The following is a 272269-nucleotide window of genomic DNA, read 5'->3' on the forward strand; positions in this document are numbered from 1 at the left end:
CTAGTGACAATCTTATGCACATACATATAGATATTTTATCAATTACACATAAACATTTAACACGTTACATTCAACACGTTTAAGGGCACCTTAAATGGAACAGATGTACACATCTGCAAAATCTCCAGAGTCCCAGTATGAAAACATTCCCACTCTATAAGGCCCTGTTTGTCAGAGTGGAGGCTTTTTTGCAAGGTACAACATTACTTAGCTTATTGAAAAAGTTTCCAGTAGACTTCCATAACACTAGAGTGAAGGAATCAGGGTAAAAGGCAGACAGGCCAGCATAGTCATGTTCAAAACATCCCAATACTTTTTAAATATATATATAAAGGTATATAGGATTCTGGTCAGATATTTAACAATCTTCTTTGACCCTTTTACTTTTTAAATATTTGATACGATTATACATAGAGAATGAGTCAAGAATCAAGAAACTGGAACAAAACATGCACATACATAGAGACTCATATAGCACAGACACTTGTAATTGCCAAACATAAGGCCTCTAACACTAAGGGAGCAGCATAATTTTTAACAGGCGAAATATATCAGCTTAGAAAGAATCATAAAACCACTTATATATGTATATTTCTGCATTTGAGAATTCAGCATTAAGTGTAAATGTCCTGAAAATATTGTAAAACATAGATGAGGCCATTTACCACCTCTGCTTTCTTGAAGTTTTAGATTTGAAATTTTTAGTTTTGTACTTTAACTCACAGATATCTTTCATTCTATTAGTGAATGAGACCAAAACCCCAAATTATATTTGAAAGTATATATCACATTAAAAACAATGCCTGTTTAATAAGCAATTCTAAGAGAAAAATAAGTTTCCTTTGTGATTTGGGTGGGTTTAGTAGGTCTCCTTTATATATACATATACCATATTATAGCCAATGTAGTCAAAGTTTAAGTGTACAGAATGGGCTCCAAATTCATTGCAATGTAATCACAGTCTAAACTTTAGCTTGAGGACTAGAAAACACACACGCACCCTCACCACCATACCAATTTACATATATATATATATATATATATATATATATATGAGTTTTTATACACTTAGAAGTTATGTAACAGTTTTGTAATGTAAACTGTTAAAGTTTTGAAATTTAATCTTGAACTACATGATGCCAAGCCCTGCTATAGGATCAATAACACACTAGATATAGCCTCACAAGCCAAGTTTTATACTTTTCTTCAAGTAACTGAACTTCAAGTTAAAGTAAAATATACAAGCTCTGTCTACAGAGAACCATAAACTTAATATCTAAAGGATATGAATATTGTTAACATTGAGAGTTATTTCATTGAACCAATTCTAACAACACTAACCTTAATATAATATCTGAAAATATGCCATCAAGGGCAGGCACAGGACACTGTAAGGGAAAGTAATCACATTTCCCAATATCTCCCAATCTTGGCATTGATGTAGTCAGGACTAGAAGTAGGAATACCATCTCTTTCTAGCTATTACATTTACATTTAATTTTTATTATAGTATAGGCTATTTAGGTTCTTCTTAGTTCAGAATTATGTCTGATAATCTCTAGAATATTCTCTAATGTGTTATGAAATGGAATGATCTTATGGCATTAGCATTTTGATTTACAATATGCAATGAAAATGACAGTTAAAAAATAAATATTGAAAAATCCACAGCTCTAAAAATAGTATTTTTTCTTCTTCTAAATGGCTGTATTGTTGATCAAAAAAAAAAAAAAAATGGCTGCAGGCTTATTTGCTATCAAGTTTCCCCAAACTAATATTTTCCTTATTGATTACTTTTATATAAATTGCTACTTGTACAGCCACCTGATTTAATGATTTTGAAATTAGAAAAATAAACATTTGCATGAGATGTATAATGTAACCTCAAAAAATTGCTTTCTCTTTTTAGACCACATTATTTGTTAATATTCCTAGGTAAGCAGCTCTGTAACAGTATACATTTTCAACTGCTCAAGGCTTCTTGAATCATAAACAATGTGCAGTTAAATGGCTCTTTCCCTTTATTCCTCCCTAGATTTTATGGTCTTCACACAACCAAACCATCTTAGCCATTGACTTTTAAAAGATGTTTATGAAACAATATGCACATCGACAGCAAAATCCACTGGGATTTGTGCTACCCATTGAGTGTAAAGTGCTATGTTTTCATCTTTTCCAAGCAAGTTTTCAACTTTTAGCAAAGTGATCCCTTCCACATCTTGTCTACACCTACAACTCTTAAAAGGTACAGAATTAAACATGAGACTCATCTAGGTCTACCTCAGTCTCCCCTAGCTCAGTGGGAGTAAAAGGGAACTGACTGGACAGGAGGGGGTTCTCCATGCCATTTTCCTCACTGATGTGAAGTACAGTGTCTCCATGCTGTAGGAGGATGGATGTCTCAAGGCCTGTGAAGTCATCAGGGTCTGAGAGTTGAGTAGAGAGGAGGCTATGTGCTGTAGCACCTTGTATTTCTGTGTCCTCCTCCTTTTCTCCTTCTTCAGCTGGGAGGCTTTCACCCTGTGACCAAAAGGATCATAACATCATGGAAAGGTAGGATGTGTACTAGGGAAAAGGATCAAAGAATGTTTGTTGTACAGCTGTAACTGGACAAGGAATCCCAAGGGTGGACCCAGTTTTAGCCTTTGGTATATGTGAGACCTCAGATAGGCCCTTCCAAGTTTCTAAGCCTCAGTTTTCTAACCTGTTGCATGAGCATAATATTTTGCCCCACTTATCCTGTAGACTGTGAGGATAAAAATGAGACAGTGGTATTACGATGCTTTTTTTTTTTTTTACATCTTTATTGGAGTATAATTGGTTTACAGTGGTGTGTTAGTTTCTGCTTTTTAACCATTAAAGACTTTACAAACGTATATAGTATATTGCCCCTTAGCTTTCTTTAAACACCACATGAGAAGAACGTGGGACCTATGGGAATTTAATGATAAAAATCAAAAGCAGGGAAAAAGGGACTTCTCTGGTGGCGCAGTGGTTAAGAATCCGCCTGCCAATGCAGGGAACATGGGTTCGAGCCCTGGTCCAGAAAGATCCCACATGCCGCGGAGCAACTAAACCCGTGTGCCACAACTACTGAGCCTGCTCTCTAGAGCCTATGAGCCACAACTACTGAGCCTGTGTGCCACAACTACTGAAGCCTATGCACGCCTAGAGCCCATGCTCCACAACAAGAGAAGCCACCGCAATGAGAAACCCGCACACCGCAATGAAGAGTAGCCCCTGCTCACCGCAACTAGAGAAAGCCCACACAGCAACAAAAGACCCAACACAACCAAAAATAAATAAGATAAATAAATTTTTTTTAAAAAAGCAGGGAAAAAAATCAAAACAACAAGAAAATATCAAACAACGACGAAAAGATCAAAAGTTCCTCTCACAGGATTCAGAAGGTTCTATATTTAAAGGTTTCATCTAAATTGGTAACTTTATTTATATATATATTTTGAATTGAACTGTCAATCATGTATTATATACTGGTTTTCAATGGTTATTTTAACTATGAAATATTTCTTCTTAGGGTTTTCATAACAAAGAGTATGAAGATTTCTCTTATGCCTTCTTAAGTAGATGTATTCTTGGCCATATACTTTACAGTTTTTTTTTTTCATGATGACAGGACCAGTGTCTGTCTAACAAAACATTACAGACCCAGACTTAAGTTATATGGATTACATCTGCATATCCCAATGGTTCCCAGACAGAAGTATGCAAGGAGCAAGACTTGCCTGTTTCTCCAGTGCCCTCACCTGCTTGGGAGACAGGCTGTGAAGGTCAGCAACAACAATGGCGGGGGAAGACGTGAGCACTGGTTTGTCCATTCCGTCTGGTTTCCTGGATGGGGCTGGGCCGCAGCCCTGTGGCTGGCCTGTGGCAGGAAGCATGTCTGTTGGGGCACCGCCTGGCTCTGCCTGAGCCTCAATGAAGGTCACAGATCGTTTCTGATCCGCTGTAGGTCAGAAGTAGAGCAGTAAATAGAATAGGAGGAAAGTAGGTTGGCAGTGCTTAATAATTAGTTTTAACAAGTGTCTCCTGACTTGACTTTTCTTGGTAAAGACATTGCTGGTTTATCAGTAAATGAGAGCAGATTAGACTATTATGTATATGTATTGATTTCACCTTCTTACAAAGACTAGGACTTGGGTATAAAAATCATTATTGCATAAAATAGCCTTTTCAGGGACTTCCCTGGTGGCGCAGCGGTCAAGAATCCGCCTGCCAACGTAGGGGACATGGGTTCGAGCCCTGGTCCGGGAAGATCCCACATGCCGTGGAGCAACTAAGCCCATGCGCCACAACTACTGAGCCCGCGTGCCACAACTACTGAAGCCCACACGCCTAGGGCCCGTGCTCCGCAACAAGAGAAGCCACTGCAATGCGAAGCCCGCGCACCGCAAGGAAGAGTAGCCCCTGCTCGCCGCAACTAGAGAAAGCCTGTGTGCAGCAACGAAGACCCAATACAGCCAAAAATAAATAGTATAAATAAAAAAATTAATTTATTAAAAAAAGTTTGTAATAGCCTTTTCACATAAATAGTTTTTACATAAAAACAAAATTGGCATAGATCATTAAGTGAACTTGGTCATTGCTCATAACAACTGCCAACAAGATTTAAAAGTCCCTATTATTCATCATTCCTTTGTCTTCAGTAAGACATATAACAAACCCAGTTCCTGGCTTGGGTAAATGAAACACAACCTTCTATCAACAAATTTCATAGCATTTGTGGTTTACCTTGGACTGTTCCATTTCCTAGGTGCATGAGGGGAGGGATGGAATTGGGAAAGGTGAGCGAAAAAAGGCACTCAAGTTTCCTGGGAAATTTCGTCCCTTTTCCTAGTGGCTCCCCAAAGGTGTGCTTATCTGCATGAGCTCAGTCTCTGCAGGCCTTCCTGGCTGTGTGGCAGGGCAATGTGTCAATGTGTAGCCAGAAGGGACACAGGAGGCCTCACCGGATGGCTTCGTTTTAGGTTGAATGCTCCTGCGGGTGGTTGACAGCCGAGCCCCATGGCGGTTTCTGGGTTCAGTCTGAGTCTTCTGACGTGATAGTAGAGGACGTCTTAGCTAAAGAGAACAGGCAGAAGAAAACTAGCAAGAAGGGTCTAACTGCCTGGGAGGAAAGACTGAGCTCAGAGGATTCTGACTATGGTTTGCTCCCTTCTTGGTGGGTCTCTGTGGAGTCTTATGGTTGTTCCTTAACATTCATAGCCAATAAAATAAACTTCTTTCTGCATATTTAAATACAAGTACGTATTTGATTCTGGCATCCCCTTAGCCACTTCTATCTTACAATTATTACTCCTTTATACATCCTAAGAACATTAACATAATTTGAAATAGTCACAGTGAGAATATCAGTGAATTTAAGGATACAAAACTAACAATGATTGCTTACCAATCAGCCTTTGCTCATCTAAAAGCTGTAGCTGAGCATATGCTAACTCTCAAGGGGAGGCTGATGAAAAACACCTCAGGTACTGGGAAAATGTCTGGTCTCCAAATCAGTGCTGGGATGCTCCCATCAAAGAAACAGCACAAAGCCTCATTTAGATTTTTATTTAGACAGTAACGTAAAGGAGCCCCACCTAGGGAAATTTATAAAGATGATCTTTACTTCGATTTCAGTTTTAAATTGAATTATTAATCTTGAAACGAGGAAGAAAGGATGGCTGTCTCTGCCTCTCTACAGAAACAGGCCTTAAATCAACCTTCTAACGAATCTTCCATTGTCAGTAGTTTGGCTGGCAAAGGTTTCTGGATAGGGAGCAAATAAAAATATAGGCCCACTTATTTTACCAAGTGATCAGCTTTGCTAATAAGAAGATTCAGAGCTAAAAATAGAAGAAGCCCCAAACTCTCCGCTTGCCCAAGCACTTACCATGTTTTAAAGTTGTTCTGTACTGCTTATTTCAGGCGGGGAGAAGGTAAAATATAATCTTAATATACATGGGCATTAAAAACTGAGTAGACCTTGCATTTCGCAGGATGACTCTCCTGCCCTTCCAGGGTCTGCTTACCTGCCTCAGGCCCCTCTTCCTCCCCAGCGGCTGCTGAGTGTGGAGGTTCTGCTGGCCAGGTTCACTCTGCACACTTGCCACCCTGTTGAGAGCATCAGCCATGTTAGTGTGCCCTGGAGCAAGCACACACCACCATCGTCTGGTGGGTGTTAGTCAAAATCACTTACAGGAAACAGTCACTTCAAAGATACCATTATCTTTGAAGGAAGGTTGGGAAAGAATCCCAGGGATGGGAGTTTTCAAAGGTTTAGGAGGGAAGATGAGGCCTTGTAGCCCCAAGCTGCCAAAATTGAGATTCTGTTTTCAATCACTGATGCCGGATCTATCATTCAGCAAAACATCACACCCCTGGTTTGGAAGCCACCAAAAGGCTGAAGATGTTATATGCTAATCTCAATTTTTTTTTCAAGGGTAAGGAGAGAGGTGGTGACGAACAAACATGTACAACTCTATCACATGGATGGGAACACCTTTTAAAATTTTTCAATTTAAATGAAAATAAGATGAACGAATATCAAACACATCAGACACAGAGTCCATTTGGGTGAAGGGTCACATTCAACACATGTTTGCAGCCTGAAGTCTCTCTGACTGAGTAAACGAGCAGTCGCATAGATAGACAATTAAATGTCTTGTAAAAATGATTTTAGATTTAAAAGGCTGGCAAAGTAATTAAGCTGTCATTACAACTTAGAAGTTTAATATCGAACAGCTGCACCCAAACATAATACACAATTTACAAAAGCGACAACCTGCTCCCCCCAAATTCACTGTGTATGTGTCTTTTATATATGCAAAAATGACTGCTGGCAGCGGTTCCTATTTTAGTGTTGGGTGAAGCTGAAAACACTGTCATGGACGCATGATCATTTTTCATTCTGCATGCATGTATAATAGGAATGTATAATGGGAGTGGAGGTGAAAAAAAGAAATGTATTGTGCCCCAGAGAACACTGTAATCCTGTGGATGATGCCAATGTGATTATTTGGTTAATGGGTAATTAATTTCTGCTTTGCCTTTGCAAAAGGAGAGTCATCTGCAAATAGTTTTGACAGTAAAATATTCCACAGAGGAATGCAGCGTCAGCAACTGTCCATGAGAACTGTATGCATTCATTGCTATTTTAAAAAAATGAGCTACCTAAATACAGTCTCCGTGCAGGTAGCAGGATGGACAATCAGACGTTTCCCCTGTTTTATTAACAACTAGTTAATCATCACATGGCTGACACAGTCACGTGTCATTTTTTTAAAAGGCTTACTCGTATTTCCACTAGAGGAGAATCAATGATTCCCAAATGGAGTTTATCATAGTTCTTCTGAAATAAGCATGTAATTATATTGTAATTAGACCATTTGGGATACACAATACAAAATTCCATGAAGAGTTTTAAAAACAGACGTTTTTTAAACTTTCTTGTTCTATCAAGTTCAAAAGATCAATGTACATTATTTTTATACATATATGGCCTTGTACCATAGATGATCGTTCTATGAAGATGGAAAACTGCCCCAAAGGAACAGTGCAATAAATTCTGATGAGCAATCCAGACTAAGTTGCTGGCATGTTTGAAATGACATCTCCTTATTAATTATACATTTTAACGTGTCTTAAATGGGAAAGAGTATTCAATTACCATATGCACAAAAGTAGAAACAAGTTTCTCCCAAATACCAAGCAAAGCTTTCACGGGAATGGATTCTTCATTGACATCTAAATGTTACCTCAGTTCCCTTGGCCGTAAAGGGAGGTTAATACTTACCACCTACCTCCCATTAAGGTAGAGAAAAGAAGTTAGTTGATGTAAAATGATTTGAATATGAAAAGTGATGTAACATAGTATGCTTCCTTGTTTTACACTTGTAATGAATTTATTGCTTCTAGACCACTAGAAGGAAGTAGGTAATAAAATGTCTTAAAAATATTTGGGCAGAGAAAATGAAATAGAGGCAGTCCGCTTGTCTCATTTTATTCAGTAATCTGAGATTGTGAGGAAAAAAATGGTGCAAGAAAAGAAATACACGTTGCTCAGGGAGTGTTAAATGTCAAAACAATGGTAATTTCATCATGATTATTCCAAGGGAGGATCAAAAGCATCAAAATTTTCTCTATGGATAGAGAGGCTTATATCTAAGAAATGGATCAAGTTTATAGCTTTAGTAATTAGCTGTTCTATGTAAATGATATAGTATTTCATCAATGGAATGCACATATAAATGATTAAATTATAGGATGTGTCCTTGGAAATACAGCTCAGTTAATATATACATATATATATTCTCCCTGAGAATGTGATGCTAACATGTTTATATTTGGAACATCAAAGTCTGGCTTAACTGCATGAAGAGGATATGTTAATAATAAACAGAGAAATTAATAACTGAAGTTACCTATGCAGAAGAAGTAAGTTCGGGTCTATATCAAATTAGAGTTGCATATAAAAAGTGGTCTCAATTTACTTTCTCCCCATGTCATGTAGTATTTCCGTCACGTGTAGGATTTGTGATGTGTGGACCATCAGGTGTGCAATGTTAACACCAACCAGAAGACCATGGTGTTTGCCTGAAGCATCTCTCTGGGGAAAACTGATTGCCTAAAAATTTTAATCTTGGGAATTTGAGAATGGCTGATTTCCACTGTTTTGCCAAATAAAAAGGCAAGACCATAAGTATAAAAGCAAATAAAACTTTCTAAATGGAAGTTAAAATCATCCTTTGTATTTTTGAGTCACTAAACAACATTACTATGGCAAACGATCTGGATTTTAGAGAAGTAAATATACTTGGGTCTTGGCAGAACTGATGTGACTCAACCTTCTGCAAAAACCAAAAACACCTTACTCAAAATGCAAGGAAGTAATTTACAAGCTAGGGAAATTTAGACAATGTTAGAAGACAATTCTGGCACAAATGACCTCTTTTCTTTCAGCATGAAGACTTGGATTGGAGTGTATAAACACGTATGTATCTCCTAATGGAATATATAACTAATGGTATTTCTTAAAGGACAGGGGAACAAAGGGCCATTCAGTAATACAACAAAAATTTATATCACTCATCTCAAAGTACAAAAAAAGTGTATTTCAATCTAGAAATAGATTTCATAAATAAAAATTTTAAGTAGAAGTACTGGGTGAGACTAGTATAGAGAAAATGAATTTGTATTTTCATTGCTTTTATCTGTACTTTTAGTTTCAATTTTAATATGGTTAGAGAAATCTGTAGGGGGAGTACAAAGCACACAGCGTAGTCATTTTCCCTGAGTGCTTGCCTTGTGATGGGAATGCATAAAGCCAGCACTGAAGGAGCCATAAAGCATTTATAGAGGACAGAGACATAAACAGTGGACAAAATCCTACTCTTCCCTTTCCCAGTAAAAGATTATTGTTTAAAATTTACGTAGCCTCCACAACATCCAAGAAAATATACATATATTATTTTTAATTTTTTTTTGCGGTACGTGGGCCTCTCACTGTTGTGGCCTCTCCCGTTGCGGAGCACAGGCTCCGGACGCGCAGGCTCAGTGGCCATGGCTCACGGGCCCAGCCACTCCGCGGCATGTGGGATCTTCCCGGACCGGGGCACGAAACCGTGTCCCCTGCATCGGCAGGCGGACTCTCAACCACTGCGCCACCAGGGAAGCCCTAGGAAGATATATTTTAAATGCCACAGAATTTAGAGATTAGAGACTGGAATCAGATAAAAAGGGGAAATAATCTGGATCTCAGTTATCCTATAAGAACTGATTTAGCATTGGCAAAGTACACTTCTCTGGGTATCACAACACACATTTTCTTAGCTATTAATTCTCAGCTACATAAAAAGTTTGTTTTAATCTTTTCTTTGTAATTTGGGAGTACTTGCCAAGTTTGCATACTTTGAAAATGTGGATGATCATGAGATGGGTAGGTTATTTTTATTTTGTTTCACCCAGACTGTATATCTTGTTCAAACTTGAGTCACATTCTTATTTTCCACTGCAATTAAAATTACCCTTACAGAATCAAATAGCGTTGTAATCTTTTTTTTTTAAGCTATATTTGGTTGTCAGTTCCTGCCTTTCAAAATGCTCTAACGTGTCCAAACCAAATTTAACTCTCAAGTATAAACTTCTAGGCTTAAGTGCTTGAATAACTTTTTGTATGTCTATATTCTTCTGGAGAGAAAATATGGTCCATGGTGTGTGTACTTGTGGGTGGGTACAGGGAGGGAAGAACTACAATGAAGTTTCTGTACTTCTAAGAGCAACACTCTTAAAGAAGAGAATTCTTCCATGAAATATTATTGCAGTTTATTAATTTCCAAAAGATAAAATTTTTTCTCAGCATAGTGATTCTAATAGGCTTATACTTCTTGCCGTGAATCTTTATAAGAAACCAGTTAGCACAGGTTAAAGAAAAATCCTAGAAGAAATTTTCTAAAGGTCTGCAAAATTTTTATTGGTTTCCACCTATTCATCAGGTTATACTATTATCCTGGTCTCTTCCTCATTTAGCCCTCAGACCAACTTGCCCATTTTGCCTAAAACAAGTGCTCTTTCAAAAGCCAATCCCCAGAAAGTTTATCAAAATGTGGGGTTGGGAGGAGGAACAGGGTTTATTACTTTCCGTTAGGCATGCTTGCTTACTGATATTCTTTAAGCTTTGGAGTCAGGTTTTCCTTAGGATTACTCTGGGTGTCTTTTAGGTCCTGAGCGCTCAGGTATGTGCTAAATGTAACTTACATTGTTAATGTCTTACTGCTTCTTTAGGATTTTAAGAGTCTGCAGCACAAAGAAGTTTCATGCCAAAAATAAGAAAGCCTGGAAGCCAAATATAAGAAATCTATATCCTTTATAAACCCACCTCTTAGTAAATGCCCAAAGTTCCTCTCCTCCAAAGAGAACTTGGTGACATGATGGAATTCAAGAGATATGATTTGCAGTGTATGGCAAAGGTGGACGTGCTACGGCTGTTGGAACGCCTCTGCATTTACAGAATTATTTAGAATCCAAAGTGAGTGCCTCATTTTCTGGTTTCTTAATGACCACAAATGAATCCAGGTGACTGACGCCCAGAACTAAAACACACCAGTTACAGGAGTAACAGATCAACAACAGATGATCTAAAACAGTCATCAGTGTTCTCCCACGAGCGACTAATTCAACTGTAGATAAAACCTATAGTTTTGGCTCTGAACCACCCTCAGATAGCAAGAACTTTGGGTTTATTCCTATCAACACTGGACCCAGAGCAGATTGGATTGGTTTAGACAACTCCAGATCAGTCATTTGAACCCTTAAGCCTGCCAGAGAGGGCCAAGTCCTTGGGAGAATTTATAAAAATCAACTCAAACTCCTGCCTTCTCTCACCAACCCCAGACTAGCATTTTACTCAGCAAGAATAGAATTTGGCCTAATTAGAAAAGGCCCGGGACAAAGTCAGCCCAATGGAAGTCTGATTTAATACTTTCTACTCTCAACAGGACATTGAAATCGTCTTCCTAACTAGGTTCTCCTGTCTTGTATGTAATATTCAGCATTAAACAAATGAATGCTTTGAAACCAGTGGTCACAGTGCTAGGCTTGGTTCAGAGCTCTTCCAACACTGTGAACAATGAAGGGAAACCTCCCTAAGGACTGCTGCGTTCTTCCTCATCCCCAAAGCTCTCGGTAATGGAATTAAGCCTGCACTCTGCAGCACTTCCACATTTACCACCAATAAGAGACTGACCTGTCCAGGCAGGGGCTCGCAAACACAAATGAATGTCATGAATTACGGGGCCAGTTAAAAAAAAGATACACCAGATGATGGAATAAATTTCCCATTTTCAACTGTGGAAGAAAATGTGAAATCTGAACAAGATGCAAAGAAAACAAAGGACAACCTTTCACAGGAACGGCCTCTCAACATTTCCTCGTCTTTGTGATAAAGCAATAAACACGGGTGCAACTCACTCTATAATGCAAACCTGAAAGGGAATATTTTATCTTGAGATGGAACAAAGGCACTCTTAGCAAGAACAAGAAGCATTACCCCTAATGAGGATTAGTTGAGAGGTGTGAATCAACAGCACAAAATTAGGAATGTTTGCCGTGGTTTAACTGAGTGTTAAAGGTGCAGTCCCCCTTTCTGAAGCTTTAAACCAATAGCTAAGCCATTACATTGTTTGCATCGTAAGACTTCTCTCACCAAGAAATGTTTGTGTCTGATATTTCATGGCAAATTTGGTGGTCATCTTCGTGGTGGGATAGACATTCTTTATGTAAGTGTTGTTTGAACAAGCTACTATAATAGCCTGTCATGCTGCATGCACCAAAGAGAGGGAATTATATAAATCGTACTGACATTGGTATTCTTATTATAGCATCACTGTTTTCTTATCATCCACGGTATTAGCTGAAAGACCTGTCTGGACTGAGGCTTCCTAATGATGGGGAGTTGTATGAAAAGGCTTCTGAAAAAAATGTTTCTTAAGGAGTATCAGCAGGGGAGAAAATGACTAGGTGGGATAAATTTAACATTTTGCATATCAAACTCCTGAGACAGTCCATGGGATAAGCCCCTAGGAGAACTCCAGGAAGTTTTTTGTTTTTGTTTTTTTTTAAGTTAACTTTTTAGGCCATCTCTGATTGAGCTCTGAAGCTGAAAATAAAGGAGGCTACACCTTTGACTTCCAGGCTCGTGTGTTTATGAGCAACAAAGGGCAAGGAATGGAAATCGATGCCAAGACGGGCAGAGAGGAGACAGAGAGACAGAGGAGACAGGGAACAGCTCGTTTCCCAGCACAGACACCAATACACAGGTAGCGTTGACACTGTACCTAGAGAGGCTGCCCTCGGCGGCCAGGCCCTGGGAGTCATCGAGGACATTAGGTTCACTGCAGGAGGGGTAGGGAGATGAAGCATTTAGGGAAAGAAAATGCAAACAAATAAAAGAAAAAGAAAAAAAGCATGCACTTTTCTGCTTCCAAGGACCAAAGATAAATAAATAAATTTAACAGAACAAGGAAGGAAAAGGAGACAGTCAACCATTTCACCTTGTGCTGGGTTTGTCAAGACCTAGGACTCAAGGCAACGGGGAGGAGGGGCTTTGGGTGGATACGACTCTCAGAGGAGTGAGTGATCTATTTATTGGTCAAGAGTTGGGACTTAAAACGAGCTCCGAATGGACACGGGAGCTCTGGAACGCACTGCAGAATGAATATGTAGAAGACAAAACTATCATTCCTTTGGTAACCATCTGGCTGGGTGGTTATGATTTTTCACCTGTCATATGTACAGATGTTTCATTGATTAGGATCCTGCTTCTTTCTTGTGTCTTATGACATGATCACACAGAAACCACTTACCATGAACTGCCACAACCCAACTCTTGGAACTGATGCCATTAAGAAAAGCAAAGAAAGAACCCGACTTCGCCTGCTAATTTTGCAGTGAAAATGCAAGTAAACAAATGGAAGGAAGATAACCCTGGAAAATTCACATGGAACTCGCATTTACGTCCTCACTCCATCCTCTAGTGACTGAATTGTAAATGTCAAAAGAAGAAACCTGTCAGGTTGGTGAAAGAATAATTAGTTTATCGATTTATTTGGATCACACTGATTTGGGAATTTGTGAACAGAAACTGTTATACTTTCTCTCCCTTTCCTTCAGTGCCTAGCACTGAGCTAAGTACTCACGAGGCACTCAATAAATAGTTGTTAAAATGGATGGAATTAAACAATTTAGAAAATTGGAGTGCCCGCCTCTAGAGAATTGTTGTTCACCTAATTGTATACTGTAAAAATAGCAACCATCCCCAGAAAGAGGCTTTCCCTAACACACAGAGACATAATTACCTTCCCTAGCCCAGAGGGTTTAACTATATTATTTTTCTGGATTTCTAGTATATCCATAATAGAACAAATTTTCTCCCCAGAAATGAGATAACTCCTTAATGGATATGTACAAAGGGAATTGATGGCCTAGTTATTTTAGGTAAATAACCAAAAAACTCTTTACTTAAAATTCCCTAATTTAAACTTTTAGACAGACTGCTAGATAGTTTTCGTTTATTCTTGATAGAAGTTTGCACATTTCTAGCAATTAAACATAAATCACCACTTACCAGTATTAACTGCTTGTATGGCTTTACATCTTTTTTTTGGATATTTTATAGTTTGGCTCTGATTTTGTTCATATATTTTATTTATAAGACTTCCTTTTCAAAGAGAAATTACCAAATGGTAGGTAAAGCAATCTCTTACAATCATAGTAATCCTTATATACTAGCAATTTTTGTAATAACTCAATAGTACATAAATAATGCTTTCTTTTTAAGTATGCAATTTACTTATTAATCTTTTATCATTTCCCCCTATTTTTTCAATATTCTCCAAAGTTTGGCTTTATTTCGCAAATTTTATTTCATCTGTACAGTTCAGGAATGATTTGCTAAAGGGTATAGATCTAGGGTAATTATTTCTGCATGTAAACTAATTTTATCTGATCATTAGCATGTGCCCTGATTGTTCTTATTCTCCGTGTATAAGTTATACCACAATGACTCTATAGGTAATAAGAATAAACAACAAACTAGATAAAAAACACATAAGACTGATTCTTTTAAAGAATTCAGTTTCTGAAGTAAAAATACTGCCTCTGAAATAGATAATGTTTTATTTCTTATGTCAGATCATTTCCTATATAACCATATATATGGTAAACTATATATATAAAGTTTTAAATCTATATTCTTAGAGGGCAGAGAACACCAAAGAAAATGTTTTAAAGAGTTTAGCTATGGAAACATAAAACTCTCTAGGTAGAGAAGTTACCTTAAAGACCAACTTTAGCTAACCTCTCATTTCACAGAGGAGAAAACAGTGGGCTCCTGTTAAATGACCTGCCCAACGTCACACATAGTGGCATCGGTCTTCTTCTGCTTGGTTAAGCATCACTACCTCCAACTAAATACTGACGATACACCAGAAGTCTAAACTACCACATATATCAAGCTAGTCCTATACACTTGCCAGGTACTCGTTATTAGCTTAGCTGATGTTATAGCTGAAACACAAGAATGTCATCTGAAAGAAGACCATGAAAGAAGACCATATATCTGTTTATAGAAAAATTTTAAGGAGAAACAATGTTTGGATCAGAAATTGAGATCCCTTCTACTGGCCTGGCTTAGAAAACTCTCCGCAAGTTGTTGCCTGTGCAACCCTCGTTGAAAAGTTGTTTGAATGGTCTACTTAACAACATTGATTGTTTGCTTCTCTTTAGTCCTTTTTTAGAATAACAGGAGTGAGTTTTCAGAATTTCTACCTTTGCCCCCAAAGGCAGAGCATAACATATTCGTAGCTCTTTACCTTTGGCTGGGTAACATGCCCACCTCAGCCTGAGGTGCAGACATGCTGGAGACATGGCTGGAGAACCGCCTCCTTCCAATGGCACTCAGGAGGTAAGCTTCTTGTTCACTTACCACACTGGGCATGCTGACAGAGTCATCTGAAAGGGCCAGAGAAGGGAGTGTTAGGAAACTGTGATGTGGACCAGAAAACCCAGACCAGCTTTGTACTTGGGTTCCATCCTTGGCTTGTATGCAAACTTAGGGCAGTATCTAAAGCTAAATTATCATTCATCCCTTTGTACAGATTCAAAACTAAGACCTTTGGGGCCTTAAGAAACATCTTCACTATTTTTATAAAACCAGAGACTTTAACAGCTGAGCCTCTAGGGTTACTGAACAGTGTCATTTTGAGAATACGAACAGAACTTTGAGTTAAAGTGACTGGTTACTTCATTTGGGTGAGGGAAACAGCTTCAGTAAAACTTCATGAATGTATCTCCATCTTGAAAAAAAAAATAAAAGACCTTTGGGGGCTTGGTTTTTAATCTGCACAAAGGGATGAAGGATAATTCTTCCCATCTACAAATCTCCCACCCTCAAACAGCCTTCATGAAATATATGTAAACTTCTTGTCCATTTCTACAAGTAGGTTATTTGTAAAAATCAAGGGGCATCTGCAAATTAAAGATTTCGGAAAAGCTGGACTATAAGTTTTAAACATTCCAGAAATAGTTCAGTAAGGGACTTTGTTATTGAACAAATCAAGCATTTTTGAAATTCAAACACTACATTCAGTACATTTCATGATTTTTAGACTGCTGAGGGAAAGACTATTTCAGGTATTTTTTGGAAAAATATTTAAAAACCTATAAAGTTCAGAAACAAGTGCTTATTTTAACCTAAATTTAAAGTTTGAAGCAGTCTTGCTTTCTCCATAGAAGCTGAAATTAATGTATTCAAATCCATATGAAAATTAACTTTAGCACAATAATTTGTGACAAGGAGACCTCATTCTCAGTGAGCAAATATTGTTTGTAACTGAACAGAAAACACATCTTGACTGACATAGAATCTTGGTGAACTTATGCTACCATGTAAGGTTGTCTGACATCATTTATTTAAAATATCCCAAGTGGTCATATTGCTAGTGAAATTTATTTCAAACCAAAGAGGCGAATACGAAAAGTGCTAAAAATTTTAATTTGCTATATAACTGACTTGAAGTTGATTCTTGTTATAGAATGGTATTTCCTTTTTAGATGTGTTCATAGAGAAGAGAATAATCAAATATGTCCTAAAAACATGAAAAAAAATGTGGTAGGGTAGATTGAGCTATTTCTACTAAGACCTTTCTGAAATTCCATTGACTTTTTTCTCTCTTATCCAAACTCATATATCACTTAACACTTACTCCTTCAATATTTGTTTGGTGATTAATCATGTGCTGTGTCATTCACTCTTTTTTTTTTTTAAAGACTTTTTTGATGTGGATCATTTTTAAAGTCTTTACTGAATTTGTTACAATATTGCTTCTGTTTTATGTTTTGGTTTTTTTGGCCGTGAGGCATGTGGGATCTTATCTCCCCGACCAGGGATTGAACCCACATCCCCTGCATTGGAAGGCGAAGTCTTAACCACTGGACCACCAGGGAAGTCCCTCATTTACACTTTTGTTAAGTGTTCTTTATCAAAAATGTCTGTCATCTCCTCTACAAGACTGTATCTAAGATTTTAGAGAGCAGAGAATATATCTTTCTCATACTTTCTTATTCCTCATCTTGTTCCTGCTAGGTCCTAATACAGGTTTGATGATTGAACGGAAAAAATGTTTAATTCAAAGGTGTCAACCCTCTAGCTTTCATACCCCACCTTATAAATTAATACACACCCACATCACAATCACACCACATTGTGTGTTAGCAACCCTGTTGTCATTGGATGGTTGTGATGTTTGAGAGCAGAGATATTAGCAAAAACTTGCATACTTGTAAGTGTATGAGTGTTGGCCTTTGGTCATTGCTCTCTCTGTTTATGTCTTCTCTACTTTTCTTCTCTACTTCCTTCCTACTGGCTTGGTCATCCTCTAATTCATAAGGTTACTTGCAAAATATATTTAGCTTTATTAAAGAGAGGTTGTTATCGTTTGCCATATTTAAAAATTTTCTTGGAGAGACTACTTCAACCATTAAAGAAAAATAGATATTACTTTAAGTTCTGGACTATTACTAGGACTTATATTGAATATTCGAACTGCTGATCCTTATCTCTCTCATTTTTTTTTTTGTCAAGGTCTTTCATGATTTCCCTAATCTTAGGGTTATTTCCATGAGCAATGATTTCAAAACAAATAGTCTGTAGGTCTGGTGCAGAACAGTATGACTATCACTTTGTTATTTACTTAACCCTGAAACTAAATCTGGAAATATTACTGATGTGCGCTTTTTAAAAAAAATTTTTTTAAATTAATTAAATTTTAATTTTGGCTGCCCTGGTCTTTGTTGCTGCGCACCGGCTTTTCTCTAGTTGCGGCGAGCGGGGGTTACTCTTTGTTGTGATTCGCAGGCTTCTCATCGGGTGGCTTCTCTTGTTGCAGAGCACAGGCTCTAGGCGTGTGGGCTTTAGTAGTTGTGGCACTCGGGCTCAGTAGTTGTGGCTCGCGGGCTCTAGAGTGCAGGCTCAGTAGTTGTGGCACACGGGCTTAGTTGCTAGGCGGCATGTGGGATCTTCCAGGACCAGGGCTCGAACCCGTGTCCCCTGCACTGGCAGGCAGATTCTTAACCACTGCACCACCAGGGAAGTCCACTGATGCATGCTTTGACAGAGCAGTTATTTCTTTCCTTCTCCTACACATCCAACTGTAGTAGGGTATTAAAATACTTTCATTCATCTTAATTAAAATTCTAACCTCAACTCTATTTAATTTAGTTCAGAGTGCAGCTTTTTTAAAAAAATTATTTATTTTTGGCTGCATTGGGTCTTCATTGCTGCACACGGGTTTTTCCTGGTTGCGGTGAGCAGGGGCTACTTTTGTTGCAGTGTGCGGGCTTCTCCTTGCAGTGGCTTCTCTTGTTGCGGAGCACAGGCTCTAGGCACACGGGGTTCGGTAGTTGCAGCACGTAGGCTCGGTAGTTGTGGCTCGCGGGCTCTAGAGCACAGGCTCAGTTGTTGTGGCACACGGGCTTAGTTGCTCCACGGCATGTGGGATTTTCCCCGACCTGGGCTCGAACCTGTGTCCCCTGCATTGGCAGGCGGATTCTTAACCACTGCACCACCAGGGAAGTCCCAGAGTGCGGCTTTTTGTTGTTGTTTGGTACAGAGGGGCTCTGAGTGAAGATCTAGATTTTGTTTTCATAAGGCATTGACAGTACACTTTGCTCTAAATGTTGTATCAGAGTGTCTTTGAAACACAACTGGAAAATAATCGATACAGTGAGAAAAACATTAAATGACAGGGGTATTTATGAAACCTTTCACCTTTTACTTTTTAAAACTATTATGCATATATATGGAAGCGTGTTCTTAACTGGATTTTCCCTCATTTCACCAAATCTTTAGAAGCTCCTGGCTGCCTCAGTTACTGGGGACACTCTTAACTCAAATTGGGTTGTACGCCCTCGAGACAGTCTGCTGCTTTACACTCTAGATAATATAGCTGGCTGGTCTTTTCTGAGTCATAAGCATATGCAGTGCTCACTTTTCCTTGCCCAATCGGGTCATGTAAGTACTGACTGACCTTCTAAGCAAGATGGCCAGGAGAAAGGGGAATAAACGCTCCCCTTCATTACTTAACCACAATTTAAATGAGTTAGTGAAAAGGTTGAATACATAAGCTCAAAGAAAACTTAGGGGTCACTAAAGATTTACTTTTTGTAAGACAGGAATAAAGACACAGACCTACTAGAGAATGGACTTGAGGATATGGGGAGGGGGAAGTGTAAGCTGTGACAAAGCGAGAGAGAGGCACGGACATATATACACTATCAAACGTAAGGTAGATAGCTAGTGGGAAGCAGCCGCATAGCACAGGGAGATCAGCTCGGTGCTTTGTGAACGCCTGGAGGGGTGGGAGGGAGGGAGACGCAAGAGGGAATAGATATGGGGACATATGTATATGTATAACTGATTCACTTTGTTATAAAGCAGAAACTAACACACCATTGTAAAGCAATTATACTCCAATAAAGATGTAAAAAAAAAAAAAAAAGATTTACTTTTTGCCTGAACTCCTACCAAATGACCAAGGATATCAAGGAATTTATAGAAAAGCAGGCATTAGAAGTCATGGGATCAGTCACAATTCCATTTTAAATCCTTTTTGTAAAAACGACCAGAGGATCAGAACTGAGAAAGGCCAGGAAGGTAGAAATCCTTCCCAAGCCCTCATGCACATGGCCAAGCTGGGTCACACATGACCTCCCACCTCCCACCACCCCAGGTTCTGCAGGGTGACCTACTTTCCTCATCTTCCTCATCAGTTCGACTCAGGGTGTCCTGTGAAGCCTGCTGGGACGGCTCACTGTCCTGCTCCCAGACTGTGCCGGTGCCTGTGTTGGAGCGTGACATGGTGGCCAGGCTCAGGCGGTAAGCAGAGGTGGAGGTACCCACGGTGCTGATGGATGTCTTCCCTTGGTAGGCTAGCGGGGTTGAGAGACCAAAGAAAATCCATGGTGAGGATCTTGAAAGAAAACAAATGCTAGCTTCAAGCTCCTCCCAGACAACTTATATTTTTTTAAGGAAAGGTCATTCAAATAGTATGTCCCAGATAGATGATCTTTAGGACAAAGTAGCAAATGGAACTGAAAATGGTGGGAAGAAAAAAAAAAAAGAGAGAATTGGCCACTGATGTACTTATAATTGAATAATTTTCTTGGGGGAGCAGAATATCTCTAACAATATAAAATGTTTTGATGTTGCTCCCTCTGTCATTGTTTTTCAGTTTTGTTTTCCAAGGCTGGCAGAACGCAAATTCATTTTTTCACTGAGAAATGTACATTACCTGACCCAAGCATACAGAAGTAATAAATACATTGTCTGAAAGGAACCTTACAATCAAAATGAGAATACATAATTAAAACTGTGTTCTTAGTCCCCTTTTCTGGAGATTACAATTTATAAAACACCCCCTTGGTTCTATGTTATATTATTTTATTATAAAGCAGAACATTTGAATGGCCCTGAGTAGATTTCACCAAGATTGTATTTGTCAGTTTTTTGGTCTTTAATACATTGAGAACAACACTAAAAGTTTTAGAAAGGAAAAAGAAGCCACATGGATGATAGTCTTCTACTTATGGGTAATGACTGCCCTCTAATGGCAGGTAATGATTTATTTTCCTTCCTTGGTGACCTGCAATTAATATAATTATAAAAGTAAATAATGCATTCCCAAAGAAAATCTTTTGAATAATGTAAACTAGCCTGCCGGTTTTTATTCAACCCTCTCTCCCTCCAATTTGTGAATTTTATCATCAATCACACAGACCCAGTTTTAAGTCCCCTCACTGGTGTCACTGTCTTTGTGTGTAAGTTATTTAACCTCTATTGAGTCTCAGTTTCTTCATTCTATAAGCAGACTTTCAGTTATGCATCTTGCAGGTATTTGTGTGGATTAAATAACAGCTATGACATAATCTATCACATAACAGACGCTCAATGAATGTGAGTTCCCTCCTCCTTTTCAAAACGGAAATGAAGGTAAGAATTTAAATAGGTTCCCCCCCCCAGCTAAATATTCAAGAAAAAGCCGAACTACTGAAATAAAGATTGAAAATAAAATATTCAAAAAAGGAATACAATTAAACTCTTATGATATCCCCCTTGATTTGTTTTGTTGTTGACAAGGATCACAGGGTCAAATCTACCAGTTGTACTGAAATGGCTAATGCATACTTGGCTCCAAAAAGAGCAGTGACCTGGAAAAAGAGGCATTCTTTGTAGGTTGTAAGTTCCATGAGTAAAACAAATTGAAAATACCCCTTGCATACTTACCTGATCCACTGTGAACTGCCTCTTTTAGAATTTTTAGTTCACTATTGAACTCAGCAATGAGGGAGCTCTTACACAGAGGGCGTGGAATGAAACGCCGTTCCAGCTGGTCAGCGATATGTTGTCGGGCAGAAAGCTCTTCGTGGTTCTCTGCTGGTTGGGCCAGAAGCTGAAAGGAAGGCATAGATTCTCAGGTCCTCAATTTTCTCATCTGTAAAATGAGCTAATTATTGTATCTATTTCATAGCTGGTGGTGAAGCTTAAATAAGGTAACGCATACAAAGTTCTTAGAACAGTGCTTAGGAAGTGCTTAATCAATATGTTGCTTTGAATCACAGTGCCCGTAAATCGAGGCATGAAAAGAATAAAAGAGTAGATGAATACTGAGGGTCTCAGAGGAAAAACATGCTTTAACTATCTCATTTTTCCCATGTTTATTTAAAATCAGGTCTCAGTCATGTCCCTGAAGACAAGAGACCATTCTTCAGATCTTTTTATCCGGTCAACCTTTGTTTCTTGAGGGGTTGGTAAATGGGGAGAGGGCAAAGTTTCACTGACGTTAATTAAGCTCTTACTGTGAAGGTACTTCTAACATGAAATTTTATCCTCTGGGATACCTGTTTGGGCTGATTTCTCGTCAAGCATGGTATTAACACGTCCTCCTGACTAGCTATATAGCACATGCCCCGAGACTGCTGCTGTCATCCTGCCCTGCTCTGGAAAGCAGCACATTCACGGGGCTTGTCACTTCCTGGAGGAGAAGCACACCTTGCACTGGATGAAAGGGCGCAAGAGCACGAAGATGGGGATGCGGGTCCGCACGATGAAGTCGAGGAAGTCCCACAGGGCCAGGCCGCCGACCTTCCTCAGGGCCATCTCCTTCACCTGGAGGCTCAGCCAGTACCACTGGCTGCCGAGCTGCCTCTCAAAGCAGACGAGAATCACCTTCAGCGCTTCACACCAGGAAAAGACACAAGTGAGCCTGCAGACTTGTGCTTCGGAGGAACCCTGCCCACATCCAGCTGCCCACATCCACAGCCTTTTTACGTATCTAATTTCTAAATGTCTAAACTCTCTCTCTGTTTCCAAAGACTTGAGCGTACTCCTGAGTGACAGTGTTCTGACATCAAGACAAATTTCTACGGTAAACATGCTTTGATTCTGATTAAAAGAACACATATATCTTTCTTAAGTGCATTTAACTACTATTTTGGAAAATACAAACCAAAGCTCTTCACAGAATTGAAAGGGAAATGTGGTATAAACATGATGTGTGGCTAATACTTCTAAGAGTTTTGTCATAGTGGCTTCATGGTAATACCAGCGTATTACTCACATCTGAAACTAAAACATGGGTGTTTTAAACTATTTTTCTTTTAAGCTCAGAGATAATATATTCTTGCTAATAAAAGCAAAATCAAGACCGTGCAGAAATGCATAAAGTTTAAAAAAGTAGTCCTTCCCCTTCCTACTCCCTTCCTGATTCCATCCTAAACTCTTCCCCAGAGTAACCAGTAAATCCTTCCAGAAAAGAAAACACTATCTTCCCTCCTCCACCTTTCACGATGTCTCTTGCTAAACCGTGTTGGATTTCTTTAACAATATCTCTTTTCTTCCAGATTCTGGCAGCCTTGTCACAATCTACATTTTAAAATTTATTTTCAGGAAGCAGATTTCCCAAACAGTGTGTCAGGACAAACCAGAATATTGTAAAAACGTCAGAGATTATGGTGAGGGCTTCCTCTACCACCCGGCTCTCCCCACAGGGTCTCCCATGGGGCAGTCAAGGAAACCTGGGCCTTCTTCATCACGTCTTAAGGCCCATCTCAGCATCTAGAAGACACATAGAAATCCAATTCCCTAAAGCCCTCAGGAGTCACCTACACCTTTACCATCTATTTAGGGCACTTCCAAGGGAAAACCAGGTCATATAACACAGAGAGAGTTGTAAGATTCTTCCTTCCACATCTACTCACCTCTATTCCTCTCCCTCATCATAACAAACACACGAACAAAAAGCAACACTCCTCTAACCCTACTCTGATCCTGGTGACATTTCTACCTGTTATGTGCCTGTTGGCCTTCTTTGGGCTTCTGCCTTTCTGCTTTCCACCTTCACCAGCAACAGCCCAACACACAAACAGGATAGCAAAGGGCTCAGGGATTCTGGTGCTGGATGGATTCGATCTGAAATTTGGCTCTGCTACTTATTGACAGTGTGACTTTAGGTAAGTTATTCAACCTTTCTGGGGCTTAGCCTCTTCCCTCCTAAAGTGAGGATATGTACTTCTTGGAGTTGTTGTGAGGATTCAAAGTGATGATAATGTAAAGTATAGAAAACGCTCGTTAGTGCACACTAAATGCTCAGAATAAAGGTAAAAATAAATTTAAAATAGAGGTCCAGTAGCCTGGCCAAGTAACCAAAGGATTCACCTTCATTAAAAAAGCAGAAAATAGAAAAAAAAAAAAAACACCCCATCAAAAAATGGGCAGAAGATCTAAATAGACATTTCTCCAAAGAAGACATACAGATGACCAAAAGGTACATGAAAAGATGCTCAACATCGCTAATTAGCGAAATGCAAATCAAAACTACGAGGTGTCACCCCACACCAGTTGGAATGGCTATCATCAAAAAGTCTACAAATAAATGCTGGAGAGGGTGTGGAAAAAAGGAACCCTCCTACATTGTTGGTGGGAATGTTAGCTGGTACAGCCACTATGGAGAACAGTACAGAGCTTCCTTAAAAAACTAAAAATAGAGCTACCATATGATCCTGCAATCCCACTACTGGACATACATCTGCAGAAAACCATAATTCGAAAAGATACATGCACCCCAATGTTCATAGCAACACTATTTACAATAGCCAAGACACAGAAGCAGCCTAAATGTCCATCGACAGATGAATGGGTAAAGATGAGATATATTTATACAATGGAATATTACTCAGCCATAAAGAGAATGAAATAATGCCATTTGCTGCAGCATGGATGGACCTAGAGATTGTCATACTAAGTGAAGTAAGTCAGAGAAAGACAAGTATCCTATGATATCACTCATATGTGTGGAACCTAAAAAAATGATACAAATAAACTTATATACAAAACAGATAGACCCAAAGACATAGAAAACAAACTTATGGTTACCAGAGGGGAAGGGGGGAGGGATGAATTAGGAGTTTGGGATTAACCTATACAAATTACTATACATAAAATAGATAACAGGGAAGGACCTACTGTATAGCACAAAGAACTATACTCAATATTTCGTAATAACCTATAAGGGAAAAGAATCTGAAAAAAAAAGTTATGTATGTATGTATGATTGAATAACTTTGCTACACACTTGAAACTAACACAACACTGTAAATCAACTATACTTCAATTTTTAAGAAAAGGCAGAAAGTGGAGAGAACGGAAGATAGTTACCCGTTAAGTGTTTTCTCCTATCCCTGTCTTACATGCTAAGGCCTCTTTTCCCACCATCCTCTGTACAGTCCTAAACCTCATGCAGGGCTCTGTGCCAGAGTCTAGATTTTATCTGAACCCTACAACCTCACGTCTCTGGCAACCATGCCCCACACGGGCAAGTCCTATGCACATGCAGCCTTGTTTCTTTTTTTCCTTTTTCATTCTCATTGTCAATCACATCATTTTCAAATACATTCCTCAGTAATGCAGTCCAAACATCCCCCCGCCACACACACACACACACACACACACACACACTCCAAAGTCCAAGGACCTGAAGAACCTGTTTTTACCATTGTGTCTGCTTTCATCTTATACTCCCCACCAAGGTCTGCTTTGGTGAATTGAAAAATGTCAGGCAAGATTTTTTCAGCTTCCTCCTTTTGAGATTTTCTGTTGCCAGTACTCCTTAGTCTCAGTGCTGTGGCAACAGTGGTCATTTCTCCCCAGCTTAGTTCATTCTAGTCAAGGAGTAGCTGTTAGTATTCCATGGGTCACATGGAATGGTCGAATACTTATTAGTACTCCACCCAGTCACAGCAGGGATAGGGTAACGGGAAAGTAGAAGTCAAGGGTGATGCTTTGTACGTGCTGAAGTGGCTTCTCTAAATACTTTCTGGATTGAGGTCTTTTAAAATACTTTTTGTAGAGCATGGACTTGAGGACATGGGGAGGGGGAAGGGTAAGCTGTGACAAAGCGAGAGAGTGGCATGGACATATACACACTACCAAACGTAAAACAGATAGCTAGTGGGAAGCAGCCGCATAGCACAGGGACATCAGCTCGGTGCTTCGTGACCACCTACAGGGGTGGGACAGGGAGGGTGGGAGGGAGGGAGACGGAAGAGGGAGGAGATATGGGGACATATGTATATGTATGGCTGATTCACTTTGTTATAAAGCAGAAACTAACACACCACTGTAAAGCAACTATACTCCAATAAAGATGTAAAAAAAAATAAAATACTTTTTGAGTCAAGGTGGAACATAACTAAATAAGTACATATGTACATACATATATACATGTATACATATACATATGTGTGTATATATCTATATCTTTCTATTTCTCTATCTACCTGCCTACCTACCTACCTACCTATCTAGAGAGAAGTACCCACCCAAGTATGCTGCTTGGCTGGTGGGCTCTGCCAGCCCTTCCCTGCGCAGGTCTTTGCCTGCATCCCCGGGGGTGGAGCAGTGAGCGGGGGAGCTCTCCAACATGAAGCTCTTGCTTCTGGACGTGCTGATGATCCGTGGAGGCAGGAGCACATTAATGACTGTCTGCAGTAGCAGCTGCACCTCAGGCTGCTCCAGCCATGGGCTATCTGCCGGGCAGAGTTTGTAAGGAGGAAGTGGAAAGAAAAGCAAGTCACAAGGTAGGCTTTCCACGTTAGACACAGAAAAATTCAGCTCTTTCTCCAATTCCAAACTAGAACACCCTAGAAATTCGAGTGCCTTCCCCACCAAGTACAGCTTCTCCTATGGACAGAGGCAACGCTCCTGGTACTGGGTGTCTCCTCCGTAGTCAGCACCCAAGGGTCCCTGCTCCTAGCCAAATCTCCCGCTTACCATTTCAATCTGCTTTCTGTTTTGTTTTTTTTTTCTGCTCAAATACTCATAATGCACTGTCTTTATGTTTGAGATAAACTTTTCCTAAAAGAAAAAATCCCCCAAGAAGTAAGAGTAATGAAAACATATTGGAATTTAGTGACAGTGGCAGGATTTACACTAAACCTAGTGGCAGTAGGTTATCCAGTCCATTCTCTGTCAATTCACATCATCCTGTACTTCAGTTAATACCATTTTCTTAATTGAAACAATGCTCTCCTGATTTTTGCTGTACTGAAATGCTTTTAAATAGGATGTATCTTCTAAGTAGAGCAGAGACAGTCTTGACCAAGGGCAGCTAAACTGAAAAGAAAGAAAAACTCTTATTTCCTAAGATACCCTTGTTTAAATCATTCAGATCAACTTCAATGACGGCCTTCATGGGAAAAGGAAGAAATAACAGCCTGACACTTAAGAAAACACAACAACAATGATAAATTTTCCTTTAGTTAAATTAATCAGACCTTTGCTTCCAGATCCTACTGTGAGCACAAATGGGATGAGCAGATTTAAAAGCATCCCCTCCCTTCGCTCTTGATTGGTGAATGGGGAGATCACATGGCTTAAAGGAAAATCTTCTTTTAAAGCCTGTGCAGCAATAATAGAAAAAAAGATTAATTGACCCCCTCACCCATTCAGTCTGTTTGTTTTTACACAGCATGGAGGAGACGGGGACTCCCTGATGGCTGCACCTGCAAACTAGGAGTTCAACTGTCATCTGTGCAGCATACAAGATTCACCCCAAACCGATACTTTACCATTTGTTTGACATAATTGAGAGCTATATACCTAAAAAACAGCAACATCTTGAATATCAAATGAAAAATCATGACACTTATAGTCTGGTACAAAAACAACTGCACTTCCCCATTCATTTTATCCATGTGTCCACCAATAAATACTTTAGCGACCAAAGAAAAGGAGAACTTGCCACCTGCTCCACTGGGGAGTTATTTAAAAATCCTCTCCCCTGTATAAGACCTTCTCCAAGCCAGAAAGCAACAGACAATATAAAAAGAAATAAATGATCTCTGTATATGTGTTGTCAAAATGTGTCACTTTAGGGATGTCTTTATTTCCCTTCTGCCTGGTAGCCACAGCGCTTGCTTAATCTCTTTTCCATCATCTAACCATTCTCTGGATGATGGACCATCAAGCTTGGTTGTCAGATAATGGATGGGTCGGTTATCCGTTTACAGCCATTCTATACTTCCCATTGGTCAGAAAGCTTTCTGGTGATTTATCACTCTTTAAAGTTAGGTGACACACAGAAATAGGCAGGGAAACTGGCATTCTATACTTTTTTGCTTTGGGAATGATTATTTTAATTTTAGGAAATAAAAGAAGTGGGAGAAAAATGATTAAAAAAAGCACCCGCAATATTCAGCCCACAATCGTCAAAGAAAATTAAGATATTCAAAGTCTAGTAATAATATTTGAACTTTTTTTACTGCAATTCTTTCTGCAAATAATTTAAAACCAGACTTTGAACATTACTGCCTCTTTTAATTAACAATTGTGAGCTGGTTATCTGTGAACCATTATTTTCCTAAGGTACTGACACACGTTTTAAACGACGGAAGCGGCTCCTGAGGTTGTGGCAGGACTAAATGACTCTGCTATTTTTGAGATCTCAAGAAGAATTACAGAAGCACAACTTTAGGACCAAGCTCAGGGCTGAAGCTCCAAAACTGTAAAAGTCTGGAGATGTTTACACTTCTGTTTCACAGATTTTGCCCAGCCTTTGCAGAAAAATAAAAGAGAACACCATGATCAGGTGCCTCAACCAGCAACGTAATGAGCGTGACAAACAGGTAAGGCAGTCACACCTGTATCTGCAATGCTACAAGCCGGACAACAGCTGTGCTGAAGGGCAGAGGTGGTGAGAGATAAGGGCTGAGATGAAGAAGGGGTAATCCATCAGCAACACTGGAGGGTCCTACCACTCCCATCACCTGAAATACAAACAGAGCACATGACCAGCCTTGACTATTGCAATTTCATGCAACTGTAGTAAGGGAGTCTCAGTCAATAATAATAAAAATAATGATAATGATAATAAAAAATTTGAAGGTTGGGCATGTTACTTTCAATCTGTTCGTATTGCCTTCTTTTGAAGGCATGTAATGTCTGGAGTCAGATCAAACGATTACACTGGATTCAGCCAAGGTTTTGTAGAATGTTGCTTATAACTAACTATGTAAATAATGAGAGATGAACCCAAAATTGTTCTAAGCAGGAGACTGGACATACTTACTTGTGGACTCAAAGGAACGCAATCAACATTCTTTGATGGAGCAAATGCTGACAACGATGATGATGGCAAGAGCTCTACTTGCACTAGGCATTCCAGCTACAGATTTATTGCTCAACTAGCTAACCAGCAGATTCTATTCAATGAAATGCTCTACCATGGTTTCCACATTGTACAAAACCTTGTCAGGACCAGACTCTAGATATTACATAACTGATAAAAAATTTTTTGTTTTCATGTAAATCCTAGACTGGCCAACCCATAATGTGATTTTTCACTAAGAAAGAAAAAAAAAAATCCTCTTTGCATTTTAATCTCCCCCACCCCAGACTACTTCAACTTCTAGCCAATTGTGCAGTCTCCCGCCACCCCACTCTCCAACTGGCAGCCCTCAACTCTCAGCGCAACTTGAAGAGGTCAATTGTCAAAGTAGTGCGTGGGAAGCAGCACACCAAAATCCCATCTGTAGAGGGACGGGCCCCTTGATCTCCCCACACGCTACCTTGAAATGTACCTCACTATTTTCAGTGTCACCTGAGCCGTCTGTTTTCATGGGTAGGTGTGTAGGTAGATAGGTTGACCTGTAAATCTTCCATTCAGAGAAATCAATAGCAGAGTTAAATTTTGTAAAGTTTCATAAGATTGCCACTTGGCTACTCACCAGATTGACACAGACATTGATCAGTGACCTAAGGTGAGGCAGGAAGGATATGATTGGCTGCCTCTGAAGTGTCAAACAAACCCCTTCAATCAAATTGCTGGCAGGCTCCCACTCAACCTGTCGCCTGGAATACAATATAGGAGCCATTAGCAGCGTGGCTCCCTTCTGGAGACTGTCTGAAACGAGTGAATGAGACAGTGATTCTGACGCCATCTAAGACAGGATGGGTGTCTGAGACAACAAAATGCTTCAGAGGGGAGGAAGTTTACCCACGTTGTTCCAAAAGTACAGAGCACATTAGGAAGGGAAGAGGATACTGAAAACGTAGCAGAGGCACTCCTGCCCCACTCGACTAATGAGACAAAATCTATTGAAGAAAAAACAGAGATGATGAATGGGTGGCATTTCAAGTTTCCTAGTTTTAACTATGAGAGAGGGTATGAGACTACTATTTTAGGAAACCCATCATAGGAGTCATTACTCGCAGTAGAACTAATTTGACTATAGGTTGTGTTTCTGAAATGTTTTTTTATCAGACTACAGTTGATCTCATCAGTTTTTATACCAGACTGCAACTAATTAGATTTATATGGCTTAACTCTTGCCAAAAAGATGGCATTGGAGGAAAACAGTCTATTTAAAAAGTGTTCTTTCTTTGCCTCCTAAAAAATGATATTTTGGGGCTACATTCTATGGTAGTATAAATGGTGGTATACATAACCCAATTAGATGAATATGAGATTTTCTGTAATAGAAAACAATCTGGTCTGTAATTGTCTCAGTACTGAAGAGTCGTTTCTGTGGCCCCCTAAATAAACAAGTTGGGCTTTACTGAGATCAATGTTATTTCCTGGAAATAATTTCTAAGCTTATATTGCCTACCAAATTGAAATCTCTACAATGACAAAATGGAAACGTTCATACATGAGGATATGTTGACATTCCTGATGCTCAAGTAACCTACAGGTTAGGTTCAGTCAACATTTCTCTTGTTGAACTGAGATCACCTGAAGAAATTAAATCCAAGGCAACCCCAGATTCACAGTATGCACACCAAGAAAATTGCCTACAATTAATCAAGTCTATAAATTTATCCAGACGTCTACTTTTAGGAAACTGCTGTTCTTTATAATGGGTTTAGTTATATGATAAATGAGTTAGCCTATGGAGATGTTAACATCTTCAGAAGAAACGTTATTTTAACACACCCTTGTGAGATTTATAAGACTGGCCATTTGCCAACAGGCACAGATGTTCCACTGGGACCACTAAAGAAAATAGGAGTGCTTTAAGGATACTCATTTCTATGCTACTAAAATAAATAACCTTGAAATAACATATAGGCATCCATCATCACGGTAGAAAAGAATATAGGATCAAACTGTCCATTATTAGAATAAAATCTTTCAATTTCTTTTTAATAAATTCAACAGCTTCTGATGGCTGCATAAATGAAAAGAGCACAGGATAAAACCTGGAAAAGTTCTGACAAATTGAACAGTAAATGCTACAGATTCTTGGGCAAGAGTTGCATTGATTTGGGGTTTAGTTTAACAGGACAGAAAATGGTCTCACTAACCCAAAGTGGAAATTTCCAAACTAGTGGGTTTATTAGCATTTATCAATTGATGTATCTTCTCACTGTGGCTATAGGTTTCCAAACTGGGCTCAGAACTCCAGGTAGCCTGGTTCGGAGGCATCTGCTCACAGAAAGGCTACCAACTGATATTTCAGGCCACTGAGTGGAGGGCAAGTGGCAATAACATTGATTTAGTACCACCTGAATTAGGTGAAAAGGTGAAAATTAGGTATTTGTTATCAACCCTGAGAGCTCTTTAGCTGCTGCTTCGCTGATTATTGTAAAGCTTGGCATTTCTATAAACTGGTACCTAAAATACTATGTTAAGTACACATTTTTGAACATCAAGCTAATTTTTCTTCTCTCCTTAGTTGTTTAATTCATAAGGCATAGCTTGCCTTACTTTGAAAGGAATTGAAGGATACACATTGAATTTCTTATGTGTGTCAGATAAGGAACGTGATAGCTAAGAAATAGATTTTTCAAGATAAATACAGTTTTTGGAAGAATATGTTATTTCCACAAAATATAGACCCTGCTACTTATGCTTTCGTATACCTGATTAGCTCTGCACATATAACCGACCGAACACTTCTGAGCTATTCATTCAACTGCGGATTGATCCACCACCTTCAAAAATGACAAACTTGCAGCTTGAAGCTTGTAATACCAAAAGCTGACTAGGAGGCCTCCTCACCTCAAAGTAGGCATCTTATGAATTTTGTTGAACATCCTATCCAATCTCTTTAAAATGAGAATAAGGGCCGGCCTCACTGCCTCGGCTGTCCAGTCGGTGATAGGGAGCATCTCCATGATGTAGCGTCGAAGCCCACGGCTCTCCATTGTCTGGGTGTCGTATGGTGCCAACTTCAGAAGGGAGTGTGCAATTTCTGCCAACCTAAAATGTTTTGTTTTGTTTTTAAAGAATAAGCTTAGAAAGCCACCATGAGAATTTTCCCACACAGCATCATGCTAATCACCCTCCTTCCAGCACACTGACTCCCTAAACTGTGAACATTCTGGCACATTATCTCATAACTTGTAAATAAACGTTTTAAAAACCAAATCTGGACAAAATAAGGCCCATACATTTCAGTTGGTTGATATATCTCTTAAGTCTTTTCAGTTTGTAGGTTCCCCCTCTTCTGCTCTTGTTTTGACATCTAGTAATTCATTTGTTGGAGAAATTAGCTGTTGGTCCTGTAGCATTTCCTGCACTCTGGATTTTGCTGATTGAATCTCCATGGTGTCATTTAATTTATCTTATTTCTCCTGTATGTAATTCAATTGGTAGTTAGATCCAGGGGCTAGATCAGATTAGGTTTTGATTTTCTGGTATGTGTCCTTCATAGGCGATGTGTACTTTCCTCAGGACGTATGTGATTCCCAGCTGTCACTCTTCATGATGTCAGTGGCTACTAGTGATCACTGCACAGATTCCTCAACTCATTAGAAGTAGTACAATGGTAATATTGTATCGTTTTTTTCCATGTATTAACTATAGCATTTTAATAAGAAGTCCTTTTGATTACTCCAAGAGAGACAGGACAAATGCTTAAAAAGAACTACAGTTTAAGAGCACCCCAGGTGATTCTGACAGGCACTCTGGTATAGGAATCAGAGCTAGGCCCTTGCCCCTCTACCACATGGATTGCTCTACAATTGCTCTGTGTGACTAGTGCCATGGATGGAGGATTCACCACTGCATGAGGCAGCTCATTCCATCTTTGGACATCCACACTGTGAAAAGCTCTCCTCATATTAGGTCCCCAAATTCCCTCAATTTTTTCCTATGAGGCTTCATCTGGAAGCATGAATTCAATCCATCTTCTCCATGGCAACCCTTCACTATCAACAGTCACTGTCTCTTCATCCCCACTCATACTCTCTCCAGACTGAACATACACATTGTCCTTCTAGAAATTGTGTGTGAGTGTGTGTGTTTTAAAGAAATCGTTTTAAACAGTCTTCACACTCTTTTGTTTATCTCTTTCTCACAAATGTGCCATGCAGAAAATAATGCTTTACTTTTCAGGTCGTTTGATTGACAGATAAAAGTATATCTATATACACATATTTCTTTTTTAAATGGGTTTTTTCTTTTTCTCCCAGTTTTATTGAGATATAATTGACATACAGCACTGTATAAGTCCAAGGTGTACAGCGCAATGATTTGACTCATGTACATCATGAAGTGACCACCAAAACAAATCTAGTATATACACATATTTCTTTTCCCTTGTTATCTTGTAGGTAACCTTAAGAAATGCTAGAGAAATAACTGATCTATTTCAAGCTTGAAAACAATACTTAGAGTTGGATTTGTGTCATTTGATGGATTATTAACTGAATTTCTCTCATCTCTGGTCATGTTACAAAATGAATATGCTTCCAGCATAAAACAAAAATTTCCTTTAATACAGTCTTTGCTGTACTATCACATGAATAATCTTGAGAACACAAGGGAGAGACAGAGGGGGAGAAAGGAAAGAGGGAGAGTTGGAGAGAGGTGGGCGAGGGGGGAGAGAGAGAAAAATTCGTTTGCAGAGCTTACTGTCCTGCTATTCTGCTGCTGTGGCAGCTTTGGTCTGGGAAAATGAGGTAATAAATTCCTTTAGGGTAGAAACTCTATCTAATCAAGAATGTTTTACTTGAGAGCCAATCATAACTTCTGCAAATGCAGGGGTACAGATTGCCTCAACACTCCTTCTTGGCTCCTTGATTCAAATCGAGTACTTCTTGCAATTATCTCCTCTTTTATATCGTCCTATTTCTTTAAAAAAAAAAATCATGGATACTATCCTTGATGGATACTATCTATTCTTAGGACTTTAAATACTACCTATAGGTCCCCAATTCTAAAATGTATATATTTAGCTCTGACTTTGACATACAGCCAAATGTGTACTTAATTTACAAAAGAAAACCTTAACTATACCCTGTGCTTTGGTGTAGGGTCAAAACATGTGGAACTCAGCAAACTCTGTTTGGTCAGAGAACGTGACGGGTCCATTTTTATTGAGAGCTGGTGTGAAATAGCATGAACAGAGGGGAAGTCGTCTAAATAGTCCCTGGCATTAAAAAATTCTGCCTACCTTCCCATTGATCCAGGCCATGAAATAACTGTGCTCATACAGGTTACTCTTGCTGAATTGCATCGTGACGTTCTGCAGCTTTTGGTACCTCCAGGCATCCAGTCCCGTGAGACTGGCCCTTTACCTGTGATGGGATGTTGGTGAGGCTGCTGCCCATCACTCTGCTCTTTCCTTTCAACATGCCTCAACCAGGAGATACTTCTTGTTCTTCATATTTTAAAAAGGGGATTTTGCTTTACCAAAAAAAACTAGTTGTGTGTTTTATCTTATTGACACTATGATTTTATGATCAGCCATTTCTCCCTGTTGTTTTGATAACTCAGAAGCCCAAAGTCAAATTTACAGTTCATCAATTGTATCTAATGTGATAAAATCACGTAGATTTCCCATGCTAATCTTATCATAAACTATTTCCCTGCTAATTTTTCACATTGTTTCGACCCTCTAATTTGTAAATTGTATCCCTTTGCATCATATAATTTTCTGAGTTGCCTCAAGTACTTGGTAAAATAATAAACACATAAATACATGTGATATATAGTGCTTGCAACACCGCATTCTGTATTCTTACGTGTGCCTCACGTATTGAACTGTGATCATGTTGAGGACTAGGGCTTTATTTTACATCCCCAGTGTCTAGGACAGCATGTGGATCTTTCTCATTAGCGTCAGCATCTATTGAGCCCTAGATCTGTGCCAGGCACAGAGCTAATCATTTGAACTCCTAGAGCTCATTTAACCTTTAATAGGGTTTGACCTCTAGAGGGAGCTCCAGGCCTCTCTAACTCATGCTCTCCCCTCTCTCCAAATGCCTTGAGTGTAGCTACAGATATACATAAGACAGTTACTAACCCATTATCATGATTGCTCCCCTCCCCTCCCCCCCCTTTCACTCGCTCTCCTATCTTTCAGGAGTCTTTTCCCCTTTCTCCCACAAAATGTCTGTCGATAGTAGTGATTCTCTGACTCTGGGAATGTGATGTACAATTACTCAGGTCAGCTGGCCATTATCAGTAGGAAAGGAGGGGAGATGGCCTGAATGGAGCACGGAGTTACTATGGCAACAGAAGCCTAACACTTCAAACTTTCCTCGCCTTTCCCAGTGCAGGAGCTGAAATTCTTAGTGCAAAATAAGTTCTTCCCCATCACAGCACAGCAGGGAGTGTAAACACACGTGACGCTCTAGACTTCTGGGTGTGTGCCAGCAACTCAGAGAATGTGAAATCAGTCTGGAGGATAAAGAGCCTGTGTTCTCCAGACACTTCTGGCTTCTCATTTTCCCTCACTTAGTACTTTCTAAATTTTTCAAGGAATCATTTTAAGAAAAAAAAGAGACGATAATCAGGAAATTGGTGTGTTTTGCCAAATTGCAATGTTATTTCTGAAAGGCTAGAACTTAAGCCTACCTTTAGTTTTACAGATATACTAAACTTTCCAAGTGAATATTTTGTTACCAATGGAATTTTCCTTTCAAGGAATTTTTATGATGCTTTAAAAACTGTTACAAATCTAAATAGAAGATCATCTGTAACCATGTTCCTTTTAAGAATCTGAAAATACAGACACAGCCTTTATAGTTTGAAGCAACAAGTGAAATGACATCTCCTTAGGAAGAAGGAAACATGAATGCACAGAGATATAATTCTGGGGGCTCTCCCTGACATGCCAGGAGTACAAATTTTTAAAGAATGACTGGCCTCATCTAGTGCAGAATTTTTACCAGGACACTTTTTCGAAACATTGGAAGGCTATCATGCACAATATGTGTAAAAGGGATCTCAGACTCAACCCAAGTGTGGCTCCGAGTTAAAACTGCTCCTTCCCTGCAGGCCCCTCACTGAGTCCTCAGATAGTGTAGCGGCAGAGCAAGTCCTCAAGCAGAAAGTAACTGTGCATTTTTTTGTGTAAAATAAGAGAGAGGGGACATTGGATTCTTGAGAAAAATTAGAATTGGGGCAGTAAAGAGCATGTGGAAGAAAGCCTCTGAATTCAGGTGATGCAATCTCCCTTTCATGCTCTTTTATTAAGGAGCAAATATATCAACTGGGCTTTTCTGTCTTTAAGAACATTTCCCCCTGTCCACGCTAAGATCCTTTTCCACGGACTTAACATCTATTTTCCCAGAGGGCCCTGTTTGATGTGCATCCAAGCTACAGGAGACCAATCAATTTCAGCCAGTTGCAAGTTTTTATCCTGCCCCACATTTATCCCCCCGCATACACCCACCCCCTAACCCCCTCCAGACATCCGGCCCAAGCCGTGTGCACACTCAGGGGCAGAGAAAATGAGGACAGTACCTCATGTGGGACTTCACGTCCAACAACTCCAGGGCAGTGACCCGCGGTTCCCCGGCCAGGTTTTGCAAGATCTTCAGCCTGGGCCCGCAGTGCTTGTAGAACTCGGTGCAGATGTTCAGCAGTGACTCCCGGGGTCTTCTGAACTCCTCCCGAGCAAGCCGTTCATCTAGTTCCTCTCTGGGAAGGCCCTGCCCTTCCTCCAGTAAGTGCAGGTTTTCTCTGGGGAATTATAAAAGTTTAACTGGGGGTCTGGGAAGGTGTATGGGGGGCAAATATGAGAGGAAGGTATCACACTGAAGAAAATTATGATGCCTTATATTACATGCAAGTTAATGAAGCAGCAGGGCGGGGCCTAGGAGAACCTTATCGGAAAGATCAAGAAAGTTCATCATCCTGCAAGAGACTGTCATCCCAAACTGTAGTGGCTTTCCATTAGCCACTTCCTGAGGATTTATGCAGAAGTAGGATGCCATGCCTGAATGAAAAGAAAGCTGACGGAACCATAACCCAGCTCACAAGGCAAATTATCACAAGATGACAGAATTAGTACAAAATTAGGTTGTCTTTCTGTACCTGATAAAGTGCAGTTTGGCGCCTTGTTCCTGGTACCTGGGAGTCAGAAAAACAGTCTGCGTAACTATCAGAGTAAGAGCAGGGGCCCTGTGGTGGGGCCTCTTAACGACTTTTTCTTATGAGAAGCCTTTGAAGTTACACATTTTGGTAAGCTCCCTAATACACACATACTAATCCTAAAATATAAAATCTTGATCTTTCATTTGCCGACCACATATGCTGCAACTATAGCTGCCATGAAAGCTGTTCCATTGCCAGATAATTTGTAGAAAGACAGATACTCTAAAAACACACACAAACTCATGGAATGTGGTCAAATGAAGGAAATTTTGGAAAACTTTCAAGGTGAGGTGAATCTAAGTTGCAGTTTTAACATCATGTGCTATATTTCAGGAAGAAATATGGCTGACTTCCTTTCAGTTCTAGAGACTTCTTGCTTTATGAGTGATGGGTAAAAGGACTTTAGAAACCCTCTTTCTCTGGGCACCTTTCATCTAGTGTTGAACATAGCTCAGTAAGCTTAGAGAAACCCCTAAATATCCCTTAAACTCATTACTCAAAACCCATATAATCATTTTCCCCTAATGTGAGAAATTGAGGTAACACTATCACATCAGATAATTTATATCTGATGTGATAGTTTGGAACTTATTTCATTTTTAACATAAATATATGATAAGCAGGGAATTTACATAAATAATGATATACACTTAAAAATGTGCTTCAGAGAAAATAGAAAATTATTCAGTTTTTCCTTATAATCTCTGCTAATTACTCCATACTGGGAAAAGAGAACTTTCTCCCTAGCTGATTTTGGGTTTGCTGTGTCTTAAAATCTTCCTTGGAGGAGGAAGCTAATTAAACTTTTATTTTTGTCTCAGAGTACTTAGAGGTTAACCCAGGGAGAATGAAGTAAAGTATTAACTAGTGCAGCCAGTGTCTGAGTCGCACCAAAAGAGGGAAGGTGATTAAGTCAACAACCGTGAAAGCATCAGTTAAGGGGCTAAATCAAAGCTTGGATGAAATGTCTGTAGAAAATCTGTCCAGATGAAAGAAAGGTGACTCTGCACAACTGCCCTGGAATGAGAAGCCACCTCCTGATTATTATTGTTTCCTTTGCCTTTTTCTTGGAGGCAAGTGAAACAACACTGGAATAGTTCAAAGACCACCCAGGAGGCAGAGAACATCTTGCATGCTCACACAAACAAATGGACGTAAGTGCCACTTTCTGAAGGTGGCTTACTTCTCTTCATTTACAAAGGTGACAACTGCAAAAAAAGCCTAGGTGTTTTCGTGTAACTCTCAACTCTCACCTTCTTCTCTTTTCCTTGGAGATTTTCACGCTCAATATCGACTATTTTCAGGATTCCTTTCACTCGCAACAGCTGAGATTTAGGTTGTACGACACTGAGAGACCACAGAATAAAGCCAGTGAATTACCTGGTAGTCATCCCAGACGACATGGTGTGGTTGGCTGTGGTTGCCCCTTTATGACCCTGGTCACACCTGCTCATCTGGGGGGCCGTCATGGGCCTGCAACAACAGTAACAAAACCACAGAAGTGGAGACACTTATGAAACCCTCAAGTTACTGCAGCTCACACAAGCTTGAAGCTAGAAGCTCATAAAGACTTCGGCCTTTTCTGTCACACACCTCTGCTGAGTCTGTCCTGGAAGGCACTTTAAAGGGAACACTGATTCCCAAGGGTCTATAAGCTCACCACGATTTAAGGTCTTTCGTTTCTTGGCCCTGAGTAATAAACAAATACTCTTCAAGCCAGACATTCATGAAATCAGACTTCTAAGTCTGTGCTGATTAAGTGAGAGTTAAGAATTCATTTTTTCAATTCCACAGGTACCAGGAAGTTAGCCATTCTAGACAGTAAAAAAAAGATAAGGGTGTACATATCATTTAGGCCACCTGCTCCATAATCAACCACTCTGTTTTTCTGAGAAACTATCAAACAAGGAAAGAATCTTTCTAGTCAAAGTTAGATCTAAGTCTGTGTCTTTATTCCTGTCGTAGAGAATGGAGTTGAGGACACGGGGACGGGGGAGGGTAAGTTGGGACGAAGTTAAAGAGTGGCATGGACTTATTATATACTAACAAATGTAAAATAGATAGCTAGTGGGAAGCAGCCGCATAGCACAGGGAGATCAGCTAGGTGCTTTGTGACCACCTAGAGGGGTGGGACAGGGAGGGTGGGAGGGAGGGAGACGCAAGAGGGAGGAGATATGGGGATATATGTATATGTACAGCTGATTCACTTTGTTATACAGCAGAAACTAACACACCATTGTAAAGCAATTTTACTCCAATAAAGATGTTAAAAAAAAATTATACCTAAGACTACCCAGGGAAGTGAGTAAATTAGTATCTATTGTTAAGTCAGTAATTTATTATGGATGCTAAGAAACAGGTTCAAATGAGCTCATATATAGGTAAACTGCGTCTGTGTCATCTGTGACGTGGAAAGGAAGATAAGCCCTTTCAAAGCTATTGCTTACACGAACTCTTTAAAGCTTGCTTTTGTCATGCTCATTTTCTGTATGCTGGTTGTGGCTGGAGAGTAACCCTTTAAAAATCGCCCCAGACCGTCTCTTCGGTGCCTTTGCTGTAGGGGGCAGCATTTAAAGCTAGCCCCAAGACCTTCCCCCCACTGCCCCACTGGTGTTACTCCCATTATCACGCTACATCATATGGCAAAAGGGAAATGATCTGGGTAGGCCTATTCTCATCACCGGCCCTTAAAAAGCAGAAAGTTTCTCTTGGGAGGGGCAGACAAATTTGAAGTCTGAGAAGGACTCAAGGCATCCCTGCTGGCTGGACGACTGCGGGGCCGTGTAAGAGGGAATACAGATGTCTTCCAACAGCAGAGAGTGGCCCCTGGCTGACGGTCAGGAAGGAAAGGGGACCTCAGACCTAAAGCGGCCTGGTGCTGGATTCTGCCAAAACCCTGAATGAGCTGAGAAGTGGATTTTTCCCCAGATCGTTCCAGTAAGAGCTCAGACCAACTGACATCTTGATTTTGGCCTTGCAAGACCCTGAGCCGACAGATCAGCTGAGCCTGCCCAGATTTCCAGCCTACAGAACCATGCGATGATAATAAATGCATTCAGTTTTAAGCCTCTCAGTTTGTGGTAATGTGTTATGCAACAATGGAAAACTAATACTGATACACTTGTAATATACTTGTTTCTGTGTTACTACCTATAGAACGGTTAATTTATTTTCATGAGCAACTACATTAGGACTGTGGAAGTGAAGTGGTATTCTTCTCGTTTTCTTTTCGTAAAAACAATGGAGCCAATTTTGTTGTGAATAATTACAGCCAGCCAATGAGGCTAGTCTTCCACTCCATCTTTTGAATATTAAATACACTGGAATATTTAAGGCCACAGAATTTCAAATGTCAGAGCTCCATCCATAACTCTTTGTGGAATTTTTGGTAAGTCAGTTTTGGAGAAGTTAATTGACTTATCCTTATAAAAGGGAATGGAAAGCATCAACATTGTGTACTGTAAAGAGAGAGAATCAAGTGGCCCTTGAAGGAAATTGACCGCTCTTCTCTCCTCTAGTCACAGGAAGGCACTAGTGACATAACCAGGTGGGTGCAGAAGGGAGGGTGTAAGTCACGTATTTCTCCTTGTAATGTTCTTCCCCCTCAGACTTTCAGGAAACCATCATCAAAGCACTGGGGGCTGTTTCTCACCAGCAGTTTGTCACTGCTCCCTATTCCACTGCTTCCCATCCCTTCAGATTAGATGCACGTGGGCACTTCAGCAGAGAGTCTACCCAAGGCTTTGGGCTATGTTCTGCTTGCCTCGGTTGGCAATGTAGTGCAAGATTAGGAACTAAACATAGGTTGAACTTAATGAATAACAATCTCACTCCCCCTCTCACTTGCTGGTGCACGCTGGAAAAGTCCTCCATGGACTGAGGGGTTGCAGCGAGTCCCCTCACCAACTGAGCAAGATGGGGCTGGAGAAGTTGGTGCCTGTGATGGGAGTAAACCATAGAATTTTAGGCTAACAATATGGCCAAATGGGATGGAGAAGCAAAGACACTGATGTAGAAAGAAGGCTTCCCCACCTCCACCCATGGGGAGGAACGTCTCCTTCCAGCTGATTTTAGATGACGATGGAAAAGGAAAGCATATCACTATATAGTGTCCTGCATCTACCACCCCCACTCGCTCTATCCTTGGTACACAGACATCCCCCCGGCCCCGCTAATGCCCCCACCCGCCAACGCCTGCCCAGGCCTCATCTATCCAGTCCTTCCCTGACACAGGGCAGCTCAATTCCTCTGCTTCTGTACCCAAGAATCTGGTGACAGGGCTAACTTCTTGGAACTTTGTTTAGGGCTGAACCCTGGTGTCAACTGACCTTTCCATTCCTAAATCCTTCAGTCCCCTCTCTTAGCACTCTTGAGTCCTGTCCGACAGAGAATCTATCAATTCTAGCATTAGAATAAAATTTTGTAGTTTATGTTTGTTATGTAGCTTCTGAAATTAAAGTAAAAATAAACCCAGCTCTTTACAAACAGGAAAATAATAAAAGAATGCTTAGTTGAAATTGCAGACATTTCATGTCTCATAAAAAAGAGCTAATAAAAACGTGGATCACATTTTCATATTCACTAAATTAGTCCTTTTACAAAAGATTTGTTTACTGCTGGGTTAAAACTGCCACAGAAGCTCGGCAAGCTACATGTAAATGTGTGTTTAGCAATCATGGTAGAATAATACTACTAACAATTATTATTATTATTGTCATCATCATCATTATTATTTAGAGTACTGAGCACTATTTATCTAAACAACTTAGGGAATGCTTGCAGTTTCAGCTGAGTTTGGGTAAGTTATCTGTAAATAAAAACTGGGTTTGAGATTTTCATCTTTTTGGTGGATACATATAGCTTATGGCTGTGGCTATTTCTGCTGATGGGATTACCTGGTGAGGACCTCTACGCTGTATAAAAGGGCCTGCAGGGATGTCGCAAGAGCAGCCATGGAGGCGATCTCCTCTCGGGCAGCGGGTCCTGTCTCCACTTGTGACGTTTGCCTCTTTAGCTTTTGTAGGTAACATGGCACCAAAGCTTCCAAGACCATCAGCATCTGAAGACTTTAATCAACAGATAGAAAACCAAATCACGTTTTTACCTCCTACTTGATATTTTGGAGCATGGAGAAATGAAAAGCCTCTAGAGAGTTGGAAAATTCTGAATCCCCTTCCCACACCACCCAAGTCAAGAGTAATTAAAGCTGCTGGAAATATCTACCAACACTAATTAATTAGTTAATTAAGCACCGGATAAAAGGTGATAAAATTCTGCATTTAGGAAGAATATTACCTACTTTGGAGAGTTAGCATATATACAATTGGTTGAAAGAACAATAGAATGGTAACAGGTAGAGCTATTCAGTCAATCAGAGAAACAAGCTTCACAAAAATCAACAAAGCTTCCATTCAGTAATTTGCAACAAATCTGAGACAAAATAAAACCCTTCTTTAGGAGGCTGGCTTCTTAAAGCTTAAGCAATTTTACAGCAAGAGTCTGGTCTGGAAACAGTCACTGTGATACAGGTATGAAAATGGTTGCTTACTAGTGTAAATAATTTAAAAATTCAGCTATATTTTGCTATCAAGAGACATTAAATATAAGTATATAGAAATATTGAAGGTGAAAGTAAGAGCAAACACCAAAAGAATGCTGATGTAACTATTATGTCAGACAAAACAGACTTCAAGGTAAGTTAAAGACGGAAATTTCATAATTGTAAAAAGACATATTACCAGACATCAGACTTTTTATAAAACTATCATAATTAAGACAGTATAATATTGGTGCAAGGATAGACCAATAGATATGTGAAACAGAATAAGGAGTCCGAAACAAATCCGCAGATACTTGATTTATAACAAAGATGACACTGCAATGCAATGGGGAAAGGCTAGTCTTTTCTATAAATGGTGCTTGGGTCTATTGCCTATTAGATATCTCTAGGGGAAAAATAAACTTTGACCCTTACTTTACACCATACCAAAATTAATTCCAGATGGCTTGTTAATCTAAATGTTAAGATAAAAACAAAAAAGCACCTAGCATATAAGGGGATATATTCATAACCTTGGGTTAGCCAAGATTTCATAAGAGGACACAGAAAGCACTAAAAAATAGGAAAAAGGTGATACATTGGACTGTATTAAAATGAAGAGCTCTGTTCATCAAAAGACAACATTAGGGGAGTAAAATTATAAGCCACAGAGTAGGAGATGTTATTTGAAATACAAGTAGCCAGTGGTGTGCTGGAATGGCTAAATAACCAGTCAAGAAGGTCTACTGGACAACCCTCAGGATGGGAGAAAATATTTGCAACTGAAGCAACTGACAAAGGATTAATCTCCAAAATATACAAACAGCTCATGCAGCTCAAGATCAAAAAAACAAAAAACCCAATCAAAAAATGGGTGGAAGACCTAAACAGACATTTCTCCAAAGAAGACATACAGATGGCCAACAAACACATGAAAAGATGCTCAACATCACTAATTATTAGAGAAATGCAAATCAAAACTACAATGCAGTATCACCTCACGCCTGTCAGAATGACCATCATCAAAATATACACAAACAACAAATGCTGGAGAGGGTGTGGAGAAAAGGGAGCCCTCTTGCACTGCTGGTGGGAATGTAAACTGATGCAGCCACTATGGAGAACAGTATGGAGGTTCCTTAAAAAACTAAAAATAAAACTACCATATGACCCAGCAATCCCACTACTGGGCATATACCCAGAGAAAACCATAATTCAAAAAGATACATGCACCCCAAGGTTCACTGAAGAACTATTTACAATAGTCAGGACATGGAAGCAACCTAATTGTCCATCAACAGAGGAATGGATAAAGATGATGTGGTACATATATAAATTGGAATATTATTCAGCCATAAAAAGGAATGAAACTGGATCATTTGCACAGATGTGGACGGACTTAGAGACTGTAAGACTTCACTTCATACAGAGTAAAGTAAGAGAGATAGAGAAAAACAAATGTTGTATATTAACACATATGTGGAATCTAGAAAAATGGTATAGATGTTCTTATTTGCAAAGCAGAAATAGAGACACAGACATAGAGAACAAACGAATGGATACCAAGGGGGAAGGGGGGGATGGGATGAACTTGGAGATTGGGATGGGATTAACATATATACACTACTGATATTATGTGTAAAATAGATAACTAATGAGGACCAACTATAGCACAGGGAACTCTACTCAATGCTCTGTGGTAACCTAAATGGGAAGGCAATCCAAAAAAGAGGAGGTATATGTGTAGCTGATTCACTTTGCTTTACAGCAGAAACTAACACAACATCGTAAAGCAACTATACTCCATTAAAAATTAAATTTAAAGAAAAAGGCCTACCGTAAGCATCTCTTTCCAACACCACATTCAATGTCATTCTGGTATTTTGTATTCAGCAATTGCTACATATTAGCAAATTGGCAATGCTACACATTAGAAACTCTTTCTCCCAGAGAGTTGGTTGTTAAATGTTTACCAGCAACACCACTCTATATAAGTTAAAATGTATTTATATCAGACTCTTTAAAAAAAATTCCATATATCAAATAAAAATTACTGATAATCTCATTTAAAAATGGGTAGAATACTTCAATAGGCCCCTTGCAAAAGTAGATATCCAAATTCCAGTAAACAATCTGAAAGGCTTCCAAACCTTTTAATTTGCTGGAGGGAAATGGAAATCAAAACCACAATGAGATATCACTATAAGCCAACAAAAACAGTTAAAATAAAAAAGACTGACGATACAAAGTGTTGATGAAGCTGTAGAGTACTGGAACACCTATACACTGCTGGTGGGAGTGAAAAGTGATACAAGCCCTCTGGAAAACTTTTTGGTAGTATCTACTAAAGCGAAGCATATACATACTCCATGATCTAGCAGAGCATTTTTACCCACAGAGACGCATATATATGTGCACACAAAGACATATATAAAAATGTTCACTGCAGCATTACTGGTAATAGCTTCAAACTGGACACAACACTAATGTCTGTCAACAAAAGAAGAAATACACAAATTGCAGCATAGCCGTACAATAGAATATTATAGACAAATGAAGAACTACTGTTATACACGACTGCATGGATGAATCTCATGAAATAATACTGAAGAACAGAAGTCAGACATTAAAAAATACCTACCATATTATTTCATTGTAGTTGAGTTCAGAAACAGACAAAGCTGATTTGTGATGCTGGAAATCAGGATAGTGGTTCTTTTATCTGATTTTTCAATTTGAGTGGTAGTTACACTGATGTGTTAACTTTGTATACATTCATTAAACTATAAAATTACAATTTGTAAAAACTTTCTTGGATGAATATTTAAATAAAATACATTATTTAAAAAAAATTTAAGCACAACAGGGACTTGGTGTTACAAATGTTGAAGTCTTTTAAGAATTGAATTTATTCCCATGAAACATATCCTAGGGAACAACTACTTAAGAGATCCTGGCTCCACCCAGGAATTAAGAACAGTTCTGGCTTAAACAGAGCAGAATAAGGTATTAGGGAGGTTTTTTAAAAAAATTTTAATTTAGCTTAACAGTATTGGACTCTGGCTTTTAACTCACAATGACAAGAGAATTTGATTGTGAACTCTAATTCCTTTTGATTTCAATGTGTTTGGATTTTAACTTGAAAGTGTCTTTTATATCTCATTGGGAATTTGATAATGTGAGGATTTTTTAGTCAAATTTAGGGCTTCTCTATGCTGTTAGCATTTTAATATTAGAGAATCTTTATACATTTTGTCATTGCAGTGTCTTCATGTTATCACTTAATCGCACTGCAGAATCTCTGATACACCCTAATAACATGGTACTGGATATGCTTGGAGTGGAAAATAGAAGAGGGGGTATTTTGACACTTAGGAATCGAGTGGACTTGGAGTTAATGCAAGGTTTTGATCCATGTTTGAACCTTTTATGGAGCTGTGATATTGTAGGAGGAGCCTAAGGAAAGCAGGAGGAGGACCGTCCTGATAGAGGGTAGATTTGCCCTCCTGAGGCAGGGTTGACCAGGGGCATAGAGTTTAATCCCCATTGCTTAAGACAGAATATGGTGGGAATGTTGGGGATGGGGGTGGCATATTTTACTCATTCCTCATGTTTCCTTCCAGCAGAGAGAGTTCAGTCAATATCAATCCCGGTTCCTCTTTGCCCTTTTACTCATTCGGTTCTGGAGAAGACAAAGACTTACCTGAGGGGCAAATTGATATAGACATACTGGGCAAAATCAGCTCAGCTCTTTTCCTTTTCCTGGAAAAGCCTGCCAACAGGGCTTCTATCCTCTGCTGTGAGTTCTCAGGGCAGTCCTGTTTCAAGCCTGATTCCCCTACTTAATCTTTCTCAGCACTAAAGGTGACATTTCAACCTCCCTTCTGCCTTCCTTCATTTATTTAGAACATGGGCAAGAAAGAAGTCACTCTTCACTGGATCTTTCCAGAAACCTCAACTCTTATGACTGACACCATTTCAGGAGTTTCTGAGAAAGGATAAAGAGGACCCTGAAGATGGCTGTGATATTCAGCTCAGGCAAGGAGAGCAGAGATTTCCACCAGAGGCTGTGGTAAGAATAAACTGTATGCATTTTCTTCAGGCGGCTCCTTATGTTTACAAACTTGGTAGGTAAGAGGCAGGATGAGGTAAGGTGACTTGGCTCAGCGCCTCGAGATGGCTGAGCAACAGATTTCATAAGGGAAAACTTCAAAATAAATTGCTCTGGGACCGGAGGCAGGAGAGATTATTTGCAGTGGGGGAACCAGGAAATGCACTGTGGAGATGGGGCGGAGGTCACCCTGCTTGTCAGCGGGATGTTCTGACCCTACCATCTGCTCTCTCTGTCCCAGCGGTGTGTGAGGAGATAGTACATAATGAACAAACTGATGGAAGAATATTAAATAATGGTATTACACTCTAAGATTAATCCCGAATAATAAAGCAGTCTGGGAATACCTGACCAGTTGTCTGCTGCTTTTTTCATTGATTACTTTAAAAATACAAATTCCCAGTCTTTTATCCAATTCATAATAACTATTCTGAAAGAATTTTTGATATAAAATAAAACTGACAATTGTTAAAACACCACTGAGTAGAATTTGTTATTTAATAAACATCCTGCTTCAGATGTTTATTCTACATTAAGAAACTACATCTTATGGGCACCGTTGAAATTTGACTTGGGGAAACTATACAGTAATGATCAAAACCTGAAACACAAAAGCTCAAAATGACAGAAAATCTAATGAGCAAAGTTTGATACAGACCAAGATAAAATAAGTCCTCCCCTAAAACTTAATCAATGAATGTAAACTTTATTATAAATTTTACATAGAAAGAAAATAATTTCAATGAAAAGAACTTTGATAAAATAGAAATGAAAAGTTGAAAGTGGCTTATTTGCAACATAAAATGGCTGAGGAATTAAACTGGCATAAATAAATTAGAAAATAATCCCTTAATGAAAATTTATAGGTATAATTATGATTAAGATGTTTGTATTTATAAAGTCGTAGTCAAATATCCTTGGGGTCAAAATATCCACTGGGTTAAAATAGCAGAGTTGCAATAGTTGGGTCAATATTTTTCTACACTAATTGAAAACCAGAAGTAGATTTAAGGAGGAATATGAGAAATTGATAAGGAGATTTGATCAAACAGAGAGAATTAAGAATTTTAAGTAATGTGGAAATCTGTAAGCCCCAAGCAATCTTTAGATCCCAAGTAGATCACTATGCTTTACTTTCAGATCAGTTATACACTTCTATCTAGTGTTCCATAAATCACCCGATCTATAGATGTTTCAGGATAGGCTTGACTATTAGGTTAGAACTGGACTGGTATGAATAGACAAGCGCTAGTTCTCTGTTTGTTTCACCAGGAGAATCACTAGTCATCTTCCCTTTCACTTCAAACCTGAGTCAGAGTCACAACTCACCCTGAGCACATGAGATCAACAGCTGGTCCGAGGAGGTAGGACCAATGTGGGTGACTCTGGGTTAGATCAGAGCCAGCATCCTTGAGTTCACACTCAGATAAGATTTATATTTTATTCCTTGTGTGACAGGAGTTTGTAGTCTCAGTTCTTTGAATTTACATCAGAAAGGTGATAACCTACCTAGATCTGGCAGTCTTAACAGAGGAGCAATACCCTGGAATAATTTATTAGCCCATCCTTCTCTCAAAAGAAAGTTGAGGCAAAAACTGTGATATGTTTATGACTAATCCATATTTTTATTTTCAAACTATTTTCTCACCACAAAGGCCTATGCAAGAAGAATTACAAATGAGAGAAATAGGAACATGGAAACAGTTGGCTGTTATCTGATTCATTCATTTTATAAATTTATACTGTTATATCATGTATGGAATACAGAGCTATATTGGGCATTGGAAGATATATCACATATACTAAGAATATGGTAGAATAGAATCGAATGCTTTGTTTATGGGTTAGATATTACAAGAAAAAATCAAAGTAGATTGAGAAATTAAGAGGGGGAGATTTCCTAATGTTGAATTGAGGAAGAGGAGGGAAGGCCATAGGGTTGGTTAAGCCAGAATTATGGAACATTTGGAAGGAATGCAGCTCTTATCTTTAAGCATGTATATTACATAAAAAGGGGCTATCCATAATTCATTTGAATTATTGTCTCTGCCTTTAGAATACCTATTTTAATAGAGAGATGAGGCTGATTTTCATTTCACATATTTTATATATATATATATATATACACAATATATATATATATATATGTAAATGAAATCAGGTCAGAGCCAACATCCTAGAACTGGTAATAACACTCGCCATGGTGAGTCCTTTGGATTCCTTGCACTTGGCAAAATGACAGGCAAGATTCCTCTTCCTGCTCTTTGTGTGACACAAGTTCTTATTGCTCCTTGAAATGAGTTTTCTTAAATAGCTTAAATGCCTTTTCTGAAATTTTATTTGCTATTAATTTCTGTTACATGTGAGGATATTTCCTAAACAAGACTAAAACATCTTAGCCACTTCACAATTTCCAAATTAGGGGATTTCAAATTGATGAAGATTTACTATATTTTTCATAACCTCTGCTATGACAAGTTCCCTAAATTTAGTTTTTGAAAGCATACTTGCCAGAACATTACAGGCTAATCTTAGCAAACATAACCTTTGTAGTCGCTCAATTTTATTTCCTTTGCCATACTTACTTATTACAAGGCATGGAATAAAAGGCTGCAGTTACCTTCTGAATGACTCAGGAGCATATGCCACCACAGTAACACAGAGCTTAATGGCTTCACTTATAGAGAAAGTCAGGTCTTCATTTCCATAGCAGAAATCTGAAGGGACAGAAGGGCAAGGCACACAATCAGAGTGGATTCCACCAGGGATAAAGAAGAATTTATTACTCCTAACACTTTCTTTCCAGTTATATTTTGTAGGCATTTCCTTGTTAGACTTTATTCCTAAACTGTGAACACTTAATATCCTCATCTAAAGGGACTAAAAATTCTGTTCTATTTTTGAATAATCAGATGACAAATAAAAGTGCTTTTTTTTGGTAGTTTAAAAAAACTCATCTAATAGAAGGATATTTGGATGCTCTAAGGTAAGACACGAGACTTCATCTTTGAATACCTCTAATTGTAGACATTCCATGATAATAAAAGCCTGTCTTAAAGGGTTATTCACTTAGAATTGCCCAGGAAAACCCAATTTTCTGAAAACTACAGCGGTCTATTGAGCCCCCCTTTTAATACAATTTTCATGGCAGAGAATCCTTTACATTTTAAGATTTACAAGAAATTTAAGAAAAACAGGAGATAGGAAAATGTACTCATTTAATTTATACCACCGTTCCACTTATTTTTTTTTTTTTTTTTCTTTTCCCCAGTGTTGCTCGCAGTTAAAAGGGCCGCCGCCGCGGGGGCAAGACGGCCCCAGTTATGCGCAAGCGCGTGCTGCTCTGGCACTGCAGCCTGCCCCCGGCGCCACGCGCAGGCGCGGCGGGGGCCCAAAGGCAGCGCATGTTCCACTTATTTTTGCTATTTTGATTTAGCTCAAAATATTCAGTATAAGGTCATTTAAAAAAAGAAAGATTACAAAAAGAAAAAGAATGCCAAGGCAAGTTTTGCTTTTACCTAATGACTTAAGAGGCTTCTCAGCTTTAACCAGCTCTAAGATGTCTAGGATGTCCGTGGTCTCCCCCTCCAGCGACTGCAGCAAGTCAAACAGGCACTGAGCTGACACGCCTTTGCTGGACCCAGTATTGGCAGCATCCTGTACAAAGAAAAGCCATTTTAGGCCATCATTAAAAAGTTTACAAATAACAAATTCTCGAGAGGGTGTGGAGAAAAGGGAACCCTCATACCCTGTTGGTGGGAATGTAAGTTGGTGCAGCCACTGTGAAAAACAGAATGGAGGTTCCTAAAAAAAAAACTAAAAATAGAGTTGCCATATGATCCAGCAATCCCACTCGTGGGCATATACCCAGAGAAAACTCTAACTCAAAATGACACATGCACCCATATGTTCATAGCATCACTATTCACAGTAGCCAAAACAGGGAAACAACCTAAATGTCCATCGACAGATGAATGGATAAAGAAGATGTGGTACCTATATACAATGGAATCCTACTCAGCCATAAAAATAATGAAATTGCCATTTGCAGCAACATGGATGGACCTAGAGATTATCATACTAAGTGAAGTTAGAAAGAGAAAGACAAATACCATATGATATCACTTATATGTGGAATCTAAAATATGACACAAATGAACTTACCTATGAAACAGACTCACAGACACAGAACAGAATTGTGGTTGCCAAGGAGGGTGAAGGGGTATGGGTTGGGAGTTTGGGATTAGCAGATGCAAACTATTATATATAGAATGGATAAACAACAAGGTCCTATTGTATAGCACAGGGAACTATATTCAATATCCTGTGATAAACCATAGTGGAAAAGAATATGAAAAAGATGTATATATATATATGTATAACTGAATCATTTTGCTGTACAGCAGAAATTAACACAACATTGTAAATCAACTATACTTCAATTAAAAACAAAAGAAAAGCCATTTTAGTTTATTAATTCCTACATCAGTACTAATATGGTTTGATCAGAAATACAAGTTTCATAAACACTGCCATTGATAACAATATCTAGGCAGTATTCAGCTTACAGAATTCTGCATCCAACCATGCTATTGTATGGAGTGAACACCTGAGTTTTAAGGGATCTATTAAATGCTAATCTAGTACAAAAGAGATATTTGTGGAAACTCATAAAAATACAGCAAAATGTGAACTGCCAGTAAAGTTCATGCCTATGTTTTCTCTGGTCTATGATAATGGGACTCAGCATTCCCCCACAAATTTCCATAATGGATTGGTTGAATACATCAAATATGTTTGAGAAACAGATGAATTTTTTGACAACCCTGGGAATTTTACAGGTCTTAGTTGATAATCTATCTCCAGAATGGAGATACTTACCATCTCAAATCTCTGTAAAATGACTTTGATTCATTCATTAAAACAACAAATCCTCCTGGGCATATATCCAGAGAAAACTCTAATTCAAAAATATACATGCACCCCAATGTTCATTGCAGCACTATTTACAATAGCCAGGACATGGAAGCAACCTAAATGTCCATCGACAAAGGAATGAATAAAGAAGATGTGGTATATATATACAATGGAATATTACTCAGCCATAAAAAGAATGAAACAATGCCATTTGCAGCAACATGGATGGACCTAGAGATTATCAGACTAAGTGAAGTAAGTCGGAAAGAGAAAAACAAATATCATATATTAATGCATATATGCGGAATCTAGAAAAACAGTATAGATGATCTTATTTGCAAAGCAGAAATAGAGACACAGACGTAGAGAACAAATGTATGGATACCAAGGGGGAAGGGGTGGTGGTGGGATGACTTGGGAGATTGGGATTGGCATATATACACTACTACGTATAAAATAGATAACTAATGAGAATCTACTATATAGCACAGGGAACTCTACTCAATGCTCTGTGGTGACCTAAATGGGAAGGAAATCCAAAAAAGAGGGGATATATGTATACATATAGCTGATTCACTTTGCTCTACAACAGAAACTAACACAACATTGTAAAGCAACTATACTCCAATACAAATTAATTTAAAAAAAAAAACCTCATTAAATTCCTACTATGTGCCAGGCACCATTTTGTGCACTGCAGTTACAGCAAAACAAAAACAAACAAAACAAAACTAAAAACAAGCAAAAGGCAAGCAAAAACCAGACAAATGTCTTGTTTTAACGGAGCTCAAATTCTATTGTGGGGTGTGGTAAAGATACATGTTAGTGAAACAAATACATATATTACGTGTGATATGATATAAATGCTCTGCAGAAAAATAAAAATAAAGCAGGGTAAGTGCTAGAGAGTGATAGAAAAAAATGAGAATCCGGAACTCTTCCTTTTATCATTTTCCATTTTCCATCCTTTCATTAACTGAGTATAAAAAACCAGAGAGTTGATCTATTTACATCCTAGGGGCCGAAATAAGGGTTGAAGAGAAACGCTGAAGAGAGAAGATTTTCTTGTTGAAAGAGAAATAATTTTGGGTATTTATATTCCATTGCTTGAATAAAGAGAGCTGAGAGACTGATTATACAAATGCACAATGATCAGGCCATACATAAATATAGAACTGATCTACAATCTGTAGTAACCAGCCCAGGAATCCCTTGCTGTAGTAAGCTCTGAATAAACAGACTTTGCTTTCCTCATTGGGTTGGTCTTTATTTCCACAGAGCTTACTCACAGGAAACTCCAGGAGAGGGGCCACACTTGCAAACAGCTGGAGCACAAAGGGCTTCCGGTGTAGAATGTAGAACTGATGGCAGGCGAATTCAATGGCTTGACGCAACTGGGGATTGCTTTCATAGTCAGAGTACACCTACGGAAAAATGTCACCATATTCAGAAAATTCCTTAACAGCCTACTAGAGTTGTGTTTGCTTTTAAAACTCATAGCCATAGGAAGCATGGACGGAAATGACTAATTTCATAAACTGATGGAGGGGAGTGTAAAATGGTATATACCTTCTTGAGAGAGATCTGGCAATATACATAAAAATCCTAAAAATATAAATATGTTATAAATATATTTATTTATATACTTATATATATATATAAGTATATTTATATTTAATCCTAAAAATATAACTATACTTTTTTCTTGGGAAGTTTGTGACTAGTGATTTATCTTAAGAAAACAGACAAATGTACAAAGACATAATATATACAATAATGACTGCTGCAAGGTTGCTTAAAATAGTAGAAAATTTGAAACAACTTAAAGTGTTCATAAATTGGGGTTAAGTGTATTATGTATATGCATTCAACAGAATACTATCAGTTATGTTTTAAAAGATGCTATATCGTGCTACAGGGAAAACTCCCACAATATTCTTAGTGTCACATTAAAAAAGGTAGGTAACAAACTTGAATATATGGTATGATTCAACTTCTGTTTTAGAAAAAGTAGGAGAGAGTACCAAGATTTTCAAGATGTGTAAACGATGGTTATCTAGAGGGAGGATTATGGGTGATCTTTTTTTTTTTTTTAAATAATATTCTTTTTTCTTTAAACCCCACATTTGTTTATTTATTTTTGGCTGTGTTAGGTCTTCATTTCTGTGTGAGGGCTTTCTCTAGTTGTGGCAAGCGGGGGCCACTCTTCATCGCGGTGCACGGGCGTCTCACTATCGTGGCCTCTCTTGTTGCGGAGCACAGGCTCCAGACGCGCAGGCTCAGCAGTTGTGGCTCACGGGCCTAGTTGCTCTGCGGCATGTGGGATCTTCCCAGACCAGGGCTCGAACCCGTGTCCCCTGCATTAGCAGGCAGATTCTCAACCACTGCGCCACCAGGGAAGCCCTATGGGTGATCTTTATTTTCTTCTTTAAACTTTTCTTTATCTTTCGAATTTTATAATGAGCATTTATTGTTTTTGATAATTATTTAAAAAGTTATACAGGAAATTCCAACTATCTAAAAATAGGACAGAGTGCCCTGATGATATTAAAAGTCAATTTCTTGGGCTTCCCTGGTGGCGCAGTGGTTGAGAGTCCGCCTGCCGATGCAGGGGACACGAGTTCGTGCCCCGGTCCGGGAAGATCCCACATGCCGCGGAGCGGCTGGGCCCGTGAGCCGTGGCCGCTGAGCCTGCACGTCCGGAGCCTGTGCTCCGCAACGGGAGAGGCCACAACAGTGAGAGGCCCGCGTACCGCAAAAAAAAAAAAAAAAGTCAATTTCTTGCCCCTGTAGTTGAGCAAATGCCACTTTACACAAACATGCATTACTTCCATAATTTTATTAAAATTTCCATAAAAATGAGAAGTAGGATGAGCCCTCAAGGCCCCTTCTGAACTTTACTCAGTACTCCTAACTGTAGCCATGTACACATTAGGCATGACTAAGTGAAAACTGTTCCTGCTACATTCACCTCCTCCAACCTTGTCATACCAAATTTAATGGCAATGAAAATCTCTATTCAGATAGAGGTTGGAGACTCTCTTGGGAGAAACATCAACTGAATGCTTGCCATACATTTGAATAATGGTTCTCAAGCTTCCTAGGGCATCAAAACCACCTGGAGGTCTTGTAAAAACACAGATTACTGGGCCCTGACTCCAGACTTTCTGATTAAGTAGCACTGGGATGGAACCCAAGAATGTGCATTTCTAACAAATCCCCAGGTGATGCTGCTGCTTCTGCTGCTGTTGCTCCAGAGATTGCACTTTGAGAACCACTGGTCCAGAAGAAATGGGAAAGCAGAGCCCAGGTCTGGGAGATCTCAGAATAGAATGGAATATTATGACCTTTTGGAAGTTTCTAGGGGGGGTTCATTTGGTGCCTTTTGAGGTCATAAAAGAAGATAATTCCATCATTAAAAGTTTTGGTACAGATCTTGTTGACCTGTTCCATGGGCAGGAGAGGACAGCCTGTGCACCTGCAGCATGGTGGGCAGAATCCACTGGTAGCCGCTGAGGGAGAAGAGGTGATTGAAGTGCACAGCGCTGTTGATGACGGTGGCCGCGTACTGCCTGAGCAGGGCACTGTCTTCTGGGTGCAGGATCAGAGCCCCGTTAAAAACGTTGAGGAAAAGCATGATTTCATCTCCCCAGGGAAACTCGCTCGGCATGCCCAGGAACATCTCCTCCAGGAGCTGGATCCACAAGCTTTTCTGAAGAGTGTCGAGGCCAAACAGCTCCTTCCCAGCTGTGAAACATGAAACAGCAGAGACAGAATTAGCCCCACGCCAATCCTGTCAGTGTGGAGGGCAATCAAACCCCAGGGCGCTGCTGTTTCCAGCTCAGGGACATGAAGATCTACTGCTGATACGCTTCCCGGAGCAATATTGCAGCCACTGCTGTGACACCTCCTAGCCCTCCAAGTACTTTCTTCATCGCCTCTTTGATTCAACTCTGTGGGCAAGACAGGGCAGGCAGGTGCAGTGTCTTGCTGCTGCATAAGCTGTGGCTTTGAGAAAAAATAAGCTATTAAGAAAATGGCAGGGCTGGGACTTGCTCTTGGTCTTTGAACTCATGGTCAGACTAGAGCTGTGTCTACTATTTCTCTGGAGCTTCTGGATGAACATGTAGAGCATAGGGATGCTGATTTAAGTAAACTGTCCCAAATTAATAACTGAGTAACAGAGCGTGGTTTCAAAATGGGTCTCTTCCAATTTCTCTGTTTCAGTCTCTCTCTCTCTCTCTCTCAATTTGAATAATGGTTCTCAGGCTTCCTAGGGCATCAAAACCACCTGGAGGTCTTATAAAAACACAGATTACTGGGCCCTGACTCCAGACTTTCTAATTAAGAAGGTATAATTTAGATAGAGTAAAAGGCACAGAACATAAATGTAGAATTCAATGAATTTTGACAAAAATACCCACTCAGGTAATGAACACGCCAATCAATGTATAGACCATTTTCATCACCTGAGAAAGTTCTCTCATACCCCTTTCTGGGAAATCCATTCCCCCCAATCCAGAGGTAACTACTGTTCTGATTTCTGTCACTGTAGATTCGTTTTGCCTCCTCTTGAATTTCATATAAATATCTGTTCTTCACTTAGTCAAGTACTCTCCTAACAATACCACACTACTTCCTTCAATTGCTTACGATTAGCTTAGAGCAGTGGTCTCAGGATTTGGTCCTTGGAACAGAAGCACCAGCCTCACCTGGGAGCTTGTCAGAAATGCAAGTTCCCAAGCCCCATTCCAGAGCTACTGAATCAGAAACTCGGGGCTGGAGGGTGGGACCCAGCAATCTGTGTTTTATCAAGTTCTCCAGGTGATTCTGGTGCCCACTCAAGAGCTGAGAGCCACTAGCTTAGAGAACTGTCTGCCGATTAAGATAGAGACGTCCTCTAGCTGAGGACAAAAGAAGGGCAGGAGAAGAAGCCCGAGAGAGGAAATGCTTCTTTCTTGATACCTTGAGGATCACTGAAGAGTGAAAACTCCGCGTCAATAGCACTTCGAGGGAATGAGGGCAGTCGGAGGAGGTCTTCCTGGAGCATGGAGACGTGAGACTGCTTGTGGGCTGTGGGGATCTTCTGGGTGAGGGAGATGAGAAACAAAACCCTCCCCACTTCCTCCAGCTTCCGAGTGAATACCTACCGGCAAAGGCAGGAGCAGATGAAAAGTAGAATTGGCAACTCTGAGATTACCAAGAGTGAAGAAACTGAAGTGAAAGCCTTAATGGCAAACCGGGCTGATTAAAAATTGAAAGATGGGGGAAGTGAAATGGGAGAGAAATATTTTTTCTTTACCACCCAGAAAGAGCAAACAATACTTAATTGACTCTCACTTCCTGCATCTGTCCTACAGAAGGAAGCGTTTCTTATGGAGTTTGCCAGCTAGAGGAGGAGAACAAGGCAAGCACTGTCAAGAACAGTTCAGTAGTAAATACAGCCCATTTGTTTGGATGTCATAATATAGAAGACCTTCTCCAACAGGAGCCAGTCAGTTCCAATTGCTTCTATCATTTCTACTGATGCCTTACGCTGTTTCTGGGTTTGCCTCTTAAAGACTGAAATGGGCTCCAGGAAAAACCTATCTTGGAACAAAAGCTAATAGGACCTAGATTGGTGGTCCTTTAGCCCTTAGTTTAGATGACGTGAACATGGGTCTTTTGGTCCTTCTCTTAGTGCCTTTTCTGTTGCTGATCAGTGGGCAGGGGGATGTGACTAGGAAGATGATAAGCAGTGAGCAGCTGTGGAGGAGACTTCAGAGCCAGAACCACAGGTCTGTCTATTATTATCTCCCTGAGGAAATCAGAAAGAAGTCTTAAGATCCCAACTTGGAGTATAAGTAGAGTAAGGGCCCCGTTTTATGTTATTCTCTTAAAACGTGTTCTTAAACATGATTTAAAAAACACACTCGTGAAGTGCGGTTATTGATTATGGTTTTCATTATTTTGCTGCCAAAATCAGAGGCTGGGATAATTTGTGGGGAATTGTTTTAGGAATTATTTATATTTAAGGTCTTACAGTTTTGCCCAACACCTCACACTTTGTAATACATTCGCTATTTTCTTTCTTCTAAATGCAATTTAGGTATTTAATACTAACTATGTTTTTAATTACTTAAATGGTCGGATTCTATGCCATCCCCTAAAGATATTTTTGAAAAGCATCCTTGCTACGTGCAGAAAAATTGAAATAATAGTTTGTTTCAACATTTTATTAAAAATAAATGAATATAACACATAGACCACATTAAAATTGTATCATTATTAGAATTGTGTACTACAGCTATATTTTGCTTGCAAAACAGTGAATTTCCTTAAGCTCAAAGTCTGATTTATGATGAGATGTGTAAACGTTATTCTGTTCTTCAATCTTAAATCTAAGTACAGCTGCTTGATTCTGTTTCCTCCTATCTTAAGAGAAGTCAGTAACATGTCCAAGGTCAGATCACTGGTCAGTGGCAGAGCTGGGACTGAGTCCATATCTCTGGACCTTGGTGCGGGGCCTTTTTCAGGCACACTACATTGACCCCTTTTATTTTTTTTCCAGCTAGCATAAATTTCTGGGACAACCTTCTTATAGCTACACTATGTGTACTTCCAATCCTGCTTTACAAAAATATGGAGTGAAAATCCAAACTTAGAAACTAGCAGGTAAATAAATTAGAAGATTTCTGCTATTTATACCCCAATGATTTCTCATAGCATTCTCCTAGTGAGTGTCTCTTAATACCTTTGCATTATTCATCCAATTTATAAAAACTTGGTTAACACACTATTTTGGGTAACTATCTATTGACCAAGGGCCCATCATTCTCTCTCTAGAAAGTATCATAACGGAATCACAGAATCTCAGGGCTGGCAACCGTTTACAGATCATCTATCCCAATGACATGACAAAATAGAACAAAACTGTGGTGGTCAGGCACCTGTTTCTGAATGAGCTCCTGTCCTTTCTCTGGATGCATATGTACAAGGTTCAGCTGTGGAGACACGGATCTCCTAAAAGGGTAAATATCCCGAACATAGGTCTGTGGTGGGATTACACAAAGACAAAAAAAGAGTTCAAATAATTAAACTCTGACTCTCATTTCCTCTTTCCCCAAAGGTCAGACAAACATGTTATGTATTTTCTGATGGTTTAGATTCTTACTACTTTATGCTCCCCAATTCTACAAAATCCTAGGGAAGATAAACACCCTCCTCGGGAACGCTTCAATCTCCCCAGGCCGAGTATGCTTTCCAAAGTCCAGGATGCTCTGTCAGGAGCCAAGGAGCCAGACGCCATTTACTAAAACCCATTCTGAAGAAGAAAAGAAAAGCCCTGTAAAGTGATGTCAGTGGTCTTCCTGAGGTTTCCTTTGTTCATTAGATCACGTTACCACAATCATGCTTAATGTAGTAGAAAGCGGCACGAGAACAACATTAACATTCCAAATAAACACGTGTACTTACAATACGGGTAAACTTAAGTGTTCATCTAGATGTAATAATGACGAGTGATGAAGTGCCTTACTTACCTCCTTTAATTATTACAACGACGCTAAAGTAGCTACTATCATCACCTTCCCTCTACAGACAAGGAAACTGAAGGGTACAAAGGTAAAGTGGCCAGTCCAAAGCTAATACATCAGCAGTGAGGTGGTGTGAACCAAGCGGCCATACGCCTCACCTATAAACAGCGACGCCCCCCTGAGTGAAGCTGCCCTCCGGAAAGGCATAATGGGCTTTTGACACAGCTCTCCATGAGCGTCATCACTGCAGTCTCACCTTATTGTAGTGGATAAGGTTCCATCGTTTATCCATGAGAAAGTAATGTGTAGACTGGGATTCTGGGATATTAAAAAACTCCAGACACTCCTAGAACGACAGCAATTTTTAATAAACATTTATTGAGATCATATTATGAGCCAAACAGTAAGCTGAAAGGTAAAAATGTCGTAAAACAGGGTAACTTCCTATAAGGAATATATATGTATTTATATCTTACACACATTTTGTATATTATGTGTGCATATATATATACGTATATATATTATATACACACACATATATATGAACATTTACATGCACACAGCTATCCAAAAAAATGGCAGCATAAAGACTGATTGTGTAAGGTAGTGCAAGATAGGGGTAGGGGATTAAGACGTGCAAACTACTATGCATAAAATAAATAAGCTACAAGGATATATTGTACAACACAGAATATAGCCAATATTTTAGAATAACTATAAATGGAATATGACCTTTAAAAATTGCAAATCACTATGCTCTATACCTGAAGTGTATATAATATTATACATCAACTATATCTCAATGTAAAAAAAGCCCGAGAGTGTAATACAAACTATCTGCCCCGTTCTCATAGAGCTAAAGGAGGTACAATTGCAATGTAGACTCGAGCGATGCACTGTGAAGGCACAGTGGCATCTATTGGTCTCAGTATCAGGAAGAAAGCATGTTTAGTAGCAACATTAAGAATAATATGAACCACAGTGATTGAGCACTTATTATCTACTATATTCTATGCTCAATGCTTTCAATGTAGAGAACTTGTATAACCTGCCCTAATAATCGAGCACTGTTGAAAAAGAAACTGAGACTAGAGAGAGCCTGTTGTTTGACTTATTTAGAGGTTGTGGTGGAGCCTGGGTTTGAACTCACTGTCTGCCTTCATGCTATCCTACCATCCAAAGTGAGTAGGAAAATGAAGTGGCTGTTAAAGTTTGCTTCACTGGGCCTGAGAGATGCTCTGGAGATGAAGGAGTGAGGCCTGGAGGAGGCTTAACGACCCTTTCTACTGAAATAAAATACACAGGCTTGCAAAACTGAATTTCTCAGAGGTCTTTTCTGGGCTGAAAGTTTGGGCTCCAGGTAAACAGGGAATCACTGCACTAGTGTACTTACTACTTTCCCTTAACAACCCTACAGGCATGAGTAACAATGGACTGCGTACCTCTTAAGGGGCGTAATTGTCATAACCATTAAAAATACTTTCTTGATTCACTTAGTTCATTCTAAGGTATATATTTTCTGCCTCTCCAATCATTTCTGTCAGTGGCAAATCAAGACTGTGTATTGTTCAACTCGATGCCACAAAAAGCGTCTCTGGCATGGACTGTCACCTGACCCCTAGAGTTTGTGCCAGTGCCCTTGGGGTGCAAACCCAGGGCGGCTCCAGAACTGCCACAAGTGATGCCAGGATACTCCTACGCAGGATTCACAGCATCTCAAGAGGAGTGTCACGTGGCTGCCGTAACTGAGAGGGAGCCAGCATGATCTTGCCTACATCCATGTGGGGAAAATTATGCAAGGAAATAGAGGAAGTACACAAGAGTGGGGCAGATTCTAGAAGAGGTAAATAAATGCATATATTCATTTGAAGATAGAGAAAGGCAGTTTAATTCAAAACTGGATGATCAGTGAAGTGGCCATAGCCATTGTGCATTAAAAACAAATCACTTCTGTCAAAAGTCATCCCTACCTTTAACAGGGCTTCAAATTGAGTATCTTCATGGACTGGTAACTGGGTTGGGATATCACACTCATTCTGTCCATGAACTACCAAGGTCTTGGTACCTACAGAAGGTAAAAATCATAATAAACTGACTTCTACTATAAGAAAGTTTATAGATAAAGCACAAATTATTAAAATATTATCAATAAGCTGATGTTTTTATTATTATTATGATTACTACTAGTGAGGGTTTAATGCAACTTGTGCATTGTACTAACTGCGCTCCTTTGTTTCTAGTTAAATATATATATATATATATATATATATATATATATTTTTTTTTTTTTTGCGGTACGCGGGCCTCTCACTGTTGTGGCCTCTCCCGTTGCAGAGCACAGGCTCCGGACGCGCAGGCTCAGCAGCCATGGCTCACGGGCCCAGCCGCTCCGCGGCATGTGGGGTCTTCCCGGACCGGGGCACGAACCCGTGTCCCCTGCATCGGCAGGCGGACTCTCAACCACTGCGCCACCAGGGAAGCCCTAAATATATATTGTAAATATGTTTACTTATTATTTAAAAATCATAGCTACCGTTTATGGAGTTCCCCATACTTTTAAATGGTTTTATGTGCATAATCATATTTAAATCTCATAGCAACCTTATGATATGGGTATTATTATTTTCACACTACAAATGAAGAAACAGAGAGAACTTATTCTTATAAATAAGAACTTATAAGTAACTTAGTCAAAGACACATTTATTTAGTGGAAGAGTCAGAATTCAAACCTTAAGCATTCCAACAAATAATCTATTCCTTTATTTTAAATGAGATGATGAGGTAATAATGGTTGAGAAGATACAAACAGAGCTATTAGCAAAAGCTAAACAAGTACCTGAAAGGTAGTTTAAGTTTACATTTTCTGTATTCTGCTTGGCTGGTGAGACAGTGAACATTATGATATACCTTGATTTATAATGAGTTGTTTTTAAGTATATGCCTGACAATATGTTTCTTTGCTGTGATAAAAGCTGATCTCTTTGTTGAGTAACCTACAGGCACATAAATATACCATATATGGTATATATACCATATACCATATACCATATACCACTTACTGAATGCTTACCACGTGTCAGGTATGGCAGCTAGTATTTTACAAACCTAAACTCATTTATTCCTCACAATTATGAAGTATGAATCATACTCCCATTGTACGTGTGAGTAAAGAAAGCTTTAAAAGTGATGTACTTTTTCATAGCTAATATTAATTACACAGATGATAAACGGCAGTGCTCTGATTTTAACACAGGCCTCTTTGCTGCCAGAACCTGTATTCTTATTTATATATAATTTTGTCTTTTTATTTCAATACACGTATTATCTCACATTTTCTTAGACATTGCACAAGGATAAAGGCTTGGCAAAATTTCATCTCCAAGAAAGGCAAGCTATCCAAAGTGAAAAGGAATTGTACCTAGAGTTTATATCACACTGCATGTTTTTTTGTAATTTTCCCTCCTGCTTTTCCCTTTTCCAATTTTTCATAAAGCCATCTCTCAGTGAGTTTACAAAAGCCTGGGGCCCCTGCCATGCAAACAATATTATTCTCCTTGCAGTGCCAAAAATTCATTCAAAAAGGCTCTCAGTTCAGCTGGCCCTCTGCAATAGACTTAAATAAATCTTTAACCTTGGCAGTCCTTCAAGTACTGATTCACGTGGATCTCAGTTCTGATGTCTCCCTTTTCATCTGGCAATTGCTGACTTTTAAAGGGCCTATTGTACTTCTTCAGATTGTATCCAACAAAAGTTCTTTGAAGCACTCAATCCCAGGGTCAGAAAATCTTCTCATGAATGAAAGAGACACTTGCTTCGTAAAAGCCTTATTTATACTCCTAAAAAAGTTATGTCTTCCAAAAGCAGTACCTGGCATTGAAGCGGTCACCAGGAGCTTGACCTCACATTGCTCCTTCTTCATGGTCTGCTTCAGATCCTTGAAGAACAGGCCTTCTACGTAACCGACCACCTCCCACAGGAAAGTCAGAGTGGCTGAAATGGCATCCATCCCCCACTCGCAGGGGGTCCGCACGAAGTACATGATTAATCCTACCTATAAGTCAGAACAGGAAGTGGTCACAAAGTCACAGTAATTCTGAGCTTACATTCTCATTGCCTTGGCTTTTCATTTTCTTAATTAAATATTGTTTTTTTGACTTTGAATTCTCTGTTCAAATGCTTCTCTAACACTTTCAGTGGAAGTAAGCAGAAGAAGGGACAACTGGAAAACTGACCTGAACAGGTTGCCATATATTTTTATGTCATCACTAAAATACTTACTGCTATTTTTTTTAACATCTTTACTGGAGTACAATTGCTTTACAATGTTGTGTTAGTTTCTGCTGTGTAACAAAGTGAATCAGCTACATGTCTGCATATATCCCCATATCCCCTCCCTCTTGCGTCTCCCTCCCACCCTCACTATCCCACCCCTCTAGGTGGTCACAAAGCACGGAGCTGATCTCCCTGTGTGATGCAGCTGCTTCCCACTAGCTATCTATTTTACATTTGCTAGTGTATATATGTCAATGCTACTCTCTCACTTCATCCCAGCTTACCCTTCTCCCTCCCCATGTTCTCAAGTCAATTCTCTACATCTGGGTTTTTATTCCTGTCCTGCCCCTAGGTTCATCAGAACCATATATATATTTTTAGATTCCATATATATGTGTTAGCATACCCTGAGAAAACCATAATTCAAAAAGAGTCATGTACCACAATGTTCATTGCAGCACATTTACAATAGCCAGGACATGGAAGCAACCTAAATGTCCATCGACAGATGAATGGATAAAGATATGGCACATGTATACAATGGAATATTACTCAGCCATAAAAAGAAACGAAATTGAGTTATTTGTAGTGAGCTGGATGGACCCAGAGAGTGAAGTAAGTCAGAAAGAGAAAAACAAATACTGTATGCTAACACACATATGTGGAATGTAAAAAAAACCCAAAATGGTTCTGAAGAACCTAGGGGCAGGACAGGAATAAAGACACAGACGTAAAGAATGGACTTGACATGGGGAAGGGGAAGGGGAAGGGTAAGCTGGGATGAAGTGAGAGAGTAGCATTGACATATATACACTAGCAAATGTAAAATAGATAGCTAGTGGGAAGCAGCTGCATCACACAGGGAGATCAGCTCCGTGCTTTGTGACCACCTAGAGGGGTGGGATAGTGAGGGTGGGAGGGAGACGCAAGAGGGAGGGGATATGGGGATATATGAATATGTATAGCTGATTCACTTTGTTATAAAGCAGAAACTAACATACCATTGTAAAGCAATTATACTCCAATAAAGGTGTTAAAAGAAAAAGGAATTTTTAAAAAAATGATATATACACTTTTTCAACAGAAAACTAAAATTATGGACCAACATGAGGAAGTTCTATAATGCCAAAGGGAGACAGAGAGGAAAGAGACATTTACTGAGTGCCCATCACATGCCAAGGATTGTGCCAGGAGGGGCTTCCCCATACAAACAGTGGTGAATTCAGCTGACCATGATTCACTTTCAGTCATATAATTAATGGGAACTTATTGAAAAAAAAAATCTCCTAAGATCTTTTTCTCTTATTGTTGCTTCCTACTTGGAAATGAATATTTATAACCTACTGGAGGTGAAACTCACCAAGTAGTTGAATAGGATGTGAGAGGTCTGAGCAGGAAAGTCTCCGATATTCAGGAGAAGTTTGCGCAGCATGTACATTAACTCATCCTGAAAGAACAACAGAATTTCTAGGTCTCATTCAGCTGCCATGCTGTAGGAAATAAAATTAACTTCTTGAAAAGCAAGGTAGGGGGAATTTTCTTACTTTTGCCCACATGTTGATTTCCCTTATGTTCAGAATTTTAATATAGTATTTGTGATACTTGTTAAATAGCATTTAAACCAACTGTAACACCGTCTCCTAGAAGCTAATACATGAAATTACTAAGCAAGAGTCAAATTTTTAAATAAAAATGTAGACTGTGTCTATAGGTCACAGGCAAATCACAGGAAAGCTGTACATTTAGTCATCTCTATTTGCTGTGGCTTCCAGGTGTGATGGAAATGTGAGGAGGATCTATCTTAAGAAACCATTAAACAAACTAGGTTTATTGAACTTCATAGTTCTGCTTCCTACGTTTCAAGTCAAAGAGATAAAGCTGGGCCAAGAGAGAATAAATGGAGGTGTTTCTAATTAACCTTCCTTTCAGAAACTTAATCTCCCAGTGAACAGGACCATAACACAGAAATGAAGAAATAATTTGTAATCATCAGGGTATTTTGCCATTGCTCAGAAAATGACTTTTATTTGGCATAATCTTCTCACAGGGTGACCTGATAAATTAGATTTTTTGATTAGTGGAGAGTTTCAACATGCTCTAATAATACTACCTGCACCACATACTACCAGCCAGGTAGAATTCAGTAAATGTACCGAACACTGAAAACATTAAACTGAATTTAATCTTTCTTTAAAAGACTGAGAATCTTTCAGTATCTTAGGGTCATTACTAGCAGTGTACCATATATATACGGAGACATCAGTTAATGGAGAAATTCAAAAGAAAACAGCCAAGTTTAATTTGTTCATCATTATCATCATCCAAAGTACTTCTCGGCTATATGTCAGAGGACACCAATGTTGCATGCATGTCACTATAAAGTCCACTGCTTGTTTTAACCATGTTCACATACATAGCTACATAGCTACACTATAAAGAAAGAGGAATTTACTTGTCTATTGCTGATGGTCAGTTTTTCCAGGAAATGTCGAAGAACTGTTGATGGATCTTCAATTAGACAATTCCATAAGACTTGCTGGGCCACAGCACTCACTTCAGAAGAGAAAGGAAATTGAATATTCATCTTAAATGGAGAAAAATCTATTAGATAAAGTATTCAAATAATTTTCTAAACTTTAATAGGTCTCGCTCAAATTTTTGCCTTACAGATGTTCTGTGACCTCTTTTTCTATTGAAAGGCAGGTTATCTGTTCTTTTTGTTGTTGTTTCTGAACATTTTAGCCTATAAGGAAAATGTGACAAGAGTATAGGATGCCCTTTAAATATCAGCATTGCTTTTGTTAAAAATGCATTTGTGATATACAATGGAATATCATTTAGCCATAAAAAAGGAAATCCTCCCATTTGTGACAATATGGATGGACTTTGAGGGTGTTATGCAAAGTGAAAGAAGTCAGACATAGAAAGAAAAATGTATGATCTCACTTACATGTGGAATCTAAGAAAAACCCAAACTCATAGATACATAGGACAGATTTGTTACCAGAGGTGGGGGGGTGGGTACTGGGGGGAGGGAAGGTGGTCAAAGGTTACAAACTTCCAGTTATAAGATAAATAAATCCTGGGGATATAATGTACAGCATGGTGACTGTCGTTAACAATACTGTATTGTATACTTGAAAGCTGTTAAGACAGTAGTTATTAAAAGTCCTCATCAGGACTTCCCTGGTAGCACAGTGGTTAAGAATCCACTTGCCAATGCAGGGGACAAAGGTTCGAGCCCTGCTCCGGGAAGACCCCACATGCCGCGAAGCAACTAAGCCTGAGCGCCACAGCTACTGAGTTTGCACTCTAGAGCACACGGGCCACAACTACTGAGCCCGTGCACCTAGAGCTCGTGCTCCACAAGAGAAGCCACCGCAATTCGATGTCTGTGCACTGCGACGAAAAATAACCCCTGCTCGTTGCAGCTAGAGAAAGCCCACGTGCAGCCACGAAGACCCAAAGCAGGCAAAAATTTTTTTAAAAAGTTCCCATCATAAAAAAAATTGTAGCTATGTATGGTGATGGATGTTAACTAAACTTATCGTGGTAATCATTTTGTAATGCATACATATATCAAATGTTTATGTTGTATACCTAAAACTAGCACAATGTTATATGTCAATTACATCTTAATAAAAAAAGAATACAGTTATGAATCTTTGTTTTGGAAATTACCCTAATGTTAACAGTGGAAAGTATTTATTAAAGTCCCACTTCATTGTTTATTGTATGCAGAAATTCCTAAAGTAATTATTTGGTTTAGAAAATATGCTTTGTTTAGAATGCACATGAATTAGACATGACCTTTTATTGTTCACATGAATGTTTTAAATAATAACTCCCACAGCAAGATGACATAGTTGAGCCAGTAACAGTTAGGGTTCCCACTTCTAATGAGGGTGTCTTAGGAATAAATAATTATTCCTAATGTGAAAGAAAGTGCTACTTCTTTGGGAAAAGTGGTCAGTCTAAGGTTGCCTGGAAGTGCCCAGGCTAAGAAAGCAGGTGGGTAAAAGTGAGTAGGGGGTAAGCATTAGATGATCTTCAGTTTAAATGGTTTAGTTTAGTTTTCTAAACTAGGAATATAGAGTTTAGCATAAATTTATTTTTCAGTCTATATTTAAAATAAATCATACCAATTTTTTTTGCTTCAGAAGCTAACCATCCAATTAAAATTGAGCTATATAAATAAATAATTTAACAGATGTAAATATAAGCTTTAACTTTCATGTATCTTTATAAATAATTAAAATAGATGTGGGTTTTTGTTAAGTTGAAATTGGCTGCAAAACTATCTTTATAACACTATTTTTATTCTAATTGCTAAGTACGGCAGTTTAAGCTTAAAACATGAGAAATACAGAAAAAGACAAAGAGGAGAATAAGGCTGATAAGTCTACCAACCACCAAAACAACTATAAACATTTTGGAGTATATTTTTTCATATACATGAAATATATATATTTACATGTATCTTTAAATAATATCATATAGAAAATACTCTCTGGTACTCACATTTTTAATTATAAATTGAACACTTTTATGTTAATATTTTTCTAATGTGCACAGAAAGCTGTCATATGGAGGTACCATGATTAACTAATTGCCTATTGTTGGACATTTAAACTCTTCTCGAATATTTGTTATTTTAAAACCATACAAGGTACAGCGTTCTCTGTAAACCTTAATTCACCCCTCATTACTGCCTTAGGAAATTGCTAGATACCAAAATCTGTGTCAAAGGGTGTACACACTTTTAAGGCTTATGGTGAAACTGTGAAACTGTTTCAGAATGCTTGCATTAAATTTTTACTGACGTCAGCGAGGTGTGAGGATAATCTTTTCTCTGAATCTTTACCAGCTATGCCATAATTTCTTTTGAAATAATCCTTGCAATTTTTTATATGAAATGTAAGATTTCACTGTTGTTTTAAACAACAGTGTTATTTACAGATTTAATTGGCTGTTAGAGTGTGTGTTTATATCCTTTGTCCATTTCTCTACTGGGGTATAAAAATGTCATTATTGAGTTATAAAGGTTTTTTTTTTTTAAAAAATAACATCAAGAATATTAACCTGTTATCTGTGACAAATGTAACTCATCTTTACCCCTAGTTTATCATTTCATTTTTCAATTATTTTCTTTACATATTACCTCTGGAAAGGAAATCAAGTGAGAAAGATGGCATTAATGATGTCAAGCCAATGGCTAAGATTTCTAAGGTGGCCAAAATCACTATTTGATTTCTCCGTGGCCAAATGAGGGTTGGTCTGTTCTCCAGTCCTAAACAACGCTCCTGGAAAAAACTGCCTATTTTAAGTGCAATACCTTGGTCATAAAGTTTGTGGGAGGAAAAGGGGGAGAAAGTGGTAGTGTTAGTTCAGTGTACTACAAATCTGTCATTATAGTATGTCCATAAAACAACTCCACACGTGGCCAGTGGTTCATGGCTTCGAGGGCACCCTACTGCTCTTTATCAGATCAACGCCTTCAGTATTGATTAGAGTTACTGACGGTTTTGACTAGTCAAAACTGTACCTGTTGGTCTTCCCTGGTGGCGCAGTGGTTGAGAGTCCGCCTGCCGATGCAGGGGACACTGGCTCGTGCCCCGGTACGGAAAGATCCCACATGCCGCGGAGCAGCTGAGCCCGTGAGCCATGGCCGCTGAGCCTGCGCGTCCGGAGCCTGTGCTCCGCAACGGGAGGGGCCACAGCAGTGAGAGGCCCGCGTACCGCAAAAAACAAACAAACAAACAAAAAACTGTACCTGCTACTCCATCTTCCCGCACCTCACCATCCTCCATCAGGTGGACAATGGGGAGCACTGCTGCACAGATGCATGCCGGGAACACAGCCTGCGGGGGCTGAGGCACGTGGGGGCTGGGCATGTGTTCGGTGGTGTGCTCCTCATCTGAAGAGGGAGGCAGAATCGGCGTGCTTTTCTCAGTTCAAGACCTACTTATGGAACATTTTCTTTTCTGTGCAGATATCTAGCTGTGCCAGCATCATCTGTTGGAAAGACTATTCTTTCCCCCATTGACGTTTCATGGCACCCTTTTCAAACTTGAAATCAACATACATGTAATGGTTTTCTTCCGGTTCCAATCTAGTCCCTTGATGTGTATATCAACCCTCAAGTCCATACTGCACAGTCTTGGTTACTGCAGCTCTGTAGTCAGTTTTGAAATGGGGAAATGTATGTTTTCCAACTTTGCTCTTCATTTCCAAGATTACTGTGCCTATGCAAGGGTGTGGAACAGTTGGAACCCTTATGCTTTTTGGTCGGAATGTAAAACGATACAGACACTTTTGAAAAGAGTTTGGCAGTTTTCCTCACAAAACTTACACATAATGGTTCATAAGAGTGTAATTCATAATAACCAAAGGGTGGAAACAACCCAAAAGTCCACTCTAACTGGTGAACGGATAAACAAAATGTGGCGTATCCATATAATGGAACATTATCTTGTAATAAGAAGGAATGAAGAACTGATACATGTGGCAGCATGGATCGTCCTTGAAAGTATGCTGAGTGAAAGGATCCAGTCACAAAAGGCCACATATTATATGATTCCATTCATATGAGATGTGCAGAATAGGCAAATCCATAGAAATAGAAAGTAGATTATTGCTTGTCAGGGGTTGGGGGGAGTGGTGGATGAGGCGTGACTACTAATGGGTATAGGGTCTCTTTTGGGGATAATGAAAATATCCTAAAATTAAGTAGGGTTGATGGTTGCACGCTCTACAAATATACTAACAACCACTGCATTATGCACTTCAAAAGGTGAATTTTAGTATGTGAATTATATCTCAAGAAAGGTGTTAGAAAAAATATAGATATGCCTTGGGCTGCTGTGATTAATTAGCATTGGTCATTTTTGAAGTTTTCCAGGGTTGTGCAGTGAAGGGTTGAGAACCACTAGTTTCTGTACAACTTTTTGATGACTTTATAAATCGTGATGAAATCTGTATAATATTGAAGGAGCGAGTCCCCAGACAGTTATTTATCATTAGAGAAGCGTAGTTTTTAAATTCTTAGAACTGAAGAGTATCACATTTCTCCCCCGGAATCAGATTTCATTACAGGACTGGCACGAGCTTTGTTCTTCCTTTGATAAATTATTCCAGAACAGCATCCTAAAGCATCCTACTGAGTCTTAGCTATGCACTGGAATCACCTGAGAAGATTTTAAAAACACTGAGGTGCTTGAGTCCCACCCTTAGAGATTCTGATTTGGTCTTGGGTGTGACCTGGGCATTTTTAAAAGCTCCCTGGTTGATTGTAATGTGTAGCCAGTGTTGAAAACTGTTAACTGCCTAGAATGATGTTTTACTGAACCCTCAGCAATATGATGACATGTAATGTAATTAAAATAGAACCAATTTATCAAGGACATTTGCTGGGTTAAATCAACAATTTTTTTTTAGAATACCACTCATCTAATATACATTTTTAAACTTTAAGATCATGAGACAGGTTATTTAATGAAGACAGTGTAATGAAGTGAGATAATCATATCAAATAAAAATTGTTTCAAAACACACAAGTCATGAGGAATAAAGGACACATTTGTAAGAGGACACACCTTCAGCACTGACAGCTGAACGCACTGACCAGACTGACCCTCGGCGGAAGGAATAATTCCTGTGGGAAGTGCTGGAGGTACAGGATGGACTCACAGACAGTCGACGGGCTGCCAGATTGGTGACTTCTTCTACTGGCAAAGAAAATGGGGAACGTGAACTTTGGTTTTGTAACAAAAAAGTTATCATCACTATTATAGTTGTACTTACATCAAAGTGTATATAGCTCTCATAGCATAAGGCTTAAGTAATTTAGAGTGTACTTTGGTGAGGAAGAAACACCTACAGAAAGGCAGACAGAAAATTCCTCCCAAAGATTTCACAGAAGTGGGGCAGAGAATCACTGAATTTAGAATGGTTCAGAAATCATTTTTCTGATACCAACCAAAAAACTGTCTGCACTTGTGAAGGCTGAAAGTAGTTAATGGACTAACCCCATTTTTAATGATGAAAGATTGATTGCGTATGTTTTAGCACACACTCTGGATTCAGCTGTTGCCTGAATCATAGTCACTGCTTGGTCCATTATCATATTAGTTCATTCAATGTGGGTAATGTCCTCCTCTGTAAACAAGCCAGCTCTAAACATTTAGAAAAAGACAACTTTTTTCTCTTTCTTTAGATAGTGTCAGGAGGTAAGAGAGAGAGATAGAGGGAGCATATCACCTCATGTCACATAAAATCGTCAGTGTTTATTTCAAAGCAAGTCCTTTCCCTTTTGTGTGACTCAGCGCGCCCCCCTCAAAGAAGTCCAGTGTGTAGAGGGCACCTTCTTCTTCTGGCTCTGAGTTGGGTGTGCAGGTGGGCTCGTAGCAAGCCTCCTGGGTGATGGGGATGGCAGTGATGAGGCTGGCTTCTCGACCAAGACGTTTCTTCTCTTCCTCCTGTTGCAAGTTCTTTAAGATGTGTTCTGCCCTTTGATGGGAGCGGGACACAGCCCGGGCTGAAAAGGATTTCTACAGAGACATGAAGGCAAGTTTATTTACTAGCAACTCTTCTGCAAGGTCACATGTATAAAGAGTGTTCTACTAAATGTAGACACAGATGTGGCACTTTGTTCTCAGGAAATGTTAGGGCATCCGTGATCTAGTTTCATGGAGATTTATTTGTTTGCTTCTTTTTCTACCAAGTTTCCAGGCTGTGTACAACTAAGACATTCTTTTTCATTCAATCTGGATAATTCTTCAAGGATGTTTGTAATTTCGGGAAAGAAAAAATGTTATTTTACTTAATCTTATTTTAGGATAAAATATCAATGATCCACTCTTTTAAACACATCGAATAAACATTTTTAATGCTCTGTTTCCTTCCAAAACTTCTTGAACTCGTTTTAAATGAAGGACATTTACTTCATAAGGTTAATAAAAGAGAAAGTCAGAACCATGGGAAGGAGGAGGAAAGATCTCTTTCATGTAAAACAATTAATTATGTGATTTATTTCATTTTTGTATCTTAAGTATCTACCACACTGCAAATATTTAATATTTAGAAATATTAATGTTAAATAATAATAAATATAAATAATAGAAAATACAGTGGCACACTGTAAATACTTAACAACATTTATGGAAACAAAGCTACTGAATGGAAATTATGAGAGCTGGTAGTGTTACTATGGTTGAATGTAAAATCTGACTCTGTTTACCAGCAGCAAAAGCGTAACAGATAGGAAACAATAAACGAGAAAAGATTCACTTTGCAAAGGGGCCATTCTATTTTTGCCTTAATCATGATGCTTATGCTGAGATAAATTCCAAGAGCTCTGGGGATGAAGTCATTGGTCTCAGAGCAGGGAAGTGATCACGTGATGTTCTTCACTACCAATTTGAAGTGATGTCTATGTATAGTAGAAATTCTACATCTTTGTTGGCCAGTGGTCACATAGGATTAAAGAGACAGACAAGGGGTGTTGGTCACTCTTCTAAAGGACAGCTGTCATCGAAGTTCCCTTTATGCAGGGTCTTAACATAAGACTAAAGGTTTCCAATAGTGGATGACACAACAGCAATTAAGGGCATTTGATGGGCCACATGGCAATTCATTTTCAGAGCCAGGGGTTAAGCTGGTTTATTATAATAAGATAAGGGAAAGATAACTGGATATAGAATTAGGGGCTTTGGCTTGAAATTCACTGTGAAATTGGGAAGACTCAAATGAATCTATCACATGTATGAGAAAAAAACCAAGGATCTTTATACCAGTGGTTCAGATGCTGGAGGGAAGAACCAAGCGTGCCTTTGTCTTTGGCACAAAACCATCAGATATGAAGGTAGTGTATGCAGAAGAATTAAAAGAAAAATATTCTGATGGGTAAAGAGTTCAAACAGTTCAAAGAAAACTACAAATGCCTAGAAAATAGATGTATGACATGCAAAAGTGTTCAACCTCGCTTCATATATTCAACCAACTTTTTAAAGATGTGTGAATAAAAAAAGCCAGTAACTTTGTTTTTTGCCATTCAATGTGGCATTAAAAAATAATACTAGTTAATTTGAATAAAGAAGACATTTTCCTATTGTGTTATATAAAGGTAAAATGGTACAATCATCCTGGGGATATTTTGTGAGATATATCAGAAATCTTTAATATCCACATACCAATTGCCCTAAATCCTGTGGGAAATTATGCAAGGAAATAATCATGAATTTGTGTATAGAGATGTGTTCTTTTTCTATATTTGCTTTATCTTCCAAATTTTCTACATTATCTTGTAATTTACGAAAATGCTATGCAACAGGTGAAAAAGGCATATTTTGAAGATTCATTTTTTCAAAAGGCACATATTCTTGGTTCTTGTTTATAACTAGACTGGGTTCTAAACTTAACTGTTTATAAACTATATTACTTAGAGCAGTAATGTATTAGAAGAGCGTAAGACCTGAGCTCTGAGCGACGTTTCTGATGATGATACTGATGATCAATAAGGTAAAGAACAGACTAAGGTCCAAACAAGGACAGCAAGAGCAGGAAACTCAGTTCTTTTTCTTATTCATCCAGAGTCAATCTCATTAACTTTTGGGTAGCTTATGTAGGTTAAATGAATTGTTTGTTTTATAATAAAGAGAGGCACAAGCACTACCTTTGGCTAGGAAATCAATGCCTAATGCTTTTAGTAGCTTTTATTATAAGGTGGCTGCTTCTATGATTATGGAACAAAACTGTTTTGGCTTTTGGAGGTCTGCAAATGCTCACCCCAGATGTCAGTTCCTTCTATCTCACAAGAACTAAAGGCCTTTTGTGATTGATTTTCTGTGCTGTTATTACATTCTTATGACAACTGTCTCACACATCCATTGTTCTCTCTTGCATGTACACCATGGAGCCTGAAGATATTAGAAAGAAAGTGCCTGTTACTTACAGACTGGTCTTCATTAATGGGGTCCTGGACACTCCCGCTGCACTGAGGGACCCAAGGGGGGTCAAACATCGGGACAGATGGCATTCCAAGCACTGGGGAGGGCAGGGTGAAGTTTATACTGGGAGGCGGGATCTGTTAGTTGATAACAGAAGAATGAAGTGAGTAAGATGGAAAATAAGGTAGAATGAGTCTGAAGCAAAATTATGACATAATCTTTTAGAGCACAGGATGTTATAAGGCACATGAAGAACGTCTCTGGGCCTCAGTTTACTCATTAATAAAATGAAGGGTTTCAACTATATGATCTCTATTTGTGTTAATCACCCCATCCTCCAAAGAACATCTGTGTTCATATAGCAAAATGTATGGAAGATTACACCCCAAACTTCTATGTGCTTACCTCTGGGGATGGTGCTGAAATCTTGAGGTTTATAGAAACTTGATCTCTTACTCTACATTCTTATATTTCAATTTGTTTTAAGGACAAGAATTCACTCATATATGAGTTAGGTTTACTTATGTAATCAGAGAGGGAAAAAAAGAAGCATCTTGGGCTTCCCTGGTGGTGCACTGGTTGGGAGTCCGCCTGCTGATGCAGGGGACGCGGGTTTGTGCCCCGGTCTGGGAAGATCCCACATGCCACAGAGTGGCTGCACCCGTGAGCCACGGCCGCTGGGCCTATGGGTCTGGAGCCTGTGCTCCGCAACGGGAGAGGCCGCAACAGTGAGAGGCCCACGTACCGCAAAAAAAAAAAAAAGAAGAAGCATCTCTTGGGACATACACTGTGGATTTGAGGTTCAAGGACTGAAATGAACCTTGGGTTGGGTTTCCTAATCTAATACCCATGTTGGATGTATGCCTCACCTTAAAAATCTGCTGTGCTCCCTCCTCCATCCGGGGCCAGACCTGATAGCGAAACCTCCAAAGCGTGTGGAACTTAAGGACAGCGTTCAGCCGCTGCACGGTCTCCGGGTGGTGGAACTCTGATGTCAGCATATCAGACACGGCCTCAGGAACTTTCACCGCACACAACAGGAACATGGCCGCTAAAGACAGTCAACATCAAAGACAGTTTATCAGCTACGCATCTCATAATTTTGCATTATTCCTGGGGATAGGGAGAAGGGGGAAACTGGTTCTGTCTCTTGAAAATGACTACTGAGCTATAGAGCCAGGCCACCAGTGCTGGCAAAAGCAAAGCCTGTTTCAGCACCTGGAAAGCAGACTTCATCCTTTGTGCCTCCCACAATCTTCCAATATCTGATGCGAGCACGATCTGTGACAGCACGACATTGCAGTAGAAAAACTCATTCTAAACAAAGTTTCCTTTGGCTCACAGTGAAAAGTAGATGCCAGAGGAAGCAAATGAAGAAAGGAAATGACAAGCTGAAATATCCTGTTTAGGAAATGGCTAGAGTCATCTCAGAGTAACCCTAGGACAGTACATAAAAATGTCCATTTAAAACGGTCTCAGTTCCATTAGTTATATTAAAAATAACATTCATCATCCAGTGAGTGGGCACCACTGGGAAACTCCAAGGGCGCAGAAGTGGCTGACGTGTGGTGGCTTGAGGAGAGGAAGACAAGGGCCAAAAAGAGCCTGCCGTGTGGCTGAAAGGGTCTTGGTGCTCCATCCAGGTGTCAGGCCTGAGCCAAGTAGGTGGGAGAGCCGAGTTCAGGACACTGGACAACCAGAGACCTCCCAGCCCCACGTAATATCAAACGGTGAAAGCTCTCCCAGAGATCTAAATCTCAACGCTAAGACCAAGCTCCACTCAACAATTAGCAAGCTCCAGTGCTGGACACTCTACGCCAAACAACTAGCAAGACAGGAATACAACCCCAACCATTAGCAGAGAGGCTGCCTAAAATCATAATGAGTTCACAGACATCCCCAAAAAACACCACCAGAACGACAAGATCCAGCCTAATCCACCAGAACACAGGCACCAGCCCCCTCCACCAGGAAGCCCACACAACCCATTAAACCAACCTTACCCACAATGGGCAGATGCCAAAAACAACAGGAACTACGAACCTGCAGCCTGTGAAAAGCAGACCCCAAACACAGTAAGTTAAGAAAAATGAGAAGACAGAGAAACACACAGCAGATGAAGGAGCAAGGTAAAAACCCACCAGACCAAACAAATGAAGAGGAAATAAGCAGTCTACCTAAAAAATAATCCAGAGTAATGATAGTAAAGATGATCCAGAATCTTGGAAATAGAATGGAGAAAACACAAGAAACGTTTAACAAGGACCTAGAAGAACTAAAGAGCAAACAAACAATGATGAGCAACATAATAAATGAACTAAAAAATTCTCTAGAAGGAATCAATAGCAGAATAACTGAGGCAGAAGAATGGATAAGGGACCTGGAAGATAAAACAGTGGAAATAACTACTGCAGAGCAGAATAAAGAAAAAAGAAGAAAAAGAATTGAGGAGAGTCTCAGAGACCTCTGGAACAACATTAAATGCAACAACATTCAAATTATAGGGGTCACAGAAGAAGAGAAACAGAAAGGGACAGAGAAAATATTTGAAGAAATTATAGTTGAAAACTTCCACAATATGGGAAAGAAAATAGTCACTCAAGTCCAGGAAGTGCAGAGTCCCATACAGGATAAATCCAAGGAGAAACATGCCAAGACACATATTAATCAAACTATCAAAAATTAAATACAGAGAAAAAATATTAAAAGCAGCAAGGGAAAAACAACAAATAACATACGAGGGAATCCCCATAAGGTTAAGAGCTGATCTTTCAGCAGAAACTCTGCAGGCCAGAAGGGAGTGGCAGGACATATTTAAAGTGATGAAAGGGAAAAAGCTACAATCAAGATTACTCTACCCAGCAAGGATCTCATTCAGATTTGACGGAGAAATTAAAACCTTTACAGAGAAGTAAAAGCTAAGAGAATTCAGCACCACCAAACCAGCTTTACAACAAATGCTAAAGGAACTTCTCTAGGTAGGAAACACAATAGAAGGAGAAGACCTACAATAACAAACCCAAAACAATTAAGAAAATGGTAATAGGAACATACATATCCATAATTACCTTAAAGGTAAATGGATTAAATGCTCCAACCAAAAGACATAGACTGGCTGAATGGATACAAAAACAAGACCCGTATATATGCTGTCTAGAAGAGACCCACTTCAGACCTAGGGACACATACAGACTGAAAGTGAGGGGATGGAAAAAGGTATTCCATGCAAATGTAGATCAAAAGAAAGCTGGAGTAGCAATTCTCATATCAGACAAAATACACTTTAAAACTAAGACTATTACAAGAGACAAAGAAGGACACTACATAATGATCAAGGGATCAATCCAAGAAGAAGATATAACAAATTGTACATATTTATGCACCCAACATATGAGCACCTCAGTACATAAGGCAAATGCTAACAGCCATAAAAGGGGAAATCGACAGTAACACAATCATAGTAGGGGACTTTAACACCTCACTTTCACCAATGGACAGATCATCCAAAATGAAAATAAATAAATAAACACAAGCTTTAAATGATACATTAAGCAAGATGGACTTAATTGATATTTATAGGACATTCCATCCAAAAACAACAGAATACATTTTCTTCTCAAGTGCTCATGGAACATTCTCCAGGATAGATCATATCTTGGGTCACAAAGCAAGCCTTGGTAAATGTAAGAAAACTGAAATCGTATCACATATCTTTTCTGGCCACAACGCTATGAGACTAGATATAAATTACGGGAAAAAATCTGTAAAAAATACAAAGACATGGAGGCTACTACTAAATACTAAACACACTACTGAATAACCAAGAGATCACTGAAGAAATCAAAGAGGAAATCAAAAAACATCTAGAAGCAAATGACAATGAAAACACGATGACCCAAAACCTATGGGTTGCAGCAAAAGCAGTTTTAAGAGGGAAGTTTACAGCAATACAATCCTACATCAAGAAACAAGAAACATCTCAAATAAACAACCTAACCTTACACCTAAAGCAATTAGAGAAAGAAGAACAAAAAAACCCCCAAAGTTAGCAGAAGGAAAGAAATCATAAAGATCAGATCAGAAATAAATGAAAAAGAAATGAAAGAAATGATAGCAAAGATCAATAAAACTAAAAGCTGGTTCTTTGAGAAAATAAACAAAATTGATAAAGCATTAGCCAGACTCATCAAGAAAAAAAGGTAGAAACTCAAATCAATAGAATTAGAAATGAAAAAGGAGAAGTAACAACTGACACTGCAGAAATACAAAGGATCATGAGAGATTACTACAAGCAATGATATGCCAATAAAATGGACAACCTGGAAGAAATGGACAAATACTTAGAAAAGCACAACCTTCTGAGACTGAACCAGGAAGAAATAGAAAATATAAACAGACCAATCACAAGCACTTAAATTGAGACTCTGATTAAAAGTCCTCCAACAAACAAAAGTCCAGGATCAGATGGCTTGTCAGGCGAATCCTATCAAACATTTAGAGAAGAGCTAACACCTATTCTTCTCAAACTCTTCCAAAATATAGCAGAGGGAGGAGCACTCCCAAACTCATTCTACGAGGCCACCATCACCCTGATACCAAAACCAGACAAAGATGTCACAAAAAAAGAAAGCTACCGGCCAATATCATTGATGAAAATAGATGCAAAACTCCTCAACAAAATACTAGCAAACAGAATCCAACAGCACATTAAAAGGATCATAGACCATGATCAAGTGGGCTTTATCCCAGGAATGCAAGGATTCTTCAATATATGCAAATCAATCCATGTGATATATCATATTTACAAACTGAAGGAGAAAAAAACCATATGATCATCTCAATAGATGCAGAAAGAGCTTTTCACAAAATTCAACACCCATTTACAATAAAAGCCCTCCAAAAAGTAGGCACAGATGGAACTTACCTCAACATCATAAAGGCCATATATGACAAACCCACAGCCACCATTGTTCTCAATGGTGAAAAACTGAAACCATTTCCACTAAGATCAAGAACAAGACAAGGTTGTCCACTCTCACCACTATTATTCAACATAGTTTTGGAAGTTTTAGCTACAGCAGAGAAGAAGAAGAAATAAAAGGAATCCAAATTGGAAAAGAAGAAGTAAAGCTGTCACTGTTTGCAGATGACATGATACTACACATATAGAATCCTAAAGATGCTACCAGGAAACTACTAGAGCTAATCAATGAATGTGGCAAAGTAGCAGGATACAAAATTAATGCACAGAAATCTCTTGCATTCCTGTACAGTAATGATGAAAAATCTTAAAGAGAAATTAAGGAAACACTCCCATTTACCATTGCAACAAAAATAAATAAAATACCTAGGAATAAATCTACCTAAGGAGACAAAAGACCTGTATGCAGAAAACTATAAGAAACTGATGAAAGAAATTAAAGATGATACAAACAGATGGAGAGATATACCATGTTCTTGGATTGGAAGAATCAACATTGTGAAAATGACTACACTACCCAAAGCAATCTACAGATTCAATGCAATCTCTATCAAACTACCAATGGCATTTTTCAGAGAACTAGAAAAAAAAATTCACAATTTATATGGAAACACAAAAGACCCCGAATGGCCCAAGCAATCTTGAGAAAGAAAAACGGAGCTGGAGGAATCAGGCTCCCTGACTTCAGACTATACTACAAAAGTACAGTAATGAAGACAGTATGGTACTTGTACAAAAACAGAAATATAGATCAATGGAACAGGATAGAAAGCCCAGAGATAAACCCATGCACATATGGTCACCTTATCTTTGATGAAGGAGACAAGAATATACAATGGAGAAAAGACAGCCTCTTCAATAAGTGGTGCTGGGAAAACTGGACAGCTACATGTAAAAGAATGAAATTAGAACACTCCCTAACACCATACACAAAAATAAACTCAGAATGGATGAAAGACCTAAATGTAAGGGCAGACACTATAAAACTCTTAGAGGAAAACATAGGCAGAACACTCTATGACATAACTCACATCAAGATCCTTTTGGACCCACCTCCTAGAGAAATGGAAATAAAAACAAAAATAAACAAATGGGACCTAATGAAACTTCAAGCTTTTGCACAGCAAAGGAAACCATAAAAAGATGAAAAGACAACCCTCAGAATGGGAGAAAATATTTGTAAACGAACCAATTGACAAAGGATTAATCTCCAAAATATACATGCAGCTCATGCAGCTCAATTGCAAAGAAACGAACAACCCAATCCAAAAATGGGCAGAAGACCTAAATACACATTTCTCCAAAGAAGACATACGGATTGCCAACAAACACATGAAAGGATGCTCAATGTCACTAATTATTAGAGAAATGCAAATCAAAACTACAATGAGGTATCACCTCACACCAGTCAGAATGGCCATCATCAAAAATCTACAAACAATAAATGCTGGAGAGGGTGTGGAGAAAAGGGAACCCTCTTGCACTGTTGGTGGGAATGTAAACTGATACAGCCACTATGGCGGTTCCTTAAAAAACTAAAGATAGAACTACCATACGACCCAGCAATCCCACTAATGGGCGTATACCCTGAGAAAACCATAATACAAAAAGAGTCATGTGCCACAATGTTCACTGCAGGTCTATCTACAATAGCTAGGACGTGGAAGCAACCTAAGTGTCCATCAACAGATGAATGGATAAAGAAGATGTGGCACATATATACAATGGAATAGTACTCAGTCATAAAAAGAAATGAAATTGAGTTATTTGTAGTAAGGTGGATGGACCTAGAGTCTGTCATACAGAGTGAAGTGAGTCAGAAAGAGTATAACAAATACCGTATGCTAACACATATATATGGAAACTAAAAAAAAAACAAAAATGGTTCTGAAGAACCTAGGGGGAGGACAGGAATAAAGACGCAGACATAGAGAATGGACTTGAGGGCACAGGGAGGGGGAAGGTTAAGCTCAGACAAAGTGAGGGATTGGCATGGACATATATACAATACCAAATGTAAAATAGAAAGCTAGTGGGAAGCAGCTGCATAGCACAGGGAGATCAGCTCAGTGCTTTGTGTTCACCTAGAGGGTTGAGATAGGGCGGGTGGGAGGGAGACACAAGAGGGAGGAGATATGGGGATATATGTATAAGTATAGTTGATTCAATTTGTTATACAACATCAACTAAAACAACATTGTAAAATAATTATAGTCCAATAAAGATGTTAAAAATTTTAAATAATAAAAATAACATTCATAAGGTAGACTCTATTAGAAACATCTACCCTTCCAAGAGGTAGAAGAGATTGAGAAACCAAAAGAGATTTCATGAACCATAATACCATTGTTGTTTTTTGCGGGGAAAGCCAAATATGAATAAGAGAAAGATCAGTGCTATGATGAGTTACGAAGTGAATGAATAATGAGGAAAAGAAACACACTCTGTAGCATAGATGGAGGAGCCAGTGTTGATCATAAAAATATAATTTAAAAACTCTCTTGTACTTTTTCCAAGATCCTCAAGACATGCTCAGGCAATTGTTAGAACAACTGGGGTTGAATCCCAGCTCTGAAACTTCTCTCCTATTGATCTTGGCCAAGCCTCTTAACTTCTTAACCTTTGTTTCTATTGGTAAAATGTCAGTGATGATGATGAGAATGAGGATGAGGACGCTGCTGATAGCTGCCTCCTAATTTGTTGTTAGAAAAAAATAATGTACGAGAAAGTGCTTTGTGACATGAAAAGTACTACAGAATTCTAAAGCATATTTTATTTTTTAGAGGCAAAGTGGTATATGCAAAGGGCATCTATTTGTAGTCAAAAGATCTGGGTTTGATTTCCTGGCTCTGCTAATTCTGAGCTGTGTGCACTTGGTTAAAAGTCCTTTCAACCTTCTGAGTTGGATTTTGCGCGTTTATACAATCATTGTTATGAGGATCAAGTAATATAGTGTGTATGATAGAGTTCTAGAACAAATGTGAGCTACCGTCATCAGTAGCTTTTGATAATCTGTTTCTTAATCCTACCACCTCCTTAAATTTCCACTTTTTCTCTTTTCTTTACTTTTCTTTAAAGTGTACTCTGTCTCAATTTTTAAACACCATCGTCACTCTCTAAGTCATTGCAGTTGGAGTTCTTCCTCAATCTCTTTACTGAAACAGTTTTCTTGTAATGCTCACTAAGCAGCAGATCCAGTGATATTTTTACAGCATTTCTCTTCTTTCAGTTTTTAACACTTTCATAACAATCTCCTTGAAAAGGATCTTCCTCTACCTTCCATGGTTTGAGATTACTTAAGTTCTACTTTTCTGGTCGTTTTTCTGGGTTTTGCTGGTCAGCTCTTCTTCCTGTCCTTTGAAGGTAGAGAAAGCCAATGGCCTAGTGTTCATTCCTCAGCCCTCTCCTCTACACCAAGAAATCATCCTCCCCCGGAATCATTTCTCCCCTGGAAATAATCCTCTCTCATTGCTTCAGCTGCCACATACATCAAGTTTTCCCAAGTTTCTCTCTAGCTATGGCCTTTCTCATTAGCTTTAGTGTCATATCACCACTGATATGTCTCCTCGTCATCTAAAAATCAGTTTCTAAAACCAAGCCACTCCACTCATTGCTGCCACTTTAAACTTGGTAATAATTCAACATTATATGCAACATTACTCTTTGGCTCGGAACCCCTGAGTGGTTTCCCACAGTTCAGTGGAAAGTCCACACTCCTAACCCTGTTGTTCAAGGTCTGTTACAATGTGAGACCTGCTCACTTGCTTAATATTACAGACTAGCAACCTCTTTACAAAAGCCACCCCAGTCTCAATTCCTCCTCAGGCTTTCCAAATCAACCCAGTGCATTTCCACACCCCATGTGCCTTTGCATACACCATTTCCTCTTCCTTCTAGCTTTTCTTAAAGCTCAGTCCCCCTGTTCATAACTTCCATGAAAATGTCCATGGTTGTCCCATATTTAGGGAGCATGCCCTTCTCTCTGAAAAATACTTGGTAGAGAAGCAAAAATCTGATACTTAATGTGAACAAAGACATTTTACAAAGACATTTGATGCAGCATAGTATAAAAGAAGCAAAAGGCAAGAATCAACTAAAATTTCCAGGTTAAAAAAATTGTTATATCCATTCATTCAATGGAATATTTGGTAGCCATTAAAAAGAATAGGTAAACTTATAGACTGATGTTAAAAATGGTCTCCTAGAGAGAACTCTTAACCACTTCTTGTTTGGCATTTCTCAATTCAAATTTATTTTTGTTCAAATTTTTAATATGCCTCAGTTTACCTTTTAACAGTTCTGGTGTCAGAAGAGGGAACCAAAGGAGACGCCCCCCCAACAGCCCACAGGAGCAATGAGCAACCTGGCATAGGTATCTGTTGAGACCTTGAGCTTGCTGCTTTCTCGCTGCCTCTGGAGGTCATGGGTAAGTCCCTCTCAAATCCTAGCACTGAAGTTTTTGTGTTATGAGCTTGCAGACTTTATCTGAGCCTTTCTTTTTCATGCTGGGTCCAGAAACCGGCTACAGTTGGAATGAGTCAGACTTAAAAACCAGACTGGGCTCAGGAATGGACTGGTTCCAATTTAGAAACCAGACTGGATCCAGGGTCGGACTGGGTCTGACTTAAAACTGGACTGAGTCTAGTGTGAGGTCTCAGGTGAACAGAATTTTTTTTTTTTTTTTAAGGAACAAGTAGGTTAACTATACCAAAGATAATCTTGAATTACATTGGCCACAGTGGAGAACTTTAAACCATCTTAGATAAGCCTATCCATTTATGAGTTATCCTAGAGGAAAAAGTATTTCAGCCAGGCACTCACTGTTAAGGGTAGAGGGAAAATTATTTTTCCTCCTTTACAGTTACTGGTGACCAGGATGAGACCCACTGGAATGCCTCCCTCACTCTGGAGCCTGCAGACATCACCCTGCGAAAACTGGCAGAAGCCGGCAAAGAGTAAGAATTTTTACTAACATCAGCTCCCCCAGACCTCTCTACCTGTGGTGGCTGGTTGAGAGAAGAAGGTAAAATTTCACATTGCCGCTTCCTTTCCAAATTACCAAAAAAAAAAAAAAAAAGGTTATTGATCTTTTCTCTCCCGGGGACAGCTATTGCCTTCTTGTCCATCTCATTTTTTGTCCTGAGAACTTAGCTTGGCAATCATCAGGTTGGGGAACTCAAAAATATAGCCAGGCAGAAATGTGGGTTACATTCCATTTGTGGCTAGGGTCCTCCCATTGCCAGCTCTCAGGGGAACTGTCTAAGTCCTTCTTTCTTTTGGCTATCTTTGGGGGTGGCTCTGGATGTTGTGCTCATGGGGTAGTTCAATACTGCCAGGAATATTTACTGTTTGTCTCGCTCGAACCTGACAAGATATTTGAAAGAAAAATTTTTTTTTTTAATTAGCTCTATAGTCAGAAGTTGACCAAATTGGAAGCTGATATTCAGAGCCTGATAGGAACCATTTTTTAGGCCTTCTCCCCTAACCTAAAATAAAATTATGTACCCAGAGGGATCGAAAAACATGCTGAAGCCATTGTAGAAGGATTTACTGAAGCGTTCCAAAGACACACAGCTCTAGAACGCAGGAATCTTTTGATTTCCATCTTAGAGCTCTTCTCCCTGATATAAAGAAGAAAACTAAGAATAATGTAGTTGGATGGTTGGGTCAGCATCTTGATATTCAGGCTGCAACCCAATCTTTCAAGGAATTAAAAACAACTGTCTAACACACTAAGTCTTTGTAAGAACAGAAATGTGGCTCTAGAAACAACTCAAAGCCCACCTATCCTTTTTACCTATCCCCAAATTTCCCCTATTTATCTCAAAAGGCTTGCAGATATTGTTAAAAAAAAAAACTGGATTTAGGAAACAAAAGTCTTTTTTGGAGAAATTTATATCTTTTCTCTGTGCCTTTGAGATATAAACGTTCTACCTGGTCTTCTCTAGGAACCCAAAGCCATCTCCGGAAATGTAAACTTCAGGGAAGTAATTCTTATCAGAAAAAGAAGGGAGCTGTTTTGGAAATTAAGTGAATGAAAAATCTTAAAAGTCTTTTCCACAAATATTAGTAAAAGTTTTAGCTATCTGAGCAGGTAACCTTAACTTATTTTATCTGCCAGAAACACAGTTTAGATCCAACTGTTCTTTTATAAACTAGTCAGTTTTGCATTATCATACCTGTCTCATGGCCAAAATTTTAAAACTAAAGCTATAAGATCTCTGCATATGTCTGTATGCTTATGTATATCTCTGTTCGTATGTTGTAGATGTGTGATATTTTTCTACCTTTGGATGGTATTGCCAAAATTAATGTGTAAAGAGCTCTATTAATTGGCTTAAAGACAAACAAGCATTTACATAAATCAAGTATACTCTCAGAAATCCAGAAACTAACCAAAAATTTTTTCAAGTTCATTTGATCTAGGATAATCTTCAGGAAATAAAAGGTGGTTGAAGTTTGTTGGTTTAATCAAAATAGGTATGTCTTTAGAGTTATTAGCATTAAATATAATACTTTTATCCTACCTAGGTTTACTAAAAGTCAAATAAACTCATGTTATAGAATTTGTCAGAAAGAAAAATAACTTAAAATGATGGTTATCTGTTTAATGTCTCACAAAATTTTCATGAATATTCTAAACATAATTGTTAAGAACAAATAAATTAAATAGATGTAAATAAAAGTTTACTTTTTAAAAAAGTAAAAAGTTTATAAATAAATTTTTCAACATTATGCTTTATGGTATGTCTACTTAAAAATAGTTTCTAAAATCTTTTTGGTAACTTGAAACCTTAAAGTTATGCTGAGATAAGTTAAATGATGGATATTCATTGAATATCTAGATCATTTCCAAATAAGATACAATACTGAAACATTAATTACTGAACATAGCTTTATCTACTTTTGGCTTCCTTTTCAGAGGCACTAAAGATATTTGGGTTTATTACTAAACATGTTTTGTGCCACAATGAAAAATTTACTGAGAAAGAATATACTTCCAGAAATCGTGAAATGTATTTATAAATTTGCCAACCCACAGAATGCTAGTATAACAGACACTCCACAATTGCTTACATCTTAGTTTCACTAGGAAAAAACAGTTCTAAGCATTAAGAATTCTAATCAATATATACAATTAAAACTACTTAGAAAACTTCATGGAATTGAACCTTGGGTCCACATCCCTCAGTTAAAAAGGGCTTCTCCAAACTCTTGGAACTGCATACCAGCTGGAGACCTAAAATTAAAATTGACTAAGGAGGTTCTTACCCAGAGGCAGATGGCATCTTGTGGTAGACAGCTGTCTCCCAAGATTGCAGATCAAGGTCTTTAACACCAATATGAAATGTTTATTCCTTTTGCCTTTTCACTACTTGCTTTTTCTCTCTGTTAACGCATAGGAAGATAACGCTCCTTAACTCTGGCAACTGCTGATGGATCTACTGCTAAGGCCGTAGCTGAACAATCAAAGTCCCAAGGTTTTCTTGCTAAGGTAAATTTAGATAATAGAATTGCTTTAGATTAGTTATTGGCTGAACATGTGCCATAGCAAATGTCTCCTGCTGCGCCCTGATCAACATCTCTAGTATTGTAGCAAATGCAGAAAATTAACAAACAAGCCACTTGGTTAAACAGGTACATCCTTTGATTTATTTGATACCAGCTAGTTTGGTTCACTGGGGCCCTGGCTAAGGAGCACACTTTAGTCTCTTGATATTATCCTCCTAATAGTTATCACTGTAGTCTCTGTGGTGTGCTGTATTCTCTCAAAGGTCTTAAATGCATGTTCACAGCCATCAGCAGTACATTAGCTGGTCTTACTGTGCTTGGAGAAACAGGAACAAGATGAACAACGAGATGAACAGCAAAACAATTCTTCCACGGACATGACGTCATAACCTACTATGAGTTTCACAATGAGACAAGAGAAACTTAACTGTGCTTGGAGAAACAGGAACAAGATGAACAACGAGATGAACAGCAAAACAATTCTTCCACGGACATGACGTCATAACCTACTATGAGTTTCACAATGAGACAAGAGAAACTTAACTCTGATGGTGACAAAGAGTGGCATTAATACTAAATTTTTGGTCAACTTTTCACATACGAGAGGATGACCAAAAGGGGGAAATTGTTAAGTTGTTTTAAAAGGAGACCATTAGACTGAGGTAGCTCTAATGCCACGGCAGCTTACATGAGCAAACCAAAATCTATGCCTATAAACACCTCAAGGTTACAAATCAAAATGCTAAGGATAACCAGTCACAAACAGCTAACTAGGCTTTACGCTACAGACAATAAATAATTGCTTTTCTTTGCTTCTGCGTTTTCTCTATAAAAGTCTCTCCCTGAGCTACTCTTGGTGGAGTGCTCCTAACCACTTGTAGCTTGGCACTGCCTGATTGGAATCAATTTTTGTTCAAATAAACTCTTAAAAAAGTCTCCTAGATAAAAATGCAAGATGCAGAAGTCTTTATGGTATGTCCTATTTGTGTGAAAAAGGAAACGTAATATATACATACATAGGTATAGATATATATATATGCATAGCTTACCCCAGAGGTTTCCTGGGAAATTTAAAAATTGTCACCTCTGAGAAAGAGGACTGGGAGTCATGGGAAAGAGGGTGATACTTTTAAACTTCATACACTCTTATATTATTTGAATTTTTACCATGTGCATTTTCAATTAAAATAACTATAAAATAAAGGAATATGCACAAAAAATGGAAAACGATGAAGAATCCAGATTCTACCTCTACCATTTGTTAGCTATGTGGCTTTGGACACATCACTTAAATTTCACAAATTTATTTTGATATTGTGATTTGAACACAGACTATTACTCACATAAGATTTAATAAAATTAATAATGGTTGTTCATGGTCAATCTGGGAAATCACAACGCACAAAAAGAATTTTATATTTTGTGAAATATAGTGAAAATGTAGGTTCTGGGAGAAATCATTCTCTATAATTTGGTAACATCTTGGGAGAGACATGCTGCCCTTGTGCAAACTATACAGTGACATGAAAAGGGTGCACACAGAACCTAGGCCTGTTTCTGTTTAGTGCACAGCTCTGTCTAGAGGTCCAGCCATTGCTAGCAATCTGACCTAAGGGTGAATGAAAATGGAATGAATGTGCCTCTCTCTTGTTTAAATGCTGGGATGAGTGGCAGCAGGACCAGAGTCCCAGGTGGTCTTCCTTTACCTGCTGCCCCTGCCATGTGCTCATCCATGCTGAGCAGGAGCTCCCAGGCAGCTGGCTGGATGTCTCCATACATCTCCTCCGTCAGAATTGGTGCTGCCTTGATTAGCAGAGATAAGGGAGCAGGCGACAGGCTCATCACCTGGAAAAAGATGGAAATGATGTCCTAAAATCTTTGAAGACACTGATTGCTGTACTCCTCTAGAGTGTTAAGTGTCACTTCCCCTCTCTCTGCTTTCCTTAAATGACCTTAAAATACGTTCTAAAGTGGGAGCGTATTTATTGGCATGATGTATAATAAGCTTTATACCCTATTAGTTGATGTATAATTACCCCCAAATCATATTAATTTTATAATACTTTCACCACAAAAATTAATTTGCAACCACCTAGGGAATAAACTGTAGAATAAGTATAGCTCTGTGAGAAAGAAGGACTCCAGCCAATATATCTTTGTGTTTAAAGTCCTGGTGGACTTTCATAGCATCTTATCTTCCTTCCTGTTAGAAGCTGATTTCCACTGGAAACTGTGATCAGCCTCTAATTTATAAAGGAGTCCCATTCAGAAAGTTAGTTTTCTAAGCCAGTGAACTTGGATGGCATTTTCCCTTCAAAACATTATACATTGTGGTTATTGCTCCAGGTTAGCCAACAAAATCCCATTTAATCCATTATTTCAAATAATTTTGGTGATAAATGTAGGTTTGGGGCAAGCCTAGGTCTTTAACCATCATTTAAAACACTTTCTAGAAAAACATGAAACTTTTTTTTTCTCTTCCCCTGGGAAATGTATTATGATTTCGAGTTTAGGTTGTAATAACAATATAACTGTGCCAAGCACTGGATAAGTAGATAAATATACTATCTTTTTTAATCCATGCAATAATTCTTTGAGATGGGTCTAGTGTTAAAATCCCCATTTTAGAGATTAGGCAACTAAAACTGAGAAAAATTAAGTTAACTTGCCCAAGGTCCCAGAGCCAGAGCAGCAGGTATAGGATTTGAAACCCAACTGTCTCATTCCAAGACCTATGAGCGTCACTACCACACATTGGTGGAGAGTGGAGAGAGTGGGAAGAGGCATGGTTCTAGCCAAGCCCCCCCAAGCCTTGTCTCTAAGGAAGTTGGCTGTCCAGCAAGAAGGGATTTTTCCTTGCATACTTGGTAGCATTCTTGCTCACCAAATTAGAGGGGCCTTTATGCCAACACTGTGCCAGTTGGCATTGTATGCCCCAAACATTAGTAAACAAGATATCTGGAGTTCCCTCCTTATTACTGCTCCATGAACATTTCTGATCCATGCATCAATACCTGTAGTCTGATGTATTTCAGCATTCCAGAGTCCTTTTTCCCCTCTAGGTTGGCATCTGAAACTCTCTTTTTCAGCGAAGGTGTCCTCAGGCATGATTTATCTGAGCACTGGAAAGAACATAAGATAGGTGACGAAGAGTGTTGTGTTCTCTCAAAACCCAACAGTGCTGTTTTCCTCCAAATTCTCCAAACAACCAACTGGTTCTAATGCAACAGATAATTTCAGTAAGGACTTTTTATGGGCCTGCACTTTCTGAAAGTGATAAAAGCAGTTAATTTTGTAATGAAAAGGTAGCTTAGGGGTATTTAGCAACAAACTGCTCTTTTACCACTGAGGAGACCAGGACCCAGAGAGGTGGAGTAGCTTGACCAAATTGCAAAACTGGTTATTAGTAGAATAAGGAAAGGACAGGATCTCCTGATTTCCATTTCAAGGCTAATTATATTCCACCAAGCTGTTAAAAACACAAATCTTTTAAAATATTGCCAGTTAAAAGCCACTCTCTCTAATAATCCCTTTAAAGGGTTGGATGTTACAAGTTGATTATTTGGAAGAGAAAATGTTTCACAGAGGAGTGTTAGGAAGTGAAGGATAAAAGACTCATCAACGAAGTACGAGTTCATAGCATCCATCATCCACGTAAAGTGTTTTTTTGTTTGTTTGTTTGTTTTTTTAAAAACCCATACAGCAGCTCTTCTTTCAAATTGTCCCCTCAACCGGGGTCCAGAATAAGCCTGACATCTGCATACACACGGAGGAGACATTTTCTTCCCCTGACTCTCTAAGTGCCAAGGAATGGAGTGGACAGAGCAGCTGGGAGAATGATTGCTCCAGTGGTGGCAGGCCCTTGTTTATTTATCCTGAGTCCTGATGCCTCCATTTTTGCACTCCAGGCTGTGCAAACAGGGAATCCATCCCTTTGCACAGTATAAATGCTCATTTGTTTTTCTAGTGACATGTCAATGAAACACTCTCTCCCTCAGTGCCAAGGGAAAACAACTGAACTCCTTAAGAATTCCTGAACAGAGCTTCACAGTGTTATAGATGGAGATATTTTGAAAGAAAAAGCAAATCTAAAAAGTACATGCATGTTCCAAGAAAGTCTTTCAAAACTCTGACAAAAAGACCCAAGACAATGCATCTGTTATGTGACCAGTATGGAATGAACTCTTAAACGAATCTACTTGGAAACAAATGAATCAGAGCTCTTGCTGTGTTTTCTAAAGATTTTAAAAAAAAAAAAGTGGAGGTACATACTTGGGAACACATATCATTTGGGGAGAGAAATCCTGCTTGGGAATAAATATCATCTGGGGAGAGAAATCCCGCAATGCTTTATTTCCCCCCTGTGAATGTAAAAGCAAAATATAGCATAAATATCATGCTTATTTTATATAATTTGAAAACTTCTAAAATCATATATGGCAATCATTTTCCATATAAATATAGGGGTGTATCTGACTTTGTAAAAAATCAAGGTATTTAAAAAGTGGCATCTTTCTGCTTTTATTCTATTTATTAAAAAAATGTAAATTGCAGAATACCTGGAAAATACAAAAAAACTGTGAAGAAGAAAATAAAAATCCTTATAATCCTCAACTCAGTGATGGCCATTATTTGGTTCCTTTCAGCCCTTTGTCCCCCTAGGCATCTTAGCAAAGCTGTGACGATGCTATATATGCGGTACACAGTTTTAAACATTTCATTTCACTGTGATTTTATGATGAATATTCCCCAGGTTGTTAGAGTTATTTTAAAATTGATTTTTAAATTTTGAAAATATTTTATTGCTTTCTCCTTTGGCTGGACAGTTTATCTTTTCAGGGTTACCTTTGAACAATACTTTTGATTAATTTATAGGAATTTTAAGCAAGCAGATACAGAAAAATACTCAGAGGAAAAAGGACAAACATTTATGTCTGTTTCTCACACTCTGTGAAATGTAGGCTTCTGTTTAATCCTATCTGCTGGGGACAGAAGGTATAAGTCAAGCTTCTCAAATATCGAATATTTAATATCTTGGCATGCTTCCTTAAGAAGCCTGGTGTGTTCTGCTGGCTTCAAGATATTAGGATGTTTGTTTTAGTGGAAAGGGAAGGGAATTGGAAAGGCTTTTACACTAGGGTGATGGGCTAGGAACTCTTCTTGAGTGACTTGTTCAGGCCTGACAACAGGGATTAAAGATGGGTACACGTGTGATGGGCACTTGGGTACCCTATGTGAGGTCCCTAAAGTCCTCTACTGGTGTGACCCTGACTCAGACTAACAACATCATCATCAGTTGCTTTTTGCTTTGGTAAAACGTGGTGTAAAACTTGGCTAGAAGAGAGCAGGAAAATGGATGGAGTAGGAGGCTGGTTCTGAAGGCATTTATAACCATATTATGTAATGACAACCATTAGTGGTTCCTGAAGAGTTAGAAATTTCACTGGACTGTGAGATGTAGGTGGTGGTTGGAAACACACATCAATCAGGGACTGCAAAGAAAACCAAAACTAGTAACCCAAGACTGAAGGACAGAATTTACCACTAATAGAGGATGTCATTCATTGTTGAGTCGATCTACCAGAGGAAGCTATGGTCAGTGGGAGGACATTATACAGTCCCCAAGAGCTGGCAGGGATACTGGGACATGCTTGCTATGGGATGGTGTAGAACTTCAGATAAAATCTGTAGTGCAAAACCTATCCTTTAACTGTCCAGGGAATTATCACTTGTGGTGTTTGGATCAGAAAGAGGAGGGGTTGGTCCCATCAAATTCCTGTCCTAGGGAATTAGGGGACCGAGTCTGATTCATTTAGTGATGGTTACTGGGGCTGAGAAATGATGAGGCAACCTTGAGACTTCAGTCTAAGTACAAGATGAATAAAGCAGGGGTTGCTGGTCAGGGGACAGAGATGAGTCAGCAGACAGAGATGATGCAGAAAGAAGCAGAGATGAGAGACTGTCCACCCTGAGATGGACAGCTGCTTTGGATCTCATTCCTTTGAGGCTTGACTGTGTTTCCCACCTGTCCTTCGTTTCATGAGATTCTGCTATATCCTTTGAAGAAACTCTAATTATTTGAACAAATTTCAATGGGTTTCTATTACTCACAACAAAATATTATTGACAACGGAGGCAGAATACGTTTAAGTAAAATAGTTTAAGTAAAAATAGTTTAAGTAATAATTTTACTTATTCATTTAATAATTCAAGTATGTTTATTAAGAAATGACCATTTGCCAGGAACAGGGCTAACTTCTGAGGATATGCTGAGGAGCAAAACCCCCATGATACACCATTCTGGAGAGTGTATCTTACCAGGAGAGACAGCTCGCAAACAAATGAAAATTCAAGATAAGTAGAAAAGGAGATACATGTCGTAAATGATGATAACACTGTGGAAATAATGAGGTATTTAACATTTGGGAAAATTGGAGTCAGCCTACTGGGTTCTTTGGGAAAGGGATTGCCTCGCGTTTCTGGAAAGAAACATGCCAATAGAAGTATAGTATTTCCCCAGAGGTAACCCAGACCCTTTGTGTCTCATACATCTTTGACATAGGAGTTATTTATGTCATAGTGAAGAGTAATTCTGACCCATGAAATCAAGACCTAGGGCTTGGTCTTGGCCTCACAGCTGTGTTTTCCATAGCTTTAGAAAAATATTAGTCCTGCAGGAGATCAGGTGGCCTCTTGCCATTTACACTGGCTTCACAGAATTTATGGACACTATGCCCTTTCTTTTTTTGTGGTACATATAACCTTTTAGTTACCTCTCCTTTTTGGCTGAAAGGAAAAAATGTTTTATCCACCCATTTCCATCAGCAAGCACTAATTGCGCATTACTATGTTTAGAACATAGCATTAGACAAGGTACAGATATACAGGAAAATTCAAAGAATTCTTTGGTGAATTCACCTTTCGGTGAAGGTGATATATATAATGATAGCTTACCTAAACCTCTCAAATTTGGAAGTGCACTAAAACAGACTAACAGAATGTACAGTGAGTCTCTGAGCACTGAAATGTAGATTAGCAGATTGATCAGAGTTAGAAGGGTTACAAAATGTACTAGCTGCCACAAATATATTCTGCCACAAAAACCAATTAAAAAGGAAACACGAATGAAATACCAATTGCTCATAAGTCTCGATTTTAATCAGAATCACTGCTTTTATTCTTGGTTTATTGCCTACTCTGTTTTCATTTGGGCTCTGAAAATGTGAGCATTGTTCATTCATGTGACAGATTCAGAACAGGCAAATGGAAACATCATGAGAGAATAAAAAAGAAGCTTGAACAGGAGGCTGGCATTTTGGAAATAAAATGTTTATCACAGAAGACTCAATACATCTTTTCAGCTCTCCACCTGCATGACTAATTTAAGTGTGTTAGGGTTAGGGAACACTTATACTCTTGCTTTACTTTCCCTTTCAAAAATGTAAGCAACATGTAAGGTTGGTAACTTTTTCTGCTGCTTCAGGTCAGTGTCCTGGATGGGCCAGAGGTGAAAGGCACTCATGAAACATCATAGAACTCTATAGCCCACTCACTCACTCAATATTATAGTCTCTCTGCCATAGTGAGGTACTCTGTTAGGTATCACACAGGATGCAAAATGTGTAAGACTGCCTCAGTTCTCAAGAAGCTTTATAATTAAGTGAGAAGAGAAATAGGGATGTAAGTAGCCCCACTTTGCAGGCAGAGCAATCTTAAAAACCTCTCGGTGCTTGTCACTATTCACAGGATAAAGACTAAAATCCTTCCCAAGGCCTCAGAGGCTCAACCTGGTCTGCTCTCTACCTGCTTGTGCAGCCTCATCAGGCACCACGGTCCTCCGTGCTCCAGCCATCATCCTTGGTTCAAAGTCTTATTCATAAGATCTCTCAGCACAGAGTGCTTCTCCTTCATTGTGCTTATCGTTGTTGCAATTTTACATCAACTTGGGATGTTTATTTGATTAATTTCTGTCTCTAGACTAGACTGTGTGCATCTTACAAGGGTAGGGCCATTACTATACCCAACACAGTATGGACTCAGCATGGTCCAGAATCTCTTTAAAATATGCTGAATAGACACATGGATGGATGGATCAATGAATGAATGAATAATTGAATGAAGGATGTGAAAAGCACAAGTAAACCATCATTGTAGTTTAGAGGAAGAAGGAATAGAAAATGTCATTAATCATCCACCTGCAGTATGCCCAGTGGTAAATGCTAGGGAGATCAGAAAAGAAGGAGGCGGCACTTGAGCTGGATCTTGAAGGATGTTTGGGTTCAGCCACATGTAGATTACAGGTGAAGATACAGCTGGAGCAAAGGTATGGAAGTAAGAAATCTCAGCGTGTGTATGGTGAACAACGAACATTAGGTTGGCGTATTTTTACAATTTTCAACATATATGGTTTTCTTCTAAAGCTAAGGGAGTTTTTATATGAAGGAGAACTTACCTAAATAAAAATAGGTTTTCTTTGTATGAAGTGTTATTTATGTTTGAGATACATGTGTGTACATACATGTATCTCAAACACAAATGCATGTCTATGTACATGCATATACATACAAACATATATACACATACAAACTTTTCTCTTTATGTCATCATTTAGCAGTTCATGTAGTTTCCCCACCTGATTTCCCCTCAGAATTTGTGTAGTTTGAATACCGGTAGATGCAATAGAGTCTAGTTGAAAAAGCCCTGACTTTGAAATTCCATGTTTATAAATTAAAGTCTAGCTGTTCTAGATGTGAAGTGTGGACAATCCCATCTTTCTGAACCTCAACATTTTCATCTGTAAAATGTGAAGAGTATCTCCTGCACGAGATTTGCAAGAATCAAAAAGTACTTTGTCAATGATGTATACCTACCTTATACGCTCATACATATGCTTTGAAGAAAATACTAAAAGGTCATATTCCAGAAGGCAAATTAGCACACTTATGATACGCATGAGATACATATTTTTTTTCTTTAGGATCTCTTTAGGAGCTCTTGTATTAGCCAAAATTTCTTCCATATACCCATATTGCTTTCAAAATTTAAAAAATCATAATTAAATAAATCCCTTTTGTGAATGCTAAAGCATTACAGATTGATATACAACTCAACTGTGCATTTTTTGTTATTGTTTATATTCTCTAGCTTGATTTGTATTTTATTGCCATCCTCCCACCCCACCAAACCTGGTTCACAAACTCTTTAGTATCAACAGAAATAACCTCTACTCCTGCTTAATTATTTTTTATTTCTCCAAGAATATCTAGCCTCATATTCTATATATATGCCAACAGCAGGTGCACAATGAATGCTCATCGAAATGAATAGGGATTATATAAAAATCTCTTGGCAGATCCACTTGTGAGAAGCAGCTGCAGGGGCGGCCAGCAGCATGCAGTAGAGCATCTTGGCCATCACGCCTGTTCAGGGGCAGATGGGTAACTCAGGGCTTCCCTGGCAGAAGCACGGCAGCCCTGGTTACTGTCTTCATCTTCTGCCAGTTCAGCTGTTCAGTTTTCAGGAAAGTGCAGCTGAATGCTTAGAAAATGTAATAGTTTCTTGAAGAAGTTTCCTTTAGTCTGATTTGACTCTATTATTTATCAGTGAACAGTTGGGCCATTTATTGCTTATTTCTTAAGCTATAACTGTATCAGTCTCCTATTACTGCTGTAACAAATCACTAAAACCTTCCTGGCAAAAATATAACACAAATTTATTATCTTAACAGTTCTCTAGGTCAGAAGTCTAAAATGAATTGGCAGGGCTGTGTTCCTTCTGGAGGCTCTAGGGAATCATCCATTTCCTTGTCCTTTCCAGCTTCCAGAGGCTGCCTGGACTCACTACCCTGCATCATTCTGACCTCTGCTTCTGTCATCACATCTCCATCTCTACCTCTGACTATGTTCAGCCCACTTGGCTAATCCAGGATAATCTCCCCATTATAAGATACTTAATTTACTCACACAGGCAAAATCCCTTTTGCCAGGTGAGGTAGCATAGTCACAGGTTCCAGGGATTAGAAATCGGACACCTTTGGGGGGACATTATTCTTCCTACCACAGCAACCTACTTATCACCAGTGCCCCTTTGAGTTCATATTTATTTGTAGAAATAAGCCTGGGAAAAGAGTTGAGCCCATGTTTGCTCATGGACATGAAGACAAAGCACTTGTCTTTTATTTATTTATTGTTTTTGGCACTTGCCTTTTTTGTACCCATCTTCTAATTTTGCTCGAAATCACACAGCTCTGTAGCCTGGTTTATGCAACTGCAGTGGGCTGAAGTTTGCATTTCCAGAGAAAAGGTTGTTAGGACATCACTTTCCCTATCATTGGTATATTATCATGTGATCATTCGCTCACCTCTTTCTGCTTCTTGCCCCGGAGAGCCACGTTGCTGACGCTGCTGCTCTCTCGGAGGGAGTCCACAGAGTCTCCATAGAGCAGCTTAATGGCCCTGACGAGCCGGGCACAGGAGCGGCTGTGGTGCAGGTAGCAGTGAGGGTGGCAGTAGTCAACGTGGGTGCAGATGAAGCTTTGCTGATTGCACAGCAAGATCATGACCTGGAAAACAGACATCACTGAAGCTCAACCAGGCAACCAGGGTACAGACCAACTGTGAACGACGATGTGGGGTGGAAGATGAAAAGTGAGAATGTCAACTTTCTTTAATGGGTCTTAAAATCACAATAATTCCACAGAGAATAATAATTCCCACAAGAGAACAAAGAGTTACAAGCCTTTATGTACGTGGCTTCTTTTGCTCCCTGGATTCACACTTGATAGAAAGTTCTTTTTGAAATAATACAAGGTTAAGTGCTCTTCAAAAGTTGAAACAATTATCGGGGAGTGTCTGATTCCCAAATTTTCAAATGAAGATTCTGAAATTAAAATGTATTATTTTTTTCAGCTCTTATGTTGTAGAAGGAGCCAGGAGAAGAGCAGAAACTAATGAGAAGCTCCATCCCAAAGGATTTGGCTGGCCTTTGACAGCTGTGGGATGTCTTTAACTCCAGCCCACCTACATGGAACATGAAAACATTTCTGCACCTTCCACCCTGGCCTCTAACCTTCAACTGGGCCTTGAAACCCAGTGTAGCACTTCATTTCCCTCTCTACAAACTAATTTGTTTTCAGCTTTTGGGCTATTCTAGCTCTTCACTTGTGGCTTCATCTGGCTAAAATCTTCATATCTTCTAGACTTCTCAAGTAGTATTACAGAAAAGAACTCAGTTGACTTAAATGATATGGTTATTTTAAGAAAAGAAATGAAGGGCCTTGAGATGATAACTTCTTAAGTTGCCTTCCTAAAAAGGCAGTAGCATTCCTAGAGCTGCAAGTTTAGTCAAATCTGTACAGAGTAATCTTCTGAATGATTCTATCCTTCATGAAACTAGTTCCCACCCCAACACCTAAACTGTGCGAGACCATGTGCCACATTGAATGGAGAACATAAAGTAAGTCTACACAGATAAGACCAATCGAACCTCTAGAAAGGGCTGCCATGCATTTCCTTAGGAATGAGAGGTCCTGTTTAATCTGAGACAAATGTAAATAACAGTAACAATGCACCCCTCTCAAACTCGGCTAACAATACCTCATACTCTTCAAAGTTTTTTTTAAAAAAAATAGGTGTTGTCTGAACAGAATATCCAGATCTCTCTCAAGATTCATTGAAGATCCCTGATATTCCTGTTTATACTAATATGAGTCAGGGCACAAAGAAGAACTGTAAACCTTCCCTTGTTCGTCTTGAATCTGGCCAAAAAATGGTTCTTTGACTAATAAAACTGATAAACTTCTAGCAAGACTGATCAAAAAAAGAGAAAGAAAAGATAAAACCTACCAATATTAGAAATGATAAAGGCACATTACTGTAGATCTCACGAAATTTAAGATGATCTTAAGAAAATATTATAGAGTGTCTCCCCACAACTAGGGCATCTGCCGCCCGCTGGTGGGGGACCCTGACGCCCAAGGAGACAGGAGGAACCCCCAAGTGAACTGGTAGGATGTGGGGGGACAGAGGGGGGGAGGAGAAGTGGAGGCCAGACAGGATAGGCGTCCCTGAGGCCAGGGAGATCAGGAGAGGCAGAAGGGAGGGTCCCTCCAGGAGGAGGGGAGAGGAGTGGAAGGTGACTGCTGCACCCACTTGGGCCTGGGGAAACTGCTGAGTTCCCAGGCCAGTCCTCTGCCCTTCAAGGCCCCCTCCAGGCCACATGGGTGCTTGGGGGCATAGGAGGGAGGCTGGGGAGATCAGGAGAGGCAGGCGGGAGGGGCCCTCCCGGAGGAGAGGGAGAGGAGTGGAGGGCGTTCACTCCAGGCACTCGAGCCCAGAAAGCCTGCTGGGCTCCCAGGTGAGGTCCCCTACCCTCTGAGACCGGGGTGGGGGCATGCCCAGCCCCTTCTCTTCCTTGAGCCTAAGCACCACCCCCCACAGCTCCCAGGGCCTTTTCCAGCCCTGTGGGTCCTAAGCATAGTCCCTGCCCCTGACCCAAACCTCACCCTTACTTAGGCCCCACCCTCCACAGCCAAGGCCTTTTCCCCTTTTTTTCTTTTCTTTTTTGTTTTTCTCTTTTCCCTCCTCCTCTTTCTTACTATTGTGGTACTGCTGTACCTTCTGGTTGTTGATTCATCTATATTTTTATTTTTATATTCTTTCTAACATATCTGTTAGTTTCCTAGTATAATTTTATTTTTTACTTTGTAATTGTTCTCCTTTATTTTTTGTTTTGCCATCCCACATGGCTTGCGGGATCTTGGTTCAGAAGCTGGGGGTTGGGCCAAAGCTCCTGCTGTGGGAGCTCTGAGTCTGAACCACTGGACTAACAGAGAACCTCAGACCCCAGGGAATATTCATCAGAGTGAGGTCTCACGGAGGCCCTCATCTCAGCACCAAGACCCAGCTCTACCCAACAGCCTACAAACTCCAGTGCTGGAAGCCTCAGGCCAAACAACCAGTAAGACAGGAACACAATCCCACTCACTAAAAAAAAAAAAAAAAAAAAAAAAAAAAGAAACGGCAAAAAAATATGTCACAGATGAAGGAGCAATGTAAAAACCTGCAAGACCAAGTAAATGAAGAGGAAATAGGTAACCTACCTGAAAAAGAATTCAGAGTAATGATTATAAAGATGATCCAGAATTTCGGAAAGAGAAGGGAAGCACACATTGAGAAAATACAAGTGTTTAACAAAGATCTAGAAGAACTAAAGAACAAACAAACAGAGATGGACAGCACAATAACTGAAATGAAAAATACACTAGAAGGAATCAGTAACAGAATAAGTGAGGCAGAAGAACGAATAAGTGAGGTGGAAGATAAAGGGTGGAAATAACCACCAAGGAGCACAATAAAGAAAAAAGAATGAAAAGAATTGAAGACAACCTCAGAGACCTCTGGGATAACACTAAACACACCAACATTCAAATTACAGGGGTCCCTGAAGAAGAAGAGAAAAAAAAAGCATCTGAGAAAATATGTGAAGAGATTAGAGTTGAAAACTTCCCTATCATGGGAAAGGAAATAGTCACCCAAGTCCAGGAAGCACATGGAGTCCTGTACAGGATAAGCCCTAGGAAAACCACACGAAGACACATAGTAATCAAACTAACAAAAATTAAATTGAAACGAAAAATATTAAAAGCAGCAAGGGAAAAACAAATATAACATATAAAGGAAACCCCATAAGGCTATCAACTGATTTTTCAGCAGAAACTCTGCAGGCCAGAAGGGAGTGGCAGGATATACTTTAAGTGATGAAAGAAAAATACTTACAACCAAGATTACTCTACCCAGCAAGGATCTCATTCAGATTTTATGAAGAAATCAAAAGCTTTTCAGACAAGCAAAACCTAAGAGAATTCAGCACCACCAAACAAGCTTTACAACAAATGCTACAGAAACTTCTCTAGGTGGGAAACACAAGAGATGAAAAAGACCCACAAAAACAAACCTGAAACAATTAAGAAAATGGTAATAGGAACATACATGTTGATAATAACCTTGAATGTAAATGGATTAACGGCCCCAACCAAAAGACACAGACTGGCTGAATGGATAAAAAACAAGATCTAGATATATGCTGTCTACAAGAGATTCACTTCAGACCTAGGGACATATACAAACTGAAAGTGAAGGGATGGAAAAAGATATTCCATGCAAATGGAAATGAAAAGAAAGCTGGAGGAGCAATACTCGTAGCAGATAAAATAGACTTTAAAATAAAGACTACTACAAGAGACAAAGAAGGACACTATGTAACGATCAAAGGATCAATCCAAGAAGAAGATATAACAATTATAAATGTTTATGGACCCAGCATAGGAGCACCTCAATACATAAGGCAAATGGTAACAACCATGAAAGGAGAAACTGACAGTAACACAATAATAGTGGGGATTTTAACATGCCACTTACATGAATGGACAGATCATCCAAACAGAAAATAAATAAGGAAACACAATCTTTAAATGACACAATAGACCAGATAGATTTAATTGATATTTACAGAACATTCCACCCAAAAGAGGCAGAATACAATTTCTGCTCAAGTGCACATGGAACATTCTCCCAGATAGATCACATCTTGGGTCACAAATCAAGCCTTGGAAAATTTAAGAAAACTGAAATCATGTCAAGCATCTTTTTGGACCACAACGTTATGATATTGGAAATCAATTACAGGAAAAAAAACTGTACAAAACACAGGAGGCTAAACAGTGAACTACTAAATAACCAAGAGATCAGTGAAGAAATCAAAGAAGAAATTAAAAAACACATAGAAACAAATGACAATGAAAACACGATGATCCAAAATCTATGGGACGAAGCAAAGGCTGTTCTAATAGGGAAGTCTATAGCAATTCAATCTCACCTCAAGAAACAAGAAAAATCTCAAATAAAAAATCTAATCCTACACTTAAAACAACTAAAGAAAGAAGAACAAAAAAACCCAAAGTCAGTAGAAGGAAAGAAAGCATAAATATCAGAGCAGAAATAAGTGAAACAGAAACAAAGAAAACAATAGCAAGGGTCAATAAAACTAAAAGCTGGTTCTTTGAGAAGATAAACAAAATTGATAAACTCTTAGCCAGACTCATCGAGAAAAAAAGGGAGAGGATGCAAATCAATAAAATTAGAAACTAAAAAGGAGAAATCACACCTGACACCACAGAAATACAAAGGATTATAAGAGACTACTACAAATAACTATGTGAAAATAAAATGGAAAACCACAAAGAAATGGACAAATTCTTGGAAAGGTACAATTTTCCCAGACTGAACCAGGAAGAATTAGAAAATATAAACACACCTATCACAGTAATGAAATTGAAACTGCAATTAAAAATCTTCCAACAAACAAAAGTCCAGGACCAGATGGCTTCACAGGCGAATTCTATCAAACATTAAGAGAAGAGCTAACACCTATCCTTCTCAAACTCTTCCAAAAAATTGCAGAGGGAGAAACACTCCCAAATTCATTCTATGAAGGCACCATCACCCTGATACAAAAACCAGAAAAAGATATCACAGAAAAAGGAAATTATAGACCAGTATCACTGATGAACATAGATGCAAAAATCCTGAACAAAATACTAGCTAACAGAATCCAGCAACACATTAAAAGGATTATACACCACGATCTAATGGGATTTATCCCAGGGATACAAGGATTCTTCAAATATGCAAATCAATGTGATACACCACATTAACTAATTAAGGAATTAAAACCATATGATCATCTCAACAGATGCAGAAAAAGCTTTTGACAAAATTCAAAACTTACTTATGATAAAAACTCTCCAGAAAATGGGCATAGTGGGAACCTACCTCAACATAATAAAGGCCACATATGACAAACCCACAGCAAGCAGCATAATCAATTGTGAAAAACTGAAAGCATTTCCACTAAGATCAGGAACAGGACAAGGACGTCCACTCTCACCACTCTTATTCAACATAGTTTTGGAAGTCCTAGCCATGGCAATCAGAGAAGGAAAAGAAATAAAGGAATACAAATTGGAAAAGAAGAAGTAAAACTGTCACTGTTTGCAGATGACATGATACTATACATAGAAAATCCTAAAGATGCCACCAGAAAACTACTAGTCAATGAATTTGGTAAGGTTGCAGGATACGAAATTAATGCACAGAAATATCTGGCATTCCTATACACCACCAACAAAATATCAGAAAAAGAAATTAAGGAAACAATCCCATTCACCATCGTAACAAAAAGAATAAAATACCTAGGAATAAACCTGCCTAAGGAGGCGAAAGACTTGTACTCAGAAAACTGTAAGACACTGATGAAAGAAATCAAAGATGACATAAACAGATAGAGAAACATACCATGTTCTTGTATTGGAAGAACCAGTATTGTGAAAATGACTATACTACCCAAAGCAATCTACACATTCAAGGCAATACCTATCAAACTACCAATGGCATTTTTCACAGAATTAGAACAAAAAATTTTACAATTCGTATGGAAACACAAAAGACCCCGAATAGCCAAAGCAACCTTGAGAAAGAAAAATGGAGTTGGAAGAATCAGGCTCCCTGACTTCAAACTATACCACAAAGCTACAGCAATCAAGACAGTATGGTACTGGCACAAAAACAGAAATATAGATCAATGGTACAGGATAGAATGCCCAGAGATAAACCCACACGCATATGGTCATCTAATTTACGACAAGGGAGGCAAGAACATACTGTGGAGAAAGGACAGCCTCTTCAATAAGTGGTGCTGGGAAAACTGGACAGATACATGTAAAAGAATGAAATTAGAACACTAACACCAAACACAAAAATAAACTCAAAATGGATTAAAGACCTAAATGTAAGACCAGACACTATAAAACTCTTAGAGGAAAAACACCCTTTGACATAAACCACAGCAAGATCTTTTTTGACCCACCTCCTAGAGTAACGGAAATAAAAACAAAAATAAAGAAATGGGACTTAATTAAACTTAAAAGATTTTGCACAGCAAAGGAAACCCTAAAACATGACAAGACAACCCTCAGAATGGGAGAAAATATTTGCAAACGAAAGAACAAAGGATTAATCTCCAAAATATACAAACAGCTCATGGAGCTCAATATCAAAAAAGCAAACAATCCAATTAAAAAATGGGCAGAAGAGCTAAATAGACATTTCACCAAGGAAGATATACAGATGGGCTAGAAGTACATGAAAAGATGCTCAACATCACTGATCATTAGAGAAATGCAAATCAAAACTACAATGAGGTATCACCTCACAGTGGTCAGAATGGCTATTATGAAAAAATCTAGCAACAATAAACACTGGAAAGGATGTGGTGAAAAGGGAACCCTCCTGCACTGTTGGTAGGAATGTAAATTGATACAACCACTATGGAAAACAGTATGGAGGTTCCTTAAAAAACTAAAAATAGAACTACCATATGACCCAGCAATCCCACTACTGGGCATATACCCTGAGAAAACCATAATTCAAAAAGAGTCATGTACCACAATGTTCATTGCAGCTCTATTTACAGTAGCCAGGACATGGAAGCAACCTAAGTTGCGCGGTCCGGGAAAATCCCACATGCCGCAGAGCGGTTAGGCCCGTGAGCCATGGCCGCTGAGCCTGCGCGTCCAGAGCCTGTGCTCCGCAACGGGAGAGGCCACAACAGCAGTGAGAGGCCCACGGACCGCCAAAAAAAAAAAAAAAAAAAAAAAAAAAGATTCAGGCACCTCAGTGTTCATAGCAGCACTATTTACAATAGCTAAGACATGGGAACAACCTAAATGTCCACTGACAGATGAATGGATAAAGATGTGGTGTATATATATATATATATATATATATATATATATATATACACACAATGGAATATTGCTCAGCCATGAAAAGAATGAAACAATGCCACTTGCAGCAACATAGATGGGCCTCAAGATTTTCATACTAAGTGAAGTAAGCCAGACAGAGAAAGACAAATACTATGATATCACTTATATATGGAATCTAAAACATGACACAAATGAACTTATCTACGAAACAGAAACAGACTCACAGACATAGAGAACAGACTTGTCATTGCCAAAGAATAGGGGATGTGGGGGAGGGATGGACTGGGAGTTTGGGATTAACAGATGCAAACTATTATAAACAGAATAGATAAACAACAAGGTTCTACTGTATAGCACAGGGAACTATAGTCAATATCCTGTGATAAACCATGACGAAAAAAATATGAAAAAGAAAATATATGTATATATGTATGACTGAATCACTGCTGTAGAGTAGAAATTAACACAACGTTGTAAATCAGCTATACTTCAATACATTAAAAAAAGAGAATATTATAAACATCTTCTTGTTAATAAATGTGAATATTTGGATTAAATTAACAAATTCCTAGGAAAAAAAATCAATTTGCCCAATCTGCTCCCTGGAGAAATCTTAATTATATTACATAAATTAAATCTGTAATTAATAACTTTCCTACAAAGAAATTTTTAGATCTAGAAGGTTCTACCAGTGATCCCTTCTAAATATTTAAAGAATAAATAACTCTGGTCTTACACAAACACTTCCAGAGGGTTAACGGAACACAAAACTAAAAAGCATTATTGAATAAAATTGAAGAGATCCTAAATGAATGATGGAACACAAATTAATGGAGGATAGACCATTTTATACATTAGAAGACTTATTAAAGATTTTAATTCCTCAGTTTTAATGATCTTTGTATTCAAAGTAAGGCTGCTGTGGAAGCTTTCTTATGGAAATTAACAAGGTGATTCTAATAGAAATGAATATAGCCAAGAACAGAACAGGCCACCCTGCAGAAGAACAAAGCTGGAGGATTTACACTTATGTGAAAAAAAGAAATCAGACACAATAGAGTGCCCAGCATATGTCACCAATTATATGCATTTCAAAAACAGACAAAATAATTTTTGGTCTTAGAAGTTAGAATGGCAGTGACCAATAGCAGAGAGTAGTGGCTGGTTGAGGGCCCGGGTAGGGCTTCTAAGGTACTGCTAATGTTCTTCTTGAACTGGTGGTGGTTACACAGATGTGTCCATTTTGTGAAAATTTATTGAGCAGTACACAAAGATTTTGTATGCTTTTTAATATGTAGGTTGGACTTCACTAAAAAGTTTACTCTAAAAACAGCTGCCTCAGAGATTCTCAAAATCAGCCAGTTCTGGAGATTAACCAGTTCCAAGGGCATAGCACTGTAAACACTGAGCGTGAAGTACCAGCCAGCCCTTTATCTGACCCTACCAGGAAGTCAGATTAAAATCAGAGGAGATGGAGACATTCCATATCTAAGATCAATAATAGTGCTGGCCTCTTCAATAAGTGGTGCTGGGAAAACTGGACAGCTACATGTAAAAGAATGAAATTAGAACAATCCCTAACACTATACACAAAAATAAACTCAAAATGGATTAAAGACCTAAATGTAAGGGCAGACACTATAAAACTCTTAGAGGAAAAGATAGGCAGAATACTCTATGACATAAATCACAGCAAGATCCTTTTTGACCCACCTCCTAGAGAAATGGAAATCAAAACAAAAATAAACAAATGGGACCTCATGAAACGTAAAAGCTTTTGCACAGCAAAGGAACCCATTAACAAGACGAAAAGACAACCGTCAGAATGGGAGAAAATATTTGCTAATGAAGCAACTGACAAAGGATTAATCTCCAAAACTTACAGGCAGCTCATGCAGCTCAATATCAAAAAACCAAACAACCCAATCCAAAAATGGGCAGAAGACCTAAATAGACATTTCTCCAAAGAAAATATACAGATTGCCAACAAACATAGGAAAGGATGCTCAACATCACTAATCATTAGAGAAATGCAAATCAAAACTACAATGAGATATCATCTCACACCAGTCAGAATGGCCATCATCAAAAAATCTAGAAACAATAAATGTTGGAGACGGTGTGGAGAAAAGGGAACCCTCTTGCACTGTTGGTGGGAATGTAAATTGATACAACCAGTATAGAGAACAATATGGAGGTTCCTTAAAAAACTAAAAATAGAACTACCATAGGACCCAGCAATGCCACTACGGGGCATATATCCTGAGAAAACCATAATTCCAAAAGAGTCATGTACCACAGTGTTCATTGCAGCTCTATTTACAATAACCAGGACATGGAAGCATCCTAAGTGTCCATCAACAGATGAATGGATAAAGAAGATGTGGCACATATATACAATGGAATATTACTCAGCCATAAAAAGAAACGAAATTGAGTTATTTGTAGTGAGGTGGATGGACCTGGAGTCTATCATACAGAGTGAAGTAAGTCAGAAAGAGAAAAACAAATACCATATGTTAACACATATATATGGAATCTAAAAAAAAAAAAAAAATTCTGAAGAACCGGGGGCAGGATAGGAATAAATGCGCAGATGTAGAGAATGGACTTGAGGTCACGGGGTGGGGGGAAGTGTAAACTGGTATGAAGTGAGAGAGTGGCATGGACATATATACACTACTAAATGTAAAATAGCTAGTCGGAAGCAGCCACATAGCACAGGGAGATCAGCTCGGTGCTTTGTGACCACCTAGAGGGGTGGGATAGGGAAGGTGGGAGGGAAATGCAAGAGGGAGGAGGTATGGGGATATATGCATATGTATAGCTGATTCGCTTTGTTATAAAGCAGAAACTAACACATCATTGTAAAGCAATCATACTCCAATAAAGATGTTAAAAAATAATAATAATAATAGTGCTGGCAGTACCCTGCCAACTGTGGATCTCACATCATGCTTCCCGACCTTTCTTTTCCTTTCTTTACACCCAGGTCAAACCTTGAACTGTAATCTGTGCTTGGGATTCCCTCCTGCCTGTGCCCTCTGGAGAGCCCTTTGAGGTGTGACCTTCATCATCTTAGAATCTCCATGTCCTAGTTTACAATTTGATCTAATACAGACTCAAGACTGACACCATGACCTTGCTCTCAGCATTTGTGGTGACCTGTATAAAAGTGATCGTGATGCCTTGCCTTGTGTCACTCAGTCTCTCTTGACCACCAACCTGGCCTGATCCCTCAGGGTTTTTTTCCCTGACTTATATTGACTCACAAGCCGACTGTAACAAAGCACCCTTGGTCTTAGATAAGCTTCAAATGAATATAATCCAGCAGAAGACCAATCTTAGTGAGTATCCAGAGGTTCAGCTGAAATAAAAGCCTATAATGTTTCTAATAGGCTGAAATGATAGATGTTTTTAGTACAGTCTTTCATCCTACCTCCACAGATCTTCCCCAATGCCAAAAGAAATTGATCTCAGCGCTCTTTCTGAGATTCCTACTTACATGAAGCCATGACATGTTCCTGTGGTAATTTTCCTCCGTGCTGGCTGTACTCATTCCCTCTGGCTCAATGCTGGGCTCACTTGCACTCCAAGGACTCCCTTCTTCAAAAGAAAAATACCAAGAAAGGTTATATTGTTCTGTCTCCCTGGAGAGCATGTTGCTATGGTATAGTGGTCCATGCTTTTGAATCCTAGGGCAGACTACCATGGCCAATGGGTTACAGGGCATAGCATTGGCTTTAGTGGAGTAATATTAATAGGAGCTGTTCCCTTCACCACCAGCTGAACTGGCAATTACAAAGACATTTATGATCTCTGTTATGGTGGCTTCCACTTTGAGATATGGGAGCAGAGAAAAAGAACAGAGTCAAGTCCTTGAATTGCTGAGATGAGCAAGTTATTGGTTGAGTGTGCCCAAATCCATTCCAGACTGCCCAGACCTCGCAGGTGTAGTTAAGTAGGGACACCAACCAACCTGCAGTGGCCACAAAGGGTGCTGCTACCTCCACTGCTGCTGTGACTACGGCTAGTGCTACTACTCTTAACACCACCTGGCTTTGCTATCAGAGCTATTTCAAAGATGGGTGGTGCCTTGGAAAGACTAAGGGAATTTGGAAGCAACTGTGCCCAACTGTGGACAACCCTTTGTCCAAACTCGTCTCTGTAGGAAACTGTGAAGGAGACATGTCACAGGAATTCTCTACTCAATATACTAGATAACAAAGCTTTGTCCTCAAATCTACAAGCTTTTCTGGGTATTTCCTATGACAAAACTATGCTTCTAGCTTGGATAGTTTGACTTAACTGGCTAGGCTACATTGATCAATTTAAATAATTAATTCAAATAATATTTTCCCCCAAACTAACTGATGGTACTCTTACAGCTCAGACCTGTAACAAAAGATGTCATAAGGTTTTTTCTATTGTCTCCTTAAAAAAATAAGCTGAATCTTAACTAACGCATAAATTAGCTATTTTCAAAGGCAAGGGTGGGTAGGTGTAGAAACATTTTCTATTTTAAACTCCCCTTGATTAAATATACTCAGCTTCTGTTTCAGCAGGCTAGATCGATAATTTATCCACATTTCCTGACTGACTTCTGAAACAACTTACTTAGAAAGAAGAATTTTACACTTTGGTTTTCATACAGGGATTGAAAGGCAAAGAATATGCACTTCAATTTTTAACCTAACATTTAAATTCTAGGCAGCTGGTGAGTCCTATCGGCAAGCCTGCTTAATCTTTTTCTTGTCTACTAAGATGATGATGAGAGCCCGTAGGACTAACACATTTGGGGATTCAGGGTCTCTTTGGGTCCTATAGTGACAATCTACAACTCTGATTGTATATAAAGCTTATTCTCAGGAGTTTAACATACTTTACTATCATCCCTAATTTACCTTTAGAGCATCCTTTACACAGTAGGCAAGGAGTACACAGAATTATTCTCACTGGGTAGCTGGGGAAAACAAATCCCTGAGAAGTTAAGTGACTTGCTGAAGGTCACTAATTGTTAGATTAGTAGACAATCTTTCCTTTCTGAAATTTTGGTTGTTTTTACTTGGGAAATAGAGACTTTAGTTTATAGAAGACTTTAAGCCAGCTATTCCCAAGGGAATATCTACATTTTGCTTTAAAGGTCTTGACCAGAAGAATAAAGGCACAAAGATCTAGATTTCAAAAAACTGTCCTTGTCATTAAAATGTTTTCTTTCCCTACTGTAGACTCCATATGCTCCCTGCTCAAGCTGTGGTCCTTGAACCAGCAGCATCAACTTTACCAGGAAGCTTGTTAAAAGCGTAGAATCTCAGGCTCCCATCCCAGAGATGCTGAATCAGGACTGCGTTTTAACAAGCTCCCAGCTGACCCTGTGCACAGTAAGGCTGGAGCAGCCCTGCTCTGGAGGGCAACATAGCTTATGGACTAAACAAGTACTCTAACCTATGACTCTGCCCTCCATCTACTGATGTATCAGAAAATGGACTTGAGCTGTTTGGGGATTCGGTCTCTGTCTTCCTACCCCCCACGTCCCTGCACAGCCCACTCCTCTATGTTACCTAGGTCAGTGACAGTGTCCCTGCTCTGGGACAGCTGCAGCTTCTCAGCCTCAGACTCTGAGTCCTGCCGTGATAACTTGCTGCTCTTTAAGCTGCCGACCCGGCGAATGCTGGACAAGGAACCCCCCTTCTTCACCTGGAAACTGCGGGTTCCTTTAATCTGGAGCAGGCGGGAACCTCCTATCCTGATCTTCCTGCTGGGAACTGTATTAAAAGAATAAAATAGGGCTTTTTCCCCCTTAGTTCTCCCCAGCCAGCGTTAGAGCCAAGCTCTCCCCAGCTTGTCCCTGAACAGCCTCCTCTCTGCTGGCCGGGATGAGCAGCATGTCTGGACAAGGAGCTTCTCCCAAGCCCCAAGTCAGGCGGCTTTGTTAGGTGGGCAGGAGGCTGGGTCCACCACGAAGGGCTGGTGCAGCTTCTTTCTTGGACACACAGCTCATCAGTGCTGGGAACAACCTGCTCTCTCTTTGGCCCAGAATTCACAAGCATGAGCGCGCCCTCGCCACGGAGTCCTCCGGGACCGTTAGTACATTCACACAGCATCAATGCTTGATTCAGCAGAACCACCAACCATTTGTTTTTGTTTTTCTTTTGAAATGGGACTGACAGACTTATGTGAGTTAGGGAAACCCCTTCATGGAAAATCCCTTCATTTGGGAATACCTCATTAAGAAATAAAAACAAGAGGCGCTTCTCTCTCCAACAGTCGGCAGTGGGTTCCACTGAGCTCCTCAGCAAAGTCACTAAAAGATGTTTGCAGTGGGGGTGCTTTGGGTGAACGTGTGTGAAATGGTTCCATTTTCAATGCACCTAATGATTTCATAGCATCCTCCTCAGTCAAAAGGTTGGGTGAGATATGAGTCCAAAAGTTGCAACACCCTGAATCAATCTTACAGTCTACATGAACCAAGAAGAACATGCATTACTCCTCTTTAGTGTTCTGGAAGAAACAGTCATCAGTGAGGAAAATAAAAGGGTAAAAGAAACACGTTCAACTTGAAACCTACATTTTAACCATAAGCATCCGTATTTCCCATAGTCATATCCACACCTTCTTTTTCTTTTGAGGACTTGGTGTTGTCACACATTGATATGGTAAGGGTGATTTAGAAAGTTTTTAGGGCTTCAAGTGATTATCAGGAAGGGGCTGTTTTTGTAAGGTTTCCTTCTTAAGACATGAACAAGATTTCTTACTAATTATTTAAGGCACAGCTATTAATATTTTAGTGCCAATCAGGAAGATTGCATTTTAGTCTCAAGTTTCTCACTCACAGGAGAGTTAGTCTGTGATAGAACTCATAGCGCTCCATAAAATGTTAATTAGTGCCATATAAAGGAGCCTAGATTCCTGTTGAATAATGTGAAATGTTTAATCTCTGATTTACTCGTATGACTGAGAAAGACTAAAATTATCACCACTCAGCTGGCAAAGGCTACATGGAGCTCCGTGAACACATCTGGATAGAATTTCGCATCTAGACAGAAATTCTCACAGCACAGTTGAATACATCCCACAAAGACCATAATGCTCTATTTTAGTTATAGCACAAAACTCATCCACTGTATTTTTCAGTGTTATTTTTAGGTATAATTGAGACTTTATGACTTATCTGAAATGCATTTGAAACCGAATATACTTATCATTTTTAATGACTATTAATACAATTTATGTCAAAATAGATTGGGAAGTAGAGAAAATGATTAAAGAAATAATTTAAAAATTTTTACAGAGGCACACTTTGGCATTCTTTGCCTGATTTCACGATATTTTTCAGCCTACAAGTACAGCAAAATAACCCCAGATTAATATGACATGAAAAAGAATTTAATTTTGAGAAACTGTTCTATCACCAAAGATAATTGGAGACATTTTATAGCACTGAAAAAAATAATGTTCAGAATTATGGCATTGGTTATTTACAAAGGACATAATATAGTTAGAATTCAGATTTGGTAAAGTACATGAAAGACATCAGTCGAGATTCTACACCACTGAAGTTTAGCCTTTATCTCCATGACAACGAGAACTAGTATGAAAGCAAAACAAATTCATCTAAATTAGATAAAACATCTCTTTTCCTTTTTCTCTTACACCGCATATATCCATCAGCAAGTCCTGCTGATTCAACACTTCAAAAGAGCGTAGGATTTTGAAAGCCCTGTCACCTATTCCCTAGACTAATATAACTACCAAACTGCTTGCTCTTACCCCCACTCTAACAGCTTGACTCATCTTTTAAATACATAAATCATAAATACAAATATTATATCGCTTTTCTGGTCAAAACCTGACAACAACTCTCAGACACATTTAAATAGAATTAAATTTCTAACCATATCTACAGACCCTATTTATTTGCCCTTTGCCTGACCCTCTCTCCTACCGCTCTTCCCCCAACTCATTCTGTTGCAACCTTGTTGTCCTTTTTGCCCTTCTTCACATGCCCCAAGTTCATTCCTGCATCGGAGCCTTGTTCTCACTGTTGTCTCTGTTTGGAAGACTCTTCTCTCAGCCCTTCACATGACTGGATCCTTGACATCACGCAAGTCTCACCTCAATGACACTTAGGACTACAATCCTTCCTACTTCAGGTTGCTACCAATTCTCTGACCCTAACTTGTTTTCTTCATACTACTTATCTCTACTTGAAAGTCCAGAAGTTAATGTTATTCACTATTAAGTTATTAACTATTAGCTAATATAAACTAAAATACATGTGGGAAATTTTCCCTGTTCATTGCTGTATTCTAGGAACCTGTAATAGCGCCTGATATACAACAGGTGCTCAGTATATGACTGTTGAGTGATCACACATGTCTCGGTGTCTGTATTCTGGAATGCCAGTCTTAGTTTGTATCTGGAATATGGATAAAATGATCTGACAGATCTTGCTTGGAGATTTTAGGCAGACATTTTTAGTTCTAAGGATTATTTCATGTTAGTTTTCCTTTGTAGAATCCAAATTGTCCTCAAGTTATTTCAAGAACTCACATTTTTAGATGTTATACAAACAGATGGTATGAAATTTTAAATAAAATTTTAATAATCTGAGTTAGCAGGGTCCCTGTGGTCCCCATTTTCACATCAGCTTTAGCATCTGGTATCAGCTTATTGAAAGGATTAAGGAAGATTTAGGAATCTTCAGGAAGTTTCTTGCCAACTGGTAAAGGGCATTTTATGAATATGTTCTCATTTTATCTATACTTTTAGTTTTCTGCTCCTAATTTATTAAATAACTTTCATGTAATTACATAGCCATTCTATGAGGAGAAAAATTATTAAGTATTTGTGTGTTTGAATATTAAAGGCAATTTACATAAATGATAATCATGAAATTAAAGTGTTCTTAAAAATTAATCTGAGGTTTTATTTTTTTAAATGGTGTAGAATTTACTCTGCTGAAATTTGACCATGTCAGTATTAGCAATTTTTATTTCAACTACTTTAAATAATAACTAACATAATAATTTTGAATGGGAAAAAATCCCTGTGGGATATGTTTAAAAGATGGGAGTTTCACAGAATCATGGACATAGAGAACAGAATGGTAGTTGCCAAGGGGTAGAGGGTTGGAGGAGGCATGGAGTGGGAGGCTGGGGTTAGCAGATGTAAGCTATTATATATAGAATGGATAAACAACAAGGCCCTACTGTATAGCACAGAGAACTATACTCAATATCCTATAATAAACCATAGTGGAAAAGAATATAAAAAAAGAATGTACATATATGTATAACTGAACCACTTTGCTGTACAGCAGAAATTAACACATTGTAAATTAACTATACTTCAATTAAAAAAATATTGATAAAAAAGAAGGATGTTTCTCATCATATGCAGTCATCCTCGTCATAAGTAGTAGTATTTGAACAAACCTTGACTTGATACCTCTTCATACTCAGAAACTGCCAAAATTTGGCTAATCCTTCCCACAACATGGCTTCTGTTCACCATAAATTCAACACAATATAATTATTTGCATTTTTTAAATGCTGTGACAATCTGATCTTAAAATATTAAAAAATTTTTTTCAGAATATATCCATTCCTTACAACATTTTAAATATTTTAAATATGTTGTGTTTTCTTTATCTAGGGCTATTTCTTTTTTAAAAAACATATATATATTCTTTTTCAGATTATTTTCCATTATTGGTTATTACAAGATATTGAGTTTCTTCCCTGTGCTATATAGTGGGTCCTTGTTGTTTACCTCTTTTATATATAGTAGTGTGTATATATGAATCCCAAACTCTTAATTTGTCTCTCCCCTCCCCCACCATCCCCTGTGGTAACCACGTTTGTTTTTCTATGTCTGTGAGTCTATTTCTGCTTTGTAAATAAGTTCATTTGTATCATATTTTAAGATTCCACATATAAGTGATATCGTATGATATTTGTCTTTCTCTGTCTTCACTTAATATAATCTCTAGGTCCATCTATGTTGCTGTAAAAAGCATTTCATTCTTTTTTATGGCCAAGTAATATTCCATTGTTTGTATATGTATATATATATATATACACACACATATGCATACACACGCACACATGCACACACACACACCCCACATCTTTTTTATCCATTCATCTGTTGATGAACATTTAGGTTGCTTCCATGTCTTGGCTATTGTAAACAGTGCTGCTATGAACTTTGGGGTGCATGTATCTTTTCTAATTAGTTTTCTCCAGATATATGCCCAGGAATGGGATTGCTGGATCACATGGTAATTATTTTTAGTTTTTCAAGGAACCTCCATACTGTTCATAGTGGCTACACCTATTTACATTCCCACCAACAATGTAGGAAGGTTTCTTTTTCTCCACACCCTCTTCGGCATTTATTATTTGTAGACTTTTTAACGATGGCCATTCTGACCTGTGTGAGGTAATACCTCACTGCAGTTTTGATATGCATTTATCTAATAATTAGTGATACTGAGCATCTTTTTATGTGCCTGTTGGCCAAGCCTTCTTTGGAGAAATGTTTATATAAGTCTTCTGTAGGGCTATGTCTTTTGAGAATCATGCATTCCTTAAACTACCAAACATTTATGCAGTCACTGTCTGCAGAAAATATACCAATGGATAAAACTCTTTGACTCTTTTTACAAATATGCTGTTTTCTAGCGGAATTCATTAGAAAAACATTGAAGGATAATGAAACTTAAGAAAATAGAAAAATCAAATAGAGAAGTTAACAGTTTAAAGGAGCCTTTAAAGAGCAACTTAAAACTTTGCAATCTGTAACTCATATTTAGGATTTTCTGCGTGGATTTTAATCTAATGCTCATGATATAAATAAAAAAAACCAATGGTGACGATTATTTATTGTGTCCTTATTAGGTATCTGGTACTGAGTTTATGTTTTACTTGCAATGTCTCTTTTAAAGCTTTCAACATTCCAATGTGGTAGGTGTTATTAATCTAATTTTACAGGGAAGAAAACTGGCTTAGAAGGTAAGAAACTTGGACAAGGCCACATAACTACTTTATTTCACCATTTTAAGATGCACATTTTTTTACATTTGAACATCTCTGAAATTGAGATTTGGCTTACAACTGATGACATCTTAAGATCACTAGAGCCAGGTGGCAGTTGGGACACATTTGCTATTGCTTGTGTTCATGTGAATATCTAAAGCACCAGCAACAAAATGTACAAAATGGGTGCCAGTGTCTTTTAAGTCCCAGGAACCAAATGATAGTTGGGTGGAGGAGTGGGTGGGATGGTAAGTCAGATGTGTTTGGGAACATTCCTGAAGCAGAGACTGAAGTAGGCTAGCTTCATACAGTTGCACGTTGGCTTGTGTAACTATCACCAATAGCTTTGCTTCTTTTACAGATTCATTTAAGAAATGATGTGTTACTAACACAGAGGACATTATCATATATAAAAACACAGACACTGACAATTCTGAGTTGAAAAGTGATTAAGAATTTGATCTCTGAATTGAAGATGGTTTAGAAAACCTTTAACCAGTTTACCTGGCTGCACAAAGAATGATATAGACCGATAATAAAAATCTACATCTCATTACGTCTGAAAGTCCTCTTTCAGTAAGAATAAAGCACAAATTAAGTGATAAGAAAGTACTGCATAAGAGCTGAATGGGGAGTATTTTTCCTTTCTCATTGGTATATAAGATAATGGTTCATCTTACAACTGATGCCATCTTAGATTCAATGGGATATGGAGAATTGCTGAGCCGGAATTAGAGTCTGACTGCAGAGTCCAACTCCTAACTAGCATGACTGCCTACCTCACTGAGTCAACAACAGTTTTGGACTTCTTTCAGTGCACAATTCTGCAGTTTAGACCCGAGACCAAATATCCCATGAGAAACCCTGAAACGTGAATTAATTTTTGCTTATCCATACCTTTCTTCTCCTCAACACCTGCATCTGATTTGAGGGTGTGGCTACTACTGTGAAGGGAATCTTTTGAGTCTTCATTTTCATCCAGGACACCAGCAAAGCTGATCTTCCTCTCATATCTGTGCCGGTCCAACTCAGGATCCAAACGAAGTCGGCAGCTCTCCAAGTCCTGAAATGTCAGTGAGGAGCACATGGATGCTGGCATCTCCCCAGCACTGCATTAGTTTTTCGGCAAACCTCCCTCCATATATTTTTTTTTTTTTTTTGCGGTACGCGGGCCTCTCACTGTTGTGGCTCCTCCCATCGCGGAGCACAGGCTCCGGACGCGCAGGCCCAGCGGCCATGGCTCACGGGCCCAGCCGCTCCACGGCATGGGGGATCCTCCCGGACCGGGGCACAAACCCTTGTCCCCTGCATCGGCAGGCGGACTCTCAACCACTGTGCCACCAGGGAAGCCCCCTCCCTCCATTTTAAGCTGCACACAACAGCATTTAAACAGCCAAATTTCCCTCTATCTAATGCCAGGTTTAGACTGGGGTCATGAAGATGTTTTCCTTAATCCACAGGTTAAGGATTCAGTCTCACAAGACTGTCCCCACTTCAGACATCAGTTGTAAGGCCAAGTGCTCACCTGTGCTTCTAACCAACTGGTTATAAATTGAAGGTTCCAACAACACCCCTCCTCAGTTTCAATTAATTTGCTAGGGGGGGCTCATAGAACTCGAGAAATATTTTGCTTACTAGATCACTGGTTTATCATAAAAGGATATAATCAGCAACAGCTAGATGGAAGAAATGCACAGGCCAAGGTATGGGGTGATGGTGCCAAGCTTCCATGCCCTCTTCAAGGGCAGCACACTCCCCAGTCTTCACGTGTTCACCAACCAGAAGCTCTCCAAACCCTGTTCTTTTGGGTCTTTATGGAGGCTTCATTACATAGGCATGATTGATTAAATCGTTGTCACCTGGAGGTGAGGGGTGGGACTGAAAGTTTCAATTTTCTAATTATTTTGTTGGTTCATCTGGTGACCAGCTGAACCTTAGGTAATCTAGAGGCATTCTACAAGTCACCTCTTAACATAACAAAAGACACCTTGGTCACCCTCCCGACTTAAGAAATTCCAAGGATTTTAGGAGCACTGTGCCAGAAACAGGGATGGAGACCAAACATATATTCTTATCATAAATCACAATATCACACAACAGAAGTAGAAAACAAATACCAAGGTGATGTTGGAGTTAAATCCTGAGGATTAAGTAAAGTTAGCTCTGCAAACTGGTAGGGAAACCAGTTTGGTTTCCTCTTAAGAAACCTCAGGGGTAATGGCCAGAGGTTTAAAACAGGATCATGCGTTGGAGGAATCTCTCACTCTCTCTTAGGAAGACTTCATGATCCCAGAACTGAAAATAAGCCTTGGGGAGTTTAAGTATTTAGTAGGAGTTTGGCCTGTGAGGCCCCAGTGTGGACATTTGACCTGTTCTGTAAATGGAGACTCGCTCATGCTGAAGATCATAATTAATCATTAATCTATGAAGTGCTTTCAGACTTGATAAATGAAAAATATATAAAATGCTAACTTTATTTTTATACAGCATTTTTTCTAATTATGACATAATAATCCCTCAGATTCAAGTAGTTTGAAAAACAAAAACTATTTTGAAAAACCCAGTTTGTACCAAGATTAAAATCTTATGCTTTTAACTATTATTAATAAATGAAACTTCAGACTCTACATATCGTTTCTTCTTTTCCCTTTGAATTAAGAACAGAAGTTATACTTGGGTACTCAGAAAATTATATCACATCTAGAAAAATAAGGAACCACATGGAGTCTATTTAACACTGTCAAAAAATATTCTAGGAATATAATTGTTTCTCTGAAATTAATCCCTTTTAGGAAAAAAAATAACCTAACTACTTTCCATTTTGGTAGCCAAATTTAATTAGATAAGTTTCTTAGGTGGGACAAAAAGTAATAAAATAACAATTCTGATTATCAAAAGTAGTTCTCTCTTCCAACTTCTTGTATCTACTAGTCAAAATCCTACTTATCTTTCAAAGTTACATTCAAATGTGATCTCATCCAGGAAGGCTCTTCAGATTTTTCCAGTCCCTTCTTTGGCCAACCCTGGCCCTCTGCTCCTTTCTTAAGTGTGTTGTTTACGTGTTGGTTCTCCTGTTACAACATAGTCATCTCTGCATCACCCCCACTCCCACCTCTGCATCCATCACACCACCTTGCTCACAGCCTTACTCTCAAATATTCATCAGTCCACTCTTCATATATGTGAACTGTGCTTTGCTTCTGATTCCTTAACTTTAGGAGCATTTGGAATCCAGCAGTGTATTATTTATAACCTGACTTGTTAAATCCAGTTGATACAGTTGGTACAGCTTCTAGCACAATCTTGTACAAAAGCACCCAATATGTTGTTTTCCCTAATGAGTGAATATAGATGTACAGAGACTTCCTTACTGCCTTTTACTTTATTATTATGGACTCGTCTTGGCGTTGGATGGGAATTAATTTAATTCCATATTGCTTGGTCATCAGTTATTGGTTTTACTAATTCAACAGGAAAACATTTTAACAGACCAGCAGTTTTATAGACAAAATTATCTAAAAAATATTTCTTTGTTTTCAAGTTTGGAAGTTAACAATCAGAGAAAAATTGATTGCTATGCTTTTTATGATAAATATTGTAAAATATGGTATCCTTTTTTAGATATTATTTGTATGGTTCACAAAAAGAGTGAAAAAAAATGCTACCAGAAGTTGTTTTTTGGGGGGGAAAAACACATTAAGTTGCATCCAGGGATCTATCTGGGAAACAATTTGTTAAGTTGGTAAAAATATGGTTTTAGCAACATTTTAAACCCTTTTGATATCATTTTTCCTTTTCTCTTACCGTCATTCCCCACCAAACCAGTGAGTGGTCTCCTGAGATTTCCTGACCCTATCAAATTAACCTTTAGTTATTGTATTTTAGGCTCTTTTGCTTTCTATTCCACACTTTGGATATAAATAGGACTTTTTTTTTTTTTTTTTTTTTTTGCGGTACAGGGGCCTCTCACTGTTGTGGCCTCTCCTGTTGCGGACCGCAGGCTCAGCGGCCATGGCTCACGGGCCCAGCCGCTCCGCGGCACGTGGGATCTTCCCGGACCGGTGCACAAACCTGCGTCCCCTGCATCAGCAGGCGGACTCTCAACCACTGCGCCACCAGGGAAGCCCATAACTAGGACTTTTTCAAGCAACAAATATTTCACAGGGAAATCTCTTTTATCTTGCAAATGGCCTTATGACATTTCTATCAGAAAGACTTTTTCTTGGTAGAAAAGTTTATGTTCCCTATCTTCTCCCATCTTCAAATCTCAGATCCCAGGATATTTACAGCTTCTAATGTGATTTTTCTGGCTTATACTTTTATTATTCTGTACATTAGGGTAGCTATTTATTTTTACTGCTGTTAAAAATGTTACTGAATAAAACATCCCAAAGATCTATAAATACTCTTACAGCAAGTGCTTTGTTAAAACTTTAGAATATTTCATTTTGATGGTATTTATGCTTAGCCTCTTAGATTCACCATTTAGTACAATTTCTTAAAAAAATATTTCAAGCATTTATAGTTTCTGTGTTGGTAAAAGTTTTATGATACTGTTTTTTCTACAATAGTTAAAAAAATGTGATTTGAGTTTTCTTTATCATCAACTGTAGTTAGATAGGTTAAACATGAGAAAGCATCTTTCCCATTTATTTTATAAAGGTCACATCCCAATATATGAACCTATACTTGACAATGAAAATCCTAGCTTAATGAATAAAAGATTTGTGAGACCTAGTTAAAGGCAATGAAAAATTTCCTCTTATTAACTGAATGACCGCAGCCTCTGTTTTAGTTTAATTTCTTGGCATTTTCTCCTAGATAGCCAGTTGATTATACAGTCATTTTTAAAAGATTTGATTAATTTTCTTAAAAAATGAAATGTGTTACAATAATAAGGAATACTTAAACTATAGCTTTATAGTGATGAAAGAAAGAACAAAAATAAGTGACTCAAGTTTCAAGATTCTTATGTTTTAAAATCATAATAGGTCAAAATGTTGACCGTTAAAAATCTGTAAATTTAAAAGTAGATGTGTTTCTGTGCTTTTATGAAGACTGATACAATTAGAATGTTGATAGAATAACACCGACAGAGGCCTACAGATCAGACTTGACTTTAAACTAAACACGTGTTAAGTGGCAGCCTTGATTTGATTTTATAGAATAGTCTCAATATAATAATGAAGGTGACAATTCAGAAAAATCAAGGTTCAGGATAACATGAAATTAAGTAAGGGCAGTAAGAAGAACTCTCTTTTTCAGTATTTAAAGGGTGCAGTTTCACAGGCCACATGTCGGTATGTTTCTCTTGAAAACATATTTTACCTATAAATATTTCCATTTTATGTTTTAGAGTGTGAGGAAACAGGCTGTCCAGACATTGGAAAATCAGAGTTAGAGGCACTGCTCAGGAATACCAGAGCACTGACTTTTTTGTCCCGTTCCCTCCCCTACCTGCCCTCTGGAACTAGGTTATGGCCTTGTTCCTGCTGAGTTTGGTCAAAAAAGCAGGAGAGCTGGTGGATTGTAAAATTCACCTACATGGAACCACACAGATTGTTAGTGTACCAACTGTTCTGGTTGAATAGTGTAAATCTGTGTAAAGGGGGAAAGAAGAGAATTTGGTTCCTCAGCTCTAGCTGGATAACGCCTATGACAAAAGAACCACCGGAAACTTGGTGCCTGTTAGGGAACAAAGGGCCAAGGAAAATGGGCTCTGAGGTGTGCCTCTGTCCCAAATGCTCTGTGATGACTCCTGGCTCTTGTTAGAATTTGTATCCTAAGTTAAATAAATCAGACCCTGATGGTACCGGGGTGTGTGTGTATGTGTGTGTGCCTGTGTGTGTCTGTGTGTTTCCATGCGCGCGTGCGTGTGTGCATGCACACATGTTCTTTCTCTGCCTATCTGTATCCACAAGAAATACTGCAGAAATAAAATATATGTTCAGAGGCATTTACATGCTAAAGACTTGAGTCTTTTCGCCCTTAGTTTAAATGAGAAAATTCATTGGAGGCACATGAATTTATTAGTTGTTAGTATGCAAAAAAAAATCTATCAGTGATTCCTGGAAAATGCTGGCCATTAAACTCGTAGTTTGCAGAGTAAAGGAACCTGGAGGTTCTCAGACATTCCTAGGTTAACTGACAGTGATCAATCAAACATCTTACCCAGTGGTACCATCTTTAGTGATTTCAAGGTCAATTTTAGTTCTTTTTTTTAATAGATAAAAGAGATTTTCTTTTTATATATGAAAATCCCTTGGTTGAATTTTTAAACTATGCGATACATTTGGTCATTTGGTATTTGAGGAAACTGTGAATACTCAAAGTCTAGCCACATGGTTGGACTCTCCAAGTAGCCTCATTATTAATATGTTTTACGTACCATCAGAGGCTCAGTGCGTGGTCTGGGCAGGCAAGAAAAGGTCTCTCGCAGGAAGGTGGTAATCTCCAGGAGAAGCTGGCATGCTGCCATCTTCAAGGCAAAGGGGCAGCCACATTTAGACGGGTTCACAGTACCTATGGAATGAAAGAGTCCTTTTACAAGCAAACAAACCAATAAAAAATAGAGAGGCACAGTTTGATGGACATAGCTACACATGTGTAAAATCAAATTGCATATGAGAATGTTACCTATACATGTGCAAAATGAAACTGCAAATGAGGATGTTTCCTGTACACGTTCAATTTACCCAGTCCCTTTAGCATAATCTATGCATTACAATACACCTCTCTTTTGCTCCATTTTGCAATTCTATAATGAATGCCTCAGTATTAAAATGTCAATCAATAAGAATTAAATTATTCTCCTCAAGGTATCATAGAGTAACAAAATGCAGCTCCACTAGACCGGAAAGCCTTTTAATGAAAACAGAAACAGAAAGCAGTCCTGCCAGATTTTCATATCGTTATTCAATCAGATTTAGACAAGGTACAGAGCCGTGAACTAGATTTGGAACTACAAAAATCCTGTCAGCTCACTTTGTGAGAGACGTCTGTCTTGATGTTCTTAGAGCAGTGAAGTTGTTTCAGCTTTAGCCCAGATGTGTTTCTGTAGCATAAACTAGGATTACTTACTTGGTCACCTCTATTATACTGTTTATACAAGTTAGCCTGTCATATTAAGGAACAGCTACACTAGAATACGCAAATATTCTCCTTTGCTTTGAAGAACACCAGTCTTTGAATAAGTAAAACATTGCATCCACCATAGACCAACAAATGGATTTTGCTCTAAAGGCAGATAATGGCCAAGGTGACACCAGAGACTTTTAAATCCTCAGGTATAGGTCTCAGATACACGACATCACAAATCATGGAGAAATATATTGATTACTTATCAGTGTTCAGAAAAGAAGACCAAAGTCATGCCTCTCATAAAAGAAACAAAATAGTTATCTATTTCCAATGACTCAACTTATCACCAATCATTATATCGTTACATATTAACCTTCCTAAAAATATCTCTAAAATACTTCCTATTTGGCTTTCTTAATTGAATATAATATATAATTCATGGTTTATATTGATAGTAGGTAGAATTATGGTCTTTCTGAAGATATCTGGCTATTTCTTCTCCATGAAAACCATTATATTTTCTACAGAGGTACTATGTGGCTGGGAACATTGTCTCTTATTAAGAACGAAAACAACAAACTCCTCTAGAATTTCCAGACTGATACTTATACCACAATTATTTTTAAAATGCAAAATGAGCTATGTATTGACTTGAAAATGGAACTAAAGCAGACATTCCAATCTTATATTCCGTGGAGGCTACATGACTCTAGAAATTGCCTAGATTGCAACTGTTTTTAAAAAATAATTGAACACTAGATATTTAGTATAAACTTCCAGATCTGTCCTTGCAATCTTGAGGATATCACTTAGATTCTTCTTGTCAGTCCTATAGACGATGAGCTTGGTTTTAGTCCAGGCTCTCTCATAATTATCATCTGAAATATTCTGTTATAATGAACGAGTATTGACTTATAAATAACCTCACCAAAAAACTAATATACCATGCATACCATATTGGCCAATGATACTTATGTGGTCTCATGGAGATTTGAGATCATTTTGGCCTATGAAGATACATCCATCTAAGGTTGCTTTGGCTCTTCTCTGTTCTGAAGGACCCCTAGGAGATCCAGGGCAATTTGGGGATATCTCCTGGCAGGCTTAAACTAGGTTCTGTGATTTCTGGATAATCTTCAAGTCCTCTTACAAATCAGACCCAATACTATGAGTCATTCTAGGATAGCCTAGACTCTTATGAACTTGAGGGAATCTTTGGGGCCAACTTCCATCATTACGCTAAAAGACTAATGTCAGAATTTGGTATTTTGTCAACAGCTAAGTCAAGAAGATTTCTCTGATTTGATATGGGCTAAGGAAGAGCAAAATGATGAAAAATGCAAAAAAAAATTACTGGTATGAAAGTGGAAAAGAAGACAATATATTTTCTGTTATTATTATATAGTTCTGTCCAATGTTATATTCTAGCCATCCTTTTACATTTCATGCCTCTAAGGATGAAGTAGGTTTGGCATCACTTAACTAAGGACAATCCATAAGACATCATCAGGGAGTCTGAACTTGAAACCACTAAGAAAGGTCAAAAGGTAGAGGCTTCAATGTCTTCATCAGATAACAATATTAATTCCAAAACTGTCCTGACATTTGATATTCCATAAAAGGCAGTGGTACACATACACACAAGCTTGTATGGTATAGAACACACATATGCACAAAATGGTGTTGAGAAGGAGGTTCAGGAATCTCTTCGTCTCTATTCGTCTATGATGGGACTCAATTATACTTTTAATAAATAAGTACAATACATCAAACATTCACAGTTCTAATAATCTGAATCTTAATATTTTAATTTCATGTTAAATATTATAATATACTCTGATTAAATATTTCAGGGATTTGAGAAGCTTTTCACGTTTAATTTTATTTGCTCTACCACTTTTTAACATTTATTTATTTATTTTAACATCTTTATTGGAGTATAATTGCTTTACAATGGTGTGTTAGTTTCTGCTTTATAACAAAGTGAATCAGCTATACATATACATATATCCCCATATCTCCTCCCTCTTGTGTCTCCCTCCCACCCTCCCTATCCCACCCCTCTAGGTGGTCACAAAGCACCGAGTTGATCTCCCTGTGCCATGAGGCTGCTTCCCACTAGCTATCTATTAAACATTTGGTAGTGTATATATGTCCATGCCACTCTCTCACTTCATACCAGTTTACACTTCCCCCCACCCCGTGACCTCAAGTCCATTCTCTATGTCTGCGTATTTATTCCTATCCTGTCCTTAGGTTCTTCACAATTTTTTTTTTTTTTTAGATTCCATATATATGTATTAACATATGGTATTTGTTTTTCTCTTTCTGACTTACTTCACTCTGTATGATAGACACCAGGTCCATCCACCTCACTACAAATAACTCAATTTCGTTTCTTTTTATGGCTGAGTAATATTCCATTGTATATATGTGCCACATCTTCTTTATCCATTCATCTGTTGATGGACACTTAGGTTGCTTCCATGTCCTGGCTATTGTAAATAGAGCTGCAATGAACACTGTGGTACATGACTCTTTTGGAATTATGGTTTTCTCAGGATATATGCCCCGTAGTGGCATTGCTGGGTCCTATGGTAGTTCTATTTTTAGTTTTTTAAGGAACCTCCATATTGTTCTCTATACTGGTTGTATCAATTTACATTCCCACCAACGGTGCCAGAGGGTTCCCTTTTCCCCACACCCTCTCCAGCATTTATTGTCCGTAGATTTTTTGATGAGGCCATTCTGACTGGTGTGAGGTGATACCTCATTGTAGTTTTGATTTGCTTTTCTCTAATGATTAGTGATGTTGAGCATCCTTTCATGTGTTTGCTGGCAATCTGTATATCTTCTTTGGAGAAATGTCTGTTTAGGTCTTCTGCCCATTTTTGGATACAGTTGTTTGTTTTTTGGATATAGAGCTGCATGAGCTGTTTCTAAATTTTGGAGATTAGTCCTTTGTCAGTTGCTTCATTTGCAAATATTTTCTCCCATTATGAGGGTTGTCTTTTCATCTTCTTCATGGTTTCCTTTGCTGTGCAAAAGCTTTTAAGTTTCATGAGGTCCCATTTGTTTATTTTTGTTTTTATTTCCATTTCTCTAGGAGGTGGGTCAAAAAGGATCTTGCTGTGATTTATGTCATAGAGTGTTCTGCCTATGTTTTCCTCTAAGAGTTTGATAGTGTCTGGCCTTACATTTAGGTCTTTCATCCATTTTGAGTTTACTTTTGTGTATGGTGTTATGGAGTATTCCAATTTCATTCTTTTAAATGTAGCTGTCCAGTTTTCCCAGCACCACTTATTGAAGAGGCTGTCCTTTCTCCACAGTATGTTCTTGCCTCCCTTGTCATAAATTAGATGACCATATGTGCGTGGGTTTATCTCTAGGCATTCTATCCTGTACCATTGATCTATATTTCTGTTTTTGTGCCAGTACTATACTGTCTGGATTACTGTAGCTTTGTGGTATAGTGTGAAGTCGGGGAGCCTGATTCTTCCAACTCCGTTTTTCTTTCTCAATGTTGCTTTGGCTATTCGGGGTCTTTTGTGTTTCCAAACGAATTGTAAAATTTTTTGTTCTAATTCTGTGAAAAATGCAATTGGTAGTTGGACAGGGAGTGCCTTGAATCTGTAGATTGCTTTGGGTAGTATAATCATTTTCAAAATGTTGATTCTTCCAATCCAAGAACATGGTATATCTCTCCATCTGTTGGTATCATCTTTAATTTCTTTCCTCAGTGTCTTATCGTTCTCTGCATACAGGTCTTTGGTCTCCTTAGGTAGGTTTATTCTTAGATATTTTATTCTATTAGTTGCAGTGGTAAATGGGAGTGTTTCCTTCATTTCTCTTTCAGATTTTTCATCATTAGTGTACAGGAATGCAAGACATTTCTGTGCATTAATTTTGTTTGCTGCTAGTTTACCAAATTCCTTGATTAGTTCTAGCAGTTTTCTGTTGGCATCTTTAGGATTCTCTATGCATAGTATCATGTCATCTGCAAACAGTGACAGCTTTACTTCTTCTTTTCTGATTTGGATTCCTTTTATTTCTTCTTCTTCTCTGATTGCTGTGGCTAAAACTTCCAAAATGATGTTGAATAATAGTGGTGAGAGTGGACAACCTTGTCTTGTTCCTGATCTTACAGGAAATTGTTTCAGTTTTTCACCATTGAGAATGATGTTGAGAGTGGGTTTGTTATTTATGGCCTTTATTATATTGAGTTAAGTTTCCTCTATGCCTACTTTCTGGAGGGTTTTTATCATAAATGGGTGTTGAATTTTGTTGAAAGCTTTTCCTGCATCTATTGAGATGATCATCTGGTTTTTCTCCTTCAAGTTGTTAATATGGTTTATCACATTAATTGATTTGAGTATATTGAATAATCCTTGCATTCCTGGGATAAACCTCACTTGATCATGGTGTATTATCGGTTTAATGTGCTGTTGGATTCTGTTTGCTAGTATTTTGTTGAGGATTTTTGCATCTATGTTCATTAGAGATATTGATCTGTAGTTTTATTTCTTTGTGATATCTTTGTCTGGTTTTGGTATCAGGGTGATGGTGGCCTCATTGAATGAGTGTGGGAGTGTTTCTCCCTTTGCTATATTTTGGAAGAGTTTGAGAAGAATAGGTGTTAGCTCTTCTCTAAATGTTTGACAGAATTCGCCTGACAAGCCATCTGATCCTGGGCTTTTGTTTCTTGGAAGATTTTTAATCATAGTCTCAATTTCAGTGCTTGTGATTGGTCTGTTTATATTTTCTATTTCTTCCTGCTTCAGTCGTGGAAGGTTGTGCTTTTCTAAGAATTTGTCCATTTCTTCCAGGTTGTCCATTTTATTGGCATATAGATGCTTGTAGTAATCTCTCATGATCCTTTGTATTTCTGCAGTGTCAGTTGTTACTTCTCCTTTTTCATTTCTAATTCTGTTGATTTGAGTCTTCTCCCCTTTTTCTTGATGAATCTGGCTAATGGTTTATCAATTTTGTTTATCTTCTCAAAGAACCAGCTTTTAGTTTTATTGATCTTTGCTATCATTTCCTTCATTTCTTTTTCATTTATTTCTGATCTGATCTTTATGATTTCTTTCCTTCTGCTAACTTTGGGGTTTTTTTGCTCTTCTTTCTCTAATTGCTTTAGGTGTAAGGTTAGGTTGTTTATTTGAGATGTTTTCTGTTTCTTGAAGTAAGACTGTATTACTATAAACCTCCCTCTTAGAACTGCTTTTGCTGCATCCCATAGGCTTTGGATCATCGTGTTTTCATTGTCATTTGCTTCTACATATTTTTTGATTTCCTCTTTGATTTCTTCAGTGATCTCTTCGTTATAAGTAGTGTATTGTTTAGCCTCCATGTGTTTGTATTTTTTACAGAATTTTTTCCTGTAATTGACATCTAGTCTCACAGTGTTGTGGTCGGAAAAGATATGTGATATGATTTCAGTTTTCTTATATTTACCAAGGCTTGCTTTGTGATCCAAGATATGATCTATCCTGGAGAATGTTCCATAAGTACTTGAGCAGAAAGTGTATTCTGTTGTTTTTGGATGGAATGTCCTATAAATATCAATTAAGTCCATCTTGTTTAATGTATCATTTAAAGCTTGTCTTTCCTTACTTATTTTCATTTTGGATGATCTGTCCATTGGTGAAAATGGGGTGTTAAAGTCCCCTAATATGATTATGTTACTGTCAGTTTCCCCTTTTGATGGCTGTTAGCATTTGCCTTATGTATTGAGGTGCTCATATTTTGGGTGCATAAGTATTTACAATTGTTATATCTTCTTGGATTGATCCCTTGATCATTATGTAGTGTCCTTTGTCTTTTGTAATAGTCTTTATTTTAAAGTCTATTTTGTCTCATATGAGAATTGCTCCTCCAGCTTTCTTTTGATTTCCAGTTGCATGGAATACCTTTTTCCATCCCCTCACTTTCAGTCTGTATGTGTCCCTAGGTCTGAAGTGGGTCTCTTGTAGACAGCATATATACAGGTCTTGTTTTTGTATCCATTCAGCCAGTCTGCATCTTTTGGTTGGAGAATTTAATCCATTTACATTTAAGGTAATTATGGATATGTATGTTCCTATTAGCATTTTCTTAATTATTTTGAGTTTCTTATTGTAGGTCTTTTCCTTCTCTTGTGTTTCCAGCCTAGAAAAGTTCCTTTATCATTTGTTGTAAAGTTGGCTTGGTGGTGCTACATTCTCTTAGCTTTTCTTGTCTGTAAAGGTTTTAATTTCTCTGTCGAAACTGAATGAGATCCTTGCTGGGTAGAGTAATCTTGGCTGTAGGTTTTTTCCTTTCATCACATTAAATATGTCCTGCCACTCCCTTCTGGCTTGCAGAGTTTCTGCTGAAAGATCAGCTGTTAACCTTATGGGGATTCCCTTGTATGTATTTTGTTGTTTTTCCCTTGCTGCTTTTAATGTTTTCTTTGTATTTAATTTTTGATAGTTTGATTAATGTGTGTCTTGGCATGTTTCTCCTTGGATTTATCCTGTATGGGACTCTGCACTTCCTGGACTTGAGTGACTATTTCCTTTCCCATATTGTGGAAGTTTTCAACTATAATTTCTTCAAATATTTTCTCAGTCCCTTTCTGTTTCTCTTCTTCTGCGACCTCTATAATTCGAATGTTGTTGCATTTAATGTTGTCCCAGAGGTCTCTGAGACTGTCCTCAATTCTTTTCATTCTTTTTTCTTTATTCTGCTCGGCAGTAGTTATTTCCACTATTTTATCTTCCAGTTCACTTATCCATTCTTCTGCTTCAGTTATTCTACTATTGATTCCTTCTAGAGAATTTTTAATTCATTTATCGTGTTGTTCGTCATTGTTTGTTTGCTCTTTAGTTCTTCTAGTTCCTTGTTAAACTTTTCTTGTATTTTCTCCATTCTATTTCCAAGATTCTGGATCATCTTTACGATCATTACTCTGAATTCTTTTTCAGGTAGACTGTCTATTTCCTCTTCTTTTTTTTGGTCTGGTGGGTTTTTACCTTGCTCCTTCATCTGCTGTGTGTTTCTCTGTCTTCGCATTTTGCCTAACTTACTGTGTTTGGGGTCTCCTTTTCACAGGCTGCAGGTTCATATTTCCCGTTATTTTTGGTGTCTGCCCCCATTGGCTAAGGTTGCTTCATTGTGTTGTGTAGGCTTCCTGGTGGAGGGGCTAGGGCCTCTGTTCTGGTGGATGAGGCTGCATCTCGTCTTTCTGGTGGGCAGGTCTGTGTCCAGTGGTTTGTTTTGGGGTGTCTGAGACCTTATTATGATTTAAGGCAGCCTCTCTGCTAATGGGTGGGGTTGTGTTCCTGTCTTGCTAGTTGTTTGGCATAGGGGGTCCAGCACCATAGCTTGCTGGTCGTTGAGTGGAGTTGGGTCTTCACATTTAGATGGAGATCTCTGGGAGAACTTTCGCTGTTTGATATTATGTGGAGCCGGGAGGTCTCTTGTGGACCAATGTCCTGAACTTTATTCAGGTATTTCAGAGTTGCAGGGTACATCAAGTTGATTGTGGAGATTTAATCCACTGCTCCTGAGGCTGCACAGAGAAATTTCCCTTTCTCTTCTTTGTTCGCACAGCTCCTGGGGTTCAGCTTTGGATTTGACCCTGCCTCTGTGTGTAGCTCGCCTGAGGGCAACTGTTCTTCACTCAGACAGGACGGGGTTAATGTACCAGCTGATTATGGGGCTCTGGCTCACTCAGGCAAGGGGGAGGGAGGGGTATGGAATGCAGGGTGAGCCTGCAGCGGCAGAAGCTGATATGATGTTGCAACAGCCTGGGGCACACCGTATGTTCTCCCAGGGAAGTTGTCCCTGTATCACAGGACCCTGGCAGGGGTGGGCTGCACAGGCTCCCAGGAGGGGAGATGTGGATAGTGACCTATGCTTGCACACAGGCTTCTTGGTGGCTGCAGCAGCAGCCTTAGTGTTTCATGCCTGTCTCTGGGGTCCGCGCTGATAGCCATGGTTCACACCTGTCTCTGGAGCTCATTTAGGCGGTGCTCTGAATCCCCTCTCCTCGCACACCCCAAAACAATGGTGTCTTGTTTCTTAGGCAGTTCCAGACTTTTTCCCGGACTCCCTCCCGGCTAGCCGTGACGCACTAGCCCCCTTCAGGCTGTGTTCACACAGCCAACCCCAGTCCTCTCCCTCGGATCTGGCCTCCAAAACCCAAGCCTCAGCTCCCAGCTCCCACCCGTACCAGCGGGTGAGCAGACAAGCCTCTCAGACTGGTGAGTGCTGGTCGGCACTGATCCTCTGTGGAGGAATCTCTCTGCTTTGCCCTCTGCACCCCTGTTGCTGTGCTCTCCTCTGTGGGTCTGAAGCGTCCCCCCTGCCCACCCCTACCTCTACCAGTGAAGGGGCTTCCTATTGTGTGGAAACTTTTCCTCCTTCACAGCTCCCTCCCAGAGGGACAGGCCCCACCCCTATTCTTTTGTTTCCCTTTTTTCTTTTTTCTTCTGCCCTACCCAGGTACGTGGGGAGTTTCTTGCCTTTTGGGAGGTCTGAGGTCTTCTGCCAGCGTTCAGTAGGTGTTCTATAGGAGTTGCTCCACATGTAGGTGTATTTCTGATGTATTTATGGGGAGGAAGGTGATCTCCACGTCTTACTCCTCCACCATCTTGAAGGTCTCCCTCAGGTCTAACCCTTTTTTAAAACTCCAAGAGCAGTAATAAAATACAAACCCTGACCAGCCCTCTTCTGGGGCAGCACATCTACGTTTTCTCAAGTAGGCCTAAAACTGATCTTCGTATTTACAATATTAAGAGTCAGAGACTTCAAAGCAGTGAGTTTTCCATATTGCCAAATCTTTGCCCCTGTCTACAGTCTTCTCCTTCTGGTTCCTGCTCTCTCTTTGTGTGGCTTTATGCACATGCTCACATCCATGCAGAGGGAATAGGGGAGAAGGTGCAGTGGGAGACATGGGAAGGTGGTAAGAATGTGAAAGAGGAAAGAGAAATATTACGTGCTCCTAAAGCAGAGGTTCTTACAAGCAGGGGTTCTTGTAGTAAAGGGAGTCTCCTTACTGTCATCTAAAAAGTCTTCCTCATCATCCTCCTTTCTCAGTCTCCTCTTGGTCTCCTCATCATAAATGAGACCCAGCAGGTTGGCTGGGCTCTCACTTTCCCCATGGCACAGCTCATTCAACCGGACGCCAATTGCCTACCACGAAGAGAAGAAGAATGAAACAGCATGAGATACGTCAGACTGTAAAATAGGCTCTCACATTACAGAGGTCACCAGCAACCAATTAATGGGAATGATTTTCAGCATAAGCCTCCTCTGTCTGCCACAGTGTTGTTACCACCATGTTTCATTTCCCAATGTGGGAACCCAGAGAGGGAAGGCACTGATGCTATCTCTAAGGTCACTGTGTCTAAAGACTTTTAGGAAATGGAATGGCATTTTTGATTCTCATACAAAACATTTTCTGAAAATATTTCTATTTCCTCAAAGGTCATCTATTTTATAGGTTTCACATAAGGGAGTATGCAGTTGATTTTGTTGTTGTTGTTTGTCAGGTTTTTTTGTTTGTTTTGTTTTGCAGTTGTTTCTAATGAAGGATTTTGCTGCAGTAAAAAATAAGAAGTCACAGTTCTTCAGACTGTTTCTGATTATGCTATTTTATGAGAAAGGCACTATCATGCTAATGAGCTTGGAGATTGGCATGAATTCTGGAACTGCAATTTTATTTGTATCTGTCATCATATATGCAATCAATGACTTTCTTATAGACTTTGTTCCCCCCCTCCATGATACACTATGAATGAGAAAGAAATATTATTCTTTTGATAGTGTACCCAACATCAACATTAGAAATATGATTTTTAGTAAGTCAGCACATAGGCAATACTGGCTCTTACAAGGTATTCATAAAACCAGTACTTACTATCTGTTCTTCTGAATCATCATGTAGTATTGTCTGATTTACCAAAAGGAATTTTCCAAATGAAAAGACAAAATATGCTACATCTAATTCCTTTTACATTCCAATGACAAATTGTATGCAACAAAAGAGGAGATGCATGCTTAAGAAAGAGAGTCAAAAAGCTAAAATGAACACTGAACATAGAATTTGACAGTTTGGTTACTCTGTGCATTAATACGAGCAAAATTCCAGCTACTTTTCTTTTTTCTTCCTATATCATCTTTTTCAAATATTTAGAAAAGTTACTACATTCTGGGCATGCAAGAGATTAGATTCACTACAGGAAACTGACAAAGATATGTCCAGAACACTTTAAATAAAAACACAAGTTGTTTGAACGTCTTGGCTATCTGAAAACAAAGGTGTCTGCTTAAACTCTGGAATTAAGTGGGGAGTAACAAAAACCACAAAAAGGAGAAAGAAAGCAGTGTAGAAAAATATCACAGCATCCTAAAATTTTAGCTGCTAACCTGAGAAGTTTTAAGCAAACAAAACATAAAAGCAAAAACCACCACCTCAACAAAAAGCCTTGTCCTGATGCTACTCTTTTGGAAATCCTCTCTAAGGAAGGAGAAGTGGAATTATGAGTCTGGAGTGGAGCCAGCAGATTTAATAGTGAGATTCACAGGGGAAAAAAAAAATCTACATCGATCCTCCCAGGATGCTGAAACCAAGCAATTTAAGTTAAACCCACAGTTCATAAAGCTTAAAAGGTTGCTCAAAAAATGAACTTGTCTGGGATAACACTAAATACCTAAATAATAATTTAGTGCTCTCTGTCTCTTCTAAGACCAGAAAAGTGCCTTGGGAATATGTTTATTCCTTTTTCATTCATCAAATATTTATTAGGTGAGGTAATTTGTTACGTATTAAGTAAAAATAAAGTTGAATAAATTATTATAGTACATCAGTATCTTTGTTTAATGTGCCCTAGTAGATTATAAACCTTCATAAAGAAGGATCATTGTTTGGCACTTAGGAAAGTTAGGTTGAAAGACTTGCTCTAGGTTGCTCAGCAACCTTGAACTTGGAGTCAAATAGGGTATCTGACTCTGTGTCTTGCTCTTTACTTCAAGGAGCTTACAGTCAATTGGGGTGGTAATAACATACCAAAATAACAGTCGTGTAAAAGACTGAAAGCACTTTATTTATTAGAATATGGAGAAATCAGATTCATCTCAGAGGATCATACAAAGTTTCATTCCTGTAGATTCTGAAGAATTGCTGTGTAGGCTAATGGGGAAGGGGAAAAGTGGATATTCCGGATGGAGAGTTTCAAAATATCCATATTCAGGGAAATGCACTGACATGTTCAGACTGACAAATAAGCCAGTTGGTTGAAGCACAATTCTGTGAGAGGAAATAATGTGCCTGAGGGCTTGGAAAGGTAGATTGTGACTAGATCCTACAGTTCATGAAGCTGGACTTCATTTTGCGTTCTGAAGAAGGATGAAAGGTACTTTCTGAGTGGGGGAGAACCTTATCACTCATTCGAGGAACACTGTGATAGCTGCCTAACAATGCACAGAAAAATCATATACCCTGCTTGCAAGAATTAATATAATAACATTATTATTGAACACCTCTTAGATGCAAAGCATTGAGATAAATGTTTTTTAGATACATTAGCTCATTTGCCTTTATCATCCATAATCTTGGTGTGATTTGAACAAAGGTTGTGGAGAGAGCAGCAATGCCAGGCTAAGCAATTTGGGTTTTATCCCAAGGGAAAAGGAGGGCCACTGAAGCACTATAATGTGATTTGCATTTTAGCCTAATCACTCTGACAGCAGTTTGAAGAATGAATTGGAGGGAGCAAGTCTGGAGGCTGGAAGATAAGTACGAATGTTCTGCTTTTAGATGAGCTACGCCAAAGGGAGATGATTTTACTGGCAGTGTGTAGGATGGGTCAGATGAGGGGAGATTGTGGGAGGAGACTAAATAGGAAAATGCTTTCATCATATAGATGAGAAGTAATGAAGTTCTGACCTAAAAGGGCATCAGTGACATGGAAGAGGTGGAATCAATAAGAAAAGAAGGTTTGGAATATGTTCAAGGCTGTCATCTTAGATGATGGTGGTACTATCAATAAGAATAGAAAATTCAAGATGGGGGTGTGTTTAAATGGAGAGAAGGGTTTTATTTTGGTCAGACTGAGTTTCAGGACATTGAGTGAATGCCTCCAAAGTACAGTTGGTGATGCCGGTCGGGGATCCAAAGAGTGCTATGGATAGAGAAGTGTGTGCCCCTGGCATACAGCTAACAGTTGAAAATACAGGAATAAATGTAATCCTGGTGCAGAATATACAGGAAGCAATTATAAGAGATGCTGAGAATGTACATTTATAGGAAGGAAAGAGGCAGAGGACCAGGAAAAGAGACAGAAGAGATAATAATGTCTAACTTTGTCGATTTACTGGGAAGATTAAATGAATTACACTTATTTTCCCCTGAAATGTTCTGTTCAGTGCCTGGTACATAACGGATACTCAATAAACTGTCTCCCAAACAAATGAAGAAACATAAACACAAAACTTCTTCACTTCACTCAGCCTAATTTTTATAGAAGAAAATCAAAAGCTCACGTCTCCCCATTGGTAGAAGAGCTTGGCAGCGTTCCACTGCAGCTTCTGGTTCCGCTTGTTGCCCACAATGGGAGACCGTCCCCTGGAAAGGCCTTTCTTGGTGATATTCACATGATGCCCTTTCATCCACTCTGGCCAGTTGCCACGGTTGCAGCGGTAAACAAAACGGGCACATTCCAGGAACAGCGCTGCTCTGGCTACTACAGGCGCTTCCTGAGTAGGGTTGTTAAGGAAAGAGTAATGTAGGATTAACAAACAATGAAGTTGAACTTAAATTGAATGACTATATACTCTTAGTTTATTTTCGTCTCCGTATTTTGACTTAGTTTAGCCATATTTCCCAGGGTAGTGTTAGCATGGTTACAATAATAGTGGGAAATCTGGGAAATGAATCCATGAAGGCAAATTTGGGTATTGAAAAATTAGACATTTTAAGTAGGTTTCTGAGTTTAGTTTTCTCCTTTTGGAGAATATCCAGTAATTTCATGACTCTTTGCATATTTCAGAGACAGCTGGGATTTAAGTGTGAAATAATTTTTAATCAGAAGGTTTTAAATATGATGCTTTTTTTAAACCTAAAATTAACATGATGCAAACACATATTCAATTTCTAGAACTAGTCGTATGTTAACCAAAGGTGTCAGTAGGGATTTTGTTATGTAGGACCATCCACAAGCTCCAAGCAAGTGCAACTGCTCCCTCGTTTTGCCTAGTAAGAAAAGGAAGAACTTATTACATTAGGCTGAGTTGTGAGAGAAAACAGAGAATAAAATGGGGCCTGAAATGAAAAACAGACAAACAAATAAATAAATTAGATTGAGTTAGTCTCTTTCCCCAATTTTTCATAAACAGACCAAATTCTGCTCAAATAGGCATGGTTTCAATTGAAAATGACAAAGAGGAAACTGCTTAATTGATAAATGAAAAACAGAGCATTTGTTCAGGAAAATAAAAATATGGCTCCATCTTGTCAAGACGTGCTTGAAAAAATAAAAGAAACAGCTTTTAGTTGATACCCAGAAACTGGTAAGAGTGAGATATCTACTGAATTCTTTATAAGCCAAAAAAAAAAAAATGATAATAATAAGGGAAGGAGTGTGAAGTTTCCCATAGGTCAACAGGTCACAAAAAGTACATACATCAAAAATTCATTTGTGCCAGTTAAAAAAATATACATCACAATATTAGCTATCACCTCAGTTACCTAATAACCATAGGTTGCTTAGTAAGCACGTTTTCAAATTGAAACCGTTTTCATCGTTCAAGCAATAGCATTCTTAACAATCCATCGATCCATAATGTTAAAATAGGGGCTAATATACAGAGAATATCAATATGCGCCAATAAGTTTTTATAAATTGTAATTATCATAACAACCCTGTGAAACAATATCTTTATTTTAATATTTTTTTAAAATAAGGTATAATTTTTCCACTATTATATAGCTGGGAAGAAATCGACACAGGATTCAATCTCAGGTCTCTCTCATGCCCAGATCTGTACTAGTTCCTCTTTGGTATCTACATTGTCTTAATTTATACTCATATAAGCCTTGGGAAAAGATGATTTCTAGAATGCATGTAGAAAGTCACTGTTTACAAATGGGACAATTGGGACTTCCCTGGCGGTCCAGTGGTTAAGACTCCACGCTCCCAATGTAGTGGGTGCAGTTTCGATCCCTGGTTGCAAACTAAGATCCCACAGGCCATGCGGCACAGCCAAAAAATTAAAAAAAACAAAAGAGACAATAATGTCATATAATGTTATTTACTAAAACACAAATGTATAATCACATTATTTTCCCATTTAAAATATATTATAGGTTCAATCTACCTTAGTCATCAATGAATAAAGATAACTGACATTCGTTATTTGGTTCACCTCTCTCTATCCCCATCTCAAGTGCTCTGTGGTCCAATTATGTCAAACTGGTCAGTCTCCCAGATATGACATCTCATACGTTTCCATGTGTTGTTTCCATGACTTGCAGAGCCTTTAAGCCCCTTTTCCATCTGGAAAATTCCCACTTTAAGCTTCAGTTTAGTTACCTCCTCCAAGAAGCCTTCCTTAATCCCTTCGTTCTTCAGGCAGAGTTGGCTACTTCATACTGTGGAGTACCACACTATCTCAAATACCCTGGATGATTCAAGTAAGTTAGCCCATTAAGCATTTTCTCATTGTCTAAAACTTAAATGAAACCATCAAGAATTCTAATAAGAAATTTATTTATGTTGGGACTTAATTTTACAAAGCATATGTTGTATTGCCATGACAAAGTTAATCTATGTGAAAAAGCAAAATACAAGATAAACACAATGGTGAGGCTCTATCATTAATAAAAGATGGACACTGATGATGAGAAACTATCGGTGCCAAGACTTGGCAGCAGGTCACAGGGATAGAAAGACTTTAGATTGCAAAGGGTCAGATGACTTTCTGTATCAAACCTATCATTACTGTGGTGCCATAATATACCGACTAAATATCTATACTCTCTTCTTGTATTAAATATTCATTTTACTAAACATCTCAGATATGCTAATCTGCATCTGGAAAAGGCTGGAACATCTATCTCTAAAAACGAACGCCAGTCTGGAGGGCAAGGCGAGTGATGCAAATTTATTTTTAGCCTGTCACATTTTGACACATTTCCAATAAAAAACAATGGGATTCATTGCTTTATGATGGGAAGACAGAAACAACACTGCTGGAATAGCATTATGTTATGAACCCTGGCTCCTTCATGACGAACAAGGGTAAAACTTAACCTAACTCAAATGTATGGGGCAGAGGTGGGTTTTTTTTCCTTTAATTGCTCTTAACTATTAGATGGCACTGAGAGGACTAACGGAAGATGAATAAAAAACCCAAATTGTGCTATGTAAGGTTTCCTATGTCGATTGGCTTGCCTTCTTTAGAAAATATGTTTTTATTTGGTTAGGAAGCTCAAGGTGTTTTGAATGAAAAGAAATTTTAATTCTCTGCTCTGAAAAGCTTCTTATGATAAAACCCAGACATCATCAGTTACCAGCCCTAAGAAATCCTAATCTAAGTTGGGAAATAGAATTGAGATTATCAAAATAATTCCCATTAATTAACCATACAGCACAACATTAAAGGGAGGGTTGGTTATTATCTGATAAATGTGGTCCATGTAAATTGGATCAAACCCAGTAACTTTTGGAAATGTCACTGTTCGAATTAAGGGATGATGACATAGCGTGACTTAAATACTGCCTTCTTATTATAAGCCTCATAAACCTGGTAGGTGAAAGCACACTTGGGATGGCACTGAGTACTACCAATTTCTGGGATATTGTAGTGTGTATGTTACTGTACAGAAAACAGAGGATACTGCTGCGGTACAAAGCTAAGTACTCAACTATGAATCCTAGTAGAAGATACTTAGCAACAAGTATCAACTTCACAGTGTGTGTGGAAGAGTATTCAAGGCAGTCTAGTGTGGGTGTGGCTATGGGAAATTATTTTCCTTATAAGTTCCTTTCAAAGTGTAAGTTAGAAAGTACTGATTTTAGGAGCAGGGTTATAGAATACCTTAGACAAAGGATTCTTCCTGGACTCAAAGGAAATTCAATTTTCCCTCTTTTGATGGAGCTTACCTCTTACGGCTCAGTGCAACCTGAAGAAGCAGTGAAAAATGGAGGCATGACAGAATGGATAGGGATGAATTCACATCACAGAGAAACACAGCACAAATGGAGAAAAATGCATCAGAAGAATGCTGCATGGATGAAAAGAACCACAGAGTATCAGAGGCATAGTTAAAAGTGAACATCTAAACAAAATTTGATACCATTGGTATACCAATTTTGCTGGTGGTCCTAAATGAAAAGTAGGCATATTTAAATTCCTTTTTATTAATATGTCTGACAGATCACCTTTTTATGTTCCACAGAACACCACAGAGTGGCTTCAATTCCATTATGTCATAACTTCATAGTTCCCAGACAAGCAAGAATCAATTTTAACTAGGAAGATAAAATGTTAGGTTGAACCTTATGGAATTTCTAAGTTTGAAGGTCAAAAATAGTAGAATATCATCAATTTCATATGGTTCAGTTTTATGTAAGGTGTTCTCTGCAATGGCTACAGAGCTGTCTAGTTAAAATTAGAAAATGTCATGCATTATGCAGCATGGATTTCTCTAACATTCTACAGCTAGAAAACTTCAAGCATCAAGCTAATTTTCCTTGACTTCCTTTGGCATTTTCCTGCGTTTTATAAGATCGTTATGTATATTGAATGTTTCCTTTATGAAAGTAAAGAAGAGAACTAGAATACTAATTCAAACAGCTGTGCTTTATTTTGCCTGGGGACCTAGAAAATATTGTTACCAAGATATGATGGTTAATTGAAGGTTATAACTGCAATACATTCCTTTCCCTGAAGGACTGTATCTAAACTTATTATGTGAGAAGAAACACTGACTGATCCTGAAAACTCGTAACACAGGACAGGAACTAACTGGTTTTAAAAAGTGAATATTTTATGGTGGTCCCTGGGGAATTACATACTATTTGTATTGCCTTACAATAAAATATAAAGTTATTGCTGATGCAAGATACCTATTTATTTAAAAACACTGGGAATACGCAGTTATTGTTGTTCTTCGTGTACACTGGAACCTCATTTGCTAGAGGGCATGTGCTTGTGACTCAGTATTTACTACTTAGCTTGTACTGAATTCTCTGCCTGACTGAGATCATTAAGCAACTGACAGGCTGTCTCTGTCCCTGCCCCTTTCTGCAGTAGCTGAGGGCAAAAGAAATGATTCAGATGTCAGGCTAGAGGCAGGCATTATTGTTTAGTACACAGTCTGGTGGGGTAGTCATTTTTAACACTTACTCAGATCATGCTAATATCTTGGGTAAGTGTTTTAAAAACCAAATGAGGACTCCTGTTTCTGACAATATGATAGATTAGGTGTGAAGACAAATATCTTTTGGTTTAGACACCTAAAAATGCTAGATAAATACCCCAATTTTTTTCACTTTGTTTTTGTTTCTAACGTGAGATGATAGATCATTGGAGAGCAGAAATTACAAGAAAGTACAATTCTGGGGTGAAGGTAGGGAGAAAGGTGTGAACTAGTGTAGGAATATATGCCCCAAGGGTTTCTACTGACTATGGCAAGACCAGAGTAAGGGTTTTCAATGGGCCACAAATTAAATGTCTGGGTCCAAAGTGGAGTGTGAAATCAGGCCATACACTCCTATATAAAGCCAATATCCCACGTGCGTGTCACTTTTACTGCATGAAAAATAAAATGATCTACCCCACAGAAGTAAGCTTGCATGACTAGTCTTGGCTCTGGGTAGAAAAGGAAAAGAAGAAAAAGTCTTAAATGAGAACTTCTAATCAAAATTCCACATTTTCATATAAGTTTGGACTAGAACGGGCACTACTTTCATGCTCCTTGTACCCAAAAAGAGTTAAAAAATGATCTTATACATGTAAAAGTATGAGATTAGATCACTCCCTAACAGCATACACAAAAATAAGCTCAAAATGGATTAAAGACCTAAATGTAAGGCCAGAAACTATCAAACTCTTAGAGGAAAACATAGGCAGAACACTCTATGACATAAATCACAGCAAGGTCCTTCTTGACCCACCTCCTAGAGAAATGGAAATAAAAACAAAAATAAACAAATGGGACCTAATGAAACTTCAAAGCTTTTGCACAGCAAAGGAAACCATAAACAAGACCAAAAGACAACCCTCAGAATGGGAGAAAATACTTGCAAATGAAGCAACTGACAAAGGATTAATCTCCAAAATTTACAAGCAGCTCATGCAGCTCAATAACAAAAAAACAAACAACCCAATCCAAAAATGGGCAGAAGACCTAAATAGACATTTCTCCAAAGAAAATATACAGATTGCCAACAAACATATGAAAGGATGCTCAACATCACTAATCATTAGAGAAATGCAAATCAAAACTACAATGAGATATCATCTCACACCAGTCAGAATGGCCATCATCAAAAAATCTAGAAACAATAAATGCTGGAGAGGGTGTGGAGAAAAGGGAACCCTCTTGCACTGCTGGTGGGAATGTGAATTGGTTCAGCCACTATGGAGAACAGTATGGAAGTTCCTTAAAAAACTACAGATAGAACTACCATATGACCCAGCAATCCCACTACTGGGCATATACCCTGAGAAAACCAAAATTCAAAAAGAGTCATGTACCAAAATGTTCATTGCAGCTCTATTTACAATAGCCCATAGATGGAAACAACCTAAGTGCCCATCATCAGATGAATGGATAAAGAAGATGTGGCACATATATACAATGGAATATTACTCAGCCATAAAAAGAAACGAAATTGAGCTATTTGTAATGAGGTGGATAGACCTAGAGTCTGTCATACAGAGTGAAGTAAGTCAGAAAGAAAAAGACAAATACCGTATGCTAACACATATATATGGAATTTAAGAGGAAAAAAAAATGTCATGAAGAACCTAGGGGTAAGACAGGAATAAAGATACAGACCTACTAGAGAACGGACTTGAGGATATGGGGAGGGAGAAGAGTGACCTGTGACAAAGCGAGATAGAGGCATGGACATATATACACTACCAAACGTAAGGTAGATAGCTAGTGGGAAGCAGCCGCATAGCACAGGGAGATCAGCTCGGTGCTTTGTGACTGCCTGGAGTGGTGGGATAGGGAGGGTGGGAGGGAGGGAGACGCAAGAGGGAAGAGATATGGGAACATATGTATATGTATAACTGATTCACTTTGTTATAAAGCAGAAACTAACACACCATTGTAAAGCAATTATACCCCAATAAAGATGTTAAAAAAAAAAATGATCTTAGGTTGGTGATGTTTCGAGGTGCCTGAGAAAAAGAAATGGAAAGCCTCTCTGGAGGAATACTTTAAATTAGTGCTTCTCAAACTTCAAACCTGAGTATGCATAAGAGTCACTTGAGTATGCATAAGAGAATATGGTTAAAATAGATTCTTTGGGCTCACCCTCAGAGATTCTGATGCAGATGTTGCAGGGCCTGAAAATCTGCATTTTTAACATACTCACAGATGTTGCTAAAACTGCTGGTCCACTGAATAACACTGCTTCTAACACAGGTCTTAAAGAATCAGCACAGATAAAGTTTCAAGGAGTTAAGCTTATTAAAAATATATTTTAAAAAATTCACCATGAGTCAGAGTAGGAAGAAACAGCAAAGTGTAGAATCAGACCCTTTACAAAGACTGTGGCTATAGGAATCATAATGTATCAAATACATCTACAGATTAATGTGGGTACTGAAAGTAGAAGGAATTAGGTTATCAAAGTTGACCATGTAGTTTTAAAACAAGAAATAGAACTTTTACAAATAAAAAAATGTAGTACTTGAAATTTAAAACTCAATGGACAGATTCAAACAAAAATTAGATCAGTTTTTTTCACCTTCAGCATTATTGGCCGTTTTGGCCAGATAATTCTTTTTTGTGAAGTGTGCACTATGTATTATGAGATGTTTATCAGAATCTTTATTAACTACCAACTAGATGCAAATAACAATTCCCAAGTCATGACAACCAAAAATTCCTCCAAACATTGCCAAATGCCCCCTGGTGGGCAAAGTTACCCCTGGTTAAGAACCATGAAATTAGACACAGCTGAAAAAAGAAAAAGTGAAATGGAAGAGAATTAGGCAGAATACAGCATAAAAAGAGATGAAGAAATGAAAAATATGAAAGAAGTTGTCAAAAACAGAGGATAAACTGAGAAGCTCTATCATGCATCTTTTCAGTTTATAGAAGGAAAAATTAGAGAAAATGTGAAAGACACAATCTTTGAAGAAATAACAGTTGGAAAATTTCCAGAATAGACATAATATGCCAATTACATGATTTACAGACTTAATGAAATATGAAATATAGGCTAGAAACTTTTTAGTGAAAGTGCAAAAGATCAATAATAAAGAGAAGATCAACAATAAAAGCAACTGGGAGAAGGAATTGGGGGAGACACATTACCTATAAAAGAATGTCAATTAAGCCAGAAGAGAAGGGGATAATATCTTTGAAGTACAGAAAGAAAATGTTAGCCTATGATTCTAATTCTATCAAAAGTCTCTTTCAAGAATGAAACCAAAATAAAGACATTTTCAATTAAACTGTAGCTGAGAGAGCTACTGCCAGTTGATCATCACCAAAGAAGTGTCTGAAAGCTTTCCTTCAGGAGGATATAGATCTTAGAAAGGAATGTCTGAGATGCAAGGAAAAATGGTGAGCAAAGACTATGCTAAGCTTTTGGACAAATTTAAAAATCATTTTCCTAACAATCAATAAAAATAATGTCTACTTTATCAATGTTAAAACAAAAAAAATAAAGAAGTAAATCTTGAACAATAATTGGGGTTAAAACCCTCTACAGTCTTTTACTGTTTGGAAGAAGAGTAAAGATATTCATTAAATTTAGACTTTGCTGAGTTAAATATGCATGCAATTTAAAAAAATATAAATAGAATAATTTTAAAGCTGATAAAGAAAAATGAATAAAACAAAGCTAAACCAAACCAAAGCAAGAGAAATAAAACAAAATTCAACACTATTTGAAAGAAGGCATGAAATAATGAATATACAATGAAATAATGAAAAATGAAATAATGAAAAATGAAATAATGAAACATATACAATGAAATGATGAAAAAATGTGGTAAGTAGGCAGAAGAAGACAGAAGTGAATCTATATAAGTAATCATAATCTGTGCAAATGTACTAAATTTTCTAGGGAAAAAAAGGTCACTAAAATGTTATAAAAATTCAAATACTTGCTTTTTACAAGACACATATCTAAAACACAAAGATGTAGAAAAGTTGAAAGGAAAGAACTGGCAAAAAGACCAGACCAATGCTAATAAAACTGTTTCAGCTGTATTATTATCAAAGAAAAACATATCTTATATATGCTAGAAATAAACTGGGTCACTAGATAGTAATAAAAGGTTCATAGCACCAGATACTTTTCATACTTTTAAACGATCTGCCTCTAAATCAATAAAACAGAAATTGCTGGAACTACAAAATAAATGGACAAGTTTGTCATCATAGAGGAGATTTTAACACAACTTAGTGTTTGACAGATCAAGTGGTGAGGGGTAAAAATAAGAATATAGAAGACTTGAATATAAAACACTGCACCCTGATGGACCCAGAGGGTATTATGCTAAGTGAAATAAGTTAGACGGAAAAATCTGTATGATTTTACTGATATGTGGAATCTAAAAAACAAAAAAATGAACAAACAAAGCAAAATAGACTCACAGATACAGAGAATAAGCTAGTGGTTGCCAGAGGTGGGGATGGGAGGTTGAGGGGGGAACAGGGTTTGGGTAATATAGGTGAAGGGCATTAAAAGTTTCATACTTCCAGTTATAAAATAAATAAGTCACTGGGATATAATATACAGTATAGGGAATACAGTCAATAATATTATAATAACTTTGTATGACAAAGTTGACAGATAGTTACTAGACTTACCGTGATCAATTCATAATGTATATAAATGCCAAATCACTGTGTTGTACACCTGAAATTAATATAATATTGTATGTCAACTATACTTCAATTAAAAAAAAAAAGGAAAGAAGAGCCTCTATGTTGTGCCCAACAACTGGAGAATGCACATTCTTTTCAACTACACATAGAACATTTACAAAAATTAATAATGCTCTAGTTCATGAAGCAAGTTTAAATTAATTCCAAAGAATCAGTATCTGAAAATGAAGTTAGAAATCAATAACAAATGGATACCTAACAAAACTCTGAAATTTATAAAACTGAAACACACACACTCATACATATATACATAACCCATGGAAAAGGAAACCATTAAATAAATTAAAAAGGACTTAAAAATAAATTGTAACATAAATACTACTTATCAAAATTTATGACATAATTGAAGGAGTACTTAGAGGGAAATGAATAGCTAAATGCTCAATTTTTGAACAGAAAAAATAAAAGTATGAGCTAAGCAATCAACTAACAAGGTAAAATAATAATACAATGAATTCAAAGCAAGAAGGAGGAAAGAATAAAAATAAGGGCAGGATATACTCAATATTTTGTAATAACCTATAAGGGAAAAGAATCTGAAAAAGAATATTATACGTATATGTGTATTTATAACTGAATCACTTTGCTGTACACCTAAAACTACCACAACATTGTAAATCAACTATACTTCAATAATAAGGGCAGGAATTAATGAATTAGAGAACGAGATACAATAGAGAGAATCTCTATTGTACCATTAAAAAAGACTAATGAAATTGACAAATATCTGGCAAGCCTAATCAAGAAAAGAAAAGGAAATAATTTTAGGAATAAAAACAGAAAAAATAATTACAGATGCTGCAAAGATCAAAAACTAATAAGAAAATGTTATGATCAATTTTAATCCAACAAATATGAAAATGCAGGTAAAACTGACAAATTGCTAAAAAGATTAAAATTACTTAAATGTACTCAAAGAAATAGAACTTTTGAATTATCAATTCAGATCTGAATTTCAATTTGAATTTTAACTGTATCTAAATTTATCTGTGGACTTAATGTAATTCCAAATCAAAATATTTTCATAGAAACTGACACGCTAATTACAAAATTCACATGGAAGAGTAAGGAGCCAAGAACAACCTAGATGATGTTCAAAGTTCAAGCTATTAAGACAGAGTAGATTAACTCAGAGCACACATGGAATGCAACAGAAAAAAAACTCAGACTTACACCCATGCATGCATAGAAACCTGACACATAATTAAGATGGTGTTACACATCAGATAATAAAGTATGAATTAATCAATATATTATGCTAGAATAATTTTTTTCATGTGAAAAAAGAAAGAAAAAAAAATCCTGTTTTATACACACAATAAATTCTAGTTAAAGACCTAAATGTGAAATGCAGACTTTAAAATTTTTAGAGGAAAATTTAATATGTATTTATTACTACCTTGGGATTTCTTTGAAAAGACATAAAAATGCTAACCACTAAAGAAAATTTTTATAAATTAAATTACATTAAAAATTTCATTAACATACAGCATAAGGAAACAAAACAAAATGATATATTCTCTAGGGATACAAGCTCATGTGGTAAAATAAAGCAAGCACAGGGAAGATTAAAACAAAGTTCAAGACAGCAGTGTCTTCTAGGAGGTAGGGGTGAGTAATTAGGGAAGGAGATACAGGGGACTTTAAAGAAAGTGGAAATGTCCTATTTTTTAAGATATGTGGTGGATATGTGACATTCAAATTTTTTCTTTAAACTCTACATATTCATGATATACATCCTTTTTATGTTACATTTCATAGAATGTTTTCAAACATTCAGTATAGGAATACCACTAGAATAAAGTGAATAATTTGACCATTTAGTTTTGGTTATTACTGGATTATTTCAACTTTCCTTATGATTCAAAAGAGGACACAATATTATTTTGCTTTGATAGTTCCTAGTCTGCATATATTCCTAAATCCTTGAAAAAAGCTAATATCCATTCATCACCAAGTAGTTTTATGATGGTAAACCCCAATGTGGATTACATGTGTTGCAGTGAACCTGAAAGTATGACTATATGGTAACCAAATGTTTCATTTTCCTCAAGAGTTCTAGTTTATGTCTAACTGGTATAATTATTGATAGCACTCCATTTCACTCTCAAAAGTGTCCCAATTTGGATAAAAATTATATAACCAGTCCTCCTAAAACTATCTATTTATGAAGCTATTATAATTTAACATGAATTAGGTTTTCTCTATCCACAGACTAAGGAGAAAACTATGATCCCATTGACTCTCTTATATTCATGAAACTGTTCTTAAAGCAAACTGATATTATGTGTTATTTATGCTAATAAATTACCAGTAAATTAGAAATCACTATGTCTGTACATGTTATATTCAACTGGGTATAAAAGGATAGATCATTTCACCTGAAATGTACATAAAATAGACAGAAGTGCCTTTTGTTTGAACTATTTTTGTGCTTGTAGATTATATGAACCTAAAGATAAAATGAGTCCTTTATAAAACATATCTTTTTAAAAATACCTTACAGCTGCATTTATTAAATTGACACTAAAGAGGAAGAGTGTGAGGAGGAGCTGTGCTGGACTAAAAACGGATCCAATTATCCCTTTGTAGTCATAGCAATAATGACAAGAGGACTGTTTAAAACAAAAACCTTCAGATTGGCAAGACTTTGAACATTGACACTTCTAGTACTTCTTTCATTTAATAATACTTTTTAATTCTGAAGAAAATTGGAAACTTGAAAAAAATCACATATAAATTCTATGATGAAGGCAACGAAACAATGAAAACTGTTCCGAAATAAAATTACATCATAATGTAAACACTGTATTTAAGCTGCACTTAAAAAAATGAATGCAACATCCAACAAAAGCGAACAATAAAAGAGAGATGGGAGAAAGTAAAGGACTGGAAAGTGATGATGAACTGAAGACATTCATTTTCCCCTCCTCTCCCAAATGCTATCTGATGAAATGGTAGAATCTATACCTATGTATAAATCTGTATATCTGTACCTATATCTGCATCTGCATATCTATCTGACATCTATATCTATCTATCTGTCACCAATCTATCCATCGGTATCATTTATATCTACATCTATATATATTTCTATATTCGTATTTCTATCTCTCTATATTTACACACACACATATATGCATATGACTAAAACCACAAATGCACTGGAAAACATATAGAATATAATTTTTAAAATATCTTTATTGGAATATAATTGCTTTACAGTGTTGTGTTAGTTTCTGCTGTATAACAAAGTGAATCAGCTATATGTATACATATATCCCCACATCCCCTCCCTCTTGTGTCTCCCTCCCACTCTCCCTATCCCACCGTCTAGGTGGTCACAAAGCACTGAGCTGATCTCCCCATGCGATGCAGCTGCTTCGCACTAGCCATCTATTTTACGTTTTGTAGTGTATACATGTCAATGTTACTCTCTCACTTCATCCCAGCTTACCCTTCCCCCTCCCCGTGACCTCAAGTCCATTCTCTATGTCTACGTCTTTACTCCTGCCCTGCCACTAAGTTCACCTACCTTTTTTTTTTTTACATTCCATATATATGCGTTAGCATATGGTATTTGTTTTTCTCTTTCTGACTTACTTCACTCTGTATGACAGACTCTATGTCCATCCACCTCACTACAAATAACTCAATTTCATTTCTTTTTATGGCTGAGTAATATTCCATTGTATATATGTGCCACATCTTCTTTATCCATTCATGTTGATGGACATTTAGGTTGCTTCCATGGCCTGGCTATTGTATACAGTGCTGCAATGAACATTGAGTACGTCTCTTTTTTTCCGGTACGTGGGCCTCTCACTGTTGTGGTCTCTCCCGTTGAGGAGCACAGGCTCTGGATGCGCAGGCTCAGCAGCCATGGCTCACGATCCCAGCCGCTCCGCGGCATGTGGGATCTTCCCGGACCGGGGCACGAACCCGTGTCCCCTGCATCGGCAGGTGGACTCTCAACCACTGCGCCACCAGGGAAGCCCACATGTCTCTTTTTGAATTATGGTTTTCTCAGGCTATTTGGGGTCTTTTGTGTTTCCATACGAATTGTAAAATTTTTTGTTCTAATTCTGTGAAGAATGCCATTGGTAGTTTGATACGGATTGCCTTGAATCTGTAGATTGCTTTGGGTAGTATAGTCCTTTTCACAATACTGGTTCTTCCAATACAAGAACATGGTATGTTTCTCTATCTGTTTATGTCATCTTTGATTTCTTTCATCAGTGTCTTACAGTTTTCTGAGTACAAGTCTTTCGTCTCCTTAGGCAGGTTTATTCCTAGGTATTTTATTATTTTTGTTACGATGGTGAATGGGATTGTTTCCTTAATTTCTCTTTCTGATATTTTGTTGGTGGTGTATAGGAATGCCAGATATTTCTGTGCATTAATTTTGTATCCTGCAACCTTACCAAATTCATTGATTAGTTCTAGTAGTTTTCTGGTGGCATCTTTAGTATTTTCTATGTATAGTATCATGTCACCTGCAAACAGTGACAGTTTTACTTCTTCTTTTGTAATTTGTATTCCTTTATTTCTTTTTCTTCTCTGATTGCCGTGTCTAGGACTTCCAAAACTATGTTGAATAAGAGTGGCGAGAGTGGACATCCTTGTCTTGTTCCTGATCTTAGTGGAAATGCTTTCAATTTTTCACCATTGGGTATGACGTTTGCTGTGGGTTTGTCATATATGGCCTTTATTATGTTGCGGTAGGTTCCCTCTACGCCCATTTTCTGGAGAGATTTTATCATAAATGAATGTTGAATTTTGTCAAAAGCTTTTCTGGCATCTGTTGAGCTGATCATATGTTCTTTATTCCTTAATTTGTTAATATGGTTTATCACATCGATTGATTTGCATATATTGAAGAATCCTTGCATCCCTGGGATAAACCCCACTTTATCATGTTGTATGATCCTTTTAATATGCTGTTAGATTCTGTTAGCTAGTATTTTGTTCAGGATTTTTGCATGTATGTTCATCAGTGATATTGATCTATAATTTCCTTTTTTTGTGATATCTTTTTCTGGCTTTGGTATCAGGGTGATGGTGGCCTACAATCAAGATTACTCTACCCAGCAAGGATCTCATTCAGATTTAACAGAGAAATCAAAAGCTTTTCAGAGAAGCAAAAGATAAGAGAATTCAGCACCACCAAACCAGCTTTACAACAAATGCTAAAGAAACTTCTCTAGGCAGGAAACACAAGAGAAGAAAAAGATCCACAAAAACAAACCCAAAACAATTAAGAAAAGGGTAATAGGAACATACATGTCAATAATAACCTTGAATGTGAATGGATTAAATGGCACAACCAAAAGACACAGACTGGCTGAATGGATACAAAAATAAGACCCATATATATGCTGTCTACAAGAGAACCTCTTCAGACCTAGGGATACATACAGATTGAAGGTGAATTGATGGAAAAAGATATCCCGTGCAAATGGAAATCAAAAGAAATAGCAATACTCATATCAGATAAAATAGACTTTAAACTAAAGACTGTTACAAGAGATAAGGAAGGGCACTACATAATGATCAAGGGATCAATCCAAGAAGAAGATATAACAATTATAAATGTTTATGCACCCAACATAGGAGCACCTCAATACATAAGGCAAATGCTAACAACAATGAAAGGGGAAATCAACAGTAACACAATAATAGTAGGGGGCTTTAACACCCCACTTACACCAATGGATAGATCATCCAAACAGAAAATAAATAAGGAAACACAGTCTTTAAATGACACAATAGACCAGATAGATTTAATTGATATTTATAGGACATGCCACCAGAAAGTGGCACAATACTCATTCTGCTCAAGTGCACATGGAACATTCTCCAGGATAGATCACATCCTGGGTCACAAATCAAGCCTTGGAAAATTTAAGAAAATTGAAATCGTATCAAGCATCCTTTGACCACAACACTATGAGATTGGAAATCAATTACAGGAAAAAAAAACTGTAAAAAACACAGATACGTGGAGGTTAAACACTGTGCTACTAAATAACCAAGAGATCACTGAAGAAATCAAAGTAGAAATTAAAAAATACATAGAAACAAATGACAATGAAAACATGATGACCCAAAACCTATGGGATGCAACAAAAGCAGTTCTAAGAGGGAAGTTTATAGCAATTCAATCTCAACTCAAGAAAGAAGAAAAATCTCAAATAAACACTCTAAACTTACAGCTAAAGCAACTAGAGAAAGAACAAAAAACCCAAATTCAGTAGAAGGAAAGAAATCATAAAAATCAGAGCAGAAATTAATGAAAGAGAAATGAAGAAAACAATAGCAAAGATCCATGAAACTAAGAGCTGGTTCTTCGAGAAGATAAACAAAATTGATAAACCCTTAGCCAGACTCATCAAGAAAAAAAGGGAGAGGATGCAAATCAATAAAATTAGAAATGAAAAAGGAGAAATCACAACTGACACCACAGAAATACAAAGGATTATAAAAGACTACTACAAATAACTATATGCCAATAAAGTGGACAACCACGAAGAAATGGACAAATTCTTGGAAAGGTACAATTTTCCCAGACTGAACCAGGAAGAATTAGAAAACATAAACAGACCTATCACAAGTAATAAAATTGAAACTGTAATTAAAATCTTCCAACAAACAAAAGTCCAGGACCAGATGGCTTCACAGATGAATTCTATCAAACATTTAGAGAAGAGCTAACACTGATCCTTCTCAAACTCTACCAAAAAATTGCAGAGGGAGGAACACTCCCAAATTCATTCTAGAACATATTTAAAAGTGAAGCATTCCTGAAAGTCAGGAAGCAGATGAGATCAGATATTAAGTGAAACCAAACACAGAGGATACAAAAGTTAATAATACCTTTAATAGAAGACAACTTGTGAATGTTAGAGTAATCTCAAGGGTCCCCTAACCCAAAGAGACAGGTATGAACAACTGCAATTGCCACACTTGCACAATGATGGTAAAAACAGGATGTTACTATGATTCAAACATATTGGACATGCAGCTATATTTTCCTTCCTCTCAGTTCTCTTGCCAGTATTCACCAGTGACTTCAATTCCTTCACTTTTCTATAACTGAGAAACTGAAGTTGAATGTACCCTCATTTGGGGACCATGTCCTGGCTTAACCCTTTCCTCTTATATCAACAAATAAGACAATGAATGTGAAGGTGCTTTATTAACTATGACATACAATGAAAATGTTACTTTTGTTATCTTCTACCACCACCTCTCTCACCACTGCCGCCACCACCACACCACAACCACACCACCACCATGACTACCATCACCACCAACATTACCACCACCGCGAGTACCACCACCACCATCAACACCTATCCCTTTTTTTTTCAACCAACCAGGTCTACCTAGATTCTGTCTCTGTTTCCTTTAAACCGTGACTGATTCTGACCTCTGGACACTCCTTGGCCTTGACCTAGAATCAAAGATTCTCAGATACGAAAGAAACTCATACTAACCACCCCCTTCTTGAGTCTCCCTGTACTTCCCCATTGAGTCCAGTGTAGTGACAAAGAGCTAATTACTTCTCAATGTATCTACTTCATCACTGGACATCTATAGTGATCAGAAAATGCTTCTTTACTTTGAAGCTTGAAGACACCACTTATAAGTATCAAACCCCCTTTATTTTATTTATTGCCATGAGATTAATAAGATTGAGAAGGTCAAGCAGGGCCAGAGTTGGTCCAACAGGAAGGGAAGAAAGGAGAATCTAGTGATCTGGTAACTACCTGGCCATAATCTTATTTGGAGGAAGTAAAATAAATTTTAAATGTCTTCTGGAATTCAGCCATGAATTAAATCTCCTTGAAAACTCTAAGCATTATAGCAGTTGGAAATCATATAGGTATGGAACCATCTGATGAGAGGGAATGAAATTCCAGCATCCAAGAGACTGATTATTTTAAGAATATTGATGAATACTTTTATAATCGCCATTCAGAAGCCAGTGTTAATTTGTTTGAATGGGATTATTTTTTTTAAAGAACCTATTGATAACATGATTTTATTTATTACTTTTAAAATGTATTTATTTTTGGCTGCTTTGGGTCTTCATTGCTGCATGTGGGCTTTCTCTAGTTGCAGCAAGCAGGAGCTACTTTCTGTTGCAGTGCACGGGCTTCTCATTGCGGTAGCTTCTCTTGTTGCAGAGCACAGGCTCTAGGTGCGTGGGCTTCAGTAGTTGTGGCTTGCAGGCTCTAGAGCACAGGCTCAGTAGTTGTGGTGAACGGGCTTAGTTGTTCCAGGGCATATGGGATCTTCCTGGACCAGGGCTCAAACCCGTGTCCCCTGAATTGGCAGGAGGATTCTTAACCACTGTGCCATCAGGGAAAGCCCTTGACTGGGATTATTTTTTAAACTTTCAAATGTATCACTCTCTTTGTGACAAGCCTCCTGTTCCTCCCATGACCACATATCTTATAAAGCTTAAAAGCTTTTTATGTAGGAAGCAGTTATTCCTTCTATTTTTACACCATCAATGTTAATAAAATCATTCCAGCTACTTTATTAAAGAGCCTCTCTTTGCCAATGATAATACATTGAGACTGTGTTCTTCCCATTTTTTGTTTCATGGGTGGGTTTTGGGGGAGTTCATGAACCTTCTGATATTACAGGCTGAATTTTTTGTCTGTAAGTGTAATTCTCTCCATAGCTTTCATTCAGTTCTTAAAGAGTTTATGTCTCCAAAATGTTAAGAATCACTGATTTAGTGGGTAAATGTGTAGTGTGAATCTTTAAAGTTGAAAATCTCCTATACGTTCCTATTATAAATTCATCATGTAGTCACATGACCTTTTTTAAAAAAAAAAAGATTCAATTGCTTTTGGACCATTAGAAATCATTTGCCTCTTCTTTATTATGGAGTCCATATACATTTAAGTACATTTTCAGTGTATCAAGAGACACTCTTTCCGATCTACCTAAATAACTTTTTTTTTTTTTTTTTTTTTTTTTTTTTACAGAGAAAGTATACGGTATTGCTAAAAGAGTCCTGAATAGAATCAGAAGGTTCTTCTCTGAGCCCAGTTTTCACTTCGACTGGCTTATATGACCTTGAGCAAAGTCACCTTAGCTCTTGGGGCTTTTGTTCTCTCATGTGGAAAATGCGTGAATGAAAAGAGTGGCTTGGAGTCCAGTACCTGATATGCATTCATGTGGAGACTTCACTCAGGATCTCTGAAAGAGTTGTGGGTGTGGGGCTGAGGCTTTCCAGAAGAGGGAAGGACAATCCATTCTCTCTGTCATCAGGTGCTTATTTTACTGACAGTTGTCCAGATGCTATTATCCTATCATTGTCCAATTTGTATGGCCAGCTGTGCCTCTATCTTTCCCTTTCAACAGTAAGTTGAAGTAACATGATTCATTATTATCATTTTCCTTACACTCAGACAGTTGCTGGAGAAATTTGATGTCTCACTTGTCTAAAAATTTTCCAAAGTATCTGTGACTTTAGGATTGAAACAAAGATGGACATAATAGTACATCTGGAACACTGTAGCATAAACTACCCATAAAGTTCTAATGCACCATAGTTATTGTGTATTTAACCATTGTTCAACTAGTTTGTGTCATCTTCACTCTCTTAATCACATTTAAACTATCAGGTTTAAAATACAGAATTTCTTATTTTTCACATTTTAAAGTTCCTATAGTGATCTCACATAATTTTTTAATGAGAGAGTCAACATGGTATTGTACCAAATATAAGGTCTGTTCTAATCTGGCTCTATCCTTTCCTGGCTTTGAACCCTGGCCAGTTGGTGATTAAGAAGAACCATGCATGACTCAAACGAGTGACAGGCTGGTTTCCTCTCTCCCACTTAGAAAACAAGAAATTGGCTCTTTGCCTTGTCAGCTCTTGCTTTAGACAGGCATCTCATTGTTCTTTAATTGTTTGATTGCCACCTGCCTCAGCTCTCCTGGAGACCTGTGACTTTCTACATTTTACAGTCATCATAGCATATATCAGTACACATTAAACACTTTGGAATTAAAAAAAAAAAACTTTCAAAGACCAATGTCCAGGAATCGGAAACTGACTGAAAAATCTTAAATAACCACAGGTCATCATTCTGGGTGATTACAGTGGTATTTGCATTTTCGGCTTAAGTGAAGCTACATACCTTGCTGGTCACTAAATATCATGACAGCAAAAGCTATTAATGTCACAGAAAAATGTCATGAATTATGTTAAAAGGTTTGGACTATTTTCCAAGGTAAAATATGAGTGGCCAGTGGTTACATATTCATGTGTTACAAAAAGGGATCATTTGTAGGCAGGCTAAAGGGTTTTTGTTGTAAAAATGTCTATTTTAGTTTTTCTTCTTAAAGTGTGAATACAGAAAACTTTTACTTCTTGATATTTACTTGGAATTTTGTACCCAGTATTTATATAGCATATGAATGATTTATTAAACCAGAAGGTAAATAAAGGAAATTGAAAGATGGTGTTCAAAACTCATATCTGGGTCTCGTTTATTTGACAAAAATACTTTCTAAACAAGATCCACATTATACTCTTGAATCTCTTACATGTGTATAAGGCTACACAATGTTCAAGGTGCTTCTGTGCAATTAATTTCAATTGATCCTTGCTTCATATTTTCACTCAATTAATATGCAATTAAATCAAGACAGACTTTAAAGGACTAATATATGACAGACATGACTAATAATGTAATAATAATAATGACCTACTTTATTGAGCAACTGCTATATTTCAGGCATTATGATGAGGACTTTACATCTAATATCTCATTTAATCCTCACACTAACCCTAGGAGGTAGGCATAATATTATTATTACTCTTAATCTCATTTTACAGGGTTTAGCTAATAAATGTCAGAGTGATTTTAACCCAGGCAGTCTCATTCCAGAATCCTCATATACTGTTAATCATGATGCTGTACAGAATATATTTACTAAGATTTTTTCCCCTTTCTTTTCTTCTTTCACCTTACTACCTTTTTCCCTCCTCTTGCCACTAATGCTGAGGAAAAACAAAAAAAGACCAAAAACGTAACCCCATAGTTAGGCTTTGGAGTAGGGATTCATGCTTTCCTCCATTAGCAGAATTAACTGGAATGGGATACAGGATGAGAAAATACTTCCAACAACTTACAAGATCCAAGGCGGCTGCCAAGATCGATGCATCAGGAATTGTCCCTGGCTCACAGCAGTTTAACAGAAACTGAAAGCGCTTCATTCCTTGTCGGATTGCTCCAAGATTCACCACGTTTTTGCTTTTTCCGCCATCTTGGTTGGAAGACAGATGGTCATCAAAACTGTGGCAACCTGTAGGGGTTTTCCCATGTTGGAGGAATAAAGGAGAGAGGGTGTAATGGTTGTAGATTAAAAAAGAGCTTTGAAGTTTCAACAATGCATTTTCTATAGTGTTGGCCTAAGAACTTTTTCCTGAACTACACTTTCCTCCTCTCTATCTAATGCTTGATTTGGACACCTTGACTTTTAGGAATCTGATGACACATAGCATATGTTAATAAGGGGTCTTATATAACTATTTTAATATAGGGTCTGATCCATAGAGAACAGACTTGTAGTTGCCAAGGGCGGGGGGTGAGGGAGGGATGGATTGGGAGTTAGGGATTAGCAGATGCAAACTATTATATATAGAATGGATAAACAACAAGGTCCTACTGTATAGCACAGGGAACTATATTCAATATCCTGTGATAAACCATAATGGAAAAGAATGTGAAAAACAATGTACATATATATACGTATGTATATATATATGTATGAATGTATATATATATATATATGAATCATTTTGCTGTATAGCAGAAATTAACACAACATTGTAAATCAACTATGCAGCAATAAATTTTAAAAATTAAAAATTAAAAAAATAGATAAATATAGGGTCTGATCATTTTGCTTTCAGGTCTCTTCTCTAACACTGCTAAGAGGATTATTTAAGATGATTCTGCCTGTAACTAACTTCTGTTTTTATGGAAGATGCAAAATCACTGTGCAGTTTCAGATCTGTTACAAAAAACTGATATCAAAGACAGTATCTTGATATCTTAGTTACAATGCAAAGAATCACTGATTATTAGAGTTGTAAAGGACTTGAGAGGTTGGTCATTTAATGCCAGGATTTCCAAACCTGCCTGTGCATCAGAATTATCTGGGCAGTTTTTGAATCTTATTCAGAAGTTCATTCAGAACCAGAGTCTCTGAAAGAGGAGTGTAAGAATGTGTGCTTTGTAAAGCCTCACAGATGATAAGGATGCAGCCAGCCTGACCCCACACGGTGGTCAGAGGTTTAGGAACCACTGACTCATCCTCACTTATTTTTCCATAGTTAAACTGCATACGAATGAGAATCAGTCTAGAGCTTCTTAAAATGCAGACTATCAGATCTCATCGCTAGAGATATGGATTCCATAGGTCTGCAGGCTATGTATATTTTTAACAAACATGCCACATGATTTTAATACAGAAAGTCTAAGGATCACACATTAAGGAAGAATAATACAAAGCATTGTTTTTCATTTCTTTTAACCCCATGTATGTTTTTAAAAACCAAAGTATCGCATAGCTTTTCTAGCTTCTAGTAAATATATATATACACATACACACACATATATATGTATATATATATAATATTTAGTTTATCTTATATAATGCTATAATATTGAATATAGTTTTACACACCAAGCCCAAATTACTTCCCATAACTCTGAAATGTACTTTCAGCACCTAAGAATATACCCCCTGATTTAGTGCTTGGCTTAATGTGTGCTGACACCATTTGCGATGTTGCCAACTCTAGGTCCTCACTAAGCCACAGATCCCATTACAGGAAACGGCTTTCTCACCTCTTCTGTCAAAAATACCTTGATACCTCCCACCCACTGCCCCACTTTCCCACTTGCTGCCTCAACACAAAAAAAGTGGCCCCACATAGCCTTTGCTCTCAACTAAGGTGCCCTATACACAAGCAGGTCATGATTGGTGGTTGCAGATGTATGGTGAATAATCTGTTCCTATTAATAAACACTAATGTTCACAAATTTGCATTTAAAAATCAGATCCAGAGTTGGATGTACCCCTTTAATAATTTGCATTCTTTGTAAAAAAAAAGGGCGATATTTACAATTATGAGCTTGGTTTACCATGAAAGTATGTATTAGTAGAAAAAGGTGAGCACCTGTTCTTTTAGAAAACACATCCTTTGGAAGCAGTTCAAGCTTGCGGAAAAGATTCCTTTGGACTTTATTACCACAAGATAAAAAATTATGGCATGGGGCTTGAACCAAGATGGCGGAGTAGAAAGACATGCTCTCACTCCCTCTTGTGAGAACACCAGAATCACAACTAGCTGCTGGACAATCATCGACAGGAAGACACTGGAACTCACCACAAAAGATACCACACATCCAAAGACAAAGGAGAAGCCACAATGAGACAGTAGGAGGGGCACAATCACAGTAAAATCAAATCCCATAACTGGTGGGTGGGTGACTCACAGACTGGAGGACACTTATACCACAGAAGTCCACGCACTGCAGTGAACGTTCTGAGCCCAACATCAGGCTTCCCAACCTGGGGGTCTGGCAATGGGAGGAGGAATTCCTAGAGAATCAGACTTTGAAACCTAGTGGGATATGATTGCAGAACTTCGACAGGACTGGGGGAAACAGAGACTCCACTCTTGCAGGGCACACATAAAGTAGTGTGCACATCAGGACCCAGGGGAAGGAGCAGTGACCCCATAGGAGACTGAACCAGACCTACCTGCTAGTGTTGGACGGTCTCCTGCAGAGGCGGGGGGTGGCTGTGGCTCACCGTGGGGACAAGAACACTGGCAGCAGAAGTTCTGGAAAGTACTCCTTGGTGTGAGCCCCTCCAAGAGTCTGACTTTAGCCCTACCAAAGAGCCCAGGTAGGCTCCAGTGTTGGGTTGCCTCAGGCCAAACAACCAACAGGGAGGGAACCCAGCCCCACCCATCAGCAGACAAGCGGATTAAAGTTTTACTGAGCTGTGCCCACCAGAGCAACAGCCAGCTTTACCCACCACCAGTCCCTCCCATCAGGAAACTTGCACAAGCCTCTTAGACAGCCTCATCCACCACAGGGAAGAGACCAGAAGCAAGAAGAACTACAATCCTGCAGCCTGTGGAACAAAAACCACATTCACAGAAAGATAGACAAGATGAAAAGGCAGAAGGCTATGTACTAGATGAAAGAACAAGACAAAACCCCAGAAAAACAACTAAATAAAGTGGAGATAGGCAACCTTCCAGAAAAAGAATTCAGAATAATGATAGTGAAAATGATCCAGGACCTCAGACAAACAATGGAGGCAAAGATCAAGAAGATGCAAGAAATGTTTAACAAAAGCCTAGAAGAATTAAAGAACAAACAGAGATGAACAATACAATAACTGAAATGAAAACTACACTAGAAGGAATGAATAGCAGAATAACTGAGGCAGAAGAACTGATAAGTGACCTGGAAGACAGAATGGTTGAATTCACTGCTGCAGAACAGAATAAAGAAAAAAGAATGAAAAGAAATGAAGACAACCTAAGAGACCTCTGGGACAACATTAAACGCAACAACATTCGCATTATAAGGGTCCCAGAAGGAGAAGAGAGAGAGAAAGGACCCGAGAAAATATTTGAAGAGATTATAGTCGAAAACTTCCCTAACATGGGAAACGAAAAAGCCACCCAAGTCCAGGAAGTGCAGCCAGTCTCATACAGGATAAACACAAGGAGAAACACGCCAAGACACATAGTAATAAAATTGGCAAAAATTAAAGACAAAGAAAAATTATTGAAAGCAGAAAGGGAAAAATGACAAATAACATGCAAGGGAACTCCGATAAGGTTAACAGCTGATTTCTCAGCAGAAATTCTACAAGCCAGAAGGTAAAGTGATGAAAGGGAAGAACCTACAACCAAGATTACTCTACCCGTCAAGGATCTCATTCAGATTAGATGGAGAAATCAAAAGCTTTACAGACAAGCAAAAGCTAAGAGAATTCAGCACCACCAAACCAGCTCTACAACAAATGCTAAAGTAACTTCTCTAAGTGGGAAACACAAGAGAAGAAAAGGACCTACAAAAACAAACCCAAAACAATAAAGAAAATGGTCATAGGAACATACATATAGATAATTACCTTAAACGTGAATGGATTAAATGCTCCAACCAAAAGACACAGACTTGCTGAATGGATACAAAAACAGGACCTATATATATGCTGTCTACAAGAGACCCACTTCAGACCTAGGGACATATACAGACTGAAAGTGAGGGGATGGAAAAAGATATTCCATGCAAATGGAAATCAAAAGGAAGCTGGAGTAGCAATACTCATATCAGATAAAATAGACTTTAAAATAAAGAATGTTAGGGCTTCCCTGGTGGCGCAGTGATTGAGAGTCCACCTGCCAATGCAGGGGACATGGGTTCGTGCCCTGGTCTGGGAAGATCCCGCATGCTGCGGAGCGGCTAGACCGTGAGCCATGGCCGCTGACCCTGCGCATACGGAGGCTGTGCTCCACAACAGGAGAGGCCACAACACTGAGAGGCCCACGTACTGCAAGAAAATAAATAAAGAAAGAATGTTACAAGAGACAAGGAAGGACACTACATAATGATCAAGGGATCAATCCAAGAAGAAGATATAACAATTATAAATATATATGCACCCAACACAGGAGCACCTCAATACATAAGGCAACTGCTAACAGCTGTAAAAGAGGAAATCGACAGTAACACAATAATAGTGGGGGACTTTAACACCTCACTTACACCAATGGACAGATCATCCAAAATGAAAATAAATAAGGAAACAGAAGCTATAATAGACACAATAAACCAGATAGATTTAATTGATATTTATAGGACATTCCATCCAAAAACAGCAGATTACACTTTCTTCTCAAGTGTGCATGGAACATTCTCCAGGATAGATCACATCTTGGGTCACAAATCAAGCCTCAGTAAATTTAAGAAAACTGAAATCATATCAAGCATCTTTTCTGACCACAACGCTATGAAACTAGATATCAATTACAGGGGAAAAAACGTAAAAAACACAAACACATAGAGGCTAAACAATACATTACTAAATAACCAAGAGATCACTGAAGAAATCAAAAGATACCTAGGGACAAATGACAATGAAAACATGACAATCCATAGCCTATTGGATGCAGCAAAAGCAGTTCTAAGAGGGAAGTTTATAGCTATACAAGCCTACCTCAAGAAACAAGAAAAATCTCAAGTAAACAATCTAACCTTACAACAAAAGGAACTAGAGAAAGAAGAACAAACAAAACCCAAAGTTAGCAGAAGGAAAGAAATCATAAAGATCAGAGCAGAAATAAATGAAATAGAAACAATGAAAACAGTGGCAAAGATTAATAAAAACAAAAGCTGGTTCATTGAAAGATAAACAAAATTGATAAACCATTAGCCAGACTCATCAAGAAAAAGAGGGAGAGGACTCAAATCAATAAAATTAAAAATGAAAAAGGAGAAGTTACAACAGACTCTGCGGAACTACAAAGCATCCTAAGAGACTACTACAAGCAACTCTATGCCAATAAAATGGACAACCTGGAAGAAATGGAAAAGTTCTTAGAAAGGTATAACCTTCCAAGACTGAACCAGGAAGAAATAGAAAATATGAACAGACCAATCACAAGCAATGAAATTGATACTGTGATTAAAAATCTTCCAACAGGGCTTCCCTGGTGGCACAGTGGTTGGGAGTCTGCCTGCCGATGCGGGGCGCGCGGGTTCATGCCCCAGTCCAGGAGGATCCCACATGCCGCGGAGCGGCTAGGCCCGTGAGCCATGGTCGCTGAGCCTGCGTGACTGGAGCCTGTGCTCCGCAACGGGAGAGGCCACGGCAGTGAGAGGCTCGCATACCGCAAAAAAAAAAAAAAAAAAAAAAAGCTTCCAACAAACAGAAGTCCAGGACCAGATGGCTTCACAGATGAATTCTATCAAACATTTAGAGAAGAGCTAACACCCATCCTTCTCAAACTCTTTCAAAAAACTGCAGAGGAAGGAACACTCCTACACTAATTCTATGAGGCCACCATAACCCTGACACCAAAATCAGACAAAGATACTACAAAAAAGAAAATTACAGACCAATATCACTGCTGAATATAGCTGCAAAAATCCTCAACAAAATATTAGCAAACAGAATCCAACAACACATTAAAAGGATCATACACCATGATCAAGTGGGATTTATCCCAGGGATGCAAGGATTCGTCAATATATGCAAATCAAACAATGTTACATACCATATTAAGAAACTGAAGAATAAAAACCATATGATCATTTCAATAGATGCAGAAAAAGCTTTTGACAAAATTCAACACCCATTTATGATAAAAACTCTCCAGAAAGTGGGCATAGAGGGAACCTACCTCAATATAATTAAGGCCATATACGACAAACCCGTAGCAAACATCATTCTCAATGGTGAAAAACTGAAAGCATTTCCTCTAAGATCAGGAATAAGACAAGGATGTTCACTCTCACTGCTATTATTCAACATAGTTTTGGAAGGCCTAGCCTCAGCAATCAGAGAAGAAAAAGAAATAAAAGGAATACAAATTGGAAAAGAAGAAGTAAAACTGGCACTGTTTGCAGATGATATGACACTATACATAGAGAATCCTAAAGATGCCAACAGAAAACTACTAGAGCTAATCAATGAATTTGGTAAAGTTTCAGTATACAAAATTAATGCACAGAAATCCCTTGCATTCCTATACACTAATGATGAAAAATATGAAAGAGAAATTCAGGAAACACTCCCATTTACCACTGCAACAAAAAGAATAAAATACCTAGGAATAAACCTACCTAGGGAGACAAAAGACCTGTATGCAGAAAACTATAAGACACTGATGAAATAAATTAAAGATGATACCAACAGATGGAGAGATATACCATGTTATTGGATTGGAAGAATCAATATTGTGAAAATGACTCTACTACCCAAAGCAATCTACAGATTCAATGCAATCCCTATCAAATTACCAATGGCATTTTTTATGGAACTAGAACAAAAAAATCTTAAAATTTGTATGGAGACACAAAAGACCCCAAATAGCCAAAGCAGTCTTGAGGGGAAAAAAACGGAGCTGGAGGAATCAGACTCCCTGACTTCAGACTATACTACAAAGCTACAGTAATCAAGACAATATGGTACTGGCACAAAAACAGAAACATAGATCAATGGAACAAGACAGAAAGCCCAGAGGTAAACCCACGCACCTATGGTCAACTAATCTATGACAAAGGAGGCAAGGATATACAATGGAGAAGAGACAGTCTCTTCAATAAGTGATGCTGGGAAAACTGGACAGCTACATGTAAAAGAATGAAATTAGAACACTCCCTAACACCATACACAAGAATAAACTCAAAATGGATTAGTGACCTAAATGTAAGACCAGACACTGTAAAACTCTTAGAGGAAAACATAGGAAGCACACTCTTTGACATAAATCACAGCAAGATCTTTTCTGATCCACCTCCTAGAGTAATGGAAATAAAAACAAAAATAAACAAATGGGACCTAATGAAACTTAACTTTTGCACAGCAAAGGAAACCATAAACAAGATGAAAAGATAACCCTTAGAATGGCAGAAAATATTTACAAATGAATCAATGGACAAAGGATTGATCTCCAAAATATATAAACAGCTCATGCAGCTCAATATTAAAAAAACAAACAACCCAATCCAAAAATGGGCAGAAGACCTAAATAGACATTTCTCCAAAGAAGATATACAGATGGCCAAGAAGCACATGAAAAGCTGCTCAACATCACTAATTATTAGAGAAATGCAAATCAAAACCACAATGAGGTATCACCTCACACCAGTTAGAATGGGCTTCATCAGAAAATCTACAAACAACAAATGCTGGAGAGGGTGTGGATAAAAGGGAACCCTCTTGCACTGTTGGTGGGAATGTAAATTGATACAGCCACTATGGAGAACAGTATGGAGGTTCCTTAAAAAACTAAAAATAGAATTACCATATGATCCAGCAATCCCACTACTCAGCCTATACCCAGAGAAAACCAAAATTCAAAAAGTCACATGCACCCCAATGTTCACTGCAGCACTATTTACAATAGCCAGGTCATGGAAGCAACCTAAATGCCCATTGACAGACAAATGGATAAAGAAGATGTGGTACATATATACAATGGAATATTACTAAGCCATAGAAAGGAACGAAACTGGGTCATTTGTTGAGACCTGGATGGATCTAGAGACTGTCATACAGAGTAAAGGAAGTCAAAAAGAGAAAAACAAATATTGTATATTAATGGATATATGTGGAAACTAGAAAAATGGTACAGATGAAACAGTTTGCAGGGCAGAAATTGAGACACAGATGTAGAGAACAAACGTATGGACACCAATGGTGGAAAGCCGCGGGGGTGTGGGGGTGGTGGTGTGAACTGGGTGATTGGGATTGACGTGTATACAGTGATGTGTATAAAATTGATGACTAATAAGAACCTGTTGTATAAAAAATATAAAGAAAACCTATTTATTAAGTTTATAGATGTGTGTAATTAAAAAAAAACACTACTGTTACCTTGGAAAAAAAAAGACTATACATTTTCCTGTGAGCACAGCTTTAGTCACATCCAAGTTTTGATATGTAATATTTTTATTATCATTCTGTTTAACTTATTTTCTAACTCCAATTGTGATTTGTTTTTTGGGGTGTTACTTAGAAGTAGTGTATTTCATAACTTCTAGTTACTTTTTCATTACTGATTTGTAGCTTAACTACAAGTCAAGAAACACACTTTGTATAATTTTAATACTTTGAAATTTGTTAAAATTTGCCTTATAGCACAATATGGTCAGTTTTAAAAATGTTCCAACTGTGCTTGAAAATAATTTGTAATTTAAAGTTTTGGAGTATAGTGACTATATATCTGCTTGTTGAATCAAATTTGCTGCTTACATTATTTAAGTTTTTTATATCCTTACTAACTTTTTTTTGGGGGGGGGGTCTACTGGTTCTGAAAGAGGTATCCTCTATCAGCGAATGACAGCAGTATGCTAAATCTCCTATTATGATATTGAATTTGTCTATTTTTTCCTTGTAGCTCTGTTGCTCTATATAATTTGAAGTTAAGTGCATACAAATTTAAAACTTCCTGGTAAATTGAAAACAAATTTATGGCATGGCATGAAAATAATTACCAATTCCTGGTCAACAACTTTAAAAATGTCTCAGCATCATACTGAGATATGTAGGTGTGAAATGGTATGGTGTCTGGAATTTGTTCCATAACACATTAAAAAAAAATAAGATGAAGCAAGTTGGAAAATTTTTTTAGCATTATTGCAAGTGGGCGATGGATATTTGGTATCCCTTGGGTCCTTTTTACTCTTTGTCTATGTTTGAAAATTTTCATAAGCACAAAAATGGTTCAGGGGCTTCCCTGGTGGCGCAGTGGTTAAGAATCTGCCTGACACTGCAGGGGACACAGGTTCGAACCCTGGTCCGGGAAGATCCCACATGCCACGGAGAAACTAATCCTCTGTGCCACGACTACTGAGCCTGTGCTCTAGAGCCTGTAAGCCACAGCTACTGAAGCCCACGCACCTAGAGCCCATGCTCCGCAACAAGAGAAGCCACCACAATGAGAAGCCCACTCACTGCAATGAAGCGTAGCCCCCGCTTGCCACAACTAGAGAAAGCCCATGTGCAGCAACAAAGACCCAGTGCAGCCAAAAATGAAATAAACTAAGTAATTAAAAAAAAAAAAGCAAGGTCCTACTCTACAGCCCAGGGAACTATATTCAATATCCTGTGATAAACCCATAATGGAAAAGAATATGAAAAAGAATGTGTATATATGTATAACTGAATTACTTTGCTGAACAGCAGAAATTAACACAATATTGTAAATCAACTGTACTTCAACAAAATAAATTTTTTTTAAAAGGCTCAGATTATAATTAAAATATTATTGTCAACATTTCCCATATTTCATTCCTTATGGGTACATTTCCTTTTCAGGTACAAATATTCCATATTGAAAATTCTATATTCAACAACTTCAGTATTTTTTTTCCATTTAGTATAGCATATTTTGTATTAAATGCAAAAGGAAGTAGCACAAGAAGAATCTAAAGGTGGAAAAAATTCAGAAGACAGAATTTCAAATGGTATACTGAAGGTAAAGCTAGAAACTACAAATAAGGAACAAACGTTTCTCGGACAATGCTGTTTCCAGACAGCTGCCTTTCAAAATACTACTCTGTTTACTCACTGGACATTACCAAAGCTATCAGAACAGGTAACTCCTGTTATTTTTCCTATCTATATATCACTTTATTAATCATTTATATATAGCCCTTTGATAGATACACATATCACAGGAAATCTCATCCATTAAAAAAAATTATAACCTTAACAGTACCTAAACTTAAACCTTGAATTTAAGGTAGATCCCAAGTAATATTTTTCTTTTTAGTGAATCCAGTTGTTTTATTATTTCATACTATAATTAAGATTTAAGATACATTAAGTGATAACTCTAAAATCTGTAATAGAACTAATATATAAGACAGGATGGATGGTAAAAAAAATATTCCTATTTAACCAATTTATTAAAAACAGTTGTCATCATTTTATTAAAGGAAGCATTAAGAATAATTATCCCACCATTTCTTCTAATATTTTTGACAAGCTAATTAATTCTAAAAGAAATGTATTCAGTATTACTAAAGAAAGTGTCATTTTGATTGAAAGAACTTCAGAAACAATGCAGTTAAAGAGTATAAATAAAATAAGAGAAAAGTGATCAAAACAATCTTTGTCAGCAAGAACCTATTCTGTGAAGAATCATTCACAGAATGATGTACACTTATTACAGGTAAGAAGATCAGCAGACTCCTACGAGCCCAGGACATAAGGATCACGCTGTAAGTAAAAGCTATTTACAATGGAAATTTTCCATTTTATCTATAAAGTATTAATAGATAACAATATATTTACTAACTTTTTGAGCACTTAGTGTGTGCCAAGTACTCTATGAAATATTTTATAATTTATTTAAAAAAATTTTTTGTAACAGTCATGTAAGATAGATCTTTAAAGATAATTAAAGAGAGAGAGAGAGAATGAGAGAGAATAGAGACAGAAAGATAAAGAGAAAAGGGACAGGTTAAGTAGCCTAGTCTAAGTTCATGCAACAGAAAGTAATAAAGTCAGAATTCAAATCCAAACCTAGTGACAACCAGCCTGTACTCTTACCACTCTGCCACACTGTGTCTCTAGAATACCTGAATGTTTATGTTGAAAGAGTTCAGACCTTTACATACTGCTGAAGGTAGTGATTATGTCAGGAAAGCTACTGTAATAAATAAATCAACACTGTACATGTTACAAACTGATTGTCAAGTTGTACCCTGCTGACATTTCGTATTGTAATACTGAAAGAAATGTTGAAAAGTAATTTGCCTATAAAAGGTACCTCTTCTATATCAATCTTTTATATAAATTACTAGAATGTAAAGATGCCTCTTGGCTTCCTTGGCCATGAATAATTTTTTAGTCTCAGTACGTTTTAGTTGCATTTATTTACTATTTTTTAACATTAAATTTACTGAGGTATGATTTACATAGAATGCATTTTTAAAAAGCTGTTAAATCCCAAAGGAGCATTTCAAAATCTAGTATTTCTTTAAGCACCATTTTCCATACAGTTTATGGCAGAGCTGAGCACAAAGAAGATATTCAGTAAATTTTGCTGATCAGCTGGAAAAAAAAAACCCATTGCTTTAATGAAATATCTTCCCTCAGATAGAGACATCATGATTTCTAAAATAAAATATTCTTAGTGAATAGAAAAATATAGACGAAAAAGATAGCTGGTCTGTGAATGTAATTTCAGTTCTGTTAAATGTTCAGCAGATGTGTTTTTCATTCGTTGAATAATTTTTTAGATTGAAAAAATTCTATCACCTATTGCATTTTATCTTAGCTCAGTGAAGTTCAGGTACTACATTGAAATTGAGGGTAAGAACGTTTCATATTTGCTTTCTTTAACAACTTTAAAGAAAGAAACAGAAAATATGCAATTAAATGAAAATAATTTAAATGAGAAGGAAAAAAGACAATGCATCTATAATGGATGGATGGGGATCATTTATTCACAGATTGCAAAGTAAAAAAGAAAGAAAGAAATAAGCAAAAGCAGGCTCAAAGTTAGAAAGATGTTCACAAGGCTAAGTATGGTAGTTGTTGCAAAATACAATGTTCTTAGATTAGCAGATAATGTTCTTTTGGTTTTATAGAATAGCTGGAGATACCTGTCTTTTGTGAGAGATTCTGAAAGAGTTACTCAGAGAATACCTTTTATAATTTTTAACAAGCCAGAGATCGTGGACAAAGAATGATGATGTACAAGCCATCTTCTTTTGCCAGTCCAAAGCACATAAAATATTCCAAAATCAGTCCCAGATTTTATCGTTTTGTCTTCTAGGCACACAGGAAGAGACTGTCTGTATTACAGGTATTGTTGACACAAACTCATCCTAGACTCAGGCTGTATGAATATTCTGTATCAGGTCTTTTCTATTTGTGAATGGAATATAAAAACTATGTGAAACAATAGTTGAAATCTGTAAGAACAGTGGATGAAGAAAACTCAAAATCCAGAATGTTATGAAACAATAACGATAACATATTTGGAACAAGAGTAAAAATATTGACCTATTACTTGAAGAAGGGAGTGTAAGGAAATCAAAGGAGGGTAAACAACTCAATTATGCTTTCATCCTTTCTACTAAGGAGAAAAATTCACAGATGGGAAAGTACAGAAAAGCTTCATTAAAAAGGCACCAAATGTGAACGACCCTAGTTTCTGAGTTTAAGCCTCAGTTCCATCAAATTACACTCTAGTGCACAGAAATGACCTGGAGATGCAATCACAGTACTAGTCAAATGACATCCAGCTAACACAGCACATACCTAGAGAACATACTTTAGTTCCACACTTCATTCTCAAAGAACCACCACAAAAATGTCTTTATAACACCGACAGTTTTGAACACTAGATATATCTCTAAAATATCATGAGTGGAAAGAGTACAAGAGGATTGAAAATGACAAAGATCCCAATTATTAGGAAGATTTTTGAAACCACAGACTAATAAGCCTGATGTGTGTCCTAGCCAAATTCTGTTAAGAGAGAATTGGATAGGGAGGAACACTAAAAAAAACAACAACACAGAAGTAATCATAGACACCACTGTAGTTTACTGAAGAAGACAGCGTGTTGAACTGTTACATTCCTCCTTTTGACAGAGTTATAAAGATATCAGTGAGATAATTTTTTAGTAAAGTCTAATGATGTTTTTTGTATAAAGTAGGAAAGTGCTTGCTGATCACTAGTAAATTAAATGTATGGTTGGCTGAAAAACTGTACCCACAAATTGTTAATCAATAAAAGTCAACTACATGTGCTCTAGGAGCTATTTCTTTGTATTTGTCCTGCTTTGTGAGAGTATCAACAACTTGGATGAAAACAGGGAAATGTGTATGTCTCTCATGATAGATTTTTATAGCACAATTGTAGAGAAGAAAAGATTCAGAATCCCTGGACAAGTGACTTAACTACCCCCCAAGTTAATGAAACAATACATTTTATTTATTTTGAGATGAAGAATGAATAAGGGCTACATCAAAGTAATGCATGATATTTGTTCATGAGAAGGACAGGTGGCAAAAGTTAATCCAAAATTCAATACAAACCAATTCTGTGATGTGAAAACAGATAATGCAGTCTTAAATTGTGTTCATCCACTGGCTGCATCCCTGGGAGCTTAACAGTTACACTATCTATTACACTGATTAAAGTCAAATATAGTGCATTGCATTCCATCTGAAGCACCATATTCTGTAAAGCACATCATCTAATTAGAATACATAGCAAAATGAAATCAGGTTGGTGATGGATCTAGAGACTCTTCTATGTAAGGAAAACAAAAGGAATCAACAATATTTAATGAGCAGAAGTGAGATCAAAAGAGAGAACATGAAATAGATAATAAGTGAAACTGGCATTATGTGGGTATGAGTGTGCGTGTGTGTGTGGCTACAGATATCATGACTAGGACTAGTGAGTCAAATTTATGGATAAGTATATTTTCAGCACATAAGGAAAGACTTTCTCACAATGAAAGCTGTCTAGTTCTGGAACAGGTTGCTTTGTAAAGTAATAAACTTGCCCTCGGTGGAAGTGTTCAGAGGGTGGCCGGCCACCCGTCTGGGATATAATGTGCAGAATTCCTAAGTAGATAGGTGGGTGGATAAAAGGATACCTGGAGTTTTTTTTAGAACTCTCAGATTTTAATAAGGGACAGAACAGCAGAAGAAAAGTCTGTGTCTTATTCTTTGCACACCCAGGGCCCACTAGGGAATGAGGAACATGGTAGGACTTCCATAATTGTTGCACCAAATTGATAATAAATAGAGAAGCTATAAATAGTAGTACAAACAAAACACATATGAGAAAGAAATGAATAAGAAATCAAAGGAAATAGAAAGTAGATCATTTTATCTAATCAAATGTTTGTTCTGTGTAATGAAAGTTGCATGTAATTCTTAGGCCAAGTGACATTTACCAAGACGCTTGAAGAAATTCTCCTCTTCGTCTCTCCCGTTTTCCATTCCACTCCCTGGTCCACCTTCAGAAAGCTTTACAGCACTGGTGAATTTGACCTGAGAGAAAAATGGATGGTAGTCAGATAACTCAATTCAGAGGAAATTCTTTGTGTTTATACTAACCTTTACCTTGAAAAATAAGTTGTTTAGAATATAAAGGTCACTTCATTTCTTTTGGCTTCCACATCTGGTTAGCTAGTCTGTATAGTTTATTCCCATGTGCCAAAAAAGATATCACTTATAACTATAATTTGAGAGTCTTGGTCATAGATTGAAAGTAAAATAATCAGGTACTATGAAAATAATTTAGTGAGCAATTGAGATATTCTTAGAGTTTAATTCTGATAAAGTCCAAACTCAAATTTATGAACAAGTCATATTCATCCTTTACAAACAACACCACAACTGAGAATCAGATGAAAGTAAAAGATAGCCAAATAGAAGATTTCAAATCTCTATGAAAGAACCGGTATAAATGAATTTATAATGTGTACTATAACTAAAGTGCAATAACATGTTTTTTTCCTAACACTTAAAATGTGTTTGTTTACAGCAAAGCAAGGAAGCTATGGACCTCACAGACCCTCAAATACTTGGCCAAATTTTAGTAAAAAGAATATGAAGAAGGAATTATAAATATATCTTCTAAATGTCTTATAAGCTTGCTATAATCTTTTTATAACTCCAAAATATTACTTTAAAAAGAGATAGAAGAAAACTGGTTTTAGTGAGATTCAAAGAAGAAAGAGTATAAGCAAATAATTTGTATATAAAGAAATGTAACTCCTATTACATGCTGAAAATTACAGCAACCAGGCCACGAATCAGCCACAGGGAAGACTCTTATCAGAAATGGATTTCACTAAGAATCACGACCTTTTCCAAACTGCATGCTACTACAATGCTTAACAGAAGAAGCACTTAGTGGGAAAAATCATCCTGAGCTTCTTAATCCTTTTCAAAGGGGAGAAAGGTTCAGATGGTAGGAAAAGTAGGGAAGGAAAATATATGGGGTATGTGTGTGTGTGTGTGTGTGTGTGTAAAAGAAATCACTATACAATTATGTGTCCTTGGATAGGAGCTTGAGATGTTAGGATTTCATACATGTATTAAAAGTAGCTGGGGGCTTCCCTGGTGGCGCAGTGGTTGAGAGTCCGCTTGCCGATGCAGGGGACGTGGGTTCGTGCCCCGGTCCGGGAAGATCCCACATGCTGCGGAGCGGCTGGGCCCATGAGCCATGGCCACTGAGCCTGCGCATCCAGAGCCTGTGCTCTGCAACGGGAGAGGCCACAACAGTGAGAGGCCTGCGTACCGCCAAAAAAAACAAAACAAAAAAAACAAAGAAAAAAAGTAGCTGGGAATTAATACCTATATACCTCTCTATATCTGCATTACAATTTTATTCATAGTTTTTTGTCACTTTTTTCCTTTCTGTGATTGCCTCATACTAAGACATCTTAGTTTCCAGAGTTCACTTAAGTTTCCAAAGCTTACTTACCTTGAAGAGAATTTCTTCAGCTCCTCCTTATTTGGCCCCTCCAGGTGTTTAGCAGTTCTCAGCCCTGACATTTTTCTATCAGTGACTCCAACATTCTCTTACGTAAGTAATGTCCTGTTTACCTTGGAGCTTTGCCTGATGAAAGAGAGGCGGTCCACAGAGCTGATGTCCAGGAGGTCCTCCACACCATCTGCCAGGCCTGAGAGGGAGGATCGTTTCAGCCAGTTTCCTAGTTAATAATTCAAAAAAAATTAGACCATTGTAGCATTTTCTCCCAAATGGATTAAACAAAAAAGTTGGCATGTGCCCAACAAGCAATGAAAGTTACATGACTTGATGTAAATAAAAGTGAAAACAAATTGTCTCCGAAATGTACATGCTTTGAATAAAAACATTCAGTGTTGGACTATAAAATTACATGACTAAATCAGAACAAAAAGAACCCAGGCCTCTTGCATGATTAAAACCGTAATCCATACAGTTCTCTTTGACAACTTTCACATCTTCCGTTAAGTCCTGTTGATTTTACCTCCTAAGTATCTTTCAAATATGTCTACTTCTCTCCATCTACACGGTCACCACCCAGTCCAAGCTACCATTACTTATACCTGGAGCACAAGGGCAGCTTTCTATCTGGTCCCCCATATCCACTCATGCTCCCTCCAATGTGTTTTCCATGCAGTGATCTTTTAGAAAAAAAGTTTACCTGCTCATGCTATCCCCCTGTTCAACATCCCACCTTGGCTCTGTAGGGCTGCAGGATGAAGAGACAACCTGACCTGCAAGGCCCACACGCTCTGGTCCCTATGGCTTCACCATAGTCGTGCAGCCACTCTTGTCTCAGTTCTTCCATGTCCCTCCCTCCTAATAACTTTGCACATTGTACTGCTACCACCTGGAATGCTCTCCTTCCTCCTTCTCCCAAGTACCCTGCAGATCTTAATATCTCTTCCTTCAGGAAGCCTTCCCTGATTCCTGCCTCTCCTCCCCCTCATTTAGGTTAGGTTTCATCGTTGCATGCTTTTAGGGCACTACATATACTTCCCTCATAAAATTGATAGTTTGGGGACTTCCCTGGTGGCACAGTGGTTAAAGAATCGTCTGCCAGTGCAGGGGACACAGGTTCGATCCCTGGCCTGGGAAGATCCCACATGCTGCAGAGCAACTAAGCCCATGCGCCGCAACCACTAAGCCTGTGCTGTAGGGCCCGGTACCACAACTACTGAGCCCGCATGCTGCAACTACTGAAGCCCATGCGCCTAGAGCCCATGCTCCACAACAGGGGAAGCCACCGCAGTGAGAAGCCTGAGCACTGCAATGAAGACCCAATGCAACCAAAAAAAAAAAATTCATAGTTTGCCACTCTATTTAGTTGCATGATTATCTGCTTTAGTGATTGTCACCCCTAATAGATTGTAAATTCAGCAAAGTCAGGCATTGTGAAATTCTGCTCACCATTTAATCCCTGAATCCTAGCACAGTGTTTGCACACCATAGAAGCTCATAGGAAAGGTTTGAGAACTATCTGCTGAAAAAAATGAATGAATGAATGAGTAAATGAAGGAGTCAGCCTAGGCTTTGCGACTTGAAAGCTTTCCCTTTCTCTACCTTCCCACGAGTTGCTCTGTTTGGATTGTGAGTTGGTTTGAGGACATGGCAGGGAATAAGAGAATCCGTAAGATAAATACAGACATACTTTTACCTATGGGGAGTTTAAGCTTCTTTCGGAGGGAAATTCTACGTGACCGAGAGCGGGTGCGCCGGTCAGAGGTGGTCCCCGAGTGAGCAGTGGTGCATTCTGAAGTGTCCTGCTCAGACTGGCTGCTGGTGTCACTTGCCGCACTCTGGGATTTGAACATCTTGCGCCAGAAATCTTTCCGCCCCATGTTGCCCCCTTGCATTTGTTCATCGCTGCAAGCAAGCAGAGGAGAGGGTTAAACGTCTGAACACATGGGAAATTCTCTTACATTTCTCTCAACCTCCTGCCAATGACACTGTGGCAAATCGTGCAGCATGATCTTTGATGGGCTGGGATTTAGGAAGAGGCAGAGTGGGAGTGGAAGGAAGGAGATCAAGCTTGACTCTCTGAGCTCTTCTTGAAAATAGCCATGTCTCAGCTGTCAAGTTGAGGAAATCATTTTTTTCAGCCATGATATAAGACTAAATATTACTGCAGGTAATCGTCTGCGAGTGTGAGTCATAAAAGCTGAAGCACTTACAGTGTCAGTAAATATTTAACTTTTTATTTTTTTAAGTTCCCTGGGGGGTGTGCAGCACCATATCTTATTCCCCACCCCTACCCCAGGACAGTATAATTCTTGGCCCTAAATAAACTCACAAAAATCCTTGAACGAATAAATAAATAAAATGCAATCACCACACCCAGGGGATGCATCATCCCACAATTTTTCACTAAGTAATTTTCATAGTGCCTGATTATTTAGCTTTCTTTAGTCAAAGAAACTTAAGGTTTAAAAGGAAAAAAGGGCTTCCCTGGTGGCGCAGTGGTTGAGAGTCCGCCTGCCGATGCAGGGGACACGGGTTCATGCCCCGGTCCGGGAAGATCCCGGTCCGGGAAGATCCCACGTGCCGCAGAGCGGCTGGGCCCGTGAGCCATGGTCGCTGAGCCTGGGCGTCCGGAGCCTGTGCTCCACAACGGGAGAGGCCACAACAGTGAGAGGCCCATGTACCGCAAAAAAAAAAAAAAAGAAAAAAAAAAGTAAAACAAAAAATTAGCCTGACTCAGTAAGACAAATGGGAACATCTCCAAAGGGATTTTTGACTAGGGCATTCCACAAGAGGAAAAAGATAAGTGGCCAATGGTATGCAGAGTTTAATCTCACTAGGAATTTTAAAAAAAGGCCAGTTGAAATGAGATCCCTATTTTCACTCATTAAATAGGCAAAGATTAAGGTGGGGTGGGCTGGGAGGGGAAGAAAGCAATGATACTATCATACTGCCATGATGAGAGAATGAGTCAACATTTCTAGAGGGTAATTTTGTAAGATGTTATCCAAAGGCTATGTCTACACCCATGACAAAAAACTTCAATTTCCAGGAAGTTATCCCAAGGAAATGATGGGACAATATACTAAGATGTAGATACTAAGTATCTACTTAGTATCTAAGATGTAGATACTAAGAAGGTCAAATGCTCACTGAGGCTTCTGGGTCAATGTTAAAATTTGGAAATAATCTAAATGTTTACCTCTAGGGAAACAGCTGAATAAATTATGCGACTTCCATATGATGGCATCCTCTGTAGTCATTAAAATCCTATTTTCAGAAGACTAGTGATATGGGGAATGTTGATGATATATTGCAAAGTTAAAAGGCACTGATAAAATGGATTAATCAGGATATCACCAGGTCAATAAAAAAAGTACACGTGTATGTGTCTTTGTGTAAGCTCGTGTGTACACATGCTCAAACATGTACCCAACATAATACACCAAAAGTTTACTGTGGTTATTTCTAATTAAAGGTATTTAAACATTTTTTTCTCTATGCTTTTCTGTGTTTTCCACATTTGGCAACTTGAAGAACACATATTATTATACTTTAGTAATTTGGAAAGAAAAGGTTATGGAGAATACTCTAGTAACATGTGATGAAATTATTTTTGGGGGGGGGTTTGGGTAATGGTCTGTTTATAAGCTTTGGGGTTAAATCTGGGATCTACCTAAAATTTGACAGTACTGTGTAAAGCAGTCATTTTCTGGGGATATTTACATGGGGATGCAGATTTTTTCTCTCAAAATCTCATTAGAGTACTAAATACCTTTAATTATTATTTTAATTCAGGACATTCTGTTTAGCAAATATGGTGTGAATTTAAAGCAGTGTTTTAGAATTTGACTTCCTTGCTATTTTTATCAAACGATCACAGCGTTTGAAGCATTTCTTACCTGTGGGGAATGTGCAACACAGTGATGAGTATATGACTACGTGGCCTGAGTGGGGAAGTATCCAGGGAGACTATAATTGATCAGCTTTACAATAAAATGCCGCATCAGCGCTGTCCAATGCGTGTGTATCAATCACGAGTTTCAGAGATGTGGGCATATAAAACTGCTTTTAATATTACTCAGTTAATGTCATTTTTATTTCAAAAGGAAAAAGGAGAAGTAAAGGGTATGAGGGGGGTAGGGGGAAGAGAAAGTTCTCTGTCTTCTGGCAGAGGAGGAGCCATAATCACGCACCCACCTTTCTCCAGTGCTAAACAGAGGACATGTGGTGTGCTCATCTCCTGGGCCCACTTGGACCAGGGAAAAATCCCATGTTTGACATTCTATGACATCCCTCCAAGTGGAAATTTTTATGTAGAGGCATATTAATACATGCATCTTCATTCAAGGGAAAGAACAGACATGTGCTAAATGCTGAGAAATCAGGTGGTGTTTACAGAACACTACAGAGAAAGAATCTTTTGCAATCTAGAAAACTAAATCACCTATCAAGGTACACAGTTTTATGTTTAAACCTAGTTTACCTATTAAATCATTCTTATTATTCAGATTAGCTTAATAGTTATTAGTGTTATTTTGGGAAAAGTCCTCTCTCCTTTTTTGGACAGATTCTGTATGTAAGGACTTTTAACTAGTCTTGTGGTTGGTTATTCAGCTACAGACAGACCTTTGCCTTTCACATTAATTTTTTTTCCCTTAGAGCTTATGTTTGGATTTTTACTATGTCCTTAAAGACGTCCTGAAAGGAAAAACTAAACCTCAGTTTTGAGAATGGAAATTAAAGGAGACAAAGGCTACATGGTAATTTGGCAAGTCTACTGTTTCATTGACTGTCATTCATTCATTCTTAAAATTAAGTGCCTACGATGGGCCAAGCCCCATCTAGGCATTGGGTCTGTAATGGTAAGTAAAAACTCATGAGGTCCGTGCACCCATGGGGTTGATTTACCTTCTCCTTACTTTTCTCCATCCATTTTAGGGGCAGTTTCTAAGATTTTGAAGGCCTACAAAAACTGCAGACTTTTTGTTCCTTAAAGGTTTTGTTTGTTGTGGATTACCAAGGTCCTATTTCATGACGGTGATTTCCTTGACTATAGAGAGGGCATATTATAAAATCTGGAATATCCTGCAGAATTTCTGGAAGGATAATTATTTACTACTAAATCAGGGTTTGGGGAAGTAGAATGGTATACCTAAAATGATGATATTTTAAATACTGATCACACCACTTGTGGGTAAATAGGTCTCAAAAGAAGAATGAATAGAAGTGAGCCTTGCATAGAACTAGACTGTATATTTGGTGTCTACAGTAATCCTCACATTTTCTGAGGGCACTATTTTCATGATGCTTTTGATTTTGTTATTATGAAAAGTAGAGATAAACTGATATCAGAGGGCATTGGAAAGGATCTCAGGAGAGAACCAAGGTGAAAAGGAGAAGAGTCGATGTTTCAGCTAACGCTGGACAGGAGAGTAGATTATCTTACTTATTTTTGGAAAAGCTTCATTGATTACATTGACAGTCGTAAGTGATTTTAAGCAAGAAAGTGGATGCCATCCCCAGCCCACCTGATACACATGCTATTTTTCAAGATTAATCTGTAGGATTGTGCATGAAAGGCAGAAGTGGGGTAGAGACTGGCAATGGGAAAGGCAGTGAGGGAGGCTTCCTGGAAGCACGAGGTTGGTTATTTGTGATTTGGGCCCGTAGAGATTAGTGGCTTTGGGAGTGAAAAATAAAGGGCAGAAGGAGAAGTTCAACAGAAATGAAAAACAAACGAACAGCAACTTAGAAAACAGAATTTCTTCCAGTGGGAAGTGCTCAACCCACTCCATGGGAGACAAAACCAATGCTACTTACTGCTCTGGAGTCTGTGAGGGGCGACCGGACATGAAGCTGCGACATTCCTCAGGTGCAGAGGTCACCTGGCCTTTATCCACAATGCTTCCTGCCTCTGACCTATGCAAATGGTACATTCCACCAATCACAACATAGCAGGACACCACCTCCCAATACTTCATATACTTCATAAAGCAAAACACTTTGCTATAGACAACTTAAATGCCCTGCAAACCCTATACCATCATGAGTTTATGTCGGTATGGAACATATCCTACCATTTGAGTCATGACCTAGCTACCATATTGCCTAAGGATACCACCATCATTGCAGACAGAGCCATTAACTACTGGCAGGATTTCAAGTTTAGGTATTTCTTTTAATCTTCGTAAGTGGCAATTCTTATATAAGAGGCATACGATAAGTTTGTATTTATTAGAAGAAAAAATAATTGGGCATTGCTCAGCAATTTTTCTTCTGCCATGTTAAAAATATTACTTGCTGAACAGGATGATATGGTATCAGTAATTGCTTTTCCTTTCTGGATAAGAATGTAAGTTAGCTATAGGAGGGACCAAAACACAGATAACATTTTACCATGTAATTAAGAGCTATGAAGTGTGGTTCAAGTGTATGAAAGTTTGGGATCAACTGAGCTCTGATTCATACAAAGGCAGCATTTATTTGACGGTAAACTCATTCCTTTTCTAATCTGTTGCTGGGCCACCACCAGTGATATCACTTGTACAAAAAATTATAGTTCCCCCATCCCTGTACTGGAGTTACACACCATGTAGGAACCACACGGACAGTACAACAGAAGATTATATTCTACAGACATAGGCAAACCCTCATATTCAGAGAGCTCAAGCTTCCAACCTTTTACCACCTCCAGGCTTAGATTCTGGTTCATTTTCCTCCACCTTTTTCCCTGGTGCCAACTTCTCAGCACTATCAAGCAAAGCACTGAGGGCCACTCTCCTGAAGACATTCCCATGGGCCTCTTTGATAAACTGGACCAGCTGACGGATGTCACAATACAGCCCCTGTTTGGAGGCCAGAAAGAAAGTGCGGGGGAAGATAGCTGTGATTGAATAGTGTCCACAGAAAGAGGGGTAGAGGGTAATTCCTTGGATTTAGATGAGCATTGGAATCATAAGAAGAAAACATATTACTACAGTGAAACCAACGGTATCCTGTCCCTCCATTGTTCCTATGGTAACATTACCAAGAACCTTGCCCATCATCCTTAGTATGAAAAAAGATGGTTACCATGCTTCATATTCAGAAAGTTGGCTGTATCATTAGAAAGACATCAATTTACACTTTTAACCACTGGATTCCCAAGCTTTTAATTTTCTCTCTTAATTGTGACTTCTGAAGAGATGCCTGCAAAAAAAAGGCAATCAGAATTTTGTCTAGACTAGAGATTTCAGTCTCTGTTCAGCTTCTCCAAATTTTCTGCATCATTGTGATAAAATATGCTAAGTCCTCTAGATACTTCCAACAGAGCCTGATATTCAGGGATGATCCATTTTGCTTCACAGATTTAACAAATAATATGTATGTTGTAGCCCATTTGAACATGAGCTCGACTATGGACTTAAGATGATACAGGGCTGTTAAAACCAACATATTAGTGGTTCAACTTTTAATGCAGGACTTTTATTTTAAAGATATTAAGCTTTGCATTCAGCATTTCCCCCACTCTCTTCTCTCTTTAAGAAGGTAGTTACTGGGCTTCCCTGGTGGCGCAGTGGTTGAGAGCCCGCCTGCCGGTGCAGGGGACACGGGTTCATGCCCCGGTCCGGGAAGACCCCACAAGATCCCACGTGCCGCGGAGCGGCTGGGCCCGTGAGCCATGGCCGCTGAGCCTGCGCGTCTGGGGCCTGTGCTCCGCAACGGGAGAGGCCCCAACAGTGAGAGGCCCGCGTACCGCAAAAAAAAAAAAAAGAAGGTAGTTACTTATATTCTTTGTCTTAGGAAAAGTTCATGACAAAGCAGAACACAGAAGCCTACAAAACAAAACACTTATCTTATAACCCTTTTGGGTTTCAAAACCTAAGACCACTGGGACAATTATGCCTATGATGTTTAGAAAAGCAGAAGGAAGAACCACCAAGGAAAACATAGAATGTCCTTTGGATCCTGTGGGCAGCAAGGCCCTATGCTCTCACTCTGCAATTTGGTGGCTCCTCCATGGAAGGCAAGGCCCCAGAAAGCAAGGGTCCCAAACTCACCAGAGAGCCCATCCCTAAGCAGCAGAGGGCACTACGTGAACTAATAGGCATGACTGATGACTGAGACCCACGGAGCCTCACCAGGCGTTGGGTCCTACCTAAGACCTGGGGATCTTTGCACTACTCTGTGAGGTGGGGAGACCCATGAATGCCTGAGGTTCAACTTCCAGCCATTCTGGTGGAATGGGGGTCCAAAGCCGAACTTAAGTTGATTTAAAGAAAATTAAGAAATATAGTATCTCTTCTATACACGAGTTTGTAGGTTAAGACTTATAAGAGCTTGCATATACTATAATCAACTTGTCAAATTACTTCTTGCCATGACCAAACTGAATGCATGGATGGTACCCAAGTTATTCACAAACTCCAAGAACCTTGCTAGGATGGCTTCAACAATCAGCAAAATTAAATTCCTTTTCATTTGGGGTTTTGTTCTGTTGATCTCAAGTGAAGTGGATACATAGGCTCAGTGGTTTAGAGTAGCTTGAGACCATTTCTTTGATTTAGGTAGATTAGCAGATAGCGTCCATATGTGTAAATGGGCTGATTTCTGCATAGGAGTCATTGTATCTAACAGATCGGTAAGTCAGAGAAATGCTTCTTTATTCCTCGGAGAGACCTGAATTCATCTAGTCATATCAGATGTCTCAGTCTTCATCCACATTTTACTATCCCAAACCACAATCTCCTTAGTAGCAATTAAACACTAACCTTTTATAGCCTGGCTCTCTGTACCTGTGGCTTCAGTGGTTTAATTAACAGTCTTTGTCTTTTGGAAGAGTAGCTAAAAGATTACAGTGTTCGATAAAAGAAGACAAAACCCATTTCAGCAGCGTATTTGCATTAATTTTTAAAGTAAGCATGGTTTCAAACAAAAGCTTGGTATAACTTTCTTTAATATTTCATGAGCCAACACGCTGGGCTCTAGCACCTTCTCTCTGAAGGGCTCTTAAGTACCTAGCAACTATCTCAGCAACTACCACAGAACCTCTGAGATGGAAAAGATAATCCACTTTGCAGGTAGGATAACAAGTAACGGAGGAGAAATGTGTTGCGGAGTTTCTACTGAGAGTTACTGGTGACACTGAGAAAATAGATACTTTAACTTTAAAAGTTTTAGACTTCACTTCTCTTTCTCAAGGCCACGGCACGAGACTGAGAACGCCTGTGGGAAGAAGAGGTGAGCTTCTCACCAGATTCTCAGGGCTGTGCAATTCATGCGTAGTTGAAGCGCAGCGTGTGATGAGGGATTTAAACATGGCGCTGACGATGATGCCCTCCACATTTTGGGCTGTGGATTTGTTGTCCACCGTGGTGAAGTTGTTTCCAAACCCAGCCTTGTCTGGAATGCAAAGGCACCAATTAAAGGCAGTGTTTCCATTCAGCTACATAGTTTAAAGAAGTAATGAAGTACTCCAGGAGTTACTGAAGGGCTACACAAAATACAGAAACAGAGGACTGAGGATACTCCCGGTTTGATCATCTCTATGACGACTTAAAGATAAACAACTCATAGTCTCCTTCAGAGTCTTTACTATGACACATTCCATCACTTTGAGAAATGTTTTAATTGATAACTCTTAGCAACAAAAAGAGGATCAACTGTTGACCCTATGAAAGTCTTTTAAACCTAAGTAGTTTTTAAATAGGTGATCACATAAAAAAATATATGATTTACTGAATGGTCCCTCAGTGGAGACAGACTTAATTTGACTTGGCTTTTTTGGTGGTGAAGAATGCTGGCTTCTCACTGGAAACTGTTCAGTCTGTGAGAAGCGGAGTGAGGTTGGGCTGACCAGGTGAGCCGGCAGGGGGAGAAGGTGGGGGGGACAGGGCCCTGCAGGGGAATTCACGCCAGCACTGGAAACAGAAAAGACTGAGTCTGGCCAAGAGCTGCACAAGACTTCTAGCAGCTTCTATGGAGTCCAGAGACTCCATAGCCACATGAATTGGAAAAATCTACAACCTCCCTTGGATCCACCTCCTTATAACTCATTCACACATGAAACGCCAGTGAACTGAGGCCATCACCCTATGTGGCATTTTATGCCAGTTTTTCACATTTCCATGGACACATTCTGTGGCCTTGCCAGAGTATTCCTCATAGCTTGCGAGCCACCTGTGGACTGTAGGGGCAGGATATGTGCAGCTCCAAGACTGATCAGATAGGGATGTGTGTCTCTGGCTGGCTGATTCATCGTGAGCCACTTTAACGTCTCAAGAATTCCAGAGGGAATTCATCACTTTAAAGTAACAGACCTTATTATCAACCTCTCACTGTCTGTGTCAATGGGCCGCGGATTATCTTTAGAGTTTACATTACAGAAAGAAATGTTTTAGTCTATTCTTATAGTTTCTATCTCAAATAGGTTAAAAAAGAGAAAAAAAAAAGTTTGTAATCAAGAATTTCTCTTGCAGTACCTCAACTACAATTCTCACTTCATTGATTTATAAATTTGTTATGTGCTTGGCTTAAAACAATTTCAATAACATAGATTATTTCAGGGATTCTATAGGGAACAATATTTTCCTTTAATGTGAAAACCGAACAATAAAGCCTGGGGTACAAACAGAAAAACTGTTTCTAAATCCATCACAAATAAAAGGGGGAGTGGCATGAATTGGGGGGTTGGGATTGACATATACACACTACTATATATAAAATAGATAACTAATGAGAACCTACTGTATAGCACAGGGAACTCTACTCAGTGCTCTGTGGTGACCTAACTGGGAAAGAAATCCAAAAAAGAGGGGATATCTGTATACATATAGCTGATTCACTTTGCTGTAGAGTGGAAATTAATACAACATTGTAAAGCAACTATACGCCAATAAAAATTTAAAAGAAAAAAAAGATTATGAAAGCAGGAAAAATAAATAAATCCATCAAATATAGCTCCATTATAAATTAATCAACCACTATCACACATATACTATATAAACAATAACAGCCTATACCAAGAAGTTATTTCTTCCCAGGCTCTAATTAAAATGTATATTTTACCCAATCAGGCTTCATACATCACCTTCACTTCATTACTGCATTTGCATTCAAGTGGTATTGGAGGTGTTCATTTATTATGGATGCCATTTGTGTTCACTGGTTGTGCCCTGTAATATAGGTCTTTATACTGGAGTTTTCCTAAAGCCATGAAGCTATAGCTTATGAGCCTATCTATAGATCCCTTTGCCCATTCTTTTTAAAATTCAGTATATGTGTATATCAAAATTATGTTACTACTATGTTTACTGTCGTTTTTTTTTTCCTTTCCTATTTTATTTTGTGAAAAAATCACCAAGCACTATGCCTGGCTCATTTCATATTTGTTGAACTAATGAATATATTTCTTTGTTCCTTGATCCTTGCCTCAGCAGTCATACAACAGAAAGTCACGGGAGAGAGAGGAGTGCCATGAGCAGAGTGTAAGGATAGAGGGGCTACAGGTGAGGATGCCACAGCTTTACCAAATTCCCATCTGCTGACCTAAGTTGTCCTCAGAAAGCCTCTAAAGTGTGTCAAAGATGATGTACAAATTTCTCATGTTTATATTTTATTACACACACGATGCACGCACAAACAGATATCTTCTCCTCTCCATTCTATCCCTAGAAATTTAGGGTGTCTCTGAAATGCTACCTGCTTTACCTCCCAGCGAGTTCTCCTAGAACTCGGTGCAGCTTTACTTACTGTCAGTGACCGGCTCCATACAAAATCCTAGCAAAGCATGCAAGAAGTCCACTACGTTATTGAGAGAGTCTTTGTTCACATAGTCCCTCATGGTTTGTCGGAATTGCATCTTATCTAGCTTGTATAACTTAGTGAGGCAGTTCTGGGCCTGCAAGGAAGGAAGAAAAGTGAAGAAGTCACAGGTACCAGCTTAAGCTACAGGGACACCAGTGGTCTGTGACAGAAGCCCTCAAAAGGCAAACATTTCCATCCATCCCTGCCGGCTGCTGCCCACCAACCCTGCCAGCCCCTCCTGTCTGAGAATGCAGTGGGCAGAGACAGGCTGAGCAGTACTAGGTATATGACTTGGAGAAGGGCTGCTCCTCAGGAGAAACCCCAAACTAGGGGCTAATGCTGTCCCAGAAAGAGCTCAGTATTTTTGCCAAGATCAAGATTTTAAGATCTCAAGGGAAAAACTTAAAGTGTAAAATTTAGGTAGGTGATAGGATTGGTCATCAAGGTTTAGGAAGCCTCAAAGGGTTTGTGCCATGGGAAGGAGCAGGCCACTCCCATGCTCAGCTGTCTTGAATTTAAGTAGATTTAATGGATGGTGTGACTGGACTGTAGGAAGTGCTTGTCCAGAGTCCTCTTATATGGTCAGGAGGGAAGGATCTTTGAAACATGAAAGAGGCATAAAATAAAGGCAAGTCTAGTTTGTTGATTTTTGTGTCTGCTTCTGACTGTGGAAGTTTGGTATTTAAATAGAAGTTGGTCTTCAGGATATGAAAAGCAATTGACCATTCACTAGGCCCTGCTACTCAAAAATATATTTCTTATGATCCAGCAAATAATTTTGCCATCTAGCAAAGAAAAAGGAAGTAATCCCCACCACCAGAACAAATAAAATCACATTCATTGGTTGGAGAAGGCCACAGACAGGATGCGCTAATACTATCTGAGACCCTTAGAGGGCTCCCTAACCCTCTCTTACTACTGAGAGAAAAATCACATTTGTGCAGTGCTTTGCTGTTTAAAATGTGTTTCTTGCTTGTAAGTGCATAACGACATTGGACTTTCACACCTTCTCTGTGATTTGAAGAGTTTCCCTATATTACAGCGGAAGAAACTGAGACTCAAAGAAGTAAAGAACTTTGCCCAAGTTGATACACCAAGTTTCAGAGCAGAGCCAAAATTAGAAGCCAGGGTCTTACCTCCTCATAGTGGTTATTTCTCCTATGATATAATAGTCACATGAATAGTTTAGATAGTGACTGTTGGGGAAAATGTATCTAGATAACACTACTTTGAAAAAAGATTTAAGATGACCAATAATAGAGATTAGTTAATATCTTGCGGAGAACAAGATCATCATAAAAAAGAAAGTCCTTAACAATGGAATGAAATGGGAAAATGATAAGAGAGAACTCTGGGTTGAGGGGAAAAAGCTAAAGATCAAATGGGAGGGAACTTTCCTGGTGGCGCAGTGGTTAAGAATCCGCTTGCCAATGCAGGGGACACGGGTTCAAGCCCTGGTCTGGGAAGATCCCACATACCGTAGAGCAACTAAGCCCGTGCGCCACAACTACTGAGCCTGCACGCCACAACAACTGAAGCCCGTGCGCCTAGAGTCCGTGTTCTGCAACAAGAGAAGCCACCGCAACGAGAAGCCTGCGCACCACAACGAAGAGTAGCCCCTGCTCGCCGCAACTAGAGAAAGCCCGCGGGCAGCAACGAAGACCCAATGCAGACAAAAATAAATAAAATAAATTAAAAAAAAAAAAAAAAAAGAAGGGAGGGGTGGCTGGGTGAGGACAACCTTAAAGGAGGATAGAGACATTTGGACAATCAGACAAAAGCAAGGAAGTTAGATCCCTGAGAAAGCAGTCCCTGAGAATTGGGACTTATTGGTGGGCCTTAATGGTGGCCCAGAAGAAAATTTAAGTCACAGGACCATTTTGACAAATCAAGGCCCAGAGAAAGATTCTTGGAAAACTCGAGAGGAAAAAGGAAGATTATAAAAGGTTGAAAATTGTAATTAGCAATAGGCATCCTGGTGTGACCTTGTTATAGTCTCTCCATCTGTACCACAAAGTCAGGTGGATTGATTTTTTTTTTTTCCATTTTTTCTTTACTCAGTCATAGAAGATTGGGAAATTAGGTGTTAACCAGAGGTTACTGGTTGCTAGCTCTAAAGCAAGCTTCTTTTCTTATAAAATAAATGATTCTTGCTATAAAATGAAGCCTGTAAAGTACTTCTTGCTTCTCTGTAAAATACACCAAAAAAGGCATTGTTTCAAATCTGCTCTTTAGAGGCTATTAGGATGTCTGAATGAGTTCAATCAGAAGTTTAAGCAAGAATCAGAATATCAAACCATAAGCATTTTGATTCTGAATGAATATTTTAAACTTCTCCAAGAGATATAAAGAGTGAATTCCCTTTCAATAATTTGGGACTACAAGCTAATAATTAGACTATTCCAGGAAACATGCTGGAATTGCTAGGCATTTTGATGAACATCATTGCAGTACTAATCTGTTTATTAAAAAAAATAAAAGTATAGAGGACCTGATCTAGTAGAGGTAAGAAATATCTTTAATATATTAAAAGTTAAGTAACTACTGACAATCCAATGCCAGAGAAATCTGGAAATATCTAGCTTCTTGAATTACACATTCCCAGGGAAAATTGCTCAAATTTCTCTCTCGGGGCTTCCCTGGTGGCGCAGTGGTTGAGAGTCCGCCTGCCGATGCAGGGGACACGAGTTCGTGCCCCGGTCCGGGAAGATCCCACATGCCGCGGAGCGGCTGGGCCCGTGAGCCGTGGCTGCTGAGCCTGCGCGTCTGGAGCCTGTGCTCCGCAATGGGAGAGGCCACAACAGTGAGAGGCCGCGTACCGCAAAAAAAAAAAAAAAAAATCTCTCTCGGACAACGTGTTTACTAAGCATGGACAAGTAAGTATAATCCCTATAGTGAGTACTGAACTGGGCTACTAGAGAATGGAGGTATTGCCACGTAAATCAACAAAGTTGAGAAGGCAGGTAGAAAACTGGACATCCTGACAGGAAATATTCAGTACTCTTGAGAAGAGAACACATGGTGATTAAGCAGTAACAACAGCCTCTCAAGTGGTTTCTGATCCAACTAAGCCCTACCTTCTCCAAATCTAGAAAGACAGATTCTGATGTCAAAACGAGTTTATACCTCCAACTACAGCACGACACTTCCTTGTATATTTTGATGTTTGATTTCACAGAATTAGTTTTCTGCATGAGGAGTGATGTGGTTTTAGCCTTGAAGGCGTTTATTCATACTGTGATAGGATAAAAATCAAAGATCAAAAATCACATACACATGTGCAGAGATGGGGGCAATGTCAGCTTTCTACTGCCTTATTACTTATTATTTTGATTTCTTAAAATTTGGGGCCTCAAAATCTAGATCTTGGTCAAAGTTTTCAAGTTTCAGTATTTAGAAGTTAATTACTATGAATAAAACTCCCCCATGCAAATAATTAATATAATACAACACAAGCGAATATAAACGAAAGAGAATGATATACAGATGGATAGATAGGTAGATGATAGATTAGGAAAGTAACCCAGCATGCTAAGGCTGTGTGAACGTTTCACGACAAAACCTAATACCAAGGAAAAATGGGCTGGCATTAGACTTTGGCATGATCCTAAAACTCTGCTAAGATAGTGCCAAAAGGTTTCCTGGTCTCAAATTTGCATCAACCCCTTACTTTTAAGGGAATATTTTCTTATTATTTCAGTTCAAGAGTATGTATGAGGGCAACTGTTGCGGTTTGGACTTGTTGTGGAGGTGGGTTATTGCTCAAGTCTTAAGTGAACAGTAGTCATCAGTGGAGGCAAATGAAAATGAGCTGGAATTACATTTCCATGTTCCATTACAGAATTATGCTTTGCAAGCCTGAGCGCAGAGTTTCAAGTTTCACACAGTTCAAAGAGATATGATCTCAAATATTTAGTAGTCAAGGTTCATTCTCAAACAAAGCAGCCAGAAAATGACTGGCCACTTTTGTAGTCCTATTTTGTCCCAATAAGGGCCATTTTCCATATCTAAGAACAACAGACCAAGTCCTAAACTTTGATCCCTTTTTCTAATATAACATATGCTTCCATAGTGCCCAGGCAGGTGATTAAAAAGTTATTTGCCACGGACTACCAGTAGCTTACTAAATGTATTCATCTTTGCAATATTCTTTCAAACTCGAATTCACATGTTCCAATTATACACTCTTTTACCAGTTGGGAGTTGGCCTGCCCAGGCACTAGGCAGAAGTGGTTTTCCCAATTAAACTTTCCTAAGCCTGGGTTTTACATGTCTTGAGATATCTTGTGGGAATCCTCCCACCTTAAGACAGCATTAATTACCCTTACAAAATACAGTATTCTTCAGGAAACACTGACCCTCATTGTCAAAGGACTCATGCCTAATTTGGAGGGAGGGAAGAGGAAGAGGAAACGGAATCTACTTTAGTTCTCTTACATTCTCCCGGAATACCTGGTGTCTCAGACGATCCCCAGAGAGCCCTCGGTGTCCTTCTCCGCAACCATAGGCACATCCCAGAGACTTCACTATTTTGATGAGCATGGTTAGAGCAAGCCTATGGTTGCTGACAGGCGTACTTTCATCCTAGTACCCATGAACGAGAAAGAAAGAAGATTCGGTTCATTTAGTCACTAGGATTCTTTTGGTGCTAAGACTCTATTTTATTATTAAACCAAGTTTCTATGTTTTGCAGCAAGCCCCTGCAATTTGGGAAACAGAATTGTCAAGGGCTCAACAGGCAGGCTAACTTTTCAAAACTCTAGAACGGACTTACGAGAAAGAAAATGTTTATGCATTTTGAACACCCTCTAGTGCTACAGGATATGAATGCAGACCTCTTTATTAGAAGACATGCTTTCGTATCCTCGTTAGACTATCGGAATAACTGTCTAGAGAGAGACAGTGTGGACTATCAGTGATGAAAGCAAGTAGATTTTCCAGAAGCTACCCTCATCAGCAGGCTTCTCTTAATATCACCAAGCAAGGATTATTGCTAAATTTCTGGAACTGATCAAAGTCTGAAACTGTGAAATCATGTGGCAATTTCTGACATTTTCAAAGGACTTTTCTAATTTTATGCCTTCGTTATATTGTAATATTCATGCAAAAGCAAAGAGAGAATATGTAAAAAAAAAATTGTAAATATTCAGCATGGTTCTTTGTTTGAGGCTAAATCGGAAGCCCTCCCGAGGTGAACTGTGAGAAGTGTTATCATCCTCTCTCTTGGCTCATTTAATCCTTGCTCTTGGTGAAGAACATAGCTTCCAGAAAAATGAACTTTCTTGAATTATTTCCAAAGAAGCATAAGGAAGCTGTTGCTAAGGAATGATGCAGATCCCAGCGTGGGAGTGCCATTACCTTCAGGAAGCTCCAACATTCCTCAGTCCTTCTAGCTACTTTCTGCTGTCAGCACAGCCACTGCGGACCTGAGAGTCCAGCTCCCGTTCCTTAATTGCGTATGACGGTAGGTAAATGAACTAATCTCTCTGTGCTTTAGTTTTCTCACCTGTGAATCGAGGCTCCTAATAGCTTCCCTTCCTACTTCATCAGCTTACTGTGCCAAACAAATGAAATAATAAGAATTGCTCTGTAAATTGTGAAGGCCTTTTCCATCTTCATATGCTCAGGTTGATACATAAACTTTGGGGCCACCCACGTAGAAAGTATACTCAAAGGCAGGAAGGGTGTGAAAGCAATGGGGGTTATCTAGACATCAGGTGCTGTTCATTATGTGATGGGGTAGGCTCTCTGCTCCCCTAATGTTATATAATTGGTCCTTTTTTTCTAACCAAATGCTCATGTAGTGGATGTGGTGCTGGACTCCAGAGATGCCCCCTTCAGAACTGAACATTCATTCTCTGAGCCGCTGGGAGTATTGATGGATGATAGCTCTCAGGTGAGTCCCTCTCCAGGCATTGCCCTTAGCTAAAGAGACCTGCCTTGATCCAGGTTATGCTCTCCTCCTGGAAGCAGTCTGCCTCCAATGGCTGGTCAAGAGCATAAAGAGTGTGTGTGGGGAGGTGTGTGGAATAAAGTGGGCTCCCTTACTTCACCCGGGGATTACCTTGAAGAGCGATCCCATCTCTGGAGCTCCCTGTGTGATGGGCTGAAGTCTCTGTTACAACTACACTGCAATTCAACTTCTCTCTCTGCCCCATCCTGCTTCTTTTACACCCCACAGACGTTGATCCTGAGCAGACACCCCAGGAAACCTCCTGTGTGCATATCTCCTTGTCTGAGTCTGTTTCTTGCGAACTCTACAGCTCAGATGCTTGTAAATGGAAGACTCAAACATACACACACACAGATACATACATTTATTTATTTATACATGCATACATACATACATATCAAATTCAGAAATGTTTTAAATTCAAATCTTAGCTCCATAACCTTGGGCAAGCTACTTAACCACTCTGTGCCCTACAAAATAGGAATCATAAAAATACGTATTTCACAGTTTGTGAGGTAAAACATGGAAGGCATGTAATAATAGCAAAACCAGTGTTAATTATTATTTCTAGGTGTGGGGCACTGCTATCTACTGGGGGCAACATTGCGCAAATTAGAAAAGGCACTCCTCTTGGTGGATGAACTAGAAAAAGGTGAATCCTCTCAGTAGATGCAGCCCTTGGGTAAACAGCTTGGTGAGCAGAGCTCAGACTGGATTTCAGTCCTGTCTGGACTCCTTAGGCGAGAGCCCTTGTGGAGTACACAGCCTGCACAGCCAAAGGTCACCCTGGGTAAGGGCTGATTTGGAAGACTGACTTACATACATTTAAAAACTATTGATATCATATGTTCCTTTAAAGCAAATTCCTAGCTCCAAAAGCTTTTTGTAAATATCAATTTGTATTTCTTTGGACCTTCAGATGCCCTTGCGATTTTGGCTCCTCTAGTAGAAGACATTCAGAAAGTTGTATCCAGCTACAGGCAGAAATCAGGACAGATATTAAATAACATTTCAAGTTCTCAGTACCAGTTAGTGGCAAATACAGAAATAGAAATTAGATCTTCCTTTCTGAATTAATCAATTCCCGCATGCTCCTGGCATTACTAGGTTGCAAAATTAGATAAACCTCCTGATTCCACTGAAAATAACAGATGGGATAGAGGCAGAACAGACCTGTGTGACTCCCAAGTACAATGCATCTGACCTACGGTCAGGTATGATTTTATAAATTCTCTGTATTACAAAGAATATTATTTTGTAGAACTAACTACAAAACATTTGTATCTTTGGTGGCTGTTTTGGAGAACACATTATCTGACTCTGTAAAATCCCATCCTGATCAAGTGATAGTTTTGGTTAAAGTAGTATTTATATTATCAAGTTTCTAGTATGATAGCTAGATTTTAAATAGGCAAGAGACTTGCAGTTCTTTAATAAGAAAGTAGATGAAAACACTACTTGGGGGACTTCCCTGGTAGCGCAGTGGATAAGACTCCGTGCTCCCAACGAAGGGGGCTTGGGTTCAATCCCTGGCTGGGGAACTAGATCCCACATGCATGCCGCAACTAAGAGTTTGTATGCCACAACTAAGGAGTTCATGTGCCGCAACTAAGGAGCCCAGGAGCTGCAACTAAGGAGCATGCCTGCCACAACTAAGACCTGGTGCAACCAAATAAATAAATATTTAAAAAAACAAAACCAAAAAAAATCCCCACTACTTGGGTGAAATTTTTGAACTGAAAACAAAACAGAAACAAAATTCTAATAATGAACTTCAGAGATCCTCATAAACATAACAAAGCCCTCATCAATTTAGGGAATATCTAAGCTTTACTGATAAGAGCTTATCAAAATTTCACAACTTTAATTTTTTTCTTTCTATTTTCCCCTGATTATGACATAATGACATAGCACTATTCTCTCTTTGAGTGGCCACCTAAATTGACAGGTAAAAAAACTGAAAATTTAAGAATCTCACTGTTTGCTGTGTTTATAAATTTGGTCCTTATAACTTGTATTTGTTTGCTAATTCCTACATAACTGTTGATTGAATAACTCCTTAGATCTTAGGATTCAATATCAAATCCCTTGTGATCTATATCATCATTTAGATAATTTTCATCTACAGTGAGATCTGAGGATCCTTGGATTGTCCTCAGTGATGTTTGGGAAAGAAGTTGGGGACCTTAAGTACCAGAAGATTCTATTAGAATTGGAAAACATATACATGATTGAGGGAGGAGAAGAAATCCTAAAGAAAAGCTTAGGTTCAGGAACCTAAGAATATTGGGGCAGGAATAATTAGATCAGAGTCCACAAATGTTGGGAAAAATAAGAGTAGACAATCAGGGAAGAAACAGAGATGATTAAATGCACATTAAACATGCATCGGGTAGGACTGGAAAGAGATGGAGAAAAAAATATAAAAGAAGAAAGAGCACTGGAACACAGATGTAAAAACCTGATAGCCTACAAGAAAATAACAATTTATATTCTATGTAATATGTAGGTGGTAGAACTCTGTACAGTGAAATCTTATACTTCTAAATACTTGGCCTGATGCGTAGATTGTCACCTGTTAGAGATTCAAATCTCTTGTTGATTTCAATTCCTTAATAGCATTTTCCAACTAAAACCCCAAATTGAAATCAGCATAAATTATATGAGTTTAAGCTGCAGTAGTTCTTATTTAAAATTCAAATTAAAAGAGAAAACTAATTATTGACGTTAAGCGCTGAGATCATAAATCAGGTGTTGTCAAGTCAAAGGGAATTAAATTCAGGAACAATCAGTAATAAGAAAGCTAAAGACACCTGGAAGTGACACACTGAGACATAAGAGAACCAAGGCAGGCTAGTCTTCCAAACCAACATCAACAAAGCAACTAACTAAACAAAAATTTTCCCTTTCTTTCCCTTTACCTGTGATTGAAGTAGGCTACCTAAAAATGTGTTCCTTAAATCAAGAGAAAGAACTTTATTTAAATTTTTTCAGGAAAATTATACTGCTTATTATGGACTAAATGTTTGCATCTCCCCCAAATTCATATGTTGAAGCCCTAATCCCCCAGGGTGATGGCATTTGGAGATGTGGCCTTTGGGAAGTAAATTTTAGGGTTAAATGAGGTCATGAGAGTGGAGTCCTGGTACAATAGGATTAGTGCCCTTATAAGAAGAGACACTGGAGAGCTTGCTCTCTCTTTCTCTGCATGCACATTGAAAAAAGATGTCATGGGAGCACATAGCAAAATGGCAGCCACCTACAAGCCAAGAGAAGATGCTTCAGAATGAAATCTACCTTGCTGGCACCTTGATCTTGGACTTCTCAGCATCCAGAACTGTGAGAAATAAATTTCTGTAGTTTAAGTCACCCAATCTATTGTATTTTGTTTTGGCAGCCTGAGGAGACTAGAATGCCACTCCATTAGGTCAGACCCTGAAAGTTTTGAGAGAGAGACTGTTGTTGGCAGACTGAGAATTATGGCAATGTAGTGTATCTGAGATATTCTCTTGCAGAATTGACATGAGCAGGGAATTCGTTCTAACACTGCTTGGATGGCAATGGCTTTTGAATGTAGGATACAATTTCACGTAACTGTTTTTACTAATACCTGCTGAGAACCTAATGAAGAGATTTCCAGACTCACCACTTTCTTACTCTAGTGACTAGCTGCTATTCTGAGTCAACAAATTGCTGGCAAGAAAGAATTGGAAAGAAATCAGGAACATTTCAAGAGGACACAAAATGTGGTCCAGTCATACCTTCTCTTGGTTCTTATCATTCTTCTCATGGGGGCCTCCTCCACCTCCACCTCCATCACCTCCTCCACCTCCTCCATTACCACCTCTTCCTTCTTCTCCTCCTCCATCTCCAGCTCCACTAACTGAAGGGCCCCCAAATCCAGAGGTGGAACTTCCAGATACTCCTTTGAACTGGAACGTTCCCTCACTTGGTCTTTTTTCCACAGTCACATTGTCCTTGTTTTCACTCTTCTTTCTGTTCTTTTCTACACAGGGCACCACACCAAGTTGAAGCAAGCATTCCACGATGTTCAGTGCCACATCGCAGATGCGAGAACTGATGTCATGGTTAAGGACAAGATAAACAGCCCTCAGAACCACCTGGGGGAAGACAAAAGTAAACTGAGAGTGATTAAGTTACTTGAATTACCTCTTCCTAAATAGATTTGGTTATTCCATTTAATACATTTCCTTTAGGCTATTCTATGCACTTAAGCATAAATAATTCAGGTAATTTTCAGATGATCTTATTAAGCTGCATTGGGACCTTGTGTATGTGCTTAATATAGAGTACAAATCACCCAAGGAATTAAAAATGTATAAGTGTGTTATATCACTTAAGGACTCTAAGACTTGCCATAATATACACAGTTAATGGAGATAACAAAACATAATGAATTAATGGGAGAGTAATTATTTGCCCAAATGGAAACTTATTCAACTGATTTTTAAAATCAAAGTGTTTTAATTCCCTGCCAATAATGCTTTCTACCAATAATGGGTGAAGGGAAATGGTTTCCTTACGCACATAATAGAGGAATATTTGCACATTCGCAATTGTATCATTATCTACATTCAATTTTAAAAGCAAAATATTTGCATGTTTAAATTATGTCCTTATATTGATTTTAAAATTTTAAATTATTTGCTGACACAGGTTCCCTAATGTGAAATAAAAAAATTGTGTGACATATATTTGTAAAATATAACAACGCTTTCGTTTGCTAGTAACCATAATTAAGACAGGCATTCTTGAGAATGCAGGTTTAAATGTTTTAATGGACTTCTATTCATTTTCTCCTGCTATACGGGTGGTTTATAGTCATGCTGCTTATATAACAAAAGGAAACAAACTGAGAATTTTTTATTTCCATTCTAGGAAAGAAGGACTTGGCGTGCGCGCATGCACGCGCGCACACGCACACACATTTACTACGTGTATTCAGGATTCACTAATGTTTTTAGATTATAAAATTATTCTGAGATCAGATCAAATCTAATGTAATGCTTAAGAAAAAAAGAAAAGAAAAGGTGCATCTAAGATGGGTGATACACTTGTGAAATTTTTTTAAAAAGGGTAGCTTTTTCAGGGACTTCCCTTGTGGCACAGTGGTTAAGACTCCACACTCTCAATGCAGGGGGCCAGTGTTCGATACTAGTCAGGGAACTAGATCCCACGTGTATGCCAAAACTAAGGAGGCCATGTGCCTCAACTAAGGAGCTCGCGAGCCGCAACTAAGGAGCCTGCCTGCCACAACTAAGACCCAGCACATCAAATAAATAAATATTTTTTTTAAAGGGTAGATTTTTCATTTAAAGGCTCAACATTTCTAAGAATTTATATGCACATTTTATTCAACATTGTCAAAACTGGGCCAAAGATTCAATATCTTTCAAGCTTCAGTAAGAAAAATTCTTGCTCCTTACAGAAAGATCAAGCATGCCATTCTTGTGGACAAAGTTATTGGTCCCATCAATATGTTCTGTGTCTTCCAAGTAGCTGTAGTTTATGCAGGAGTCTGTGAGGCTTCGAGGCAGGTTTGCACATGCCAGGGGTTCATGTGGCATCTCAGGTATAGGCACCTGGTTACAGAGCTTCCTCATATGCTCACTGAAAAAGTCTGCATAGCCTACGTTAAATGACGCCAATGTGGTATTGAAGGTTGCAACTGTGATAGTGGAGATCTGGGATCGCACTAAAAAAAGGAAAGCAATGTCTTAGTTTTCCCCATATTAACCTACGACATCATGTTAGACAGTTATACTACTATTTAAATCATGACCACGATCACAGCATTAGCAGATATTTGACTAATAGTCTCAAAGCTATTCTCAACTCCCATGATGTTAAGTCGTGTAATATCTGATAAACAATGAAGGCTATAGAAAATGTGAATTCTTAACTGGCTTCCTTGAGACCCAGGCTAGAATTTTTTGTCTAACAGGTGCATTTTACTCACCGTTAGATGACAGACCATATTGGTATAGTTAAACTAGTTTGGTTGAAGTATTCCCCACAAGTAAATAGCTGTTAAAATATTTGGTTTTATCTAGTATATTTAGGTAACAGCAAACAAGAAATATTCTTTTTCACCTTTGCTTAAGAATAATGGAACATAAATTTGTGGTGGTAACTAATAGATGTCATCAAATACTTGAAGTACAGCCCAGGGAAAAGAGGGACTAAATTTATGCTCATAGGTTAAGAGCACAGAATAAGAAACCCCCATCTTGGATCCCATCCAGAGACACACATTTGCTCCACATAAAGCACAAAATAGCGGCTGTCTGGAAAGGGAATAGGTGGCCTTGGAAGGCAGGGATTTTCCTCCCACAGGAAGTGGACAAGCCCTTCAGAGGGACAACACAAATGCCCTTAAGTTTCTCCAAGCCCTGTAGGTCTATGCTCTTTTGAAAACAACCATGAATGGCTTGCCCTTGCTTTCCCTGAGAGGCATGGTGTTCATAGTGTGCTATCCAATAGCTCTTGCTACTGAGGAAATTTTAAGAATGGCTCACAAGTAAATTATCAAGCAATATAATACATGAATGCAATTTTTCAAAAAGCACACGGAGCCAGATTACAATGAAAATGGAACATGGAATAAAAACAGGAAACGGAACCTGGACGCCCACCTGCAGCGGCCGCCTCCAACCCACCTTCCTTGACGGTGTTTTCCCCATGGCTGTTGGAGTGGTCCGGCAGGTCGCTCACCAGTGTGTGATGAGAGTGGGAGTGCCTGCCGCTCAGGCTCTCCATCTCAGTGGCCGCGTCCGAGCTGCCCCGCCGGGTAAATTTCCCTGAGATGGACAAGAGCACCACAAGAGGGTTTGAAAATCTGAAAGATTCTCTGCCAAGATTCTGTCTGTCCAAAGGACAGCAGTGATAGTGAGGGGATATTAGGCAGTATGTGAGGCACAGCCGACTAGCCTGCCTTGGGAACGTTCAGGGTCGAGATGATTGATGACGCTGCCTGTGATAAGGTCAGCCCCAATCTAAGCCAAATGTCAGAAACCATCTGTTCGGCCCCCGCTAGCTGTCAGCTCTTGCTTTTAAGCTGGGCTTCTTAATATGACATCCAGAAAGATAAAAAAAAAGCTCCTTTTTCTTTTCGTTACATCTTCCTTTTTTAATATCTGAGTTAAAGGGAAGTCTGTCTTTGGATTCACAATGAAAGTTAATGCACAGAACCCTCTAAGGCTATGTGTCCACATCAAGAATGATCTAATATAGAGAACTTGTAGTTGCCAAGGTGGAGGGGGTGGGGGAGGGGAGAGAAGGAATGGGAATTGGGGATGAGCAGAGGCAAACTATTATATATAGGATGGATAAACAACATCCTACTGTACAGCACAGGAAACTATAGTCAATATCCTGTGACAAATCGTAATGGAAAAGAATATGAAAAAGAATATATATATATGAGTCACTTTGCTGTACAGAAGAAACACAATATTGTATATCAACTATACTTCAATAAAATAAAATCACTGAACTATAGAATGATCTAAGAAATAGGGCTATGACCTGTCTAATTAAACAGGATTGCTGCATAATTCAATTATCTGCATTTCTTTGGCTATGAAGACACAGCATTATTCTGGTCCTGGGGAGCCTGTATTTGGGACCAAATTCCTTGACTAAACTGTTCAAGAAAGATCCACATTTCCCTGGGAGCCCTAGATCCAGATTTCTAAACAGGTCACTGAAGCTCTGCCCTACTTTGGAAGGTCTTTGTGGTCACCTAAAATGGTGGTTTGCCAGCCTCCTTTTTCCATGCCTCGCCTGTCTTCTCCAAGCCCGGAGAAACTTCCGAAGGAGAATGCGCTGCAGGTGGGGGACACATCCAGGTGGTCCTCGTGCAGCAGGAATGGCACTCCCATTCTCCGAGGCCGCCTCTTCCCCGCGTGGTGGAATGGGATGGAACCTTTTCTCTCTCTGTCTTCTTTGCGGCTCTTGAACTACAGAAAAGAGAGATGAAGGGTCAGGCACAGGGCAAAGGCAAGGTTACAGTTTGCTTCCCAAAGGGCTCCATGACCTGGGGTAAAATACAGGAAAAGGAGACCTGGAAAGTCACTGAATGTCATCCAATAGAGATGGAAGAAATTTCTACAATGTGTCAAAAGAGTGAAAGAAACTAAGGAAAAGATAATGTATTTCCTGGGTTTTTTTTTCTTTTGCTGGGTTGGGTTTGAGGAGTGCTTCTCAAAGTGTAGCTCCTGGACCAGCAGCATCAGTGCCTGGGAAACTGTCAGAAATGCAAATTTTCAGGTTCAACCCCAGACATACTGGATCAGAAACCAAAAAGGGGAAACCAGCAATGTGTTTTAATAAGCCCTGTAGGTGATTCTGATGCTTGGTAAAACTTGAGAAGCCCTGGATTAGAGTATAGGATCCCTGAGTCATCACTTGGATCAGCCAGTCTTTTTCTGTTCCATTTCTCCAGACTGAGATACATTGTTTCAACCAAACAACTTCATATGTGTGCCTCTGCCCATAAGGAGAGGCAACTCTATTACTCCTACCAGTCAAATAAGTTCAAGGTCCAGTATAACTAAGAGTTTAGAATTGCTTGGAAATCTTTTAAAATATATCGACGTCTGGGCCTAACCTTCGGCAACTGTGACTTAAATAGGTGTGGGGTCAGGCCTGGGCACTTGAATTTTTTTAAGTTCTGCAGATTCTCATGTGCAGTCAGTATGGAAAACCTCTTTTGCCCCCACTGATTGACATTTTTAGAAAAACTACAGCCATTGCTTATTACTACATCATCAATGAAGGCAGAGCACTGCTTGTGGGGCAACACTCTGAGTTCACAGATAGGTTGTTAATTCTGTGTTATTCATTGACATAAACCAGTCATTTTGCAAAAGAGAAAAATAAGCCATCACACATATATTATTCTACATGTATTATTTTCTATTTGATTAGCTCCATTCACTTATAAAATAGAGAGGTGAAGTGTGGATTCATAAGAGCATGAATTACTTAGTTAGAAGACCTAGCTTTGAGTTTGGACTCAACCTTTCAAAAACTACATAAAGTTGTTTTTTATTTTTTTTGCAGTATGCGGGCCTCTCACTGTTGTGGCCTCTCCCGTTGTGGAGCACAGGCTCCGGACGCGCAGGCTCAGCGGCCATGGCTCACGGGCCCAGCCGCTCCGCGGCATGTGGGATCTTCCCGGACCGGGATCTTCCCGGACCAGGGCACGAACCCGTGTCCCCTGCATCGGCAGGCGGACTCCCAACCACTGCGCCAATAAAGACTTTACATGCATTATCTCAATCCTCATAACCTTTTGAGGTAAGTATATTATGTACCCATTTATAGATGAAGAAACCAATATCATTTTGCCAGTATCGCATGGGTAGAAAGTGGTAGGGCTGGAATTTGAACCCCAGTCAACTGACTCCCAAGTCAGTTTATTTGCACAAAGACTCCACCTTTAATTTCCCACCTTTATGGTTCTAGCTTCTTATGGATGTTCAATAAATGTTTATTGAATGGAAACCTATACTGTCATTCACAAAGAGAAGTGATGGTCGTAAACCTAGGGGTCAGTTATAAGGATTTACTACTTCATCAACAAAACTTGGTTTGTCCGTTGCCTTTAAAACAGAGATGATTTCAAGAATAAATGTTCCATGATGATCCCAACACTTTAAGAACTGCAGTAAGACCCAGTTTCTTAGGTGTAAATTGTGGAGAATAAAAATCTCATTGGAGGACTTCCCTAGTGGTACAGTGGTTAAGAATCCGCCTGCCAATGCAGGGGACACGGGTTCGAGCCCTGGTCTGGGAAGATCCCACATGCTGCGGAGCAACTAAGCCCGTGCGCCTCAACTACTGAGCCTGCACTCTAGAGCCCGTAAGCCACAACTACTGAGCCTGTGTGCCACAACTACTGAAGCCCGTGCGCCTAGAGCCCATGCTCCACAACAAGAGAAGCCACCACAATGAGAAGCCTGGGCACCACAACGAAGAGTAGCCCCCGCTCACCACAACTAGAGAAAGCCCGCGCGCAGCAACAAAGACCCAACACAGCCAAAAATAAATAAATAAATAATAAATAAATTAAAAAGAAAACAACAAAACAGACCTTAGGAAAAAAAAAATATCATTGGATTAAATGAGAATTATTTATATAAAGTGCTAGGTAAAATGAGAATGAGCCATACAAATGTAAGTTACCATTACTGCTACTACAACCATGTCCATAACCACACTACTAAAAGCACTTTACACACATCATCAGGATTGAATTCTGTAACAACCCCACATGACATGTAGAATGGGAAATACTCATGCACAAGGAGGGACTTGCCCAAGGTCATGCTGCCCAACGTCATGCTGCCAGCCAGTGCTATAATTGGGAGTGGACCTCTGTTCTGAAGTCCTTCCCCATCCCACCCAACTCTGCAGCATGATCAGAAGCATCTCATGCCCCACTGTGTACTTTTTTTTTATTACCAAAACGCAAAGAACATAAATGGTTCTACTCACCTTCTTAAAAATGTTCATGCCAAGGTCTGAAGAAAGATCCGGGACTGCAGACCTACGTAGGTTGGTCAATGAAACTCTGGAAAAAGCCTCAGAGCTGAGAGATTTTTCCTCTTCATTACACTTCATGGTGAGATCCTTAATAGACAATAAAGGTAGATTAATGATCAAGGACTTAGAGATATATTTCATATTAATTGTAACTTCTGTTTGGAGTTTCAACAGTGAGACTACGAAGTTCCAGATTTAGGAAAGCTAAGAAAATAAGGAGGGGACAGGTATCTCCTTTTCTCTTTCTATTAAAAAAAAAAAAGTATTTTTACATTTAATGATTCACCAGAGGAGATATTCACTTTGGGCAGAATCATCTATTACTAAAACAGAGCATATTTCCTTTTCATTCTGATATTGCTCCTGTTTATTTTCAGAATACGCAGACGTCTTTTAGACGCAGCCAAATCACATTTCAGTAAGCCCAGACAACTGGAACACACAGTGAATCGTACTTTTCTCTGCATATTCAATATGTGGTATTGATGAAAAGGATGAAAAGAACAAGCATTCAAGCTGGTATTAGGACTTTCATTTATCAAAAAGTGATTTTCAGGGGGATGTCATCAGTACACATTGAGTTTACTCCTCCAAACATCTATAATAAAGAGCTAGACTATATATCAAAAAATGAAATTGCTAATGACGACACTGAGGCACTGGAAAATGTGAGCTATGCAAAAGGAGGTTAAATCACGTTCAGTAAAGTGCTAGTGTCATGCATTTTATAATATCATCAATTGACACTTATATGTGAAAACTCTCAATTGACTAGCACTTTGATTAACCAGAGGATCCATTTTCCATCATGCTGGATCAACAGAGGCTTACTCTAGATAACTGTGTGTAAGAGGCATTTAGATAGCACCTCTTTGAATGGTCAATTAAATGCTAAAGAACGGCAAAAGGGTCCAGCAGTAAAAGATGGAAAATAGCATCAGAGTAACCCACCAATCCAACAGTCAGCACTGGGATAAATAAGAGCTGGATGCACAGAAGAAACAAAGAATCTGTTATGGCTGAAGTTGTTGGTTCAAATGATAATGGACCAAGTTTCTCTTACTTGGGTTTTGTGTGTGTTCACTAGTGAGGGAGCTGCCGCCACCATGGAGCTACTTCTGGGTCTGGGCAGGAGAGGGATATCCGGCTCTGTGGGCTTTTGTGGCTTCTCTTCCAACATGTGTCTCAGCCTTTGTAGGTAGTACATCAGAGACCACTGAGTGCCCTCCTCAGACCAATGGGGCTGGAGTAGGCAGTGAAGAACAGCAACGTCAAAGTAGGTGGCATAGCGGGACCTTTGGCATGGAGGAATCACGAGAGAGACCCTGTTCCCAATGGCAGAAAGAACGTGATTATCCTGGCGGTCATACATTCCAAGGGGAGGCACAACGTAGCTTATAGCTCTGCTTTTCTCATTTGGTCATTTATTCATTCACTTATCTCTTGTCTGGTTTACTCTACTGTCCTCCTAACTGGTCTCACTCCTTTTGCTTTTGCTAGATACTACCTAGAAGTAGAGACATTTGAGAGAGTTTTGAAGGATACGTAGCAATTATACAGGCAAAGTTGAGGATGGGTCAGGAGAGTGGATCAGCATTTCAGTCAGAGGGAACAATGCCTACGAAGGCACGGAGTTTTTAAAAAATCATGAGTTTTAAGTCGGTGGGGGAGAATCATGCAGTTGGTATAGTTGGTGAGTAATTTGGGTGGTGGGCACTGATGAGAGTCTATAAAAACAGATGAGGTTCAGATCATGTTGTTTCTTTTATGCTAAGCTATCAGGTTGACTTGTACCTTCATAGAAATGGGCATAATATTTGTGTACTTCACTGGGATATTTTAATTTCAGTTTGATAATATTATGTAAAGGAGCCAAGCAAACTGCAAAGCACTAAACAAACAGAAGTTATACTCTGAGGAAAATGAAATCATTTTGAAAATTCTAAAGTCATATCCATATAAGACAGCAAAACTAATTTTTAAAAAAATCTCAGAATTCTGGAATTCTATTATTCAGTTTAAACACACGATATATTCATTATTTAATGTTCAACTTAATTGCACTACAAATTAGTTTTAAGCAATTGCTCAGCATCTCAGGTATCTTAGGAGATATGAAGGTAAGTTAAGTTCAACTTCCTCACCTTGAGGAACGTATGGTCTGGTGAGAATGACAGACAATACATGACAAATTATAAACTTAGAACTTCTGGAATCCAAAGATGGACTCTTAAATCTAAAATCTGAAATTAACCCCCAGCATAATTTCTTCCTGAATTAAATGATGCAAAAGAGAAGCTTTTATACCCTGCTATCAACTAGCAAATGGTGCCACCCACACATGAAGAGCTTCAGAAAAAAAAAAAAAAGAAAGAAAAATGCAGCCACTGAGAGTGAGAAGGAAAGGTTCTCCTTAATTTACTAGGCACATATTTTTTGAATTGGAGGTTATGACTCATTACTGGTTCAGGAAATTAATTCAAAAGGATATGACTATTATTAAAATGTTAACTAGAATAAAAACTATCAAAATGCAACAAATGGAGTAAGGATTTGTATGGTTGGTGATGCTTCTGTTTCACTTCACATACTTGCCGTGAGTCATGAGTAAAATATATTTCTTACTGTGCGTGTAGTAAAAAGTTCAGATATACAAACCCCGACGAGGTCTGGTGCCCTGTGAATCATTTTCATAGCCTTTCTACTCCCCTACCAAAGCACGTGATGCCCTTTCTCCTCTCTACTCTCATTAGCATTGTCTGGCATGTGGAGGGGTGACTGTCTATGTACACGATGGTTGTGACCGTTGATGCTATCTTGTAGTCTAATATTCTTGAATATTTTAATGGAAGTAGCAAATTAAGTATAAGTTACAATTCAACCACATAAGTTGCTATGATACTAATTATTTAACCAAGTGGGCAGTCAACTGGTTGTAGAAAGCATTTCTTCATATCAGCTCCTATGTATGGAATGTTAGAGTTTATCCCTCTTACAGGGAGCTAGAATACACTTTGGACATCAACAGCATGGCAACTTTTAATCCATCAGGAAGTCCCATAGATTCTCCTTCCAACTATTTTGCTCCACAGACCCCAACATGTCCCATTAGGCTTTACTGCAATTATTTCTTCCTAGTCTTATTGCTTCTTCTCTTGTTTCTCCACTCCTCTGCTCAAACCCCTCCAATAGATTTTTAAATAAAGATCTTAAAATAAAATGCAAGCTGTTTACAGTGGCCAACATGGCCTGCATAATCTGGCTGTGTCTATCACTCTAACCTCATTATCATGCTTGCATTGGTATGCCAGTTATTTATTTTTTCCCTCTTAACTCCAAGTTCATCTTTTCTGCTTGCTCTGTGAAAATGGATTCGAGTCCTTTAAATATTTTTCTGTTGACAGCTGGCATGATGTTAAGCGTTGTCAGTAGAGGGAATGGAAGAGGTATTGCAAGAGGAAAGAATTTTGCTTCCTGGTTCTGATGGATTTGCTTGGCACATCCCTCCACTGTGTGTAGCTTCTCCAGTACCAGGCTCCCGTCGCGTCTGTGTGTGTCCAGTGCTGAGCTCCTGCAGGGCACACGGCTTCCCCAGTGTGCAGGGTCTGCAGCCTGGGTGATTTTTCTAGCACCGGGCTCCTTCCGCACTCACAGGTTTTCCTGTGCCCAGCTCCTCCGTGATCAGTGGCTAGCAGCACCCAGTGGTCAACAGCTCCCCTGGCACATCCCGTTTCAGGAAGTTCTGTAGCAAAGTGCCTCTACTAAGAGCCCCCCCACCCATGAACAGCTTTCCCTAGCACCCTAGAGAGTGGATTTCTGACAAGTTCCAGAGGGCAGATTTCCAGCATGTTCCCCTGATACAGCACCACGCTGACTTCTCTGCCATTCAGTGAGGTGTGACTCTGTCTTCTCCAACAAGGTCTGGATCTCAGTCCTGGAGGGGCTTCTTCCTTGGGTGTTGTGTCTGAGCTTCAAAGTTGGTGACTGCTCCATTATATCTGCTATTTCTATATGCTTTAGAATTCTCTTTACTTCTTACTAGCTGGTCTCTCATTACCCCAATACCCCAATCCTCTGTTATACTTAATAATTCACTATATTAAACTTGCCCTGTTCAAATTACTGTGTGGTTTCTCCTTCCTGATTGGACCCATCTGGATACATCTGGTAGTTGTGCTCCACTCACACTGACCTTCTTACTACCCCTGAATACATCAAGCTTTTGCCTGCTTCAGAGCTTTTCTCTATGTGGAAATTTCTATCCTTATGATCTAAGCTTTATCTGGGTTCTGTTCCAATGTCATCTTTTCAGAGAGGTCTTTCCTAACCATTATGGGAAATGGCTTCACTCTCCCACTATTCATCTCTTCATCTTGTTCTAATTTTCTTCATAGCACATGGCATGACTTGAAATTATATTTATTTTGTTTACATGCTTATTGTCTGTCTTCATTTATTTGAATAAACTGATAAACTTCAGAAAAGGATTCAAAACAAAGATGATGAAATCAATGGCTTTTGTACATACAAGCAATAAACAGTTTGAAAATGTAAATAAGAAAGGCCTTTTCAGGATTTCCCTGGTGGCACAGTGGTTAAGAATCTGCCTGAAAATTCAGGGGAAACAGGTTTGATCCCTGGTTCGGGAAGATCCCACATGCCATGGAGCCACTAAGCCTATATGCCACAACTACTGAGCCTGCATGCCACAACTACTGAAGCTTGCACGCTCGAGGGCCCACGTGCCACAACTACTGAGCCCACATGCTGCAACTGCTCAAGCCTGCGCACCTAGAGCCCATGTTAGCAACAAGAGAAGCCACTGCAATGAGAAGCCCACATACATAACTTATTAATACATTCAAATTTAAATAATATTTGACCTAACAAACTGAAGATAAACATCCACTCCAAAAAGTAAGGGGAAGAAAGATCAATTTAACATCAATTGGTATCAGTTTATGTAGGGAATATCTAACACTCAACATAAGATTTGATCATTGTCCTATATTATGGTTTACAAACCACTGAAAAAAATAATCAGTATCAGGATATATTAGGAAAGGTTGCACAGGCACTAAACAAGTTAGCCTAGAACAACAACCCACAAACTAAAAGAGAATGGTAATACAAGAAGCTGGCGACACTTGGAAACCACTATAGATAGTACTATAGAACATTTTAAAAAATCTTAATAAACGAAAAGACAGACTATAATCATTGGAATAAATACTCAGTTCTATAAAGATTTCCACTCTTTATACGTGGAATCCATAAGTTTAATGTAATTCTCTTTTGTGTTCTGTACCCAGTTTCAATGTGTGGAAGTAGGAAGGGAGTGTTTCCCACATCACCAACAATTCTTTGGATGCCGACTGGATGTCCTACAATATAACTCAATTCTGACACCTCCTACCTGGAGACAATGTCAGATTCTACAGGTTAAGGGTTCAGTGCTACAAGACTGCTCCCACTCCATTTCAGACACCAGTCACAAGTGCAGGTTGTTACCAGCGCTTCTGACCTACTAGCTATAGATTGGAGGTTCCCACAACCCCTGCCCCAGGACTTCAGCTTCCAGCTGCAAGTCCAGGTTGTTACCTGTACTTCTGAATTACTGGCTACGAATCAGACGTTCCCATGGTCCCCTCCTTGGGTTTAATTAATTCACTAGAGAGGCTAACAGCTTTCAGGAAACTCATGTACTCACTAGATTATCAGTTTATTATAAAAGGATATAACTCAAGAACAGCCAGACAGAAGAGATGCATAAGGCAAGGTATGGGGAAACGGCACGGAGCTTTCATGCCTTCTCCAGGCTCGCCACTGTCCCAGCACTTCCATGTGTTCACCAGCCTGGAAGCTCTCTGAACCCTCTCTTTTGGGTTTTTATGGAGGCTTCATTACATAGGCAGTGATTGATTAAATCACTGGCCATTGGCAACTAATTCAACCTCCAGTCTGTCTCCCCTTTCGGGAGGTCAGGGATGAGGCTAAAATTTCCAACCCTCTAATCACGTGATTAGTTCTCCTGGCAGCCAGCCTTTAACCTTAGATGCTGTCCAAAAGTCACCTCATTAACATAACAAAATACACCTTTGCCCCTCTCATCACTTAGGAAACTCTAAGGGTTGTAGGATCTTTGTGCCAGAAACAAGGACAAAGACCAAATATCATCTATTTCTTTTTATAAATCACAATATCACAAATTCTAACCAAAATTCTAAAGGGATTTATCTTTGATAAATCAATAAGACTGTTCTGAAACTTAACTGGATGGATGAAAAAAAGCTTGGGAGTAATCCAGAAAGGTTTAACAGAAGTATGAAGAGTATAAATTGCCAGGTATTAATCTGTGCTTTACAACAATAATATTTAGCCAAGAGTTTAAACAAAAGTTCAGTGGTATAAAATATGGAGCTACAAAAGATTCAAATATTTACAAGAATTTAATATATAAAAAAGGTCATGAATCAAATTAGTTCCAAGAATATACTAGTCAATAATATTGGCATAATTGACTTACTCCTCAGAAAAAAACTTAATTTAATCTTGCTTAATTAGCATATTGTATCACCAAATAAAATCAAGATAGATTAAGATTTAAAGGCAAAAATATAAAACTATAATAATAATAGAAAAAATTTTGGCTATTTGTTTTTATAATCTTGGAGTGGAGAAGGACTTTATAAGAACGGAATTGCCCCAAACTTAAAACAACACAAATGCACATCAACAGGTGAGTGGATAAGCAAACTGTGGTATATCCATTTGACAGAATATTACTCATCAATAAAAGGAAGAGAACTATTAATATATTCAATAATTACACTGAGTAAAAAGAGTATGTGTTCACTTATATGAAATTCTGGAAAACTGCAAACTAATCCATAGTGACAGAAAGCAGATCACTGGTTGCCTATGAACAAGGAAAGAGTGGGGTGCAGAAGGGGAAAAATTATAAAAGGCACAAAGAAACCTTAAAGGGTGAGGGGTATGTTCATTATCTTGACTTTGGTGATGTTTTCACAAGTGTATATAACAATATATAACAAGGCAGAGCTGAAACACTGGGATTTTATTTAATTTTGACTTTCAATAGATAAATATCCATGTTATACTTTCAATGGTAGCCATATAATAGAAAATCTCCTTCCAATAGAAGAAAAAAGGAGATTAGATAAAACTCAATCAGTTAACAGGCAGAGCAGAAGAGAAGAAAGAAACATAAAAAGCAGAGTATAGGGGCTTTCCTGTGGCGCAGTGGTTGAGGGTCCGCCTGCCGATGCAGGGGACGCGGGTTCGTGCCCCGGTCCGGGAAGATCCCACATGCTGCGGAGCGGCTGGGCCCGTGAGCCATGGCCACTGAGCCTGCGCGTCCGGAGCCTGTGCTCCGCAAGGGGAGAGGCCACAACAGTAAGAGGCCCGCGTACCGCAAAAAAAAAAAAAAAAAAAGCAGAGTATATAAAAAGCACAAAATAAAATAAAATGGAAAATATAAATCCAAATGGCAGTTATCAAAATAAATACTGAATACATTCATGGGATAGAAGACAAAAATGTTCACACTGGATTTAAAAAACAAGGTTTAGTCACATGCTAATTACAAAAGAAAATCCTAAAAGTTGAGGGCACAGAAATTTAGGAAGGGAGAGAATGGGTATAGATATGCAAATATAACTGAAAGGAAGTTTGCGTAGCAATAATAAAAAATAAACTTTGAGGTAAAAGTATTATTAGATATAAAGATTGTCACCATAATGTTAAAAGAAAAACTTAGGAAGCTATGCTCATTCTAAACATGTATTGTACATACCTAACAAGAATGCTACCAAATGCTTAAAGCAAAACCTGAGAGACTTGTAAGGGGAAAACAGACAAATAACTAATAGTAGTAGTATTTTAACACACATTTTTCTAGCAAATAGTAGATCAAGCATACAAAGATTAGTAAGAATATAGGAGATCTGAATAACACAGTCAGCATTATTTTCTTGTACCTTGCAGTGTTTACAAATGAAGTCTCAAAAGAAACTGAAAACTCAACATCTCACATAAACCTAGTACTCTAACCATAGTTGAATTCCAGTAGAAACTAATAGCAAAAAGAAAAGCTCTAATCAGTTAGCAAATTTAGAAACACACTTTGAAATAACTCATGGGTCAAATAAAAAGTTACAATTAGAGTTTTTAAAATATTACATGGAATGATAATGATTCCACATATGAAAATGTGTGAGATACAGATAAAGTGGAATGAGAGGAACATTTAGAGATCTACATGCTTATAGCAGGATAAAGGAAACATAATGAAGTGAAAAATAATGAAGTAAGCATCTACTTCAATAGGTTTAAAAAAAGTAAATAAACCCCCAAATAGTACAGAATAAAAAAAGATAAAATAGGAGCATATACTAATGAAACATTAAACAAAGATAGATAGGATTAACAAAAACAAATGTTATTTCTTTGATAAAACTAATACAAATTAATCAAGAAATGTAGTAAAAAGTATGATCAAAATACTATCACTGAAAAAGCAGACATAACTAGATATGGTGATGGTTTCAGAAATGAGGGAAAACACTACGAACAATGGAATTAAAAGTTTGAATACCTAGATGAACACATATTTATCCAACCAAACTGATTCAAGAAGAAATTAAAACCTAAATAGACCCACCACCTTTAAAAACTGAACTGTGGTAAATAAAGTTTATTTTAAAAATATATCAAGCCCAGAAGGTTTACAGCCAAATTTCATTAAACATTAAGGAAACAGGTATTTCTAGTTTTATACAAAGTGTTCCAAAGACAGAAAAATGAGGGAACATTCTTTTCATGAGGCTATTATAAATTTGCTACTGAAACCAGACAAGAACAGAACAGGAAAGGAAAACCAAAAGCCACACTCATTCATGAGCACAATGTAAAAATAATAAAATATTAACAAACTACATCCAGCAATGCACAAATTGGGTTTTCCCCAGGAATTTAAGGATGATTTATTATTAGAAAATATATTAATTTACTACCTAAAAAGATTATAGAACATGTCCACATGCTTTTCTTAATAGATGCACAAAACCTTTTATAAAATTTATTATTAATTTATTAAAGTCAATAACAAAAATGAGAAAAGATCTATAATAAGACTGTAGAATATGGGTAGAGTCAGGCAAATAGGGAGATGCAACAGAATGGAGAGCCCCAAAATCATACACTCACATATGTGGATACTGATACTGATACTCAATAAAGTTACAAATCTGCAGGAAAATAACTGTTTAAGAAATGCTGAGGGAAAAAATGAGTCATTCAGGGCTCCCCTGCTGGCGCAGTGGTTGAGGGTCCGCCTGCCGATGCAGGGGACACGGGTTCGTGCCCCGGTCCGGGAGGATCCCACGTGCCGCGGAGCGGCTGGGCCCGTGAGCCATGACCGCTGGGCCTGCGCGTCCGGAGCCTGTGCTCCGCAGCGGGAGGGGCCGCAGCGGTGAGAGGCCCGCGTACCGCAAAAAAAAAAAAAAGTCATTCATGTGGAGAAACCAAATCCCTATTTCATACCACCATGTATCAAAAAAAGCCAACTTTAGATGAACTGGAGACATAGCAAAGGCAAAACAGAAGAAAACTATGGAGAAAATATTTATAACCAATATGAAAGGATTCTTAAAGATAACATCCCCAACTATTTTAAGAGAGTATTGATAAATTTGACTATTTCAAATGTAAAACTTCTATTAAAAAACATAAACAAAGTGAAAAGTCTACAAAATATAAAAGATAATTGCAATGTATTTAGCCTACAAAGGATTATTCTTCTCATTAATAAAGAATGCTTATAAATCAGTAAGAAAAAGACAAATAGTTCAAATGCAGCAAAGGGTATGGAAGGAAATTTCACCAGAAAGAAAACCTAAAGAGAGAATAAACATAAAGAGATACTCTACTTCATGAATAATCAGGGAAATGTAGACTTAGACCACAATGAGATATCACCTCACACCCATCAGATCTGTGAGAGTATAGAAGCCTGAAGACAGTAAGAAATGCGGAGGGTGCAAATACACGGGAACGCTCATACACTGCTGGTAAACCCTTTCAGGGTGCAATTTGGTGATATCTAGTAAATTTTACAGTGCCCCTGCCTTATGATCCAGAAATTCCACCTTAGAGAAACCTTGTACACAAGGAGACATGCACAAGAATGTTTATTGTAGCAATTTTGTTACAGTAAAAACCTAGAGAACATTCTCAAAGTCAGCCAAAGGAGAATAGGCAAATAAATGCTAGTACGTATATTCATTTAACAAAAATTAATTAGGTGTTATATGATCTACCAGGCTGGGGTGCTTGTACTGTTCTATTTTACCTGGGTGCTGATTCCTCTAGTGTATTCACCTGTGAAAATACATAAAACTAACCACTTGGGTGTTGTGTACTTTTCTCTGTGTTTCTTTAGAGAATTTTAGCCAGCTAAGATCTTGAACTTTATCAATATAGACTAAATATCCACTATTTATATATACAGAAACTCTATCCATATGTACACTATATTTTATATAATATACATATATATTGATACACATTTATACAGAACTCTGTACATCCATTATATATAACATAAATATATAATAAATGTATAATGTAGACATTTATATATGTAATTTATATTATTTATATATATAGTTTTACACAAATGTCTCATCATCCTCTGGGTGATGTGTTAGACTCTTCTTTCAAAATACTTTATTATCTAACTTTTCATTATGTAATCATTTTATTTAAAAGGCTGAGTCTCAGAATTGTGAATTGCTGAGTTTTCATAAGTATGAGGGTTAGATTCAAAATTAAGGTTCAACCTCTGCTCTCCAACCCCATCCACTTTCCACCCTTCTCTACCTCCATGTCCAGAAAGACTGGTCTGTATAGATTCTATAGAAGGCTCCCATGCCTTTGGCTCCAGGGTGAATTCTGCAACAGGAGGCTCCCACAGGAGATGGGAAGGAAGAAGGACAATGATTTTCTCCCCAAGGCTCCTCCCTCCCAGAGATCTGCTGAGGGTTCATACTGTGGCCTAGGACCGATGTGACCACAGTAGGTCGCAGATCGTATTAATCACTCCCTCCCTACAGTTCTCCGCAGCTGTTCCCTCCCATTGCCCACTCAGACTTGGAGCCTCCTGGTGGGCCTCCTGACGGCACTCTCCCTGGAGTACTGCACTAGCTCCTGTGGTTTCGCTACATCCTATCTAAACATTTGTAAATAGCCCTTTTTAATCTCTTCTCAAATTACCAGTCTATCACTTGTTTCCTCCTGAGACCCTGAATGGTTATGTCCCCAAGCCCAGTTGGAGGGAAAGTAACAACCTTGATTCTCATTTCTACCATTTTCCTAAGAGGCCTTCACCACTCTTCCCTCCCACCCACCCCGCTCCATTTCTCATTTTTTAAAAAGCATGGACTAACCCACTCCTCTCAGCCTATTGTTCATACCTAGAATAAGAGGATTTTATTTTTTCAGTGCTGTACTCTTGGATTTATAAAGAAAAGACAAAGTATGAGGTTGGCTTGGCTACCAGCTGGGTAATTTTAGGTCCTCAAACATTTGTGACAGTCAATTGACTTTTTATAAGAGCCTGTTGTTTTCTTGACTAGGCTGCGGTGATGAAAGCAGACATTAGTAGTTCAACAGATTTCCATCCCCCCCCATTGGACTAGCTATCTTTACCCTTTACCTTTTGCCCCACACCACAGTGTCCCCAAATATTTCTAGTTAGTAAATTAGTTTAGGAAGTTCCATAAATAATTTCGAGTCCCTAGAGCAGTGTTCTACATAGTGATATGTCAATGTACTGCTTCTGTGAGAATTTGCACACCCCCAAGTCTTATCCCAAACTTAACTAAACCAGAATTGCTGGTGATAGAACCCAGTAATCTTTATTTTAAACAATATCTCCAGGTAATCTTTTTTTTTTCTTATTGAAGTATAGTTGATTTACAATATTGCATTAGTTTCAGGTGTATAGCAAAGTGATTCGGTTTTGTATATCTATATATTTTTTCAGATTATTTTTTGTTAGAGGTTATTAGAAGATATTGAATATAATTCTCTGTGTTATATAGTAAATCCTTGTCGCTTATCTATTGTACATATAGTAATTTGGATCTGTTCATCCCATATTCCTAATTTCTCCAGGTAATTCTTAAACATTCTTAATAAGATTGGAGGGCAACTGCCCTAGAGAACAAATAATGCATGACTTTTGTACTTTTAAACAACATCCAAAACAATTCCTATATGGAAACACTAACTGCAATGATATGTTGGTAGTTTTGTCCCTGAGGGTGCCAGATGACTGTATTTCTGTCTTTACACACAAAACTTATTTGACTGAAAGTAATTACTACTGTACAGTTGAGTCTCATAGTTATTAACTACTAACAGATCAGTTCTGCTGATAATCAGGTCTTCAACAGCAAGACTCCACCAATATACGGCTGCAATCAGAGACTAAAAAGGAGTCTATAACTTAGGCAATCAAAATTTGTTAAGTAAATTCACATTTCAGTTGCTTAATATTTAAAGAGACTCTGAAACAAGAATGAGGCTAACAGGCCATTCTATAGCAAATATTTATAACGTGAAGTACCTTCATTTTATCAAGTACAAGTTTATTTGGCTTAAAAGTGTGAGCTACACTGGGGTGAGTAGTCAATAAAAGGCAAGAATAATCAATCATGTTTTTTTCATTTAGGACAGGATTATCAGACAATCAACTTGTCACTAAGTAACCAATAAGTCATTTTACTTAACTAATCAACTATCTACTTAATTAAATGTGAGAAAAAAATTTACATAAGTGAATAAAGATGGTATGGAGACAGCTCATTGTATGATATGATAGGAGAGTTATTTCCAACTCTAATATTCTATGATTCTGTAAGTCATTTTGCAGAAAAAAGTGAAAATTTTATGAAAGTATGAATACAAGTCTTATTCTAAATGGTATATGTAAAAGTAATGAAGAGAAGTATATATACAAAAAGAATGTTTATATCTACCTGATGAGCTCATGGATAATTTTCAATTTTTTTAAGATATTTTATATCTTTAAATTTTTTTCTATAATTAGCACACACTTCTTTGATATGTGTAGAATACATTATGACCAAAAAAGACTGTCAAAAAAAGGTAGGAATTGCTTTAGTGAATTTTCCAAGCAACTATGGCTTTAAGGAAACCAAGTTATTATTAATTAGGGTCGGGAGATCCTAGTAGAATGCATCCGAAGCAAAAAAACACTTTGGAAATAACAGATAATCTATGGAGGAAGAGAACTGTGGAAATTAGTCCTGACCCTATGCAGTATTTAATGAAGCAGAAATTAAGTCTATGCATATGGTAATTAAAGATGAAATCTGACATTAATTTTAAAAAACTAGCTACCTGTTCTCTGATTGCAGAGTTCCAGGAAGAGTGATGTTCCATTCAGACAAGGTCAGGGCAAAAGAGATAGTAAATTGGATTTCTCTGATATAAGAGGACAGCTTTTGTTCCTAGGATATTTGCATTGTTTTATTAAAGTTCTCTTTATTTCTGACTAATACATGAACTCCTCCAATGCAGACACATTAACATTAGCATTTTCTGAAAGGTCTACCTTGTGCCTCATTTCCATGGCAACCACTCCCTGCAGCTAGGCAAAGAGAAGACATAATTCATTTCTTCTGCAGCACCACTGAGTTCATATCTAATTCACACGTGAGGTTTATGTGTGCTATGGGTGACTGTGTGCATATATGTGTCGATGAATGCATATACACGTAGATGATTGACTGTGGCAATATCAGAGAATGGGGAAAACAATGTCCTTCCACAAAGAGGAAACCTTGGACATTATAGTTGGCTTTGTCTTTACAGGCAAATCAGAATAAAGCCATTAACACTGAGTTTTGGCAGAGGAAAGAAAGATCATTTGTTATTTATATTTGCAAATTTCCAATGCTTACTCTGGTTGAGAAAAATTATGTAAGAAATATAAGTTCCTGGGTATTTTATGACCTCAATATTTCACCATAACATTGTTTTTCACAATTGTTTAAAGTCAGGCAGAAGCATAGTATTTGAGGTAAGAAATCACTTACATTTAAATTAAACTCCTTGGAATGTGTGTAGAACAGAATTAGTAAAGAAGAAATGAGAATACTTAATGACTGATTTAAAGAAAATACAGATATCTAGTCATAATAATTATATATAAAATGATGGTGACATTGTAATCATTATTATTTATTGTAATTAGCCTCCAAAATAGCCCCCAATGATCCCTGCCTCCTGGTATCTACACCCTTGTGGAGTCTCCTCTCACACTGTACTAGGGTTGGTTCGTGTGATACACAGAATATAGCAGAAGTGATGGCAGGTCACCTCAGTGATTAGGTTATAAAAGACACTGAAGATTCCATCTGGATATTAGGTTATAATAGACAGTGAGACTTTCATCTTGGTTTCTCACCCTCTTTCCTGGGTAACTTGTTTTGGGGGAAGCCAACTGCCAGGTCATGAGGAACTCAGGAGGCCCAGATGTTGAAGAAGTGAACCCTTTGGTCAACAGCCATATGAGTGACCTTGAAAGTAGACACTCCAGCCCATTCAAGTCTTCAGATGACTGCAGCTCTGGTCAGTATCTTGAGAGACCCTGAGTCACAGCCACTTAGCTAAGCTGTTTCTGGATTCGTGATTCTCAGAAACTATGTGAGATAGTAAATTTCTTTCATTTTAAGCTGCTAAGAAATTTGGGTAACTTGTTGTACAGCAGTTGTAGCAAATACAGATTTTGGTACCAGAAATAAACATGAAAAAGAAGAGGCAAGAGAGAAGTGGGGAAAGGTAAGCTTGGTCGGGAATGATCATGAAGACTTAACATATGCTGACCAAGGAGCTTGAAATGTATCCTAAAAACTATGGGTAGCCATTGAAGATTTGTTAGCAAGGGAATAGAATGATCAGATATGTATTTTAAATCACTTTTGCAACATTATATAGATAATGGTTTAGAGGGAGGCAACACTGAATGTAGAGATACCAGTCAGGATCACTTGCAGAAATCCAAATAAGAGATGATAAGAATCTGAACTAAGGCAGTGACTATGAGGTTGGAGAGAAGGAGAGGATTTGAGAGACATTAATAAGGTAGAATGTAAAGGGCTTGGAGTGGAGTAAACCTCCCGTTTTTGACTAAGATGTGTGGGTTGATAGTGGTGCCATCTACTGAAATAGGGAAGATAGGAGAATGCATTTGGTTTTAGACAGGCTGAGTTTGAGGTACAGAAAGAGCTTCCTATCAGTCTCTTGATTACATGGGTTTGGAGCCTAAAAGAGTTGTCTAGATGGGATATCTTTTGAGGGTCATCATCACCTTGCGAGTCATTGAAACTATGGCAGTGAATAAGACCACTCAGAGGGAGAATGTGGGAGGAGAGGGAAACAGCAACAGTAAGAGGAGGGCCATGGAGGAGAAGGCAAAGAAAAAGTCTAGGGCTTCCCTGGTGGTGCAGTGGTTGGGAGTCCGCCTGCCGATGCAGGGGACACGGGTCTGTGCCCCGGTCCGGGAAGATCCCACATGCTGCGGTGCGGCTGGGCCCATGAGCCATGGCCGCTGAGCCTGTGTGTCCAGAGCCTGTGCTCCGCAACGGGAGAGGCCACAACAGTGAGAGGCCCGTGTACCGCAAAAGAAAAAAAAAAAGAAAAAAAGAAAAAGTCTATAAAGGTTCCATTTGAGAGGTAAGGAAAACAACAACAGAGTATAACGTGAAAAAAAGTCAAGGAGGAAGTGTCAGGAAGTGTAGAGTGGCCACTGGGGTTAAAGTGTTAAAAGACCCAATTAGATAAGGACCAAACAGGAGCTGAGTTTCTGACCTGTTGGGAGAGGTCAGGGGAAGGTGATGCTAAGCATTCGTTCCTGAAAATGACTAATTCTGGCAAACAACCACAACACTTTCTCTTTTAATGACGGATCAAGAAGAAAAGAGGCTTCCATAAAAACATAGTTAAGGAGGTGGGTAGCTTGCTATAGGAACTCCACTGTGCTCCCCCTAAAGGCCTACCTTCTCATGGAAGAGGAGTGAAGAGTGTGGACTGTGTAACTGTCTAGATTGGGCTCAGATCTAGCTCTTCTACTTTCAAGCTGTGTGTCCTTGAGTGAGTCATTTAATCTCTCTAAGCTTCAGTTCCTCGTCTTTAAAAGAGAAACAATGCCTTCTTTGCATGGCTGTTGTGAAGATTAAACTCATCCGCCTAGGCCATGTGCCAGGCGCTAGAGATAGAGCAATGAGTAAAAGAGATTTGGTCCCTCTGCTCATGGATTTTACAGTGATAGCTAATCACACAGGTCTTTAAATTACAATTGCCATTTGTACTGTAAGAGAAAACAGGGAGTTCTGTGATTGTATTTAAAATCTGCCAAAGCCTCCCTAGGAAGTAAGGAAATGCTATTTAAATTGAGTCTTGAAGAATGAGGAGGTAAGTATAATAAAGAGTAATAAGTAAATAAGTAATAAGTAAAGAGAGATGGAAGAACCATCCAGGCAGATGGAATAACATACTCCAAATCTCAGAGCTAAGAGGAAGTACGATGCATGTGAAGAACTCAGAAGATGTTGGAATCTAGTGATGTGAATGTGAGTAATTACACAATGTTAGACAGGAGAACTAGACAGCAGTGAGATAATGTGGAGCTTTGAGGGGTATTTCAAGGATTTTGAATTTTATCTTGATAGCAGTGGGTAGCCTTTGAAAAAGTTAAAGTGTAGGAGTGGCATGATCAGTTTTTTTCATGTCTCTGTATGTCCTCTATTGGGTGGTGACAAGAGTGAATAAGAGAAGATTAATAAGTAGGCTGTTGCAGGACTCCAGGCAGGAGGTGATGAATAGCTTGAATAATGGTGGTGGCCATAGAGGTAGGTGGAAGTAAGCAAATTCAGAATATTTTTATATGTGATTTTTCTCAGTCTTCCTCATATCATAAATTTAATAACTACTCATAGAGTTGCTCAAGCCCAAAACCTAAGTTATGCTTGATTCTTTTCTTTTTCTCACTCTTCACATCCAGTCATGTCAGCTCTACCTTAAATATATCTCAACTGCAACCTCATCTCAGCCTTTCCACCCCTGCTACCACCATCCTAACCAAACCACATCCTTTCTCACCCGGACCATTGCAAATGTCTCCTAACTAATCTCTGTATCTACTTCTGCTTTCCAAGCCTATTTTCATAAACTACCTGGAGTGATATTTAAAAAGTATAATTCAGTTAATGTCACTCCACTGCTCAAACAACTCCAATGACTTTTCATCACACCTGGAATGAAATTCAAACTTCTTACCATGGCTTCCTGGCTCCTCCGTGATCTGACCCCTAATAACCACATTGGTTTGATTCCCTACACCTTACCCCCCTGCTCACCACTAGCCCCTGGTCACACTGGCCTCCCTTCCATTCCTGGAACACACTGAGCTTATTCCCACTTCAAAGCCTTTAGACTTGCTCCCTCTGCCTGGAGTGCTCTTCCCAGATCTTCCTGAGGCTGTCTCCTTCATATCATTTAGATCTGTATGAAAAAGAGCCCATTTCCCATCCCTTTGCTTTGGTTTTGTCTTCTTAGTCCTAGAGTAACTTGAAAACATTTTTACTTATTTATGCATTTACTCTCTTTTATCTGTCTATCTTTTTAGAAAATGAGCTCTTTGAGGATAAGAACTTTGACACTGAAACAACCCTAGTGTCTAGAATACACTTAAAAGATATAGAAATGAATGAATAAATGAAAATTTAGACAAAACTATGAATGTAAAGACCTTAGTTCTGTTTTTTGGCACACAAGAGACGCCCAACAACAGGTAGTTCCTGTTGTTATTCTCTTTGATCTGTGTAGTAAGGAGTTACTTTTTCCCCAGATATGATTAAATTATACTGTTGATAACTTTGTTAGTGAGTTATTGTCACTAAATAAAATGAGAGTCTTGGTGTGTGGAGGGGTCATCATAGTGGTTACTTTTGAATAAGTGGAACAGTAATATGAGAAGAGTCTGTACATACTCAAAAGGACTGTGATGGATACACTTTGGGGAGCCACCCCTGCTTCCCACCTGATGGTGGTCACACCCTTTATAATCCTCTTTTCCTGAGTTTGGGCAGGGCCTGTGACTTTCATATAACCTATAGAATAGGGCAAAAGTAATGGCATGTCACTCTTGTGATTAGGTTATTTTTATATGACAACGATAATGAGATGTCACTCCTGTGATTATGTTATATTATAAAGACTGTATAGGCAGACTGGAATTAGAGAGGACTTCTCTCCCTTGCTGGTTTTAAAGAAGTAAGCTGCCATGTTTTGAGGTAGCCTGTGGAGAAGCCACATAGCAATGAACTGTGGGTGGCCTCTAGGAATGGAGAGCAGCCCCGAAATAATAGCCAGCAAGGAAACAGGGCCCTCAGTCCTACACCCACAGGAAATGAATTCTGTCAACAACCTGAAAAGGCTTGTAAGCGGATCTTTCCTGAGTCAAGCCTGTGATGAAACTGTAGTCCATCCTGACACCTGGATTTCAGTCTGATAAGACCCTGAAGCAGAGAGTCCAGCTAAACTCTGCCTGGATTTCTGACGTACAGAAATTTTGAAATAAAAAATGTGTGTTGTTTTAAGCCAGTAAGTTTGTTGTAATTTGTTACATAGCAATAGAAAACTAATACAAGAACCATATACAGAAACTAAAGAAAAGCAAAATTTAGTCAAATATAAAAAGGACATGCCAAATACATATATATGTATGTATAACAATCACTTTGCTGTAAGTCAACTATACTTCAATTTTTTTAAAAGGCCATTAAATAGAGTTATCTAAAAATGAAATGAGTTTCATCTGAGAGTACTAACTTTCTCATTGCTGAAAGTGTTCAACTAGTTCAAATGTGGTTAGTTTATCAGCAAGGAGACAGGAGATTGGATTGGTTATCCTCACAGGGTTCCTACCACATTAAAAGTGATATGATTTTAAGAATGAATTATCACCATTGACCTGGCACAGTAAATCCTGTGGATAAACACAAACAACCCCTGCTTACACAACTAAAGTTGCTGTCAAAATTTCATATTCCCAACCAGCAAAAGCTTATTCAATGGAGCCACTTGCTTTTAAAATCCAAAATAAAGACACAAAAATAAACTCTTTTCATTTTGCTTTTTGAAAGCACAACGTAGTGTTTTGGTTAAAAAGCAATTATATTCATTTGATTCCATGCTTTCAACAATTCTAAGAAATCTTAAAAAAAAAAAACAACACTATACACGGGGAGGGGGAAGGGTAAGCTGGGACGAAGTGAGAGAGTGGCATGGACACATATACACTACCAAATGTAACATAGATAGCTAGTGGGAAGCAGCCGCATAGCACAGGGAGATCAGCTTGGTGCTTTGTGACCACCTAGAGGGCTGGGATAGGGAGGTGGGAGGGAGACGCAAGGGGGCAGGGATATATGTATATGTATAGCTGATTCACTTTGTTATAAAGCAGAAACTAACACACCATTGTAAAGCAATTAAACTCCAATAAAGATGTTAAAAAATAAAAATAAAACACTATACCCATGTGGCCTGATTCTGGTGCCAAAAGGAGGTAGATCATTTTAAAATTACCTACAAAAAGGCAAGTTAATGCTGAGAGGAAATATCTGTGAATCTTTTCTCTGGGGGTGAGGAAGGTATAAGGACTTGTATCCAGAATACATTAAAAACTCCTACAATTCAATAATAAGAAGACGAACAACTCAGTTAAAACTTGGGCAACGGTTTGAATAGGTATTTCACCAAAGAAGATATTCAGATAGCTAACAAAAACATGAAAATATACTTAACATCATTAGGTATTAGGGAAATGTAAATTAAAGCCACAATCAGATCCCACGTCACACCCACTAGAGTGGCTATAATAAAAAGACAACAACGAGTTCTGCCAAAGATATAGAGAAAAATGAACCCTCATACATTTCTGGTGGGAATGTAAAATGGTGCAGCCATTTTGGAAAACAGTTTGATAGCTCTTTAAAAAATTAAACATAAATTTACCATACAACCCAGCAATTCCACTCCTAGGTATCTACCCAACAGAAAGAAAAACATTTGCCCATCCAAAAACATATATGTGAATGTTCATCGAAGCATTATTCACAACAGGCAAAGCGTTAGAAACAACCTAAACATCCATCAACTAATGAATGGATAAACAAAATGTAACACATCCATACAACAGAATACTATTCAGCAACAAATCGGAATGAACTGTTTGTACATGCTATGATCTAAAACGCTGTGCTGAAGGAAAGAAGTCAGATGCAAAAGACTGCAGATGGTATGATTCCACTTATTTGAAGTATCCAGAATTCCAACTATATATAGACAAAAAGCATACTAAGCGATCAGTGTTTGAAATGGGCAGAGGGGATGTTTTTGGGTGATAGAAAATGTTCTGAAATTGAATTGTGTTGATAATTGTACAATTTTGTAAATTTGCTAAAAATCATTAAACTGTACACTTAAAATGGGTTAATTTTATGGTATGCAAATTAAACCTCAATAAAACTATTTTTAAAATACCTCCTTTTAAAATACTGTCTACTAGACAATAACGTCATTTGAAAACAGGGATGTACAAATGGTCTCAGGGACCCTCCCCTCCTAGGTGGAGTTTACAGATGGGTACAAAGGCAAACCTCATGAATCCAGGCTTTCATCATTTTATCAGGGAGTAGGAAGAAGTGGATCAATGTTTGTCCCTAGGGAAGGCGTCGGTAAGTAAAGTCACTATGACACAAGCTAACAGAGGCAGCCTTGGAATATTTACAAAGAACAGACTTTGGAATACCCTGTGAGTACTTTAGAAGCACTCATTTTTTAATACAAGGATCTGCTGGTATAAAGTATTTTTATACATTAGAGCAGATCATTTCACACTCCAGCAACACAATCTTTTGATAGCATCACTTGTTTCTGCATCGAAATATTTAAAATATTATTCAGTTCAGACATCTCATTGAATCAGACATGTCTTTCCATGTCTACCCGAGTGTGTTTAAATGAGCTATTCATAGCTCATTTCTGCAATTATTAATCTAATTATACTTTGACCAAGAAGATGTACATACATATCATGCACTTACACATTTTAAGGGACAGAGGCTATATAAGTAGCTAGAAATGTATATTTAATTTTTGGGAGCTGGGGATACATTTTCGACCCTAACATTGCAATTGTGTACCTGGAATGCGATGGTCCTCTTTCCTGGGAAGTCTGGGAGGACAGACTTCCATCAAGGGAGTTTCCTCGGTGGCAGCCTGAAATGGTGGTCTTGGGTGAGATGGAATCTGACTGGAACGTTTCAGAGACCACCTGGAGTCCCTTTTGGGGGTGGAGATAGTAGATTAGTGCTTTATTTTCCTTCAGGCATATCCTCTAGAATTATCTATCATATTATATACATTGTTTTTTAAGTTAAAAAAATTTGCAGCATAGTTAAATATCATGTCATAGAGGAAGGGATTTTGCCTTCATTTAAGAAGGAATGGAAACTGGCTTCTAGAGAGCACCTGTGTCATTCTAAGCCTTGGGCTAAGTACTTTCATGTCTTTTATTTCACTTTGCCCTTGATTCTTTTCTTTTTCACCTCCATGTCCAGTATCTACAGAAGAAGAGCTACAAACCAACGATTCATCAAAGATACACCAATACTGAGGTGAACTGAATAGAGACATGAGGCAGAGAACAAGGGTCAGGTTAGAAAGAGCTAATCAAATCAAAGACAAAACATAAGAATGAAAGTGCAAGGTTCAGGTTTTTCCATTACGCACCAGGGGGGCATGTAATACATTTTTCCAATTGGATACAATTACCTTTACTTGTAAGTACAAATTCATTTCACTTTATTTACAGAGTAGTTTAATTACATTTAGCTGATAAATGTAATTCTGCCCAGGTAATGTGAGCTATTTTTCCATCAGTATTACAGATAAAATTCTTTGCTAAAAGATAAAGACCCTCAAAAACTGATCATAGCATTTTAGCCCTTACAATTTCTATTTTCATATGTAAAATAAGAAAGCATTGTTCAAACATGATGCATAGAGAGACAAATACAGATAGAAATTAGATGAAATAAATCCTCTGAATTTGATCAAAGAATCCTTCCGCATGAACATATGATGTGTGTTTCATGTTAGATTTTTGGAGATAAAAAAATACTGGATGAACCTGAACCTTGAAATCCAGAGCTTACAGTTTAGTTTTAAGAGAGGTAAATACAGGTTACAGCAGCACATCTGATAGAAGTATAATGTAAGCCACATATAGGAGACACACACCTAATTTTTAAAGTAGTAAAAAGAAATAGGCAAAATTAAAATTTTTATAGTATAGTCTGTTTAATCCCAAATTTTCATTTCAACATGTCATCAATATAAGTGTTACCAATAAGTTTTTACATTTTTTATACTAAGTTTTCAATATCGGGTATACATTTTATACTTAACACCAATTCAGGCTATTCAATCAATTCAAACTAATCATATTTCAAGTGCTCAGTAGCCAAATGGGCCTGGTGGCTACCATATTGGACAGTGTAGATTTAGAGTAATTAGACAAGAGTTCATGGGGATCAAGATCTAAATTCGTCCCTAAAAGAAAGATACAATTTACGTAGACAACAGGGAGGAGGAAACAGTCTGAGGGAAGACCCAGAGACTAAAACTGCATGCTCTGCCCCCTGGGAGCAGTGCTTAACTAACTGAAGGGATAATCAGGGTCACCTAAGAAGGATGATGTCAAGTGGTGGAATGCACAGAGAGCCAGCGATAGGAGTGTGGTCTTGAGGTGATGGTTGATGGGATCCACTAAAGGTTCCTAAGGAGGAAGGGATATAATAAAAGGATGGCACCTTGTGTATAATGAGCCTCTGTGGAAATGATGAGTTAATAAAAAAATGATGCATTAGGAAGATTAGTCAGGCATTATGAATTGATATTTATGTGAAGCAGGAGAGGCTAGAGGTAGAAAATCCAATCTGTGGCTCCAGCTGCAATCTAGTTACAAGGACCTAGATTTAGCGGGGTAGCAGTGCACACCTGAGCAACAGGATGAAAAGAAAACAGTATGACTCAAGAAATCAAATGGAAAGGATTAAAGAGACTGAAATGTGGGATTTATGTATTTCATTGTATCTAAGATGTCTTCAAGTTATAAGATGCACCATTATTTTATGTATGATTAAGAAAAAATTTCTGTTAATTAAATTAGGACACTTCTTATCAGTGACAACTTTTTAATTTTATACTTATTAAAAAGGTCTACCTTAGCCTTATTTATGCAGAGCTTTTGGTTATATATCAATCCCATGTATATGTAAAAAGGAAAATATAAGTGAAATAAATTTGTGTAGGTATTCCTAAAATTCTTTCACATTTAGCAATTTCAACTCAGAGCTGTTGATATATATTTTTCCATAGAATAACTTCCTCTGTGTCAAGAGTGTTATTTCTTAAAAGAGTGCTTCACTATCCCCTCTGACATACTCTTCTAAGCCACTGACCCTGATTCTGCAAACCTGGATGCTGAAAATGACCAAATTTATGCTGCAAGGATGACAATCATATCAAGACTTCTACCAGGCAGGGAGATGGTAAGAGGCCAAAGATCATGAAATACACTAGATTTCAAATATGTTAAAAGTGAAAAAAATGTACATCTTAGAATAGATGAAATACAGCATATAAATCACAGTGTCTATACTTAGCAATTGCTCAGTAGGAGATATACTAGGACTCCAAAATTTCTAGTTTTGATGGTGAAAAGGATGATGCTACTCCTGGCAATAATGCATGAGCTGGAAAGAGGATCCAATTTTGATGGAAAGCAGTAAAGTGTATTTTTCACATGCTGAACTGGAAGTGAAAGCAGGTCATCTAACACGTATTAAGTTAATGACAGTATACATTTCTATGTGGCTTTGAACTACCCTGGTCTTCATTTCTCTTCTGAATCAAATAGTGCATGATGAATTTACATTAAATTATATTCTGTTTTATTACGCATCTTCTGTTTTATGTGGATTGGTCTTGATTCCTCATTAAACTTTACTTTCCTTAAAGGATGCTGTATCTTAAACCTCCTTTCCTTCCCCACTGCTGCAGTACTATTGTACCTATATTAGGTTTGCCTAGCAAATATTAGGAGATTCAATAATTGAGAACAAGATGATACTTGAGCTAATGCAGGATGAATAATGATAACTAACATTTATTGTTACATGCTAGCCATTGAGATACAGCACTGGTCAAGTCTTACCCTTCACACTACACTACGTTCAAGGAATGACCACCCTTCTTCTCATGATTATAATATACTCACCTCTCGGTGTCTTGTGTCTTGATTTGGTGATTCACAGGTCTGACTTTGACTGTTGATGGGAGAGCTTCTCTTAGCTGCAGAGATGGATGAAATCCCACCACAAATTTTATAAGTTTATATGTTATATAAGGTATTTTACTTCCTAAGTTCATCCCACTTTCAAATCAAAAACCTATTTTAATAGATCATTAAAACCTTGAAAGAAGACATTTAATAACATATGTTGTAAGAGAAATCACATAACCTATTCAAAAATCTTAGCATTTCTAGGATATCAATATAGATTTCTTCATTTATTCAGTATGACTCAATAAGTTAAGGTGCTAAAAATTGGCCATACTAAAAATTATAAGTTAACATCTACATAGTACCTAATATTTGTCAAGTCCTGTTCTAAGCGTTTTACATATATCAACTGATTCAACACTTACAATAACCCTGTAATAACTTATACTTCCAGACCCATTTTACAGATGAATATACTAAGAAACAGGGAATTTAACTTGCCCAAGGTCACTGACCCTTAGAAAAAGTTTCCAGCCCAGGCTACCTGGCTCCAGGTGCTTTATTGAACACATTAAGCTGCCCCTGAGGTAAGATTCAAACCAGTCACATCTTTACCGGAGGATCAATGGGAAGCCAAAACGACAGGCCCCATTTGAATTGGAATATTTTGGTGCTGAGAGGCAAAGTGATTTACCAAATCACAAAGCAAGAGATCAGAGGAGTGCCACTCATGTGCCATTGTTTTTCTTCTGGCCATGCTAAGTTTAATTTTCCCTCAGTGGACACCATTTCAAGTCCAGAGGCATCAAGCAGCGGGTAAGGAACCCGCTGTGAATATCACTGAGAAGCACAGGGAGCAGGGAAGTGAATAGCTCAGGTGCTTTCATGGAGGGACATGATTCCTTAGTTTTTATACAAGTGTTAACCTCATTCCATCCATGGATTCTGAAGTAGGTCACTTCTGACTATGGCATCTTTACTTAGTTCCTTGATATCTGAATATTATGATAGACTGTTACTCTTTAATTTACAATTTATTTCAATAGTTCATGGATTATATACATGTAAATTGAGGGATTAGTCTACTTTTACTGTATGAAAAATTTCATCTTTTGAATGGCTATAATAAGCATGATTTGTCACTATAAGCATCTTATCACGTACATGAATAATATGCAACTCCTCAGTTTACAAAATCCCTTAACATGCTATGAACCTTGCAAGTTTGTGTTAAGTTATAGGGGAAAATAAAGCATGTAAGAACTTGTTTATGGTTTCCTTCCCTTTACAAAGCTCTTTTCCATTCATAATCCTCCACTGTCTGCAGAAAAACCTTATAAAGTTAACTATATATATATATATATATGTATACATATATATACTTCTGTATATACTTCAGTGTGTGTATACACACACACACACACACACACTTCTGCAGATTTCCCACACAATTTATCTCTTTTTAAATTTTGTTATTGATGCTAAAAGTTGGGCTGGGAATAGAAGTATGTAATTAAGCACTCTCTATAAAATGGGCACTTTATATGTATTTTTGTTGACTCCGCTATGAAGCCATATAAGGTGGTATTTTTATCTCCATTTTAAAGAAATAGAAATGCTCAGGGAGGTGCGGTTACATACATGGTAAGAGATAGATCTGGGGTGGAGCATGAACTTTTCAGGCACTTTTCAAGCTATCATGTTGTACTCTTTCTACATTCGACAGTAGGACTATTGCATTGGACCATTCCTGTAGTGAAATGCCTTGATAAAAAAAAATCAAAAACAACCCACTTAGGCGAGATCGTTAAGGAGCTGCTACTCCATCTACCATAATGATGAAATAATAATGGCTACCACTTACTCACTTACTATGTGCCTGGCATTCTTCTAAGTAATGTTACATATATTAACTCATTTATTCCTCATGACAACCTTGTAAGTACTTGTAATGCTGTGTTTTGGCCCCTACCCTATTTTACAGATGAGGAAACACAGGCACAGGACGTTTAAATGACTTAGCCAAAGCCACACAACTCAGCAGCATGTGCTCCTGGTTTAGACTTTCTCATCATGTAAATGAGCCCTGTACCTGGGGCACCTAGATAACTCCTGGAAGTTGTCTTCCTCTTGGTTTCTTAAGAGCAAATCATCCCATCGCTCTCACTCCTATGTATGCTGACACTGTCCCACTGGGCGTCTGAGTCACAAACCTGTAATGATGTTCCTGATGGGCTTCACCAGTGCTGTGAAGCCAGAGACTTCGGGCTGTCTGTGCTCCCACATGGGCTGCCATATAACAAGCCCACTCGCCAGTCGGAACGTGAGGTCAGATTCCTGGGAGAAGAGAAGATCTATATCCAAGAACTGGCTGAAGGGACCAGTCAATGCAACGGTTAACATCATTCACCCAATAGTTTGTGGCACAAACTACTGGGTGTAAGATAGGCTCAAGGATGTATTGTACAACATGGGGAATATAGCCAATATTTTGTAATAACTATAAATGGAAAGTAACCTTCTAAAATTGTATAAAAAAAGAACATCGTTCACACGATTATTTTCAAAGCAGGCTGATCTTCAAGACCTTCCTTCTTCACTCTGATGAGTGTTTCTAGGGTAAACCAATAGCCTTAAATTATCATCATAACTACGATAGAAATCACGGTGGTCTGCTTTAGGCAAAATGAATAATTAATAAAGATGCAGCTTTGGGCAGAGCATGAAACACACAATTATTGTTTTCTGTTAGCAATGACTGAGGCCTTTTTATTTCAAGGGTCTTGGCAGATCTCTTTACTTGTGGTTATTGTTATTATTCCTCTTAATGATTTAATTGTCCTTCTTTCTCCCTCATAAGGCAATATCCTCAGATGCTATTTTGACTTTCTATTCTCCAGGCTATCTCTTGTTCTTGCATTTCATGGAATCAGGAACATATAGTTAGACCCTTCTTAGCATGGTATTTTATACTGTTGCCTTCTCAACAATCTTTAATTCCCTGAGGGCAGTGATGTAGCCACAGCCCCTGTCATCATCACAATGCTAAATACAGCATTAGGAATTGGGTGCATGATAAGTACTTGCTGAACTGTACTTACTTTACAACTCATACTCATTCGGTTATCTACAACTGAAGGTCTCTTCCAGGGAGTACATTCTCTGCTTCATCATTACATCATTTTGAGTGGCTGAGATGTTTAAAATGCAATTGTATAAGTACAAATGTATGACATTCTGAGGTTACATTTTCAACAACTCAGCCTCTCAAAACAATGTAGAGATGGAAGCAGAGAGAGTGATTGCAGATTAATGAACATAACTGAAACCAGGAATTCACAGGGTGGTGATTTGCAACGTGGCTTGTATATTATAATCACCTGGGGAGCTTTTAAAACCTAGGAGGCCCAGGCCCCACTTCCTCCCCTAACCAGACCAATTAAATTAGAATTGCTGTGAGGTTTTCTTGAGTTGCCCCTGGTGACTCTCATGTGTAGCTATGGTTGAAAATCACCGGTCTAGAAGGAGGAGAGCTGGAAAGAAATTGAAAAAAAGGAAAAAACATTTATTCTGCAAATGGTGAATCAATGTAGCTCAAAGGAAGCTTCAACTGGAAAGGCTAGATGAAATCCCTGAATAAATCTCCACGTTGGTAAAGAGGGGACTCTTCTGTAAGCTATAGGCCAAGATCCTGGCACCACAGCAGTACCCATGATGGAAAAGCATCTAGTGTCAGTATTGGAAAAGCATTTGTTCAAATTCACGCCACTTTCATTCTACAAATATTTATAGACCACCTACTGTGTACCTGGTCCTATTCTAGGTTCTGGGATACAACAGTGAACAAAGCACACAAAAATCCCTGTTCTCCAGTGCAAAGGAGAAGTAAAGCAGGGAAAGGGAAGTGTCAGACAAGGTGCTGGTGTTTTAGACAGGAAGGCCAGGGAAGCCCTTCTTGTGCAGGTGACTTTTGAATAAGGATCTGAATGAAATGAAGGAGCTGCCAAGTAGATATTTCCAGAAAAAGCATTTTGTGAAAAGGGATCAGCAAGTGCAAAGGTCCTAAGTATATCTTGTGTGTCAAGAAACAGCCAAGAGACTGCGGGCCTGGAGTCAAGCAAATGACAGAAGAGTAGAAAAAAATAAGATTGGAGACGTTTTTGAATTCCAAATAATATAGGGCCTGATAGTCATAGTAAGGACTTCAATTACTGAGTAACATGAGAAGTCCCTGGAGGGTTTTGAATAGTGGAATGACATGACTCGATGTATGTTTTGAGGATCACTCAGGCTATTGAGAATAGTTTGAGAAAGGGCAAGGGAGGAAAGAGACTAGGGAGCTATTATTATCAACTAGGTAAAAGATCATTAGACTAGGGTATTAGTAGAGGGCAAAATGAGAAGCTGTAGATTCCGGATGCATTTTGAAGGTACAGTTTATAGAATTTGTTAATTGACTAGAGGTAGAGTGTAGGAAAATGAGATGTCAAAGATTTTTTGGCTTTGCCACTGATAAAGATGGGCAAGATAAAGGAGGAACAGGTTTGGGGATATCAGGAGCCTAGTTTTAGACATGTTAAGTTTGAGAGGCCTGTTAGACATTCAACTAGATATACTGAGTAAACAACTAGATAGTAAACAACTAGATAGATAGATAGAAGTTAAGGCGAAAGCAACCCCTTTCCCTTGAAATGGACATGGGGAAGTCTGCATGGTATCATGTGTGATCCAGCAATCAACGAATTAACCATGATCCAGCAATCAGGGAATTAACCGTGTGCAAAGTATATCAGATTTGTCTCCAGAAATGTAGAATGCTAAATCACAATTGATCTGGTTTTGACAATTTCTTAGTTTCAGAGATTGGTCCTTTTCCACATTTCTTCTAAGTAATCTTGGCACAAATAAAACTCCAATGGACATTGCAACAGGAAGTGGGCTCTCTTAAACTGACATCCTGACCTTTAACCTCTGCTCTATCCACTCAGTGACAGTTACTGTCATCATTTTGTTTTGTTTGATATACCCCCAACTAGACTGTATATTTCTTGAAGACAAGTTGAGATCTCCTTCTGGGCATTTTTCCTTGAACATTAATACATAATTGTTGATTGAACATCAATACATAATTGTTGATTAATTGAGCATGTTACAGTCTCCAAATAACACCAAATAAATCTGATCATTCTTTAGACCTGAACACCTGCAGAATGGATGGCCAGTTCTTATGTTGATATGCTCCTTTGTAAGTTCTCTTAAGTTGGCTGAATGTATAAACTCTGGGCCACTAATTCCTCTTGTAAAATCCCCTTTCTTGGGTCACCCAGTGTGATATATACACATATGCACACATGAACAGAAACTCTGTAGTTGGAGAAGGTACTCTATCATTCAAACAGCTGCGGGGTGGGTGGTCTAGAAAGGTTCTGAGAAAACCCAGAAGGTGTAAAAAGTCAAAGAATCAACATTTCCACAATGTTGCTTGCAATGAAAGCCTGTTTCCACGATGACATGAAGCAATTCTAAATGTGTTTACTAGTAGCTTAGAGACATCTACTTAAACAACTATTATTTTAAATTCTGTTTTAAAGTTGTTTACTTCAGACATACGAATTTTATAAAAATCTCCTTGAGGGCTTGGATTTTGTTTCATCCCCTGCCGTTTTTCTCCAGCACTCTGAACAGTGCCTAGCATGTAGTAGGCACTCAATAAATATTTATGGAAGGAATAAGTGATTAGGATCAAATCAAGAAAATGTTGGCAGCACAGTTAAAGTAGATTCCTTAGTTGTAACAAATGTTCATCATTTAATAATATATTTGACAGAATTTTCAGATTATTGATTTCATGTAAAATATTTGAGCTAGTTATAAAGTAAAAACATAAAAATGCATTGAATTAGACACTGTCTTACAAAAGGATGAGTCACTTAGATTATTTGCTAATTAGTAAACTAATTCATTCAATAAATATCAATTAAATGCCTACAAAACACAGACACTACATTAGCTACCCAAGATACAATGATAATTCCTATTCTCAAACCATCTGGAATCCAGTAGAAGAGATGGACAGATAAAGAGATAATGATAATAAGAAACTAAAAATAATAATAAAAATATGTCTAATATATTATAGAGACAGAGAAGGAGGGAGGATAGATCTTGAATGAAGTCATAAATGATGAGTAAGAATTTTCTAGGCAGAAGGGTAGGGTAGGAGGGTATTCCAGGTGACATGACCAGCATGAAATAGGCCTGGAATAAAGCATGTTACGTTCTTAGGGAGACTCCAAGCATTTGGAGCTCATAGGCAGGAGAGGTAACCACGCAGGTCATGGAGGTCCCAGTTACCACACTGGAGAGCTAGAGTTTCATCCTCTGTATAATGAGAAATCAACAAATTACTTTAAGTATGTTAGTGATATGTTCAGATCTGCATTTTAGAGAGATCACTTTGGTGCTGAGGTTGGATTTTATGAGACAAGCCAGGAGACTGTAAATCCAGTTAGAAAGTGGCCCAGGTAAGAGGCCCAAGCAATGGATGATGAAATCTTGGGTTAAGGAGGATAATAGGGATGAAGAAAATTAGGTAAATTTGAGAAATATTTAAGAGACAAAATGAGTAGAACTCTGTGATTAGTGGAATGTGTAGGTAAGGATGAAGGAGTAATCAAAGGAAGTGCCTAGGTTTTGAGTTTATATGAATGGGTCCATCACCTGAAATACAGAACATCAGGACAATGGCTCATTCCAGGGGAAATCTGAAATGCTCTTAGATTATCCATCTGGAGAAGCTAGTTGACAAGTTGGTCTAGAGGTTAGGAAAGGAGACTACTTTAGACATATTAAATTAGGTGACCTCAGCCTATTAGGACACAAATGGTAAATGAAGCAGGAGGGGAGGTCTCCAAAAAGAAGACAAAGTGAGAAGTGCAAAGGGTCTAGGTTGCATCTCTGGAGAACCACAATGTTAGAGGGGCAGGCAAAGAAGATGCGCTCTCAAAGGAGATAGAGCAGATAGCCAGGGATGCAAGGAGAACTAGCAGAGTGTGGTGCTACCAAAGGAATAAAAAACTTCAAGAAGAAAGGATTGTAAGTTCAAATGCAGCTAAATTTTAGTGAAATGAAGACAGCAAAATCAATATTAGGTTCAATAGCTCAAGGTTGTTCATGACCTTGATGAGAAGAGTTCCAGCACAGAAACAAAAGAAACAGTATAGTTTTGTACAAAGTCAGATGGAATTGGGTTTGAATCCCACCTCGGTTACTTAAATGAGCTTGATTATTACCTCTCTGGGCCTCAGTTTCCTCTTTGGTAAAATGAAGACAAAGATATCCACCTTCCTGTGGGTGTTTGTAAAAATGAGAAATGACATGTGAACACTTCTGTTACCTAATAGAGGAAAGCAGAGCAAGTGGAAGGGATTGAGGAGGTGTGGAAGTGGAGGCACAGGCTCATGCCTAGACTGGATTTCAGCCCTTCATGCCTCCTGCAGTACTATGTCCTATAAGAGCCTCAACATAAAACATTGTCTATGTGAGCACAGAGTGGGGACTCGAGGGAATCATGACAAGTGGGGCAGCACACGGAGCTTGAGACCACAATTTGTAGAAACAACAGGCTGGATTGTTGTCTGGTTTTACCCCAGGAGCATGCAGATCTCTGGGGCTGGGATAGAAAAGGTGGCTTTCGGTCTTGATCTGGGGCTGGAGTTCTGAAGGACAAATGCAAAGGAAGAATAGGGAGAAAAGGCCATTAAAGGTGCTGGTGAGGAGTTGACATGGGTACAGTACGGAGAAGGTAGGTAAGGCCTGATAACTAGCAGGCAAATAAAAGATCTAGGTCAGTGGATCTCAATCAGGGGCAATTCTTACCCCTCCCCACCCCTTAAGGACATCTGGCAATGTCTAGAATCATTTGTGGTTGTAACAGTTCGGAGGAAGGAGGTACTACTGGCATCTAGTGGGTAGAAGCCAGAGATGTCAGTAAATATCCTACAAAGCACAGGACAAAGAATTATCTGGCCCCAAATGCCAATGGTGCCAAGATTGAGAAACCCTGATCAAGGGATTGTTCATTCCTCACTACACTGATAGAAGCAAAGCCCTTGCTCAGAGGAAAAAAGCGTTGTGGTGAAATGTATTGACTTATTAATATTTTTTGTTCCCTATGGCATCTAGAACAAAATTTCTCTCATAGCAATAATAAAATGATAAAACAATAATGCTAGTTATAATAGCCAACAGTAATTGTTACAATACTATGTATTAATCGCCGTGCAGTGTTTCATAGGCATTGTTTTACTTCCTTATAAATACTCCAATCCAAGGCCATAGGTAAAACTTGGGGACGTTGAGCCAGCTTTCCTCGCTATCTGTGTGGTCTCCCCTGAAGGAAGATCTGGCTCCCCTTCTACTAATAATTCATAATGTCAATAGCAATAAAATGCCAACACTAAAAACTACCATTTGTTAATGCCTTTTTGTGTGTCAGGTTGAGCACTTTAATTTGTTTAATCCTCACAATGCTCCATAAAATTATTCTTATGTTCAATTTATACTTGAGAAAACTGAGGCTTAGAGAAGTTAATTGCTCGATGTCTTTCCTACATAGAGTAGGAAGCAGCAAGCACTGAATTCTAACACAGGCCTATCTGTTTCCAAATCTTGGACTCTCAACATGTTTTCAAATAAAATTATAGCCATTCCAGCCACTCCTATACTTCCACATTTTTTTTTTTTTTTTTGCAGTACACGGGCCTCTCACTGTTGTGGCCTCTCCCGTTGCGGAGCACAGGCTCCGGACGCGCAGGCTCAGCGGCCATGGCTCACGGGCCCAGCCGCTCTGCGGCATGTGGGATCTTCCCGGACCGGGGCACGAACCCGTGTCCCCTGCATCGGCAGGCAGACTCTCAACCACTGCGCCACCAGGGAAGCCCCTTCCATATTTTTTAATCCAGAGGATCTCTCTCTACAAATAGACATGTTACAGGCTATCTTTTTTTTTTTTTTTAAGGAGCTTTCTTTCTTGCCCTTTCTGTTTTGGGGACTATGTACCTACGTATAATTGCTACTTTTAGCATCTGGATCAGCTTGATAATAACTTGGGTTTATTTAGTGACAGTCATTACATATTTATTGATTGCCTCATATATGCCAGACACTATTCTAGACACTATCAGATAGAGTTGTGACCTGGACAGGCAGTGTCCCTTTGCTGGAGAACCTCTGTTTTGGTGGGGTTGATGGGCAACAAACACGTAAACAAACACATAAAATAATTTCAGGTACTGATAGGTGCTAAGAAGGAAACAACAAAAAATGTAGAGTTATGTCCTAGTGGCACTAAAGTAACCAGGGAAATACTTTGAGTTGGTAACATTTGAGTTGTGAGTAAATTGATGAAAAGAACATGGCCATGTGAAAATCTAGGGTGGAAGGTGGCAGTAAATGTTTCAGATAGAAGGAAAAACCAGTGCAAAGGCCTGAAAGCAAAAACAAATGTGTTGAGTTTGAGGATAAGTCTCTGGGGAGCCTGCAACTTAGTGAACAAGAGAGAGGCCAGTGAGATGGAGGGAGATGAGGCCAGGTAGCGGGGCACGAGGCAGATCCTGCAGATCCTGCAGATCCCACAGGTCAGGGGGACCGTCTCAGTTAAAGTAATGCTTTCCATTAAGTGTAACCTTTATCAAAGACTTTTAAAAATAGAAAGTGTAATGCTTTTAAAGCATCAATTTAATTTAACAACATTTAATATCTTTTGATAATTCTGATAGACAATGTGGCCAGTGCATGTGAAGCATTTTGGGGACTTACAGGTAGTTTCAATTCTAGTCCTACCAGCCATGGAACAGAGTCAATCAGATTAAGACCCTAATATTCTATTAAAGAACAGTTGAGCATATTAATTCCTTCTTATCTCTTATCAGAGCACTTAGATGGAATATTATAATTTATTCATTCACAGAAGTTCTTGATTTCTTTCCATGTACTTGATTTTTTTTTCTACGTACTTTCCATGCATTATGTCTTCATATATATTCACCCTGTGTTTGAATATCCACGATTTTATGCAATGGAGGATCCAAGAGGTTAAGTAATATCAACAAGATGACACAGCTATAAAGTGGTAGCACTATGATTTAAAATAATATTGTCTCTTTCAGACCCAAGGAGTACATGTATATAATTGTATTTTAATACAATTTGTTTCCATGTAATACTATGTTTTGTACTTTATGCATTTAAAAGTATTTTGAAAAGCAATTCTTAGATTGTATACCAAAATATCAAAAAGTCCACAGTAAAAACTGTTCCAGATCTTGCATTATAATAGAAGTAGCTACAACATGCTGTAGAAATACAAAGGAGATGGTGACTAAACCTACATGGGAAAGGTCAGAGAAAAAGCTTCATGGAAATGATGACACTAAAGTTGAAGTTTGAAGAACCATGAAGGGAACAGAGGAAGGAAAGGAGGGCGGAGCAAACAGCAAGGGCATATTCAGGGAATGGTTCACAGGGCTCCCAGAACTGGATCACGAGGTGGCCAGCAGGGATCGGCAGTTCATCAGTTAAGACAGGATTTAAGCCCCAGATCACAGTTGACTATATGCCATGTTTAATATATTGGGTATTATCTTGGGGCAGATGGAGAACCACTAAAGACTTCTGAGTAGGACAATTGTGGTTTTGAAATAACATTCAATAGTTTAGTATAAAAACAAAGCTCTCCATGTCTTGGCTTGCTATAAGATCATACAAAGACATGGATGCCAAATACAGAAATATCATTTGAAGCAAACCCTCATCTGACTTCTAGTTCCCCTTAGCCCTCACCAGCTTTCCGCTTACCTTGATTCTGTGTACCAGAGGAGCAAACAGAAACACAAAGAGCTCCACAGTAGCCATGGAGTTCTGGAAGATCTTCCATCGGTTGTTTTCTTCTTCATCATTGGAGTTGTTTTGGCAAGGCTGCCCTGGAGAGCCCTGGTTTTCAACCTGGTGGATGAAAGCACTGCTGCTGCCACCCCAGCTGGAGCCTCGGTCTGTGCCCCCAAAACGCTCGCTGTTGCAGTCCTGGGGGGCCTCCAGGAGCATCCAGTGCAGGGTATGAAGGAGCTTTGTCTCAGCGACACCCAGTTTATCCTGGTGGCCTGCATGGGACAACAACACAGCTAGGTTAAGGCAAACTCTGTGACCAGAACAACAGGTGTCAACCTTGGGTGTGGGAAGAACATCCTTGCTTTGTTCTGTGGCTTGATTTCCTGGGAGAAACTAGCATTTCTCTACACCCCTTACAGCCACTGCTGAAAGGGTTCACTCTTGCTTTGGGACTTTCTAACTGGCTGCAATCCCTGCAGAATGATATGCTGACACAGGGAAAGAAACTGCATGCATCACATCTCTTCAGTCAGATACCCACATATATTTCCAAATAAGCAGCATAGTAGTTAAGAGTATGGGCTTTGAGGATAACAGCTACTCCATTTTAGACAGTGTGATTAGGATAGGCCCCTCTATAAAGGTAACATTTGAGCAGAGACACAAATGAGGGGACAGAACTGGATGGAGAAGATCTTGGAGCAGATGGCTAGGACATAATGCCATGTGGGAAAAGCAATCTGCAAAATAATCTAAACAAGAAAAATAATATGTATGTGCATGCATGCACACATACACATAATACCACGAAGTTGGGAAAAGATCTGGTGGGGAATATGACAAATTCATGAAGGTGGTTGCTTTAGGCATTGGGAGGACAAAGGGACAGCTCTGATTAGGACTCATCTTGAACAGGTGAGAGAGGGTCTTTAGCTTCTCTATAACATTCTAATGTTTAAAAGGAGAATACATTCACATATTCTTGTAAAGTTAAAAAGTTAAAACAAAGAGAGCTAGTTCCCTCATTGGTAAAATGGAGATAACAATGACACCAACGTGAGGGAGATTTTGTCAGAATTAAATGAGAATGTGTGCCCAGTGCCTGGAAAAATAGTCAGTTATACAGGTTGTTATTGTGAGTGTTATTATGAGTCACCATGAGTGAGGACAATGGTATGTCATGAAGAAGGAATGTAGCAGCACCAACCTAGCTTGTTTCTGTTTGACAGCAAGGTTGCAGTGCAGTGCAGGACATGAGGCAAAGCAGCTTGTACCAGTTCCCATCTGGAAATGCTCTGGATGGCTTCAGAGAGGGCCGGAGAGAGGCCATGCAGCTTGTTTTCTACCAACACTCGTTCAAAGGACTGTAGATACCAAAAAAAAAAGTAAAATAAGAAATTAGAGATTCTGATGAGTGAAAAAATAGACAACACAGTACTGTATACCCAAAAAGATATGTATCACTAGACCAAATTCTTTAGAGTGCCCGCACATTGCATTTCATTGTATATGTTGACATGAAATGAGCCAGTGATAATTTCCTATTGTCTACCCATTTTCACGTTTTTGATCCAAAGTATATGGCTTGAATTATTAAATGATTTTTATTTCCACCAAAATAAGCTCCCGTCAAAAGGAGTACAACAACACATTTAGCTGTATGAAGGTTTTGGACGTAATATTTTATAAAATGATCCTGGGTAATTGAAAGGAGCTATCACAACTGCAGACCAAGGTGAAATGTCTTTTGTGAAAGTGTCTTGAGGTACAGAATTTATGTGAATGGGCAACAAGTGTTAAATAAGATCCAACTGTTTCAAGAGATCTGATTTTGGGGTCTCTGAGTTATTCCATGTCCCTAGCAATGATGTGGCAGAGGACACTCCTTACAGAATGCCTAAAACCATAAAGACTGTTCATCTAACTGTTGAATAAAGAGAGAAAAGGAGGGAAAGAAGAAAGGAGGGAGGGCGGAGGGAATAAGCCATTTTTGCTTTGGTGGTTTATTAAATCTTCTATCCTGGCCAGGGATACTTTCAGCAAGTGAAGCACCCCACCCCCAAGCCTCAGAACAAGTTGACCTACTGAGTTGTTTTTTCTCTTTGAAGGTGAAGGAGGATATCACTATAAGGTGTTGGGGAAAGTGCAGCTACCAAATATCAGAATAAAGTTAATAAACATTTGACTTGTATGAACAGAACCTGCTTGCTACTTGATGTCCCAAATGGTCTAGAGAACTGTGTTCTCCCCGAGTGGTCAGAATACCAGTCCCAAGTGCTCAAGCTGTGTTATTGGAATTATTAGGATATCTGAGAAAAAATATGGCCTAATACAGAGATTCTCCAAAGAAAGCTATTTACCTTTGATTCAAGAAAAGAAAATACATTCACCTTCATAATGAAAGGCATGCTGAGGTTTGGCAAGGAGTTCAATCAGAGATGTAGTCTTTGGGGTTTTCTTAAAGAAACCAGATAAAGGCAGTCCAAATACTTTAAAATTCCTCAGCCCTCAGGGATCTAAGTATTCGTTAAGTAAAGGGTGAGTATGTTAGACATTAAAAGATTATAAAGAATTTATACAGTCTTGATGAATATACTTTCAGAGGATGAGTTATATATTTTATAATCTCAGGAAGCTTTAGATACTTAATGCCATTTTCTTCTTAAATGTGACTAATATAACTTTTTGTAATTTTAAACCTTGGCAATTGTTTTCTATACTTACATCACTCTCTATCTATCTGTATCTATGAATGGGACTTACTTGATATTGTGTGACAACATTAAAATGTCAGACATATCTTTGCCAAGAACAGAAAAGTCAGGGTTATTTTAAGCTAGTATAACTGTAAGCGTGATTTGAGGAAGGCGCAGAGATTGCAGGTGCCAAATTACTTTAACTTGAGCTAAGTACAACAAATCCCATTAAAAGGTCCTTATTTAAAAGTTGGTTAGATTTTAAAAAATATCTGTGACAATTTTGAAGGGCATGAAATGCAACAAAAAAAATTCTTATTTGAGCGTGTGCTGTGCACGTATGTGCGTGTATGGGGAGAGGTGTTTGACTTTCCAGTTGGCTTCCATAATAGTGTGTGGCCCTAACACATTTCAGAGCTCCTTACTAGAAGGTCATTTATCATCTATCAAGTCATTTGCAGATATCATGGCAATATCCAAATGGGTAGGTTTCCACTTTTAGGTTATAATATAGGCAATGTAAAGACCTTTATGTGAGCTCCAAGTTTTAATGAAGTCTTTGAAAAGCCCATTTTAATTTTGCTTCACGTTTTTGTGTCTTCTCAATTTGTAAAAAGACAATCTGTAAGTCATGGGATTCCCTTAGAATCTCAGGACAAGTGCACTGTATTTTGCATAAATATTAATAGCATTATTTTCATAATTATTTCATATCATCCATTTCAGACTTGCACAAAAAATGGAAGACATAAAAGTTCAAAATTGCATATTACTTTGAGTAGGTCATAGGCTCTCATTTTATGAGCTTCCACTATATAACAGTTTTGATTTTGTTGATTAAGGATTTGACTTATTATACTTGTCCTCATTCTGTTATCTTTCCACACTCTCTTCTACTGCTCTACCCCTCCCCACTTAGGGCCTTTAGATTTGCTTTCCCTCTGCTCTGCCCTCAGCTATTTCTCCCTCCCTTCCTTCAAATCTTTGTCCAAGGGTCACGTTAGCAGGCAAACCTATCTATCCTCTACTTCTAACATGAAACCTCCACCCTAGTGCTCCTTAATGCCCTTTCTTGCTTAATTTTTCTCCATAGCGCATATCACCACCTGGCTGGCTATGTATTTTACTCATTTATGAGTGGCCTATCCCCCTCCCAGTAGAATGCAAACTCTATATTTGTTTTGATTATTGCTCTATCTCATCATCTAGAACTGTGTCTGGCACATAGTAGGTGCTCAATAATATTTGCTGAGTGAATTAATATATACAGTACAATTTAAATTCTTTCTTTCAAATTACCACACAGTATATGCAAATAGTCATTAAATGGTGAATATCACATACCACACAAGAGGCTTCATATTGCTTCCCCAGTTTAGGCCTCAAAAATGCACTGAAAAATTAATAGAAATAATCGTTTTAAACGCAAGTAAAATTATTATTAGAGCATCCTTATGACATATTTTCAACGAATAAGACATAGTGTTATGAAACAAATTTCACGCCTCCCTATGGCTTGCTAAAGGGCGGGTATTAAACAGCTGACAACATTTGCTTTTATGTGTGTGATTACATACATGAAAAAGCTGTGGATTTCTACGTTTTCTGTATCCAGTCTTATTCTGAAGACTTCTTACCTAATCGGATTCTAAATCACCAATGGTCAGAAGCGTTGCATTACTCATGTGTACCGTCATTTCAAAAACTGAAAACTGAACACAGTTTGTGGCATATGATTTTCAGAATCTAATTTCTTATCTGATAAATCTCTAAAATAATAATAATTAATAATGGAAACCTTGTTTCCTATTTATGGAAATAGGTTTCAGGTTTTTCCAAGAAAAAAAAAATTATTAAAAATGATTCTTCTCAGAGGCTTTAACCAGGAAGATTACACTAGCTGAATCCGAGCAAAAATGGTTAACAAGTGGGCATAGCAGACATTCAACAAACAGGAGCTGGAAAAACAACAGGTCACCGGGCCGGAATTACAGCAGGAGATGGAGGGGGAATTGGACACAGGAGCACAACCAGTCATAATTATCTTCCTTAATTCCCCGCCCCCTCCCCCTAGGCTCTCTGCCCTCTCACCCCCTAAATAATGTATATATTTATTCTACAGCTGCCAACCTGCTAGCCGTCAAACTTCACTGAAATATTTTTTAAATGCGTGTTTTTACGCGGGTGCAGAAGGCTCGATTTCCAGCCCCAGAGAGGGAGCTGCAGGCTGTGGCGCGGCCTCGGCAGCAGCGGCAGCAGCGACGACGACGACGACCCAGGCGGCCCCAGGAGCGCTCCCAGCCCAGGGCGGCCCACGGTGCGCCCTCTGCGCCCCTCACCTGGTTTGCCGCCACAGGAAGGTCTGGATGGGCAAGGGGATGCCGCGGCCGCTGTCTTGCTCTTGGCCCTCGGAGCTCTTCCTCTTCACCATGATGGTGGCTCCTGGGAGTTCCACTGCAGGACCCAGCGCTGGCTCCTCGCTAGCCGCCGCCGCTTCCTCCCTCTGCTCTCCCCAACTCTCATCCCCTCCTTCCCTGAGGCAGAGCAGACGCTCTCCGCCCTGATCCCCCGTCCCTCTCCCCTTCCCCAGCCCCTCCCCGCGCGTGGAACATGGCTGCGGGAGGAGGGGAGGGCTGGAGGAACCGAGGAGCGAGGACGGAGGCGCTCGGAGAAGCTGTCCGCCTCGCCACCCCCGCGCCCTCTCCTTGCTTTCAGCACCTCCCACTGTGGACAGCGGCCCGCGCCGGACAGGGGTCAGGCTGCGCAGCAGTGGGACGGCCAAAAGGGTCCCAGCTCGGCACCGCGCAGCAGGTCCCCTGCGTGGCCTCTTTAGCCCCCAGAATTCGGCTTCCTCCCCTCGGAGCTGCACCCCAGGAGTGTCCCCTGTCCTGCTTCCCAACCTTGGCAGCTGAAGAACTGTCACGTTCCGGGGAGGAGGAGCTTTGGAGAACCGCAGAGCAGTCGCTATAACCCTGGCATCCTTCGTACCTCTGGCAAGGAGGTCAGGAGTCCACCCTCGGGATTCAGCAGAAGGAGCACATGAAAATTATTAGAAGTCTAAACCAGGAAGGAAGCAAGTTTGGCAAAACAGAAAGCTTGAAAGTTCTCTGATGTGAGAATTTATTGTGAAAGGGTAACCACAAGAAAGTAACCATGCTTGTTTCCCCAAAGCAGAAATATTGCCAAACTAACCAGTTGTATAAGTTAATTACAACTTGAGAAAGAACATTGATATTCATGTTCATTCCATTGATATCTGCCATTTTACTTGAGTTGTCATAGTCAAAGCCCTGTACTATAGTTTATAAGTAGATTATTGTTAGATGTTTTATCTGGCAGTAAAACAAGTAAGGGGTGGGGTCAACAGTGAAGCAGTGTGAGTAAAAAACCATTGCTGTGGATCCAAATACTTGCAAATGAACATAGTCATACACCATTTTGAACAAAGGTATTGGTGTGATCCACAAAATGGAGAATCAGACACCCCAGGGCCTAATCTCAACAGATAGAAATATCTTCTATTAGCTACATGTGTGTCTACACCATATAGAGACAACTATATGGTATGTATTGGTATTTTCAGTCACAGAAATAAATTCTTCGTTTAATTTCTTAAAGTTTTTTTTTTCCTTTTTAACCATTGGACAAAGAATCTTATAATTAGTATCAGCAGCTCTGTGAGGAGGAAAAAAGATAACAATGATGTTTTATAATATCAATGAGGAAGTTCATTTCTTAGAATTATGTGATAGTCATGTTTTTTTCAGTTATTCATAGATACTTTCCATTGCTTAAGATTATAAATATCTAGGGCTAGGACATACAAAGGAAACTTAGAGACAGTCCACTCCTATTTCCAAATTGTACTGATAAGGGTGATGAGGCCTAGGGTTATGAAGTGACTTCCTAGCTGGTTAATGGTTAGGACCCAAAGGAGAAGCAAGTCCTTATGATTCTCATCACAGAGCTCTTTTCTTTTATAGGCTATATGGTAAATAGGTTTTCTCTCTCATGCCAACTCAGATTAATTGGTAGGGCCTGGCTGTTGAGAAAGACTGTGGAGATAAGGCCCAGGTACTTCAAGAAAAGACTGCTGTTATTGATTAGTGCTGTCTGCTATGTGAACAGCATAGGGGAAATTACACACATTTGTTACTTCTCAAAGGTATTCTTTATACACGATCTTTGAGCCTAACTTTCAATATTTCTTCTGCCTCGCTTGTAGCTGCCATCACTCACAATGTTACTTAATGTCGTCAAAGGTATTCTACCCTAAGAGAGGTAATATGTCTCAGTGTACCAGACTTAGATTTGATCATTGGGAAATATGTCATTCTTAGTTTGGATCTTCATTGGGTTTTCTTGAGCTGTTTCTCATTTCTCATGTTGCTAAATGTCTTGGGCTTCTGCATTATTATGATGTGACCTGTCTGACTAGGATCTCAAAGCTGCCAGGGCAGGGCTAAAGCTCTGAGTACAGGCTGACTCCAGTTTTGCTTCTCTTGAAGTCATCTTTTAATATGAATCTTGAAACAAAGAAAGATAGATTCTAAATAGTTTATTCATATTTACTGAGTCCATTTTATATGCCAAGCACTAATCTATATAGATTCCTGCCCATAAGAAACTCACTGTATTGAAGGGAAGACAGATAGGTAAAGAAAAGGGTACAATGGGAGACATGATACAAATTTACTTATGAACAAAGGGACAAGGCAGAAAATGTGGGCAAGAATCAGATGGAGAAAGATTTTGTATGGCAGGCTACAAAGTTTGGATAGGAAGATTTTAAGCAGGGCAGTAAACACTTCATTTCCATTCGAAAGTGATTGATATGACTGGAATGTAGAAGTTATTTGAAATAGGCAAGAGTTGTATGTGGGAACCTAAGTCTGGAGATTAGAAAAATATCCTGAGATCCTGAACTAAGGACATGGCAACAGAGCTAGAGATAAGGAGATGAGTTTGAGTGGACTTGCAGAGGCAGAATAGATAGGACTTGATAACAAAGTGGGCATGGGGAAAGAAAAATAGCACAGTGGTTAAAAGCTTAGGTGTTGAGCCAGACAGTTTTGACTCTAGCCCTACCTCATATTAGATATAACAACCTGGGAAAGGTTCTTCACTATGGTTTTCAAGTAATTGTATTGATACTTTCTCCATAGAGATGTTGTGAAGATTAATGTTAATACTTGTAAAGAATTTAAGAGAGTCCCTGATCTATACTAAGCCTTCAGTAAATATCAGTTGAAGCTCTAAATTTTCTATTTTGAGCAACTGAGTAATGATGATCTCATTCAAAGAGAGAAAAAGTTGGCAAGGAGAATCATGTTCTTATTTTATGAGTGTGTATGGAAGAATTAATTAGTTTTCCTTGAGTAGCTATTGGAAATTCCAATGGATACCATCAGGAGGCAGCTAGAAATATGGATGTGGAGCCCAGAAGGGTTAACGGGGTAGGATAGATTGATTAACACTGTATAAAAGATAGTGAAACCATGGAAGTAGATAAAGTAATTCAGGTGAACATATGGAAAGAGAAAAAAAGAGCCCAATTTGGAAGTATAGGGGACAACTTTAGTCTTTTGTCACCAAAGATGTTTTTAGGAGGTGACAGCATAGGATAGGATAGTGGGGTAGGCAAAATTCTAAGATGGCCCCCAAGATTCCTGCCCCTTGCTAAACATACACATCTTCTCCAAGTTATTAATAAAACCCATACTAACCTAGGTGCTGCGGTGAAACAATTTATATAAACTTTAAGATTTTTTAAAAATTATTAATAGACTTTATTTCTGAGGGCAGTTATGGTTTAAAGAAAGAATACACAGACAGTTCTCATATATTCTCTCTTTTCCAGCCCACAATTTCTCCTTTTAACAACTTGCGTTGGTATGGTACATTTGTTATTATTGATGAGCCAATCTGATACATTATTAACTAAATCCATAGTTTACATTAGTGTTCACTCTTTATGTTGTAGAGTTGTATAGGTTTTTCCAAATAATGTCATTTATTCATCATTATGATATAGAGTAGTTTCATGCTTTAAAAATTTTCTCTGCTCCACCTAATTCCTCCCTGCTCCTCCCCAGCTCCTGGCAACCACTAATCTTTTCACAGTCTCTATAGTTTTACCTTTCCCAGAATGCAATATAGTTGGAATAATACAGTACGTAGTTTTTTCTGACTGGCTTCTTTCACTTAGCACTTAAGCTTCCTTCATGTCTTTTTGTAACTTGATAGCTTATTTATTTTTATTGCTAAGTAATATTCCATTTGTATGGCTGTACCACAGTTTATTTATCCATTCATCTTTTTTTTTTTTTTGGCCGTGCTGCATGGCTTCTGGGATCTTAGTCACCCCACCAGGGTTTAAACCTGGGTGCTTGGCAGTGAATGCATGGAGTCCTAACCACTGAACCGCCAGGGAATTCCCTATCCATTCATCTATTGAAGGACACCTTGGTTGCTTCCAATACTTGGCAATTATGAGTAAAGATGCTACAAACATTTTGTGTGCAGGTTTTTGTATAGATGTAAGTTTTCAACACATTTGGTAAAATACCTAGGAGTGCAATTGCTGGACGATTTTTTAAGACTGATTAGCTTTGTAAGAAACTGTCAAACTGTCATCCAAAGTGTCTGTACCATGGAATTTTTTTTAAAATAAGAGATTTGGACATATTTATGGGCCAGAATTAAAGGGTCATTTTAGAAGGAAATGTTGAGCATATTTAAGAGAGAGAATAATTAATTAACCAGGTTCTGGAGCACAGCTGGATTTATCATTCTTTGGCGGAAAAATAATTCCTAGGATGGAAGATAAAAAGGAAGAATAGTAGAGTCTAAGTTAGAAGGAAAAGAGGAAGAATGAGAATATGAGAGTGTTCAGGCTCGATGGCCTATGTAAGCTGTGTAGTAATCAATAAGGTCATTTTTAATGAGTGATATTTAATAGATAAAAGTAGGGTATTTGTCAGAAAAATATTAATAGCAGGTAGCATATATTGAGTACTCGTTATATGTCAAGGTCTGTTTTAAGTGTATCAATCAATTGATCCAAAAAACTCTGCTGTCAAAACTTAAAGTAGAGAAAACTGAGCCACAGAAAGGTTACATGACCTGCCTGAGGTTACACAGTAAGTGCTAAAAGAAACTGTGAAGTCTGGCTTCAAAGTTATACCCTAACTTTCTATTACAATACTGAGTATTGTGAAGTTTTGAGGGTTTGGAAGAAGTGCTATGAATCATGTAAATGAGAGCTACTTAAGGACATACGAAAGAACTTCTCTGTTAATGGTAGAAGATGAAGAAGAGCTAATGGTCCTTTCCATTTCCAAATCCCCTTAAGGCAATAAGTCATATGGAGGTGGAAAAAAATCTATAATAAGCACTGTAAAGATCTGTTTTCAAAATAACATTTTAGTGGAGAATTAAGATTACCATGATGGTTCACTTCTCATACCTCACTGAAAACCTCCAAATACTTTTTGCCTTTGGGAAAGAAACCTGCCTTCCCTAAATGCTTTCCTCTACACTGTCTTCTTTAATACATTTCTCTTTCAATTCAGATGAACACTGTTGGAGGAAAGCTAAGAACTGAGTTAATCTGTCAATCATAGCACCAGGGTTAATAAACCAGTCCATGATAATCACTGCATATCATTATCTCACTGTGCAACACACTGAACTGGATGTGGAGCTTTCCCAATGATGGCACTCAGTGATGGAGTGGCTTTGGGTCAGAAGAGGAAACTGGCTACTGGGCTTTAGGAAGCATGTGAAAGGAAACTGCAAGAAGATCCACACAGATGTAGCTAAATATATGTCAGCTTTGAAAATTATCCTCTCTTTTAAATGGAAGGGTGAATTTTGATAGTGGCCAGGAGCCAAGTTGCCAGATGAGTATATAAATAAACATTCTTTGCAAATAAACTGAGCAGAGGAGAACTCTGTTTGGATTTTGGAAAAGATTGCTTTAGTAAGCAGAATCCAGAATGCTGTGTTAGTATATGAAGAGTTTGTAGTAATATACACACCCATAGTAATTAATAAAAACAGTTTTGGCAAGAGCCCACTGTTACTCTACAGCAACCCACTAGAATTTGAAGATGAAGCATGATTGCTCTTGTCATGTGTCTATCAGTCAAAGTGTACAATGAAAACATTGACGCTGTAGTTTTGGAGTTTGAGGGGAGAGGCCACACCCATTATGCAGGAGTGGATATATCCCATGTGTCTTGGGTATCCTTAGCCCAAATAGCTGATATCTCTAAGAAAGCAGTCTCAGTGGTCCCTCAGTGAGAAGAACAAAGCTCCAAATCCCAAGTCCATACTCATCTGAGCTCCTTACTCTGGTTTGCAAGGTTCTCCATGATTGATTTCATTACATACAACTCTTACCACTCTACTTTGCTCTAGATACTGTCTTCCTCCAAATCTTTACAAGGCTGGTACCTTTTCACCATTCAGGTCTCAGTCCAAATATAACCCTGTCATATAAGACTGTTTATTAACCTGCCTGAAATTGTCTTCCCTATCCTGTTCCAGAAATGTTATTATTTCCCCCTGTTTTTTACTTCATAAAATTTATCATTCTCTGAATATCATATTTACTTGTTTTAATATTTGTTCAGTCTAGAGAACAGCAAGAGAATCTATAATATATTCAAGAATAAATCTAACAAAACATTTAATACCATTGTGGAAACAACACCATAAATTGTTTAAATTCATAGAGACTGGCAAAAATACCATGTTCCTAGGTAGGGAGAGTCATTTTCTTAAAGATATCTTGCATTTAATCAACAAACTATTAGGATCCATAATATATTAAGATTTATTGCAAAATCAATAAGCAAAGACAAAAAATTTGAAAAATGAGAATATGCTCATATCTCATCAGTGGTCCCAATAGTCAATATGCTCAGTCTCATGAATAACCTGGAAAATGTAAATAAAAACAATTTTATTTCTCTCCAAATCCATAAAGTTAAAAAACTTTAAAAGTCTGATAACTTTTAGCTAATGCAATGAAACAAGAAAAGGAAATAAAATGTATACACATTGAGAAGGAAGAAAAAATAAAATTTTGTTCGCAAATGACATGATCATCTGTAGAGAAATTTCAAAAGAATTGACAAAAAAAAAAAACTCCTCTGGAAAAAGTGATTATAGCAAGGCTGCAGGATGCAAGGTCAATATACAAAAGTCAATCACTTCCCTACACACTAGCAATGAGCAAGTGGAATTTGAAATTAAAAACACAATACCAAGTATGTTAACACCCCTCAAAATGAAATACTCAGGTATAAATCTGAAAGAATATGTACAAGAACTATATGAAAAAAGTACAAAACTCTAATAAATGAAATCAAAGAGAAACTAAAAAATGGAGAGATATTCCATATTCATGGATAGGAAGACTCAACATTATCAGGACGTCTGTTCTTCCCAAATTGATCTACAGATTCAATGCAATCCCAATAAAAACACGAGCAAGTTATTTTATGGATAGTGACAACCTGAATTTAAAGTTTGTATGGAGACCCACAATAGCCATCACAATATTAAAGAGAAACAAAGTTGGAGGACTGACACTACCCAACTTTAAGACTTACTATAAAGCTACAGTAATCAAGACAATGTGGTATTGGAGAAACAACAAATAGATCAATGGAACAGAATAAAGATCGTAGAAATAGACCCTCATAAATGTAGTCATTGATCTTTGAAAAGGAGTAAAGGCAATACAAGGAGCAAAGATAATTTCTTCAGCAAATGGACTTCCACATGCAAAGAAATGAATCTTGACACAGACCTTATGTCTTTTAAAAAAATTAGTTCAAAATGGATCAAAGATCTAAATGTAAAACACAAAAGTATAAAACTCTTAGAAAATAACATAGAGGAACACCTTGATAACCGGTAGTATAGCAATAAAACCCATTTTTTGTGTGTGGCATAAAATGATGTTTTAGATAAAACACCAAAGGCACAATCCATGAAAGAAATAAGCTGGACTTCGTCAAAAGTAAAAACTTCTGCTCTGTGAAATGCAATGTCAAGAGAATGAGAAGATGAGTCACAAACTGGAAGGATATATTTGCAAAAGACACATCTGATAGAGGACTGTTATCCAAAACATACAAAGAACTGTTAAAATTCAACAATAAGACAACAAACAACCCCATTTAAAAATGTGCCAACGACCTTAACAGAACCTCACCCAAAAGACAGACAGATGTCAAATAATATATTAAAAGATGTTTCACATCACATGTCATCACAGAAATGCAAATTAAAACGTCACTACACACCTTAATAGTCCCAGACCCAGAACACCGGCAACATTATATGCTGGTGAGGATATAGAGCAACAGAAACATGATACATTGCTGGTGGGAATGCAAAATGATACAGCCACTTTGGAAGACAGATTGGCAATTTCTTAGAAAATGAAACATATTCTTACCATAAGATTCAGCAGTCACACTCCTTGGTATTTAACACAAATGAAATGAAAATTTGTGCCCACACAAAAATCTGCATGTAGATAATTTTGGCAGTTTTGTTCATAATTTCCAAAACCTGGAAGCAACTGAGTTACCTTTCAATAGGTGAATGGATAAATAAACTGCAGTACATCCAGAAAATGAAGTAATATTCAGCATTTAAAAAATGAGCTATCAAGCTATGAAAAGACATGGAAGAGCTTAAACACATATTACTAATTGAAAGAAGCCAATCTGAAAAGGCTATAAACCGTAAGATTCCAACTATATGACATTCTGGAAAAGGCAGGACTATGGAGACAGTAAAAAGATCAGCTGCTGCCAGAGGTTGGTGAGGGAGGAGAAGAGAATAGGTAGAACAGAGAGGATTTCTCAAACAGTGAAAATACTCCATATGATACTATAATAATGAATGTATGTCATTATACATTTATCCAAACCCACAGAATGTACATCAAGAGTGAACTGTGGGGATTCCCTGGTGGCACAGTGGATAAGAATCCGCCTGCCAATGCAGGGGACATGGGTTCAAGCCCTGGTCTGGGAAGATCCCACATGCCACAGAGCAGCTAAGCCTGTGCGCCACAACTACTGAGGCTGCGCTCTAGAGCCTGTGAGCCACAACTACTGAAGCACGCATGCCTAGAGCCCGTGCTCCGCAACAAGAGAAGCCACCGCAATGAGAAGCCTGCGCACCGCAATGGAGAGTAGCCCCCACTCGCGGCAACTAGAGATAAACCCCGTGCGTAGCAACAAAGACCCAACTCAGACAAAAATAAATAAATAAATAATTTTATATATAAAAAAAAGAGTGAACCATAAGATAAACTATGGATTTTGGGTGATTGTGATGTGTCAATGTAGTTTCATGACTTTAACAAATGTCCCACTCTAGTGGGATAATATGGGGGATACAGATAATGGGAAAGGCTATGCTGGTGTGTGGGCAGGGGATAAATGAGAAATCTCAGTACCTTTCTCTCGATTTTGTTGTAAACCTAAAACTGCTCTAAAAATAGCCTTCTAAAAAGTCTGGTCATACCAAGTTTTGTCAAGAATAGAACTGCCAGCAAGAACTTAATTTATAAAATAATTTTGGAGACTAATGTGGCAATATCTAGGAAAACTGAAATATGTGTACACTTCAACAATTCCCAAAGTAGACTTTGGAGGATTTATCACATATATGCACAAAAAGATAAGAACAATAATTATTCATAACAACATTTTAGTGAATTCTAAGCATCCGATGCACATCCATATATAGGAGAGTGGATAAATTATCTATGACACATTCACACGTTGGAATAATATATAGCAACTACCATGTATGAATTAGAGCTCCATGTATCAACATGGGAAAATTTCCAAAATACAGTGTTGATTGAACAAAACAACTTTCAGAATTATCTTATGGTACAATAACATTTACTTTAAAAGTTTAAAATACACAAAACAATGCTATATATGTTATGAATATTTAGGCATAATAATGTAATGAAATATGTTTGGCTATTATCCTGACCTGAGCTTCCCAGGAAACGCGGGCTTAAAACAATGGTTTACATGTTACTTCTTATTAGGGAGTGCAATTCAAGGGGGTGGAAGTGAACTAAAAATAGATTAGGTAGGGAAGGAGGCAAAGCTAATAGGATGGTGCATTACCAAGCTGAGTACTACTTTGTATCAAAAGAAATTGCTTAACACCTATCCTTCTCAAACTCTTACAAAATATAGCAGAGGGAGGAACACTCCCAAACTCATTCTACGAGGCCACCATCACCCTGATACCAAAACCAGACAAAGATGTCAGAAAGAAAGAAAACTACAGGCCAATATCACTGATGAACACAGACGCAAAAATCCTCAACAAAATACTAGCAAACAGAATCCAACAGCACATTAAAAGGATCATACACCATGATCAAGTGGGGTTTATCCCAGGAGTGCAAGGATTCTTCAATATACGCAAATCAATCAATGTGATATACCATATTAACAACTTGAAGGAGAAAAACCAGATGATCATCTCAATAGATGCAGAGAAAGTTTCGACAAAATTCAACACCCATTTATGATAAAAACCCTGCAGAAAGTAGGCATAGAGGGAACTTACCTCAACATAATAAAGGCCATATATGACAAACACACAGCCAACATCGTCCTCAATGGCGAAAAACTGAAACCATTTCCATTAAGATCAGGAAAAAGACAAGGTTGACCACTCTCACCACTATTATTCAAAATAGTTTTGGAAGTTTTAGCCACAGCAATCAGAGAAGAAAAAGAAATAAAAGGAATACAAATTGGAAAACAAGAAGTAAAGCTGTCACTGTTTGCAGATGACATAATAGTATACATAGAGAATCCTAAAGATGCTACCAGAAAACTGCTAGAGCTAAGCAATGAATTTGGTAAAGTAGCAGGATACAAAATTAATGCACAGAAATCTCTGGCATTCCTATACACTAATGAAGAAAAATCTGAAAGAGAAATTAAGGAAACACTCCCATTTACCACTGCAACAAAAAGAATAAAATACCTAGGAATAAACCTACCTAAGGAGACAAAAGGCCAGTATGCAGAAAATTATAAGACACTGAAGAAATTAAAGATGATACAAATAGATGGAGAGATATACCATGTTCTTGGATTGGAAGAATCAACATTGTGAAAATGACTCTACTACCCAAAGCAATCTACAGGTTCAATACAATCCCTATCAAACTACCACTGGCATTTTTCACAGAACTAGAACAAAAAATTTCACAATTTGTATGGAAACACAAAAGACCCCGAATAGCCAAAGCAATCCTGAGAAAGAAAAACGGAGCTGGAGGAATCAAGCTCCCTGACTTCAGACTATACTACAAAGCTACAGTAATCAAGACAGTATGGTACAGGCACAAAAACAGAAATATAGATCAACGGAACGGGATAGAAAGCCCAGAGATAAACCCACACACATATGGTCACCTTATCTTTGATAAAGGAGTCAAGAATATACAATGGAGAAAAGACAGCCTCTTCAATAAGTGTCCTGGGAAAACTGGACAGCTACATGTAAAAGAATGATATTAGAACACTCCCTAACACCATACACAAAAGTAAACTCAAAATGGATTAAAGACCTAAATGTAAGGCCAGACACTATCAAATTCTTAGAGGAAAACATAGGAAGAACACTCTATGACATAAATCATAGCAAGATCCTTTTTGACCCACCCCTTAGAGCAATGGAAATAAAAACAAAAATAAACAAATGGGACCTAATGAAACTTAAAAGCTTTTGCACAGCAAAGGAAACCATAAACAAGATGAAAAGACAACCCTCAGAATGAAAGAAAATATTTGCAAATGAAGCAACTGACAAAGGATTAAGCTCCAAAATATACAAGTAGCTCATGCAGCTCAATATCATAAAAACAAACAACCCAATCCTAAAATGGGCAGAAGACCTAAATAGACATTTCTCCAAAGAAGATATACAGATTGCCAACAAACACATGAAAGAATGCTCAACATCATTAATCATTAGAGAAATGCAAACCAAAAGTACAATGAGATATCATCTCACACCGGTCAGAATGGCCATCATCAAAAAATCTACAAACAATAAATGCTGGAGAGGGTGTGGAGAAAAGGGAACCCTCTGGCACTGGGAAGTTGGTGGGAATGTAAATTGATACAGCCACTATGGAGAACAGTATGGAGGTTCCGTAAAAAAATAAAAATAGGGCTTCCCTGGTGGCGCAGTGGTTGAGAGTCTGCCTGCCGATGCAGGGGACATGGGTTCGAGCGCCGGTCTGGGAAGTTCCCGCATGCCGTGGAGCGGCTAGGCCCGTGAGCCATGGCTGCTGAGCCTGTGCGTCTGGAGCCTGTGCTCCACAACGGGAGAGGCCACAACAGTGAGAGGCCCGCGTACCACAAAAAAAAAATAAACAAAAAAAACCCTAAAAATATAACTACCGTACTACCCAGCAATCCCACTACGGGGCATATATCCTGAGAAAACCATAATTCAAAAAGTCATGTACCACAGTGTTCACTGCAGCTCTATTTACAAGAGCCAGGACATGGAAGCAACCTAAGTGTCTATTGACAGACGAATGGATAAGAAGATGTGGCACATATATACAATGGAATATTACTCAGCCATAAAAAGAAACGAAATTGAGTTATTTGTAGTGAGGTGGATGGACCTAGACTCTGTCATACAGAGCGAAGTAAGTCAGAAAGAGAAAAACAAATACCATATGCTAACACATATATATGGAATTTAAAAAAAAAAAAAGTCATGAAGAACCTAGGGGCAAAACGGGAATAAAGACGCAGACCTACTGGAGAATGGACTTGAGGACATGGCGAGGGGGAAGGGTAAGCCGTGACAAAGTGAGAGAGTGACATTGACATATATACACTATCAAATGTAAAATAGATAGCTAGTGGGAAGCAGCCGCATAGCTCAGGGAGATCAGCTTGGTGCTTTGTGACCACCTAGAGGGGTGGGATAGGGAAGGTGGGAGCGAAATGCAAGAGGGTGGAGATATGGGGATATATGCATATGTATAGCTGATTCACTTTGTTATAAAGCAGAAACTAACACACCATTGTAAAGCAATTATACTCCAATAAAGATGTTAAAAAAAAAAAAAAAAAGCAATTGCTTGCTTGATCTGGGAACTGTTCTTTGAGAACTTGCTTCTCAGAATAACTGCTTCTCCAGAGAGTGTATCTACAGAAGGAAGCGAGAAAAGTGTACCTGGAGGTTTGATTTGCTCTATGGAGTGTAGTTCCTTTGTAATAGGGAAGAACAAATCTGACTCCATACTAGATCTGTTTCTTTTAGTTTAACCTTTGTATTCTATTTCTTTTGCTTCAAGTTAAGAAGGGCACCTATAGCCTGAAATATACATGACAGCCATTCTCAAGGCTCTGACCTTTAAGGGTGTAACATTTCTCCATTCAGATAGAGATAAAAAGTTGCAGAACAGAGAATAACATTTGTCTTGTTGGAGGTTTACAGGAACATCGTGACCCGGCCTACAAGGACAGCTGCAAGAACGAAGGATTCCAACACCAAGAAGTTTGCACCAACCAACCATGCCCCTCCCTCAGCTTGCCTTTAAAAATGCTTTGCTGAAATCCTTCAGAAAGTTCAGGATTTGGGGGGCATGAGCCACCTATCTCCTTGCATGGCCCTGTAAGAAACCTTTCTCTGCTCCAAACTCTGATGTTTCAGTTTGTTTGGTCTCATTGTGCGTTGGGTACACAAATTTGCGTTCGGTAACACATTCACACACTCCCTGGACACATATGTGTGGGTGCAGAGAGGGTCTTTCAGCATCTCATCTCAAAACGGATTTCTGGGTTACTAGTAGCGTATGTGGCAGAGGCATCAGGCAAGGTGAAGTTGGCAAGAGTCCGCACAGTACTGGTCTCTGTAGAAATGCTGGAGGTTGAACAAGTGGTCACTGACTCCAGAAACAGGTGAGGCCAAGAGGATTTGAAATGGCACGTAAGAAGCTCAAATATGATAACCACCATTCATCCTTAAAAACAAAGACCCTGGAACCTGGGTCCTTCCTGGGTTCAAACACCAGCATGGTGGCTCACAAGCCATGCAACATTGAAAATGCCACTTAACATCTCTGGGAGTCAGTATCTTCATCTGAAAAACGACAATAACAAGCGTAGCTATTTTGTAAGGCTGTTGTGAGGATTAAGTGAATCAATATATTTTCTGGTTCTAACTGTTGTATAACAATGATTAGTCTAAATCTTTGTGGCATAAAACAACCATTTTATTGGGCTTATGATTCGTGAGTCAGGAATTTGGGAAGTATCAGCAGGGTAGTTCTCATTTATAGTCTCTCATGCAGTTACAGTTAGTCATGAGTTGGGACTGTAGTTATTTGAAGACTTAAATGGTCTGTATGCCCAAGACAGCTCACTTACATTGCTGACAGGTGATACTGCCTGACAGCTGGGAGTTCAGCTCAGGCTGTCAACTGTAGCAAGTATACACAGCCTCTCCAGAGTGTCAGTCTCTGGGTAGTTGGATTTTTTTTTTTTTTACAGCTCACTTCACCCAGAGAGCATCCCAAGAGAACTAGGTGGAAGCTGCCTAGTCTTTTCTGATCTAGCCTCAAAAGCCATGTAGCAGCACTTCTGCTGCAGTCTGTTGGTTATAAGTAAGTCACTAAGGTTCCTCCAGAGTCAAGAGGTAGCGACATAGATTCCACCTCTCAATGGGAGGACTGTCAAAGAATTTGCAGACATCTTTTAAAATAACCACACTATAGGTAAAGCACTTGGAACAGTGCCTGTTCTACTCTATCATTAGTACTATTCTTTGGACATGATGCCATAGCCTTTTAGCGTTTTAAATGAACTCTTCTGTAGCTTAGTCATTTTTATTTTGTCTTGACGTTACAATCCATGATGTTTCTTTATGGAGTGACACTGGGGAAGATGGACAAACAACAGTTCTGGTAATTCTCAGAGCTGATGTTATATAAACCTTGCAGTTATATGGAGAAGATGGCTAGAGCATTTTCACTTAATTTTTCTTTGCCACTTGGTACCTTGTTAGGGCTTGTTAGTCAACACATCCCTGAAGCACAGGGTGAAATGACACATTGTTGCTCATTGATGCCTGCAGAGGATGGGGGTGGATGCTAGCTCCTGACATCACTTTAGGATCCACTTATTTAAAATCACAACACATGAATGGTCAGTCCCTTAATAGGTCAGATCTGTTTTAACTTTAATTCATGCCAGTTCTCTGATTCCTATCAATTGTCCAACAGCTCTGTTTCTGGAGTAAAAAAACTTTTTCTTCTATAGATTTAAGACAGGAAGAAATATGTGTACTGTACTTCAGGTAGACTTCAATATCATAAAGCCTATTTTTGTTTGTTTCTAGTTTTATAAACAATCACATGTATTTTGGTTGAAAGACTAGGAAAGCTTCCTGATGCTGGAAGCCATATTTGCTGAGTCACTGTATTTATTTTCATTTAACATTGGTATGTTGAATATTTGAAATATTTTTAATTCTCAGGCTTCATTACTATGCACAGTTTGTCATATTATGAGGAGGAAGATGTATATATTTCCACTTTCTATCATGCTGTAATGTTGTAATGAAGGAAGCTTTATTTTATTAAGGTGGAAATGCTGAGCAACCCCTTAGAAAACTACCTTTCAATTTAATTTTCCTTCTGAAGTATAGGAAAAAAAAGATTTTTAAAAAATCTTCTTTTATATCAGCACTATTAAAAGAATGAAGAGACTCATGTTTTCCTAGAGTCTAAACGATTTTTGCACAGGGTCAATTTAGAAAAAATAAAATTATTTATTTTAGAAAGTGTGTCCTTTTAAAATGTGGGAAATGCCATATCTGCACTTAATATTCTGTTGACATTTCTTATTAATGAAAGGTTTGTTGGTGTATAACTGGCCGAAATTTCAGAAATACTGTAATGCTGGTATGCAATATGCAATGTAATAATGCAATATGTAATAATGAGCATTGGTGTGAGAGGAGACCTGGTGATGCTGGGCTCCTTAGGAAATAACCAGGGAGAAACAGTCTCACTGTTAACACTTCTCCCTGCTGCTGTGTCGCTGCTTTTACTCCTCCTTCCTTCTGTTCTCTAGTGCATGTAGGGTGGGAGTCTGTCCATGACTCAGTCATGTGGCGGCAGCAGCACAAACCCCAGACTCTGACCTGCCCCTTCAGAGAGAGCTTTCCCTGTTCCACAGTGAATACAACAACTATTTCTTGCACACCAACTGCATCTGGGAGTCTGCTTGCAGAGAAACCAGCAGTGCGACCTTGGGCAGCACTTCCTCCCCAGAGGAAGGGAATTTGATATGCAGAACACTTGCAATTTGATTTAAAATACAATCAAACTCTGACAGCTCATAGTTTTCTCTTTTAAAAAGGCAAGCAATAACCACTGATCAAATAACTTTTATTTTCAGCATAATCATTCTTATCGATGGAACCAAGATCAAGCAAGCCTGCCCAAGACCCTCTTGGGGATTTATTTCACACTGTACTTCTGAGCTACAAGCGTAGCAAAACTCAGCTCTTCTCGTTTCCTGATCCAAAGTGTTGTACATCTGGATCAATATCATTTTACCTGATCAAGAAATAAACTACACATTTATCAACCCTAGTGCTGACTAACTGGATTCTAGAAGAGGTTGATAGATTTCTTGAAACCATTTGTTTTCAATTTTGGTGATTAGAATCTTATCAGAGGAGCTTGAAAAATATTAATATCTGGGTTCCATCCCTGATCAATTAAATCAGAATCATTGGAGACAGAAAAGTTTCTGAATATTTTTACAGAGCTTTGCAGGTAACTCTAAAGTGCAAAGTGGTTGAAGAACAACTGTGCTTTAATCCGGCTAAAGTCAAAATACACATATATTAGACCACACACAAAAATAAACTCAAAATGGCTTAAAGACTTAAATAAAAGACATGACACCTTAAAACTCCTAGAAGAGAACGTAGGCAAAACATTCTCTGACATAAATTGTACCAATGTCTTCTTAGGTCAGTCTCCCAAGACAATAGAAATAAAAGCAAAAATAAACAAATGGCACCTAATCAAACTTACAAGCTTTTGTACAGCAAAGGCAACCATAAACGAAATGAAAAGACAACCTACAGAGCAGGAGAAAATATTTGCAAATGATTCAACTGGCAAGGGCTTAATTTCCAAACTATACAACCAGCTCATATAACTCAATAACAAAAGGCCCAACAACCCAATTGAAAAATGGGCAGAAGACCTAAATAGACATTTCTCCAAAGAATACATACAGATGGCCAACAGGCACGTGAAAAGATGCTCAACATCAAAACTACAATGAGGTGCCACTTCACATCAATCAGATTGGCTATCATTAAAAAGTCTACAAATAACAAAAGCCGGAGAGGGTGTGGGGAAAAGGCAACCCTCCTACACTGTTGGTGGGAACGTAAATTGGTGAAGCCACTATTGAAAACATTACAGAGGTTCCTCAAAAAACTAAAAATAGAGTTGCCATATGATCCAGCAATGCCTCTTCTGGGCATATATCCAGACAAACTATAATTCAAAAAGATACATGCACCCCTATGTTCATAGCAACATTATTTACAATAGCCAAGACATGGAAACAACCTAAATGTCCATCGACAGATGAATGGATAAAGAAGATACATGTATACAATGGAATATTACCCAGCCATAAAAAAGAATGAAATAATGCCATTTGCAGCAACATGGATGGACCTAGAGATTGTCATACTAAGAGAAGTGAGTCAGAAAGAAAAAGACAAATACCATGTGATACCACTTATATATGGAATCTAAAATATGACACAAATAAACTTATCTATGAAACAGAAACAGACTCACAGACATAGAGAACAGACTTGTGGTTGCCAAGGGGGAGGAGGATTGGGGAGGGATGGCTTGGGAGTTTGGCATTAGCAGATGCAAACTATTATATATAGAATGGATAGGGCTTTCCTGGTGGCGCAGTGGTTGAGAGTCCGCCTGCCGATGCAGGGGACACGGGTTCGTGCCCCGGTCCGGGAAGATCCCGTGTGCCACGGAGCAGCTAGGCCTGTGAGCCACGGCTGCTGAGCCTGCGCATCCGGAGCCTGTGCTCCGCAGTGGGAGCGGCCACAGCAGTGAGAGGCCCGCGTACCACAAAAAAAAAAAAAAGAATGGATAAACAACAAGGTCCTCCTGTATAGCACAGGGAACTATATTTGATATCCTGTGATAAACCATAATGGAAAAGAATATGAAAAAGAATGTATACATACGTTTAACTGAATCACTTTGCCGTGCAGCAGCAATTAACACAACACTATATTGATAAGTCAACTCTACTTCAATAAAATAAATTTAAAAAAATACACATATATTAGAAAAAGCAGGTAAGTAGCTCAGGCCAAAAGGGAAAACTGAATACATTAAAGGCACAGATAACAATTATTTAACTTTTATTATTTTAATATAGAAAAGGTGACTTACACAAAAAACTGAAAAACAGAAGGAAACAACTCCAATTGTCGTACGAATAGGATTAACCGAGAAAGTAGTGTTTTAATCACCAGGAAAAGCAGAAACAAATACCATAAAAGGAAACAATCCTCTAACTTCTTCCTTCAACCTTTGATCAACATTTGTTCGTGCAATAGGCCTCATCCAAAATAAATTTCATGGTTAGCAATAATAAATGTTCTTTACCTCCCATGAGAAATAATTCAAAACCCAGTTTGCCTAATTTGATATTTTTTAAACATACCCAACATTACATAGATATGTAGCTTTTAATGTGGGTTTTGATTGAAAATCCCATGGATTTATATAGGTTTTTAAATAAAAATGCACCACGGACAAACCAGTGTGTTTTATTTTGAGCTTATTTGGTTGGAATAAAGAGACCTATTCAGACTAGCTTAAACAGAGGGGGATACGGTAAGGAGGGAATTCTCACAGACACAGAAGTTGCACTTAAGCCTCACTGAGAGGGAACTAGGTGGGGACGAGGATGTGACAAGGACCAGACCATCAGTTCAGGCTATAGCTCCCTAGTTAGTGAGACTTGGCTGTGCTCTGTGGGCCTGCCCTTCCCTGTCCCTTTGCCAGGGCTTAGCTGTCTTTGACTCAGTGTCCTGAGTGTTTCCATAAACTGTGGTGGAATTGGGAGGAGAAAGGTCATGTTCTAAACTGTGACTAAGACAGCAGGAACTGTGGGCAGAGGGGCAGACCCTCTTTGACTCTCTGTGAGAGTCAGGCCATGAGTGACAGCTTCAGGATAAGGGGACAGCAGAAAAAGCAGCTGCCTAGTCTTTCCAAATATGAGAGGATCCATCTGGAGGTGAACAAGAGAAGCCTGGACTTGGGGTTAGAAGACCTGGGTTCAACCATAGCTCTTTCGTTAACTAGCTGTCTTCTGTATAATCTTGCAACGTTACTTCATGTCAGTTTTCACTACAGAAAACGTGGCAAGAATATATACCCCACAGGATTGACTTAAGGATTAAATAAATAAAAGGTTGAAAACACCTCGTAAATCTGAAAGCATCAGGCAAATGCAAAGGAATAATTACTTCAATGGACCAGAATGTCAGGTTAATTACTACTGTAAGGAAGGCAATGCAAGGCGACGGCTTATGAATAAATATCAGCTGGGCTGTCTATTTTAACTCATGTAGCCAATATATTAATGCAATGCCTCGTGTGTGAATTTTCCAAAACACTGAAGAATGAACACTGGCCATTACTTAACTGCTTTCACATGAATTAAGGGCATCATGTGGATGATTCCAACTTCATCATAAGTGAGGAAAAGCTGACGTTCAGAGAGGCTAAGTTGCTTAAGTCCACACTGGTGGTAAATTACAGAGCAGGATTTGAAGTCATTTTGGACTGTGGGAGGGGGCAGCTCTTTCCTTAAGACTAAAGGGCACCAGTCTCTTCAACCAGTTGACCTTCTATGTTGTCTCCTCCCTTGCCTTGGTTACATGAAAATCAGGCAGCATGAATCACATGTAATCACATTACATCTATTCAAACTGGGGTCTGCAAATGACAGCCTAGGCCAAATCCCGTCCTCGGTGTGCACTAATAATGGTTTTTACATTTTTAAATGAAAAGAAAATTGAAATAAGAATAAAATTATGAGAGGTGAAAATTATATGAAATTCAAATTTCCACGTTGATCATTTGTTTACATGTTGTTCGTGGCTGTTTTCACACTACCAAGCAGAGCTGAGGAGACAGAGAAGGTATGGCTTGCAAAAACCTTAAGTATTTATTATCTGGCTCTTGTTTACAGACTCCTGATCTCCATTACTGGTTGCTTTTCATTTGTTTTCTTATTAATAAGAAAATAGTGTCTCATCAATTGTTATCAAAAGCATTTAAAGTGAAAAACTAATGGATGTACAACAAATTGGCAAAGATAAAAAAATTACAGTGGGGAAAAATCCCTCTATTGTGGGAATAAAAAGTAGCACATGATTTCTGGAGACAATTTTGCTACATGTGTAAAAGGTTCTTATAAATCTGGATACCCTTTGACTCAATAATTCCATTTCTATAAAATGTTGCTAAGGAAATAGATATCTGTACAGAGATGTAGGAAAGGAGAATCATTTATAATAGTGAAAATTTATAAACAGACCAAGTGTCCAAACATGTATAATTAGCTAAGTAACTTATAGTATATCCATCAAATGGAATGTAATAAAGTCATTAAAAAGAATAATGCAAACCTACATTTACTGAGTTGAAACATGTGCATAATACATGTTTAGGGGAAAACATCATGGTACACAAGAACATGTACAGTATGTTCTTTTAGTAAAATTATATGTTGTTGTATTTCATTAAGTGTGATCTTTAAAAATATAAAAGGTGGAACAGCAGAAAATATCACATTTACTGAGTTTTAAGTACTCTATTAGACAAACCTAAACATTATTTCATTTAAAATTCCCAACAATCCTGTAAGCTATTCACTCATTTTTAATTTAATTATATTTTTAATGTACTTAAAATTGTCTCCATTTTATGAGTGTTGAAACTGAGGCACAAAAAATTAATTGCCCAAAGTTACATAACCAGTAAGCAGTAAGGCCAGGATTAGAAAGCTCATGTTCTTTATACCCTACACCACAGTTTCCTATCAGGGATCAGGTTGAATATTTTATTTTAATAAAAATCAAACAGTAAACTTTAGTATGTTCTTTTACTATAAATGGCTGAGGCCCTTCCTGAGATACAGCCATGTTTCATGGGAAAACTGTGGGAATTCCAATCAGAGAGATCCATGTAATTCACTGCTTAACCATTTACTGTCTGTGTGATACTGGACGAGTTATTTAGCCCTATGAGCTCTTCTTTCCTTAAAATAAAATGGACATAATGATATTTATCTCATAGAGTTATTGTGAAGATTAAAAGAAGCAATATAAGCACATAAAAAGCATATTAAAAAAGCATGTAAGACATACTTGAAAAGCAATAAACTTTGATTCCCTTAAGAATGTAATAAACAATGAGTACCATAATTTACCCCTGTGTGTCTACATATGGATTTCTAAAATACTAAGCAGTGACCATGTAGTTTAATTTTGCACCTTAAGACTGGTTGTCATCAGTTTAGAGCTACTAATTTAGAAATCATTAGTTTGTCTTTTTGAAGGAAATGATGCTAAAGGAAGAGACTGACTTATCACAGACATAGCAATCATTCTGAGTCCTTGATGTAAAATTTATACAGCCCTTCCGTTACAGACAAACACACTTTACATCTAGAGATATTACTTAGCATGCCTCAGAATGACATTTGTCTGCTAAAAAAAATACGTTAGCTGGCAAGAAAAATATCTAATTCTTCAAAAGAATGGCTTGGGAAATTTCCTTTCTGATAGTGTTAGGACTACAACTTAGCAAGTTAGAAAAATACCAACAATCGAGGAATGGTTGCTATGGGATCCTCTTGTAGGTGTCATGGCTGGGGTACCGAAATAGCTGAGTACAGTCCTAGCCATTGGTTCAAACACAAGAAAACAGATTCAGTCAAGTGTCTTGAATAGGGAAAAGTGGCACCTGTGATTGATACACCTTTAAAACAAGGGAGTTTCATCTTGTTCCATGATTTGTGCTGTGCCACATCTGGTAATTTTCATCTCTATTTTTCTAGCATTTTTTAAAACAAGCCAAACAGACTTCTCTTTATGTTTACTTCTTTTACTGATATCACACCTAGAATCTTCCTTTCCAGTGTATGAAATTGATTCTGTGAAACTTTGATGTCTCTGTAGAAAATTGGTGAGAAATTTCTCTATAAAAATGGAATGACATTGGATGTGGCTGTGAAATTCAGGAGGAAGTATTCTACTTCCTCTCTTATATTTAATCCATGTTCCATAAAGAGTGAAAGGCCCATTTATGCTCTGATATTTAATATGATTTCATTTTTTATTGGTAAAAATTTTCCTTACAAAGCATAGGTAAATGCCCCATCTCCTCTTGGATTTTTCTTTCTTTCTTTTTTTTTTTTAGCGATACGCAGGCCTCTCACTGCTGTGGCCACTCCCGTTGCGGAGCACAGGCTCCGGACGCGGAGGCTCAGCGGCCATGGCTCACGGGCCCAGCCGCTCCGCGGCATGTGGGATCTTCCCGGAACCGAGGCACGAACCCGTGTCCCCTGCATCGGCAGGTGGACTCTTAACCACTTCCCTGGCGCCACCAGGGAAGCCCTTGGATTTTTCTTGAAGTTGTGTTGCTGCTAATGTGCTTCTCCAATTAAGCACCATGGTGCTTGATCCAGATGATTCCTCTGACATCAGGAATGAAAGAAAGCACAGGCAACATAATTGGGAAAAACTACAACCCTGCTGTAAGAGCTGGCTGCAGACTGAGCCCCCTTTTTATTCTTCTATGAGAAACTCTTCTCATTTCCCAAGAAATTGAAAACTAACTTAATTTTAGAATGGGCATGTCATAGAATATTAAGTGTGCTCACATGCATGCATGTGCAAAACCAGGAATGAGATCAAAATATCAATAGAATATAATTCAAAGGCGATTATGTACAAATGATTTCATGATTGTATAATGCAGTCAAGTCTATCTAGAGAAGAAATCACAATAAATTATATAGCCAAAATTAATCTAGTGTGGTTTTCCAGACTGGCCTTGAAGGCAGAGGTTTTTAAATTCATCAACTCATCATCTATTACAATTCTAATGTTTAAATGAGAAAACTCAGTAATCTTCATCTGAGAATCACAAATCACTCTGCAAATCTAATTGGCTAAAACACAAGGGCATAAAGAAGAATTATTATCTTCATTTTTTTGGCTGAAAGGTTTGGTTCAAAGATTTAATCTAAGACCAACAAATGAAGCAGTTATGAAACAGACATTAATCTCTTCCTTTTAACCCCTGAGATCCTACTGAGATGCTTCATATACTTACAAAGTCTGTTTACTCTTTTTAAAAATTTGATTCATGCTATTATATAAAAAAATAAATCTACTTATATTCATTTAGAAGCCAGTATAGAGTGAGCAGTCATGTGCCAGCAAGATAGGAAATGCAAGTGTTTGTGAATCAGGGGAAATACAAACTAGTTTTCAAAAATAGTCATCGGGACTGATAGGGTGAGTTGCCGAAGTGAAGAGAGGTTGCCTTTTCACCCTTGACAATGCTGACAAATACTGTGTGCCCTGGATGAAGGGCGTTTCCAGAAGAAAACATTTATATTCAAAGTTCCCCAAGCTACGAGTGGGAAATGCACTGCAGATTGCCCTTTCCGAGCTGTAGAAGGTATTTCTTTGCCACTGGCTCAGTTATGTAATTTGCCCCAGGTCATATGTAAGTGAAATGAAGAAGTACAGCCCAAGAAGCCTGTTCTATCTTCAGCATCCACCATCATTCTGCAAAGTCACCCATCTATTCTAGAATTCAACAGCTTCTCATTTCTCACGTTTGGCAGACTCCCTGCAGATTTTAACCCTATGCAACATCTACTCCTGTGGTTTCTGTGACATTTTCTCTTAGTCCCATCCCTCAAATGGCTGGTCCTCAGTTTTTATGATTACCCCCCTTTTTTTTTCCTCTCTGCTTGTCCCTTAAGTATAGGAATTACACTGTTTCATTTTGGATTTTTTAACTCCTCTCTTTTGTGAGCCCAGCCTACATGAGCTCATCCATTCTCCAGGACTAATATCATCATCCGTATGTTAGGAATTTTTCAAAGCCCTGTTTCAGATTATGAGGAAAGGAGAACAAATCTCAAGTATTATGGGAACATAGCAAAATTAATAACACTGTACTGGTCCTTGCTGACATGAAGAATGTTATTTCTAGATGACTTGATGTTTCATCCTTAAAGAAAATAAATGGAGCTAAGGTAACATGTTTAATGAGTGGATGTCAAGAACAAATAAAAAAGTGGACAAAAAGACCTTTTCTCTGCTTAAGATCAAACAGTCTTAGGGGCAATGGACAAATTAAGAATTAGCATTGATGATGACATAGGAAGAGTTAAGTATAAAATCACTGAACCAAGGAGGGACTGTTGCAGCTTGCATCCTACCGACTCATGATGTTTTGAAACTTAGCGTCTCTAACTTTCCTTAAAACTAGGAACATCTGCAGAGATCTACAACAGGGAAGTTGTGGACCTAGGGTGGTCACCAACACTGCATTCATGTCAACTAAATTCACTCATCCTAAGGGATGATGCCTGAACTAAGAGAGAACCACACTCTGGGATGAATGGCGAGAGCATTGCTCATTATTGAGCAGTACGGTTGGGTTAGAAATGATAGGGGCAAGCCACCCCCTTCCTCTTATTTACTCCCTCTGGCTTGGAACCATCTGGAATCTGGGGTGGTACTCATATACCCATCTTTGGTCATGATTCTACTTCTAAGATCCAGATATGAATTGACAAATTTCTGAAATTTCCTAATGAATACTCCACTGATACCACGTCTTCTCCACCTGCCTACTTCATTTTGGTTAATGGCATTATCATCCACTTGGTTACCCAAGTTATAAACCTCAAGTTTATTTCTCCTTCTCTATTAACCAATTCACATCCTGTGGTCTCCAAGTTCTGTCCCTTTTATGTTGAGGGTCTTAAGCATCTTTCTTCCTCTAGATCTTTGCTGCTGCTCTCCTAGCTCAGGCTCTTAGTCACCTCTCCCTGGTTTTCCCAGCTCTAGCCCCTTCTTTCCAGTCCAATCTCCACTCTGCTGCCAAAATTACTCTTCTAAAACTCAGATCTGATCACATCATTTCTTCTCCTCACCTGTAATGACTGTTCTAGCTTACACAATAGAATCCCCAAGCTTGTGAATATGATAGAAGACCCAATATCTATCTCCAAGCTTTTTTTTTCTTGGCCTCATTTCCTCTGACCTACCTTATGCTCCAGGTACACCAAACAGTTTCATGTTCTCAGAATGTGTCCTCCACTTATGCCTTTATGCATTGCTTTAGAAATCCCCTTCTATTCCCTGCCCCTGCTGGACTCCTTTTTCCCCATAGGTTTTGTGTAAACTTGAGTTTCTACCACTTATCACTGTTTATCCTGGGCTGTGGTGTGTTGTATATGATCTGCCTCCCTCACTTGACTCTCAATGCCTTGAGGCCATTGGACCAGATGAGGATATAGCATTAAGTGTTTGTGGCATTTATTCATTTCCTATTTAAAAAGGTATACACATTTTGAGACTACTCTAGCCAAAAGTGCAGAAAAAACAGAAGAATGTTAGAACTGGATTTTTTTTTTTTTGGCCTGAGAATCTACTGCGGGGCTGGCCTGACAGCAGGACACAAAAGTGAGAGTGAAAAATTGTCCCTGTCCATGTGCAGATTTATAAAGGAAATGGTCTCCAGGACTTTGTTTCTGTCTGATTAAGGACACAAAAAGGGGATAGAGAGACGGATAGAGGAGGTTGATGAGGGGATTTCTTTGGACAGAGATGCCATGCTGTCTGTCACACTTCTGGAGGAGGTCTGGGGATCTGTTGCCTTGTAACCCTAAGTTTAATAAAAAGAGGATTTAAATGCTTGGAGAGCACTGAAATGCGTTCTCTGATGTTGGGAGACACAGATGTTAGGAGACACTAGATTTCTACAGGCTGGAGAAATCCAGCAGCCAGAGAAGGGCTGATGGCTCTGGTTCTGGTACCCTTCAGCGCTTTTTTTTTTTTTTTTTTTTTAACCCTAGGCAACATCTACCCTATGTGATCCCACCTCGCGGCCTGTGAGATCCTAGTTCCCCAACCAGGGATTGAACCTGGGCCCTGGGCAGTGAAAGCATGGAGTCCTAACCACTGGACCACCAGGGAATTCCCTAGAAGCGCTTCTGAGTTGGGATTTGTCTCGACTCCCAGAGTAAGGAGGGTTGGTAATACAAGAGGGCCAGGCGAGGGCCGGGCGGGAGAGGGAGCTGGAGAAAGTTGTCTTAGGTCCTGTCCAGTAGGGCTGCCTGGATGGGAGAGAAGCCTCAGCAGAAAGAGGCTGGAGGTACACCCCTGGAAGCCCACAGAGAAAGAAAAAAATCCGCTAAACCACCTGCCTGTCATGGGATGCCCAGTCTCCAATCAAGTAAGACGTCTCCTATTCCCATATTTTTCCTTATTCCCCCAGCTTTATCCCTAGAGGGAGCAAAAGCAGCTTTGTCAGGAAGAAGAGAAAGTTGAGTCCACAGAGAGGAAAGCAGGCTTGATGCCTGAGGCAAATCTGTGCTATAAATCTTATAACATCAGCTTCGGAGTTTTGACTATTCCATGGGCTGTGTATTTTAATTTCTGAATTCAGACTTTTTAATAATTGAGATTCTTTTTATAGCCAGAAGAATGTTATTATCTAAGAGTGACTAAAACGTCACGAGTCTGTCCAAGTCTTCAGCTTGAGTCAGGGGAAGATTTCTTTCACTGCATAATGTTTAAAGGAACAGCGAGAGACAAAACTAAATTTGTGTTTTGATCACAACTTACATGCGTCATGCTTGTTCAACACATTGGTTACATAGAAAAAGACAAAATATTAATACTTGAGTGTCCACATAATGAGTGCTTTCTGATTTTTCTACAGTTGAAGCAAAAAAAATGGCTGAGGAGTTCCTCTTGGTATCTATTTGTGTCTTAGTTTTCTGATGTTAATGAAAATCTTTTGTTTACTCATGTTAAAAGTTAGACTATCAGAAGTGTGTATTCCACATCTAAAGCTTGATCAGGCATTCTTACATTTTATGCTATGAATTGTAGGTACCTGTTTTATAAGGAAAATCTAAGTGACATGCCATGCTTGTAATGAAAGCAAGAAATTTAATTCAGTTATTGGTGTCATAAAAGAGAAAGAAAAACAGCCTTTAAGAAAGCTGCATGGCGCTGGAAGCAAGAGTAACGTTAAAATACAGTCATCCCTCAGTATCTGCTGGGGACTGGTTCCAGGACCGGCCTTGCTGCAGATACCAAAATCTGGGGATGCTTAAATCCTCTATGTAAAATGGTCTGGTACAGTCGGCCCTCTGCATCCGCAGGTTCTGCATCTGCGGGTTCTGTGGTTGGTTGAATCCAGGGATGCAGGACACATGGAAACGGAGAGTCAACAGTGTTTAGCAACTGGCACATCATCATAAATATATACAATAGAAAAATGCTTTTATTCTCTAAACAGTATGAATTACGAAATTGCTTGTCAAGTGATGTGTGTTTTGGCACAAATAGTTCATCCAATTTTCCGAATAATTTCCAAATATATTGGTGATTTTCAGAAATGTCTGGTTGAACTTTGCTTGACATAGGAGTCACTCGCTAAATGATGCCTTTGTATGAGCCATGACTTGTCATAGAGAAGGGCAGAAAATTGTCCCAATAGTTCCCATTTAATTGTCATTGAATGGCTTGCATTTAATTTTTTAAAAAAAAGAAAATTTCTCTTTACATACATGATATTGTTTAGGATCCACAATCCTGTCATTGTTTGCTGAATTAACAGCAAAATACGAACATTTTTCTAGCCCTCATAATGCTGAGATTTTTACATAATATCTATTTGGTATCTTTATCATTGTCAGGAAAATTGTTTATTAGAATATTTAATTGGATCAAACCTAATCCATTAGACCAGATGAGACATCTCGGGCTGCGTAGGTTCAAATTCCAGCTTTGCCCATTAACTTTTAAACAACCTATTTTTCTCATCTGTTAAATGAGGACGCTAATAATTACAGTACTCATAGGAGTTAACATATGTTTATAAGGATGCCTATAAGAGGCAATCACTAAATAAGTATAAAATTAATGTTAAGGCCCACTCCATTTGGGCTTTTGGTGGGTTTTAGATGGAGATGAATTTCAACAGAGACCATAAAAGGCTTTCCCTTAGGCACTGTTAACCCTGCATGGTCCCATGGGGCCTACATGTTGCTCACAACCTCCTGTTGTTGGCCTCAGGAGCCCCCATTACCTCCTCAGTGCCTGTTGCCGGTCCCTATACTCTGGTGAGAGTTAAAAGTCTTGTGGTGACTGCAGTTCTTACAGGCAACTGTAGGAGAGGAGTCTGGGGAAAAATGAAGACTGGTACCAGCTGGCCATAGGCAAAGTATGGTTATATGAGCACCAGGTACTCGTCTACCAGGAAGCCCAAAAGTGCTGTCTCCCCTGTAGGGTTCCAGTCTTCTTCTGACTTGGAGAACAATGCATGCATAGCAGTAGTTGAGAAAAAGCTGTGGCAGGCTGGCTGGCGGCCAGCAGGTTGCTAGAAGCCAGCATAGACAATCTGGACTTCCTTGAACTGGCGTGTACAAGCCAGTCCTCCAGAGGCCCTGAGGGGATCATAGCAACTGGTGATGCCTGGAAGGCAGGACTTTTGGGGGCACTGCAACAGGGTCTTGGAAGCTCTCTGCTGTACCAAGCATTAACCTCATAGAGGCTAGGAATTGGAGGTGTCTATGACACCTGTGGGAATAGGCCTGGGTGGCAAAGGGCAGGCACGGATAAGGAGGAGGCTTGGAAAGCAAGTCCTTTAATATTATAACAACTTATTCAACTGGATAAGGTGTATGTTGACTGAAGATCAGCCCTGGGTTTAAGAACATGTCACTCGCTTGGCTAGGTTAGAACACCTTTCTGCTGTGCCTTTCTTCTACTTCTAAAAGTAATAGGCAAGTATCCCATAAGTTCAGGCCTACTAAGTAAGATGATAGCTTTTGCCATTTCTCACTTGACAAGGACATTTTTATTTATCATAGCGTGGAAAACAAGGAAATATACTCCACTGCATTCTTCTTTTTTCTCTGCTTTATGGTAAAGGTGGGAGCAGAATCTTAAATGTGTTTATTACGAACATGAAATTACCAGATTATTTGATGGTAAATAATTACCAATTAGTAATAAATGATGGTAAATAATTACCAATTAGTAATAAACATACTAGTTAAAAGGGTGTTTTTTTTCTTTTTTCTTGAGACAGGGCAAAATCTATTAAATATTGATTTCTCAGGCTCCCAGTCTCCCTGAGGATTCTGATCTGACCTACCCCACCTGACCTTTTCCTTCTCCCACTCTAGGATTGGGGCTTATGCTTTTGGGTTTTTGTTTCACAGAATGAGGAAGAAATTGGGAGGGAGAGAGGGAGGGAGAAACAAGTGAGTTTAGGCCAGAGGTTACAAACTCTAAATCCCACAGTGATAAGTGAAAGGGAATAATGTGGGCTGGGAGGAATAATAGGCACAGATGGGTGCTGTGGCCGAGTGGAGGCCACACGATTTTATCTCATCATTCATGGACCAGCTCCAGTTAATTATCATGAATGCCGGCCTACTGTTGCCAAATCTTTTAACTTTTCAAAGATCCAAATCTGGGATTTTGTGTGTATGTGTGTGTGTGTGAATCTTCTTGAGTTTGAAAACACGATGTGAACCAAACAAAGCACAGCTGGAGGCCACAGGTCTATTACCTCAACTAGGCCTGGGGGTAGGAGATTTTAATGGAATTGAGGGCAAAGTGGGAACAGCTGTGGTGTGTTTGTGATGAAAAGGCATGAGAGGAAAAAAGGCGGCTTTAAGGGTGTGTCTGTGGTGTTTCTTTAAGGTACTTAAGAAAACCTAGTGAAGGACAGTATTTTGAAACAATTTTAGGTTGCTGGAAAGAGTACTTTTGACAGAGAAAACATTCTAGCCTTGAATTATTTGGGTCATAGTTCTACAAGTAAGTGCCACATCACAAAAGAGGAACATTTCCCCCCCCAAGCTGCATAGAGGGTTATCCTGCCCTCCTACATTATATCTGAATTAATTTGTCTCTTCTTTGCCTTGTTAATTAATTTAAAAAAGCTTTCATTGTGTCACATAGCTAATTATTAGAGAAATGCAAATCAAAACCTCAATGAGGTATCACCTCACACCTGTCAGAATGGCCATCACTAAAAAGTCTACTGGGGCGCTTCCCTGGTGGCGCAGTGGTTGAGAGTCCCCTGCCGATTCAGGGGACGCGGGTTCGGGCCCTGGTCCAGGAGTATCCCACATGCCGCGGAGCGGCTGGGCCCGTGAGCCATGGCCGCTGAGCCTGCGCGTCCGGAGCCTGTGCTCCGCAATGGGAGAGGCCACAACAGTGAGAGGCCCGCGTACCGCAAAAAAAAAAAAAAAAAAAAAAGTCTACAAACAGCAAACGTTGGAGAGGACGTGGAGAAAAGGGAACGCTTGTACACTGTCGGTGGGAATGTAAATTGGTGTAGCCACTCTGAAAGACAGTATGGAGTTTCCTTAAAAAACTAAAAATAGAACCACCATATGACCCAGCAATCCCACTCCTGGGTATATATCTGAAAAAATTGATAACACTAATTCAAAAAGATACATGCACCCCAAATGTTCATAGCAGCACTATTTATAATAGCCAAGACATGGAAGAAATCCCAGTGCCTATCAACAAATGACTGGATTAAGAAGTTGTGGTATATATACAGTGGAATATTACTCAGCCATAAAAAAGAATAAGATACTGCCATTTGCAGCAACGTGATTGGACCTAGAGTTCTATGCTTAGTGGAATAAGTTGGACAAAGACAAATACTGTATCATATCGCTTATATGTGGAATCTAAAATATGATACAAATGAATGTACTTACAAGACAGCAAAAGACTCACAGACATAGAAAACAAACTTATGGTTACCAAAGGGGAGAAGGAGGTGGGGAGGGACAAATGAGAATTACAGTATTAACAGGTATGAACTACTATACCTAAAATAGATAAGCAACAAGGATTTACTGTACGGCACAGGGACTTATACCCAATATTTTATAATAACCTATAATCTGCAAAAATACTTAATCATTATACTGTACACCTGAAACACAATATTGTAAATCTACTTCAATTAGCAAAAAAAAAAGACTTTTATTGTGATTCCTGCTACCAGACAGATGTCTTAATCCCTTGTGGTTTAAAGACTTCCTTTAGGAAGTATAACACAGATGTTAATCTTAAAAAATTATTAAAGAAAAACTCTCATGATTTTGGCTATATTGCTCCAAATCTGTATTATTATCAAAGGAAGAGTAAATAGAACGTGACGACACTATTGGTAGAAGAAGTAGGTTTCAGTCAAGTGAGAATATGAGTCTGGAAAACCTTCAGTACAAAAGTAATTCTTCCACCAGTCACACGTTTCTACCGCTTGAAAACTAACCTCTTCGACATCGGAGTCGGTGACATTGTCTAAACAGTCTTAGGGGTGATTTTTACCTGTTAGTGGTCGCTGCCACGGA

General features: G+C 38.5%; 1 protein-coding gene and 1 non-coding gene across 2 annotated transcripts; both read right to left on the bottom strand.

Moving 5' to 3' along the window:
- Positions 1-1049: 1049 nt before the first annotated feature.
- On the bottom strand, positions 1050-241456 carry UNC80 (unc-80 subunit of NALCN channel complex). Its single transcript, XM_089916431.1, has 65 exons — positions 240761-241456; positions 239766-239814; positions 236933-237089; positions 235696-235997; positions 227052-227175; positions 224833-224906; positions 221693-221832; positions 201436-201697; positions 200325-200459; positions 197566-197782; positions 196445-196621; positions 195248-195516; positions 193562-193921; positions 188285-188431; positions 183794-183941; positions 181296-181444; positions 178742-178908; positions 177884-177982; positions 173751-173965; positions 172177-172283; positions 170517-170613; positions 155957-156129; positions 135192-135404; positions 131669-131840; positions 121990-122123; positions 116499-116664; positions 110121-110324; positions 108065-108165; positions 97096-97296; positions 89750-89857; positions 88442-88580; positions 75112-75293; positions 74248-74379; positions 71659-71845; positions 70892-71023; positions 69070-69213; positions 65749-65849; positions 64657-64743; positions 62892-63075; positions 60993-61087; positions 59279-59368; positions 58438-58539; positions 56474-56654; positions 54987-55255; positions 52798-52932; positions 50110-50248; positions 49212-49308; positions 41837-42007; positions 38322-38414; positions 36882-36917; positions 36309-36527; positions 31614-31814; positions 29338-29461; positions 28252-28377; positions 26887-27010; positions 25933-26139; positions 22106-22290; positions 21341-21506; positions 19807-19986; positions 15372-15510; positions 12837-12893; positions 6036-6117; positions 4971-5082; positions 3768-3967; positions 1050-2520 (listed from the first exon to the last, which is right to left on the bottom strand). The coding sequence occupies exons 1-65, from the start codon at positions 240850-240852 to the stop codon at positions 2254-2256; spliced, it is 10044 nt and encodes a 3347-aa protein (XP_089772557.1). The 5' UTR covers positions 240853-241456; the 3' UTR covers positions 1050-2253.
- Positions 49860-49995, bottom strand: LOC115802153 (small nucleolar RNA SNORA76). The gene has a single exon (XR_004022553.2). It is a non-coding gene; the product is annotated as a small nucleolar RNA SNORA76 (small nucleolar RNA).
- Positions 241457-272269: the final 30813 nt, after the last annotated feature.

This window comes from Delphinapterus leucas, chromosome 8, assembly GCF_059928025.1.
Source record: "Delphinapterus leucas isolate spDelLeu-1000000601 "Yukka" chromosome 8, BTC_Dleu_Yukka2, whole genome shotgun sequence".
Taxonomy (NCBI): Eukaryota; Metazoa; Chordata; class Mammalia; order Artiodactyla; family Monodontidae; genus Delphinapterus; species Delphinapterus leucas.

Excerpts from the sequence above, each read along its gene's own strand:
- UNC80 (XM_089916431.1), bottom strand. The coding sequence starts at position 240,852 with ATGGTGAAGAGGAAGAGCTCCGAGGGCCAAGAGCAAGACAGCGGCCGC. Across the intron at positions 71,024-71,658 it reads CTCAGAGCCAGAAGAAGAAG|TAGAAGAAGTCACCAATCTG; the intron begins GTGCCCTCTACA and ends TTTCTTTGCCAG. Across the intron at positions 31,815-36,308 it reads GACGTGAAGTCCCACATGAG|GTTGGCAGAAATTGCACACT; the intron begins GTACTGTCCTCA and ends AAAACATTTTAG.